Source organism: Crinia signifera, chromosome 9 (assembly GCF_055691185.1).
Source record: "Crinia signifera chromosome 9, ASM5569118v1, whole genome shotgun sequence".
Classification (NCBI taxonomy): Eukaryota; Metazoa; Chordata; class Amphibia; order Anura; family Myobatrachidae; genus Crinia; species Crinia signifera.
Genome location: NC_139225.1, coordinates 125438601 through 125690127, shown reverse-complemented (window position 1 = coordinate 125690127; position 251527 = coordinate 125438601). Strand labels below are relative to the sequence as shown.

General features: G+C 44.4%; 4 protein-coding genes and 2 pseudogenes across 4 annotated transcripts; 1 reads left to right on the top strand and 5 right to left on the bottom strand.

Annotated features, from left to right (window-relative positions):
* Positions 1-9084: 9084 nt before the first annotated feature.
* On the bottom strand, positions 9085-32965 carry LOC146035953 (cytochrome P450 2A5-like). The gene is made up of 9 exons (XM_083159674.1): positions 30124-32965; positions 28916-29078; positions 21062-21211; positions 20255-20415; positions 16810-16986; positions 13167-13308; positions 11145-11332; positions 10239-10380; positions 9085-9322 (listed from the first exon to the last, which is right to left on the bottom strand). Exons 1-9 carry the CDS (start codon positions 30292-30294, stop codon positions 9141-9143), a joined length of 1476 nt encoding a protein of 491 aa, XP_083015800.1. The 5' UTR covers positions 30295-32965; the 3' UTR covers positions 9085-9140.
* A 7430-nt stretch (positions 32966-40395) lies between these two features.
* On the bottom strand, positions 40396-120392 carry LOC146035952 (cytochrome P450 2A13-like). The gene is made up of 9 exons (XM_083159673.1): positions 120180-120392; positions 101678-101840; positions 98995-99144; positions 79990-80150; positions 58892-59068; positions 55689-55830; positions 53181-53368; positions 42802-42943; positions 40396-42523 (listed from the first exon to the last, which is right to left on the bottom strand). Exons 1-9 carry the CDS (start codon positions 120348-120350, stop codon positions 42342-42344), a joined length of 1476 nt encoding a protein of 491 aa, XP_083015799.1. The 5' UTR covers positions 120351-120392; the 3' UTR covers positions 40396-42341.
* Positions 46253-46371, bottom strand: LOC146039845 (5S ribosomal RNA; annotated as a pseudogene).
* Positions 120393-139237: 18845 nt separating the features above from the next.
* On the top strand, positions 139238-139356 carry LOC146039869 (5S ribosomal RNA; annotated as a pseudogene).
* Positions 139357-150615: 11259 nt separating this feature from the next.
* Positions 150616-180589, bottom strand: LOC146035950 (cytochrome P450 2G1-like). Its single transcript, XM_083159672.1, has 10 exons — positions 180447-180589; positions 179771-179876; positions 166963-167125; positions 165716-165865; positions 164171-164331; positions 162402-162578; positions 155826-155967; positions 154171-154358; positions 151201-151342; positions 150616-150974 (listed from the first exon to the last, which is right to left on the bottom strand). The coding sequence occupies exons 1-10, from the start codon at positions 180518-180520 to the stop codon at positions 150790-150792; spliced, it is 1488 nt and encodes a 495-aa protein (XP_083015798.1). The 5' UTR covers positions 180521-180589; the 3' UTR covers positions 150616-150789.
* Positions 180590-192269: 11680 nt separating this feature from the next.
* Positions 192270-245402, bottom strand: LOC146035949 (cytochrome P450 2A6-like). The gene is made up of 9 exons (XM_083159671.1): positions 245148-245402; positions 235817-235979; positions 230347-230496; positions 223009-223169; positions 221204-221380; positions 212818-212959; positions 205359-205546; positions 194858-194999; positions 192270-192570 (listed from the first exon to the last, which is right to left on the bottom strand). Exons 1-9 carry the CDS (start codon positions 245325-245327, stop codon positions 192386-192388), a joined length of 1488 nt encoding a protein of 495 aa, XP_083015797.1. The 5' UTR covers positions 245328-245402; the 3' UTR covers positions 192270-192385.
* Positions 245403-251527: the final 6125 nt, after the last annotated feature.

Below are 251527 nucleotides of genomic sequence, written 5' to 3'. Positions count from 1 at the left end.
TGGTTCCAGAAATACAGGGGGGGGGGGGGTATTTGTCAGAGAATATGAATGATAACTCACAAACTTTCACTCATGGTTAGTGGTTGGGTGAAGTCATTTATTGTCAAACAACTATGTTTACTCTTTTTAAATGACATAATGACAACAGAAACTACCCAAATGACCCTGATCAAAAGTTTACATACCCCAGTTCTTAAAACCGTGTATTGCCCCCTTTAACATCAATGACAGCTTGAAGTCTTTTGTGGTATTTGTGGATGAGGCTCTTTATTTTCTCAGATGGTAAAGCTGCCCATTCTTCTTGGCAAAAATCCGCCAGTTTCTGTAAATTCTTGGGCTGTCTTGCATGAACTGTACATTTGAGATCTCATGATATTGAGGTCAGGAGACTGAGATGGCCACTCCAGAACCTTCACTTTACTCTGCTATAGCCAATGACAGGTCGACTTGGCCTTGTGGTTTTTTTTTAAACTCTTTATTTATTGAAGGAGAGCGCAATGTAAAACAGTATCATGAACAAACGACATCAGTAGGAAAGAGACAAATGCAGTTCTCCACAAATTTTACAATCAAATGTGTAGCATACGAGAAAAACAAAAAAGAAGCAAACAATGGGGTAAGTCGGGGGGGGGGGAGGAGAGGGAGGTCGAAAATAAGAAGAGCGTTTACCAATGAGAAGAAGTACAGATATTATTAATGCAGTAAACATTTGTATTATTGTTAGGCAGGGTATCAGTGGGTAGTCACATAGCTGGAGATTTCTAAAAGAAGAGGAGTTAACTGCTAAGGGAAAATGATGGCGGGGAGTGGTCAGCCATTGCCAGCAGCCAGAGTCCCCAAATTAAATCAAATTTGTGGGTGCGGTCGTGCAAGTAGTATGTGATCTTTTCCATATTTGCGACGAAACCAGAAATAATTATTTAAAGCGGGGATGGTTGGGGCTGCGAGTGAATTCCAATTTTTGGCAATTAGCGATTTTGGCCTTGTGTTTTGGTGATCATTATCATGTTAGAACATCCAAGTATGTCCCATGCGCAGTTTCTGGGCTGGTGAGTGCAAAAATTCCTCCAGTTTTTTCTGATAACATGCTGCATTAATCTTGCCAGTGCCTTTGTAGCTCACACATCCCCAAAACATCAGCGATCCACCTCTGTGTTTCACAGTAGGAATGGTGTACCGTATACCTTTCATCATAGGCCTTGTTGACTCCTCTCCAAATGTAATGTTTATGTTGTGGCCAAAATGTTCCCATCACTACAAATGACTTTGTTCCAGAAGTTTTGAGGCTTGTCTCTGTGCTGTTTGGAGTATTTTTAGCGGAATGCTTTGAGGCATTTGCTTAGTAATGGCTTTCTTTTGGTGACTCAACTATGCAGCTCATTTTTCTTCAACTGCCTCCATATTGTGCATCTTGCAACAACAACACCACTTTTTTTCAGAGAGTCCTGTATTTCAGCTAAAGTTATTTGAACAATTTTCCTGGCAGTTGTGGTTGAAATGTTTAAAGTGTGAAAAATGGGTGAGATTGAGATTGCGCTGTAAGCAGCTTTAATGCTGGGTACACACCAAAATGATTTGGATTGTATGCAAATTGTATGCAAATTGTGCGATCCAATTTGCATACGAATTGCATATGATCCGATCCCAATCCGATCCCATCTGTATTCAGATGAATGGATCTTATACAGATCCTACCTGCAGCAGGTAGGATCAGAATCAAACCAAACGATTTTGACCCAATCTGCATCCAATCGGTCTGAATTGGATCCAGATTGATGGAATTATGCCCAAATCATTTTGGTGTGTACCCAGCATAAGTTAAGGTGGAGAAGGAAGAATATTGTAACACCAACCCTCTTAATAAAGTGTATAGAAAGCAAGATTCCTTCCACCTAAGTTAAAAGCTCTTAAAAAAATGTTATATAACTCTCCTGTTGTACAAAGTTGTTTCAGCTTCTTCTCTTAGAGATTTCTCGGGATATGATAAATGTACAGTGGATCTTTTTCAAGGTGTCATTTGTCCTTGGAAAAAGATCCAATATCGATCGAAATGCGTTGGTGCTGACTCTGTCACAGGGAGTGAGGGACCCAATATGCAGGACTGAGACATAGCAGTGGACAAGAAACGGGGCCCCGTTTTTGATTCCACCATAATCACTGGACTCAGAAAACCTTAAAGTTGAGAACTCACTTCCTCTTTTTTAATTACATTGTGCAACTGACCAATAAAGCTATTTGTTTACTTTAGCGAATCCTGTGGTATATTGCATTGGATGAAAGAGAGATCACTGCTGATTGGCATTCTCAATTGCTTGGATATCTTTTTATATCCCTTTCCTGTTTAATACAGTTCAATTACCTTTTCCCGCAGATCCATTGACAATTCTTTTGTTTAACATGACTGAGAATCCAGACAAGTCAGTGCTGCACTGGATGAAAGATGCAAGGGTCTTTCAGGAGTCCAGAAACTCACTGACCTTTTATACACACACACACACACACACACACTGATTACAAGCAAACAGATCACAGGTGAGGATGGTTACCTTTAGTAGCCATTCAAACCTGTGTGTGTCAACTTGTGCGCATGTTATCAGACCAAAATCTTCAGGGTATGTAAACTTCATCAGGGTCATTTGGGTAGTTCCTGTTGTCATTATGATTTAAAAAGAGTAAACACAGTTGTTTGACAATAAATGGCTTCACCCAACTACTAACCTTGAGTGAAAGAAAAGTTTGTGAGTTATCATTCATATTCTCTGACAAATGGCCAGAAAATCACAAATTCTGCTAGGGTATGTAAACTTATAAGCACAACTGTGGTTATTTTCAGCTCTGACTGGGAGTCACACCTACTAAAGGTAGAAAAAAAATTGTGTTACAGAAGGATGTCTCTGGGACAGGATTAGGAGCAGTTCTTTCCCAAGAGGTAGATAGAGAAGCCCATCCTCTACCTTAGCCATTAATTATTGCCCATAGAGTTTAAGTCCTCAGCTGTAGAGCAGAGATCTGATACCAAGTGGGCAGTTGAGTACTTTAGATATTATTTATTGGGACTAGAGTTTTTGTTGGTCACAGACCATGCACCATTATAATGGTACATACCACCAAAAAAGGTGAATGCTCATGTGACCTGTGGGTTTTGGCCTTGCATTTAAGTTTGTGGTGAGACATTATCCGGGGAAACAGCACCTCAATGCTGATGCCCTTTCCAGGAGGTTTTAGGTCCTGATCCTCCAAGCAACCCTATGGTGATGCTAGGGAATGAGGAAAAAGGCGAGGTGGGTGACCTCTGGAAGGTGGTGGAGGGCTGTGTACCTGAATGGGACACAAGTAGAGGTGGGTGAGGCAGAGAGCTCTCCTAAAAACTGTGTAGCTTCACCAGGGTGTTTGAAGCTAAGGGGGGAGGGGGAGTGTAGCAGAGACAGCATCTCTTCACATGAAAGTAATATGGAGGATCTAGACCAAGTTTTGGAGCAGTACCAGAAGCCAGGTGTGTAACCAGCAGCACCTGGGATTTTCTGATATATGTGTTTCCAGGGCAGAGTGATCTTGCTCTTGATGGTGGATTAGCTGCCCAATCGATAATGCTATGTTAGGGACCATTTAACCATGCTTGCCTTTGGAATTAATCTGCATTGAAAAATAAAGAACAGTCTTTCTGAGTCGCTGTGTGTGTGATCATTGTCACAATATCTATCTATCCATCTATCTAGACGGGTTTGATATGAAATCCCGGTGGTCGGAATCCCGGCTTTCAAAATCCCGACGCCGGAATCCCGACCGCCGAAATCCCGACCGCTGAAATCCTAACAAGGGGACGACGACGACGTGGATCGCTACGCTCGGCACACTAATTTAGATAGATAGTTAGTTTTCAATGACAGGCGTCACGCCGGGTAGTTAAAAAACTTAATGCGCTTAAAACAGTGTTTAAATATATACTTACAAAACAGGAAAAACATCACGCTGCTCCGTCCTCCATCCGGGTCGCTGATGACAACTTCCAGTATCTATTTTATTTTTATGAATTTTTTCTCTTTTGCACTTGATTATGCTATAATATTTATGTCTTATCTTTTTAGCTGATATTGTAGCACATTTTTGGAAATGTATTGTATGTATTGAAAACCAAATAAATACATTTTCTAAAAAAAAAAGTTCCATAAATTTTAAATTTTTCATGTTATAAGATCACATGTAGATCTGCGCAATATAGAAGATTCTTTAATACTTTAAGTGCCAAGTGAATTTGACAAAAAACTTTTTTATGCATCATTATAATCTGTAATGTTAAAGCTATGTACACACACTTTGTTTTGCTTTAGATTCCATTTTAGATTCAATTTTCTATTAGATCAGGCATTAGATCTTCCCATTCAATTTGGCATTAGATCTGTACTTTTGCATTAGATATCGATTACTATATCGAATTCGTTTTACATTCATGGTACATTGTACACATTTGATTTACTGGATCAAATTCAATATTTCCTTGGCTGCACAGTCTATTTTTCTTTTCCATTTTGAGAAAACGGGAGCGCGCATCGAATCGAATGCAGATCGAAAGTGTCCTAAAAAACATTTGATGTGGAATCGATTTTGCTTCTATAAGCAAAATCGAATCGAAAACAGGGAAAAATCGAAGCGTGTATACACAGTTTTACTTTCAAAGCTCTAAAAAGCTTTGGCTGTATCACAAGTTGTATGTTCCCCAGAACCACCAGAATCCTTGCTACTACAAATCTCCACCACTATCCAAGTAGTGACATTAACAAATGGTAGATTAGGAATGCTAAAATCCCATAAAGTAGTCTGACCACTTACATTAAGTTAGCTGCCAATGAGTTTCAACCTTAATTAGGTCTTTGTCAAGGCAGGTGCTAGGATTATTCACTAGTAAGTAAGGTCAGTGGCGTAAATTTGTCCCAATTGCCCGGAGGCAAGATAAATATCATGCCTCCCCCCACGCACGCACACACACACACACACACACACACACACACATGCTCACACAGTACTTGCTAAAAATGTATGTATGTATGCATGTGTATTTATGTATGTACTGTATGTATGTGTGCATGTTATGTATATTATGTTTAAAATAAAGAGGTTGTGATGTCTATGGTCCTGCTAGGAGATGGAGTCAGCCACAGAAGCAATATCAATGGCTTTCAATGAATGGATTCAAATTGCAGGGGAGACAAGGTGCCCCTTGGGAGCAGGAGCCCAGTGGCAGATGATTCCATTACCTCCCAGAGTTATGCTTCTGAGTAAGGTAGAGGTGTTTTATTAACGATGTCTCATCCTGCTCAATCAGCTGTTTGTAAAATATATATATACAGCATATACATTACACATACAGTATATAGCCACAAGCATATGGAGTATTTAACAGATAAACCCTACATAAAAAAATCTAGTCTATACCTGATTTAACCCTAAATAGGGGTTACACAACATTTATTTATTTTGAATTATGTAACAATATTGTTTATTAATATTGCCTAAATAATTACATTTATCTCATGATACTTTCATCAAGATTAAGTTTTTAACTTATAAGTTTAGAAAAATGAATCTATAAAGCCGGGATGCCAGCATTCAGAATACCAATATCGGCATTCCAACTTTAGCCAGAAGACCAATGCCGGAATCACAACATTGATGATGATGCCAATGCTGGAACCTTAACAGCTGGCTTTCCTATCTTAGGCAGGGACGTGCGGGGAGGTAAATGGCTCAAGAGTCCCTGGCAAGTACCAGAGACAGATATGCACACATTTTATGAGCCATGGGGTACATACCAGCATTATACACATGTGCAGCAGTATACACTGCTGGAGATTGAATGAATTTTGATGTGCAGAAAAGGTAGCCAGATGAGGCACTGCCTCACCTGCCATAGACTTTTTACTCCACAGTTTTGGCTATAAAAATGATTAGAATAATAAAAATAAGAATTTTTGAATATATTCTTTGTATTTTTGACATACTTTATAAATTCAAAATGCCGGCATATATGCTAGTATGACAGATAAGGCTGTGCCTCACCTGCCTCACCCCACCGCACGCCACTGGGGGGGGGGGGGGGTAGGTTTAGGCACCAGCAAGGGATTTAGGGTTTGGCTGCTGGAGAAATTAGGGTTAGGCTGTGGGGTGGAAGGGTTAGGTTTCTGCTGTGGGATGGGAGGGCTAGGGTTAGGATGTAGGGAGGGAGGTTTATGGGGGAGCAGGGTGAAGATAAGTGTACTTAGTGAAACCCTATTGGCAGTTCCTTCTACGCGGTGCCAGCATCAGTATTCTAACCACCGGCACCCCCACACCTGGTCATCCGTATGTATTCCCTTTGACTCCATATGCTTTGAGAGGTATGTTGGAGCATAGGAGTATGCAAGAATAGGTCAATTTATTTAATTTGATTTAATTTAATGAATGGGTTGTATCAAGCGTCACATTTTGAATGTCATAGATCCAACTACTTTAAGCATGCATAGCAGCATTTATTACTGCTTTTCTAATAAGCACTGTCCTATGCTTACTAAGAACTTCAGGTAATTCACATGAGTAAGGAGAGCGATCCATTGGAGCGAACACATCCCACTATGACCCAATTACACATGGTCACAACAGTACATATTCATATATCACAATCAGTTCTATCCTATGGATATTAGACAGAAGATTGGAAATACTGGACATAATGGAATTACTCTGAGCAAGAGCATACCTCCCAACTATCCCGATTTTTACATCAGCCACATCAGGATATCACATGCCAGACCCACCCTCCATTATGACCTCACACATTGGACCACCCGGTGGACCCTTACCCTCCCGGTCCGACACTGATCCTCTCTATATTTTTGTACAGTAAGTTTCCTTTTGCTACTAATCTGACCTTGTATCGGTAAATCTGTCCATTCATGTTGTATTTGACTTGGGGGCGGAATGTAAAGAAGTCCAAGTCCGGTGGCCGTACGGGATGCCGGCGAATGATAAAGGTTTTTTTTAAAGGGGCAATGATTTACAAGGCAAATCCATACCTTGTAAATTATTGTCCCTTTAAAAAAAAACATCCAAGTTCGTATGGGTATTTTTCAATTAGCTCAAGTTTTTTAAATTATATAAAGTACGAGGTTGTAAATTTGTATTACTAAGTGGTGCTAGTGATATCGGTATACTGTAGGACATTGTAAATACAGTTTATCATTGCCACACATACATTAATGGAATTCCAGATATGTGAATCTAGTGATTCACGCTCATTCCCCGATAAGCCACAACGTTTTTCAGACATGCCTTTGGTGCGTGCTTGATTTAGCTTTTCTATTTATTGCACCGGTGTACGATTTCATATTGAATGAGGTCAGTAGATAAAAAAGAGAATGACACTGTTTAAATATGCATCCCTTCCCTTTTGTAGTACGTTTATACTGTATAGCAAGCATCGTTATAGCACAGTGTACACTACGGGCTCTCTGTGTCTGACCAGTAGAGATGTTGGAGGCAATTCGTACAGAGGCACAGTACAGATTCATACACACAAAATGCATTATAAACATCTTAGGCATTCCATTGTGGGTACAGGGGGTTAGGCAGGGCCGGTGCAAGTCCCCCGCCCGCCCCAGGCAAATCCCCCCCGCGCTGCCTGCCGCTTGCTCCCCGCTCCCCTCTCCCATCTGGGGGGGGGGGGATTTCAGCGTGGCATTACCGGGTGCGGACGATACTGCGGCACGGGGGGGGGGCGGGGGTGGGGGCTGGGCAATACCCCTGTCATAGGGATGCACCGTTGATTCACGGGCGGGATGGGGGGGGGGAGAGGGAAGCTCACTGACTCACCTGCTCCCCGCTCCCTGCTTTCTATGGTACCTCTCCTCGGCGGCTCAGTACCGCCCTCCTGTGGCCGGCACCCTAGGCAAATGCCTAGTCCTGTGGTGGCGCTGGCCCTGGGGTTAGGTAATTTGACTTAGATATAGCGCATTATGGGAATTGGTTTATCTAGGTGTACAGGCATGATAAATGTGTTGTATATGGTTCTGTGTGCATAGGATCCAATATAATGCATTTTTCAACACCTTCTATATTTTAGAAACAGGATAACATCATTTTAAATTTGTGCTGTTCAATATGTAATTTGAAAAATAACAACCAGAGTTCTCCCTATGCATACGCAGTATAGGTGATTGGCTAGCAGCATCAGGAGAAGTCTAAGGGCATGTGGGCAGGCTGGACATATAAACTCAGCACTGCTGGCACCAGATTTTAGAAGTTCCAGGCGACCTCCGATGTGATGCATCGGCTTACCGGAACTGATTGCTCGTTGCAAGCCATATTATATGACATGCACCAGAAAGCCTGTAAAGCCCAACACAAATCATAGATCTCCAGCAGTTTCCAAAGTTCCAAAATGATGCTGGTGGGACCTATGGTCACATAAACATTTTTAAGCAGAGAGTGTGTCACAGAGGGAAGACAGAAAAGTCTGAGAATTTGTTAAAGAGATTGGTTGGATTATTGGAGAAAAATAACGGGGAGTTATGTGATTACTGGATACAAAAAGGGACATCCTTTGATTGCTGGAGACAAACAAGAGGCAGAGACCTCGTGGCTTAAGACACAAAGGGAGGGATGTTCTAAGTATCATATCCACAATGCTGTACATCGGGCCACACATCTTATACATAATTTTGGGTATGTATTTAAGTTAGAAATGTAATGCAATTCACAAAGGATAGCCCTCCTGATAAAAGAGACATGGCTGTCATAGGGGTTGCTGGGAGGAATCTGATTGGATCCTTCTCAGGGGAAAATGTGCAAAGAAGTCCATAGACTTCCATTGGGTAACACCAGCAAAAGCTGGCATGACCCACCACATCTAATGCATCACACTCCAGAGCTTGGTGCATATAGGAAATGCGGCCACATTCCAAAAATAGATATGTGGTGCAACTTGATGGCTCGAGACACACAAGTGGACAGATGTCTGGAGACACAACCTCTGACTTCCCAGTCATCCAAGAACATGCCCATTTGGAATGGACAAAACCCTTCCTCAATTATTGACAGTTTATATTAAACATCTGGCATTAGCACCTTTATTAAGTCATTTATGTACTCATTTTCTTGATGCTTTTTACTCAGCGTGGGATGAAGCTGATCTTGTAAGGCCGTGGAACATTAGAGAAGCCAACCATTTGTGGTGAGATGTCCAAGTCTTTGAGATCTATGGGGGAAGTGATATCAAAATTCTGTAGAAGTGTTGTAAGGAAGATGAACATTTCAAGACGGGCCAGAGTTTCCCCAAGGCAGACACGCTTTCCTGAAGAAAAGAGCAGAAATCAAAGCACTCAAATTCTGTAGGGTAGAGTATTATATGTATTCTTACATAGAATCATTTTGCTAAAGGTAAAGACATCTATGCCACATTCCCATCAGCCATTTGGGGTCTTAAACCAATGTGGATCAACACAATATTGTGTTTGGCACCAAAACATCTAACTAAAGGCCCATACTAGACGATATTGGCCACAACATCGCTCAGAAAGCGTAGCCAATATTGTCTAGTGTGTACAATGCCTGTTGTTAATGATACGCACTCCTGTACGTCAATAACGACCCCCTCCATCGTCCAAGCATGTCCACACGAGGGAGGTCATCACTAACAACGGCCATGCTGCAGTGGCAGCACGGCCATCACTCTCTCCACTGCCCCCCTGCCATCCCTCACCTCGGAGCAGGCATCGGCAAATGTGTATGTGCTTGCCGTGCCTGCCCCTCCACCGGGTCCATGACGCCGCCAATAAATAAAGTGAGCCATAGATCTAGTTAGATCATGTGTTTCTACAGGATAATCATTGAAGGTTAATTTAGAGGTCACATGTTCCAGTTAGTTCCTTTGTGTTCCTCTAAAACAGTGTTTCTCAACCTCGGTCCTCAGGACCCCAATAGTGCCTGTTTACCAGGTCACCTGGCAGACGCACAGGTGCACTCATTATTCACTGACACATTTTAACATATCACTGGTGGAGCTAATTATTTCACCTGTGATTGTGTGAGGAGACCTGCAAAATGTGAGCTGTTGAGGGTACTTGAGGACCAAGGTTGAGAACCACTGCTCTAAAGAGCTCCCAGAACAAATTAAATATCTTCCGTTTCTGCAATATTCTGCATAGATTACATATATACAGTATGCCATTAGTCTGTGAGTTGCTGTCAAGTGTAGGCTCAGAAAATACCTGCAGAAAATACCAGGAAAGCATCGTTCTTCTTAAAACTTCCATTTTGGTCTAAGAAACGATCAGGGTTAAAGGTAAATGGATCAGGAAAGTATTTCGGATCCTGGAGAACGAATGTCAGGATAGGTAATATATCTGTACCCTATTGGGAAAAAGGGACAAAATTAATAAAGCAAGTAAAGTTGAGGTAATAAATTGATATTAATCTTATACTGTGTAGATAGATCTTTTAGGGCTTGATTCTGAGTCGCATATAAGTTTAAATGCAACCACATTTTGCAAAACATGCACATGCCATAGAGAACATATGCATCTTTGTTTATCTCCAGGCGGTTCTAAGGTGAATATATTTCGGATGTCTTTCTAGGTCCATAAAATTTGCACTTCTGGGTGTCAGCAGGGAATAGGCACGGAAGAGAATCATCTCGTAGGTGTATTGTGGGCATTAAGCTAGGGTCGAATGATTATATTCTGAGTGTATGTTGAGTGCACACTATTTTCAGTAATAGCTCATGCACATGGTATGGCTCAGGCAAATGCAGGTGGGTTTCTGGTCGCCTGTAAACCTCCCTCCCTCTTCTCTTGGCCAACTGCTCAAATGATGACATTAGCAATAGTACATAATATTATTACTAGAGCTTCCACCACAACATCCAGTTTAAGGGACAGAGCAGAGCTGCTGCACATGCCCAATGGTAGTAGCTCATTCTACCAAGTTTGCTGTGTGTGCGGATTTGAGCCCTCATTCAATGCTCTGGACCAGAGAGCAGCTGCCAGGAAGAAAAGACAGACACCTTAACATGAGGTGGAAGAATATGTGCTTGGAAAGTTCAATTCTATCTCCTGCTGGCTCTATTATGTTTGTGTAAGGCGCACTTATACACTGGTGCCAGTTATGTACTATACCCGAGGAAGGGTAAATCCATGGAACTCTGTGTCCTTAGACACTGCATGTGGAAGGTTCATAGGCAGCACATTAGCATAACGCTGGATCTCATGGATGACGGCAACTGTGTATGGCATAGACTCCCGATCTTCTTGCTCTGGCACTCGTTGCCTGCCAATGACATGGTCAATTTCCTTTTGTACTTTGCCTGTCATGAAGAATTCATACGGAAATTTGTTATGCTCATCAAAAATGGTGTCTTCCAATATGCAAACCAAGAATTGTCACTGAGAATATACCCAGGCTTCATAAGTACAATGGTGGCAGATAGAGTTGTGCACATTTGAACAATTAGACAGATACAAAATATTATTATACAAAATGCCCCAAACCTTTGGACATAAAAAAACAACATTGTACTGGGTAGTTCAGACATATAGGGGGAACTTTACTAAGACAGTGGTTATATTTCAAATGGGATGTTGCTATGGGAAACTAATCAGAATCTATTTCTCATCTATTTAAGATAGACGATAAAGGAAGTGCCAAAGGGAAGAAAAAACTGCATATGGTCCAACATTTCAGCATGTAGCCTGGGCCTAGGGATTATTCAAAATCATTTATGGTTCATGGCCGATGTCGAATACTTTAGCCATCGATGGGGGAGAACCAGATGGTTTCCCTCCATCGATGGAACAGCAAAACAATGTTTTGCTTTTTTTTTTAAGTGCCGTGACACAGAGCATAGCTCCGCCCCCCGACACCCGCGAAGCCCCACCCCATGTTTTGATTGGCCCACAGGCCAATTAAACAAACACAATGGATGACCATCGATATGTAAAAATATCGATGGTCATCCATAGCATAGTTTAGCACTATCGATGGCCAGTTGCAGAATTGCCATCGATGGCAACCATCGATGGCAATGGCAACAATGGCCATCCCTACCGGGCCTCTCTGCCTGATCTGGTACTGATTAAGAGGAAAACTAGTATGGGGTCTTACAGTTTTCCAATGACTAGTAACTAATGAAACCAACCAATGGGCTTACATTAAAGCAGAGAGATGCACAGCCTGGGTTCCTCCTGCCATACCATAAATTTGCCCCAAACTGGTTGAACCATGTTTGGAATATCTAGGAAAGTGAGGACCCCCCAAATGGGGTTCCCATTTCCTTAAACCCTAGGGATAGTCCCTGCAGCAATAGGTGAGGGGTTAACAGTGTAAAAATTACTGTAAAATATATATTTTTTTTTACAGTAAAGGGGTGTACACATGTGGTGATTCTTATAGGCGATTTTGACTACATTGACAAATACGCTTAGAAGATTTGCCTGAATCGCCCCACGTGTGCACAGCTGGCGATAGCGATGTGCAGCCCCACAGTGTTGCTTTCGCCCAACCAGTGCAGGCAAGAATATTTTTGCTACACTGTATATTTGGCTGCGGCTCCCGTGGCTGACAGGAGGTAGTTAGTGGTCTCTCTGACGGCTTATCTACATCTTGATACCAGTTTCAGGCAAAATCAATGGGACTGAGTCCTGTATGTACATGGCAAATTATTGCCTTGCCCCAGGCATCAGAAATCCTATGGTCATGGTTAACAGTCCTAGCAAGACTCTCCACACCACTTTATCTCTCTCCACTTGATCTCCATCCAAGCTTTGATAACCCACTGCTTAAATATTGTTTTTTTACACATTAACTCATTGGCAATACTAGCCGCCCGAGCTGGCACAAAGCCGAGCAGGTGGCGTAATCGGGTATCGGGGCTGGGGCGGCATTGGGAGATGTCAAGATCTTCCAGCGGCGCCTTTACAGTGCAGTGAACGGGGCCGGATCACGTCAACCAGGGATACCCGTTCACCCTGCCCCTGGATCTGCGAGCGTCCCAGAACAATCTTTCAGGACATTTTCCCATTGACCAATTTCCCGGGTTGTTGCGGGTTCATGTGCAATAACCTGGGAAATATTTGTCAGTGTGAAAGGGGTATCATTGGCAACATCTCTAAAGTGTGACATCTTCCGACTCCATTTCTTACTTTTGATGTCAGGGTACTTCAGTAACAGTAGAAATGCGTGTCTCAGTGTCGTGCTTATTGTTTCCGTCCCAGCAATAAACAAAACTGTTGTGTTTGTATAAAAGTTCTTCATATTGAATTGTGTGGCTGGATTTTGCTTTTCCTGGAAGTACATAAAATAATATCAGTGAACTTCAGTTTGAAGGTGGGTTTGAGTAAAGTTCAAACAAACTCTTGTTAGTCAATATCCCCGGACGGGTGAGCAAGTCTCCCGCATTCAGCTGGTTCCTTGCGCAGCTCCTGTTCCACTGGTGAAATATCGGTATTCGTGGCTCTTTGGGAGGGCGTGGAGTCAAAATAATGCAAATTGCATAATTTTGACCCCCCTCCCTTCCCAAAGAGCTACAATTGGTGGCATTCACTGTACAGGGGGTGAAGCTTGATGACATCCAGCTCTAGCTGCCCCCAGAAATGTTGCAGAGTCTTCTCTCCAGTTGACTCCAGGAGAGGAGACTCGCAATATCGGCAACTATGCCATCATTTCAAACTCACCTATTCCTGTCCAGTTTAGAAGTGGGTGTGAATCAGCAGTCTGTACACAATGCAATGAGAATATTCACAGCGGTAAGGTGATTATGTACGTGTGAGCAGCAATGCATGCTACAGTGCAAGAAGGAGATTAGGTTCAATTAGTTATGATTCATTTAAAACCCATCAAAATTATGGCTTAGTCCCTATCTGCTCCTACCTCTAATCTGTCTTCACAGCTCCCTCTCTCTATATACAGCAAATTAGAAACATAAACATTTTTTTCACTTAGGGGGTGTATTCATTGCGGCCGGCAAGGGGATTAAATGCTGGGGATCGTCAAAAAACAAGCAATCCTCCCTGTTTAACCCCTGCGAGGCTGCTCACCCTATTCAACATGGTGGGGAAATCCTCACTGAGGACAGCGAGGTCCGTGGCTAAAGCAGGGAGCCCTCTGCATTTAGCCACAAGCCTCTCTTTTTTAGCAGCTGCATACGCCATTTACCCCTCGTTCCAAAAACGGTGTGTGCAGGGGGGTCATTTGAATACTGACCCTGCAAGCTGGGACAGCAAGCAGGCAGCCCTGCTCACTGTCACAGCTCGCAGATATAATTGATTTCTGCCTTTTATGTTAAGGAGTAATTTGGTCCATTGAGCAGCCTCTAGTGGTCACTGGCAGTACTTCACATCAAAAAGGTGATGAGAATTCAGCCTTATAAATAAATAAATACATACAGTACATATACAGAATATATATATATATATATATATATATATATATATATATATATATATATATATATATATATATATATATATATATATATATATATATATATATATATATATATATATATATATATATATTTTTTTTTTTTTTTTTTTACCTAATAGTGGTATGGTGCCTAAAAATAAAGTCCAAATGCATCTTTGTAAGATCTACATCCAGTGAAGTGAACAGGAGATGTTTTTCCAATATTTGTTTATTTGACTTCACAGGATTGTCAAGGTAAAAACGCTTGTAGGAAAACCGACGCGTTTCGTCTCATTGGGCCTTATTCTGATCGGTGCGGATATTCCCGCATGCGGACGGACCGCCGATGTTGATCGTCTGCGCATGTGCAGAGGTCACTCTGCGCATGTGCAGGCGATTTCGCCGCACGGATTCTTTATACGCCGCACAGGGGGCGTAGAGGGGCGTGAGGGGCTACTTAGCCTCATTACCCTATGCATACGCCCCGCGTTTCATGGGCGTTCCCATGCAAACGCGGGGCGTATGCATGGTAATGAGGCCGTGACGCGTGGGTACGGGGCGGGCATCTGACATCGCCGGATGTCAGCTGCCCGCCCCCATACATGATTTCACACGGACAAGTGTCCGTGTGGTCTTGTGTTGCGGGACCTGGTGGAGCGTGCGGCCCTGCATTCGATGTTCGGCGACCATCGAATGCAGGGGCTGCTCCCAAGACAGAGGAGGCGTATCCCCGTCCAATTTCATGCGGATCGCCACATATCCGCGTACGGACGGCAGGTGGCGATCCGTATGGAAGGCGGGGATTCGCCTGCACGGTTGCGGCCGCATATTCTGATCGGGCCGCACCGATCAGAATAAGGCCCATAGAGACTTCATCAGGGGAATACAACAGTCTTATGGTCATGAATTTATGAAATCGGTAGAACACTTCCTTCGGTACTTATGTAATATCGGGACTCCCGTTTTTCTTATTAGACCGCGTGCGCTCGCCACGCTTCGGGCACGGTGGCTCGCTGCACTCGCCACACTATATAAAATCAACTCCATGCGTAGTTGGATAGTAGGGGTATGAAAAAATGGGGTGCATATAACATGGGAGTCCAGATAATACATAAGTACCCTTCCTTCTTTGTAGAGATGTCTTTTAGATTTTTTTATATCAGGACATGGTGTTCCTTGACCCTACATTAGGGATATATACCAATACCGGTTGGTTGGTTGGTTTATAGTATACCAATTTATAGGCCTCCTCTAAAAAGTTTACCTAAAACACAGATGACAATCCTTCATCCAATAAAATATGTAAATAAATGTCCAGTAAGACTTCTGGTTGTTTCAGAGAGGCTAGCCCTTGACAATCCTGTGAAGTCAAATAAACAAATATTGGAAATACATCTCCTGTTCACTTCACTGGATGTGGATCTTGCAAAAGTGCATTTGGACTTTATTTTTAGGCGCCATACCACTATTGGGTAAACATATTGGGCTTTGTTCATTCCCTTATTGGTGAAGCTGCCAAGTATATAATTGTAAAATAAGCTATATTGAAAACATATTTGTGAAATAGGCTTTAGCGCGAGTTGGAATATTGGGGATATATATATATATATATATATATATATATATAGATACAGAAGTACCATCACACTCGCCATTCCTAAGAATGGGGTGCAAACAGCACCCACTTCCCAGGATGGGGTGCATTGGCCTGTGACCACACACAGGTTGATTTTTAATTAACCTCTGTTACTGTGATCATAGCTTTCTCATGCACCCTAGATAAGCTCATTTACCTGAAACCTGTGACAGCTGCCCCTTTAATACTAATTTAAGTGCTGTGTTTGGGATGGTCTCACCTTTTAAAAGCCATAAGGACATGGCAGTTGAGCTTTAACCCAGGAAAATAACACATGTTCATTTTAGCTATGATGTGCAAACAGTTGCCAGGTTCCCATGAAAATCAGTTGTTAGTGTAGGACTTGCAGTGAAATGGGGTCCCTTGGCGATGGGCTGCAAGCTTAAATGCATTGATCAATTCATGAACTAAAACCCCATTATTTATTTAATTGATTATTTGAATGTTAAGGTGAGTTAGTTTGTTGTAGTGAGTGCTGGCCCCCCCCCCCTGTGTGTGTTTATATATATATATATATATATATATATATATAAACATTATGCAATTAGTTCTTTTAACAATTGTTCTTTTAACCGCAGCAAAACTTCTTAAAAACATCCTTCTGGTATATATAATCTTCCCATATTTATTAATCTATCCTGGTGGAAAAGTGAATAGGAAATGTATATATTTTTATGTGCGTAATAAAACACTAACTGCTAAAACTTAACACATTGGTGTAATGAAAAATAATGACCGTACATTACCTCTTCCATTCTGATAAGAAAACTATCAATCAAGTGTCGTGGTCTACTTGGATCCAATGTCTTTCGATCAGTCTCCATCCTCTCTTTGACAAATTCATCCAGTTGGAATGCATACTTAGTTGTTCTGTGATGAGGTCCGGGAATATGTCTCATCAGCAGGTCAAACATATCATACAGCTGCAGTACATGGCAGAATGTAAATTCAAGAAAGTCAGCTAAATAGCTCAGCATTCAGTATAGGTGCCATTGTTCTACTTCTATTACCTATAATTTCTCACAGCCTCATTATATCATAATACAGTACAATAGATTGATTTAGCGTGTGTGCCAGTGATAGGCTTATTTACATATGATTTCCAGATGGAGCCTTCTTCAACTTGCCATCTCTGGATAGCCATGGTGAGCCATGGCTCACCAAAGCATATTGTTTTCAGATGCAATACAATACATAGAACAATACATTAGGGGATTAGCATAGGATTAAGTGGTTTACTTAATCCTATTAAAGGGCTAGATGAGGATGGCTCTATCTGTATGTCATAAATGATGCACTTTATGCTTTATGGCATCCTTAACACATACTGTTAGAGGCGAGCAGCTATATATCTTCACCTTGAACTGGCAGAGAAGAACAAGTTTATAAAAGAAGCTGCATTGTTAATATAGCCAATGGTTCCTTTACCTGTATAATAGGGGGTTACGTTCTGTACATTGCACAGGTAATTCTCTCACACTGTACATTACATTGGGCTTGATTCTGAAATGTAATCAAATGTATTTGCAGCTGTAGCAGTGCAAAAATATGTAAATGTCAGAGCCGTCTGGATTTGTATTGAGACGCTCAGACGGCTTTGTAAATCCCAGTGGCTATGTAAAAGATGCAGGATATCTTGTAGGTCATTCAATTAGCAAAAATTCTGAGTAGGTCTGCAGCATTGTTAAAAGAAATAAAGGGTCTATAAGTCTTGGATAAAATGGAGAGAGTGATGAAGTACCAGCCAATCACATACCCACCAACTGGACCTTTTTGACGGTACGGAACCATATTTAATTGGCTGTACTGGCCAAAAAGGCCTTTGTACTGGATTTCTGGGTCTACAACTGTCCATTGAAAGTATAGAAAAAGGGGCGTGGCCACACCCCCTTTAACATAGTAACAAGATTATGGCACCCACCTCCATAAATGCTTTAGGGCGAGATGTATCAAATGGAAAATGCGGGAAAACCCTGGTTTTACCGCATTTTCCAATTTATCAAAAATTATACCGCAGTGTAGGGTATCGCCACCTTTGGGTGGCGATACCCTATAGAAGCCTATTGGCTTCTTTTCGCCGCCCGCCGACGCAAACCCGCCGCCTCGCCGACCCCCCCTCTCGCTTACCTTCCTGAAGGGTCCTCCTGGACCCTGGAAGGTAAACCCCTCCTCCCCCTAGTGACGCAGCCGGACGTCCTTCCGGCTGCAGGGGGGAGGAGGAGGCGCCGGGGACAGCTTGCTTAGCTGTCCCCGGCGTGAGGGATGCAGGAGTCGGCTGGGAGGTGACGGAGACCAAGCACACCACATTCCAGGTATCCCGGGGGGCCTCCGTCACCGCATCGCGTTGCCAGCCGCATAGTACATATGCGGCGGCATCGCGGCGGGGGGGGCGCGAAGGGCGGCTATGTATTTTAATACATCCCGCCCTTAGTTGCTGTGAACATTGCAAAAGTCCTGAAAAGAATTCAACAGTATGTACAGTCCCATGATCTGATTGGCTAGAACTGTAATTGTAAATGGATTTCGGCCCTATTGTCTGTGCTAATTAGAGCACTGGTTAGCACAGATTGCCCAAATACACATCGTTACGTGTGTGAGATCTATCCGCAGGGAAACAAAAGGATGATTTCCCTATCCTATATCGCTCAGCATGCAGGCTAGGAGAAATTGCCCAGTGTGTATGGGGCTTAAGTTTCTCTGACCCTGGTGAATTTTCCCTTCTCCTATAAAAGCTGTTATACACCTACTGTGTCTCTGTGATGTCATTTTGATTATTAGTTTTATAAGAAAATGATTGCAGTGTTTCATGAATACCTAAGATTGTTAAATGGATAAGATCTTGGTTGCAGGACAGAAAACAGAGAGTTGTAGTAAACGGAGTACAGTCAAAGGAGAGAAAGGTTACAAGTGGAGTACCCCGGGGATCTTGTATGGACCAGTGCTATTTAATATTTTTATTGGTGATATTGCAAATGGAATTGAGGGTAAAATGTGCCTTTTTGCAGATGACACAAAGGTATGCAACAGGGTAGACACACCAGGAGAAGTAAAACAAATGATTGATGATCTAGGTAGATTAGAGCAGCGGTCCTCAAACTATTTTGCTCTGGGACCCCATCAGACAATAAAAATAACTATGGGACCCCAACAAGTGACTGCAGGAGGTCATGACATCACATGTGTAGTTAGCAGACAGCACATACATGGCAGCATTGTGGAGGCACAAAATGATGGGAGGAGTCTAAATAACAGACAATTCAACAGATGTTTCAGACTCCTTCAATCACTGACTGAAATAAGAAAAGTCATCAGCCTGATGGTCAGCAACATGGAGCAGCGACCCCATGCTGAGAAGGTCGGGACCCACTTTGGGGTCAGGACCCACAGTTTGAGAACCGCTGGATTAGACCAAGAGCATGGTAAATACAGTTTAATGCCCCAAAAAATGCAAAATCATGCAACTGGGTCTCAAAAATTCAAAGATTAATTTTAGTATAAATGGCACTATAATGGAAACTACTGAGGAAGAGAGGGATCTAGATGTCACTATTTCAGGGGACTTAAAGGCAGGTAGGCAATGGAACAAAGCAATGAAGAAGTCAGATGCTTGGTTGCATAGGGAGAGGTATCAGCAGTATAAAGAAAGAAGTAATAATGCCACTGTATAGGTCATTGGTACGACCTCATCTAGAGTACTTCAGTTCTGGAGGCCATATCTCCAGAAGGATATAATACATTTATAGACTGTACAAAGAAGGGCAACTAAAATGGTGCATGGCCTACATCACAAAACGTACCAGGAAAGACTAAAATATCTTAATATGTATACAGTACTTTAGAGCAGAGAAGGGAAAGGGGGGACATGATAGAAACTTTCAAATATATCAAGGGCTTTAACAAGCTACAGGAGGGAGATTTTCTTCACAGGAAGAGGAGCAACAGAACAAGAGGACATGCACTAAATCTAGAGGGAGGAAGATTCAGGGGAAATCTGAGGAAGAATTACTTCACAGAAAGAGTAGTGGATAAGTGGAATCGCCTCCCATCAGAGGTGGTAGAGGCAAATACAGTAGAACAACTTAAATATGCTTGGGATAGGCATATTGATATCCTTACAAAAAATAAGGATGAAATATGGTTTTCTTAAAAAGTGGTTCTTATCTGCCATCAAATTCTATGTTTCTATGTTACCTGACCCCAGAAAGACGTCATTGATCGAAATATGTCATCGATGATGAGCATCAGCCTGCGGAAATCAGGGTCTCCATAGCTGTACCTGTTCCCAAAGATGATGGAGCAGATAACATTAGCAGCCACCTGACTGAAGTAGCATGTTGGGTTGAAGGGTGTTCCTAAATGTGGAAACAATTTACAGTACATCTGCCAAGATACATGCTAAACAGATACATTATAGTATACTATATACTTTTGTATGGGTGCTGGATGGTGTTCATCTTTTGAGGCTTCCCCGGTCTCAATGAAGCATTATGTGGGTGTCCACACAGGGGGATCACCTAGCTGTATTTCCTCTTCTCAACAGACTGTGATAAATGAGGACTATACATATTTTTTTCTAGTCACAGCCTCTTGTACCCTTAGTCACTAAAATGATGATACAAAAGGCTAATTTAATTATATGCTGTAAGGTCTAATTGGTGTAAATGCCAATACACACTAGGCAATTTTGTGCTCAATATCTGTGAGTGTTTATGGTTGGATGATAAACGGCGAGCTCTGATGCGTGCTCCCCCATCATTGCTGGCCACCACCATATGTGGACCTGTGATTGCCCCCCCCCCCCCCCCCTGTGAAAATTGCTAGGTCATGTGAAAATCGCTCAGTGTGTATGCACTGACGGATTTATCGCTTCTCATACGCAGTGTGCATGTACCTTAGGACCTATTATAGGGAATGTCTTAAATTTTCAGTCTATAGACCAGTGACATTTTTGTCCTCTTACCTCTTGCAAAACATTTTGATACACAAGGGACTACTTACCATTCATCTCCTTAAAGGTTTCCACAAGAAAATGTGCTTCCTCTTGTATCCTTTCTTCAATGCTCCTTTTCCCCATGCCAAAATTTCTCAGGGTCATAATTGAGAAGCGGCGAAGCTGTTTCCAGCACTCTCCATTACTGAATACCACTCCTGGGAAATACACATGACAGGTACTGTTAAAGAGTAAGGAAGCCCTTCTGGTGAAGGAATACATATTGGTACTTTACAACACAAAAGCTGCCTCTTTGCAGATGATGTTCTTCTATTTGTAGCTAACCCTGAAATCACTCGTATTCACTCTATTCTCCAAGAATATTCTAATGTTTCTTTTTAGAAACTAAATACTACCAAAACGGAAGCACTTGCCTACGGTATTGATGGCCCCCTTCTTAAGTCCCTGCAGCCACAATATAATTATAGAGAACGAGGGGTTTTTACCTGCGCACTGAATCTATCTTTTTGATAATCTTTAACTAGCAGCTGCACCTAAACGGGTGACTAATCCCGTTTAAGAAATGGGCAAGATATGAGAATAATTTTGTGGTGCTGCGCTCCGTTAATGAAAATTCTACAGTCTGTTTTAAAATGAATAAATTGTTGTTCTTTATTTGTAATTAATAGAAAATGTGTATGCGGCAATAGACCTTTTCAATACAAACGCCTGACTTGAAAGACAGAAATATTGTATTCCTTCAAGGTTCTTACAATTGCTCGTGGTGAATAAATACAAGAAAAGAAAAAATGAAAAAAATCAATCAAAAAAAATGAAAATGAAAAAAAATTCAGAAAAAATCAACACAAGTGTGTCGTCAGTTATCTGTCCAATAAATTGGACGGTGTGTACACAGTTGTCACAATATTTTGCAATAATTGCAGTAAATTCAGGGTTCCTTGGTAAGAAAAAAAGTTGGAGATCTCCCTAGAAGAAGGCAGAAGCCGAAACGCGTTGGAGGATATACACTACTACCACATCTATACCTGTTAGCAACCAAGCTAGCAGCATCTGGAAGGATCCCACGTCGAAGCGGCCGGTGGGTGCACACACCGCCACGCAGCGGAGACCTGAGCGAAACTGAAGGATACCAAGTGTACCGGCAGTGGTGAGTATCGGAAGGAGGGTGAGCCAGGCAGGTCATACAGGGTCTTGTAAAGGAGACCGAACGGTCACCGTGAAGGATCTCCATCCAGAAACGGTGAGCCGCTCCATCTCCAGACAGGGAGCAGCGTCTGCCTCACTGCAGCCCGGTCAGCCGTGTTACGCACGGACCTGCCGGTGCCACGTAGTAGACGAGCGCAGCACCCAAGTCCAGGACCCTGCGATCCCAAGCCACCTCCCAAACGAGAAAAACCGCGACCGAACACGAACGCCAATCTACAGGTACCAGCATTAACCGGTAACTCAGTGACAGGAGGAATACAAATAGCGGGACGCCGCTTGACATTGTTCTAAAGCACAGACTAAGTACAAACACAACTTTTTTTCTTACCAAGGAACCCTGAATTTACTGCAATTATTGCAAAATATTGTGACAACTGTGTACACACCGTCCAATTTATTGGACAGATAACTGACGACACACTTGTGTTGATTTTTTCTGAATTTTTTTTCATTTTCATTTTTTTTGATTGATTTTTTTCATTTTTTCTTTTCTTGTATTTATTCACCACGAGCAATTGTAAGAACCTTAAAGGAATACAATATTTCTGTCTTTCAAGTCAGGCGTTTGTATTGAAAAGGTCTATTGCCGCATACACATTTTCTATTAATTACAAATAAAGAACAACAATTTATTCATTTTAAAACAGACTGTAGAATTTTCATTAACGGAGCGCAGCACCACAAAATTATTCTCACACAATATAATTATGCCTGGCAAACATCCTCCCTTCAGTATTTAGGTGTTAAAATCCCCTTGAACCTCCCAGATGCTGTCACACTTAGGGCCTTATTCTAGTTCACTCTTTCTGACAAAATCCTTCTTAAATGGACAAAACCATGTGCACTGCAGGGGGCAGATGTAACTTGTGCAGGGAGAATTAGATTTGGGTGAGTTACTTTGTTTCTGTTCAGGGTAAATACTGGCTGCTTTATTTTTACACTGCAATATAGATCTCACTTTGAAGTAAAACCCCACCCAAATCTGATTAAAATGATGCTTCTCCCTAAAATTCTCTATTTATTTCGAGCCATTCCGTACCTTAATGTACTCAATACGTTCTACATTGTTATATCCACTTTCATTTGGAAAAATAAACAAGCACGGATGGCCAGAGCCCGGCTACACCGGTCCAAATGTAATGGCGGCCTTGCTCTTCCAAATGATGAATTATATTAATCTGCCTCTATTAGACCAACTACCCTCTCCACAATTATAACTCAATTGGGTTATTATAGGTATCTCCGTTCCTCCTTATTATGCGTGTGTATGTGTATACGTGTGTATTTATATATGTATCTCTTTTCATACAAGGACTTACGGCATCGCCCCCAACATTCCTCTCTTTTCGATCCCCTCTTTCTTTTCTCTTCCCTTTTTTTTTCTTTCTTTTGTGTTTTGTATTTGCTCTTTTTCAACTTAATTGAAATTATATTAATGCTATGTGTTTTGTGCTGAATGCAGATACGATAGCTGTGCATAATTACAACTGCATATTTTGTAATAAAAACTTTCCTTAATAAAAATATTCAGTTAAAAAAAGACTAAGGAAGATGTATCACTAAACACCAAGTGTTGTCAATATAATGTAACAAACATATATTTCATCCAGTGGTGACCCAAGATCTAAATATCAGTGCCTATGTAAGTCAGTGTTTATCAGTTATATTGCCCTTTGACTCACAAAGCATGCTAAGTCATTAATGAGTTACCCATTTTTGCTGGACCAAATTGTTTGCTGTCATCTTCTCAGCTCCCAATGTATCAAACAGCAATTTAATCAAATCTATGTATGTACAGTATGGGTAAGGAATTGTCACAGTTTGGGTGTGACCCTGCAGCCATCACTGCTGTTTAGGACAGCCACTGCAAACCGTCCGCTGCCTCTGTTGACCACCCCTGATAGATTACTGGCACCTGTAATAACTAGGACTTTACCTTTAATCGCCACATTTGGCGGGGCAAATTAGGTCCGCCCCAACACCGGTGCAACCAGATCTTACGCAGAGACAAGATACCAGTGATCTTCAAAGGCCATAGGTGAAAAGGTGAAACTGACTAACATGGGCCTGACTGGGAAAAACACTAACGAACAAATCTTGAGCCAATCTCTGGTAAATGAGTAAACAAAACATATAAGCGACCTTGTAACAAACCAAAGACGACCTAGTCATAAACATAACAAAACACGCCAAGCGAAAGCACAATATAACACCACACAACAAAACACAGCAAACGAGACAAAGAGATGGGTACTCACAATACCCAGGAAACCACCCTGCATGGGTGAAAAATAAACCAATAGGTAGCACAGACCTTCGGCTATCCTCTGGCAATCCCAGAGGGAATGTACCCATATGGACCAGAGAGATATAACAATACTGTCCAAAAGATAACTGGCAAAAACAAGTAGTAAAGGAATAAACCAGGGCTCCAGGTGGAGCACTTACAGTGTCCCAGGACTGGGACTGAAAGCAGGCAGGAATGTCCAGGCGCAAATTAGACCAAAAGCTGCTGCAGGAAACTGGAACAAACTGGAGGGCAAATGAATATCACCAAGGTGGAACTAGACTGCTGGATGCAGTGAGCAAGAAGCTGGTCCTAGAAACTGGGAACAAGATGCTGAAGCTATATTTGGTGTCAGGGACTGTGCCTGCAATCCCTAAAACAGGAGCAAGCACCAATCAAAACAGCTGCAGAGGCACAGGCCTCAAGAGCACAAATTACTGCATCTGAGACCAAAGAAAACTATCTAATTAAAGGAAAGTCTTGTGCACAGAGCAACACACACAGGTTTGAGTTGCAAAGGCACAGACTCACCCCTGGAGGCCCCCATGAGAGTCCATCACCAGAAACAGACTCTTGGAAAGCACACAGAAACTGACAAGAATAATCAAAGGAGGTATGAGCCACAGTGGTGGCTCATGACAGGAATGACTTGCATAACAGGTTTACTTATATACATCTATATAATGAATCAGCTTAATTGTGTGTCTCTGCCAATATGTACCTTCATCAGGGATAAGTATTGACATGATCTCCTATCTTATACACTTCATTGGTCTGCTGGTTTGTTTATCTGTCCATTTATGCTTTCAGACACCCCTATACTGATTAGAATGAAACCAACAGAAGGTGGCTAATTTGGGTTCTGGCCAAGTTTTGGGTGGGGTTAGAGTTCTGGTTGGATCTTCCGTTAATGTATGCGGGGAAGACCTTTGACCCAAGAGCCTGCTCTGGACCTTCCATTGTATGGATTTGTTTGAAAAACTTAAGTGGTACTTCTGGATCCAAGAAAACATACTAGGGGGTTTGACTCCTGATTGGATCTCCTGTCAATGTTCACCAGACAGAACTGTCACCTGGTGAGCCTAATATGTGACTTACACTGGATGCACTGGGTGAATTTGGATGAAAACTTCCCAAAGTGAAAACATTGGGTCTAAGAAGGCATCCTAAAGTGTTGACTTTTTGTTCAGACCTCTTGTTGGTGTATGCCAGATAGAACTTTTACATCCAATTCATTCATAACTTAATAACTTGAAGATTTAAACCCGGCAACACCAGGTACTTCAGCTAGTCAGTAAGTTTATAGAATGACCAGCAGGGTTACTAGAGGGACTTTACAGTTTCAAAATTGTTTAAACGTTTCAGTTTTATTTCAAAGCTTTCTGCAGGATATACTGACGAAAATTTTTAAATAAAACTGAAACGTTGAAACAGGTTTGGTATCCGATGCCTTATGTACTGATTCTAAGAAGTCCTGTGAGTGCCGCTTCTTCTACACTCTACACAGTGTACACCGAATTGGTCTACTGTGGATTGTACCACGGCAACTACATAGTATGGAAGGGATTGAGTGCCGACTCAGCTCTGACTATAGATAGATGATACTGTAGATAGATAGATAGATAGATAGATAGATAGATAGATAGATAGACAGATTGCAGGTGGGTGGCACTCTAGCGTATGGAAGAAATGAAAACCAAGTCATGTATTAATCAATATTTTGAGATTTTAATACATACTGTATCAATACAAAAATGCTTTCTATAGCCACCCTCACATGTGACGCTTCCATTGCCAACGCCTCCACCAGCAATCACTGAGGTGAAATTTCAATCAGGTGTAAATTAATCCACTGCAAAAGCCAAATATTTCTAGCATCTTGAAAAACATACAATCCCAATAAAACACATTAAACACATACATCAATTAAAAAAGGACAAATATGTACAAAACGAACACATCATACACTGCTTCATCATAGACATTAGCAAATGGCAGGAAAATTAAATTTTATAGCAAAAGATATATCCTCTAGTTCAGGCATGTCCAAACTATGGCCCTCCAGCTGTTGTGAAACTACAAGTGCCATCACGCATTGCCACAGTTTTGCTATTAGGGAATGCTAAAACTATGGCAAGGCATGCTCGGACGTGTAGTTTCACAACAGCTGGAGGGCCACAGTTTGGACATGCCTGCTCTAGTTCTTCGTGCTTGAGCACCAGATGACCTCTAGTGGTAGAGACCTGCAATACAATCACGTCTTCAAAAGACATTTGATACATACTGTATACAATGTAGCAACTACTGAACATTCTAAATTAGGACAATATGGTTACACACCTATTGGGATATTGAGTGCATTGGCATGTCTAACTAATGCAGGTCTAACTTTTGTTAATGTCTGACTTTTGTCATTGTCTAACTCATGCATGTCTAACTTTTGTCTAACTAATGTACAGTATGTCAAACTTTTGGTGCCTATCTATTGACTGTCTAACTAGACATTGTCTGGGAGCCGTCTGGAACCCATAAATATTCTATATCATCACCTTGTTACTGAACTGCACACAATGGTGCCATCACTGGAAATACCAATCTTCAAAAACTGATATATTGGATGGTGCCCTTAAAAACAGACCATTTAGAAAAAAAAATGAGATTGTATTTAAGACTTCTACTAAGTGATTGGAATAATAAACTGAAGGTTGTATCTTTTTACTCCTGCTGAAGTCAACAATGATGATAACGAGTTAGAGATAAGGAAACTGTTACCACATCTTTGTAATCCACATTTTCAATGAGCTCACACACCATCTAGTGCAACAAGAACAGTGGCACTTCCTTCAACAGTCACAATGGAAACAGATTTCAAGTCAATAATGCTTGTAATAATGGTGATGATAACATTTGGGATAGGGTGATGGTAAATATACCTAAACCTTCCTTGAAAACTGCACTACATAACAGTGAAAACCGCACAAAAATCTGTCCAGCAGCTTTGGAGATTAGCGCATTCAGACAGACACACTTTGGATAGGTTTTTTTTTATATACTATGTAGGGATGATGATAAGGATGTCTTATATTTAATTAAATAATACGCTTCATATAATATTTATTAATATTTAATCTTATTTAATATAAAACTTTGTATCATTTTCTGATTATATAGATTGCATTTGTGTGTCTTTTCATAATGGTTTCTATAGGACATTGTTTCCAGACTACACCCTTTGTATTATGTAGGGTAAGTGGGCGCCGCCATCTTGCTGCAGGACAGCTGACTGCAGCTGACCACTTTCAGAGCTGCAAGGGGTATATAATCTATATAGGTGCCTGAACAACATAGCTACCAGCCACTTTCTTAGGCTTCAAATCCCAGTTACCTGAAATTAGTAATTGTGTGCTGGGTGTGGTATGTGTCCCCGATGGTCTTACTGCAACATCGGAATCCTGGCTGTTGGTAGTCTGACAGGGGGAGCAAGCGTATCTGAGCGCCCTGTGGGCTCGCTGTGCTTGTCAAGCTGTGGGCTCGGTGGTTCGCTGTGCTCACCACCTCTTTTATTCTCCCTCTATGGAGGTCATAGGAAATCAGCCCTTGGCAGTGGGGATCCCGACTGTCAGGCATTTAGCAGTTGGGATTCCGATGTCAGAGAAACGCCCATCAAAATCACGGTGAGTCATCCGGCACCCCTGTTTGCCAGCACTTGTGTATTTCTCATTGTCATCAGTGATTTTTTTCGGTTGTCAGTTATGTCAGTAACTGGCCAAGAGCAGACAACAGTCCCCATCTCTTTTCCACCCAGTCAGTCATTGAAGCAGATCAAATGACAAAAAGGAGATTAATCTTAATAGAGCTTCCCAACTACATTGGTTATCAAGGGGAATGAACTAATGAATATTAAGTGTGTGTGTGTGTGTGTGGGGGGGGGGGGGGTTAGTCCATGCTTCTGTACGTGTGTAGGGGATTGAGAGTCATTGGGTAGGTAAAAGTGGGTGCTGGAGGTCATAAGATGAAACCTATTGCCTATCTTGTTGAAGATATCTCTGGCTCTATGATGGTATTTTCTTATTAAGCTTTTAGTGTTACATAATCGTGTTTCAGAATGATACTAGTGGTTAATTCTATGCACGGAAGCCACCAGTGGCAGTTGCAGAGAAGGCGCTGCAGCGCAGTCCAAAATACAAATAGGGGAGCCCCACCAACTGCCACACAACCGCTGATACACATCACTTTCTAGGACTCACAGGAAGCTGGTGAGGTGCCCCTATTTACATTTTGGGCTGTGCTGCAGCCTCACCTCTGGAACGTGAAGATCATTTGTACATTGTGTTTCTCTTTACAGTTCCCCACTGTTATTTGTTACAGTAGATTGCAATATTGTACTTGGTAGGCGGGATTTACTTACCATGACCTTTAAAATATAACTCCACGCATGGCAGTAGGCCTCTGATCCCAAAAATCTCTCCTTGATCCACCAGAGCTTCCTTAACCGCATCGTATCCACAGAGAACAACCACCCGCCGTGGTCCTAGGTACAGTGTGTACACGTCTCCATATCTCTCTCTCATCTACACATGGAAGGTGTATATATTATTGGTATGTGATACACAATGAGCCATACACTTGTTTATGATACAACTACTTACATATGAATAAGTATATATGGAATATAATACTATGAGTGCTCCCTACACTATAAAAACACAATTTATGGGTCATAGGGTTGACTCAGTGAAGATCGACATACATTGGGTTGACCAGTGAATAACGACAGGGCTTAGATCGACACCTGAAATAGGGTGACATGGCAAAGGTCGACAGGGTTGGAAAGTCAATATAAGCAGTAGGTCGCCAATGGCAAGGTCAAAAGGTCGACATGAGTTTTTCACATTTTTAATGACTCGCGTGTCTTTAATGATATCTACTGTCATCTGAACATGCATGCTAAGCGGGGCGAAGGGTAATGTCACTGAGTTTGCACAATATGGATTCCCCACGAGCAGCACCAATATCATCTGGAGCGTATCGTCTTGTGCAGGCATTCCCAACCACGGTCTTCAGGGCACACCAACAGTGCAGGTTTTAGTGATATCCAGGCTTGAGCACAGGTGACTTAATTAGTACCTGAGTGATTCTAATTAAACCATCTGTGCTGAAGCCTGGATATCACTAAAACCGGCACTGTTGGTGGTCCCTGAGGACCGTGGTTGAGAATGCCTGGTCTAGTGTGTATGGGGCTTAACAAATGCTGTACAGCATATGACCAACATTTCCCACACTGTACAATACAGGGCTTGTCCTCTTACCACCGTAGTCTATTGATATACTGTATAGAGCTATTTAGTGCAATTACCTTAACAGTATACAATACAAGCTGCATTCTTCTACACAACATACAATACAGGGTCTGAATTACTCATATAGAGCATTCCCAGAATGCAGCGGTCATACTGTATAATATTCACAATGCAGAAAAAAAATAAACTACATTTTTAATAAATTATCATTTGTTGGAACTAAACCCAAAAATGATATAATTTAGTAACTACAATTTAAATATGGTTTAATAGAAAACACCAGATTTATTTACCCCATGTGGACTCCCCTACTAACCTCTTTCAGAGACTCCACCATTTGCCCGGACTTCAGCTGGAGGAGATTACCGATAATAGGGAGTGGGGTTGGTCCGGGGGGCAGGTTCCGTTTTTTGTATAGGTTGCTCCAGGTGTAAAGACTGAGGACACAGGAGACCAGAAATACCAGGACCAGAGTCAGGGGCTCCATGCTAAGCTGATGTCAGATGACTGTGATTTCTTTGCTGGAGTAAAAGTGCTGTAAGAAATTCAGTAATTAGATACACTAGCTCTAAACCTCCTCGCAGCGATTTCTAAAGGAGTGGCTTGTATTCAAGATATTGACATATTTGGCAGGGAAGCTTCTTTGTCTGAAACTTCCTTATGCCAAAAGCAGGAGAATTCCCAGTGTTTTATAGAGGGTTTTACTAATTAACAAGGCTTGTTTGAGTGATTTTTAACATAAGCATGAACAAATACTGATAATACAATCAAAGTGCAGTAGTTGATTGAAGCAAAACTATTAAGGAAACCTGGCAAATTCTAAAGTTTTTAGGTTTAAATACACACTCATTCCTTTTTACAATATTCCGTGCCCTTGTCTCATACTTGCCTACTTTTATTGTCGCCTCTTTGAGGCATCGCTAGCCCCCCCCCCCCATGCCCCCCCAAAAAGAGGGGGTGGGTCTTAAATTATGTGGCAGTACCTCTGTGACTGTTTAGCCCTGGCTAAGGTCCTTGGGGCAGTGGAGGCCCTCCAAATAAAGGGTCCCACCCAGGCCACCCAAGGCCAGCCTGGGCGGTGGGTGTGGGGTTGATAGCCTTTTTTGTGTAAAAAAAAAGAATTAAATAAATGATAATAAATGATAAATGATAATTCCCAGAATGGTTCCCCCCTCACCTGCCAAAAGCAGGTCTGTTTTTTGGGTCCTATGAGGTCTAAATGCAGTTTCAGTGTCTAGGTTGACAGTAAATAGCTTGACCCCAAAAGTTTGACAAGCACAAGGGAGACATGAATATAAGTTTGAAATGGAAAAAGTGGACACAAATCTTTTGTTTGTGTCAATATTGAAACCTCTTGACATGGACCCCCGATTTGTGTAGTGCGTACTCTCTCATGGCTCGCCTCGCTCGACTTCGGCCTAATTGTAGTCCACATGTATCGTAAAGAATGAAAAATAAAAAATAAACCTTGTCAACCATTCTATGTGTCGACCACTGGCACACTGAACTTTTGCTTGTGTCCACCTTTTGACAGTGTTGTCCTAGTGCATGTTGACCTTTTGTAAATGTCCACATAATGGTGTCAACCCATTAACTGTTGACCTATCGTACAGATACCTCACTAGAACTTGGTTGATCTATGACGAGCTTATCTAGGTTCCACCAATGATTCACAGAGTAGTTCAAACGTGTGTTCAGCATAGACACAAAGCTGGAAATGTACTAATATCAGCAGCTTCTGCCGATTAGCAACTTGGCTGGTTATGAATCACATGCGGCCAAGAATGCATCTTATTTACTAACCTTAAATACAGGGTAGATGGCGCAAAGGGATACTTTGGATACTTGTTATGATAAAAAATCAATATAATTTTATTTATTCATAAAAAGAATTTCATACACTAAAAAGTGAGAGCACCGGCCGGTGAGATTTACATATGGTAAAAATACATCATATAAAAAACAATTACACTAAGCATGCTTTTTACTCTTTTTGATGTGCTTAAAATATTTTTTTGGCACAATATGGTACTTAAGAGGTTAGTAACCACACTTTATCAACCTTTCACACTTATAGTGCGGATAAAAAGCAGAGGTTAACAAGCTGCAGGCTTTAGATTTTGTTAGGCATGCACGGGGTTAAATTTCTGTAAAGCAGGAATCAATAACAGTCTTTTATAAGACACTATGTAGCTGTGGGTGTAGATATTAAATCACTTCCAGGAGTCCCATTCCAATGCAATTAGGCTGCTGATTCCCAGCCAAGTATTAGTGGTCAGTCATTTAGCCATACCATTTTATGCTTTCAGCTGTTAGTAAGCTTAATAGGAATTGAAAAGGTTATACTTATGCTCCAGGATCCTTTTTGTAATCCAATTTGAGGGGAGGTTTGTCACAATGCCCACGCCGTGAGCGGGTCCCCGGCCGCTCTGTTAGTATTGTCAGCCTTATCCAGAAGCTCCGGCTTCTGGGTTCTCTCAATCGGCGGTGCCCCACGTGTAGCAGTGAGGGATTGTATAGATGACGCGTTTCCCCGCCTCCTATGGTGTCAGCGGCTTCATCAGATGACGTACGTACTGTATGTCTTATCCCTGTTATTTAACGGGGCATGCGCTGCCCATCTGGGCGTATATTTTGCTTGTTTCATCAGTTCTAGGTTTTTTCTATATCCTGCACATGCGCCTTACTCACTGATCCAAGCCTCGGTTTGATATCCGTTTTCACTTCCTTATAAATTTTTCTTATAAAACCAGGGCTTGATCTTAACCTGATAAATTCATTTTATTCAGCACAGAGGTGCCATAAGTATATATAACGGTATGTAAAAAGAATTTAAAAGAAAACTTTGGTCACTTATTTATTTATATAACATGTCTATATGTCGCCACTATATCACTATGCCTATTATAGACAATATAATTGTATATACACACACAGTTATTTAAAAAGAGATCAATTAATACAGAGGAGATTTTTTATATTATTATTATTAATACCTCATACATATATGCAGATATGCGCATATATACACACACCCCTTTTGCGTTCTGCACATATATGCATGCGCAAATCCACGCAACTGAAATGGGCAGAGACCATACATGTCTCAATCACGAGTTTTTAAATAATGAATGAATTTATTGAATTACCATATAAAATAAAATAAAATGAAATAAAATAAAAAGTAAAAAACAGACAACACAACAAAACATTAGAACAAAATAGAATATCGATATGTGATGGAAACCATCGATATATAGTAAATCCAACTCAGAGAAACATTTATACATATATATATCAAAATAGATATTTATTCACTATTATTTCAATTCAATAAGAATAAGTGTGTGCACCAGAGAGGCACTCTATATCTTATTGTTATGTAGTATCAACATTTTTGTTAGAGACTTTAAGGTGGTTAAGGTGATATTTAACTCTTGAATTTTTGTTAGTATTTTAAATCAATGGAAACATAAGGGGAAGGAAGGAGATATGGGAAGGGGGAGGAGAAAAAAGGGGGAGGTATGGGGGGGGGGTTTAAAGGGGAAATCCATGGAAATGGGGACATATACCTAGAACACCAAGATGAGTATAGAGGTATAGAGCTCAAAGTTAACCAGTCACGGGGTGAGTATGTATACAAACATACCCAGGGAAATCATGGGGATATATTTATCAAACATTATATGCACAGGTTACAAATTTGGCTAGTAGGATCTTATTATTTATCTTATTCTTTTATTACAGTTCTTACCAGTTCTATTTTTTATCTAGGAAAGCAGTTTTCAATGGTCAACACAGTCATAGGTTGTTTAAATCAATGATGGCCCAAGGGAGCAGTGTGGGCATAGTCTATGTGGTTAGAAATTGTTCAATTCGATGGTATCATTTAGGCCATTGGGGACCATCGTTCCTAACTGGAAAATCCAGTAGGCCTCACTTCTACATATTAGTCCAAATCTGTCTCCCGCTCTTTGTGTTGGTTTGATGTGTTCTATTGCTCTAATGCGTACGTTTTTAATGCATTGTTGTTGACAGTGGGATATGTGTTTTGACAGGGGGTGGGTTCTTATTCCTCCTAGTATGTTACGCCTATGCTCCATGTAGCGAGTATGTAAACTCCTCGTGGTCCGACCGACGTATTGGAGGCCGCACCCACAGTCTATCAGATAGATGACGTATGTGGTCTTACAATTCAAAAATTCCTTTATTTTATATATATTCTTATTATGAAAAGACATAAATTCAGTACTTTTCTGGTCACCATACATGCACGTTTGGCACTTATAGTTCCCACATTTATGAAACCCTACTGGTAAGATTGGTAACCAATTTTTATTTTCTTTAGCAGTTTCCTGGCTGTTCTTTTCTTTTTTATTTTTCTTAAAGTGACTACTTACTAGCTTTGATTTTAGATTTTCTCCCTTTCTGAAGATTACTTTGTTTTTTGTTCCTAAGACATCTTTTAGTAGGTCATCCTGTTTCAAGATACACATATTTTTATTGATAATTTTTTTATTTTATGTGCACAGTTATTATATTGCGTTATAAATGCTACATTTCTGTCTTCTGACTCTGTCAGACATTGTTTCTTTTTAGATGTTGTTGTTTTTAGAAAACTTTCTCTATTTATCTTAGTTACTTCGCTATACTGTATGCTTTTTGAACCAAACTCTGCGGATACCCTTGTTCCGTAAAAGCCTGTATTAAATTTTTAGACTGTTTTTTGAAGGCAGCATCTGAGGAACAATTCCTCTTTATCCTTACTACTGTAGTTGGCTTTTTGGAATGTTGTTCTTCCAACCCTTTGCATGCGTACTGTCAAAATTTAGATACCGATTCTGATTGACTGATTTTATATAGGTTTTATATGTTGTTGTTCCTGATGGAGAGAGCAATATCCAAGAAGTTAATGGTGGATGTGCTGTGAGTGGAGGTGAAATTAAGACCATAATTGTTAATATTTAAATTATTAGTGAATTGATTAAGTGAACATTCATCCCCATCCCAAATTATAAATAAATCATCTATATATCTGCCATAGAGGACCAGCTCCCCCCTGAGCCCATTCCCCCACACATGCTCCTCCTCAAAGGCACCCATGTATAGGTTCGCGAAGCTCGGGGCGAACCTGGTCCCCATGGCAGTCCCCCATGTCTGTAAATAATAATGTGAATCAAATAAAAAATAATTGTGCTCCAAGATAAACGTGATTGTCTGTATAATCAGGTCATGCAGAGGGTCCAAGATCTCATTAACTGTTTCTAGAAATTGTTTAATGACCTTTACCCCCTGTTTTTGGGGTATGTTAGAATACAGGGCCTTAACATCACAAGTGAGCAGATGATTGCCATCTTTCCATTTTATTTATTTTATTTTATTGAGAAAATGTTTGGTATCTCTAATATATGATCTCAGGCCCTCTACGTGACCTTGTAGATAGTGATCAACAAATTGTGATAAATTGTTTGTGAGGGACCCAACACCTGAAATTATAGGACGACCGGGTGGTGAAACAAGTGATTTGTGAATTTTTGGTAAATACAGATGGGTCTTGTCCCATCCTTGCTGGCGGGTCGCCATGGCGTCTGTGCTGGCGACCCGCCAGCAGCCACGCCAGCGAATGCACTGAGACGCGCGTGCGTCTCACGCGCACGCGCGTCTCAGTCTCCGTCGCCAGCGCGACGGAAACCCTGTCCGTCTCCGCCTCAGGGAGATGGACAGGGTTAGGGGGGGTTAGGGGGGGATGCGGGCAGGCGGCGGGGACCCCGGGTTACCGCCGGCAAGCCGGCGGGGACCCGGGGGAACGGATGGAAGCGCCATCGGAAGGGGACGCGCGCGCCTCTCGTGCGCGCGCGTCCCCTTCTCACCATTGCCATGGCGCTGGCGGGGGATGGCGGCTGGCGACGCCAGCGCCATCCCCTGCCAAGATGGGACAAGACCCATCTGTAATAAAAAGTGGGGGTAATGGGGTGCATGTGGATACATGCAATCACGTTATACAGGCAATCACGTTTATCTTGTATTATTTTACAAATACGAATGAATACACCATCGATAGAATACAACAGGAATCACCATTTAAAAGAATGGTGATTTCTGATTTACTAAGTGGCCGTATTGAAAATACGGCCGCTAATTGGCGTAAAACGGTATTTGGCAGAAGCCTGCACAAATCAGTCAGATCCGTGCAGGCTTCAGTGTAAAAAAAAATAGAAAAAAAATAAATAAAAAAATGGCGTGGGGTCCCCCCCACGGCCGTAAGCAGCACCAGGCTGAAAGAGCCGGGCTGGTAATAAAAAAATTAGGAAACCCAGCAAATAGGGGTTCCCCGATTTTTTAAAACCAGCCCCAGGCTCCAGGGCTGGGGCTGGTTCCCAATATACGGGGGATGAAATGAGTAGGGGTCCCCCGTATTTTAAGAACCAGCCGCAGGCCCAACCAGACAGCAGGGTAATGTCACAGCCGGGGGACACATTATATAAGGTCCCGCGGCAGAAACATTAACCCTACCGACCAATGGCCGCTAATACGAATCAATACGACATCGGAGGTTTACAAAGCAGTCGTATTTGACTGCTTTGTAAGTAACCCTCCAGAACACGAATTTGCATACGGCTGAAACAGTATGCATTCGTATTAAGCATACGAATACGATATATCGTATTCGTATTCTTAGTAAATTTCCCCCAATGTACTCAATTTTATATTTTTTCAATAAAAAAACATTTGGCCTAGGGGTGCCTTGAAAACATTTTGATGCTATAGGGCGCTGTGATTCAAAAAAGTTTGGGAACCGCTGGCTTATACGCATCAAGCATACAAATGTGCACACATAGTTCAAGCCTTGAAGCAAAGTGACAGTTGCGGCTGTTACTTTGTTTCCATGCATTCTCCAGGATAGAGCTTATTCACAAGTTCTGTCCTGGTGCCTTCATATTTTCAATATGAATTTCGTGTAATGAAATTATGTGCAGCATGGATGGTGTAATGGTTAGCATTACTGCCTCACAGCGCTGAGGTCATGGGTTTGATCCCCACCACGACCCTAACTACGCGGAGTCTGTATATTCTCTCCAGGCTTGTGTGGGTTTCCTACCACATTCCAAAAATATACTGGTTGGTTAATTGGCTTCCAACAAAATTAGCCCTATAATAAATGTCTGTGCATGTTCATGTGGTAGGGAATATAGATTGTAAGCTCTACTGGGGCATTGACTGATGTGAATGTTCAAATATTCTCTATAAAGCGCTGCGGAATATGTGTTCATTATTTAACAAACCATTAATAAATAATGTAAAATACAAATATATGGTAAATAGGAACACAAACAAAGGGTTCTGCAGCTTTTGAAATCCAACAGTTTAGCAGCCCCCTTTTTTAGGTTAGTACAGTATTTGTTTATTCCATGATATAATATTTGCAATCAATAATGAAATTTGTAATACAGGTATTTTATTCTACTAAAACACAGATGCCTAAGCAATGCCCCATGAATACCACAGCAACGAAAAGGACTTCTCTGGCACAACTGCCTCTTTTTCCCATCTGGATTAGTTTGTGTTTGAGTTTAGTCCATGTGACCTTCTAGTTAACACACATACTGTAACTCACCATTGGGTATCTTTCATGCATGACACTTCAAAATAACTTAACACTTTAAACCCTTAACCACTAAAAGAAGGCACAGACACAAGTGCTGGCTTTTCAAAGTAATGTCAGATTTATTGATTGACAAGTTGACTATTACATCTGACTATAAATGGTGGCGGCACTAAAGAACTGTCAAGGGTAACAGAAACACACACACACACACACACACAACAGCCACTCTCCAACTGGCAACCCACCCGTGCAGGTGGTGTAACCCATCTCCTGTCCAGGACGATGGGTTTAATTACATATAGCAATGTCAGGAGAGCACACCGACTAGCTACTTAAAAGTAAAACATATAGCCAAGCTGCCCAACATAATAAAATCGGGATAGAAGGGAGGCAAAACACAGAAAGATAGATGACTTCCTTTCACTTTCTAACTGCTCACTCCTCCCCTCTTGCACCCCATTGGCCAATGCTCCATCATCAGATCTCCCAGTAAACTAACACTAGCTTCTTAAAGTGACAGCATCTCCAGAACCCTTCAGTGGTTTATGAAATCAGACATCAGTTGTCTTTCCAGCACTACTGTAGAAGATGGAGGAAGTTCAATAGAACATCTAATCACTCACTGTCAGTGCACATTATTTATTTATAGCGGAAGCTTCCTGGTAGAGATGGGTCATTCGTGAATGAAGCGGATCTTTTGGACTGATCCATTAAAGGAGTGAGTGAGTCGCTGATCCATACCCTCCAACATGTGAATGTTAGAAATCGGTACACATTCGGAAAGGGGCGTGGCCAATTGTGAAGGGGGTGTCCACACCCCCTTTCCGAATACGTACTGAGCATTTTTATACACTATAGATATATATTCTTTAAGCACACAATTCAGCTACTGCACTTGCATAATAGCGCACTCACTGCATCCACATAGTGCAGCCACAACTCCAGCAGATGAGGTGCACCAGCAGCCTCTCTACTTGCGGCTTACCTTGCACTGACTCTGCTTCTAAACCAAGCTCAGCCAACAGCATGAGAGGAGGGGTGTTAGTGATGTTCACCTGCAGTTTCAACAGCAGGAAGCTCTCATGTGCAAAGTTCGCTGCTAGGGGCTTCTCTTCTCCTCTCCTCTCCCCCCCCCCCCCATAGCTGATGGAAGGCGCCTGCAGCGGCATCGGGGATGAGAAGCAGTGACCTCTCCTGGCGGCTTGGCACCCTCTGAAAGTTTTAACGTGTGGAGCGTGAGCTCCACAGGTTCCACCCTCCCTATGCCTTTGTCCGCACCCCCTGCCATTAGCTGACTCTGCACCTGCCTGCACGCACTCCCCCCGGCGGCGGCTATATACACTCACTGTCCGGCGCTCTTGCACTGCAGAAAAAGGTAACATACAGTTACCAGACTCTATGCTCTTCAGAAGGTCCGCCGGCTGTGTGACGTCATGACGCCGACACACGCTGCCGGGACCCGTGGCAATGCACCCCTGGGAACGGAGAGGGTGCCGGAGTGGGGCCATATTCGGCAGAATGACCCTTTCCTTCTGCGTCGTGGACAATAATAGACAGAAGTAGGAGCCATATGAATTTTGCAAAAATCGGTACAATCGGTACATTCTGATTTAGCCGGTACAGACTGTTAAAAAATGGTACTGTACTGGCTAAATCGGTACAATTGGAGGGTATGCTGATCCTAAAAAGGTGAACAGTCATTCTTTTACTTTCAGTTACGTTTTTCATTACAATGCATTTTACTGAGCTCAGCACTGCAATCTATGGCAGCTGAGATGTACCAACTCTGGAGACTGAGTACAGTGAAAGTGAAAGAAAGAATAACAAGGCTGCTGTTGCTGCTAGGGATGGCCATCGGTGTAGGCGCCATCGATGGTTGCCATCGACGGTGATTCTGCACCCAGACATCGATCAGTGTTTTATTTGGTCATGTACGTCCTTATTTGTTCAGCTCACTGTTTTAAAGAAAAAAAGTTTTGAAAAAATGTCAATAAATCATTTTAAAACAAATTATGCTTCATTATTATCAAATTACCCCTTTTTTCAAAGTGAGCCGATGATCTGTCTAAAAGATCTAGATCTTTTCACGGATTGATTACTAGATCCCAGCTCTTCTTAGTGACCCGTTTTGCCCATCTCTATTTCCTGGACTTTCTTGACAGCAATACAGCGCCACCTAGTGGCTATGCTATGGCATGTTCATGATGTTTTTATATATATTGACTCAAGTTACACTATTCATTGCTTATGATACTTGTGTGTGGCAACTCCAGAGTTTTACCTACTGTAGTTTTAACTTCTCAATGACAATATGTGACTGTTTAATAATATGACGCTATTATCCTCCTGTGATAATTTCTTGTGCACTGTTTCTTTTGTTTTATATCTAAATAGTGCTCTCTTATCATGTATCTCAACAATTAATAACTTTATTTCTCATCATCCTCAATAATAAATAACTTCAGTGAATGGTGAGATTCTGTCCTTTCTTGGCTCTCTCAATTGTCTCTCTTGCTAGACCATTGCTGTAATCCTGCTTTTCTCTTTACTCTTTTCTCTTGACTGTCTACTATTCGGATGTACAGGCCAATATGACGAATATCGTAAAAATTCTGCTTTTCAATATTATTAAATCAAAGGGTATTTGCTTTGTTTTTTTGAAAGAATAACATCGTTAACCCAATAAAAATTTAGCAAAGTACAACATTTTTTTAAAACTTGTTTAATATTGGTATTTGTACAATTTGGGCAGTAATATCTAATTGGGGATTTACAATATATTTGTTGAACTTGGTAAATGTAATGTTACATAGTTGCATAGTAGTTAATGGTGAATAAAGACTTGCGTCCATCAAGTTCAACCTACGTTATTAAAGTGCATGATCAACCCTTATATAAACTGAAATCTGATTCAATTATGTACATATTAAGATGGTTATTAGTACCCCTGGATGGTTTTGCCCAAAAGATGATTTTCCAACCTTATTTTAAATGAATTTATTGTCTCTGCCGAAACCACTTCTCCAGGAAGAGAATTCCACAATTTTACCGCCCTGCGTAAAAAAAGGTTTTTCTTTTAAGGGAATGAAATATTCTCTCCTCTAAAGTCTAAGGGCGAAATGTAATAGGGTGCGATTTTTCAAAATTGAAAAAAATCTCACCAAATCGCATATGCAAAAATCAATTTTTTTGCTGCGAATTCATATATGTAATGTGATGCAAATTTGCTGCAAAATGCGATGTGGTGCGATTTAGTGTGACTTTTAGACATGAAAATGTGCGCATTTTCAGTCATGAAAATGTGCGCATTTTAAGACATGTGATTTTGTATAAAAATATAATTAAAAAACGGCATGGGGTCCCCCCTCTTTCAAAGAGCCGGTCCAGGTTTCATAAAATCACAGGGACAATCATGTTGGGGTTCCCTTGATTTAAAAAAACTAGCAGCAGGCTCAAGGGCCGGTCCTGGTTCCCAATATACGGTGGACAAAATGACTAGGGGTCCCCCGTATTTAAAGTACCAGCACCGGGCCCAATCAGCCAGCAGGGTAATGCCACAGCCGGGGGGAGACTTTTTATACAAGTCCCCCCGGCCAAAGCATTTATCCCTCTGACCTGTCAACATGGGCTGGGGTCCTGGGGAAGTGGGGACCCCCCCCCCAAAGAACTTATAAATGTAACCATTAAGAAAAGCTTGCTTGTTTGGGTACTTGTTTCCTAGCACGGCGCCACCGATTTTAATTGTATGCAATCTGGTTGCACAAATTGGATCTATCGCATCACATGCAACCAAATTGCATGCAATGCGATTGACCCGACCGACCCAATTTTTTACATTGGAACCAATGTTATATGGTCCCTGAGACCCGATTTTACATTGGCCCCAATGTTATATGCCCCCCAGACCCCATTTTTCATTGTATGCCCCCCCCCATTGTTAACGCCACGCCACGATCAATGTGAACCAGAAGCGTGGCGAGAGCGCAGCGAGCCCGCGAGGGGCGGCGGTACGCGTCCTTCGACCTTTTCATACCCCCACTATCCACGTTGATGTGGAGTTGATTTTATATAGTGTGGCAAGTGCAGCGAGCCACCGAGCCCGAAGCGTGGTGAGCAGATGCGCATTACTTCAGACGTATTACGCGGCCCCTCGCGGGGCTCGCCACACTATATAAAATCAACCCCACGCCGATGTGGATAGTGGGGGTATGAAAAGGTCGGAGGACGTGTACCGCCGCCCCTCGCAGGCTCGCTGCACTCGCCACGCTTCGGGTTGGCGTTCATCATGGGGTGGCGTTAACAATGAGGGTGCATTTGTCATAGAAATTACCCATCAGGGTGGGTATACAATCAAAAATTGGGTATGGGGGGCCATTTAACATTGCTTCCTATGTAAAATCGGGTCCATCGCATTGGTCGCATTGTATGCCATTATAATGGCATACAATGGACCCGATTTTACATAGGAATTTAACATTACATACAATGCTTACAATGTAAAATCGGGTCGGTCGCATCGTATGCCATTATAATGGCATGCGATAGACCCGATTTTACATTCGTCTGGAAACCTCAAAAAAAGCACAAAATCGGGTCCGTCGGGTCCCATCGCATACCTTAAGTTAAGGTATGCGATGGGACCCGGCGCCGTGCTAGGAAACAAGTACCCTTGTTTGCATTGTGTAATTGGAAGTTATTCTTATGTGAGCTTGGACACTGGTTGTCTGTTTCCCATGGTGTGGAAGTTTAAAGATTCCAATGCACATTTACACCTAAACAATGCTGTTATATAGGCGAGGAGCTTGTTTTAGTGCATTACTGTTAATCCAATGTTAAACTTTTTGAGAGGGTTAGAGACTGATTCTGGTGCTTGGTGGCCAGCTCATTTTTGATTATTGGATGAGCCCCATTGTCTACATTTGCATTACTCAACGTGGAACAAAGCCCATCTTGTGAGGACGTGGCACACTGGTGAGCCCAACCATTTCTGGTGAGACATCCAGGTCTTTGATATCTACGGGAGACGTGATATCAAAATTCTGCAGAATACTGGTGAGGACGAGGAACATTTCAACGTGGGCCAATCCTTCCCCAAGACAGGAGCGCAATCCTGGGGAGAAGAGGAAAGACAAAGTAGTCAAATTCTATAGCTTCATTTAGAACTTTATTTCCACTCGTCCTGGCTTCTTATTCCTTAGTTCCTTCCCACTGTATACAACATGACTGACTACATGTAAAGAAACATTTGTCACAATCCCAGCCAGTTGTACATTTTTAATTAAAGCTGACCAGCATAATGTGGACTTTGTCCCCAAACATTAGTTCTAAGTAAATATTAGGTAATGCAGATGGAAAATTCTGATTTTGCAGACTGAGTTTGCACATTACCTGCAGAAAATACCAGGAACGCATCATTCTTTTTAAAACTTCCATTTTCGTCTAAGAACCGATCAGGATTAAAAGTAGATGGATCAGGAAAGTATTTTGTATCTTGGAGAACGAATGTCAGGACAGGAAGTACATCTGTACCCTGTGGAGCAGAAAAGAAGAAATCATAATTAAATCATGCATAGTTAACAAGGGGGAATTAAAAGAGTAGGGGGCACATGTGTTCTCTCCCTCCAGGATCCATTCTCTCTAGCCGGCAATGCAGTAGACTCTAAACAGCACCAGAATTTACTGGGCTTGTGCATGTTTTCAGGAAATTGGCACAGCGCCATTGTCCTACAAATTACCCTACCGCACTTTGTGATCTTGAAGTCTTGAGACCTGAGAAAAGTTGTTAATCACGGGATGTCTCAGGAGAGCATACTGAAATGACAATACTGATGCTTGTTTACTAAAGACTACACCAGCCATTAATGTCAATAGTGAATTATGTGAATACCTCAGCACTATTGGATACAGCAATGATGTGCTGCAAGATGAGGAAGCTGAGGGAGAGACTCTCTCCTGTTAAACTCCACCAAAGTTTTCACTATTACATTGATATTAAAAATAAATACACAAAGACCATAAGTACCAGACAGAATAGATTTGTGGATGAAGTTACGGATACAACTTTGTATCAACTTAAGGATATGAGAAAGTATCAAATACATACAATACTCTGGTCTGCCACCATATATATATATATATATATATACAGTGGTCGAAGTGGAAATTTTGAAGTGGGGGTATGGAAATTTTGAAGTGGGGGTATGGAAAAGTAAAGAGTGAATATAGTGCGCACCTTCGGACACCCCCCTGTCCATCAACGTCCCCTGCCAGACTGCCCCATTGTACAGGGGTATTACAAAAGCACAATATGTGCTGCTGAGTGATCAGAGAGCATCCTGAGGGGGAAAAAAAACTTTTTTTTTTTATCTTCAGATTAAAGTGGGGGTATGCCATACCCCCGTATACCGCCCCACTTCGACCACTGTATATATATATATATATATATATATATATATATGTACAGTATGTATGTATATATATATAATAACTGTTTTCAAGCCCGTCCCTATACTTCATTATCTGTGAAGGCACCGGACCAGGCTATTGCCAGTTGTTAGGAGTGCCGGACCACAGATATTGTATATATATATATATATATATATATATATATATATATATATAGAGAGAGAGAGAGAGAGAGAGAGAGAGAGAGAGAGAGAGAGAGAGCTGTGTATCCCAGGTAGAATCCAGGAGACAGACACGTCACTGCAGCATGTATCCAAGTAAAAAGGATTTTATTGTAACATAGCCCCAACGGCTCGTTTCGGGGATAGTTCCCCTTTCTCAAGAGGCAGGTACAAGTCTCTTGAGAAAGGGGAACTTTCCCCGAAACGAGCCGTATACACAGCTCTCTACTTTGGATACACAGCTCTCTACTTTGACTTCTGACAAAGGCACGCAGCCTCTTTGAATATTCATGGACAGTGCCGGTCCGGTGGTCGCATATATATATATATATATATATGACAAATGGGGGAACCCCTTTCTGCGCTCTATAGAGTGAAAGCAGCACCTCTGAGGGGTTCTCTGTTAGACAAGACCCAGAAATAGAAATGGGAAGAAGGGGGTTTCAGAGGGCGCTATTCAATATCCAACAGATACAGATACAGATCGGAATTAACCGTTTAATATAAAAATAGGAGTAAAAAACCCATAATAGGGTATCACAAATACATATGGTGTACAAATACAAATAAATGCTGCTCAATACAGAAAAAGATAGCGCATATGCTGTACAGATTCAAATAAGTGCTGCTCAATTCAGGAGAAGATAGCCCAACGCGTTTCGTCAGTTCCTGACTTCATCAGGGGCAGATAATGTAGCCAGCAGAAACTATATGTGTCCTATACAGATAGAGTCTGGAGGCAGGTAATTCATGAAGCGCTCCGGTTGGTTTCCAATATTCGGAAAAGATCAGGAGTGACTTTTAAATTGCACGAATTTCACAGCAGATAATTCTGATGTACAATCTCATCAAAATATGGGGATCGTGAAGAAGTGACCAGCAGCAGGGTTTCACATTCACCCCTGCACCCGCCAACTGTCCGGTATAGTGGCATCCAGAAGTGTACAGAAGTGTACCACTAGTGAAGTCATATCCCTCCGGCGCATGTTGCCCGGTAACACATTGTAAGCAGAAAACAACACAGCTACGCTCAGATAGATAGGTCAGATAGAGCATCTAGATGCTCTAAGTCCCCGTTGTTCATTCTCTGACAAATGGCCAGAAAATCACAAATTCTGCTAGGGTATGTAAACTTATAAGCACAACTATATATATATATATATATATATATATATATATATATATATATATATAGATAGATATCTCTATCTATCTATCTATCTATCTATCTATCTCTATATATATATATATATATATATATATATATATATATATATATATATATATATATAGGGGTTGATGCGGCCCGGCACTCTCTACTTTACTTTCAGCTGCCCTGGTGCCCCTCCGGGGGGAATGCGTATGAAATAAATGAAGGCTGGCACTCTGGGGTCTTGAAAAAACATGTTGTATTCACAGCAACGAAACCAACGTTTCGGGGGTGGTCCCCCTTTGTCAAGGTGTGTGGGTGATAAGCTTGTTAAGCTTGTTATCACCCACACACCTGTGAATACAACACGTTTTTTCAAGACCCCAGAGTGCCAGCCTGCATTTATTTCATATATACATATATACACACACACACAATATATAACATAGATAGATACACTTACTAGCTATCATGTGTATTAACCATTTAGCATTTAATACTATGTAAACAATTAGCAAACTGTCAGGGCTTATCATAGCTATCACTAATGGATAGTGATAACTATGATAAGCCCTGACAGTTTGCTACTTGTAAAAATGGAGTCTGGAGGCGACTCAAAGGGAACCCGACAAGGCTTTTTGGGGCACACTTATAAACAATATGAAAAATGATAGTGAAATGATTTATACATATTAAAATGTAACTTTTAATGGTTCAACACTTAAAATAAAGGTTTGGTTCATCCCTCCACTTTGAAGGAATAAATCAGAAAAAACCCGACTTAGTGGTGGGTTTATAGATATATGTAGCGAAAATTTCTTTATACATCAACTGTTCCTCTAAAAATAGAATAAATGAAAAGTCAATAATTTGACATCTGAATTTTTTATCGTGGAGGAAAATAACAGTTATGGTGGCGCAGGACACACCTCCTTAGTACCCGAAAGAGATGAAAATGCTGGGGGACAGTGGACAGAGGATCAGGAAATGGGGTGAGAAGAGGGAGAAAAAGGATAATGGTCATGCATAACTCCCACAGCGCATTTGCTTCTGCTGTTATGGTGAGCTACAGCACCGACTATTCCCTGTTAGTTCCCCAGACAGGTACTGGGTCGGCCCATCACTGTTTAGCTTCTGGGTTCGGATGGTACCAGGCAATTTCAGTGAGGTATGGCTGTAGATGAATATTGAGAGAGCAACGCTGATCCGAAGTGAGCTGGAGCGTGCTTCTGCTGTTGGCTAACCCCTAGGAGTCTCTCCCTGTTACCATGTGAGCATTGCAGGGAGGTAGATTCTGGTGATGCCAATGAGAGAGTCACTTAAAGTTAAGATTGTGGATATGATAGTTGGTCGGATGTGTTAGTCTCGACCCCGCTTCTGCTGTCCACAATCGTACACAGTATAGGATTGTGGATGAGAGAGAGGGGCAAGGCAGTCCTCCCTTGAATGAGAAAATAAAATAAAATGGCGTTACGGCGAGTTGCCTGAATTGGTATAAGTGATAGTTACAGAGGGATTGGAGAACATTGGAAAAAATGAATGGATGTACCCTCAGTCCAATCAAAGGCTAGTGTTCCGGGTGTCAGGGTTTAATTGATCTGACCACCCGGTTCACCCCGGGGTTTGTTTAAGCACTGTTGTTGAACAGAACATTGGCGGTTCGTTCTAAGGTTAAGTTCATATACAGGAGGTTCTGTTTCGGGGTAATTGTCACCCTGAGACAGTCTCCACACCATGAGACAGTCTCTTTAGTTAAACAGTGGTAACAACACAATTGACATAGAGTTCATTTAGAGTAAAAGTTGTTATGAAAGTAAATGGCAATAGGTGCCGTGGTATCAAAAGATGAATATTAGCATAAATAAGACAACAAGAGCTGTAAGGTCACATTCAGTTCTAGTATACAGGCAATTAGCATAGTACACAAGTGGGCGAATATAGGTTGTGCATTCACATAGAATATGATGTTGGCTGTATCCAGTACAAGTGTGATATTACTAACAGTTTGAATACGATATTGGATTTTAGGTAGGAAAAAAAATCACCTGCTGTCTGTGAGGATTAAGGCTGTGTCAGCACAGCACACATATGTAGTGGAACTTTGAACTCCACCATTAAGTATTGGTACAATATTCAATCAATCTGCACGTTGAGCTGTAGCGTGTTTAGGTATCTGTCTGAAATAGCACAAGATCAAACACACTATAGCGTATAAGCCTCTAGGTAAGCCACTCTATGTGAACTGGCCCGCCTATTGCTACCTGTAATAGAGCTGTGTCAGATGAACATCAATATTGTGATCCTCATTATCATCAATTGACAAATAAGGTGCTGGTGCACTGCATAACCAGTGCTGTAACTGGATAATAATACTTGATGAAGGGGTGCTGGCAGGCTTCTGCCTGCTTTTTCCTTTGCGCTCGTGAAGCGGCAGAGTGCCTGACGCCGGGGCGGCGTTTCGACCGGTAATCCCCAAGGGATGAAGTAATGGCAGGGGATATCCCCCTTCAATGTGGGAGTTGGCAGGCTAAAGCCTGCTTTACCTTACTGCCGATGGAGCGGGCGGCATGTGTCTGAGCGGCGTGTCCGGGGTGATGCAATGGAGAGGGTGTCCTCGGGGAGGTGTGTCCTGCGCGTCAGACACGTGTTTCGCTATGACGCTTGGTCACTGACTAATTGTCTAGTCAGTTTGCTAATTGTGTAATATATATATATATATATATATATATATATATATATATATATATATATATATATATATATATATATATATATAAAATGTATATGGTATAAGTTATAAAAAACTGTGTAGTCCAGCATAGTCATTTAAACTAATTTGTGAATCCACATTGATTCACGCTGCAACAGTTTCAATGCCCGATCACCCCGTCACGGACTGCTGGGAATGTGATCAATGTGGGAATGTGATCAATTATAATATACCGCAAAACTGCCATACTGTGACCAGCCTCGGCAAAGTGCCTTGCCACAGGCTGATCACTTGTACCCTTCTCCAAAGCCTTTTTGATAGCAGAGCAGTGACCCGCCATCCATTCACGCAGGGTACACTCCGTTTTGCCAACGTAGCATAAGCTACATGGACAAATTATCATGTATACAATAAATTTAGTTTGGCATGATACCCTATATCTGATGTTAATAGGCTTACCACTGTGGGGGTGATTAATTCTGGAGGCGGCAATGAGTGATCTGCATGTAGTGCAGTTCAGACATTTAAAACAACCAGGTTTAGATGATAAAAAATTCCCTGGAACACTTTGCTGTTGATTAATACCTGTTACATCAGTTTTCATTACCCAGTCTCTGATCGTTTTGCCTCGGGTATAGCAGGGCATAACCCAAAGCAGGATCAGACCGTACAATCGGCCACAAGGACTTAGCCAATTGATGAATCTTGTCACTCTGGGTATTGAAATGGTTCACCCATGGCATCTTAATAGAGTCAGTGACTACCTTCTTTTTGGGGCTAAGAAATTCAAGCCTGGGCTTCAACATAGCTTTCTCCTTCGATTTCAATAATAGTTCACGGTCATATCCGCGAGTTTCAAACTTATCAATCATGGCATCAATGTGATGTTCCGCATCGCCCTCCTCACTGCAAATCCTATTCGCTCTAACAAATTGCGAATAAGGCAGGCTATATTTGCAGGTTTTGGGATGAAAGCTTGTGGCATGCAACATCACATTGCGGTCAGTTGGCTTACTGAATAATGAGGTGGATAACACCCCATTCAAAATCGAGACCTTAACATCCAAAAAATGGATAGATGAGGTATCGATAGAAAATGTAAATTTAATTGGATCATTAGTGCAGTTGTGTTGTTCAATGAAATGGACAAACTGCTGTTCAGTGCCCTGTCATATAACAAAAATATCATCGATATAGCGGGAAAACATTTTAATATAGGGTGTCACCATATCATTACGGAAAAAAATGTTACGCTCCGCGACCATCATGTAGGCATTGGCGTACGATGGGGCCACATTGGACCCCATCGCACACCCGGAGGTCTGTAGGTAGAATTTCCCATCATATAAACAATAATTCATGGTAAGAACCAGATTTAACAATTCCAGGACCAAACCTATAGGTGGCCCATTATACAAGGGATTATCACTAATCAATGACCGTACAGCAGCAAGTCCATCTTCATTAGGTATTACCGTGTATAGACTTGAAATGTCTACACTGCATAGCAGACAATTACAGTAGATGGTAACTCCTTAATTTCCGCTAAAGCATTCAGAAAACATGTGTTGTCTTTGATGTGGCCAACACTGTTAATAATACACGGTTGTAACAATGTATCCAGATACGTGGATACTATTTGAAATAGTGATCCCCTTGCTGCAATAATTGGTTGCCCAGGAAGATCCACAAGCCCTTTATGGATCTTGGGCAACGTACACAGCAAGGGGACCACCAGGCATGATGGAACCAATGCATTAGCCAAATCCTGTGAGATAGCACCATTGTCAACAGCAATTTTCAATATCTCTTTCAATTCCCGACTAAATATCAGGGTAGGATCCTCGTCAAGCAACCTGTAAACCAAGTGATCGAACAATTGTCTTTCTATTTCATGTTTATAAGCAGATAGATCTTGAATAACAATCGCTCCGCCTTTATCCGCGGGGCAAATAACAATATCATTATATGCAGATAAATCCTTTAAAGCTTTGAACTGTGGATCCATACACTGGACACCGTCAGCCCTAAGGGACTGAATGAACATTTCACTTTGAATATGTTTCTATAGATAGTCTCTCTATGTATATGAAAGCTGGATTCTGCCACCAACTTTTTGTTCATTAATAATTATTATATCATTCTACTGCACCTTCCGACACAGGAATGTCGATCATACATAGTTTGCTTATATGCAGTGATATTACTTATTAACATATTAGTTTTCATATTGATGCCTACTGTTGCGACTAACCATGTCACTTCTTAATCCTTGCTCACTTTTATTATATTGTATCTCACTCTCATTTTGTTCTTATGCACCAGCCTGCTATTTTTGGTTGCCCAGCAACAGAGACGCCGTCTTGCTACTCCCATTTTCTGATTGACCGAGAGCTTCCCAGACGGTAATGACGTGGCAGTCACACTCCCGGGAGACGCCGGACCGGAAGTGTGGTTGAGGGCAGTCCAACGTCATACGTAATGGGACAACCTACTCGTGTAACAAATATAGGTAAGCTATAGCACCTTTTTGCTTTGTACTGCACTTTTGTCTTGAAAAAGGAAGTAAACCGACTTCCGAAACGTTGACCCACTCCTGGTGTGTTGTGTCTTCTTATTAACAAGTCTGCGAGAGTGACAGACTCTGCCAAGCTATATATATATATATATATATATATATATATATATATATATATATATCCATCTAGATAGGACAGCACTCTCCTCCATTAGCCAACAGCTGGGGTGCCACAATACCAGAAAGTCCCAAATATTGGTCCTTCCAATTATATGCAAGTCAATAACAGGGTGCACTCACCAGTCTTCTTGCTTGCAGACAAAAAGTTTTAATGCATCAACAGGGTATGGCCCTTATTCTGGTTGGTGCGGTCGAGCCGCATATGCGGCTCCGACCGCACCAGACGAATCCCCGCCTACAAGACGGATCGGCACGGCCGTCCGTACACGGACGGCTGCCGATCCGCATGAAAATGGTGGAGGCGTACGCCTCCACCATGGTGGGAGCTGCCCCCTGCATTCGATGGTCGTCGACCATCGAAGGCAGGTCCGCACGCCGCGGCAGCTCCCGCAAGCTGAGACCACACGGACAATCGTCCGTGTGGTAGCTTGTATGGGGGCTGAAAGCTGACATCCGGCGACGTCAGCTTTCCGCCCCCATGAGTTGCGTCATGGCCTCATTACCATGCGTACGCCCCGCGTTTGCATGGGAACGCCCATGAAACGCGGGGCGTATACATAGGGAAATGAGGGCATGAAGCCCCTCACGCCCCTATACGCCCCCTTTGCGGCGTACTAACGTTATGTGCGGCGAATTCGCCTGCACATGCGCAGATTGACCTCTGCGCATGTGCAGACGGAAAACATCGGCGGTACGGCCGCACGCGGGCCGTACCGCACGAACCAGAATAAGGGCCATAGTTACATGACAGTGGGTTCGCGGTCCCACTGTCATGTAACTATACCCTGTTGAAGCATTAAAACTTTTTGTCTGCAAGCAAGAAGGCTGGTGAGTGCACCCTGTTAATGACCAGGGGTGTAGCTAGGAGCCACGGTGCCTGGAGCAAGGGCATGTTTCGCGCCCCCCCCCCCCCCCCCCCCCACACACACACACTCAGACCCAGATTTGTAGTAGGCAGGGCTCTTGCGTGGCAAAAAGGGGGCACAGCCTAACATTACAGGACACACCTTAATGCACATTACACATAATGCCACATGCCGTAATGCCAATTGCACATAAGCCACACATGATGCCCATTATACATATACATATATATATATATATATATATATATATATATATACATGTACACACACCCACACCAATTTGTTTGCAGGAGGTGAATAGTAACAGATAATACTGAATAAGCTACCAATTTAATTATCTTATAAAAAAAAACGATCTTTACCAAGGCAGTGAAAAAGTCAGCACATATTGTGCCTGTAGGAGTCCTCTTCCTGACACTGGGAGCAAGAAAAGTGGAGATGACCTCGACCACACTAAGTGGGTCGGGGTGCAGGTGCGCCTGGCCGGAGCTGTGTATCCCTAGCTGCTGCTCTGAGACACTTCCCTCTTCCTGACACTGCTGCTCCTGCTTCGATAAACACAGGGGAGGTAGGGGGAGGGAGAGCATCTAGAGCTATCTCCCTCCAGGACAGCCTTATCATCTGAACTCTGAACTCTCAAATGTATTCATTGACTGCATCCTGATCCCACCAGCGCGGTTCCCATTCTGTCTGTCTCACAAGTTCACGTGTGTGAGACTTCCTCCCAGGGCAAAGCATGGCCTCATGGGATTTGTAGTTTAAACGTTAACTGCTCAAAGTTAGAGCAGTAACATATAAACTACAATACCCATGATGCCACTGTCCCTGCTGCTCTGACCTGCCGGGTGCCTCTGAGTCACAGGCAGCTAAATCTCGGCACCTCCACTCCGACTACTACTGTAAGTAAGCGCTGCAGCTGGGCGGGGAAGCAGGGTAGGGGAGCCGGTGGCACGCGGCTCTGGCACCATTTGATCTCTCTGCGCCCGGAGCGCGTGCTCCGGTGGCTCCGCCCTCGCTACGCCCCTGTTAATGACTGGCATATATATATATATATATATATATATATACACACACACATAAATACAGAGAGATGGAGAGAGAGAGAGAGCAGTCAACTATAGGTTACATTATCTATTTAGTGAAATGTTGATGCAAGAAATTGTACCTTATATTTAAGGTTATCATTTGTTGCAAGAGCAACATACTGTGCTTTAAATGATACAGAAGATAAATCTGAATTGCAAGTTTTGCAATATTAATCCATTCCTTTTGACTGTTACTTCTCAAAATTGTCAGAACAATAATTTCCCAAACAAAGGAAGTTTGTTGGAAACAAAAGGGAACAAATAATGGAGTCCATACCAATGTTAATTTTTTGGTTGAAAATTTAGACTAAAACTTTGTCGGTGAGGTTTTTTTTGTGACTAAAATGTAACTATAACAAAATAGGAATTTCTTAATAAGGAAAATGTTGACTAAATATTAGTGAACGTCTTCATGGTGAAAATTGATTAGACTAAAATGCTGTATCACCTCCAGGTTGTATTTTTTTAGTGATTTTTTGGGGATTATTTAATTAATAATACTATATTTTATACAGTTGTACCCATCCTCTCTGGGAAATTTTCCACTTTTCCGCAGGCACAATCCAACCCTGACTCATTGCATAGATAAAGTAAGATGAATGACATACTTAATACTGCTGGAAGAGTAGTACCTGAGGAATCATAAATCCACGGAACATGGTGTCCTTAGACACTGAATGTGGAAGGTTCATTGGCAGCACATTGGCCAAACGGTGAATTTCATGAATGACGGCATCTGTGTATGGCATAGACGCTCGATCTTCTGGCTCAGGGGCTCGCTGCCTGCCAATCACTTGGTCAATTTCTTCTTGTACTTTACCTGTCATGAAGAATTATATAAATATTTTGTCTTTCAAGACTCCTGAGAATATGACTATTAATAATAGTAATAATTGTATATTTATCATCGTTATTATTTTTCTTAGAGAGTATACACATGGTGCGATATGCACTATTTTTCTACTTGATTTTGCTTATAGAAGCAAAATCGAATAGAAAATCGAATGCACATCGAATGGAAAATGAATTAGAAAATAGTGGAAATCAAAAAGGAGTAGAAAAAACTTCAGAGCAGTTGAATAGTTCATATCTAATAGAAATCGAATAAAAAAAAACGGAATTGGACCGTGTGTATGCACCTTTAGAGATAGTTTTTCATGTTTGCAATATTTGATAAACACAGTAATATAATAAAATAAAAGACAGACAAAGCCATAAAAGGATGCTGTTTGTTATAATCTATAGTGAAAAAGAATAAGGTACATGAGAGTTAAATTTTGATGCCACCAGAAGCCAATTGTAAAGATTACTCCATTGGGCAATCCGAAGAAGGAGAATACCTTGTGTGCATGGCTGTAGCAGGGGAAAAATGCCTGGACCAATGAGAATCTGAGCGGCAGACAGCTTTGCACCTTCGTGCTCTTTGGACCACAATTGGAGCATCACAGGAGCATTCTAAGGATCCTCCTAGCTGCAGCTTGCTACACTGAAGGCACCCTGCAATGTCAAATAGAGTTGCCAATTGGCAGAAACTGTGCCAACTCCCTAGGGCAGGGGTGGGGAACATTTTTTGTGCCAAGGGCCATTTGTATGGGGAAAAAATCCTTCGGGGGCCATATGTAAAAATTTCTCTTACAAATTGTCCTGCTGCAGCCGTCCCACGCTCCGGCGGCTGCTGCTGAATAGGACTGACAGTCTCCAGTTGCTGTTGATCAAGAGGAATCTTGCAAGAACTACCAACCTCTCACGAGAATTCCTCCGTATTTGACTCCATACAAAGCCGCCGGATGGGTGGGCGGCCTGAGGTTCCCCTGCCCTAGGGCATGTGCCCTCAACAATGGCACCGCTCCTCCCTAGTTATAACTTGCTTGCATGAAATATACAGTGTTAAAAAAGTAGATTAATATATGGGGATTAAGAAGGTGGATCAGGAATTTAGCAAGTTTACTCTAAGGACTGCTTTTGGGTTGGGAATAGGAGTAATGTCATAGTTTAAAACTTGGAAAAGTTCTTTAATCAAGAATGGGAGCAAGCAAAGAAAATGAGTCTAATCACTGCACTACAAATAGGCTATGGGAAGAAAGTCTGTTTAGGGCAGGACTAGGAAATATGGAACTTCAGTAATTAAAGTGGGATGTTATAGGGCTGACCCAGAACTGAGCACAAGATTCTTTACCAAACATCCTTCATTACCAAGAATATGCACGTAACAGTGATGCAGTCATACACATGTCAATGGACTCTCCACTTGCAAAGGATCTCTGGGAACTTAGCTGTAAAGGCATTTTTTTTTATCTAGTCCCTGGTAACATTTACGAGAGGTGCAGGAAACTTTTACTTTTGAAGCGTGAAGCGGAGGGAGGTTGTGCCTGCGGTAGATTGCGCAGATGACGTTGGCGCTATTTCTGCATGCACACCTGCACTGCTGATTGTCTTCACTGGCTATTTAAGGTGAGCTTATGCATGTACAGTATGTTTTGTACCTGATGGCAATAGCGGATAGATATTGAAACGACTTCAATAAAAAGCATCATTTTTTTGCATTATTGGCTGTGGAGTGCCTGTGGAGTGCCTGCCCACGTTCCTGTATTCATTATATATATATATATATATATATATATATATATATATATATACAGCACTATGCAAATTTGTTAATCCTTTGAGTGCTAACATATATGTGACAGATGTGCAAAATATTGGCTAAAAATTCCAGCTTTACTCACATTTGTTATATAAATTCAAATACAATATGTTGTGTACAAAGAAAGATATATATTTCCTGAATACAGTACCATTACAGGTCATTATGATGGATAAAAATGTTTGCTTGGCAATTTTCACACCAATTTTGACAAATCCACTTGGCACTCAAAGGGTTTAATACATTACAGTTCTATTCTAAGTTCTAGTATTCATTATTGAGATAATATGGAATCAAACATTAAATTTTTTGCCAGTTCCCCAGGTATATTCTCGGCAGCCAATCACATACGAACTGAGCTACAAATGAATAGCTCAGTTGGGTGCCATCTAGAGGCTGCTTGCATGCACACAATTGAATTCCCCCCACATCAGTCTGTTATTGATAAAATTGTCTATATCCGTAAAACCCGACATGGTCAGACTTTCTTTCTTACGTGTGACGTCAGGGTGTTTCAGGAGCTGTTGAAACCCATGTCTTAGTGTGGTGCTCACTGTCTCTGATCCGGCAAGAAACAAAGATGCAGTGTTTATATAAAAATTCTCCATGTGAAACTGAGTGAGCGGATTGTTCTTCTCCTGCAAGAACATAAAATGAGTGAGATACAGTAAGTGTCAATTTTACAGCGCATGCACAGTTCACAGTGTGCACGTGTGAGCTTGCCGTGTGGCCACAACCAGCGACGGCCAGTGATCCCAAACCATATGCTGCCTGATTGACAGCCGAAGATGTTTATGGGTGGCTCCCCAGTGTTTTCTTGGAGTTCTGGTGGGCCTGGCCATTGGAGCTCCTAGTAAAACCAGAGTTATGCGGTGCTGCACAAGGAGAGGGGGGTAATTTGATGGTTAGTGAAATTGAATGTATTTCCTCCCTATTCGCATTGCTGCAATGGCATTTTGCAGCAGTGCACAATTTCAGTGTGGCTGGGCGATGGCTAACATTGGAGGTTGGGATGCCTCTCCATATTCCTGGTTCTGCCCCGTGATGTGCCCGTCAAAATTGGTGGGCAGATTACTGAAGTGCAAGTGCATTGCTGGTGCTACACAGCAAAGCGTTCACACATTACCGGCTGCCCCCCTGGCTGTGAAATCTAGCTGCAGGCCTGCCATGTTCCGGGTCATAGTGTCAGCTTGCGCTGACCGGACAGCTACCACAAAACTCACCGTCCTGTCGTGTTGCCCCCAGCCAGCTCTGAAACTGTGATCTGATATAGTTGCACTCACATATGCGCAATCAAGGGCAAATATTGAGGGTGATTCTTATTGACTTGGTAAGCGGTGAAGCTTACAGCTTAATGAGGCCTTGTGACGCAGCCCCCCCCCCCCCGCCACTGTTTCCCATCGCAACCATGCGAGGGGATGTGTTGCGAAGACACATTCCCGGAGCCAGCCCTAGCCTAAATGACGCTCTAGGCAATATTTTGGCTGGTGCCCCCTAACACCGCCACTAGTTCCGCCTCTGACCCTGCTCCCCTTTCCCAGCACCATCAACCCTCATCATAGCAGTCATCATTTTGGTGCTTCTACCCGCAATATTTTAAATAGAAACAGTGCCCACATTTGGTGCGCAGCCCAAACAGGGGTGTGTTCTTGCTGGTAAGGGGCATGGCCACACAAATTTACCCCCAATTCAAATTATGCCACACAGTAGTGCAACTTTATTCACATTATACAGTATCATGCGATGGTGTCCCTTATTCAGATTACATCACACTGTAGTACCACTTTACCTTATATACATTACTCCTCACATTATACCCTTAGAAAAAAATCCTGAGAAAATATTGTATTTTAAGCATCTCCATGGCCACACTGCAACCCAGCACAAAGCAGTGTGTGCTGGGCAGAGGAGAAGAGCTGCTGCTGCTCCTGTCATTTAAGGGGAGGGGGCCCGGGGCCCACACTGGGCCCTCCCATCAGACTTTGGCCTGGGTAATTTGTACACCCTACCCCTTTCTCTCGGCACCCCTGATAATACCACACAGTAATGCCCCTTACACATGACACACATTATTAATGTCCTTATAACCATAATGCCCCTTACACATTATGCCAACCTTTATTAATGCCCTTATACACATGACACACATAATGCCCATTGCACATATGTTGCACATTATTAATGCCCTTATACACATGACACACATAATGCCCCTTACACATATGCCGAACACTATTGCACAACCAACCCACCCGCAGACAGCACTCGCACAGCCGCTAACACTGTGACCTCTGCCTCTGCTTGGATACAGATGTTTCCTCATACATCTTGTCTCAGTAGGCCATGCAGCTCCTGGCAAAGTTCTGCTAACGTTGGGTGCCTTTTTTGCTGAAAATTCCTCTTATTTGCATTGTTATGACCAGCACACACAAGGAGCTTCCGATGATTAAAATGATATGTGGCATGCCTATATTCTGTGTGCGACTGTGGCTGTACCTGCATACAGAATGCTATGTTACAGTGATTTCCATGAATACACTATTTCATATGCAGATACAGCCTCACTCACACACAGAATATAGGCATGCTGCATATCATTTTAATCAGCAGAAGCTGCTGGTGCCCCATAGGCATTCCAACTGCCCTAGGCAATTGCCTAGTTTGCCTATGCCTAAGGCCGGCCCTGCACATTCCCTCGCATATGCCAACAGCAGGAGAAATCATTTGATGGTCGCCGACCATCGAATTATTTCCCCTACCTTAGCAAATATAAGTCAGTGGAGATTGACTTATATTTGTGGGAGTTGGGGTGAAGACAGGGTGGGCGGATAATGTCATGTGATGTCAACCACCCACCCCCGGCAGACTTCACCCCTCCCAAATCCCCATGGAATTTGTGGACGTTCCCATGGCCCAGCACCACCACCCAGTGGCGTATTAAGCCCGGGGGCGACAGGGGCGCCCCACGCCAGCACTGCTGTCAGTGTGGGGCTCCTGTCACCCTGTGCTTGGGCAGCAGGGTTGGGCAGCACAGGCGGGCAGGGGTCCCTGCAGCAGTCTGGGCAGTCAGCGCCAGGGTCCCTGCCACGGATGGGAAGTCAACAGCGGTGTCCCTGCGGTGGATGGAAACTAGTAGCCAATACCGCTACTAGTTCCATCTGCTGGAGGGACCCCGCCGCTGACTTCCCATAGGGACCATGGCGCTGACTGCTCAGACTGCTGCAGGGACCCCTGCCCGCCTAAGCTGCCCAGGTACCAACCTCCCCTGGGGGGGGTTGTCGAGGGAGGGATGTGTCTGTGGGGTAATGTGTCTGTGGGAGGCCCCACAGACCTTAATCCGCCCCTGTCGCCACTGCCCCCCCCCCTCATCTATCACTCCCCACTGTGAATGACCCGGCAACATTGTAAGTCACTGGGGCTGTTCACAGTCAGGGTTTGCACATGTGCAGAAATTGGCATGGGCAAACCCCAGCCGTCAGGACAGGGGACGAATTTGTTTCACTAAGAGTGCACCCGAATCGGCCCCCACTGTGCATAAGAGAACCATAAATACTGACCTGATCATTGAGGAGCAAAAATACAGCCAGAAACGGAGGAAGCAGTGACATACTGTACAGTAGTTAATAAATATGGAGTTAAAAAAAATGGCAAACTGCTGATGCCATGTCAGTGTAATGAGGAAGAACAGACAAACGGTACCTCCTCCATTTTGATGAGATAACTGTCTATCATGTGCCGCGGTCTTTTTGGATCCAATGTCTCTTTTTCGATATCCATTCTCTGCTTAATAAACGTATCCAGCTGGAACATAATCCTAGTTGCCCTGTGATGCGGGCCTGGTATATATCTCATCAGCAGGTCAAACATATCAAACAGCTACATGGTAGAAAAGAGGAACATTACCAGGGTGATTCCATGACAATAATATCAAAAGCTAATAGTTAGGAATGAATACTCAAAATGATTCACATGAGACAATGTTACCAAGTTTCTATGGTGGTGCTCGGGGAAGCTAATCGAGATGGTATAGCTCATCTTTTCCTTACCATGGGACATATGCACTAAGCTTCCAAAAGTGATAAAATGGAGAGTGATAAACAACCAGCCAATCAGCTCCTGCCTGTCACCTTTCAAACTCAGCCTGTGACATGGCAGATAAGGTGCATACACACTGGGCGATTTCACCCAAAGTGTATAGATAATGATGATGGGGAATATCGCTGAGCTGGAAAATGCTCAGTGGATACAAACTGAGCATTTTTGGGACACAGGTGGGGGAGGGGGTACACATAATATACGCATATCTCCCAACCTGTAGGCTCTGTAAGGAGGGACAAAGGCGCGAGCCTGAAGTTAGAGGGCGTGGCTTACCGGAAAGGGGACAAGGACTATGATCGTGTCTTTCCTGCATGGCCTTGCCCCCTTCATGATGCTGTGTGGGCATGACCAATAAGCTCTGTGAGCCTCTAGCCAAGCCCCAGCCCCGCTGGCTGCATCCCTATGTTGCTGAACATTCCAAGTTTATTTGGTGCAGTACATAAGATTTTTTTTTTTTTACTACTGTGTTAAGTTTTTTCTGTGGACTGTCACTATTTCCATTTGCCTACAACCTACTTCCTGGTACTCACATTGCCACCTCAGGATGCAGCATGGTCCACACATTGCAGGGCCATTTACTATATAGAGTGCAAACCCCCCCCAGCATTATCTGGGTGACTGACACTAATAGGGAGAACACGCGGTTCTATGTGGTCTATTTATTTATTCGATTTTGCTTATATAAGAAAAATTTAACTGAATTAGAACCAAAAATGTAATGCATTCAGTTTCAATATGATTAGGATGTCCGACCCCGAAGCTTCGAAATCTAATCGAAAAATAGACTGTGCAAGCAAGACTATATACAGTAGTACAGATCTATACTTTATAGTCTAACTTGAATGTGTACACCGCGCCGTGCAATTCAATCCCGATTTGATCTTGATCAAATCAGGATTGAATAGGAAACACCTCTTAACTATTGTAAAATGTTTCTAGGTCCCTCTGCATGCATACAGCTTTTGCAGAAACAAATACATATTTTTAGGCAGTTTTTTACTCTGATTTACTCTTGAGAGTGTATTCTCTTATAATACAGTAACAGTGATCACTCCTACAGTAGGTGGAATTGTACTAAAGCTTCAAAAATTGCAACCAATCAGATTCTGTCTATCATTTTTCTGATGCAATAGACAAATGATAGACATCATTTGATTGGTTGCTCTGGGCAATATCACATCTTTTAATTTTGATAAGCCTTAGAAAATGTACCTCCTAAAATCTGTATACACGGATTCTGCATAACCAGGGGATTTTCCTTGCACAGATTTTGTCATTTGTATGGGCACTCTACCTTGCAGGTTCAGCCTGACTTTGGGGATGGGTACGAGGTGGCAATTAGCCACTAACTGAATACCATAGAAAGTCTTGCTGAAATGAGGTATGATGAGGATAACAGGATAGCTTTGTGGTTGGTGAACCTGGGGCACCTATTGAACTGTATGATGTCTCCAAAATTTGTGCAAAAAATTGTTGATAAATTCACTTTTCCCACAGTGTGGCCTCCTCCGCTGCCAGGACGGACAGGTCACTTCCGGGAGTACCCGGAAGTCGTCAGCAGGAGTCCCAGACGGAGGAGGATGCTACACGGCGGGTCCCCTATATGTAAGTTGTTTTTTTGTATCACATTGTTGTTTGCACTTGTTCCATACTTTGGTCCTGACGAAGGGTTTATCCCGAAACGGCGTAGACCGTAAGGAAAAATAAACTTCCACTGATTTTTCACGCAAGTCCCGGAGTGACGCCCATTATTTCAACATTGTATTGGTGGTGAGTTCATCACAGGGGAAGGCACCCGGGCACAGGAGCGACATAGGAAGCGGGGAGTGCCGGACGCTACATTGCTATATATTGTCTTCTATGCACTGTTACAGTCCACAGAGGAAGGTCAAGGCACCTGCACTTTGGATTACAAATAAGTGGTTTCTGACCCGCAACCCTAGCTGCGTACCATCCAAGCAGCTAGTAATCTGCACAGCCTGTTTTACAACGTCCGTGCTACAGCAGGATTACTGATTCATCTGTCCAGTAATAACAGCAAGGATCACGAGGAGGGCATAACAGACCTATCTCTGCAAGTACAGCAACAGCAGCTCGCGCACTAAAGGGTTAATATGGATACAGCAGCAGTGGAGCAAATGTCCCAGTTACTGCTGTGTGATAACACCAATGCCTTTAGTTATTCGGACAGCGAAGCTAGCAATATTCTGTATTCCGACTATCCCTTTGACATGAGCATCAAACCAACAGAAGATGATGCATATAAAGAGCTTTTGAAGCTTAAAAAAAGGGAGATTGACTTCTTAATGCACTGCATCACTTTGTCTGAATATCACCGCTCCAGACAAATACCAAGGGGGTTCAGGGTGCACAACACCCCCACAATAGGGAGGTACAGTGCACCGTTTTGTTCAAAGTGGATAAGCATCCTGAACAAATGCTCCATGGACCTCATGCTCCTGGTAATTGAAGAGTCCAACCGGGAGCTGGGAGCAGTGAGGGAGTCTCTAACAAAATTTGAAAGTGAGCATGATGCATTTTTGAAAGCAGAGTCATCTAAAGAATTGCTGTCCAAACTAGCAGAGCAGGTAAACGCCTATCGTCAGGACTTGATTAAATTCAAGAAGGACAAACTGGTGAAAGTTCGAGATGACTACACCAATCATCGGGTGTATCGATGGCTACAAGGGGGAGCAGTCCCACAACGTAACACCAGGGCACCTCGGAGGAGCTGGAGAAATCAACCAGCCTTCAGCTCACGTGACACAAGCACCTCGGCCAGTGAGGGGGAACAACCCCAGCAGCAACGGCAGGGACGACAGCGAACACAGATCCCTTTAGCCGAAGGCACCAGGGCCAGGGATGCCGATACAATCAGAAGCGATCGAGATGAGGTGGCCAAGGCGAGAGGTAGAGGAAGGCGACAGCCAAGAAGGGGTCGATAGACGTTGTGTTTAACCTGTCGAGTGCAGTATTGACTCCAGCAGAGTTATCTGTTTTAAATAAGGGCTTAAACTTCGTGCCCACAGTCACACACGATGACTTTAAATGGAAAGTCGACAATTACCGTCTCCAGAGAAAACTCCGTCTAAAAGAACACTATGATAAAAATAAAAATACCACCCCACAAGTGATTCCTTCCCTAGAAGACAAGATGTTACAACAACTAAGACCAACGAGTACATTTGACCCCCTGTCCAACAACCCGTCCCTCAAAACATTCGCCAGGGTATTGGAGAACAGCAGCAGTACGGTGCCTAGCATCAAGTCCAACAATCTTACAAAAGAGGAGCACCTGGCTTTGAAAAGTTTGGGGGACAGAACGGACATTGTTATCAGCTCTGCGGACAAAGGGGGGGCGGTAGTGGTGATGAACTTGTCCTACTACAAAGAGGAATGCGACCGCCTCCTGTCTGATGGCTTGACATATGAAAGACTCTCCATGGATCCGACACCGATTCATCGGCAAGAATTAGAAGCCATCTTGGACAATGCCATTCGAGAACACCTAGCGTCACCTGAAGTGAAAAAGAGTCTGTTACGCCTGCACCCGATAACCCCGGTATTTTACATTATACCGAAGCTACACAAAAACGCACAGAGGCCTCCTGGTAGACCTATCATCTCGGCCAGGGAGTCTCTGTGCGAACCGGTGGCGAGATATGTGGATGCGTTCTTACAAAATTGTGTACAGAGCACCAGCACATATCTCAAGGACACCACCTCATTGTTAAATAAATTGCAGGAGCTGGGTGAAATCCCCATCAATACATTGTTGGTGGGTATCGATGTAACCAGCCTTTATACCTGCATCCCCCACGAGCAGGGGCTGCAAGCGGTAGGAGAACTCATGGCTCACAATCCCCATTACACAGGTCCAGATTCCAGCTTCATATTACAACTTTTGAAGTTTACCCTGACACACAATGTGTTTATGCATGATAAGAAATACTACAACCAACTGTCAGGGTGTGCCATGGGTTCTCCGTCCGCTCCAGTGTATGCGAATACATACATGTATCATGTAGAAAATAATATCTTTTTGCAAAATCCTGTGTTTATGCAGTTTGCCAGGTTTTACTATAGATATATAGATGACCTGATACTTCTCTGGACAGGTCCTCAGGAGACCTTGGTTGAAATGCTGGAACAACACAACCAGTCAGATAGTCCAGTCAAACTGACATATACAATAAGTTCCACCCAGCTAGACTTCCTAGATGTCCGTATAATCAAAGAAGAGAACAAACTCAGCACCGACTTTTCACTAAGCCGACTGATCGCAACATGATGTTGCAATTCCAGAGCTTTCATCCAAAGGCCACTACAGCGAGTTTGCCTTACTCGCAATTTATAAGAGTTTGTAGGGTCAATAGTGATGAAAACATCAGAAATGTTCAATTGGAAAGTATGTTCAACAGGTTTTTGGAAAGAGGGTATTCCTATCAACTATTAAAAGAAGCACAGAAAAAGCTATTAATATCTCAAGAGCTGAACTTCTAAAAAGTAACCCCAAAAAAAGCAATCAGGGCAATGGGACATTCACCTGGGTCAAACACTACTCTGACAAGAGCCCAGGATTGGTCAAACAGGCCAAATCATTGTGGCCTATAGTAGCCACTGACCCCCACATACCCAGTCTAAAAAATACTAGACTTCAAACAGGGTTCATTAGGGGGAGGAGCATAGGGGACAGAGTCGTCAAGACTGACATCTCAAAATTAAAAACAGAAGTGAAACATTTTCTGTCCCGCAAAGGGGGCTGTTACAGGTGTACCGGTTGTGTCACCTGTAGCTACATGAGTTCAGGGTCCACGTTTCGCCATCCCCACACGGGCAAAAGCTTTAACATCAAACCAGTTTTATTATGTACGTCCAAATTCGTTATCTATCTTTTAACGTGCCCGTGTGGGCTAAATTACGTTGGCAAAACGATTGGCACCATTAAAGAACGGATGGCAAATCACAGAACTGCCATCCGTATGGCAATCGAAAAGGACCACAGCGAACAGACTGTGGCTAGACATTTTTTGGAGGCCAAGCATGGGGTGGCCAACTTAAGATTTCAATTGATAGATCAAGCGCCAGAGTCCGCAAGAGGGGGAGATAGGGGTAAACACCTCTTACAAATCGAGAGTAGGTGGATCCATACCTTGGGGACCCTCAAACCGGGGGGTCTCAACGAAACAATGAATCTGGGTAGCTTCTTATAAATATTGTGTGTTATGTGTAGAATATTTAATTTAATATCTTGATGGACAGATTCCAGTTAGGAGCATAAAAAAGCTCCCTGCTTAGAAATTAGAGGGAACATTTGCAGATATCACAGATGCAAGGGCTCCCTGCAACACAGCACACTCATTAAAGCTGAAAGGATAGCTTAAACATTATTTGTGTAACCGGCATCTATACCTATGTACACAGGAGACAGGAAAATGTTGTGCCACAGCGACATCTTGTGGCGGATATAAACAGGTTCAGGGAAAGTGCAGCGTTTTAAACTGTATGATATGCATTGAATGTTGTTTTGTGTTTTCAACACCTATATACTAGCACTTTACAATCAATATTAATATTACTGTAAGCACAAGCACTTTATTATGAATTTTAAACTATTGGCACTGTTCACTTTTCCCACAGTGTGGCCTCCTCCGCTGAGAGGACAGACAGGTCACATCCGGGAGTACCCGGAAGTCGTCAGCAGGAGTCCCAGACGGAGGAGGACGCTACACGGCGGGTCCCCTATATGTAAGTTGTTTTTTTGTATCACATTGTTGTTTGCACTTGTTCCATACTTTGGTCCTGACGAAGGGTTTATCCCGAAACGGCGTAGACCGTAAGGAAAAATAAACTTCCACTGATTTTTCACGCAAGTCCCGGAGTAACGCCCATTATTTCAACATTGTATTGGTGGTGAGTTCATCACAGGGGAAGGCACCCGGGCACAGGAGCGACATAGGAAGCGGGGAGTGCCGGACGCTACATTGCTATATATATATATATATATATATATATATATATATATATATATATATATATATATATATATATATATATATATAATATATATATCAATGCAATATCACTAGATTATTGCGCTAGATATGAGCGGTCGCTAATAACACTAGATCGCCTACTAGAGGGTTCTAAACAATCCAATACACAACCCAATAGTGTTATACAGCACCCATATGAATTAAACTTGCAATGTGATATTTTCTGTCTTTCCTACCTCTTAGACAATTATCATCAACCAAGACTTCTTCTTAAATATAAAACATTTATTGTAAAACATATAAGACATAAGAGAATAGAACGTATTTTCAGAAAACATTGGAACATCATTCTAAAAGATCCCATTTTGGGTACGATTGTTCCTAAACACCCCAAGCACATCTATCGTAGAGCTCCAAATCTATGCACTAAATTTAGCGGGAAGCAATTTTTCCACAAAACCTCATCGACAGGGATCACATCAAAAGGATTCTATCAATGTGGTAGCTGCCTCGGTTCCAAAAACACCAAAAGCCTAGGCAGCAATAAAATTCAGGATTACTCCATTAATGGTTATAAAATAAAAGAGAAATAATTCATATCTTGCAACTCTAAAAATGTTATATACATGATTGAATGCAGTTACAATAAATACTATATTGGGAGAACCTCCAGACCTTTGAAAACCCGCTTAGGGGAACATCTGAGAAATATAAAAAAGAGGTTGGAAACCCATGCCTCAGCACTGCACTTTAAACAAATCCACCATCGTTCCACTAAAGAGATTGTGGAATTCGGATGTTTAAAGTTGATCAAAGGGAGCCTGAGACAACCTGATTGTTCATCAGCCTTGGCGAAGGCTGAAATGAACATCATTTACAATTGCAACACTATAATACCTAATGGACTTAATAGTGACTTTGAGCTCAAATGGTTCCTGTGAAAAACATCACCAGGTTACCACTGTTCAAATGTAGCCTCCTGCATTATTTTGTTAGTGTGTACAGATACAACAGTTGTGAATGTCAATGTTAATAAATATATATACAAGCACTATATAACTGTGTATATGACTTTTAGGTTCCGTGTATTCGCTGCCATGGCAACATTGTCACTTCCGTGCTTCCCAAATAGAGAACAACAGTACTTCCGCCCACGTGGACTTCATATACAAAAAGCTCCATCTTAAAAATTAGGCGGAAATACGAACACACCACACAGGATAATTATGCGCTCCACATCTTGCCAATAATAAAGGGGAACTTCCGGCTGCGTGCGTTCCATCGGCGGATCACTCCCTTCCGGATTCTCCGGTTTCTGGCTGTACACCGTCCAGAGATGACATACAAGTGCGGCATACATCCGCACTAGAGCACTCATTTTGAGTCGTGATCAAATATACTGGTACAAACTTTGGATCTCATTTTCGGACCTCTTATAGATTTGTGACAACAAATGAGAACCGGAAGGGACAAGCGTTCCCATGGCGATGGATAATAATCTATTCATTTATCTGCTACAGTACTATGCATTTTGCTTGGTTTGGAGCCCTTCTGGACATTTTCTTCTATTAAACTTTATTCTCTTGCTATGAGAAAAGCATATGAAATAACAGTGCATATGTAATTAACTTACCTAATTTCTTGAAAACTGTTGATTGGCTTCTCACTCTGCTCCGGCATATCTTGAGAAAGGTCTACTGACAGAAACGCGTTGATTTTGCTGGAGAAGTGTGAGCAGCCATTACTCCCTGGTGTATTGGACTTTCTTTTTTCTTCTTTTTTTTAATAATTTTTTTAAATATTTTTTATTGTTTTTGCCTTGATTGTTTTTTTCATTGGAATTGTTTTAAGTTACTTGTGCCCTTGGTGGGTGACCTGTATTTTATTGATTATCTGGATTAAAAGCTTGTTTAAATTTTTTAACACTGGCTAAGAAGAAAGTCCTTTTTTCGGATCAACTATTAAAGAAACCGCTATAAGCTTTATTCTCCCACCGCAAGCGGTGAGTAAGGTACGCCATTATTTCTGGCCCACCTTTTGATGTAATCATGGCTGGAAATATCTACAAATTGGGTATATCTTCTCTTTACATGTACTACGGATGATTTGAATTTATAAGATGGTCCTATGATATCTCACCCTATAAAAGAAACCTTGATAGGTGGATTACCTGACACACAAGAGTGAGTTGGGGTACGCCCATTATTTTTTTACTATAGACACTTTAAAAATTACTTTAGGCTGAGTGAGGTATACAGTACCATAAATTTTGGAAAAACCTCCTCCCTGTAATTTAATTATCTGACCCACGGTATACTATTTTTTCACCGAAAATACTTGGAAGACTGAATCGTTGTGGGGCATTGGAAGGCAATGGATACATAAAGAAACCTTTAAGAGTTTGAACACCACAAAAATTACCGTGAGTTGGGGTACGCCCATATTATAAAGATACCTTTATGCACCTGTTACACCTGTGCTCTTGGTGAGTGAGGTACGCTGTCTAAATTCCAGCACCTCACATACTAACACATTTTGGGGGTTATTCTAGTCCATTCTTTCTGACAAAATCCTTCTTAGATGGACAAAACCATGTGCACTGCAGGCGGGGCAGATGTAACATGTGCAGAGAGAATTAGATTTGGGTGAGTAATTTTGTTTCTGTGCAGGGAAAATACTGACTGCTTTATTTTTACACTGCGATATAGATCTCACTTTGAAGTAAAACCCCACCCAAATCTAATTCTCTCTGCACATGTTACATCTGCCCCACCTGCAGTGCACATGGTTTTGCCCATCTAAGAAGGATTTTGTCAGAAAGAATGAACCAAAATAAGGCCCCATATACCATGTCTACACATGATTTATATTCTTTCCTTTTCCGAGTTCATAAAAGAAGACACGATTGCACTTCACAACTTGGAACAGGATACCTTAGAATTTCACTAAAGATACCTTTATAACCTTCATATCAACCTACATAAACATGAGTTTGGTATACACAACTTTATTGAGGAGCACATACAGTTTTGAAAAAATAATTCAAAAATAATCACACGTTCTAAGAAAGTTTTTTTTTATTGTTTTTCATTGTTTATGGGTAACCTTCTTCACTCGAAATTGATCATCACGACCAGACCCCAACATCACCAAAGAAACTGTGTCATAAAAGAGGACTACAATTTACAACTTCCATAAGTATACTTTGCGCCTCATTGTTTGAAAGTTCAATTTTTTCTTTGTTAATACACACAAGCAGTATAGACTGTAACATATTGCAAATCAGCAGATTCCCACATAATAAATAATACAGTTAAATGGTGCAACTATTGAAACATTGATAAAGATAGAGTCTCATTTAGACCTTTGGATGTAATTACCCCAAATCGAAATATTCACTCTGCTTTGTGCTTAATAATAATAGACCACGCGATAGTGGCAGTATGTGGTCTATCATTCTATACTTTAAACTGGCCATAGAATGTTTATACTTGACAAAATGACGAGCTACAGGGTGCTCTTTCCATGGGCCAGCGCTGCATGTATGGTGGATCTGTGAGCGGCCATCCACTCTTTAAACTTTCTCTGGGTTTTCCCAATATAGCTGAGTCCGCATGGACATATTATTTGATAAATGACATAAGTGCTATCGCATGTCAAATGATGTCGGATTTTATGTTTCTGTCCTTAATGCGGATGATTGAAGCTATCCCCAGCAATCATATGGTTACATGTGGTACATGAACATTTAAAGCAACCGTTTTTTAGTTTTTCAGAAAATTGCCATGGTATTTACACAAAGACCTGAAATATCTGTTGTTACTAAGATATCTCTCAGACATTTTGCTCTAGTAGCATGGCATCATTTTTGGATAATTCAGATTAAGATCTTTATCTGTATATTGGTTTACCCAGGGTAATGATTTTTCACATTTTGTTTTATTTATTCACTTTCTTGGTCAGTAATGATTTGCGTTCAATTTTCAAAACTCTATCCTTAGTCGCAAATAATGCATGTAAATCATATCCTCTTAACATCAATTTCTGAATAAGGTCATCAATCTGTATGTTGACTCAAAACCCACTTCTTCCGTTTAGCCTATCCCTCCTCCTCCTAACCTCTTTTGCTCCTCCTATCCTGCCTACCCTACCCCTCCATCCGTTCCTACTTATCCTATTATTTTTCGTTCATCCACCCACCTCCTTTTAGTCTGTTTACTCTTATGAGTAGGGCCCTCCTTCCTCACGTACTCACCCTACCTCTTTACCTCACCAGTGCTCCTGCCCGGTTCTTTCCTTCCTCTACTTCCTCTTCAGTCTCCTCAACAATTTCCACACCTACTTCAGAACTGATGCTGATTTTAGTTTTACCAGCTATACCCTGTACGTTACTTTGTAATTGTTTTTTAGTTTGCTATGTACGGCGCTGCGGACACTTTGTGGCGCCTTATAAATAAACATACTAATACTACTAGACACATTGCTGTTAATTGTGTGTGTACGCAGCATCTGAGAAAAAGGTAAGCCCCTTTTTAAACTGCATGGATGACAATTCTTATAATGCAACAAAGTTTTTCTATCAGTGTCCTTATCAAAGACACTGGTCAAAATCTTAGAATAAACCACATTAATCACCACATCAAAATTTTGTATACTTTTTCCTGTCCATACAATATGCTAATTTTACTGGACAGTCACTTGAGTTATGGTTGCTGATTAGTTCTACAAACGTCTCCTCAGGACCCGACCAAAAGATAAGCAGATCGTCTATATATCTGGTGAAAAATGGGTACTTATGTACTAACTGGGCTGCCGATTTTGAACCATATCGCATGCGATGCGATGGACCCGATTTTTCCATAGGATTCAATGTCAAAATGGACTGAGTCCATTTTAACATGGAATTCAATGGGAAAAGGGGTCCTTTTCATACCCCTACTATCCAAGTGGGCATGGAGTTGGATATAAACCTGTGGCGAGCGTAGCGAGCCACCGAGCCCGAAGCGTGGCGAGCGTAGCGAGCCCCGCGAGGGGACACAGAATACCGTCCCCTCGCGGGGCTCGCTTCGCTCGCCACGCTTCGGGCTCGGTGGCTCGCTACGCTCGCCACAGGTTTATATCCAACTCCATGCCCACTTGGATAGTAGGGGTATGAAAAGGACCCCTTTTCCCATTGAATTCCATGTTAAAATGGACTCAGTCTATTTTAACATTGAATCCTATGAAAAATCGGGTCATCGCATCGCATCGCATCTGATTGTATGCCTTAAGTTAAGGCATACAATCAAAAAATCGGCAGCCCAGATAATACATAAGTACCGAAAAATGTCACATACTGTATTTAGCAACATCTGGATTTTTGAAGAACAATTCAAATTCGATATTGAACACATATATATTCGCATAGGTTGGTGCAACGGCCGACCCCATCGCACACCCTTGCGTTTGCAAGTAATCCTTACCATCAAATAAAAATTCATTCATTGTAAGTATCAATTCCAAAAGTTGTAGCCAAATGTTAATGTGCATCCCATCAAACTTACAAGATTGTGTCATCTGGATCCGGGCAAAATGTCATTGCCCGGCGTTGGATTCTCGCGAGATACGGGAACTCTATGTAAGTCCCGACTCTGGTGCCATTCTTCATTCGGCATGTGAAAGTTAGACAGCATGGATGTGTCCGTGCTGTCTGCAAAGAGGGGAAACTAGCTATGGGGGACAAAATTACTGTAATGGGGGAAAAACTAAGGTACTTGTGTATTTTGGCGGCTCCCGATTTCAGCATCGTATGATGAACGTATCGCATCGCATGCCATGTACCCGATGGCATGCGATGCGATACGATTTTGACCCCCTATGCGATGAAAAATCGTATAAGCACCCTAATGGGTGCTTACAATGTTTAATGCACCCCCACACCACCCCCCCCCCCCACTATAAACGTGAACCCGAAACGTGACCTTTTCATACCCCCACTATCCATGTCGGCGTGGAGTCGAGAATAGAAAGTGTGGCGAGCGCAGCTAGCCACCGAGCCCGAAGCGTGGCGAGCGGACGCGGATACCTTCACAGGTATACACGTTGCCTGGCGGGCTTCACAGGTGTCTGCATCCCCTCGCGTGGCTCGCCACGCGGACACCTGTGAAGCCCGCCAGGGGACGCGGATACCTGTGAAGGTATCCGCGTCTCCTCGCGGGGCTCGCTGCGCTCGCCACGCTTCGGGCTTGGTGGCTCGCTGCGCTCGCCACACTTTCTATTCTCAACTCCACGCAGACGTTGATAGCGGGGGTATGAAAAGGTCGTAGGATGCGTACCGCCGCCCCTCGCCACGGTTCGGGTTCACGTTTATAGTGGGGGGGTGGCGTGGGGGTGCATTTAACATTGTAAGCACCCATTAGGGTGCTTAACATTGTATAAGCACCCATTAGGGTGCTTATACAATTTTTAATCGCATCGCATCGTATGGCATTGTATGCCATGTACAGCTCGGCCACCGCCTGGTACCCACAACCCTGCGGTGTCTTCCCTACCGGCCCCGCTCCCCGGCCGTTCCAGCCAGTGCACATCGCAGTACGTACATTAAAGTAAGTGTGACTTCCCAGAAATAGAGAGGAATGCGAGGGTTTGGTTCTGGTGGGTGTGTAACATTTTCTGTGGGTGCCTAGGCCCTGTAGCACCCACGGAATCGGCGCCTATGGCTAAAATTAACATGTGTTTTTTCTTTTTCTATGATGTATAAGCAGTTGCCAGGTTCCAGGTGTGCTGCTCTTTTTTTAATTAAAAGAATAACAGTTTTTCTTTTTTTACTACAGGAATGTTGCCATGTCTGCCGTATAATTCCATGTTTGCCGCCATGTTTGCCGTATCAGTCCAGGAGTGCCGCCATCTGTGCCCTACAGGTAGAATCACCCCTGGACTGATACGGCACAGGTGGCATCACCTCTGTACTGACACGGCACATTTAGCATCACCCCTGGACTGGTATGGCTCACCCCAGGAATTATTCGGCATAGATGGCAGCACCCCTGACCTGATACGGCACGCTGGACAGCACAGATGGATTGATATGGGACACTCAACACCCCTTGCAGGTAAAAAAAAAACCTTTTTTATTTTCATTACAAATGGGGGAGCCCTTTAGTTGTCCACCCACAGCAATCCTTTATAGCAGCCCCCCTTAGTACTGCCCCATAATAGTACCCTTAGTAATGCCCCCTTAAGTAGTTGTACCTTAAGTAGTTCCCCCTTAGCAGTTGTACCCTGCCGCTCAGTAATTCCCCCTTAGTAGATGTACTTTTCATTTTCACAAGCCCCCATAAAGTTAGGCAGCCTGTTAGTTCCGCCTTTAGTTTGCCCCCCAACCCCCATAGCATGCCCATGTGTAGTTTGTCCCCCTCCCCTCTCTGCAGACAGCACAGGCACATTTGTGCTGTCTGACTGTCACATGCTGAATGAAGATGGCGCTGGAAGCTGGGACTTATATTGAGATCCAATCTCCCGAGAATCCAATGCGGGATGATGAAGTTTTGGCCTAGTTTTCAGTTCGTATTATCAGCGTGATGGACGCAAACAGCTTGCGAATGCTTATGAACAGGTAAGTTTGAGGGCGATCTCTAGGATCCGAACGCACTCATCTCTACGTATAATTCATGGGGTGCTGCCAAGTGTGCTGTATTAGTCCAGGGGTGATGCTAAGTGTGCCATATAAGTCCAGAGTTGAGCCAAGTGTGCTATAGAATTCATGGGGTGCTGCTAAGTCTGCCGTATCAATGTGTGCTGTTTTAGTCCAGGGGTTCCCCCATCTGTGCTGTATAATACCATGTGTGCCGCCATGTGTGCTGTATCAGGTCAAGGATGCCTCCATCTGTGCCATATAATTCCTGGGGTAAGCCAAGTCTGCCGTATAATTCCTGGCAGAGACGTACCTAGATATTCATAGGCCCCATAGCAAAAGTTTGTAAGGGCCTCCTATTTAGCACCTAATGGTGATAAATGTATGTAAACCTATTAGTTAGACAGCAAAGATGGGCCCCCTACAGCTCTGGGCCCCATAGCAGCTGCACCCCTTGCACCTATGGTAGTTACGCCCTTGATTCCTGGGGTGAGCCAAGTCTGCCATATAATTAAGTGCTATTAAGTAATTAAGCTATTAAGTGTGCCGTATCAGTCCAGTGTTTGTGCCGCCCACTTATCATAGTCATCCAGCTACCTTGGTGCAACCTTTTGGCCTAAAATCAATATTGTGAGGTGTTCAAAATAGACTGGAATTGAGTGGAAATAAGTGTTATTGAGGTTAATAATAGCGTAGGAGCATAACAAATCAGAACCCAAAACCTTGAGGGGGTGTTTTGGCAAAACCTATTAGAAACCAAAACCTGAAGTTAATCAGAACCCAAAGTCCCAAACCCAAAACGCGAAAAGTGGCCACTGTTCATCCCTAATATAAACTTATGGTCACATCAATAGTAATTATCCAAATATTTTCTTAAATTGTTTCCAATGCATTTAGCTTTAAAAACAAGTGGAGTGAAGTGGTATCTAGTATCTAATAAGATTGATGTGGGCTGGAACAAAGATATTGTATGGACAAAAAAAGTATACATTTTTTTGATGTGGTGATAGTTGATTCTAAGATTTCTACCAGTGTCTTTCATAAGGACACTTTGTTGCACTATAGGAGTCATCCACGTAGTTTGAAAATGGGGCTTACCTTTTTCTCAGATGCTGCGTATACACACAATTAACAGTGATGTGTCTAGAGCCAACATACAGATTGATGACCTTATTTGGTACTTATATGTTAGTTGGGCGCCCAATATAGTTAGTACGCTCATACCCCCACTATCCATGTCGGCATGGAGTTGATTTTATGTGTGGCGAGCGGACGCGGAAAACTAAGCAAATAGCTTAGTGGGCGCCCAACTAACATATAAGTACCCCTTATTCAGAGATTGATGTTAAGAGGATATGATTTACATGCATTATTTGAGACTAAAGATAGAGTTTTGAGAACTGAATGCAAATCATTACTGACCAAGAAAGTGAATAATTAAAAAAAAATAAAAAAATCATTTCCCTGGGTAAACCAATATACTACAGTGTCTCCAGCAATCAGGGCCGCCAAGAGAAATCCTGGGCCTAGGTACAACAACTTCCTGGGGCCCCCACAGACGGAGCTCCCCGCACACTCTGTTGACCCTTGTAACTTCCACTTACCTAAATGCTCATTGCTATGGGCTTCATGCTTGATGCCAGGGGTTAACATGCTCTACCAGGGGTTAACATGCTCGTTGCCATGGGTTTACATGCTCTGCCTGGAGTTACATGCTCTCCCGGGGGTTAACATTCTCTACCAGGGGTTAACATGCTCTTTGCCATGGGATTAACCTGCTCTGCCAGGGGTTACATGCTCTGCCCAAAGTTACATGATCTGCCAGGGGTTAACATGCTCTGCCAGGGGTTAACATTTTCTGCCAGGGGTTAACATGCTCTGCCAGGGGTTAACATTTTCTGCCAGGGGTTAACATGCTCTTTGCCATGGGATTAACCTGCTCTTTGCCATGGGATTAACCTGCTCTGCCTGTAGTTACATGCTCTGCCAGGGGTACATGCTCTGCCAGGGGTTACATGCTCTGCCAGGGGTTACATGCTCTGCCCGGGGTTACATGCTCTGCCATGGGTTACATGCTCTGCCCAAAGTTACATGCTCTGCCAGGGGTTATCATGCTCTGCCAGGGGTTAACATACTCTTTGCCATGGGATTAACCTGCTCTGCCAGGAGATACATGCTCTGCCAGGGGTTACATGTCATGCCCGGGGTTACATGCTCTGCCAGGAGTAAACTTTCAAATCACGTAGCGGGCTCTCAGCAGGCCCTGGAGTCAGAGAAAGGAAAGACCTCTCTGATGCTGCTGCTCCCATGCTGGCCCATGTCCTCCCACATCCGCACTCCCCATGCCGCCACTGAAAATTTGACTATGGCGCACTCAGACCCAGCGCACTCGCCACCAAATATAAAAAACTGTGTGTCCGGACCCGCCCCCTCCCCCCGAACAAGCCTGGGCCTGGGAAAACTGTACCCCCCCCCCCCCTCTCAGCACCTCTGCCAGCAATCAATGCCAGTACAACAAAAACTATGGCCTATTGTGCAAACAGATTTAAGTTCTACACACATAACCCTCTGAGGCACTTACAGTATGTATTATATACCTTCCCTTCTGGACTTGTAACTTGGTGAGACTGCTATGCTATAAAAGTCTGAGAGATATCTTAGCAACAACATATACAGTATCTCAGGTCTTGGTGTAAATACCATGGCAATTTTCTGAAAAACAAAAACTAATCATCCGCATTCAGGACAGAAATATAAAATCAGACATCATTTGACGTGCGATAGCACTTATGCCATTTATCAAATAATATGTCCATGCAGACTCAGCTTCTATATTAAGCTTCTATTATAAACCCATAGAAAGTTTAAAGACTGGTTGGCCGCTCACAGATCCACCATATGCGCAGCGCTGGCCCGTGGAAAGAGTGAGCACCCTGTAGCTCATAAACATTGTACAGCCAGTTTAAAGTATAGAATGATAGACCACATACTGCCACTGGTGGCAATCGTGGTCTATTATTATTAAAACACAAAGTGGAATGGATATTTCCATTGGGGGTATTTACACCAAAAGGTCTAAATGAGACTGTAGATGTGTGTGGTAAAGAAGTCCCAGACACCTGTGCAGCATGAAGGTAATGTGTGTCTTTACTTAGCATGCAGTAACAACCAACTGGAAGTGAACCCCCGTGTCACAGGAAGTGAGTCACCTGGCATGACTACATCTCCCAGAATGCACGGCATGCATTTGCATCCCCCCTTTTAACTGGAAGGACAAGAACATGCATGAATTGCTACAGCAATGTGAACCAATACAAAAGAGAAAGATTAAACAATAAAGGCTTGAAACCTGGGATTGGGTTTGGACACTCGGCCAGACCTGGTAACAGTATACTGTGAGCCCATGGGAATATTCTCAGTGGGGCAGCTCCATGGAAGAGGATGGCCAATCATTGAGGATGACGGCAGAAAGACGCTGGAAGAGCTCATCCGCAAGCGTGGCTGCACGCAGCTCCTCCAGCCGGTTGTTGGGGAGTACCTCTACGGCCATGACCTCGTAGTCGTCCTCTGTACTGCCCACATCAGAAGAAGATAGGAAGGCTCTGGATAGGGCATCAGCAACATACATTTCCTTGCCTGGCTTGATGATGATGTCCAAGTTGTATCGCTGAAGCTTGAGCATCATACTTTGGATGCGGGAGGAGGCCGAGTGTATGGGCTTTTTTAGAATTGTGATGAGTGGCTGATGACCAGTCTCTACTGTGACAGGACGGCCATAGATGAAATCATGAAAATGGTTGCAGGCAAAGACGAGGGCCAACAGTTCCTTTTCGATCTGTGCATACCTGGTTTCTGTGTCGGTGAGAGCCCTGGAAGCGAAAGACACAGGTCTGCGGTGTTGGAGACACACAGCCCTGAGACCACTCTGTGAAGCATCAGCAGAGAGAACAACTGGGTCATGCACATTGAAGTATTGCAGGACCGGTGGGTTTGTCAGCATGGTGTTCAGGCGGTTGACAGCAGCCGTGTGCATGTCCAACCAGCACCATTCTGAGTCCTGGTGTAGTAGCTGGCATGAACGTGCAGTGGTTTCACTGTATTGCGGGACAAATTTGGACAGGTAGTTGGTCATTCCCAGGAAGCGCTGTAGTGCCTGTTGATCTGATGGAAGAGGCATCTGTAGGACAGCAGAGACTTTGTTCGGGTCTGGCTTGACACCCTTGGTGGTGAGTACGTGGCCCATGTATTCTGAGACTCTGAACTTGCACTTGTCTGGGTTGAGCTTGAGGTTTAGGGCGCGAGCCCGTTCAAGTACCTGGTGTAGATGCAGGTCATGTTCTTCCATGGTCCGGCCCCAGATCAGGATGTTGTCAACGATGATGTCACAGGGATAGCCCGCAAACAGCTGTTTCATGTAACGCTGGAAGACCTCACTGCCCGTGGTGATGCCGTAGGGCATGCAAAGAAATACATACCGCCCTATTGGTGTCATGAAAGCAGTGAGTCGGGAGGAGGCTCTGTCCAGAGGAATTTGCCAGAAGCCGCACTTTGCATCCAGAGTGCTGAAGACTGTGGCACCTCGCATGTAAGCAATCACCTGCTCGATAGTGCGGAGAGGGTGATATGGACGTAAGAGTGCTTTTTTCAGGTGCACTGGGTCAATGCAGAGACGTACAGTTCCATCTTTCTTTGATGCAGCCACCATGGCAGACACCCATTGAGTTGCTTACTCTATAGGAGCAATGACACCCAATTGAGTCATTCTGTGTATTTCTTGGATGATCTTATCCATCATTGCGATGGGGACCCTCTGGGGGGCACAGACAGTGGGAATGATGGAGTCATCTAGCCTCATGTGGTATGTGACTGGAAGCTTGCCCAGTGTGCTGCAATCAAATAAGTCTTGAAAGTCTCTCATTTCCGGAACGCTCACCTGAATTGCATGCACATCAGGCCCCAATGTGAGCAGGCCTATTCTCATACTGTCAGGGAGGCCAAGCAGTGATTTGACCTGTTGGTCCACATTGTGGAATAGTAAGTCAGCACGAGTGAGTTGTATTTGTGTGGTGCCCAGTGTGGTGATGACTTGGCTGCCATATATGCTATTAAATTGATATTGTCCTGTGGGTTTATTTCATGCAGTTACCTGTGTGACATGACATTCCATTTTGCTCCTGAGTCTATCTTGACCATGGCCACTTTGTTTGTGTTCTTTGTCTTGAGCTTGATAAACATTTTGCCCTTCTCATCTAAGTAGTCCACGCTGTCACAGACTGTTGCGTGGGTTATGTCGCACCCTGGGTCTGTCTCTACCTGGTTGACCTGGAGGGGTGAACGGCTGTATGGTGACTCAGTCTGCCGCTCCCTCGGGGCTCGATCTTTGGAACGACAGCACCTTGCAAAATGATTCCACCTGCCACATGCATTACAGCATTTATCATAAGCGGGGCAACTCTGTCTGCCTGGGGGGTGCTGTGCTGCGCAGTTCCCACATGTGGGTGATCGGGGTGGAGTGGCCGCCATGACGCACACCACAGAGTCCTTTTTTAACTCCCTTGTGCCCTTTTCCACCTGTTCATGGAGAATGCAAATGCTTATGGCAGTCTCTAGTGTGAGGCCTTTGGTACCTGTTTCCTAGCACGGCGCCCGTCGTGGGTGATCGCATACCTTAACTTAAGGTATGCGATGGATGCGACCAACGCGATTTTAGCCTTTTCCCCGACAATTAAAAAATCGCGTCCATCGCATGCCTTAAGTTAAGGCATGCGATGCGACCGACGCGACCAATGCGATTTAACATTGAATTTTTATTCAATGTTAAATTCCTATGTAAAATCGGGTCCATTGTATGCCATTATAATGGCATACAATGCGACCGATGCGATGGACCCGATTTTACATAGGGAACAATGTTAAATGGCCCATTGGACCCGATTTTTCATTGTATACCCACCCTGATGGGTAACTTACATGAAAAATGCCCCCCATTGTTAACGCCACCCCACGATGAACGCCAACCTGAAGCGTGGCAAGCGCAGCGAGCCCGTTAGGGGCGGCGGTACACGTCCTCCGACCTTTTCATACCCCCACTATCCACGTCGGCGTGGAGTTGATCTTCTATAGTGTGGCGAGCGCAGCGAGCCGCCGAGCCCAAAGTGCGGCGAGCCCCGCGATTTGTCCAAGAGACTGGCTATGCAGTACACGTGCCATTCCCTTTTGAACCTGAGACAGTTGTCAGCGATGTTTTTGTCGAATACCAGCAGATCTATTCTTCTCAGTCCATGTGCCATTTTCATCCCACTTCTGACACCATGTAGATGCGTGTGGTAAAGAAGTCACAGACACCTATGCAGCATGATGGTAATGTGCGTTTTTACTTAGCATGCAGTAACAACCAACTGGAAGTGAACCCCCGTGTCACAGGAAGTGAGTCACCTGGCATGACTATATCTCCCAGAATGCACGGCATGCATTTACAGAGACTCTAAATGTTTAATAGTTGCACTATTTGACTGTATTATTTATTATGTGGGAATCTGCTGATTTGATATATAATGCCTCTATACTGCTTGTGTGGATTGTTGATTGTCTGTAACCATGGTTTTTAGAACACTTCGGTAACGTGTGCCTTGGAGCTCCACCAGGACGTAAATTTGCCTACGCCAGGTTGGATACGCCAGCTGATGCAAGATGAATGAGCACAGGGGATGTGTGTGTGTGTGTGTGTAGGGGGGGGGGGGGGTAGGGGGTGGTATAAGGTAAGATGTGATTTTATGTTTCATTGTATCCTTGCGAAAATATCAATAAAAGTGAAACATTGACCTGTGTACATGATTTTTTTATGTAGTTTAAACCGAGTGCCACACGTTTGAGATTTTAGATAGATAGATAGATAGATAGATAGATAGATAGATAGATAGATAGATAGATAGATAGACTTGGTAAAATAATATTTTATATAAACATTATAAGGTTTTAATTATATTTTGGCCCTAAAAAGCTTGATAATTACTACCAATAAAGAACAAATGGGGTTTGGGTAGAATTTACAGTACATTATAGGAGAATATGTGAAAAGGTTTATTAAATACCTGGCTCCAGAAAGAAGCAGCAGCAATAAATAATTCATCAATCAGGTGCATTAGCTTGCCAAACTCAGGATCTTCATAGGCGAACCTGCTCCCAAAGATGATGGAGCTGATGATGTTGGCAGTCACCTCCCTGAAGAGGCATGTAGGGTTGAATGGAATCCCTAGAGGGAAAAGGTAAGAACTTGGTCATGTCTGCCAATCATGTAGTGGCACTCGTATCCTCCAAAATAAAGACTCAAGTCAAATGGTGTCTATCAACGTTTTATTTCACAAACAGAAATATCATGGATCCTGATGATATTTCCGTTTGTGAAATGAAACATCGATAGACACCATTTGACTGGAGTCTTTGTTTTGGAGGATCAGAGTGCCACTACATATAATATATATATATATATATCTATATATATATAGATATATATATATATAGAGGGGGGTTGGCGGCACTCTGAATAACTGGAGACCACACAGGCTTCTTGGTAGAAGCCTGTGTGGTCTCCAGTTATTCCGAGTGCCGCCAACCCCCCTCTACATTATCGGTTCCCAGCCGAGGCACAGCCAGGAGGGCACCGGAACGTTCGGCATCCATTACACTACTTTCACTGGAGTTATCTTTTGGTGTGCCTCCTCACAACACCAGATATATATATATATATATATATATATATATATATATATACATATATATACACACACACAGTTTCTTATATAGCGCAGCAGATTCCGTTGTGCTTTACAATAGTAAACAGTGATAAAAAAACTGGGTAACAACAGACAGACTTGGAGGTAGGAGGGCCCTGCTGCAAGCTTACAATCTATAGGGATATAGGAGGGAAACACAAGGTTAGGCATCAGTAATAGCATAGCAGTCCCACCAAGTTAAAAGTCCAGAAGGGAAGCTATGTAATACATAAGATCCTCAGAGAGTTATGCGTATATAACTTAAATATGATAGGCCTGCCTGAAGAGGTGAGTTTTCAGGGAACACTTGAAAGTTTAGAGGCTAGAGGAGAGTTTTGGAGAAACGAAATGACAGTAGGTGCGTGGCACAATGCTGCCTGAGATCACTATCCCTGAAGATACACCTTTACTTCAACAATATAACATACAGAAAATTGGGATATATAATCAATGGCGCAAAAGAGATGATACTTAAGTTTCTTCAGTTCAGGCTTTTTCCTCTCTTGCAAGATGTTATTCTCGGATGGGCAAGGTTCGCCAAATCAGGATGTATTACGTGAGGAAAAATACAAAAAAATAAAGATTACAATTCAATATTGGTGTGTGTCCTTTATTATGAACACTCTAGAGAGTGGGTGCTCTGATTGTATAAAGAAACTGGGTCACTTCAGGCGTACCAGAACTCACTGGGTAAATGATGGTTTCCCTCTTGTAAAGGTTTCTTTTATCCCGAAGGGGCTCAGTCTCAGTGTGAATGTCTCTCCAGATATTTGTGAAATGATCAAAGGGCTTTTCCAGCCGTGCTCATGAAAAAGAGAAATCAGTGTCTGAGGCTCTCTTTCAATAGTGGAAATAGGTATATGTGAGAGCTGTGCAGAACACAGTGAGTTGTGACAGCATACCTCACTTACATAGGTGATTAAAAAAGAACATACTGTATGTAAAAGGTTTCTTTTCCTTAGATAGAGGAGAAGCGTACCCCTACTCACGATGTTATGAGGAGTTTTCAAACCTATAAAGGTTTCTTTCTCCCGTATGTTCTTCGTAAGTGCTCTGGGCAATTATAGTGTCCACTATTTCAGTGCTCCCAGGTGTATAAGAAATGTAAAAGAAATACCAATGTGATTAAGATATGTTGAATAAGTGACATTTCATATAGAGTTATCGCCCTGAGATTTGATGGTGTACCTTACTCACCCCTTAAAATGGGGGCACAAAGCCCGTAGCGGTTTCTTTATGGGTATATCCCAATACTGCTTTGTCTAAAACCAGGAGGCCAATGTAGGTAGAAAATTCCAAAAAGACTTTAATCCATAAAAACACTTGACATAAGTCCCATGGGCAGGTCATGAGGACACATAAGGAAACATCCACAGAAAAAACAATATCCAGAAAAAAACAAAAAAATTTAAAAAACCAAAACAATCTTTAAAAGAACATGATATACATGCATCCGAGGTGGTGGCTGTTCACTATCCTCTGGCAGGATCTACGCGTTTCGGTCGTAATGACCTTTATCAAGATATATATTTGTTTTTTTCTGGATATTGTTTTTTCTGTGGATGTTTCCTTATGTGTCCTCATGACCTGCCCATGGGACTTATGTCAAATGTTTTTATGGATTAAAATATTTTTGGAATTTTCTACCTACATTGGCCTCCTGGTTTTACACAAAGCAGTATTGGGATATACCCATAAAGAAACCGCTACGGGCTTTGTGCCCCCATTTTAAGGGGTGAGTAAGGTACGCCATCAAATCTCAGGGCGATAACTCTATATGAAATATCACTTATTCAACATATCTTAATCACATTGGTATTTCTTTTACATTTCTTATACACCTGGGAGCACTGAAATAGTGGACACTATAATTTCCCAGAGCACTTACGAAGAACATACGGGAGAAAGAAACCTTTATAGGTTTGAAAACTCCTCATAACATCGTGAGTAGGGGTACGCTTATCCTCTATCTAAGGAAAAGAAACCTTTTACATACAGTATGTTCTTTTTTAATCACCTATGTAAGTGAGGTATACTGTCACAACTCACTGTGTTCTGCACAGCTCTCACATATACCTATTTCCACTATTGAAAGAGAGCTTTAGACACCGATTTCTCTTTTTCATGAGCACGGCTGGAAAAGCCCTTTGATCGTTTCACAAATATCTGGAGAGACATTCACACTGAGACTGAGCCCCTTCGGGATAAAAGAAACCTTTACAAGAGGGAAACCATCATTTACCCAGTGAGTTCTGGTATGCCTGAAGTGACCCAGTTTCTTTATACAATCAGAGCACCCACTCTCTAGAGTGTTCATAATAAAGGACACACACCAATATTGAATTGTAATCTTTATTTTTTTGTATTTTTCCTCACGTAATACACCCTGATTTGGCGAACCTTGCCCATCTGAGAATAACATCTTACAAGAGAGAAAAAAGCCTGAACCGAAGAAACTTAAGTATCATCTCTTTTGCGCCATTGATTATATATCCCAATTTTCTGTATGTTAGAGGAGAGTTTTAGTGTGCGTGGAAGGGCATTCCATTCACCGACCAGTGAAAGTCCTGTAATAGTGAATGGGAGCTAGTAATTCGCGCAGAAGAGAGACGCAGATATTGTTCAGAGCGGAGTGGTCGAGATGGGAGATATTTTGTGATAAGTAAAGAGATATCTGCTGGTGCAGTATGGTTAATATTTTTATATACGAGTAGAAGTGTTTTATGTTGAATATGATTAGATACAGGCAACCAATGAAGGGACTGGCAGAGCGTATCAGCAGACGATGAGCATCTTGTAAGGAAGATCAGCCTAGCAGCAGCATTTAAAATGGATTGCAGTGGCGAGAGTCTGTTCTTGGGAAGACCAGTTAGAAGACTATTGCAATAATCAATGCGGGATATAATGAGTGCATGGATAAGAGATTTAGTAGTGTCTTTTGTGAGATAGGGTTGTATTTTGGATATGTTTTTTAGATGCATGTAACATGATTTGGAGACAGATTTAATATTGGGAAGAAAGGACAGGTCAGAGTTGAGGATGACCCCTAAGCAACAAGCTTGTGGGGTAGGGTAGATTGTCGAGTTGTCAACAGTGATGGAGATATCAGGATGGTAACTGTTCTTAGTTGGCAGGAATATAACTTATTCCGTTTTGGAAATATGGAGTTTGAATTGTCGAGAAGACATCCAGTATGAGATGGCAGAGAGACATTCATAGACTTGGCCCAAAACCACTGGTGACAACTCTGGGGTTGATAGATTTGAGTATCTTCTGCATATAAGTGATACTGAAATCCGAAAGAGCAGATTAGTTTGCCAAGAGAGGAAGTATAGATTGAGAAAAGCAGAGAACCTAAGACTGAGCCTTGCGGAACTCCGACTGACAGAGGTAGTGAAGAGGAAGTAGAGTCAGAGAAGCGAACACTGAAAGAGCGATCAGATAAGTAAGATGTGAACCAGGAAAGGGCTGTATCATTAAGACCTAGGGAGTGTAGTGTTTGTAAGAGAAGAGTGTGATCCACAGTGTCAAACGCAGCAGAAAGATCTAGAAGAATAAGTAGTGAGTAATGGCCTTTAGACTTAGCAGTTACCAGATCATTCACCACTTTAATCAGTACTGTCACAGTGGAGTGCTGAGAGCAAAAGCCTGACTGAAGCGGGTCTAATAGGGTGTGAGAGTTAAGAAAGTTTGTGAGGCTAGATTAGACAAGTCTCTCCAGTAGCTTGGAGAGGCATGGGAGCTGAGAGATAGGACAATAGTTAGATAGAGAGTTAGGGTCAGATTTGTGTTTTTCAGAATGGGAGTAATCACTGCATGTTTGAGCAGAGACGGAAAAGTACCAGTAGCAAGAGAGAGATTGCAGATTTTAGTTAAGGTTGGAATAAGCACAGGAGATAGATTTTTTAATGACTTGTGCAGTTATAGGATCAAGAGGCGAAGTAGTAGAGTAGGAGGATAAGAGTGTGGATTCTTCCTTTTCATTTGTGGGCTCAAATGTAGAGAAAATGCCAGAGGGTTCAGGTGGGGAAGAAAGAGGGTTAGAGGTTGTGGAGCATACCATTTCATCTCAGATGTTATCAATCTTGTCCTTAAAGTAGGAGGCAAGTTCTTGGAGGCAAGATGGTAGCCAATGGGGGAGGAGGGGGAGGGTGCAGAAGAGACTTAAATGTGTTAAAAAGCCACTTAGGGTTGGTGGCATGACAAGAGATGAAAGATTGGTAGTATGTTTGTTTGGCAATGTCCAAAGCATTGCAGTAGGAGTGGTAGCTAGTCGTATATGTGAGGAAATCAGTCATACAGTACTACGAGATTTACGCCATTGGTGTTCTACTTTACGTGACTGATTTCATAGTTGTCTTGTTGTTTTGGAGTGCCACGGTTGGCATCTAAGCCTACGTGAAGTGTAATGGGTAGCTGGAGCCACTTCATCAAGGGCTGTTTCAAGAGTCTGGTAGAGGTGGGAAACAACAGAGTCAGGAGAGGTAAATGTAGAAATTAGTGAGCGCTGTTGTTGCAGGGAGGTGGAAAGTTGTGGAAAATTCATAGCATTAGTATTTCTGCGGGTTATGGTAGGCTTGCATGATTTCAGTGTCAGTGAGCTTGGGGTAATGGAGGAGAGCGAGAGGGTTATGAGATTGTGATCAGAGAGAGGGAAGGGAGTGTTAGCAAAATCAGAGACTGAGCACAGCCTGGTGAAAACAAGGTCAAGGCAGTGGCCTTCCTCATGAGTAGAGGCGTCGGACCACTGGGAGAGGCAGAGAGAGGAGGTTAGAGAGAGGAGTTTGGCAGCATGCAAAGATGGTGGACTGTCAATAGCAATATTGAAGTCACCCAGGATGATAGTGGAGATGTCAGAGGATAAGAAATGGGGGAGCCAGGCAGAGAAATCTTCTAGAAATTTAGTTTTGTGAAGCCCAGGTGGGTGATAGATAACAGCAACACGCAGAGAGAAAGGGGAAAAAGCCCTAATAGAGTGAACTCCAAATGATGTAAATGTGAGTGAAGGAACTGGTGGTAGAACTGAGAATGTGAAGGCTTGTGACAGTAATAAACCTACCCCACCTCCTTTACAGTCACAGTTGGTTCACCAAAAGTCTAGTAGAAATTCCTAAGATGATACAATAACGTTTCTACGAAGAATATAGCTGCCACCTGCCACACAGGGATTGTGTTTTTTTGGAATAAAAACTTTCCCAAAAGGAGACTTTTGTTGAACCGACTGTGAACAGAGCTGAACCGGTTAGGTTGAAGCGCTGGACAGTACCCCCTCATTCTATATACATATTGTTGTTTTGACTGTTAGCAGCTCCCTTTCCCTTCTTGTGATAACAAATAAGACATGTTTAGATCACATTTATTGGGAGGTACTAGATCTGATCTATGCTCTTTTTACTGATGATAATACCAAATAAACTATCCTCACAACAAATACATTAGATGATAGCTCTGGGACCTAGAAAAAATCCTGACCAAAGAAATCCGTAGCTGGTGGGATGTGGCCATCATGGAACAATTTTTAAAGGTCGCTAGGATCCCCAGAGGCTTAAGTTTGACATCATTAAGGAATGGGAACAAATATTACATTCATGTTCCACGCACCTCATGCAATTAATAGTCAGAGAGAAAAAGAGAGAACTCAATTCTCTGGAAACTGAAATTAAACAAAAGGAGGTTCTTATGGAACCACATTAAAACAGTATTGATTTTTTAACATTTTTTTGCAGTTTTAAATAAAAAGCTGGAAGTAGTTGAAACAGAGGTCACAAAAACTAAAGCGAAAACGTTCCTATGGGACAAAATGGTTTTCAATTGGGATAATAAGAATAAAACAATGAATATCAGAAAACCATACAAACCTAAACAGAAAGAATGGTCTCGTTTACCATTTAAATGAATATATAGACAGAAACAATACACTTATTCACCTAAATATGAAATAGGACCACAGAGAAATAGGTTCACAGCCCTCAGTAGGCTTGAATAAGAGAATAACTCAGAGTGTCCCACTCAGACTGCTCCACATCCTCCGGATCGCTACACAAAATATCTATTCAAAGAAACAGTAAAAATAGCATCCCCCCTAAAAAGAAAAATTGGGGAACGAAGGGTTCAAGAGGAGGAAGGAAACAATCTGAAAAAAAGAAACCTGAAGTACCAGTAGATAATACAGGAAAAAGAGCTTTTTTTAATCTATCTAAACAAGAATTCACTCAAACAGATGTAAACTTACTTAGTAAATGTACTGTATGTCATTTGCACCTACAGCTAAAATAATTTCCAAATGTGCATGGATTTAAATAAATTCCCAAGGCAATTAACAATCAAACGTCATTTTCTCAAAAAAGATATGGGCATTATTAAAAATTATGAATCAGAAAAGTCAAAGTCAGGACTTAAATTTCCATCTAAACTTTATCTGATTGAGTCTAGGAGCACTTAGATAGAGGCCTTCCATGAAATGGTGAAAAAGGACCCTTGTTATTTGGAAAATAAATATGTAAAAAATTCAAATTTAACCAATTCTGAAAGGGAGGGGAAAATTTACCAATATGAAAAACCTAGTTTTTCGTATTGGTATTTTCCCTACGGCTGCATACGACTGTTTGAGTCGTATGCAAAGTCGTGTTCCGGAGGGGAAATTACAAAGCAGTCAGATACGACTGCTTTGTAACCCTCCAATGGTGTAACCATTCGTATTAGCTGGCCATATATACGGCCGCTAATACGAATGTTTCTGGCAGTCTGCACGGATCAGTCAGATCCGTGCAGGCTGCAGTGTGTAAAAAAAAAATAGAAAAAATAAATAAATAAATAAATAAATCGGCATGGGGTTGCCCCCACAGCTGTAACCAGCACCAGGCTGACAGAGCCGGGGCCGGTAATTAAAAATCAGAGAACCCGACAAATAGGGGTTCCCCGATTTTTAACAACCAGCCCCAGGCTCCAGGTCCGGGGCTGGTTCCCAAAATACGGGGGACAAAATGACTAGGGGTCCCCCGTATTTCAAGAACCAGCCCCAGGCACAACCAGCCAGCAGGGTAATGTCACAGCCGGGGGACACTTATGATATAAGGTCCTGCGGCCAAAACATTAACCCCCTGACCGGTCAGCCTGGCCAGGGGCCCTGGGGGAGTTGGGACCCCCCCAATAAAGGGGTCCCCCCCTCCAGGACTTACCTGACCAGGCTGAAGCCTGGTACTGTCCCCGATGCCCCTGGGCGGTGGGCATCGGGCTGATTCAAGTGTAAAAAATAGAATAATCTATTGTTTTTTACTGTGGCACTACAAGTGCCAGCAAGCCTCCCCAGCAAGCTGGGACTTGGAGAACCACAAGTCCCAGCCTGCTGGGCATTAAAGGGCCCGCTGGCACTTGTAGTTCCACAGTTAAAAAAATAGTACACAAAACACACTAACACACATTTAAAATAAAACTTTAATACATACAAAGCCCACACATACTAATACTTACCTATCTTCTTTCCGTAGGTAGCCCTGGTCCTGATGTCCTGTGTCGTCTTCGGGATCCATGTCGACGTCCTTCTTCATGTCGACGTCGCTGTCGGCGATGGCGTCCCCGTCCAGATCCGACGAAATCCATGGAGGAAGCTGTGGAAGGAAACCATACTCACCTGTCCCAGCGCGACGTAGTCCAGGTAAGGGTCTTGGCAAAAAAAACAAACCGACACCCCGAAACCAGCCGAACAGCTGAGCCGCACGGTGTTTGTGTACATCGTGCGGCTCCGCCTCCCGAATGCCGCTATTGGCCGCCTTGCGGCCTAGCGGCCAATCAGGAGCCGCTAGGCCGCAAGGCGGCCAATAGCGGCATTCGGGAGGCGGAGCCGCACGATGTAAACACCGTGCGGCTCCCTCAGAGTCTGGTCTGGTTTCGGGGTGTCGGTTTGTTTTTTTGCCAAGACCCTTACCTGGACTACGTCGCGCTGGGACAGGTGAGTATGGTTTCCTTCCACAGCTTCCTCCATGGATTTCGTCGGACCCAGACACCGGACGCCATCGCCGACAGGGACGTCGACTTCAAGAAGGACGTCGACATGGATCCCGAAGACGACACAGGACATCAGGACCAGGGCTACCTACGGAAAGAAGATAGGTAAGTATCAGTATGTGTGGGCTTTGTATGTATTAAAGTTTTATTTTAAATGTGTGTCAGTGTGTTTTGTGTACTATTTTTTTAACTGTGGAACTACAAGTGCCAGCGGGCCCTTTAATGACCAGCAGGCTGGGACTTGTGGTTCTCCAAGTCCCAGCTTGCTGGGGAGGCTTGCTTGCACTTGTAGTGCCACAGTAAAAAACAATAGATTATTCTATTTTTTACACTTGAATCAGCCCGATGCCCACCGCCCAGGGGCATCGGGGACAGTACCAGGCTTCAGCCTGGTCAGGTAAGTCCTGGAGGGGGGGACCCCTTCATTGGGGGGGTCCCCACTCCCCCAGGGCCCCTGGCCAGGCTGACCGGTCAGGGGGTTAATGTTTTGGCCGCGGGACCTTATATCATAAGTGTCCCCCGGCTGTGACATTACCCTGCTGGCTGGTTGTGCCTGGGGCTGGTTCTTGAAATACGGGGGACCCCTAGTCATTTTGTCCCCCGTATTTTGGGAACCAGCCCCGGACCTGGAGCCTGGGGCTGGTTGTTAAAAATCGGGGAACCCCTATTTGTCGGGTTCCCTGATTTTTAATTACCGGCCCCGGCTCCTTCAGCCTGGTGCTGGTTACAGCTGTGGGGGGGACCCCACGCCGATTTTTTTATTTATTTATTTAATTTTTCTATTTTTTTACACTGAAGCCTGCACGAATCTGACTGATCCGTGCAGGCTTAAAGCAAATACGACAGGGAAAGCAAGGTGTATTTTCCTGTCGTATTTGCGTGGGTGTTTCACACCACTTAGCAGCTGTATTATCAGTACGGCTGCTTAGTACATCAGGAACCACCATTCTTTTGAATGGTGATTTCTGTCGTATTCTATCGATGGTGTAGGACATTCGTATTTGTAAATACAAATACGAATGTTCCATCTTTAGGAATACGAATTGTTGTATTTTTGGGATTGTAAATCCCGAAAATACAAATTCGTAAAAAAAAGGTGTATTTCTGCCTACGAATACACCTTTTTTCTACGAATCCATTTTGGTAAATGTCCCCCGGAATCTCGAAAAAAAATAGTGAACATCTGGGGTGACATTCTATGGGATGAGATTTGTGTTTTTTGGCGAAAATTTCGCTAAAAATTGCCGAAATCCCATTTTCGCATATTTAATGAGATGCGAAAAACTACAAAAATCGCCGATTTTGCCGCGAAAACGCACTTTTACAAAGTGCGATTTTAACTCGCGCCGGAACTCGCATCCAGATGTTTTCCCATTGAAAAGTATACAATGCGCGGTACTTCTTTACTTTCACGGCGCCACTCTAGATAGGACAGATAGGATACTAGATAGGATACGATTTGTATGCGATTTGACATAAGATATCGCATAAGATATAGGATAGGTCAGATAGGACAGATAGGACAGATAGGATACTAGATAGGATACGATCTGTATGCGATTTGACATAAGATATCGCATAAGATATAGGATAAGATTTACTATCCATTTCATTACCCCACTATCCACTAGGGCGTGGAGTTGATTTTATATAGCGTGGCGAGCGCAGCGAGCCACCGAGCCCGAAGCGTGGCGAGCGCAGCGAGCCCGCGAGGGGCGGCGGTACGCGTCCTCCGACCTTTTCATGCCCTACTATCCACGTCGGCGTGGAGTTGAGAATAGAATAGTGTGGCGAGCGCAGCGAGCCACCGTGGCCCGAAGCGTGGCGAGCGCAGCGAGCCCCGCGAGGGGACGCGTATAACTGTGAAGGTATCCGCGTCCCCTCGCGGGGCTCGCTGCGCTCGCCACGCTTCGGGCCTCGGTGGCTCGCTGCGCTCGCCACACTATTCTATTCTCAACTCCACGCCGACGTGGATAGTAGGGCATGAAAAGGTCGGAGGACGCGTACCGCCGCCCCTCGCGGGCTCGCTGCGCTCGCCACGCTTCGGGCTCGGTGGCTCGCTGCGCTCGCCACGCTATATAAAATCAACTCCACGCCCTAGTGGATAGTGGGGTAATGAAATGGATAGTAAATCTTATCCTATATCTTATGCGATATCTTATGTCAAATCGCATACAAATCGGATCCTATCTAGTATCCTATCTGTCCTATCTGTCCTATCTGTCCGATCTGTCCGATCTGTCCGATCTGTCCGATCTGTCCTATCTGTCCTATCTTCCTATCTGTCCTATCTAGTGGCGCCGTGAAAGTAAAGAAGTACCCAATGCGCATATTTAATGAGATGCGAATTTTGGAAATGTGTCTTAAATTCGCCAAAAAATCAGACCAGGTTCTGATATGCAAGTTTGCCAGAACCCTGCACAGATCATTGAGATCTGTGCAGGGTTCTGTGGTAAAAAATATTTTTTTTTTGTTTTTTTTTCATGGAGACGCATAAACCGAAGACGCTCTCAGCCTGTGTCGCGCTGGGACAACGCGACAGAAGCTGTTAGCTCCATCGGAGAAAGCCGGTTGTCCCCGCTGTCAGTGCGGGGGTAGCCGGCTCTGCAGCAGAAGGGAGACCAGCGCTGGATCCTGGATCAGTGAAATGACATTGAAATGTTGCTGAAATCAATCAGCCTCTTTTAAGTTTTATTAATAATCCCATGTGGGTAGTGGGTCACCCATGTGCCACAACACCCCGACCAGATCATCACAGTGCACAGGTCGTGGGTGTAAAAAAAGTGTATATAGACGGTTCATACATATAACAAGCAAATAAAAATAAATAAATAAATAAAATTAATTAATTAAAACATGTAAAATGGGAAAATATAAATAATTAAAATAAAACATTTGTGTTGCAGCGTTATTATTACTATTCTCAAATGTCATAACACCCTGGCCAGATCGTCACAGTGTGCAGGTCATGGGTGTATGGCAACTATGTTCCCCAGTCCTCCATATGGAAAAGATTACATATACAAAGAAGGTTCATATTATAGATCTACAGCACTATATTCAATTACATAGTTTCGTTCAAATGTCTGGGTGTAACAAATTGAATTTTAACATCAAATATATTTCTCTTTTACATAATTTTGTAAATCTATCTCTCCCCCTCGGAGGGGGTTCTGTATTTTCTATGCCAACAATGGTCAAAGACGAAGGATCACCACTGTGTATATTGTTAAAGTGTCTTGGTATATTATGTGTATTGGATTTATTGAGGATATTTCTTCAGTGTTCTATAAACCGAACTCTTAGAGGTCTTGTTGCACGACGCTTTATAATTGCTACCACAGCCACATCTATGTAGATAGACAATAAAGTTGATTTTGCAATTCATAAATGATCTAAGCTAATATGTATCTCCTGTAATGGGTACTGAAATTAAAGATGTTCTTCTTGGGATGTAGGTGCACCTTGTGCATCTAGATTTTCCACATTTAAAAAAATCCTTAGGTTTCTGGGTTAGTCAAGATACTCCTGTCGTATCAGGGGCAGCGATCTTCATAGATAGAGATATAGGGGGAAATTTACCAATATGAAAAACCTAGTTTTTCGTATTGGTATTTTCCCTACGACTGCATACGACTGTTTAAATCGTATGCAAAATCGTGTTCCGGAGGATCAGTTACAAAGCAGTCATATACGACTGCTTTGTAACCCTCCGATGTCGTAGGAATTCGTATTAGCAGCCGTATATACGGCTGCTAATACGAATTATTTGTAGGCAGTCTGCACGGATCAGTCAGATCTGTGCAGGCTGCAAGGTGTAAAAAAAAATTAAATAAATAAATAAATAAAAAAAAAACGGCGTGGGGTCCCCCCCACAGCCGAAACCAGCACCAGGCTGACAGAGGCTGGAGCCGGTAATTAAAAATCAGGGAACCCGACAAATAGGGGTTCCCTGATTTTTAACAACCAGCCCCAGGCTCCTGCTCTGGGGCTGGTTCCCAAAATAAGGGGGACAAAATGACTAGGGGTCCCCCGTATTTTAAGAACCAGCCCCAGGCAAAACCAGCCAGCAGGGTAATGCCACAGCCGGGGGGAGACTTTTTATGCAAGTCCCCCCGGCCAAAGCATTAACCCTACCGACCAGTCAGCCTGGCCAGGGGCCCTGGGGGAGTGGGGACCCGCCCAATAAAGGGGTACCCCCCTCCAGGACTTACCTGACCAGGCTGAAGCCTGGTGCTGTCCTCGATGCCCCTGGGCGGTGGGCATCGAGCTGATAGCGGTGTAAAAAATAGAACAAACTATTGTTTTTTACTGTGGCACTACAAGTGCCAGCAAGCCTCCCCAGCAAGCTGGGACTTGGAGAACCACAAGTCCCAGCCTGCTGGGCATTAAAGGGCCCGCTGGGTCTTGTAGTGCCACAGTAAAAAAAATAGTTAAATAAAACACACTGACACCCATTTTAAATAAAAGTTTAATACACACATTACATACATACTGATACTTACCTTTCTTGATCCCGTAGGTAGCCCTGGTCCTGATGTCCTGTGTCGTCCTCCAGGTCCATGTCGGCTGTCTGCGTCGTCCTCCAGGTCCATGTCGACGGTCCGTGTCGTCCTCCAGGTCCATGGCGGTGTCCGGGTCCGAAGAAATCCATGTTGGAGCTGTGGAAGGAAATCCTACTCACCTGGTCCTGCGCTGAAGAAGTCTTCTCTTGATCCGACGTAATCCAGGTAATCTTCACAGCTGTCGGCGCTCCCCGCTGTCTCCGCTGTCTCTGCATCGCGCTGAGGAGAGATGCTGAGATGTTTCATATTCGGCGCCTCTCCTCAGACTGAATTCTATTGGCCGCCTAGCAGGACAATCAGGAGCCTACTCACCTGGTCCCCGGCGACGACATCGGCATCCTCTCCGGCAGACGCGCTGCTCCCGGCTGCTGAGGTACCCGCTCTCGGACTGAAGAGGCGAAAAGATTTTCATCTTCCGCGCCTCTTCTCAGAATGATTCCATTGGCCGGCTAGCGGCCAATCAGGAGCCGAGAAAGTCGGCTCCTGATTGGCCGCTAGCCGGCCAATAGAATCATCCGGAGGAAAGGCGCGGAAGATGAAAATCTCTTTGCCTCTTCAGTCCGAGAGCGGGTACCACAGCAGCCGGGAGCAGCGCGTCTGCCGGAGAGGATGCCGATGTCGTCGCCGGGGACCAGGTGAGTAGGATTTCCTTCCTCAGGTACCCCTGTGGACTTCATCGGATCCTGGACCCCGGACCAGCCCCGGAACCCCAGGACCAGCCCCGGAACCAGGACCAAGGCCCCGGACTCTTCTGCCCTGGAGCCCCGGAGCCCGGACCCAGGATCCAGGGACCGACCTACGGGCTCAAGGTAGGTAAGTATCAGTATGTGTGTGTTATGTGTGTATTAAACTTTTATTTTTCAGGGTGTCAGTGTGTTTTATTTCACTATTTTTTGTACTGTAGAACTACAAGTGCCAGCGGGCCCTTTAATGCCCCGCATGCTGGGACTTGTGGTTCTCCAAGTCCCAGCATGCGGGGGAGGCTTGCTGGGACTCATAGTTAGCCAGTAGAAAACAATAGTTTTTCTGCTTTTTTTTACACTATCCATCAGCCCGATGCCCACCGCCCAGGGGCATCGGGGACAGCCCCGGACTTTCAGCATGGGCTGGTAAGTCCTGGAGGGGGGGACCCCTTCATTGGGGTGGGTCCCCACTTCCCCAGGACCCCTGCCCATGTTGACCAGCCACGGGGATAATGCTTTGGCCGCGGGACCTTATATAATAAGTGTCCCCCGGCTGTGGCATTACCCTGCTGGCTGGTTGGATCCGGTGCTGGTTCTTAAAATACGGGGGACCCCTAGTCATTTTGTCCCCCGTATTTTGGGAACCAGCGCCGGACCTTGAGCCTGGTGCTGGTTTCGCTAAATCAAGGGGACCCCTATTTGTCGGGGACCCTGATTTTATGTCACGAGCACCGGCTCAATGAGCCCGGGGCTGGTTATGCTCTGGCGGGGGACCCCGCGCTCGTTTTTTTTTTTTTACTTGCGCTTTCCTGCAAACGTGCGTTTTTCAGACATGAAAATCGCACATTTTCAGGACTAAAGACATCGCACCACCTCGCACCTATTCGCACTATTTGGCCCGTTTTTCGCATCTCATTAAATATGCGAAAAACGGGGCAATCTTGCGATTTGAAAAAGTGCGAAGTGGTGCGATAAAAAAAACGCGCATTTATCTCATCCCATAGAATGTCACCCAGAATCTTTCAGACAATTGCCTGATAACAAATTTTACAACATACTCCCTAAAGACCCTACTGCCACCTTCCTTTCAGAAAGAGCCGGCCTTAGGCATAAGCAAACTAGGCAATTGCCTAGGGCATTTGGGATGCCTAGAGGCATCAGCAGCTTCTGCTGATTAAAATGATATGCAGCATGCCTATATTCTGTGTGTGAGTGAGGCTGTATCTGCATATGAAATAGTGTATTCATGGAAATCACTGTAACATAGCATTTTGTATGCAGGTACAGCCACAGTCGCACACAGAATATATTCATGCCACATATCATTTTAATCATCGGAAGCTCCTTGTGTGTCCTGGTCACATAACAATGCAAATAAGACAAATTTTCTGCAAAAAATGCATCAAACGTTAGCAGAACGGGCCAGGAGCTGCATGGCCTATTGAGGCAAGATGTATGAGGAAACATCTGTATCCAAGCAGAGGCAGAGGTCACAGTGTTTGCGGCTGTGCGAGTGCTGTCTGCGGGTGGGTTGGTTGTGCAATAGTGTTCGGCATATGTTTAAGGGGCATTATGTGTGTCATGTATAAATGCATTAATAATGTGCGACATATGTGTAACAGGCATTATGTGTTCATGTGTATAAGGGCATTAATAATGTGCAACATATGTGTAATGGGCATTATGTGTGTCATGTGTATAAGGGCATTAATAATGTGCAACATATGTGTAATGGGCATTATGTGTGTCATGTGTATAAGGGCATTAATAATGTGCAACATATGTGTAAGGGGCATTATGTGTGTCATGTGTATAAGGGCATTAATAATGTGCAACATATGTGTAATGGGCATTATGTGTGTCATGTGTATAAGGGCATTAATAATGTGCAACATATGTGTAAGGGGCATTATGTGTGTCATTATGTGTATGAAGGGCATCAATAAAGGTTGGTATAATGTGTAAGGGGCATTATGGTTATAAGGACATTAATAATGTGTGTCATGTGTAAGGGGCATTACTGTGTGGTATTATCAGGGGTGCCAAGAGAAAGGGGTAGGGGGTTCAAATTACCCAGGCCAAAGTCTGATGGAAGGGCCCAGTGGGGGCCCCGGGCCCCCTTCCCTTAAGTGACAGCAGCAGCTGCAGCTCTTCTCCTCTGCACAGCACACACTGCTTTGTGCTGGGTTGCAGTGTGGCCATGGAGGTGCTTAAAATACAATATTTTCTCAGGATTTTTTTCTTAGGGTATAATGTGAATAATGTGAGGAGTAATGTACATAAGGTAAAGTGGTACTACTGTGTGATGCAACGTGAATAAGGGACACCATCGCATGATATAATGTGAATAAAGTTGCACTACTGTGTGGCATAATTTGAATTGGGGGTACTATTGGGTGGTGATGCCCCTTCCCAGCAAGAACACACCCCTGTTTGGGCTGCTCACCGAATGTGTGCACTGTTTCTATTTAAAATATTGCGGGTAGGAGCACCAAAATGATGACTGCTATGATGATTGATGGTGCTGGGAAAGGGGAGCAGGGTCAAAGGTAGAACTAGTGGCGGTGCAAGGGGGCACCAGCCAAAATCTTGCCTAGGGCGTCACTTAGGCTAGGGACGGCTCTGCTTTCAGAGCTCAAAATCCTATTACAAAATGCCCTGCATCGGGGGGGGGGGGGGTGTCATATCCAAGGATGAATACACTTTCCTTTATTCACCTCACCCCACTATTCCCACTTTTTTCTTACCTAAAATTCACAAGTCTCTCACCTCTCCACCAGGCCGCCCTTTTATTTCTGGTATAAACTCCCTCACATCTAATTTATCTCACTATGTTGATCACTTTTTACAGCCTCAAGTTGCACAGCTGAAGTCCTTTATCCGGACACCACGGATCTTCTTAATAAGATACAAAATATACAATGGAAATCCAATTATGCATTTTTGACATTCGATGTCAATGCATTATATACAAATATACCACACAAATTGGGTACTGAAGTAATCTCTAGGAAACTACTAGATGGTAGAGGACTCAGTTATGTACATAAAGAATATATTATAGATTATCACCTTTATACTCTCTCACTTTCTCAAAATTATTTTTAATTTTTAAACACTCACTATTTACAGGTGATAGGGATGGCCATCTATGGCAACCTATACATGGGTGAGGTGGAGAAGAACCATGTGTGTGTGTGTGTGTGTGTGTGTGGGAGGGGGGGGGTTTGGCAGGGGGTGGGGATGGACCTGGTCTTCTATATCCATTACATAGATGATTTTTTTTTATTTGGAATGGGAATTTATCATCAGCCACTATATTCGTCAATCACCTTAATACCAACTCATATAATTTAACTTTCACTCACACTTATGACACCAACACCATTGGAACTGACCCTCAGATGTAGGGTTATACCTCAAAATGATGTAATGTATGTTAATACTAATGCATATTTGCATTATACAAGTGCTCACTGCACTGGAAGAAAAACATACCTAAAAGTCAATTCAATGGCTCATACCTGGACAACTATAACACACAAGCCAATACCCTCAAAAAATCCAAGAACATAGTTATCCTACTAAAATATTAGACAAAGCATATGAGGAAGTATATAATATGGAATGACAGGATTTACTTACTAGTAAAAAAAAAAAAATTAAAGGATAAGATCTATAATGTAAATGAGGAGGAAACTAATATAAAAGAACATATAGATTTAGCATTTATATGCAAGTTCAATAACTGTGCATATCCCATTAAACAGAATATCTCACGTAACTACAGAATTCTAATACAGGATAAGCTCCTACATGACATAATACCTACTCAACCTATTTTAGCTCCTAGTCATCTCAAAACTATGAAGATCTCTGCCCCTGATAAGACTGATCAGTATCTTGGATAACCCAGAAACCTAAGGGTTTCTAAATGTAGGAAATCTAGATGCAATGTGCACCTACAGATGGAGCCGGGCTCCCTCTTGCTGGTCAATCGCCAGACTGTCTCCGCTGGCGATCCGCCAGCAGCCCGGCTCTCCATCTGACTGAGACGCGCGTCTCAGTTTACGGGCGACGGGAACCTGTCCGTCTCTGCTTTAGGGAGATGGACAGGGTTAGGGGGGTGCGGGGAGGCGGTGGGACACCGGGAGACCGCCGACAAGCCGGCGGGGACCCGGGGGAAGCGCCGTCGGAAGGGGACACGCGCGCATCTCGTGCGCGCACATCCCCTTTCTCAGAGCAGATGGTGGCTGGCGGGGGATGGCGGCTGGCGATTCTGCCGCCATCCCCTGCAAAGACAAGGCCAGTTCCATTTGTACATCCCAAGAAGAACATCTTTAATTCCACTACTCATTACAGGAGATACATATGGGCTTAGATAATTTATGAATTGTGAAACAAACTTTATTGTCTACCTACTGTAGTTAGATGTGGCTGTGGTAACAATTATATAGGTCATACAACAAGACCTCTAAGAGTTCGGTTTATGGAACACTGAAGAAATATCCTCAATAAATTCGATACACATAGTGTACCAAGACAATTTAACAATATACACAATGGTCTTTGACCATTGTTGGCATAGAAAGTATAGAACTCACTCCGATAGGTGTAAATAGACTTACAAAAATACATAAAAGAGAAATATATTGGATGTTAAAATTCAATTCATTACACCCAGACTGTTTGAACAAAACTATAGAATTAAATATAGTCCTGTAGCTCTAAAATATGAACCTTCTTTGTATACGTAATCTTTTCCAAATGGGGGACTGGGGAACATATTTGCCATACACCCATGACCTGCGCACTGTGACGAGCAGGCCAGGGTGTTATGACATATCTGTAACCCACTCCCTATATGCGATTAGTAATAATAATTTTGCAACACTCACATTTTTTATTTTATCTATTTATATTTCCCATTTTTCATGTTTTAATGAATGAATTAATTTTTATTTATTTCTCAGATCAAGTGCCTGGACTCATTTTGACTCGAAATGTGGGTTTGTATTCTGACACTCCTGTAATTATTGAGTAATTAATACATTAGGAACTACAGTACCTACCATTGGTTTTCTTTAATGCTTCCACCAAAGATTGAGCCTCCTCCTGTATTTTTTCATCTATAGACCTTTTTCCCATTCCAAAAGTTTTGAGATTGGTAACGGAGAAACGTCGCATCTGTTTCCAGCATTCTCCATTACTAAAGCTCACTCCTGAGGAAGATCACAAACACAGTAGTTGAGATCCTTTAATGTATAAACAGAGTACAGCAGCTACGTGGCTTTCCTAAGCATGTACAGTGAATTCCTAGCTGAGAAGAGCAGAGCAAGCGTTTTTGGCACAATAGACCTGGACCTCCCATCAAATTTTAGTATGGCACCAGACCCTAATGAGTTTCACCGTTTTTTTTTTTTTTTTCTACTTTTTTTTCCTGTTTATTTGCAAATTGATACTATTTTGTTTGACAATCGCTGTGAGCGTTTATCGATATGTAGAATATGGGTGCTTATCGATAAAAATAGGCTAATACTCCCCTGTTTATGTGTTCCTGGGGTCTTCCTTTGTTTATCTTGTTCCGTATTGGTACATGAAATGACAAAAAAAGGGAGATAGAGGGCAATTCCCTTCATGTAATACTGTTTGACTAATTTGCCAAATAAAGTCAATATATATCACAAATGGAGGTAATAGTGTGACTTAAATGTGGGGTTGTTTCCCCCTTCAAGAGACACTCACAAGATACTGTATATAGATTTAACAGCTTATAATACACCATATATGATGAATCTGGAACCGTAATCTTGAACAGTGTGATGGGGTGAATCCCCCTAATTAAATTACTCACTAAGAGCTGAATTTTTGATTGCATATCTGGAGGGTCTTTACTCCTCACATCCTCAGATCTTCTTCCGTGGAATGTCTATATCTTCTACAACTTTAGCATCTGCTACTGATTGATGACTGCTGGATTTACACAGGCACCTGAGCAGCAGGTTCCTGGAGGAGGGCTCTCCACAGAAGAAGATCTGAGGACATGAGGAGTAAAGACCCTCCAGATATGCAATCAAAAATTCAGCTCTGAGTGAGTAATTTAATTAGGGGGATTCACCCCATCACACTGTTCAAGATTACGGTTCCAGATTCATCATATATGGTGTATTATAAGCTGTTAAATCTATATATCTTGTGAGTGTCTCTTGAAGGGGGAAACAACCCCACGTTTAAGTCACACTATTACCTAATTTGTGATATATATTGACTTTATTTGGCAAATTACTCAAACAGTATTACACGAGGGGAATTGCCATCTATCTCCCTTTTTTGTCATTTCATGTACCAATACGGAACAAGATAAACAAAGGAAGACCCCAGGAACACACAAACAGGGGAGTATTAGCCTCTTTTTATTGATAAGCGCCCATATTCTACATATCGATAAATTTTCACCCTTCAAAGTCTTTCAAGAGGTCCAGGTAGTCCAGGTAGTCCTCTTTACTCGATTAGGAATACCGGCAGCTTTTTGTGCGCAGACAAGTTTAGACCCCATCCTTCTTTTTAGCAATCGCTCCGAGCCACCCTAGCATTTTTAGCAGATATTTTGAGGATCTCTCACAGCAACAATGGCACACACATGGATTTAACAGATGCAATGGAACCTATTGAATGTATTGGCATTTTTGGTTACCACTTATTGATCTCTGTTGTGGCTGGTATAGTTGGTATAGTTGAGCGAACTAATGCTGACCACTGAGGTCTGCACATCCCAGCTGCTTTGCAAATGGATGTTTTGCATAAACATCCATTTGCTGGGTAGCGTACTGGGCCAAAATCATTTGATGTCGCCGACCATCAAATGATTTCTACCCTATTCACAAATCAGTCTGGGCTGACCTAGTCTTGCTGTATCCAGTCCGGCAACCTGCGATGTCAGCCGCCTGGCTGGCAGCTGCTAGCCAAGTTAGCATGGGGACACCCAGTGTCTTTCTGAGTGCACCCAACTTTTTTGTGGGTATACCCAGGAAACGCAGGGCACTCAAATGCTAGCAAAACCCCCTACCCGCCTCTATAACACAACGCCCCCCCTCCCCCCATGCGAGCTCCACAGTGACTATGCAAGTTGCCAAAGGAGCCTGGACAGCAGCGGCTAAACATTGTGCCCCGGTGCAAATTCGCCAGGGACCGAGCAAATATATGATGAAAAAGCAGTGGCCCTTATGTAACAGGCATGACTCCAGTGAGCTACCCATAGATGTAAACCAGACACATAATCTAGTAAATTAGGTTAACATTTTTTTCTGTTATTACGCCATAATTTCCTGTGCATAAAGCGGCTGATCTCATTACAGAACCGCTTTCTCCACCTAGAATAAAGTTCATAAATTCCACTGTTGCTAAATGTTTGTCCAAGTAAGAGAACACTCCACATAGATGAGCAGTCACAGGGCTTGGTGACCGGAAGGCAAATCTTAAATATATTTCATTTAAATTAAAACCATTTATCAGACCCATATGTATTTTTGCGCATATATGTATGACCGTATTATAAATGGGATGGGCCAGAAGCAAAGTAGCTGTATTGCAGGGATCCGTAGAAGACAGATTTTCTACCTTATGCTACTGCAAGCATTTGTATTACTTCAAGCTAAAGCCACCCATTGTTTCTCCATTCACAACCACATCCATAATCATGTATTAGCATCATGCAGCAGAGTCAGGCACAGTACAAGGTAGATGGGATCTACTTACCTTTCCCTTTAAAATATAATTCTAGTGATGGTAGTAGTCCTCTCATCCCAAATATCTCTCCTTGATCCACCAGAGCTTCCTTCACAGCCTCATATCCACAGAGAACCACCACCCGTCGTGGTCCTAGGTGCAGTGTGTACACGTCTCCATATCTCTCTCTCATCTACAAATGGGAGGCAATGATGTAACAATGCATACCTCCCAACATGACCCATTCCAGGAGGGACAAAATGCTCCTTTCCTGCACTTCCATGTCAGTTGCGGCTGCAGCACAGTCTAAAATTCAAATAGGGGAGCCGCACCAACTGCCCACCAAAACACTGCCAAACATCACAGTCCAAGACTCACTGGCAGTTGGTGGGCTCCCCTATTTGAATTTTGGCCCCACATCTGCAACTGCCACTGGCAAGGAAGTCCAGGAATGGCGCACTTTCTCCTTCCTGGAATGGGTCATGTTGGAAGGCATGCAATGCATGTTATATGTACAATGATACATGTACTTGTATATACAGTACAAATGATCATGTGTTCTAAAGACTGGAAACAAATATCCCAAGATCACTCCTACAGTATATAACAAAGCTTGAGTCTCACCAAAACTTTCCTAAGCAGATCTCCCTCTATTGCATAACACAGGGAATGTCCCCGCACCCCCCCTCACACACACACACACAAACACACACACACACTCACTTTACTGTACAAGCCTGAATCCGCCTCTCAATTTCCTGCCCTCAGAATGAGAAAAGTAAAGTGTGCTGAGCTCAGGTGTAGCAGAGCAAGACACTTGACCCAAAGCATGGCAAGCAGAGCAAGCCATGCAAGTCTACATGCTATGTGACAGAGATGCTGTATTTACAAGTAGACAGCAGCATCAGGTATAGTATGTGATTACCTAGTCCTAGGTGGATTAATAGCCTGTGGCTTATTTTTGAACCATATGAATAAACAGACCTGGGGGAGGAAGGTCTCTTTTCCGCTGGATGTGAGGTAAGGATCCCATATCCAGAACCCCCCACCACCATCACCACCATAAACATTCTAACAGCCAGGCCAGGCCAGATGTCACCTCTAGAGAGAGGTCAAGAGGATTTCCCCCTCCACAAAATACATCATGAGTTACCAATACTTAGGAATAGGGGGTTGATTTCTGAAAGGGTTCATTGTCCAGCAGCGAACTGATTAAAGAGCTAACAAGAGTGAGTGGGGCATTTTGTGTTCTACAATTCAGCAAGGCTGATCCTTAATTCGGTTTCTGACACTTTGAAGGAACAGGCTGTTTATGCACTTCAGAGGAAAATATGCAAAGAATTAAAGAGAGTTTTATGTGTAACCAGCGCAAGTCCACTCGTCTTGCCAACCAATACCTCATATGACTGTCTGGTGTGTGTTAAGGTGTCTTTTTAATTGTGAGACTATCTAAAATGCTGCAGAATTGTCTCTTTCAGCAACTTATTGCAGATTCCATTGTCTTTATTTTTCAGAAAGACGGACACCGCCACATAGGCACCTGCAGAATTGATGTTAGTTACACTCTACACTCTAGGCTCCCAAGATCCCCTGACATTGCACCCCATTATTTTATTGTGGGGATATGTCAGATAAGACTGTGCTTTTTTGTATTACCATTAGTGACTAATCTGAATGACTTCAAAATCAATGCAGCGGTGACGTCAGCGGAAGAAGACACCTGATATACCAATTCAACTAACATCGTAATGTTGTCTATATACAGTAGCAGGCTGAGGACACATACAGCAATTATAAAAATGGGTAGGATAACTCATTAAACCGTTTCTAACTTGTTGTATAATCGTAACATAGATTGCTTTGAAATTGGGTCTATTTGTTTGAAACACCCTGTAGTTTAAGCATAGAAACATAGAATTTGACGGCAGATAAGAACCACTTGGCCCATCTAGTTTGCCCCTTTTTTAAACATGTAACCTCAAACCATATTGTATCCTTATTTCTTTGTAAGGATATCAATATGCCTATTCCAATCATGTTTAAATTGCACTACTGTATTTGCCTCTACCACCTCTGATAGGAGGCTATTCCACTTATCCACTACCCTTTCTGTGAAGTAATTTTTTTATCTTTATTTTTATTTCATTTTAAATATAAATAGGTTACATTTACCAAAAGAAGGGAGGTATCCACTTATTACCTCGTTTTATTACATACATAAACAAAACAATAGAACAAAATAAATTAATCTATAACAAGAAAAAAAACAAATCAGCATAAAAATTACATTCATACTGGGCCTTATTCTGGTTCATTCGTCTGGATGTTCAGCTGGATACGGTGAGCGAAGACACGCCTACAAGGCCAACGCATCCGTTCAGACATACTACCACATAAGAAGGATTGGCATGCTTCTGCATCAACACCAGTGTGTGCGGATGGAACTCACCAAGTTTGCACGGTCTTTCCGCATCCAAGCGGTCGGACAGCCGACCAAACGCCCTCTGTTGGAGATTTTGTGAGCACAGCACAAATCTGCATGGAACTCACGCTAAACAATTAGCCAAACTCAATGGTCTCTATTACTTTCAATGAAATGCTTGTACACCCAATTTGCACTTTACATTAACCCTTACAACATTACAATGTCTTTGTTAGAATGTGGCAGTTTCCAAACTATACCTGCTTTTATGTGTCCCACAATTTTGCATACTGTAATGACATTTGCGCCACTACAATATAATGTATAATCAACACCCCTTCCATTTCTATAACTGCCACAGTTCAGGACAGGCATAGGCAGGACAATCTATGGCATCAGCAGAATCATCAGGATCACAGCAAGGTGCCTTCCCAAGAGAGAAGCCATGCCAGCACTGCCAGTGCATCAGAAACTAATCCTGGCAGTCAGACGACAACAGGAACAAAGAAAAAGTAGAATAAGGCGTTTCAAGAGGAGGAACTTGCAATTTTGGTACCCTGAGCATGGGAGTGGATAGAGTTGACAAACAAGAGGTTGACGCCCACAAGTTTCGGCAACAGCCCATAGAAGGAATCTTGGTCCCGGCGCCTGTACAATATAATTGACAGGCAAAGGGACCAGCGCATGCGCAGTACCGATATGGGTACTGCGCAATTGCCAATTTTGCACGGCAGCCCACAGCAAGGCATCCCGGATTGAGGGAACACCTCCCAATGGGACTGCCTTGGTGACTGGCAGGTCGGACTTCCAATAGGAAGTCACTGCCAGTCACAGTGAAGCCAGTGCAGTCTCAAAGACTGCATCTGGCTTCACTACAGTGGCGGACTTTACCTGGGGTTGCTGCAGCCCTGCAGCCCATAGGTAAAAACCACCACTGGTAGTTATGTATTTCTTTGTGTCAAAAATCAACAAAGCAGTAGGTCAGGTATACAGATGGAGCCGGGCTCCCTCTTGCTGGCGAATCGCCAGACTGTCTCCGCTGGCGATCCGCCAGCAGCCCGGCGCTCCATCTGACTGAGACGTGCGCGCGTCTCAGTTTCCAGGCGGTGAGGCGACGGGAACCCTGTCCGTCTCCGCTTCAAGGAGACAGACAGGAATAGGGGGGGTGCGGGGAGGCGGTGGGGACCCTGGGTGACCGCCGACAAGCCGGCGAGACCCAGGGGAAGCGGGGGAAGCACTGTCGGAAAGGCTGGCGGCTGGCGGGGGATGGCGTCTGGCGATTCTGCCGCCATCCCCTGCAAAGACAAGCCCGGCTCCATCTGTACCTTACAAATGTCTATCTTCTTATTTATGTTGCACCCTCTACAAGATAGTAGGCAGGATGTGATTGGTTGCCCATACCAACAGGAACTTGTAAGTGTATTTTACATCTTACCAAATAAGAGCCCATGGCCTGTATCACATCTTACTGTCCTATGATTCTAAGTATGGGAGGAAACATATTGCTTTTTTGATGTTAAACACATCAACAATTATGTGTATTTGTATTGGATGTCATAAGTAAAGGCCATGAATACACCATATTAAATGGGTACATGCTATGTGTATGGTTTACATTGAATGCAAATTATGTTGTCAAAATGATATCAATTGGTATATTATGTAATCATTGGTCATTCGTATTTTTTAGGTGGCATGATTTCAAAAGTAACTTTAAGAAAAATCTGGTAGGACGGTGGAGGCACAGCCAGACCGCCGGGGCTGGCAGAATGCCGAAACATCTGGAGCTGACTTCCCTCGATCTCCAGGCACAGGATTGTGTCACAATGGAGGAGATCCGGGAAGTAGCCAATATGGACAGCAAGCTCCCGATGGAGGTGTTTGCTGCTGAACTAGGAGGTAAATGTTAAACTTGGCATTGTATTATTTTAATCCATTGTATTATAGCATATGTCTTTTCCCCTATATTTTTAGACCAAGATGGACCTCCACCGTCCTCAGCCACTCCATCACTTGAGGGAACTCCACCCACGCAACCACCCAATGTCCAGCATGGTCCCACCCAGGCCGAAATAAATCATGGGGGGCAGCTGCTTTAGGCCATTTTACAGCAGGGAGTGGCAACGGCAGAGCAGCAGGATAGGAGCGAGGAGGTCATGAAGGCGATGGCGGCCAGTCAGCAGTTCATTGCTGAACAAGCCATCCAGCATAACGACCTGCTCAGCCGCCAAAATGACCTCCTCCTCTGCCACAATGAGCTTGTGGCAGAGCTTATTACCACCAATAGGGCCCTACTCTTTGCCGTTTCTGCCACTAATCCTCCAGCACCACTCCGTGCTGGGTGAAGGGGAACAAGATCACACCCTTCCGCAGCAGCTGACCCCCCAAACCCCCCCAGCCCTACGGGGTTGAAGAGCTGCCGCCACAGCAAAGGGGCCTACTAAGGCCAAAAGTGCCCCAAAAAAATAATGTGGTGCCATCCCTATTGATCTCCTCTGTTATTTTGTCCCTACTTTTGTCCTTTGTTGTGTGGACCAGCTTCTTGTTTGCAAACTCTATCCAATTCCGTGCAAAGGGTACGGTACCTTCTCTTGAAATGCTATTTCTTTGTTTCTTCCTGTTGTCCCTGACTGCCAGGATTGTTGGCTGATGGCCACTCAGTGCTGGTGTGGTGTATCACTTGGGAAAACACCTGTTGTGCGATAGATGATTCTGCTGATGCTATATTTTGTCCTGCCTGTGTTTTTATTTTCTTTGCCTTTATGGTTATCCTATGAAAATGAACAGGAAAAATTAAAAAAATATTCCAGATTTAGGGCCAGATTCTCTAAGCTTCAAAAGTGATAAAAAAAGAGAGTGATAAACAGCCAGCCAATAAGCTCCTGTCTCTCACAGGCTGTGTTTGAAACATGTCAGGTACTGTAGTAGCTGATTGGCTGGTTGTTTATCACTGTCCATTTTATCACTTTTCAAGCTTAGTGCATCTGGCCCTTAGTGAGCTTTGTGTTGTTTGTAAATTTATATATATCTGCAGATTAGCAGCTACATTTATGTGCAATGTGGGTCCACACACCCATATAGTGTTTCGTTTGGAGAGTGATGAACTCATATTACAGTGTTTTGTTTCAGGATTGGACACGTGGGCATTGGGGGAAATTGAGTAAGATGGGAGTTGAATTTCACAAGTGAGGTTGCTATGGGCAACCACTCTGAGTGTTCTTGCTTTTGATTGAGCACACTGTATAAGATAGTAGAGAGGGTGTGATTGTTGTGACCTAGCAACATGACATGTGAAGTAGAAGACACATCTTAACAATTTTGAATCAATGCGGCAAATGTATTAAGCCTTAACAAGAGATAAATGCAAGGGTGATAAGGAGAGATAAACGTCCAGCCAATCAGCTCCTTGCTGACTTTTTTCAAACACAGGCTGTAACATGGCAGTTAGCAGGTGATTGGCTGGATGTTTATCTCTCTTTATCACCCTTGGATTTATCTCTTGTTAAAGCTTAAGACATCTGCCCCAATGCCCCTAAACAGCATTGATGGATGTTAATGGAGAAATGGCCAGGACAGGCCAAAAATAATTTAATGAAAACCAGGGCTTCAATCATGTTTGTTAACACATCAGTGAGCTTAGAGTACATCATATAGATGCATAACGGCATACAAGTATGACAGTTGACACATGTCGACTACTGTTAAATGTGACCAGTACTGTGTTAACAGGATAAACACACTGATGTTTTAAGGGTGTAAAATGGGGCAAAAGAACGCACATGGCATGAATCATAGATATTACTTTATTTAATGTAACATTTCAAACAAATGTTTGGCCTCCATGTGCGGTCTGCAATGACTGAATGGGTTAATGTATGAAATCTCAGTAGGGGAATGGGGTAACTAAAGTAAATCGACCAGAGTGTTAGTATTGTGTTCGGCTGAGAGTAATTTGGGGACTGTGCGTACTGATTGCCCCACCGAACTACTGCCCTCCGAGACAAGAAAGCTACTTGTTTGGTCTGAAGATTTTGGGAGTGTTGGGTGGCGGCCACTCGGTGCCCACTCGGTGAGCGGTCCGAGTGCATGCCTACCACTTATTCAGCACACCCATGTTTACGCCCCGATTTATGCCCAGTTTTGCCCACTTTGAAATCGCACCCATAGATACGCCCACATTATTCCCATATTGGCCCTTATTCTGGTCGGTGCGGCCGGATCCGAATATGCGGCAAGGACCGTGCGTGCGAAACCCCGCCTTCCATACGGATCGCCAACTCCGTCCGTACGCGGTAAGAAGCTGGCCGAACGGACCGCACATGTATTTTTCACGGAATACGCCTCCTCCATCTAAGGGAACATCCCCCATCATTCGATGGTCGCAGACCATCGAATGCAGGACCGAGTGCTCCACCAGCTCCCGCAACCTCAGACCACACGGACATTTTTCCGTGCAAAAGCAGGGATCTGGGCGGGCAGCTGACATCCGGCGATGTCATATGTCCGCCCACTACACGTGCGTCACGGCTGCATTACCATACGTACGCCCAGCGTTTGCATGGGAACGCCCATGAAACGCGGGGCGTATGCATATGGTAATGAGACCAAATAGCCCTTCACGCCCCTCTCCACCCCCTGTTCGGAGTGTTCACATATCATGCGGGATTTGGCCGTACGCCCCGCTCGCACATGCGCAGAGACGCCTCTGCACATGCGCTAACACAAAACATCGGCGGGCCGTACGCACGCGGATATATCCGCACCAACCAGAATAAGGGCCATTGTCCGAGAGTGTTCGGTGGCCATTTTTTGTGTGTAGCGATCCGTCTAAGTGCGGAGTGCCACCATTGTACATGAGCATTGCGTAGTTTACGTACACACGCTCAACAGGAATACGCAATTCGAACAAATGTGTACAGATGGGGCATAGCTCATCTTTGCATCTGTATAGCGAGAAGGGGACGCTTGCGCCTTCCAGCGCTTTCCCCGGGTGACCGCCGACTTGTCGGAGGACACCCGGGGTCCCCGCCGCCTGCCCGCACCACCCTCCTAACCCTGTCCATCTCCCTGAAGCGGAGATGGACAGGGTTCCCGTCGCCCCGCCGACGGGGATTGAGACGCGCGTGAGACGCACGAGCGTCTCAGTCAGATGGCGAGCCGGGCTGCTGGCGGATCGCCAGCGGTGATGTTCTGGCGATTCACCAGCAAGGAAGAGCCCGGCCCCATCTGTACCTGTCCGAGTCAATCAGAAAAAGGCCCACTGTGAGGGGCCTCTTCCACAGGGCCTAAGATATACAACAGTTCTTGTTCCATTTCTCTTTAATATACTTAATGTGTGAAGGGTGAAGTAATTTTTTATCAAATGTTCTGACCCTCATTACACGTATGGAGTGTGTAACTATTCAGACAGCTTAACCAAGCCCATCTAAGGGCCTTATTCGAGTTCACTCTTTCTGACAAAATCCTTCTTAGATGGACAAAACCATGTGCACTGCAGGGGGGCAGATGTAACATGTGCAGATAGAAATAGATTTGGTGATTTTTTTGGTGATTCTTTGCAGGGTAAATACTGGCTGCTTTATTTTAACACTGCAATATAGATATCACTTTGAAGTAAAACCCCGCCCAAATCTAATTAGATCTGCACAATGAAACTTCTGGAACTTTAAAGTTTTATTGATACAGACTGAAATGATTGTCCATATAATGTAGTTGTAATTATCCAGGGTACATCAATGTACATGTACAAGAGATCATGGGTACACAAATATATATGTATTTGTTGTTGTAATTGTGTGGTAAGAAGATATAAGCAGACCTGTAGTAACACAGCTTCTCAGCATCTCATCACAGATTTATTGAAGCAGTAAGTAAAATGGAGGATTTCACCCTTTGACCTGTCACATGGCAAAAGGCAGCTAGGCATGCGCAAATGAACATAGAACATACAGTACAGTACATAGAATAAAGTAGACTTAAGCAGTAGAGTGCAGAACATTACCTAATCACATAAATCACTGACAAGATAATATGATCTCTAATAATGCTGTGGATACAATACATCAAATTTCCCCTGAATCTTCCTCCCTCTAGTTTCAGTGCATGTCCTTGTGTTCTGTTGCTCCTCTTCCTGTGAAGAATGTCTCCCTCCTTTACTTTGTTAAAACCCTTGATATATTTGAAAGTTTCTATCATGTCTCCGTTTCCCTTCTCTGTTCTAAACTATCTCTTATATAATAAGCCAGATCTGTCACTCATCCACTGTGTGTATAATGTTGCCGTCCAGCGTTATACACAAACCCGCCCCCCCTATGGAAAAGACCAGTGTTATACACACCATCACCCCCTTGATGTCACCTCCCCCCACCCAGCCAGGGCTACAGTACACGCCCACCATCCACCATGGTGTAGGTGAGCGGCACACACATACACACCCCCGGACCCCGCAACCCCCCTCCCGCAATTCGCTGGCTCCCCCTCCCACGATTCATGGTCCCCCGCGACCCCCTCTCCCGTGATTTACGGGGCCCCCCGAGCCCCCCTCCCGTGATTCACGGCACACACACACCCCCTCCCGCGATTCTCGGCCCCTCGCGACCCCCCCTCCTGCGATTCACGGCCCCCCTCCCGCGATTCACGGACCCCCACAACCCACCCTCCGGCAATTTGCAGAATCCCCTTCCCACGATTCATGGACCCCCACGACCCCCCCTCCCATAATTTGCAGACCCCCCTCCCGTGGTTCACAGCCCCCCACGACCCCCCCCTCCCACGATTTGTGGCCCCCCTCCCGCGATTCACGGACCCCCGCAACCCCCCTTCCCGTGATTCACACCCCCACCCCCCCCGTGCGCCCCCTCCCTTGATTCACGGCACCCCCGCGTCCCCTCCCGCAATTTGCGGACCCCCCTTTCCCGCCATTCACGCCCCCCAGTTGCTGGAATTCACTTTAACACACATCTTCATGTATGACAAAAAATATTATAATCAGCTCTCTGGGTGTGCCATGATCTCTTCGTCCCCTCCAGTGTATGCCAATGCATACATGAACCTGGTCGAAAGTAAGCTATATGTACAATATGCATTATTTTATTATAGGTATATTGATGACCTGGTGCTGTTTTGGACAGAGCCCCAAGAGGCTCTCAATGAGCTATTGGAGCAACACAATCATTCCACCAGCCCAGTCAAATTGACATATACTACTAGTGCCATCCAACTAGACTTCCTAGATGTTCGCATCAGAAAGGAAGGTCAAAGGATCAGTACCCAACTGTACACCGTCTACTGCCCGCAACATGATGTTGCAGTTCAGTAGCTTTCACCCAAAAACCACAACTGCAAGTCTACCATATTCACAGTTTATAAGACTTTGTAGGGTGAACAACGATACGGCCACTAGAGACGCACAATTAGAGAGTATGATGGACAAATTCTTAGAGAGGGGATACCCATATGACCTTTTAAAAAAAGCGAGACAGAAGGCCATAACCATCTCCAGACAGGAGTTGCTACAGAGTAAACCTAAGAACACCACAAATTCCCGAGGGCACCTTTACGTGGGTCAAGCACTTTTCAGACAAGAGCCCTGGAATAGTTAACCTTGAATTTTGGCAGTTTTCTATAAGTATGTTTCAGCCCACCATGATAAAATACAGAGAGCAAGCAGCATGACCTAGCGAGAAAAAGGAGGGACTCATGTAGGAAATATAAAATAATAATCAAGAGATATAAAATAAAAAAACAAGAGAAATACAAGCAATAAATTATGTGATAACTATGGCCCTTATTCTGATTGATGCGGACTTTACCGCGTACTTACGGATCGCGTCTTTATGACGTCTGCGCATGCGTGGAGAACGCTACGCGCATGTGCCACGCCTTGACTCGGTACCAGTTCGGCCAAATCCCGTCCAAAACTGTTCACCGCTATCAGTCGGGAAATAGGGGCGTATTATGGGCGTCATGCGGAATGACACATGGGCGTAGTTTCAAAGTGGGCAAAACGGGGCGGAAACATGGGCGGACACGGGGGAGTACACTTATGTTGGGGGGCGTACATTCGGAAACCACTCCGAATGCACGCGATGAAAAAAGGGCAGAAATGTGCGGTGTCCACAAGTGTACTATTGCTTTGCGGACACCACTCGTTCATGCGGTAGGCGAACGTACGCCTAATGACTACAACCATTAACACCTGAACCCAATAGAATCTACTCCTTTACTCATTACTCACTAATAGGACGCTTGTCAGTGCTTTAATTGAAACCATTGCTGCTTCAAGGAAACCTTAGTAATCCCCCACATATGCTGTACTTGTCCCACACTTAAAAACTGCTAACAATGGACATGACTGAATATTAATACTAGCAATACAGAAGATATATAATAGTGGGTTGTTTGGCGTAAATACTCCGCTTACGTGCGGTAGCACCGCTTGGCTCCCGTTCGGATGCGGTATTCCCGAGCATACTCTGTAATACTCTGTAATACCGTGCCGAATCGGAGTGTTTCTCCCGCACACGCATGATTTGTATGTCGTCCGTAAACACGCCCTGTTCTTAAAGAGTGAGTCCGTCCGAATGCGGAGGACACGTGGGCGTTTCTACGGACGATGGCCGCATGCGGCAAAACACCGTGGCGTGCGGACCGCTCCGTAAGAATGCGGGAATTTCCGCACAGATCAGAATAAAGGCCTATAAGCTTGAGTAGGTGAGCCGGCTATATATAAGTATTTGTAACACAGATAAAGGTAGGCCACACTGCCATCTTGTGGCCGTTTTGGAATATCACTAGAGAAATGTGCCTTTTTTTACAGAATTTTTTTTCCTAAATTGATTTTTTTATTATTCACAAACAGCATTTGCACGTTATATTATATGTAATGATTATATGTATGCACACAAACTTTATGAAGTTTAATCAAGTATTGGCACTTTTGTATGGTTTTTCCCCAGTGTGGCTTCCTCCGCTGCCAGTACAGGGAGGTCACTTCCGGGTGAACCCGGAAGGCATCATCGGCGGTCCCGGTTGGAGGAGGACGCTACATGGCAGATCCCCTATATGTAAGTTATTTTTCTTATTGCACACTGTTGGTACACTTTGTTGTGTTTTGGTCCTGACGAAGGGCGGAAGCCCGAAACGGCGTAGACCGTGGAACACCATTAAATTTCACCTTTGATTCACAAGCCCCGAAGTGACACCTAATATTTTTCCCCGAACAAAAGTGGATTTTGATGGCGCTTGACGGCTTTGCTCAATAATGATGGTTTTCCTCAGGTTAGTGCAGGAAAAATATAAACAAAGAATATGACACAAATAAACCAATAATATTTAGGGGGTCAATGGATACCCAACAAATGAAATAAGTCTCGTACCAAGACTCACTTGAAGTGATAAGTTCAAAAAACATGAAAAGATATCTTTTAACGGGTCACCAAAGTGGATATTCAGGAATCAATACCAGAAATGGTGACAGGGTGATCAAGTGTGCGTACCGTACTCACTGATAGATCAGGAGATTTCAAACATAAAAATGTATCTTTAAACCATTAGGTCCAGACCATTCATTCATGCAGAACTGTGTGTCGGCGTACCATACTCACTGCATATGCAGATGAGATACACATATAATGGCATCTTTTGTGGAGAAGTTTCCTCAGGTTAATCCTTCCACAGACTCCCTCAGAGGGTATGCAGTTTACCGGAAATAAAAGTGTGAACCGGTCTCAGTGCAAAAGTTTAATATCAATGGTATTGTAACAAAATGGCCATAAGCCACAATAACAAAATAAAAATAATACTCACTTAGCCTCCAACATGTTTCGGCGGTCCCAGCCGCCTTTCTCAAGGATATTAAGTGAGTGAGCTGACAAAATATTTATACAAGATGGAGGAACTACTTCCGGGTCGCCTCAATTAAGGTGATCAGAATTAAACGCTAAACTAGTAGCGAATTTAGAGGTCTGCCAACAATGTATATGGTTGGGGATGGTCCCACTGTATTCATAGTGCGTGATCTGGTATAATAACTATAACCAAAGTGTTTTAAAACAGTGTCGTATAGGAGCTCAGACGCCGCTTCCGGGACATGGAGCGCATGCCCGGAAGTCAGCTGTCTGTCTCCTGGGCCGCAAGTGGGTAGGCGCAAGCGGAAGTCCTCCGCTGTCCGGCGTTCAAAATCACATTGCGTAACTTCCGGGTCGCCCGGAAGGTGATTGAATGTCTATGAAACGCATCGGCGGAAGTTACACTCTTCCGTTATTTGGCCCGCAAATGGAGCGCATCGTGCCCCCACAAAAGCTTCATTACAGTTAAGATACTCATTTTGAATGATAGTGGGATAGGAACTAATTGGGATAAATTAAATATAACAGATTATATATATATAGGGACCGAACGGTGACTCCTAGTGCCACACTTATTGGATTCCCCTATCCAACCAGGGACTTATTTATAGTTCCTCAATTTACAATTAAATACATATATAATAACAGTTAATGCAATACATAAAAAATTAATTTATGCTGGCATAAAATCATCCTAATTACGCTAATAATCATTCCAAGTGGTATTCAACATTATTGTAATACAGTAACAATTAATAATGGCAGATTACAAAAACCATTTGATTCAAACAGTGGGGGGCAAGAGTGGAAAGGTTAAATATCCATCTCATCTCTGCCTGTGCCAATCGGATGTCTCTATTATTGTGACGCCAATTGGTTTTTACAGCTTCTAAACTCCAGAACCCAGTGATGGATTTAGTGGAGCAATTGTGTGTGTCCAAAAAAATGGGAGAATGGGTGTTCTTTAAATCCTTGTTTAATGTTCCGAACATGCTCGAATGCTACGAATGGCGTAAATCACATAATTTGTGTTACATGTTATAAACTGTTTGGGCTTAAAACGACGATTATTCAAATTAATATCTGTGAATTTTCTCACAGTCGAAGGGTATGACTTACACATGGCGCAGTCACCACACCTATGAAATCCGTTATTACGTGTGGACATCATTCCCTTTTCCATAAAGGCGCTATTAACTAGTTTATGTTTAAGGCTAGCGACCCGTCTATATATGAACTTAGGGGTTTGAGGAAGAATTTTAGTAAGCACAGGATCCTCTAATAATACCTTCCAATTCTTTTAAAAAATGTGTTGATTGATCTATGATATGCGTTGAATTGTGTGCTGAATGCTATAGTGTAGTTATTAGACTCCAGGTTACTGATTTATTTTTCCTTTAGGAGATCATCTCTCGAAAGGGACCTGGTGTCACAACATTCAAGTATTTCATTGTTACCTGCTTGTAAAATCCTGCTGGTTTTGTCTCATGCTGCTGACAGCTCTGTGTAGTTTGAACTCTGCATGCTGATTACAGCACCTGGTCCACTCCATGCTGCAGGAAAATTCTGTGTGATCTGAGCTCTGCTAATTAGTTACAACACCTGGGTGAATTTCTGCTGCAAGGAAGTTCTGTGTAAGCTGACCATGCTCAGCCCTCGTTGATTAAGGCACCTGTGAGTATCCTGTTCCCTGTGCTTCCTATAAAAAGGCAGTCTCTGGCAGACAGAGGCTGCCAGAGTATAGGTTCACACCAGCTCCAGCGTTCCTGTGTTTTGTCCAGTACTAGACTCCTGATTATCGTGTTTGACCTTGGCTTGTTCCTGACCACTCTTACGTTAACTCCTTGTGCACTGCCACCGTGTTCCCTGTGTATGACCCGGCCTGACTCTGTCCATTCTCCTGCTTGATCCTTGGTACCTAACCTGTGTTGTCCGGTGTTTGATCTCAGCTTGCCCAGTAAACATTCTGCAGCTTCGTCCCAGTGTACTGTGAACTGTGTCTCCCTGTGTATGACCTGGCCTGAACTTGTACTCCCTTTGCCTTATCCTTTGGTGCCTGCCTTGTCCATCTGATCTCGCCCAAGCCAGCCAACCACGCTTCCATATTCCGCAAGCTACCACCACTCATACGGGGAACCTGACCAGGGGGCCGCGACCGGCATGTCGGGTGCCGCCGAAGCCCATATCCTACTTGGAGGGGTCACTGGCAGAAAACCCCTGGCACGGTTAGACTCGCTCCCCTGTGTCAGGTCTAGCCAATCCCCGAGTGGTAGTGCACCCAAGTTTGTGACACCTGGTTTCTACCAATGCATTCTCTATTAATGTAGTTTTATACCCTTTATTCAAAAACCTATTTTGCATTTTAGTGGCACTGATTTCAAAATCTGCTTGATTTGAACAATTCAGTTTTAAACGGACAAACTGCCCCTTAAGCACGTACACACGGGGGGAGATATATTGCTCTGCCATATATTGCTGAGCAATATACAGATGGGTCAGGTCCCATCTTTGCAGGGGATGGCGCTGGCGTCGCCAGCCGCCATCCCCCGCCAGCGCCATGGCGATGGTGAGAAGGGGACGCGCGCGCACGAGCGGCGCGCGCGTCCCCTTCCGACGGCGCTTCGATCCGTTCCCCCGGGTCCCCGCCGGCTTGCCGGCGGTAACCCGGGGTCCCCGCCGCCTGCCCGCACCCCCCCCTAACCCCCCCTAACCCTGTCCGTCTCCCTGAGGCGGAGACGGACAGGGTTTCCGTCGCGCTAGCGACGGAGACTGAGACGCGCGTGCGCGTGAGACGCACGCGCGTCTCAGTCTCCTCGCTGGCGAGGCTGCTGGCGGGTCGCCAGCGCGTACGTTCTGGCGACCCGCCAGCAAGGATGTATACAGTAACATACTGTATGGCTGAGCTATATTGCTCAGTTTCTCCTTTTCATCAGCGACCAGAGATGGTCGCTGATGAAAAAGAAACTGCCGGGGGAGCCCGGCAGTGGTAATCAGCTGGTCGCAGGAGCATGTTCCTGCGACCAGCGATCACTAAAGGGGTAAAAACGGGAGCGCGCACCCGACGATATATCGCCTGTGCACACTCCCATCGTGGGCAATATGGTCGCTTAGCGAGCATATTTCCCGTGATATTGTACAAAATCGCCCCCATGTGTACGCACCTTAAGGGACATTTGATATCCACCGTTTAAGGTGATTGCTAGACGGATTAATGTAAGAATTGGAATCAGAAGGTTTGTCATACACTGTGGATTCAATTTTGTTATTCTCAATATATATCTTGAGATCCAGAAAGTTCACATCCACTTTACTCACATTAAGGGGGAAATTTACAAATACGAATGTCTACACCATCGATAGAATACGACAGGGTCACTGGTAGCTGTTGTGGACGGACCTATTCACCGGATTCTCTGTTGCCTTATCTTGAAGCCTTTTTACTTGCTGACTACCTCCTTGATAAAGATCCAGGTTATTGGATCGAAACGTCAGAGCTTTTTTCTTTGGCTGACAGCTACACTTGGTATGTGTTTTTTTCTTTCTATTTTTGCAAATAAAGCATAATTATAATTTTTACCAACAGTGGAGAGTGCTCCTTTGTCCCCTTCCAGGGACGCAGGTGGTATATATATATATATATATATATATATATATATATATATATATATATATATATAAACTGTAGCTGGTCGGGCACTCCCAATAAAAAAGTAGAAAGTCCGGTGCCTTCACAAAGGAGATCAATATAGAAGGAGAAGGTGCGGCACTCGGGATGAATGAATAAAAAACACTCAGATAGCCATTTGCGTGGACAACGTTTCAGTTGTATTCAACAACTTTTTTCAATTCTTACATGTGTATATATATATATATATATATATATATATATATATATATATATATATATATATATATATATAGCAGAGGATTTGTTCGGCACTCCGGACGATAAGGATTTTAGTAAAGGTCAAGTGAGGTTTTTAATGTCAATAATAGACCGTACACATGATGCTGGTCATCAACGTTTCAAGGCCACCTGGGCCTTTTCATCAGGACGTGCAAATCGGTGCATAAAGTGCGGTGCAGTGAAAAGAAATACAGAAAGTGTGTTTTCTTACCTATAAGTAGCCTGTCTGTGTAACGTGTAGCAGCAGCCCGGCATGCCTGCCATGCCGGGATGAATGAGAAAATGGCATGGAATGCCTTTATTTAAACTATGCATTCTTTATATATACAGTTTTTGCATATTCATGTACTCTGGAATATTAATGAACCCCGTGTATGGTATATCTCTTTATGTGTGTGCAACTGAGTCCACAAAGTGCAGCAACCCCTTTTTAGCATATACGGTTAAAACATGCCGTTTTTTCATTTATATTACTTATAAAGCATCCATATTTTAACCCTCTTTTTTATCACAACACTAGAAGTATGCCGCCCAAGTTTTTAACACATTTTTTTGCACGTATGTTTTTATCCAACAGCTGACTGTTGGTCCTCTTGTCCACAGAAGCCGGCCGAGCGCAGATGGGAGGGAAGCGTCAAGGATTACCAGGGGAACTGACGCACGTCATAGTGGGCGGACCCCAGAGTCCCCGGAAGCTGGTCCCGGAGACGCCGCGGCTGCTGCTACACGTTACACAGACAGGCTACTTATAGGTAAGAAAACACACTTTCTGTATTTCTTTTCACTGCACCGCACTTTATGCACCGATTTGCACGTCCTGATGAAAAGGCCCAGGTGGCCTTGAAACGTTGACGACCAGCATCATGTGTACTGTCTATTATTGACATTAAAAACCTCACTTGACCTTTACTAAAATCCGTGGAGTGCCGCCTTATTCCATAGGGTCTGTCAAAAGCCCTTGGTCTATATTCTATATATATATATATATATATATATATATATATATATATATATATATATATATATATATATATATATGGTACTTGTGTAATCAGTGGCGTAAGTTTGTCACAGTTGCCCGGAGGCAAGATATATATTGGTGCCCCCCCCAACCTTATATAATATAATAGTGTATGTGTCTGTTCTGAAATAGATGTGTTTTATACACACACACACACACACACACACACACATATATATTGAGAGAGAGAGAGAGAGAGAGAGAGAGAGAGAGAGAGAGAGAGAGAGTGAGAGAGAAAGAACACATATATATTTCAGAAATCAGTTAGAGAAGGGATATCAATGGCTTTCAATTTTGAAACTCACAGGGAAGAAGAGGTGCCCCCTTGGGAGCAGGAGCCCGGCGGCAGATGACTCCATTGCCTCCCAGAGTTCTGCCCCTGTGTGTAATATCTGGGCGCCGATTTTTTCATTGTATCACATCGCATCGCATGCAATATAGTGGAATACAATTCATGCAATGCGATTTTTCATTGTAAAGACCCGATTTTTAATTGTATAGTCACCCATGGGTGATTTCATACCCCCACAATCCAACTACACATGGAGTTGATTTTATATAGTGTGGCGAGTGCAGCGAGCCACCGAGCCCGAAGCATGGGGGTATGAAATCACCCATGGGTGACTACACAATTAAAAATCGGGTCTTTACAATGAAAAATCGCATCGCATGCCTTAAGTAGTGGCATGCAATGAAAAAATCGGGCGCTCAGATAATACACAAGTACCATATATATATATATACATATAGTCTGTATATAAAGCTACTTTATCTTTCATGATATTTAAAATGCACAGCTGATTTTATTTGCATTTAAAAAAAAACTGGAGAGTGCGTCCTTTTTTCTTCTATATACATACACATATAAATATATATATATATATATATATATATATATATATATATATATATATAAATATATATTCTATATAATAAAAGGCTAACACCATTTAAGAAATACATCAGGAAAACCGTAGCGACTGGTATGGAGCTTCTGTCAGCCAGCTGCACTAATGGCTCATAGGGGGAGATGATCTATAGCAACTTTCTGCACCACAAAACCTACTTCTTGCTTCAACTCTTATTAAGAAATAACACTGAGATGTAGTAACACAACAGCCACCAGAGTGGGGGAGATAAAACTCCCCATACCAGTGACTTCTGCCACACACAGCTTCCTTTTCCATTCTCCTACATCACATCCTACAGCACATGCTACTGTATATTTGTGTATCATTTTCCCATACTGTACATGCAGTATTATTTGTTGAATTAATCCATACATTATCAGAAAACACAATATGCTTTACTAAAAATCTTATGACAATACAGACCTCTTCCAAAGATTCCACCATTCTCCTCGACTTCAGCTGGTGGAGATTGCCAATAACAGGCAGCGGTGTAGGACCAGGTGGCAGGTTCTTTCTTTTGGTTATTTGGCCCCAGGTGTAAAGACTGAGGACACAGGAGACCAGAAACAACAGGACCAGGGTCAAGAGCTCCATGCTGAACCAGTGCTGAGATACTGTGATGTGTTTTCTGGAATGGAAATATTTGCTGTCCTCTCTATGGGGGTTATTCTAGTCCATTCTTTCTGACAAAATCCTTCTTAGATGGACAAAACCATGTGCACTGCGGGTGGGGCAGATGTAACTTTTGCAGAGAGAATTAGATTTGGGTGGGGTTTTTCTTCAAAGTGAGATCTATATTGAAGTGTAAAATCATGCAGTCAGTATTTTCCCTGCACAGAAACAAAATAACTCACCCAAATCTAATTCTATCTGCACATGTTACATCTGCCCCCCTGCAGTGCACATGGTTTTGTCCATCTAAGAAGGATTTTGTCAGAAAGAATGAACTAGAATAAACCCCTATGTATTAATTAACTTACCAACTCTTTGCAGAGAAGGCATTGGCAGATATTTCAGATAATGAGGTCCCTGGCAGGGAAGCATATTATTCTGAAGTCTGGAACAGTTCCATTTGTTTATTCAGTTTAATTTTGACATGCTGTTGCAATTTGGGATTGTTAATTGGAAAAGTTTCAGAAAACAAGAGTTGCAAAGCCACTGGCTGCATCTATGGAAACATGAGCGATACCCAAATGATTAATGTTCACATACTGTAGTTTGATCTGAGTATGCAGAAGTGGAACAAAGCAGCAGGCAGTGGGCATCTTTTTATATTGTAAGTTGTATTTTGCACAGAGTGGGAAGCTTGAATAGGATTCTAATAAGGAAGAGTAGCCAGTGAACAGTTTTGTTAAAGAAAGGAGATGGATGTAGTATACACAGTGGTGTAGTTAGGTGCCTTGGCTCCCGGAGCAAGGGCATGTTTCACCCCCCCCCCCCCCCCCCCAATTTGTAGTAGGTGAGGCTCCTGTACAGTGAAAAGTGGGCATGGACCAACATTATACCACACACCGTAATGCCCATTGCACATTTTAGTGAACTTTGAAATTCCAATTACACATAAACCCACACATGATGCCCATGACATACTATATAACACTCCGCAATGCCCATGACATACTATATAACACTCCACAATGCCCATGAGCGGGTCCCCACTGGCGGAAGTTACGGGGCAGAAGAACAGGAGGCAGGGCAGTGATAGAGGTGTGTGGGTGTGAGGGGTAGTATAGGTTTTTGGCTGTTGCAGAGTAGGGATGGGTATTGGTGCAGACGCCATCGATGGTTGACATTGATGGCAATTTTGCACCCTGCTATCTTGCACCCTGCCATCGATAGTAGTAACATATTACTTGGATAACCATCAATTGTTGTAGCTATCGACATTCATCCATTATAACTGACTGAATAGGCCGTGGGTCAATTCGAACTCGTGGCGGGACTTCCGGGTGTGGGGGGCGGAGCTTGGCTCCGTGTCCCGGCACCTTAAAAAAATTTGAACAGTTCTCCTTTGCCATTGATGTAGGGAAACCATCTGGTCCTCCCACATCGATGGCAAAAGTATTTAACATCGGACATAAACCATCGATTATTTGAAATCATTGATGGTCGATGGGTATCCCTAGAACTGGAGGATGGTGGGGGACAGTTTGCCGCTCCCGGCAGTGGGTGAGCGTCTCCTCCCACTGGGAGGGAGTGAGACTACATGAGAGCATGAGGCTGTATAATAGTGGTATGTGGGCAAGACATTAATAAAAGTTGTGGCACTGGTGTAGAGGACCGTGGGGACACTTCTGGCAGTGGGGGAACCTGCAGCGTGGCAGCTAGGGCCGGATTTCCCACCTAGGGGTGGCACCTGCTTGTGGCAGTACAGGATCCCCCATTCTCACGGGGGTAAGTGAAATGCGGGAGCGGGGTCGCGGGAGTCTGCTGGGGGGGAATTGCAGGAAGGGGGTCTGCAAATTAGGGAGGGGGGTTCGGGGATCTGCGATTAGTGGGAGGGGGCAGGGGTCCGCAAATCGTGGGAGGGGGAGCAGGGTGGGGGGCTTGAATCGAGGGAAAGGGGGGTCCGCAAATTGCGGGAGGGGGGGTTGTGGGGGTCAGTGAATTGCGGGAAGGGGGTTGTGGGGGTCCATGAATCACGGAAGGGGTGCGGGGGTCATGAATCATGAGAGGGGGGTCGTTGGGGGGGCCACGAATCGCGGGGGGATGCCGTGAATCGTGGGAGGGGACGTGAATCATGGTAGGGGGGTCCGCGAATCGCGGGAGGGGGCGCGAGAGGGGTTGTGTGAATCACGGGGGGGTCGCGAATCGCGGGAGGGGGCGCGGGAGGTGCCATGGGGGTCTGTGAATCACGGGAGGGGGTCCGCAAATCGCGGGAGGGGGGACGCAGGGGTGACCACGGTGGGTGCCGTGAATCGCAGGGATGCCGTAAATCGTGGGAGCGGGCGGGTCTCTGCAAATCATGGGGGGAGGGTGCAAATCACGGGAGGGCCGCAAATCGTGGGAGGGGGCGCAGGGGGGGCTAGAATCGCGGGAGGGGGGGTCGCGAGGGCCGCAAATTGAAGGAGAGGGGGTGCGGTGAATCGCGGGAGGGGCGAGGGTTCACAAATCGCGGGAGGGGGGTGCGGCAAATTGTGGGAGGGGGGACCGCGAATCGTGGGGGGCCCGCAAACCGCGGGAGGGGGTCCGCGGGGTGTGATGTGAATCGCGGGAGGGGAGGGCGTGAATCGCGGGCTTGGGTCCGCAAATCGCGGGAGGGAGGCGCGGGGGCCCTCGAATCGCGGGAGGGGGGCGCGGGAGGTGCCGTAGGGGTCCGTGAATCGCGGGAGGGGGTATGCAAATTGCGGGAGGGGGGTGCGGGGGGCACGGGGGTGCCGTGAATCACGGGAAGGGGCGGGGGTCCACAAATCGCACGAGGGGGCGAATCGCGGGAGGCCGTGAATCGCGGGAGGGGGCGCAGGGGGTGCGAATCGCAGGAGGGGGGTCGCGGGGTCGCAAATCGCAGTAGAGAGGGTGCCGTTAATCGCGGGAGGGGGCTGGGGTTCCCAAATCGCGGGAGGGGGGCGCAGGGGGGGCTAGAAATGCGGGAGGGGGCGCATTTTGCAAGAGGAGGCTGTCACGGGGGCCGCAAATCGCAGGAGGGGGGGTGCTGTGAATTGCGGGAGGGGGTTCACAAATCACGGGAGGGGGGGCGCGGTGAATCGCGGGAGGGGGGCACGGTGAATTGTGGGAGGGGGCACGGGGGTGCCGTGAATCACGAGGGGCATGCGAATCGTGTGAGGGGGGTTGCGGGGGGCGGCAAATCGCGGGAGGAGGTCCATGGGGGGTGCCGTGAATCAGGTGAGGGGGGGCACGAATCGCGGGTTTGGGTATGCAAAATGCGGGAGGGGGACGCGGGGGGCGCGAATCGCGGGAGGGGGTGCCGTGAATCGCGGGGGGTGTTCGCAGGCAGTGAGATAACTATAAATTTTGCTCCCCAAGCCAAATAAATTTATGGCGGCCCCATAAAAATTCCCCTTCCAATAGATATAAAAAAAATGTGCACATTACAAAAGGGATGTGGCCTCGGTTTAAGGTGTAATGCCCATTACACATTATGCCACACACCGTAATGGTCATTACAAAAAATGCTAAACATTGTCATGCCCATTACACAGTATGCTAAACATTGTCATGCCCATTACACAGTATGCTACACACCGTAATGCCCATAACACATTATGCTATACCATAATACCCATTACACAATATGCAAGATACCGTAATCTTCTATATAATAAGTTGAAGAGTGTGTGTGCGTGCGTGTCTGTTGCATTGCGGGCACACCGTGGCACTCAGAGACGCCAAATTCCTTAACAAGGTACAACTGGACCTGTTGGTGTGCACCTCGAAGCCATTTTTGGGAAATTTTACTTAGAAATGTAAAAAACACCAAGGTTCAATTTGCCTTAATTGATGATCTGTAAAAAAGATTGATGATCTGTGAAACTGAAGACAAAGGAACAACACCACACCTGATTTCATTGCTGTCATTAAGTAAGGTGAAGGCTTTCAACAATTGGGAATTATTGAGGAAATACATAGACCACACATCACACACACACACGCACACACACATCACACACACGTACACACAGTACACACACACACATCACACACACAGTACACCATCTAGGCACACACAGCACACTACACACACATATATACGTAGCATACCTCAAACACTTACACATTGGACAGATACACACAACACGCACACACATACATAACACAAGCAGTACAACACACACCCATATACACTACAACACACCCAAAAATAGTACAACACACACAAACACACAGAACACACACTTATACCTCTTTTACAACAAAAATCCCAGATCCGACATGGCATTTGGAACATGGATCCAACCAGGTCGGATCCGGGATTTGCACCTTTTACACTGTGGTGCCTACCTGCAGTGTAGATGGAGGTGGCGCTTGAAGATGACATAATTTCCAAGTGCTGGGACCGCGACCACTCCCCGCCTGGACTGCCGATCATTGCGCTGGGGCCAAGCCCAGCACCAAAGTAAGCTGCCCCCAGCCCCTGTGCACCCCTCCAGCCCCTGTCTGTGAGGTGAATGGATGTCGCACACAGACATCCATTCACCTCCTCCCTGACTCCGCTGCTGTCTGCAGAGTGCAGCAGACAGCAGCGGAGGCTGTGTGTGACCCCCGTCCAACCTCCATACTGACCACAGGATGCTGCGATCCGGAGGTTGGGCTTCCCCATTGATGTAAACAGGAGCCGGTTCAAATGAACGAGACAGGTAGCAGGTGGGATGAATGTGACATTTAGTGTGACATAGAGGTGCATGTCCCTGCCTCACCCCACCATCTCTGTCCCTGCATCACCCCACCATCTCTGTCCCTGTGTCACCCCACCATCTCTGTCCCTGCATCACCCCACCATCTCTGTCCCTGTCTCACCCCACTATCTTTGTCCCTGCATCACCCCGCCATCTCTGTCCCTGCATCACCCCACCATCTCTGTCCCTGCATCACCCCGCCATCTCTGTCCCTGCATCACCCCGCCATCTCTGTCCCTGCATCACCCTGCCATCTCTGTCCCTGCATCACCCCGCCATCTATGCCCCTGTATCACCCTACCGTCTCTGTCCCTGCATCACCCCACCATCTTTGTCCCTGCATCACCCCGCCATCTCTGTCCCTGCATCACCCCACCATCTCTGTCCCTGTATCACCCCAACGTCTCTGTCCATGTGTCACCCGCCATGTGGCATAATGTGAATTTTGGCTCAGTCCAGGTGGCATAATGTGAATTTTGGTTGAATCCGGCATAATGTGAATTTTGGCTCAATCCGTGTGGCATAAAGTGAATTTTTGCTCTTTCTGTGTGGTATAATGTGAATTTTGGCTCAATCCGGGAGGCATGATCCATATGCATAATGTGAATTTTGTCTCAATTTATGTAGCATAACAGAAAATTTGGATCTTGCAGTTTGTCGTAACATGAATTTTGGCTCAATCCGGGTGATATAATGTGAATTTTTTTGCTCATTCTGTGTCGCATAAGGGGAAATTTGGCTCTTTCCACGTCGCATAATATTTAAAGGGGCAAGTGTAAGGGGGTATACTACTGTTTCGCATAATGTGTATAAGGGGCATACAGCATGATACACTACACTCAAGTACATGCCCCCTTTTCAGTGGTGGCACCCTCTTTTTCTGGAGTGTGCAGCCTTCAATTTCCCATACCCCCACTTAAAAAATTCCACTTCAACCATTGCACACACATATTTATACGTAATGCCCCTCTCTAACTTACACATTGAACAGATACAATACAACTTAACACACCACACCACACACCCACGTACACTACAACAAACACACACAAATAGTACAACGCACACAAACACACAAAAATAAATGCATCATAGGTGCTACATCTCAGGAGTGGATGTGGAATTCATCAACACACACAAGCTATGAAGTAAGGAGTGGTGCGTTTCAAACAACAACAACTCCCATGATTTAATTGCTGGCATTGAGTATCAATGCAAACACATTCTAACATTATGGTGGAGGTTTAAATAAATTACAATCTTGAGCCTTTAACGCAGTAGAAAATTAAATTAGGCACCTGTTCCCGCCCACTGGTGCCTAATCCTAACTACTCTCCCCTTTAATCATCTAACCTGGCATACTTACATTCTGGATAACGGCTGTCGGTATTCCAGCATCGGCATACTGATTTGTTTTGAAGTCCTGGCGCCAGTGTTCTGACAGCAGTCAGGATGCTGGTGTCGGTATACTGAACATCAACATCTTGACTACCCGGATGCTGACCACATCCCATATATAACAGGCATTACGATTTGTGGCATAATGTATAAGGGGCATTACGGTGTGCGGCACATTGTGTAATGAGCATTGTGGTGTGCGGCATAATGTGTAATGGGCATTACGGGGTTAGGCATATTGTGTAATGGGCATTACGGTGTGTTTATCATATTGTGTATTGATCACTAGCTGATCCACCCGGCGTTGCCCGGGAAAACCTTGTTTTTTTTTTAATTTTCAAAATTGCTTTAAAATGTTGTGTTATGATGCATAAGTTTATAACGGAGATCTACATGGTCACGTGACCACGAGTTATCACATGACCATGTGATTTACCCAAACATATATATATATATATATATATATATATATATATATATATATATGTATGACAGCAGGTAGTGAACCAACGGCGCTGACAGGTGCAACTACTCCAGCCAATTTAGAAGAACTTGGTAATCAAGTTGATTTAACAAGTCAGCACTAAATCCAATTTTTAGGACTGCAGCCTCCTCCAAACTCCCTGGACTTTGGGAGTAAGCAATGGATCTGTCAAAAAAGAGGACAGTAGGGGCGCTCCATAGTGCATAAATGACAGTTTTATTAAAATGATCATAAAACCACTTTCAAAAAAAGAGACAAACAATTGCTTGTACCATAAAAAAGAATGCTGTGGGCTGGGTACCACAAGGCTTTTGTATATACAACACGACCCGGCAAACTCCTACCAGCCGTCCGGAGCACTATCGCCAACCAGGATCACCCACTGGGAACACCGATGGTGAGAACAGCGTGTCGTTGGAAGCCATAGGAACAGAGGCATGCAGGGGAGCCGGGTACACACACAGCGGACGTCACAGGCCCCGCCCTAACTAGGTTCGTAGTAAAACTTCAGAAGTTTTCCTACAAAACTAGTTAGGGCGGGGCCTGTGACGTCCGCTGTGTATTCCAAGTACAAGAGTTATGGAATATAACCACATCTTTTTTCTTCACTACTCGTGTGCCGGTTTGGACTCCTTCCGCAGTGGGGGGGGGAGGGGGGGGGTAAGTGTAATATATATATATATATATATATATATATATATATATATATATATATATATATATATATATATATATATATTAATATATAACAAGGACAACCTGGCACTCCCGTCGACAATGGTGATAGCCTGTGTGCCCCTGCAGGTATACACATACACTGGTGGTGAATACTTACTCCTTAGAGACAAATCACCGGCATGGCACTCCAAGTCTTGTGAGGAAAAAAGCAGTTTATTGTGCGGCAGTTTCGGGGACCAACTCCCCTTCCTCAGTCAGACAGCATAACAACAAGACAATCATAGGGTCCTACCTTATAACAGTGTAAGAAGTAAGGCACCTCCTACCTCCGTGCAAAGCCGGTGGACGAGTTCAGGACGGAAGTCGCCACTCGCCGGATGCAGAGCGGGACTAACTTCCGGGTTCTGACGTCACCCAGCAACAGCCTACATGCCCCGGCCCGTTGCCTAGCAAACAGGGTTGCGTGGATGGACTCAGGTCGTTGCTAGGCTACCGTGTGCTGTAGCTTGGAGGTTAATCGGGAGAGAGCAGCAGTGAAAAAACGGTGCTGTGAATAGACAAAAATACGAACATACACTATTATAAAAACACTTTATCAGTTTTACATGTGCTATAATGAAAGTGTTAGACAGAAGACTTCTATAATTAATAAAAAACAATTAGAACTATGCTGGTTAAAGCAACGGAAACAGTGCTTGCGCACAGTTTGCTGGACAGGGGAGAAAAAGGCATTTCATAATCAATCATCTCAATTCATAAACTAATACATGGTTAAGGGGTTAATCTGCATGCATGGAGCTGCGATCATGTGTGACCTTTGGCATGTGTAATATGATAACTTAACAACTAAAACACTTAAAACCTGAAATAAAGACTCGGAGACATAGGTTTGGCAGAAATTGTTAGCTGAATTTATTTGAAAGAATTTAAGCTACTTTGTTATTTATTTTTTAATTAATTTTATTTGGTGGCCAGAAAGAACGGCTCTAAATCTAAGCTCCACCCAAAAACTATCCTGCATAATTCAGCCTAACTCAAAAATAGCGGTATCCACTCCACCTACTACATTGACAACCCACCCAGCCGGGTGAGGTCGCTGTCCCTGAGTGGGTGATCCAGCGAAGGCCTAAGCCAATGAGAGGTGAGCGCACCGAAAAACAAGGCAAATCTGCAGCAAACATAACTTAAAGAAAGCCTTAAAATCTATGGAATTGCCGTTCTTTCCCGCCAAAGCGAGGACTCCTGTCCCGGAGGCCCCGCCCCGCCACCAAACTAATGCACCAAAGCTTCCACTTCTAACAGATCCTCAACAAACAAGAATAAACCTGCCCTCACAAGATGATCCCCGTCAGGCCTGAAAAGCTGGTGATGCCTGAACCGGATATGTTCATGTGGGACCACTGCACCACCAGCCTGCAGAACCCAACGTGCTATAGCCGAATTCAACTTTTTCCTTGACTCGTCAATAGCCCTACAATCCCTAGCGCCTCTCCAGCACAGGCGTGGGACTATAAAAGACCAAACCAATGTGCACATAGGCCATGCTGCTTTAATTGCAGCCAGATCATTCAGGATCAAGGCCCGCAGCTCCAACTGGGATATTTTCCCAAGGTTGTTGCCACCTAAATGCAGAACCAATACTTCCGGCAACCCATGCAACCTCACATTTTCCACGAGGAAAGCCCTTAGCTTGCACCAGGACATCCCCCTCACTCCAAGCCAACGTACCAGGTGACAACAATCCGACACGGGGCCGCCCCCTGAAGCCACTAGCCTAGGCGAACAATAGATGAAGGAATGACCTACAACCCAGACGTTACGATTGTCATTGCCCACACCTGGAGGAAAGAATTGTATAAATATGGATTAATATTGGTTTATAAGGACAGGTAGATTCATTTTATTAGGAGGATCTGCCAAAAAGAAAAACATTTGAATGGTGCACAAATTTGGTGCATTAGAACTGCCTCAATCCCAATTGAAGCTACTCCTAGACACAAAATGTGTGACAACAAACAGGGGGAGGGAAGGGTAATGGATGGGGATGTAGGTAAACAGGGGATTACTCGGCCGGAGGAAAAACGTCTGGACCTGCTGAGGGACTCTTAATTGGAGCCGAATTAGCCGAATTATGAATATGCCGAATTCAGTCCGTCAGTTCAGGCAAAAAAGCATGAAAACTCCAGACGCTGGCCCAACAAGAGAGCGTAGCTAATCCCCGAGTAGGATGACTAAAAGGAGGGGGGTAACACAGGAGTACAACCGATCAGCTGGAAACCATACATTCACAGACTATCAGGGCATAAGATGCGGTCGAATGTATTTCCTGTAGCTAGCAGAGCGCCATCTACCTAATGCCATAATGTCCTGCCCCAGCCAGCCTGCTCTAGCCGCGGATGTTGCTGCGCCTATCCTAAAGGAATGGGTGTCAAAGTCCCCCGGTGAAAGACCCATCCCGCTCAAGCAATGCCGCAGCATCCAGTTGAATTGGTACCTGGTCAACGGCAGTTTATCATAATGCAGCAAGACCCTCCTGCAGCCGGTCTATCCAGGGCGTACTGACTTGCCAAAGCCACCGGGCAAACCGAGGCCGGCAACATGGGGGGCATTGACACCCAAGTTCCCCTTGCTAATTGGTCTGTTTTAGAACGCCTAATCCTACACCAAAGAGCCTCATCTTCAATGCGAACATCGGTAGCCAGCAAAGTTGTATCCTTGTGCTTAGAAGAAGCAACCAATTCCAACACCCTCAGAGCTCCATGAAATGCCATAGAAAAGGCTAAACAAAACAATAAAGCCTCAAACGCGGACTCAGCATAACTATAAACCATATCTAATAGAGAAGGAAGCATTGAACCGACTATGGGGCGTCTACGATCGGGAGCGGCAAGGGCCACCCACAACCATCCTTTCATAGTTTTCCGCACCAGAAGCCACTAGCCTAGCCGAACAATAGATGAAGGAATGACCTACAACCCAGACCTCACAATTGTCATTGCCCACACCTGGAGGAAAGAATTGTATAAAGATGATTAATATTGGTTTATAAGGACAGGTAGATGCATTTTATTAGGAGGATCTGCCAAAAAGAAAAAAATTTGAATGGTGCACAAATTTGGTGCATTAGAACTGCCTCAATCCCAATTGAAGCCACTCCTAGACACAAAAGGTATGACAACAAACAGGGGGAGGGAAGGGTAATGGACGGGGATGTAGGTAAACAGGGGATTACTCGGCAGGAGGAAAAACGTCTGGACCTGTTGAGGGACTCTTAATTGGAGCCGAATTAGCCGAATTATGAATATGCTGAATTCAGTCCATCAGGTCAGGCAAAAAAGCATGAAAACTCCGGACGCTGGCCCAACAACAGAGCGTAGCTAATCCCCGAGTAGGATGACTAAAAGGAGTGGGGGGTAACACAGGAGTACAACCGATAAGCTGGAAACCATACATTCACAGACTATCAGGGCATAAGATGCGGTCGAATGTATTTCCTGTAGCTAGCAGAAAACCATCTACCTAATGCCTTGATGTCCTGCCCCAGCCAGCCTGCTCTAGCCGCGGATGTTGCTGCGCCTATCCTAAAGGAATGGGTGCCAAAGTCCCCTGGTGAAAGGCCCATCCCGCTCAAGCAATGCCGCAGCATCCAGTTGAATTGGTACCTGGTCAACGGCAGTTTATCATAATGCAGGAAGACCCTCCTGCAGCCGGTCTATCCAGGGCGTACTGACTTGCCAAAGCCACCGGGCAAACCGAGGCCGGCAACACGGGGGGCATTGACACCCAAGTTCCCCTTGCTAATTGGTCTGTTTTAGAATGCCTAATCCTACACCAAAGAGCCTCATCTTCAATGCGAACATCGGTAGCCAGCAAAGTTGTATCCTTGTGCTTAGTATGTCCTAAGAGTAGCCGGTGCCACCGATAACTCTGCTAGCCCCTCCAGTCCGGCCCGATGACCTGCCAAACATAAAGTGGGCATGAAACCCCAACAGCATCAGCATCAGGAGCTAGGGACCTAAAGCGCTCCCATTGAAATCACAACAGTGCATCAGCCACTTTGTTTTGCATGCCAGGTACATGCTTAGCCTTAAACAGAATGTTGAAGTGTAAGCACTGCAAGGATAACTGCGACAACACTCGCAAGACAAGGAGTGATTTGGCCTTCTGATTATTAATGGCATGCACAACGCTATAGTTATCACACCAGAAGAGTTCATTGCGATTTGCAAAATGCGCGCCCCACACTTCCATAGCCACCAAGACTGGGAAGAGCTCAAGAAGCAGCATGTCCCTGTTTAGGCCCTCCTGAACCCAACTTTTGGGCCAAGCCTGCGCACACCAGCTGCCATCTAAGAAACAACCAAAGCCAGTGGAACCTGCTGCATCAGTGTAAAGCTGCAGTCTGGAGCTGTCAACCACCGGGGCCAGCCATATGCGTATGCCGTTAAAATCCTCTAAGAAAGAGGACCAAACTGCCAGGTCACGCCTAATCTCAGCGGACAAACGCACAAAGTGATGAGGTCTGGCCACCCCAGCAGTCGCACGCTCCATCCTCCGACAAAACAGCCTGCCCATAGGTATCACTCAGCAAGCAAAGTTTAGTTGGCCCAAAAGCGACTGAGCCTGACGTAGCATCACCTTGCGCGCCGAGTGAAAACATGCAATTGTCTCTTTTAAGTTAACTACCTTATCCTGCGGTAAACTGCAATAACCAAGGCCTGAGTCAATCTGGATTCCCAGAAAAGACAAACAGGTGACAGGGCCCTCCAACTTCTCCTCAGCAATAGGCATCCCAAATTGCAGGAACAGAGAACGAACAATGGACAGAAGATCTGCGCATTGATCGTTGTCTGCCGGACCGACGCAAAGAAAGTTGTCTAGGTAGTGAGCGATCCCGCACACACCTGCATACCTCTCCACACACCAATGCAGGAAAGTACTGAACCTTTCAAAAAAGGCACAGGATACCGAACACCCCATCGGCAAACATTTGTCGACAAAGTATTCTTCTCCAATGCGGAAGCCCATGTACCTGAATGCATCGGGGTGCAAAGGCAGGAGCCGGAATGCCGACTCAATGTCGATCTTGGCCATCAGGGAACCTCGTCCGTATGACTGAACCATTGCCAATGCATCATCAAACGACTGGTAATTTAATGAGCAACATTCAAAAGGATTTGCTTCATTCACTGAAAACCCCGCAGGATAAGACAGGTGTTGGATTAATCTGTACTTCCCAGGGACCTTTTTCGGCACCACCCCAACTGGCGAAATAATCAAGTTCGCCAGAGGAGGGCCCGGAAAAGGCCCCGCCATTCTGCCTAACTGTACTTCCTTCTCAACTTTTTCTTTCAAAACTGCAGCCAGTGAACGTGCTGACTGTAAATTCCTAAATGAACCGCCAAACACTTCGCCTTGTAGGGGTAGGCGGAAACCTTCACTAAAACCCCTGGACAGAAATTCAGCAACCTCCCTGTCTGGCTACAGCCGGAGCCATGGGCCCATGGCCCCAACCTGTACCGGGGTTGGTGCCCTAGCGAGCGGTGGCAGCTGTAGAGGTTCTAGAGGCCGCCGGAGTGACCGCCCCTCTACTGGGGCGGCCGCCCCGAAAGCAGTTAGTGGCTGGGTGATTGCCTGAGCAGTTAATACAAATGTGCTTGTATCAGCAGCATTGCCCAAGGGTGCAAGAGTAATTGTTAAATGCATAACACTTTCCCTTTGCGGTCCCTGGCGTGAAAGGCCTACCCCCGGGTGAAAACGCTTCGTTGGCACGCTATCCGTGACAGCCCACTGAGGTACAGTGGGCAATGGAGGGAGATACGTTGCCGGGCGAGTACCCTCTAGCCCTTCAGTGTGTGTCCTCGCTACCTCCATCCACACTTCCACGTCCTTGCACCTGAAATCTATTATATGCAAGCAGTCCTGCTTGCGCCTAAACTGCTCATAATACGTCCGCCATGCCACTCCTCCATACCTCCTGTATATATCATGTATCCTCCAGCGGTAGGGGTGGGGGATGCTTTGATGTCCCGCGGGTGGTAGGGGGTATTATATCAACCGCTCAGCATGTAGGGTCTGGATCAGTAATTTCCACTTATTACCCCTTTACTGCACAGATGGTGGGAGATGAAGTGGGAGAAGGGGGCATTGGGCTGAATGAAGGGGCCCTGATACATTACTTCCAAAGTGGTAGAGGATGTTTAATACGCAGAGGAGGGGTGTATATTGGAGTGGGCTTATTATTTATAATTTTCTGATGGGAGGACAACTTGCTTGACTGCAGAAATCTCCAGTTCCCGAAAGCAGATTTCTTAGATTTTAATGGAATTAAAAACTAGAGAATCCCACCTACCAAATGGTGTTGGGGACTAGGGGATCAGAGTTCAGGAGGCAGAGCAATCTGCCAACAAGAATATAAAACTACATACCAGGTGTGTGGAGCTGGAGCAGTAACCAGCTGCTGGAAAGCTGATATATCTGGTTCTGTGAACAGTAGAGACAATTCAGACATAACCTGAAATATCTGACTGGCAAGAGCAATTGAATATAAGATTTTTTTTTTTTTTACACCATGCGCTGGATGGAAGACAGCAGCCAACACTATACTAGAAGAGGTCTGACAAAACTCTTCCAAACAGATACACCACTGAGGGTGAATCATGATAAAGCAATAAAATTGGCAGCTACAGTGGGGGATATCTGGGGTTGTATAGGGAGAGAAATGTTAATGAATAAATATTGCTTAACATTTCAGTGTTAGGACTAGGATGGCGGGCAGTGTTTATCTGTTCACTATGCAGCCTAGCAAAAAGGTCTGCATCAAGTACAAAGTACATAATAACATCAGCACGCAAGAAAACAGTGAACAACATTACAAGACAAAGCAAAACAGCTACATGGTTTATAATATTTGTGGCATCAGTGGCTAAATAAGCAGAAACCAAAGGTTAGGTACCATTGAAGGGAGCAATGAGTAGATGATGGTATTAGTAGGGAAGCCAAAGCACATTAAGGAAGAGAGCCCTGCTCGTGAGAGCTTACATTCTGTTTAATTTAACATGGTGTGATCTGAGGTCAAATACAATGCTGAGCTCATATGGAGGCTATTAATCAAATGTGGGACTGAGTTTGGGCAGAAGGAGTGATATATACTAAATACAATTTTTTTATGTTGGAAAGCTTTTGGGGGGGGGTATATTTATAGAATTTGAATTCTTTTAGTTTAAATCTCTGTTTGCAAATATATACAGTAGGTATATTAAATACATACGAATTCTAGAGAATTCACACGTTAATAACATAATCTAAATATTTCAAGTTCCTATTAATTTCTGGTGCCCCAACAGGAGCAGCATTAAAAGTGTGAGTGGTAAAAAGTGTTACGTTGGTATCACACAATGAAGGTGCTAATGAAGTGCTAGATTAACTGTTAAATTATGATTCCCAAGGTGGGTTCCACTAGACTGGAATGTAACTGCAGAAAAAGAAACTACATTGCAGGGGCTGGCGATCCCCGCCAGCCACCAGCCATCGAAGGGGGCACGCAGGAGATGCTCGTGCGCCACGTTTCAACGGAGCACCCCGCCACAGTCTGCCGCCATCGCCAGTCCCCACCGCTGCCACGAACCCCCCCTAACCCTGCCCATCTCCCTGAAGCAGAGATGGGCAGGGTCACGCCACCCAGCCGCTGAGTGACTGGGACGTGCGTGTGTGTGAGACACACGCGCATCCCAGTCTGATGGACTCCCTGCCAGGGAGATCTGTGTTGCCAGTGAGATCTGTGAGGAGCCTTGATGCACACAGCAAACATTTGGGAGAATTCTTGAGCATCTATGTGGAATATGATAGAACACCCCAAGTGCTATACAACATAATTCATGTACACAAAATATATACAGTATAAAACACAAGATGCATAAAGTAGCCACACAGAATAAGATGCTAGACTAGAATATATAAACCTTTATTAAAATGAATATACATTACATAGAGTGCACTGCCTGCTCTTCACCTTATTAACCTTTTTAACACACTAATTATTTTTTATATATCTTAGTTATTTGTGTTGTTTTAATTTCACAGTTTTATATATAAATAATATTAGTCACATTTTAATGCAAATACGACAAACTTTTCTCTTCCAAGGTTTCTCTAAATTATGATTCCCCAAAGAAGCCATGCCACACCTGCCCTGGATGCTCAGCACCCCAAACTCATCCCTAAAACTAATAACTTGTCTAAATCTGGGTACACACTAATAGATATATCTGCAGACGGATCGGTCAGCATGTTCTCCATACTGTACATGCTGTCCGATCCATTGAAACTGACATCACAGGGGCGTAGGGAGGGTGGTTCCAGTGCAGCGTGTGCTCCAGGCGCCAGAAACTCTGGAGGGCACCTTATCTCCCCTCCAAGTTACAGGACAGCAGCAGTGGCCAGCTTCTTTCTCCCTCTGCCTCCAGTGATTGATTCTTACCAGCTGCAGCAGCAACATACCTGGAGGCTGTACTGTCTTCAATGCATATACCTGACAGCCGGCTGGATGCTGAACAGACCGATGGTGCCGTGTCCAGGGCTCTGTGAGGTCGATCTGTGAGGGGGCAGGGCTTAGCAGGTCATAAGGGGCGGGGCTTAGCAGAACATGACCTGTGGCAGTATTAGGGGTTGAGTACTGCCTGGCTGTCTGCTGGGTGCAGGCAGCAGCATCCCAACTTCCCACTCCTCACCTTGACCCCGTCCTTTACACTATAATCATTCAGCCTGCAGAGATTAGCTCCGCCCCAAACACACCGAGAAGCTGATGATCTGCAGTGAATGCTGCTGCCTTAGAAAGAGGAGGGCTGACAATCATAGGTGCCAATTCTGTGGGTGCTCAAGAGCCCGAGCACCCACAGAAATTGATGAGCACCACGGGACCGAGTCCCGCTGCTGGGCAGCCATATTAACTTGCTAATTTGCGGCTGCAGCACCCACATTGCCGGACATGCCACCTGGGAAACAGTATGCCAGGAAGATTGTTTTCTTTTTTTTTGCCATATAAAGTCACTTTACCATCCAGCGTCTGTGGCCTACCCTGCTGCAAAACAAGTACCTGCACAATACACACACGTCGACATAACTTACAAACATGTGGTGATGTATTAAAATATTTTACTGCAGAAAAAAATTGGAAGCCTGGTGATTGCTCTTATTTTGGACTGTTACTATATTTGGCTGAACCCCAGAGACTTTAGCCTGAGATATGCACCCAAGTGGATGACCAGGAGGATTGTGAGTGCCAAATCCTGTCCCCGTATATATACAAAAATACAGCGTAACAGCAATATGGCATACGAAATAGAAGCAAAGAGACTACTGGGGGACGCATCGTCATACACTCGCCTACTGCAAGACCCCAAAGAAGAATATGTGGATGAACTTCACACTGTCCTATTGAAAGTCCTACGCAATGGCACACTCAACAATGATGAGTACCAATACTTATTACATACTAATCCAACCACCCCGATTTTCTACTTTTTACCGAAAATACATAAATCCCTGCAAAACCCTCCTGGTAGGCCTATATTGGCCGGCATAGAATCACTCACGTCACATCTGTCGGAATATGCGGACAAATTTCTCTGACCCCATGTCATGAATCTCCACCCCTACTTGAAGGATACTACCTCAGTCCTAAATATAGTAGAGAATTTGACCTGGGAAGAAGATTATCTGTGGGCCACGATTGATGTTCAGTCACTTAAACTTGTATCAGACACGAGGATGGGATTAAAGCGTGTGATGAGTTTTTAAAAGAAGACGGCACCCTCTCAGAAGACAACAGACAGTTTATATGTGACATAATTAATTTTATTTTGAAGCACAATTATTTAAATTTTTTAGAGTGCTTTTACTTACAAGTCTGTGGCACAGCTATGGGGACTATCTTTGCCCCTAGCTTTGCCAACTTACTAATGGGCCACTGGGAACGGAGATTCATCTTCAACAATCATCGTTTTTAAGAAAATATTATCCTTTTTAAACGTTATATCGACAACATTTTAATTATCTGGAGAGGATCTCAAACAGAGTTTAATGAATTCTTGAAGTACATAGGAGAAAATGACCTAAACTTGGTGTTTACCTCCAACGTGCACACAGAAGAAATCGAATTCCTCTACCTAGTATTAATGAAGAGTGAAAACATTGTTACAAGGAATTTCATCAAGAAGGCGGACACTAATAGTTATATCCACCATAAAAGTAGTCACCTAAAAATATGGAAGGACAACGTGCCCTTTTCCCAGTTCCACAGACTATCCCTGAACTGCAAATCAACCACGGAGAGGAATTTACAAATAAACACCTATGCCGAAAGATTCAGGGAAAAGAGGTACCCCAAACACATCCTGAATGAGGCAGAACGGAAAGCCAAAGCACTAGACAGGAACACTCTACTCCAGTACACAGAAAGAGAACAGAAGATTCCAGAAATTAAGTTTGTCACCACTTAAGATGCCCACACGTGCACCGATCCCAGCGGTGCAATGCTATACGATGGGGTGCGCGCTCCCGCGGCACCTCATCGCACAGTACAAAAAGTATGTGCTGCACATACTTTTTGTACTAGCTTTTTCTAGCATAGCATCGCATCGCATGCACATCGTATGCACAAGGCATACGATGCGATGCTATGTTTGCTAGTTAAGCCCACAACGCACGCCGTGATCGGTGCGTGTGTGGGCACCTTTACAGTTATCATGAAAAAAAAGTTAAAGCAGCACTGAGTAAACATTGGAGCATCCTAATGATGGACCCAGTTCTAAAGAAACACGTACCAATCCCCAAGTGGTCTATAGGAAATCTAAAAGCCTGAAAGATTTGGTCGCACCAAGCATGCTGAGAAGTGAGTCTGATCATCCAACCACTTTGCCAAAGTGTGTAGGCAGTTACAAATGTGGACTATGCAACATCTGCCGACTACTACACTCCAAAAGAAAGGTATTCCATAATAAAGATAAAACTAAAGAATTCAAAATTAAACACTTCATAAACTGTACCACTACATCACCTTCTAGAGTGCCCATGTGGCCTCCATTACGTCGGGAAGACGAAGAGACCACTGAAGATATGTATCCAGGAGCATGTCAGGAATATTAAGAATAAAGTCCAGACCCACGCAGTTTTACAACATTTCCTAACTCATCACAACGCCAACCCAGAAAAACTTTTATTCAAAGGCATCGAACTTGTCTCATTAGGCGAACGAGGCGGGGACCTGTCCAATCTACTGTCACGTAGAGAAATGTTTTGGATATTCGATCTTAACAACCTCCATCCCGAAGGATTCAATGACAGCTACGAGATCACGCTATTCCTGTAAATACCCCACCAACCATACAATTGTCAACCACAAGGTCCCGCACACCCAGAAAGATTCCAAAATATGTAGCACCGCTAGGTCTGGTATGTTATGGAAAATGCCCAGATAATTTTCATCTGTACTAGGTCCCGTATACTCCTACTTAGTTCCAACATGCCTGTAGAATTCCTTTTGTGCCAACCACCACCACGGCCAAACTTACTACAGCCATACCACACTGGTAAAGCCCAAATACGTTCGATCTTGGAAGCTAAGCAGTGTTGGGCCTGACTAGTACTGGGAAGGGGAACTTCCTAGGAAGACCAGGTGCTGTAAATAAAAAGGTGAAGGTATGACACACACATAAAGGATATTATGACAGGTCTCTGTGGACGTTAAAGTAAGATAAAATGAAATTAAATCAAATTAAACCAATACCCTAAATTTGTATGTACACTATATATGTCCGCCAGATGTTCCACATCTAAAATATATAAGTGCCACTATTTTTGGTAAACACATAAACCCATGTGATTCATATTTAGATATTTATTTATTCACTTAGTTATGTTAATTTATTCGCATGATATCAGATTGGCTGTTCATCTCCCTTAAACAATATGCAGTAGTCCTAGTAATCTTATATAGATATATTTTTTTGCTAAGTGATAAAAGAGACGCTGAAATGAAATATAGATCTGTCAACTCAACCTATTGAATCAAGCTGTATATGTATTAATACAGTGGTTCCCAACCCTGGTCCTCAAGTACCCCCAACAGTGCACGTTTTCCAGGTCACCCGGCAGGTGCACTCATTATTCCAGCACATTTGAAAAGATCCACAGGTGGAGCTAATTATAGCACTTGTGATTCTGTGTGGAGACCTGCAAAACATGCACTGTTGGGGGTAATTGAGGCTGCAGCCATCAGCGTTCAGCTTGTGATCAGCAGGGCTGACTCTGGCAGATGGGACAGCACAAATGGATACAGTGAAAAACCGGTACTTATATGTTAGTTGGGCGCCCACTAAGCTATTTGCTCAGTTTTCCGCATCCCCTCGCGGGCCTCGCTATGCTCGCCACGTTTCGGGCTCGGTGGCTCGCTGCTCTCGCCACACTATATAAAATCCACTCCATGCCTACATGGATAGTGGGGGTATGAGCGTACTAACTATAGTGGGTGCCCAACTAACATATACGTACCGAAAAACCCCATGTCGACCTTTTGACTGTCGACCTTGCTCATGTCTACCTAATGCTTGTGTCGACCTAATGTTCTGTCGACCTTGACCCAGGTCGACCTGGACCCACGTCGACCTAGACCCATGTCAACCTAGACCCATGTCGACCAAATGCTTGTCGACCTAGTTGGTGTAGACCTATCAACCCACACCTCTCTAAAGACTCTGTACCCGGCCGGCTCAGCAATTGTCATTTGATAGGAGTTGCAGCTAGTGTCTGCCGGTCAGCATTGACCAGGAGGTGTTTCTGGGTACTCAGACCCCCCCCCCCCTTGTGTGTGCACCACTGGGCTGTGACAGGCAGCCTGGGTAAGGTCAGACTTACTGAGGCTGCAGCCGCATGGGAACACATTGACCGGTGGTCACAATGGGGCAGATGTAGTAAGCCTTAACAAGAGATAAATGCAAGGGTGATAAAGAGCGATAAACGTCCAGCCAATCACCTGCTTACTGACTTTTTTCAAACACAGCCTGTAACATGGCAGTTACGATGTGATTGGCTGGACGTTTATCTCTCTTTATCACCCTTGCGTTTATCTCTTGTTAAGGTTTAATACATCTGCCCCATTGTTCCTCTGACAATCGCATTGCACTTCAATGTGATTGCACATGCAGGCTGGAGGTGGTATGGACCCTCTCCTGTATTTGTATTGCTCAAAGATTGCATATCCATGCTGATTTAGGTTCTAAAGCAGATCATTTAAAAAATATGTTTGTCAAAAGTGAACTCTTTATTTGTAATTTGTCACAAGATTAACATTGACTTGGGGAATCTGTTATCTCTGGAATGAAGAGAATGTGAAATAAAAACTCTTGTTGAAGAGAATGCTTAACAGTGCCAACAAGATAAATAAACACCCTTCAGTGCTTATGAAAAGATAGGTACTTGTTTCCTAGGACATTTTAGGGCCATGCGATGTGCGATGCGATGCAATGCGATTTTCCTATGTAATTTATTCACTGCTCTCTCTGTCCCGGGCCAACGCATCGCATCTGCCACAAAATCACATGCGATTGTATGTGATTTTATAGGGTGTGTGATGCCATGACATTAGGTATACAATAATATGATATGTCCCAAAAATAGGTTTAACGCACCCCCCCCCCCCACACTATCCACGCCACCCCGAAGCGTGGCGAGCGCAGCAAGCCCCACGAGGGGGGGTGGCGGAACAAGTCCTCCGACTTTTTGATTACCCCACTATCCACGTCGGCGTTGAGTTGATTTTATATAGTGTGGAGAGCCACCGAGCCTGAATCGTGGCGAGCCCCGCAAGGGCCCGCAAAATACATGTAAAGTAATCCGCATGCGCTCGCCACACTTCGGGGTGGCATGGATAGTGGGGGGGGTGCGTTAAATCTATTTTTGGGACATACAATCATATTATTGTATACCTAATGTCATGGCATCGCACACCCTATAAAATTGTATGCGATCGCATGCGATTTTGCGGGACATGCGATGCGATATAGTGGTGTAAACTACATGAAAAAAAATCGCATCGCATTGCATCGCATGCCGCTATAATGGCCCATGCGATGCGCTGCAATTTCCCTATGGTGCCGTACATAGAAAATCTGGGCGCCGTGCTAGGAAACAAGTACCAAAAGCTATCTGTACAAAAAAAGGGGAGTACATACTGGCACTCATTCTTATTACCTAATGTCCTACTTGCGTTCACACGGGGGATCGATGGTGAAGTTCTGCAAATGCGCAAATTGTCAAATGCAAGATTGCAAGATCCTAGAGCAGTGGTGTTAAACTCATGGGCCTCCAGCTGTTGTGGATCTACACATGACCAGCAACATACATTTAGATATTGGTTTGTTAATACTGTGGCAGCCCATGCTGTGGCGTGCATTTCCACAACAGCTGGAGGTCCATGAGTTTGACACCACTGTCCTACAGTTTGAGAAGGATAAACTGGTAAAGCATCAACAATGTAATGATCCTTACACTGCATGCCTTAGTCCAGAGGTTTGACCTGTTTTCCACAGCACAGAACTTGCATATGTAATGCTGCATACTTTCAGCAAAGAAGGCAAAGGGCAGTTATTTGAAGTCATGTCATATGTTTGTGTGCGTAGTTTGTAACATCTTCACAGCAGGTCCATCTTCAATGTTCTTTTAAACTTTTCATTGACAGCTTATTAGTCATTAAAAAGTGACCAATAATTTGTGTTTAGTTATAAAAAACTTTCAGCACCAGGAAGCCTTGGCCCACACAGTTGCAGAGCTGCAGTGGGCATTTTTATATGTTCCTTGGTCCTTGGGCGCCTGCATGGCCAACTTTAAAGATATTTTTTTCAATACTATTTTTGTATTTCAAATAAAAGTTTATGAAAAGTTAGAAGTTGTCTGTGGTTTTTAAAGTAACATGTTAGAGTGTTTCTGAGGGCAGGTGGACATAGGAACATGTAACATGTGTAATGTAACTTATATATGTAATTTAAAGTGAAGGGTAAGGAATGAATGTTGTGTGCATGTGTGGGTTTTAGGGTTAAATAACAAATAATGTAAATGTATGAATAATAGTTGTTGTTGGAGTAAAACATCACACATATCATTATGGTAACGAGACATGTAAATAAATAAGAACATTTTAATGAATCACATTACTTACAGCATGCAGACAAACACCAATATCAATTAAAAAATTCAACATTGGGGTGCACATAGATCAGGGGTGGGGAACCTTTTTTGTGCCAAGGGCCATTTGATAGGGGAAAAAATCCTTCGGGGCCATACTGTATGTAAAAATTTCTCTTACAAATTGTCCTGCTGCAGCCGTCCCACACTCTGGCGGCTGCTGCTAACTCGTGAGAATTCCCTGTTCTTGACTCCCGGAAAAGCCGACGGGCGAGTGGGAGGGCCACTCAGACCGGCTACGGGGGCTGCATATGGCCCCCGGGTCTGAGGTTCCCCACCCCTAGATAGTGAGGAAAGTGCCACATTAGAACACAAGAAATACAGATGGCGATTGTCCCATCTTTGCAGGGCTGCCCCCTGGGCAACGGAGCCTGCCTCCGGTCCCCGCCACCGCTGCAGGTACCCTTCGCCGCCCCGAGCGCCCCCCCTAACCCTGCCCGTCTCCCCGAAGCAGAGACGGGCAGGGACACGCAGCGTCCCCGCCGAGAGACTGGGACCCGCGTGCATGTGATGCGCACGCGCGGCCCAGCTCAGTGTAGCCCCTGACGCAGGCGCTCGCCAGCGGGGAGGGTCTGGCGAGCCCCCGCCAAGGATGGCAGGGGCTCCATCTGTATACATCTAATGAGGGTTCAATTGTAGATTAATTAAGAGAGGTAATATAACCAATTCAAACATAAAACTTAGGAGACTTGGGTAATTGTTAGAAGGGAACTTCAAAGGGAATAATTGCTGGACCATATAAGTGAAGCATATGCTACCATGCTCGGGTGTACGCTACCGCTTATGATCGGTCTCCGATCAAAAAGGCTGTGATCCGGCCGAGCACGGTAGCGTACGCTCATGTGTACGCCACTCCCCTTTGTCTGCTTATCCCACCATCCATGTTCTGTGGGCGGACTCACGCTCACCGAAAGAGTGAGCGATCCGTTCGGCACACGTGGCCGCCCGATCCAACCAGAATAAGGCCCTATGTCCCATTATTGATTATTTATATCATTATTGATTTTCATAACATTGTGATACACAATGCTGTCACTGCAATATAAATCATGCAGCCTATTAAGTTTTCAGACATATCTGGCTTAGTACATGTGGGTACAGTACGTTGTTTATTTTTTATGGAATATGTTTGAACATGTGTTTTTATGTTGTTGTAAGCTGTAACCAATGTTTTCATTACTGAGTTCCACCACCTCTAATGGTGAGGTGAAACATTTTATCCTCCACATTGGCCCACAGAAAATCATTCTAGTTTGCAGGAGGAATGCCAAAAACCCTACCACTGGCCTTGTCTCTGACTAATGGGGCGAGGGGAGGGGTTGTAATTAGGTGGTATAGAGAAATGAGTTCCCCCACCTCTGCATGACCACTTTATGCTTTGTTCATTACCCTCCACTTTCAAACACATATATAGTAAGTAATACAATCACATATGTCTAGATGTTCTTAATTTGCATGCACATACAAAAAGAATAAACATATTTAAAAAAAAAAACTGTTCAAAAACTTTTATTCTTACAAAAAATAAGGGATAAAAAAAATTAAGACAAAACATCATGAAGATGGGCCACACAATCTGCTGCCCTGGCCAGGCCAAAGGCCCTTAATCTGGTTGAATCGGATAAACGGGTATGCGGATGGACCCATCCGTATGCCTCGCTCACTCATTCAGGGAGCGTGAGTATGCCCACAAAACATCAGCACACGGTCGGTTGGACAAACAAGCAAAGGGGAGTGGCATGACGGATCTCATCCTTTTCGCCCGGTGACTGAGCGTGTTTCTCCAAGCATAAGAGGAAGCGTACGTCCGAGCAGGCAGTCTCTGCTGCACATATATGGCACAGCAATTATTAGCTCCTGAAACAATGAGCCAATTACCCTGAGTGTTTGATATTTTTATTGCTTTATATTAACTGAATTATCTCCCTTTATTAAACTACAATTTAACCCTCATTACATGTTTATTTCTTGTGTTCCTAATGTGCCACTTTCCTCACTATCTATGTGCCCCCCAGTGTTTTAATTTTTTAGTTATTTTGGTGTTGTCTGCATGCTGTTAATAATGTTGTTCTAATAATTATTGCCCTATTTATTTACATGTTTCACTAACCTAATGATATGTGTGATGATTCATTCCCCAAAAACTAATACCCCTTTTACACTGCAGCTCTTAACCTGTATATTGACGATTTTTTAGCATTTTAAAACGGTTAGCGCTGCAGTGTGAAAGCGCCAGTCTGCATTTACCGGTTACAAATAACCAAACGGGTAATAAGCAGAGTCCTACACGGTTCAGAGCCGTTTTTAATGCAGTGTGAACGGCTCTGAACCGGTATATAGGACTCAGGCAGTAGCTATGAGAGCGCAGTGCATATGTAATGAGCCGCTCATTACATATGCCCATATGTCATGATCGCAGTGCATATGTAATGAGCCGCTCATTACATATGTGCATATGTAATGAGTGTCTCATTCATATGCACTGCACTCAATACATATGTGCATATGTAATGAGCGGCTCATTACATATGCACTATGCTGTCTTATAGCTACTGTCTGTCCTGCTTTCACACTGCAAACCGTTTTAAATAACGTTTCAAAATACCGGTTCTCAAAAGTTTAGGCAATGTGTAAGCAGCATACCATTCATGCATTTACAATATGTGTTATTTAAGGCTAAAACTCACACATGCACATAACATTTACTTACCCTCACATGGGGAACCAGGGGATGTGAAAAGAAGCCCTCAGGCTTCTATGGGGTTATACCAGATAGAGTAACATCAGTGGTGGGGCTTTAATGCATTTGAAACTGCGGAAAAAAACATAACAGGGTTTTTAACCGCATTTTCAATTTAGTACATGCCGCCCTTAGACTGAAATACATCAGAAAATAATAAATGTTTTGGATATTGACAGTGCTTTGAATTACTTTAAATCCAAGACCTCAATGTTGTGAGGTGGTAATTCTAACCACTACACCAGGGGTCCTCAAACTATTTTGCTGTGGGACCCCATCAGACAATAAAAATAATTACAGGACCCAGGGCCGGCGCCACCAATAGGCAGGTTTAGGCATTTGCCTGGGGCGCCGGCCACTGGAGGGCGGTAGTGAGCCGCAGGAGAAGGAAGAAGCAGCAGCAGCAGGAAGAAAGTTCCAGAAGAGGAGAGCAGGAAGGAAGCTGGGCCATGCCAAGCACTATCAAGCACATATTAAACAATTTGGTGAAGGTGAGTGATTCGGATGCCCCACCCACCCAGGACACAGCAGCAATCCGCGTTAATCTCCGGCGGGTGGGGGCCGGAGATTAACGCCCGCTCAGCAGAGCCAATGGACAGGTGCTCTCCCTGTTGCTTGGTGTGCCTGTGAAACAGCTGACACACAGCGGCAACCTAAAGCAGTGCAGGAGAGATTCCAGTCTGATTTCTCCCCTCAGAGGTGGACAGTTACTTGAGGTGAGGTTAGATGTTTTACAATGAGCCAGAAAGGCTAAAAGGGGATGGACTGACTGCAGAGACAGGTGGTACTGTAGGTGTAGTGAGTGGGAGTACTGCAGCTGCTGATCGTAATTCATAACCTGATATCTTCAGTGCTCTCTGTCCTTTCTGGCAGGATGTGTCCCTTCCCCACTCTGTAATTACAGGAGAATCACCTAAATCTCCATTCCCAGCAGCTCAGCAGGTTCCTCTCTCTCTCTCTCTCTCTCTCTCTCTCCATTCACTCCTGTTGTTTATGTTGCCCCGTCCCCAGATCCTTTTCTACAGATCCTCCATTTTGCTCCTCCCCCTGCTTCCTGTGCTAGAGTTTTAGAACGAAGTTCCCCAGCTATGCCTCTGCTAAGCTTCTACCTATCCCCCTTCTATGCAGTTTCATTTGCCATACCTCTACTCACTCTCCTAAATAGTCTTCACATCTTTTGAATGTTCTGAAACTAGGGGGTGAATTTATGAAGCTTGGAGAAGTGTTATCTATCCCCATAAAGAACGTTATGAGCAAGGTGATAATGGTTCAGCCAATCAGCTACAATATGTAAATTGACAGGTAAGAGCGGATTGGCTGAACCATAATCACCTTGCTCATAACGTTCTTTATGGGGATAGATAACACTTCACCAAGCTTCATAAATTCACCCCTGAGCCTCTATAAGTGTATCATGATACCACCCCTCCCCCCCACTTCTCTCTGTGCCATCTGTACCTCTGCCCGTCCCCCCCCCCCCCCCCAGTATTCTGTACCTCTGCCCTCCCCCCGCCTTTGCTACTTTCCCCATTCATACATTTGCTATCCCCTTATGTGTGCCCATGCCTCCCCTCCTACCATCCACAGCCAGTGGCTACAATCAGATATGACAAGGTCCAAGTGGCATATTGAGCCCTGTGTTGTTGTTTAACTGGCATGTGGAGGTCTGTAGTGTGGTCTGAGTGGCATGTGGAGGACAATCTAGCACCGGCCCTGCGACCACCCCACCCCCACCTCCACCCCCAGCTGCTCAGCGGCAATCTGCTGCCCCCCTGTACTGCTGGACACAATTTATATATAAATCACTCTAGCTGCTGGTGAGGACTGGTGTAAGTCAGCAACATCAGCAGTCTCCAACAGTACTGCATAATATACTTTTTGCTTCTGAGGAAAATTGGGGGGGGGGGGGTATCCTGTACGTTTGCCTAGGGTGCCTGGATGCCTTCCCCCGGCCCTGACAGGACTCCAGCAAATTACTGCAGAAGGTCATCACACCACAGGTGTAGTCAGCAGACAGCACATACATGGCAGCATTGTGGAGGCACAGAATGATGGGAGGAGTCTAAAGTAACAGACAATTCAACTGATTTTTCAGACTCCTTGAATCACTGACTGAGATTAGAAAAAGTCATCAGCCTGATGGTCAGCAACATGTAGTCGCGACCCCATGCGGAGAAGGTCGGTACCCACTTTGGGGTCGGGACCCACAGTTTGAGAAGCACTGCACTACACCATCTGTACCGTTGCTCTGGGAACTGTGTGGATAGATAATAAAATATAATGCAAAGTGTTGAATTTGTAGAAAACTAAGATGTCTTATGAATTTTAGTGATTTGGGGCCATATGTCAGGGCCGTAACTAGGGGGGGGGGGCTAGGGGGTCACGCGCACCGAGCGCTGGAGGGTGGGGGCGCTAGTGTGAGGTCCCGGGGATGTGCAGCGGGGGTCCAGGGACTGGTGGGTTTACGCTGGCTCCTACCGGGGTCCCGGGGACGGGCAGCAGGGGTCCGGGGACTGGTGGGTTAACTCCGGCTCCTACTAGCGCTGCCGGGCGGTGGGTGGGAAGCAGGTTTTGAAAAGACTTGCCGGACGCTGATTGGTTGAATTCAGCCAATCAGCGTCCGGCAAGTCTTTTCAAAATCTGCTTCCCGCCCACCACCCGGCAGCGCTAGGAGCCGGAGTTAACCTTCTCCAGTCCCCGGACCTCCGCTGCCTGTCCCCAAGGCAGTAATTTGGTGGGTTTTTTTTTTTTGGGGGGGGGGGGGGGGGACCAAGTGACTGCCGACCCGGGCGCCGAAACACCTAGTTTCGGCCCTGCATATGTATCAAGCTTCAAAGTGATAAAATGGAGAGTGATAAACAACCAGCTCCAACCTGTTATTTTTCAAACCCAGCCTGTAACATGACAGGTAGGAGCGGATTGGCTCTCCATTTTATCACTTTTTGAAGCTTGATACATCTGGCCCTTACTGAGATCCAGCCAGTTAATGAGATCCACATAGCTGAATTTTTTTTTTTTTTTTTAAATGCATATAATTAATGGAACAAAATATTTTCTTTGCTGATTATATTTATTTGATATATTTTCCAATAACAAAAAAAACAATTGGATAAATACACGAACATACCACCTTTTTGGATTGTTTATCCTTTATAAAGCCAATCCACAAGTTAATATTGACCCATCAATGCCTAATGAGCATGACAATAAAAGCAATTTCATGGTAGATGTTACAGAACATATATTTTCTGTTTGGTAGACCTGCAGATGGGATTATACTGCTACAGTATAGGTTCAATATGTGAATCACACAACTTTAGACGGTACTCTTTACTTAGAAGGGCGCCCATCTCGGCCATCTCGGGCATTGAATGCACTAAAAAATCAGGTGCGATGCGACAGACGAGATGCCCGAGATTTCCCATAGGGAACAATGTTAAATGTCTCAATTGACCCGATTTTCCTGTTTAATGCCTCAATTGACCCAATTTTTCCATAGGAAACAATGTTAAATGGGCCACAGAGGCCAAATAGGCACCCTGAAGTGAATAATGGCCACCCGAATTGTTAACGCCACCCCACGATCAACGTCAACCCGAAGCGTGGCGAGCGCAGCGGTACGCGTCCTACGACCTTTTCATACCCCCACTATCCACGTCGGCGTGGAGTTGAGAATAGAAAGTGTGGCGAGCGCAGCGAGCCACCGAGCCCGAAGCGTGGCGAGCGGACGCGGATACCTTCACAGGTATCCGCGTCCCCTCGCGGGCTTCACAGCTGTCCGCGTACCCTCGCGGGGCTCGCTGCGCTCGCCACGCTTCGGGCTCGGTGGCTCGCTGCGCTCGCCACACTTTCTATTCTCAACTCCACGCCGACGTGGATAGTGGGGGTATGAAAAGGTCGTAGGACGCGTACCGCCGCCCCTCGCGGGCTCGCTGCGCTCGCCACGCATCGGGTTGACGTTGATCGTGGGGTGGCGTTAACAATTTGGGTGGCAATTATACACTTCAGGGTGCCTATTTGGCCTCTGTGGCCCATTTAACATTGTTTCCTACGGAAAAATCGGGTCAATTGAGGCATTGAACAGGAAAATTGGGTCAATTGAGACATTTAACATTGTTCCCTATGGGAAATCTCGGGCATCTCGTCGGTTGATCGCACCCGATTTTTTAGTGCATTCAATGCCCGAGATGCCCGAGATTTTTTACTAACGATGCCCACGATCAAAATCGTGGGCGCCCTTCTAAGTAAAGAGTACCCTTTAGACTTGCAAAACTGTAAAGGCCCTCATACATCGAGACGATTTGGTCCGATTTCGGACGATTGTGACCAATCGGCCCGTTAAATCGGACCAAATCGCCTCTTCCTGACATGCCGTTGGGTTCGATGCGCAGTCCTGTGCGCATCAGACCCGACCAGGTGGTCGGACCTGCAGGCCATCCGACCACCCGTTCCTCCAGGCGGCGAGGCGGGCGGGAAGCAAGGACGCATGCGATCCATCACAACGGATCACATGTGTCCCTGCCGCCGGGAAGGTGGCACTCTGTCAAGTGTCCGTACACTGCTGCAAGACGTCGCAGGCAGTGTATGGGCACCTTAAGATTTGGAGTTGGGAAAGGTCCATAGGCTATTTAGAACTCTGAGTGGACATAAAAATTCCAACACCAAATAAGATCTATAAATCCAACTTCTAACAATACTGAGATATAGAGAATTACCCCACGAGAATTCCTTTATTATCATGAAACCACAATAACTCCCTTATGATATTTTATTGTACATAGGCTTTGAACTATGGGGCAGATTTATTAACCTCTGTGAAGTGGTAAAGTGGCTGATCCTTTATCAAAGACCATTCATCTCCCAACTGCCATTTTTCAGCCTATAACTTGACAGTTAGGAGACACTTGACCAGTGATACAATTCCAGCTACTTTCTCACTTAACGGTGCTTAATAAATCTTCCCCTGTTTTAGGGTACCACATACAGTACCATCTAACCTAAACTATTACTCGAAAATGAAATAGAAGGGCTGTACTGAGAACATGAAACGCATATAAAAGTTGTTTCATGTTTTCTATACAGCAAGTATACAACAGAGAAGAGATGATGAAGGACATTCTTCTACTTGCATCCCCTCTCCTTTTAATCTCTAGGGACGAAGATCATTTTATGAGATGGTGGAACATTTTCTAAGCCACTTTCAGCTGGAGTGATATCAAGATCCTTGGGGTCCACGAGTGACTTCAGGGTGAATTTTTGTAGAATTGTGGTGAAAAAGATGAAGAGCTGCATGCGGACCAAGCTTTCACCAATGCATGCTCTCTTTCCTGGGATAATCAGATAGAACAAAAATAGTCTATCAGTTAAAAGAACACTAAATGGATTCTAAAAATGAGAAAAAGGTTATGTTTCCCATAGCAACCAGTCAGATTCTGCTTCTAATTTTCCCCTCTTTTCATCTTTAGAACCTTTAGTAAATTTACTTCTGTTTTTTTTTTTTTTTAATGTAATGTACTGTAGGTCATTGTCCTCAATAGAGAAATACATTCATACCTGCAGCAAATGGCATAAAGCCATTATTTTTCTTAAACTTTCCATCTTCATCCAAAAAGTGTTTGAAATTAAATTCATCGGGAGTCTCGAACAGTGAGGGGTCTCGTAGGACAGTGGTCAGTACTGGTAAAACATCTGTACCCTGAAAAATAAAATAAAATTCAATTTCCAGTTCTAATGGGGCAGATGTATTAATCCTTAACAACAGATAAATGCAAGGGTGATAAAGAGAGATAAACGTCCAGCCAATCACCTCCTAACTGCCATGTTACAGGCCGTGTTTGAAAAAAGTCAGTAAGTAACTGATTGGCTGGACATTTATCTCTCCTTATCACCCTTGCATTTATCTCTTGTTCAAGCTTAATACATCTGCCCCAATCTATTGTATCCAGTCTTGTTTTATACTTTATTGTTCCTAATTTTAAAGAACAATGGAAACAAACTACAGATGGAGCCTGTGGTTCTTTCAGGGGCTGGCGGTCGGATCGCCAGCCGCCTGAAGGGGATGCGCACGCACGAGATGCATGTGCATCCCCTTACTACGGAGCTCCCTGCCGGTCTCAGCTGCATGATCCCACCTCCCCTCATGTCTCCCCCCCCACACCTGGAAACTGTGATGCTTGCGCATCCTAGTCAGATGAAGCGCCTTCTCGCCAGGGGGGCAATCTGGCAAGCCCAGGCGCTGGCTGAGAGGCGCTCCATCTGTATATAAATAAAATTATAATTGTGTTTTATTATTCACAATTGACAGTATTTATTATAGCATACACTACAAATATGTGATTTTTTTTTTAGGACATCAGTAACGCACATACAGTATGAACTATAATAAATAAATTCATTATTTATTTCACAAAGGCTCTGCAGCTCCACTGCTGGGACCTACAGATCTTTTTGTCTGTACTCGTTCTTCAATTAAAACTTCCCCTGACAAAATGGCCGCCCCCTCACAGCAGACAGTTATTGAGGCAACAGCCTCCTCTTGCATCATTAAAAACTGTCTGCTGTCAGGCGATGGCCGCTTTGCAAGGGTCAATTTTTCATGGTCACAGAAGGAGTGTTGAGACCGCAGACAAGTAGATCTACGGATCCTGGCTGCAGCCCTGGCGGCGGGCGCAGATGGAGGGGTGAGGCAGGATTGGGAGACTTATCTTTCTGGGGAGGGGTGCTGAACTTTTCTGGAGCCATTGTCATGGTTCCAGTGGTGGCTTCAGAGGTTGGAAAGCAGGACAGTCCAATATTCAAATAGAGGAGCCACACCAACTGCCAGTGAGTCCCAACTGGTCATGATTGGCATTATTTGCATGGGCTCTTCTATTTGAATTTTGGTTTGTGCTGTGGCCCCACTTCTGGAGCAACCACTGTATGGTTCTATTATTTTACTAGCATAGATCATATTTTTACTATCAACATTATTTCTTAGTCTATCCTGGAAAATAGAAATGACTGGGTAGCTAGTATATAGTGTGACAGGCAGAGGTGGATTGGCCCACCGGGAAACCGGGACATTTCCCGGTGGGCCGGACCAGATGTCCCTCCTGCTGGGCTGCTTAACTTGGTTACAGGGCTGCTGGAACCACAGCCTGGTCACAAACGGCACCATTGGCCAAAACAAATATGGACGCCACATATATGAATATATTATATTTACATATGCGGTGGCCATATTTGTTTTGGGCGATGCTGTACTCTGTGACCCGCTGCGGCCGCTGGTCGCTGCCCGATGATGACGACAGCGGTGCCTAGTGAGTAGTGACGACCCCCCCCCCGGGCTGTATCGTCAGCACCCCCCGGGCTGAAGCGCCAGAACACCCCCCCAGCTGTACCGAACACCCCCCCTTCCCGGGGGGGATTTCTATCCCAATCCGCCCCTGGTGACAGGTATAGTGATGGAAGGCAGATGTTTTTCTCCCCAGGTTTCTGACATGTGTTCTGTTGTGAGCTATTGGGCTCTTTATAAGAACCTGTAAAAAATAAAACGGATATACTGTATGGTGATTATTTTATGCAACCTTTGCATGACTAGTGCAGCACAGTGTATAACGTATAGCATGTTTCAGCTAGAATGGTTTATTATATAAGTACAATTTCTTTAGTTGATGTTCATCAAGGGTTATAGCATTCTTGGGTCTCTCTGGCTATAACCTTTTCCTGTCTCAATTGTCATCTGTATTCCCCTATTTAAAAGGCTTCATGGTACTTTTGGCAAATCTTCAATGAACTGCTTCCCCACCCCACACTGCCCCCAATGCCCACTTTCCAGCATCTCAAAAGTGTGGAGGCGGCATCTTAGGACTTTCACTACCTGTATTAAGTACAACAAGAAGGTCTTCCTTCTACACATCCTAAATTTTGTGATAAGCAGACTTGGTGGCACCCTCCACAGATCTGGCACCCTAGGCACCTGTTTAATGCTAGACCCTGTCAGTTTTACATAGACTCCACAGTCTACAAAGTAAATGTGTTTTTTTGCAATATAGAACACTGGACTAGGAGACAGACAAGTAAATGGGTATTAATGTACCATGAACTGCCCTACCAGCACATGTTACATCAAAAGGTACTAAAGAGTGGACCAAGACCATTAAACTGAGTGCCAGGCACAGGTTGAGGGCAACTTCCCGAGGGGCAGGCAACGTGCAAGCCAAATATTGGTGATACAGGTGAAGTGATGAAGTCAAGCCCTCAGCCTTTAGTTCTGGGAATTGGAGCCGCTTGCACAACCATAGTTGTGGCCCTTTTATGACTTTTTTTTACCTTCACTGGAAGGAGCTCTTTATGAAACCAATGCTTTTATATCAGTTTGTAGGTTTGGTATAGAAAAAATACAGCAAATATGCTTAAATAGCCCATAACGGTACGTATATTACACAAGAAATAAAGCAGCACCAATGCCAAACAGGTGAAACAATGAATTGTATAATTATCTTGTTTACTGCTAAGAGCATGTTGCATGTCAGAAGCCATTACTTTGGGAATGTGGTATCCATGGAGGGTCACGTCTCTGGTGGTACAACGGATGCACCCCATGGGAAGGATATCACTTATTCTCTGGATCTCATGTATTACTGCATTCATATATGGCATCTGGTTCCTGTCATCCACACTGGGTTCCCGGTCTCGGCCAATCACCTGATCAATCTCCTCATGCAGTTTCCCTGTGTTAAATCCAAGAACAATAATGTATACTGTACACAGTTCTTTCAGAATTCAGGATTGATGGACAAACTGTATGTAATAATGGGTACTTGTGGAGTATCACGGCTCCCACGATGGCCATCGCACGGGGAAAAAAATCGCATGCGATCGCATCGCATGCGATTTTTAACAGAAAAGCATCCAAATGCATTTAAATTAGTATGAAACATGTTCAATGGCCCCCAAGTGTCATTTTTGAGGCTGTACCACCCCCATTATCAACGCGAACCCGAAGCGTGGTGAGCGCAGTGAGCCCGCGAGGAGCAGCAGTACGCGTCCTACGACCTTTTCATAACCCCACTATCCACGCCGGCGTGGAGTTGAGAATAGAAAGCGTGGCGAGCGCAGCGAGCCCCGCGAGGGGACACGGATACCTTCACAGGTATACGCGTCTCATCGCGGGCTTCACAGGTGTCCGCGTCCCCTCGCCACGCTTCGGGCTTGGTGGCTCGCTGCGCTCGCCACACTTTCTATTCTCAACTCCACGCCGACGTGGATAGTGGGGGTATGAAAAGGTCGTAGGACGCGTACCGCCGGTCGTAGGTTCGCGTTGATAGTGGGGGTGGTACAGCCTCAAAAATGACATTTGGGGGCCATTGAACATGTTTCATACTAATTTCAATGCATTTGGATGCTTTTCTGTTAAAAAAGTACCTAATAATGTTGTTTTTATTCTTTGTAAGATGTATTCTATGTTCAATAGCACAGCTACAGTGTTGTACCATTCAAGTGTGTCCACAAATATACCTTTAATGGAAATATTGAAATACACAATGTGACACAGGTAATAAACACAAGTCCGATGTGTCCTCATTTTCATTCTTAATCCTTTGAGTGCCAACATCTCTGTGAGAGATGTTCAAAATATCCACCATCGCTAACATTTGTTATATAAATTCAAATAAAAAATGTTGTGTACAAAATATTATATTTCCTATATAAGGTAAATATTACAGGTCATTATGATTAATAAAAATGTTTGCTAGATAATTTTCTTTGGAAACATCCATTCAATTATGATCTAGTATGTTCATCACCGAAAGTGCATTTACTACAGCAGTACCTAACATCCCAAATATGACAAAATTGGGACAAAGTCTTGTTATCAGGGATGGCAAGACAGTCGGGGAATGATCAGGACTGTTTCATATAAATGAATGACAGGAATGACATAGCTACATTCATTGAATTCGGTGTTCTACACAGAAATAATGGACTTGATTTACGTTTTTTAGACTTTACACCATGATTAATTCTAGGTGGCTCTTTAGAACTGAACAGAGACAATTATATAAAGGGGCAGTTTCCAAAAACGGAATCTGTGCATGCAGCCATTTATTTTCATAACTTTTCCTAGGATGACCAAACACAAGCCTGAGTAGCCTGTAGACATTATTTACTATAGCAGTAAAGTCATGGGTTATTACCTTGGATCTCCGGATACTTTAGAAGATGCAAAACACCAAAATTAAGAGTAACCGAGGTGCTCTCTGCTCCTGCTATGAACATGTCAAATACAGTCGTTGTCAAATTTATCAAATGAAAAGGATTTTCGGAATCCATCTTTTCCTGCCAAAACACAAGTAAAATCAGATACCGCATGCTGGAACATTTTCTTATTAAGTATGTGAACTCTTTCTAGATTAAACAAGTCCTAGTTTTGTGTATCATAGACCATGGTTGCTCTATTTAACACTTAGGAGGTTATCCAATTACACTAAAAATTGGTAGTGTAAAATTGTAATTTCTGCTATTTTTCCCAATGTTTCTCAGATGGTTAATTTTCCAGGCTATCCAAATAGATCAACAGCCCCCCCCCCCCCCCCCTTTTTTTTAAGCAAATTCCCTGATAAACTGAGAGCCGAGAGCCCGTTTAACAGGGTTAATTGACTAATAATTATTTAAAAAAAAAAACCTTCTGATTGACTTTTGCTATGAAATAAAGTATAGTCACTTATACTACATTTTTGTAAAACATAATTAATGTTTGCGGTATTACTGAAAACTAATTAAATCCTTGTAATAGTGTATGTCTCACCAACCAGGGCCAAATTAAGGCTTGGGGGGCCTGGGGCACTTAACCATGGCTGGCCAGGGAATTGATTGAATTGATGTGTGTAACACTTCATGCTGCATATGGTGAAGTAACCGTTTCTTCACAGTCCTGATTGAAGGGATTCAATACGGACAAAACCCGGTTTCAAGTGAAATAAAATTTAGTTTGGGTTGAAAAAATATTGTCACAGTGTAAAGTTTATAGTGTATAGTTTATATATTGTCAACTGTATTGTCAACCATATTGTTATAAAAAAAAAAAAAACCTTGTTAATCCTTCTGACCTACTTACCTGTCTGGAGAGTGGTCCTAAATGGTTGACGGTATCTCCACTATATTTACCTGAGAAAGAGACGATTACCTGGCGATACTTACAGGCATAGGCGTGCGCAGCCCATTTCATTAAGGGGTGCACCTTCAAAGGGGTGTGTCTAGCACCACCTATTTGGGTGTGTCTAACACTGCCAATCATGCATGTTTACATCATCTATTGGTACTCGTTAAAATATAAAATGTCTCTCAGCCAGAACATAATCTCCGGCCTATTTCAGTTTTAATATTCTTTTTGCTCTGTATAACAGTACATGCATATAAAGTAAAAAATATATATATATAGATTATGCAGGCATGTAGTGATATGACAATGGTCTAGTACAATCAGGGGCGGATCCAGGATAAAATGACAGGGGGGGCACCATGATAAAAAAGGGTTTGGGTGGGGGAGGGGCGGTGTTAGTGGTGCCAGTGGGTGGGAATGGAATTAAAAATAGGCCCTGGCATTTAAATTACGCAGGCCCACCATGGCGACAAAAGTGAAGGATGTAGTTGTGCGCGCGCCAAAGGCGCGCTCCGGAAAAGGGTGTGTACCACTCAACAGGGGGCGTGTCAACACCATATACAACTTCTACACATTATGCAACAAAATACTAGACCCCATTATACTTGCCCCTTACACATGATGCCAAATGAAATGAGCCAAAATTGACATAATGCCACATGGATTGAGACAAAATTCAAATAATGCCACATGGATTGAGCCAAAATTTACATAATAACACACACGGATTGAGCCAAAATTCACATAATGCCAAATGGATTGTGTCAAAATTCACATAATGCCACACGGATTGAGCCAAATGCATAAAATGCCATACGGATTGAGCCAAAATTCACATAATGCCACATGGATTGAGCCAAAATTCACATAATGCCACACGGATTGAGCCAAAATTCACATAATGCCACATGGATTGGGAAAAAATTAACATAATGCCACACGGATTGAGCTAAAATTCCCATAATGCCACATGGATTGAGCCAAAATTCACATAATGCCACACGGATTGAGCCAGAATTCACATAATGCCACACAGATTAAGCCAAAATTCACAATACACTTCATAAACAGGGACATTGTCCACCAAAGGCTCGCATTAAACATTTACATCATAATGTCCATTACACGTTAAGTTACACACCATTATGTCCATTATGTGTTATGCCAAACACCATAATGCCTATTAAAAATTATGCTACATAAGTGCTGCTTCTCTACATGCTCATTGCCAAGGGTTCCATGCTCATTGCCAGAGGTTCCATGCTCGTTGCCATGTAGGATTACATGCTCATTGCCAAGGGGGAATACATGCTCGTGGTAAATGGGGGACAGCCGCCGCCAGGCAGAAGTGATAGCCACTGACAGTGGCAGAGCCAGGCTGTATTCAGTGCACTGCAGGTCCCGGCTATTTGAAATAATACCCCTTTCACACCAGAAAATGCATTCCCAGATTGGCCCCTTTTACACCAGCCTAGTCCCTGCATTTTCTGGTGTGAGGGGGAGAGAAAACCACCCCTCCCCCCTTTAACCAGTTATCTCATTTAACCAGCTATATCTTCGGAACCAACTGACCCATTTACATGAGACAAGTATTATATTGAAGAACTTTTGAGTGGGCTTTGAATGATTTTGGTCCAGTTAAACTGGAACGTTTGGTTCCAGAGTAATCTGCCCTCAAAGAACATGAACAGCCATGAAATTACATTTCAAAAATAAAAAAATCGGTTTACACGCAATATCTCTGGAACCGATTGACCGATTTGGACCAGCCTGGAATTTGGAATTGAATAAAATCAACCACAAGCTTCTGTAATGCCAGGGCGGGAACTGGCAGCCGTCGGCAGAGGCGTAGCTAGGGTGGAGCCGGTGGAGCACCTGCTCCGGGCGCAGAGATGTCACCTGGCGCCGGAGACGTGCACTCTGCCGCCGGCTCCCCAGCCCTGCTCGCCGGCTCCCCCGCCCAGACACTTTATTTCTTGCTGCGCCGGGAACACAGGGCGACCCCCGCCACCACTTTCGACCCCGGGGCACAGGACACACTCCTTGTGCGCCGGGTCCCGGGATCCCCACACAGTCACACACTCTATTGTCACATCCGGCCCGGGCACAGGACACTTGCTGGCGCGTCACACAGGAGACTTTCCTGTACAGAAGCGCAGCAGTGGCCAGGGACGCTTTTACACAGCCGCCGCTCGTAGCTACTCAGTGCAGAGAGGACATCAACACAGCTGTGCCTGCACTGCCTGTGTTAAAGCCGGCACCGTGAAGCTACAGTTCCGTCCCTCCTTCCATCCCAGCAGTTCATTCCTGCTCACACTGACAGCCTGAAACTCCGGAGGAGTCCGTCCACACAGGCTGTCAAAAGTGTGTTTCTCCCTCTTCATGTTGCTGCTGCTGCACGGAGAGAGGAATGTGTCGGGAGCAGACACTTGGTTTGCATCCCTTCTATTAACAGTAAGTGCCACTAAATTGTCATTTTGTCATGTTAAAAGTGTGTGCCTTTGTTTACCAGAGCTAATTATTGTGTTTCCAACGCCAGTATTGAGTGCTGGTGTGTTTTTTTATTATGAGATATATATATATATATATATATATATATATATATATATATTAGGTGATTCATCGCGCCCTACGGGCGCTCTTCACACCGTCGTAAGGGGCTGCGCCCCCTTAATTTGTGAACGTTTGTATATGAGAAATATGGTTAGAATTGTATGAAAGATGCCCTGTATTGCAACTTAGGTGTCCGCAAATCGCGGGAGGGGGGGTCGCGGAGGGTGCCGCGAATTGCAGGAGGGGGGGTCGCGGGGGGTGCCGCGAATTGCAGGAGGGGGGGTTGTGGGGGGGTGGATGCTACGAATCGCGGGAGGGGAGGGATTGCAGAGAATCGCGGGAGGGGAGGGATTGCAGAGAATCGCGGGAGGGGGGTCGCGGGGTGGGTTGCCGCAAATCGCGGGAGGGGGGTTACGGGGGCGGGGGTTGCGGCGAATCATGGTAGGGGGGGTCGCGGGGTGTGTGCCGTGAATCACGGGAGGGGGGGTCACGGAGTGGGGTGCCGAGAATCACGGGGGTGTGTGTGTGTGCCGTGAATCGTGGGAGTGGGGGTTGCGGGGGGTGTGACGCGAATCGCCACAAGAAAAAATCAACACAGAAAGGTCAACACATGTAAATGTTGACATAAGTGTGGCACTTCATTGGTGTCCATGTCGACACATGAGAATGAATATGAAAACATTCAAAAAATTAAAAAAAAACTTCAAAAACTCATGTCAACCTTTTTCATTGTCGACCATAGCCGTGTCAGTGTTTTCCATGTGCAATTTAATTCTGGAGCTGCCGCGAATCGTGGGGGGCTGCCGCGAATTGCGGGAGGGGGGGTCGCGGGGGTGGGTGCCGCGAATCGCGGGAGGGGGGGTTATGGGGCGGGGGTTGCGGCGAATCATGGGAGGGGGGGTCGCGGGGGTGTGCCGTGAATCACGGGAGGGGGGGTCACGGGGTGGGGTGCCGAGAATCGCGGGGGAGGTGTGTGTGTGTGTGCCGTGAATCGCGGGAGTGGGGGTTGTGGGGGGGGGTGGGGGGGGTGTGACGCAAATCGCCACAAGAAAAAATCAACACAGAAAGGTCAACACATGTAAATGTTGACATAAGTGTGGCACTTCATTGGTGTCCATGTCGACACATGAGAATGAATATGAAAATATTCAAAAAATGAAAAAAAAAACTTCAAAAACTCATGTCAACCTTTTTCATTGTCGACCATAGCCATGTCAGTGTTTTCCATGTGCAATTTGATTCTGGAGCTGCCGCGAATCACGGGGGGTGCCGCGAATTGCGGGAGGGGGGGGGGTCGCGGGGTTGGGTGCCGCGAATCGCGGGAGGGCGGGGTTCACAGGGGTTCCGGTGGGGGGTTGCCGCGAATTGCGGGAAGTGGGGTGTCACGGGGGTTGCCGCGAATCGCGGGAGGGGGGGTTGCGGGGGGGTGTGACGCGAATCGCCACAAGAAAAAATCAACACAGAAAGGTCAACACATGTAAATGTTGACATAAGTGTGCCACTTCATTGGTGTCCATGTCGACACATGACAATGAATATGAAAAAATTAAAAATAAATCTTCAAAAACTCATGTCAACCTTTTTCATTGTCGACCATAGCCATGTCAGTGTTTTGCATGTGCCATTTAATCCTGGGGCTGCTGCGAATTGCGGGGGGAGGGGGGGTGCCGCGAATCGCGGGAGGGGGGTCGCAGGGGGGGTGCCGCCAATCGTGCAAGGGGGGGTCGCGGGGGGGTTCTTTTTGCCGCGAATCGCGGGAGGGAGGTCGCGGGGGGTGTGTTTTTTTCCGCGAATCGGGGGGGTCACGGGGGAGGGTTTGCCGCGATTCGCGGGAGGGGGGGGTCGCCGGGTGGTGGTTATGCCGCGAATTGCGGGAGGGGTCGTGGGGGGGTTCTTTTTGCAGCGAATCGCGGGAGGGGGGGTCGCGGGGGTGTTTTTGCTGCGAATCGCGGTGGGGGGGGTCGCGGGGGAGCGGGTGTTTTTGCCGCGAATCGCGGGAGGGGGGGGGCGCGGGGGGGGAGGTTTTGCCGCAAATCGCGGGAGGGGGGCGCTCACCTGGTGGCTGTGGAGTAGCAGTGCTGGGCAACATGGGAAGGCAGTGGGTGTCTGGCACTGTCTGTGGGCTCACTGGGCTGGTTCTCTGTCACATACCTCCCAACATGACCCTCTCCAGGAGGGACACAATGCTCTGTTTCTAGACTTCCCCTTAATGTATGATTGCCATCACCTGTTTTAAACAGGTTAATTTCTCAGAAAGGTGTTCAGCACAGATGAAGGCAATCACACATTAAGAGGAAAGTCCAGGAACAGAGCGTTATAGACACAGACACCCACTTTGAGTGACAGATGTAGCCAAATATATAGGAGATATAATATATATATATATATATATATATATATATATATATATATATCTCATAATAAAAAAAACACACCAGCATTCAATACTGGCGTTGGAAACACATGCTTCACGCCCCCCCCCCCATATTTATACGTGCACCTGCATATAATATATATATATAATTAATTTATATATATATATATATTAATATACGCAGGTACACGTATAAATAAATATGGGGGGGGGGGGCGTGAAACATGCCCATGCTCCGGGCACCGTGGCACGTAGCTACACCGCTGGCCGTCGGAACCGGGTGGGGGTCGGAATTGACGGTTCCCATATTATCCGTTACAGGTTTGCCAGGCAATATCTCCTGTTCCCGGGGGGCTAGAGACACGGGGCTGGGCTCGTTGGAAAGCCCTGGTCCTCAGCTACAAAATAAATGACGTTCCCTGGTGCCCCCCACTGAATCCGCCACTGAGTACAATTAACAATGCAAAACACACATTTGATTGATGGGCACTAATTTTAATGGAATACAGGTCTAAAAAGCAAAATACTTTGGTAAAAGGTATTGCTGGTATTGCTAGCGGCAGAAAGTTGTTCCTAAGGGTGGGCACAGCATTTGGGGTGCCTGTGCACCCCTAACACTCAATGTGCGCACACCTATGTTACCAGGGTATTACAATATTACATAAACATAAATAAAGTATGAACCTGTTTCATCCTGATGAGGAAACAGTCAATGAAATCTCGAGGATTAGCTGGATCCAAAGTCTCCTGATGGCTTCTGACACTCTCCTTCACCACCTCCTTTAGTCCTTGCAAAAGATGAAAAATTCTTTGGTGTGGTCCAGGTAAATATTTCATGATCTTTGGGAACATGTCATAGATCTGCACAAAACAGAAGTCTAGAATAATTCTTCATCATAAAAATACAGGTATTTATTTGTAGGAGAGTTTGGGGGTTATATGAAGAAATAGAAGTTAGGTGTTAAATTGATTAAGCGAAATATGGGACATTGAATAAAAAAATGAATAGTGGTGAAGGTAACAGTGGTAAGTTTCTGGGAGGAGCTAAATAAAGAAATAGGTGTGGCAATTTAGAGCAGTCATATGGAAAGATGGAAAATAGTTGTATACAAAAAGTTTGAGGTAACATGTTTAAAAAAGGGGCAGACTAGATGGGCCAAGTGGTTCTTATCTGCCGTCAAATTCTATGTTTCTATGTTTACAGTAAAACCGTAAGGTACAGATGGAGCCTTCTTCAACTAGCCATCTCTGGATAGCCATGTCGACCTTCTGTAGTCATGCCCATAGAAAGGCTGGGTGGACACCTGCCTGACTGGGGTGGATGGATGACATCACATGAAGTCAGCGTCTGCCCCAAATCCGTCGGGAAGTGAACAATATAAAAGTACAGTAAGTATAAACTTACTTTTCTTTACCAACATAGGAGAAATCAATCGATGGTGAGTAACCATCGGACCATCAAATGATTTCTCCTCTGTGCAGATGCATGCGAGTGGTTGTGTAAACGTACACATCCGCTCGTATGGTAGTGCAGGGGTAGTGCATCCCGGGGTGTATGTTTTTCGGGGCGGTGTTTTCCTGCTGGCTAGGCGGTGAATATATTTGTTAAAACCACCCTAAAATGTTTTGATTTGGTTTTTGGTTCAGTTAAAAAATGATTACAAATAAATACATTTGATAATATATATGGGGTATACTCAATGTTTTTTGTGAGCTGGGACAGCGAGCAGTGCTGACTGCTCGTTGTCACAGCTCGCACAGTCAGTATTCAACTGACCCCCTGCGCACGCCGTTTCCTCGTCACTAGGTTTTTTTCAGTGACGGGGAAACGGAGAGACACACGGCTAAATGCAGCGGGCTCCCTGCATTAGCTGTGAGCTACACTGTTTGATGGAATCATCAGAGCCGAATTTCCCATTAGACATGTTTGGGGGCGGCACTTGGATGCCTGTGATAGTACTGTCAGCCCAAAATGTACCAATAACTGCAAAACATCCACTGTACTGTACCATATTCCATCTTAAATAGAGTGTAAATGGATAGGACATGCAGATACTGCTCCTATGAACTGTCCTACTTAGTAAACATTATTGTTGTGCCTAGGGGCACCCTCATCCCTAAATCTGCCCCTGGGAATCGTTACTGTCATTTGACACAGAGGATTCCCCCGGAATGTAGAATAGGGTAAACGGCCAGTGCAGGGGTTAAACGGCGGGCGTATAACCCCCTCGCCAGCTGCATTGAATACGGGCCCTATATAAAAGGTTAACCTCTCCTAATGGTGGGCTTTTACTAGTCATTGATAAAAGTAAAAAAAAAAGTTAAAATCATGTAATTTTTTGCAATCCAAACGCTAAAATTTGGAATTAAAACCTGAATTCCGAACCATTGGAAGATCCTAACCGGTAAACGCACACCTCTAATACAGTTACCGTACTGTATTTCACAATCACCTGGCCCCAGGTCGAAGACAACATTTGAAATGAATCCCGCAAGTCTTGGAGGACTTTCATCCACCTCTCATCAGTGTATTCAAAACGTTTGCCCACCAGCACAGCAGCAATGATATTAGAGGAAGCGCAGCTCAATGTATTACTAGGATTTATTGGCTGCCCTGTGAAGATAGAATTAAGATGGTGACTTAGGACCAGAGCCGAATTTCCCATTAGGCACGTGAGGCACCGGCCTAGGGGCGGCACATGTTTGGGGGCGGCACTTGGATGCCTGTGATAGTACTGTCAGCCCAAAATGTACCAATAACTGCAAAATATCCACTGTACTGTACTATATTCCATCTTAAATAGAGTGTAAATGGATAGGACATGCAGATACTGCCCCTATAAACTGTCCTACTTAGTAAACATTATTGTTGTGCCTAGGGGCGCCCTCATCCCGAAATCCGCCCCTGCTTAGGACAGTAAAGATTTTGTTTTGATATTGCGTTTACTGTAGGTTCTCAATTTGCACTGAAACAAACAAGCCAATCAGAAACAACTGGGATCTGACTAGTTTGGGTGATTGTAGCAAAAATCTGGTAATGGATGGGAACAAATTACAATTTACCATTCGCTCCCAAATAAAGGAAAAATGGACAAAAATCATTGCTCAGTAAGTTGGTTAAATCTATTTGATTTACCAAATTGTCTGAACAACTGCTTTTGTCTGTTTTCCAATATTTGGGGGCAAATGATCATTTGCTCCTCTATAATACCAGGTATTATTGTTCCTTATACCCCTTTAACACCAGCCCTAATATCCTGGTATTTTGCACAGGAGCACACAAACACTGAGTTGTGAGACCCAGGATTGCAACCTGGCAAATGCTCAGGGCTGAATATGGGTTCAACCCGGATCGGGGTGCAATGTAAACAGGTAACCTGACCCGGGACCCGTTCACTGCTATAGAAAAGCCAGAACTGGGAGAAGTTCTCATCTCCCAATGCCGGCTCAGGCCCTGCCTACTGTGATGTCACGCACCGGCTTTAGGCCAGATGGGGACGCCGTGTAAATAGGGTCAAAAGCCAGGTCGCACTGGGCTGGAGCCGAGTCCAAAAACTTGGGTACGACCCGGCTTTTAGGTGTGAAACGAGTATTCAAAAAAATGTACATGTACAATAAGGCACCATTTAAAAAATAAATAAAATACAAATAGTTTTTTTTATTATTTTAGCTCATAACTTCAAATGATCGTCTTTTACGGATATAGCCGTGTTTATCGTTGCTGGATCGTCATTGCTCGCTCCTGTTTGTAGCGCAAAATTTTAACCTGCGGAACAGACTCACCATGCTGCTATGTTGCCGCTAGCTGCATTTCTATGAGCCCCAGAAACGATTAGACACAAGCGCATGGTGACGGGATCCCGGCAATCACCAAGGGAATCAAACTGTGCAATTGGTGCTGCAACGATGAGCATGGCTACATTTGTATAATGAAAAATCTAAATTTACATGAACATATATTGTAGTAATAACCTTTGGGGTCTGCATGGTATACTCACTGTTAGTGCTCCTGAGGTACTCCACTAGGTGTTGTGCTTCCTCCTGGAGAGGTTGTTCTATGCTTTTTTTACCCATGCCAAACCCCTTAAGGGTCAGGAAGGAGAACTGTCTCAGTTGTTTCCAGGCATCTCCATTGATTAGGGTCAACCCTACAAATACAAATATTAATAAAGAAAAATACCCCAAAACTGTACTATGCAGATGACACTGCTGACATCATCTTTATCGCTGTTGACAGAACCCCCCCTCCCCCCAACGCCGTGACCCCGCCACTGCTGATTCATACCACCAACAACTGGGAATTGGCTCCTAAAGTGCTTCAAGTCTTCCTTCTGCTGTGTCCCCGGGTGATGTAAAATGAGCTGCCGGTTTGCAGCATCACTTTACTACATCGGATTCACGGTTTAGCAGGAAGCCCCGGAGACCAGCAACCCTCACCGAAGCAGTGACCACTGGGACCCTGGGGAGGTGTGTATGATGTTTTGATCACGCTGGCCCCGTCCTTGCACTGCTTTCTCTGCCTAGCGGCAGAAGCCCACAATTCACATCTAAGCCCTGTGATTCCCCAGCTGAAACGTAATGCAATTTTTGCTTCACATTTTTTATTAAGTAAATTTGGCTAGATTTCATTTCCGATAATAAGTATGGGAAAGGCAATCTGCTTACTAAAAAATGTAAATTAAAGGGTTTGGAGCAGTTGTTTTTTTTTCACGAAAACTACTCCAAAAGCTATTTAATGTCTTCAGGTGATACTAAAATTATGTTAAAAATAATGTTTATAACTATGGCCTCATGGAGTATAAAATTTGTAACTTAGGCAGACAACCACAATGTCTTGTACAACATAACGCTATGTGGTCGATTCATAACCGTCTATTCAGGTCCAAATACGGCCCCATCTCTGATGGTCGGGAGCTTGATTATACCCAAACCCTGGGAGCGAATGGTTTTGGTCAGTTTCAAACTTGGGCTGTTCGCTCCGAGAAGGAAGGGACAGAGATGGGCAGGGGGCGACAACAGGAAAATGTTAAACACATCCACTTGCATGTTAGCGAGTGGACTTCGCGTAGTGGGAGGAAGGCTGGCATTTGACTGAGGGCGGCGTCTACCTCTTCACTGGGCTGCAAGTATATGCAAGCGTAGCGAACCGGTCTGAATCAGGCCCTATGTACACTACAGTATCATTATCAGTAACAATAAATCTGTTACCATTGTATATCTAGTAGCAGATTGTGTTATCACTTACCACTCTTGTTATAAACACGTTCAAAAACAGGAATAGTTCCTCGGCCTAGGAAAACATCTCCAAGGTCAACCAACACCTCTTTTACAGCAAGGTATCCAACAACGATGACGGTGGGTCTGGAGCCAAAGTGTACCGTGTAAACTGGGCCATACTTGTTTGCCATCTGTTGAATATCAGGCTCATCTACATTAGTTCCAATGTTTGCAAATTTCTTGATTCACAAAAACTTAGATCCCTAATTAGGCTTCAACTGCGTCATTTAATCAACCAAAAATGTTTACAATAGTAGAGTACTTTTGTATGTATATATTGTTTATTTAAGCAAGCCAAGATTAAATGGTAATCATTAACCCATTGCGGTCCAATTTTAGCTTCCCTTCTTCCACCACGCACATTTCATTTGGAACAAGAAGAACACATAAGTGACAGTAGAGGGCAGCAGCTTACTGCAATAGCATATAATCGCAGCGACCTCAGCTCGACGCTGGACCTGATAATGTGATAAATTCATATATATGTAGTGATTTATAGGCATACAATGCCATACTAGTTATTATTAATATAAGATATATTGTGCTATAAACATATGCTATCCCCACAGGGGACATTGTCTGAGAAATGAACAATTCCCAGCAGTCTCTGCAACTGTTGAAGAGGTCAGGAGTTGGTCACATGACCAGGGTCAGGGGACATAGTTGAGAGTGAGGAACAGTTGTGCTGTGCAGTCTGTGAGGGGAAGATGGAGAATACCTGAGGAGATTTGTAAAAGGCAGAGCTACACAGCAGGCAGGGCAGATAGCGGTGCTGACAGGCGGTCTCTGAGGTGGAGAATCAGCAGTGACGCAGCATCCGGAGGGCAGTCCCGGCCAGAGGCAAAGGAGAATACTAATCCGCAGTCATAAGAGAGGTGTGGTGAGTCCCGCCCTGACACCCATATATATAGCAAAGGAGGGGAATGGCTAACTATCTAATAGTATCAAGCTGCAGGAATTGATATTCAGGGAGCCAGCACAGTTTCCTATGCGTGATATACCTAGTGCTATACTGCTGGAACATCACACAGCCCAGAGCAGAGGCAGAGACAGCCTATATTACGGCCCCTCAGGCAGTCTAGTCCATTCCCAGTGCAGCCAAACACAGTCTGCACAGAGTAACTTAGTCCAGTCTGAGGGACAGCTTGCTAGTTTCACACAGTTACTTTTCCAGCGACTGTCCACTGCTAACTAGTGACTTACACTGCCAGCAAATCAAATACAGTGAGCATCAGTGCAGTTTTGCTATAGAAGGAGAGAAACAGTACAGCAGCTTATTCTTGGACAAGCACCCTGCTGTCAGGTTTACTAGTGACATTAATGAGTGAGCAATGTTAGTTGCACCGTTTCTAGTCGCAGTCCAAGTGTAATTGTAAGAGACTTCCTAAACCCTTATTCACCGCATATGTCAACTCTATAGTCCCATCCATTACAGAGTCTGTGTATCCTGATTTACCAAAGGAAGGGGGATAATTGACACCTTGGAAGTAGCTATGGTCAAGAATGGCAGAGTGACATAGTGTCAATCGTGTGTTCTCCCTGTCTATCCATACCGCATAAGTGATACAGGGACATACTTAGTCAGTCATAACAAGACTGTGCGGTTTGTGAAGTTTGGACAGTCTAAATACTGACCCCGTGTGTCGCTTACTTAGGCATATATATATACCTAGGGCTAAACCCGGCTAACAAGAAGCCAGGGGACGCCTAAAGGGACATAACGACATCCATTAGTTGACGCAAGGGAACTACATCCGATCCATGAGAGCTTCAGGGAGCGCTGCATAGCACACAAGAGAGAAAGTATATAAAAAAAACGACTCAAGGGCTAAACCCGGCTAACAAGAAGCCAGGGGACGCCCCCAACAAGAGGAGCATAGTGTTATATATTGTGTGACAGCTACAAAAGTCAGTGCAGGCAAATCCTAGGCAGAATCTCGTTTTTAGGCATATTTCGGTGGTTGCCTAGCAACTCCACGCTGAAGAGGAATCAGGCTGTGCACAGTGAAGGTTAGCTAACCAACCAAGTAACAAGAATTAACTTTACATCGAACTGAGTTCTGGTAGGAAGAAAGCTAGAAAACTAGTAGAATAGCTGTTAAGTAATAATAACAGGGTTACATCTGTTATATGCAGTGGTGTAACTAAGACTTTTAATTAACACCTGTGTTTCTGTGTTAGAGCATTGTATGCAGGAGGTTGCCTGTAACTTAAAAGTTCAGGCCCAGTTAGTATTGTAAGTTAAATAGACATATATCTTATTGCGCAATAAGTCACACATACTATACTATTTTTGCCGGTGATTTTATAACTTAATTCCCTACAGTTAATAGTACATATGCATTGTTTGATTCACAATTGTTGTTTTTAGCATCAAAGGTAGGAAAATATGTTCTGTTTATTGTGAGGACCTGGTGAACGGAGATAACCGGTGGATTACAGACATGGGCCCTTATTCAGATCTGTGCGGCCGGAGCCGCATACGGTGCTCCGGCCGCACAAACCAATCCCCGCCCACAATACGGATCGCCACGGCCGTCCGTACACGGACGGCTGGCGATCCGCATGAAAATGGTGGGGCGTACGCCTCCACCATGGTGGGAGCTGCCCCCTGCATTCGATGGTCTGCGACCATCGAAGGCAGGGCCGCACGCCCCACCAGCTCCCGCAAGCTGAGACCACACGGACAATCGTCCGTGTGAAAGCTTGTATGGGGGCGGAGAACTGACATCCGGCGATGTCAGCTTTCCGCCCCCATCACTGGCGTCATAGCCTCATTACCATGCATACGCCCCGCGTTTGCATGGGAACGCCCATGAAACGCGGGGCGTATGCATAGGGAAATGAGGGTATTAAGCCCCTCACGCCCCTATACGCCCCCTTTGCGGCGTATGAAATTTTTGTGCGGCGAATTCCCCTGCACATGCGCAGAATGACCTCTGCGCATGTGCAGAGCGAAAACATCGGCAGTACGGCCGCACGCGGGCCGTACCGCACAGACCAGAATAAGGGCCATGTTCCGGTAAAATAAAACTTGTAATTAAATTGAGATGTATTGCATGTATCTGCTCCTGTGAGAGAAAAAGTGACAGTGTAATTCTTACGATTTGGTTCATTGTTTAATGCATAATAAAAAGTCTTTGGAAGCTCAAGTGTAATCTTTGAAGAAGAAGGAGTAAACTATCTACTTACCTGGGAAATCCTGGTTGATTTCACAATTGGCGTCTGACGAACAGGATACTTTCATCAAAAGCGGAGAAAACCCAACCCAGCGTCACTCAAAATGTCTCAAGACGATAGTCAGGAAAGACAAGAAGATATGCTTGGCAACGAGGACCAAGGAGATGCAGTGGCTAGAATAAGTTCAACGGCACGTAAACCGGCAGTGATAACTATGCCCTATTACTTGGGGGCGCCATGGCTTCCCACTTATACCGGAGATAGTGGAATGACTGAAACCAATGCGTTCCGCGACTTTAGGGAACAAATTGAAACCATGTTCCAAGTATATAGATTAGATGAAAATCAACAAAAAGAGATACTATTGGCTCAACTGAGAGGATTTGCAAAAAGGGAAGTAAAGTCATGGCCAAAAAAGTCAGAAAAGATCGGCAACAGACATCTTGAATAAGTTGGCAAAAGTGTTTGATGCAAAGACTCTCTCTGAATTAAAAGCACAGTTTTATTCCCGAAAGCAGCAACCAAATGAAACATTGCGGGAATACGCAGTGGAGTTACAAGAGGCCTTACAGGACATTAAGACATGTGCTCCTAGGGAATCAATTGAGGAAGATGAAACCTTAACTAATCAATTCCTCGATGGAATCTACGACGCAAATACGAAAGGACAAGTAAAAATGTTGCATCGTCAAGAATCACCTATAAGCTTTGCAGACTTCAAGGAGTTGATGGTAAAGGTTTTAGGCGATAAACCCAAAAAGGGAACCATGAAAGCACCTGTTGAAACCGTTTTTCAGCAAGTTCAATCTGCTGCCTTTAAAGACCCCATCGAAGAAATGAAAGAGCAAATTGCTGAATTGACACAAGGCATGACTGATCTTTGTCGAGAATTGAGAACCTTAAAAGAGACACAGACCTTACAGAGACCCTGGCAGATGGAGAGAGAACCCCATTACGGAAATGAGGGGAGAAACGCTTCATGGAGCTCCCGCCGACTTCCTACAGATACATTCGATGAACAAGGAAGACCCATCTGCAGGCTTTGCCAAAAGAGCGGGCATTTTGAGCGAAATTGCCACAGTACGGAACATTTAAACAGAACTCCCGAGTTCCGTGACCAACCGTCGGGAGAATCTTCAGTAGAAGGTCCCACATCGCAAGAATGGGTACCAAAATTCATTGGGTGTTGCCCTACCATTGAAATCAAAGTGAATGGAGTCAGCATAGCAGCATTGTTGGATACCGGGTCACAAGTGACTACGATTCGATGGGATGAGTTCATTAAGCATTGGAGGAAAGAAAGTATCGTAGCCACACCACCGGCCGGGTTGAATTTGTTAGCCAGTAATGGACAACGTATTGACTGTTGCGGATACTTTGAAGCTGAGATCAAGATAGGGCAAGCTCATCTAATCAATCAAGGATGTTTAATTACGGCCGTTAAGGACCAATGGTTACCACCCATAATTGTTGGAATGAATGTCCTAAGAAATTGCCCGGAAGAACTAATCTCGACACTGACACCAGAACTGTTCAACCGACCTCAGACTGTGAGACGAGTCATGCAATACACGGTCTATGACCGCAGAAGCCAGGCAGGGAAGAGGGTGCTGGCTACGCAAGTACAAGGAACGGTCAAGTGGTTTAATGTCCGGAAGAGGTATGGCTTCATCAACAGGAATGACACAAAAGATGATGTCTTTGTCCATGAGACGGCCATAAAGAGAAACAACCCCCAGAAATTTCTGCGCAGTGTTGGAGAATGCGAGACGGTTGAATTTGATGTGGTAGAAGGAGAGAAGGGTGCTGAGGCAGCCAACGTGACGGGTCCTGGTGATGTACCAGTTAAAGGAAGCCGTTTTGCTCCCAACAGACGTCAGTTCCACAGATGGTCTTACCAGCCAAAAGTAGAGGATGATGCCGAATCTGGTGGAGAAGGCATAAGTACAGACCAAGCAAGTGAAGGGGAGAGAGTGGAAGAAGTGTTCCCTCCGCAGAGACCCATCCGGTGCAGAAGTCCACCGCCATTCTCCCACAGGCAACCTTTTGGTAGGGGAAACAGCGGATCAGGAGCTTGACACCCTCCCCGAGGGGACAGAAGTGATTCAGACCGATGGGTTGAACAAACACGAGCATCGGCATGAACTGGCCAAGAAAGTAGTGGAAGAAAGGATGGAGACAGCCCACCACCCACAAGGGACAAGTTATGGCCAGAACGCGAATGCCACTTCATTCCGAGTGGGAGACCTAGTTTGGAAGCTGGATGACCAACGGAGTAACGACTTAGATCCCTTCTGGGAATCTGAACCCTACGTAATTGTTCACCTTTCGGCTACAGACACTGGGGTGTATGGAATAAGAAGAGATGGAGATGACCACCAAGATCTTAAGATGGTACACATAAACCAACTTGAGCCATGCCAGGACTGTACAGAAGAAGACGCAATACCACAAGTCCCCTACCATCCTATGCAAGACCCAGTATATCTTCAGCGCCTTAGGGAAATACTCCTCGCAGAGAAAAGAAGAGAGGCCGAGGAACGTGGCCCATTCCTCCACAAAGATGGTGTAGAGGAGATGTCCAGCAGACTCATTAGAAGTACCAGAGGGGTAAAACCCCTCCGATTCAGAGATTGAACATATATGTTTAAAGTAAAGAATGATTTATGATAAAAATGTAAACTTTCTTGACTTAAAAAGCATGTAATGATTTACAATGTTTGATATGTAGATATGTAGTATACTGATGTAAAAATGTATAAAGTCCATTGCCTGAGGACATGCAATGTTTTACCGGGGAAAAATGTGATAAATTCATATATATGTAGTGATTTATAGGCATACAATGCCATACTAGTTATTATTAATATAAGATATATTGTGCTATAAACATATGCTATCCCCACAGGGGACATTGTCTGAGAAATGAACAATTCCCAGCAGTCTCTGCAACTGTTGAAGAGGTCAGGAGTTGGTCACATGACCAGGGTCAGGGGAGACAGTTGAGAGTGAGGACCAGTTGTGCTGTGCAGTCTGTGAGGGGAAGATGGAGAATACCTGAGGAGATTTGTAAAAGGCAGAGCTACACAGCAGGCAGGGCAGATAGCGGTGCTGACAGGCGGTCTCTGAGGTGGAGAATCAGCAGTGACGCAGCATCCGGAGGGCAGTCCCGGCCAGAGGCAAAGGAGAATACTAATCCGCAGTCATAAGAGAGGTGTGTCCCGCCCTGACACCCATATATATAGCAAAGGAGGGGAATGGCTAACTATCTAATAGTATCAAGCTGCAGGAATTGATATTCAGGGAGCCAGCACAGTTTCCTATGCGTGATATACCTAGTGCTATACTGCTGGAACATCACACAGCCCAGAGCAGAGGCAGAGACAGCCTATATTACGGCCCCTCAGGCAGTCTAGTCCATTCCCAGTGCAGCCAAACACAGGCCCTTATTCTGATCTGTGCGGAAATTCCCGCATTCTTACGGAGCGGTCAGCACGCAACGGTGTTTTGCCGCATGCGGCCATCGTCCGTAGAAACGCCCACGTGTCCTCCGCATTCGGACGGACTCACTCTTTAAGAACAGGGCGTGTTTACGGACGACATACAAACCATGCGTGTGCGGGAGAAACACTCCGATTCGGCACGGTATTACAGAGTATTACAGAGTATGCTCGGGAATACCGCATCCGAACGGGAGCCAAGCGGTGCTACCGCACGTAAGCGGAGTATTTACGCCAAACAACCCACTATGAAGTATCTTCTGCAATACATCACATGACCCACTTATTCAATTACCTATCCTCATAAAAAACTGCTTATTTGGAATTGGAATCAATTAGATTCCAATATATCCTTACAAGCATGCCTAACACATGCATTGCACACATTAACCCTTACAGCAATTGAAGCAGCAATGGTTTCAATTAAAGCACTGACAAGCGGCCTATTAGTGAGTAATGAGTAAAGGAGTAGATTCTATTGGGTTCAGGTGTTATTGGTTGTAGTCATTAGGCGTACGTTCGCCTAGCGCATGAACGAGTGGTGTCCGCAAAGCAATAGTACACTTGTGGACACCGCACATTTCTGCCCTTTTTGATCGCGTGCATTCGGAGTGGTTTCCGAATGTACGCCCCCCAACATAAGTGTACTCCCCCGTGTCCGCCCATGTTTCCGCCCCGTTTTGCCCACTTTGAAACTACGCCCATGTGTCATTCCGCATGACGCCCATAATACGCCCCTATTTCCCGAATGATAGCGGTGAACAGTTCTGGACGGGATCTGGCCGAACTGGTACCGAGTCAATGCGTGGCACATGCGCGTTGCGTTCTCCACGCATGCGCAGACGCCGTAAAGACGCGATCCGAAAGTATGCGGTAAAGTCCGCGTCAATCAGAATAAGGGCCACAGTCTGCACAGAGTAACTTAGTCCAGTCTGAGGGACAGCTTGCTAGTTTTTACACAGTTACTTTTCCAGCGACTGTCCACTGCTAACTAGTGACTTACACTGCCAGCAAATCAAATACAGTGAGCATCAGTGCAGTTTTGCTATAGAAGGAGAGAAACAGTACAGCAGCTTATTCTTGGACAAGCACCCTGCTGTCAGGTTTACTAGTGACATTAATGAGTGAGCAATGTTAGTTGCACCGTTTCTAGTCGCAGTCCAAGTGTAATTGTAAGAGACTTCCTAAACCCTTATTCACCGCATATGTCAACTCTATAGTCCCATCCATTACAGAGTCTGTGTATCCTGATTTACCAAAGGAAGGGGGATAATTGACACCTTGGAAGTAGCTATGGTCAAGAATGGCAGAGTGACATAGTGTCAATCGTGTGTTCTCCCTGTCTATCCATACCGCATAAGTGATACAGGGACATACTTAGTCAGTCATAACAAGACTGTGCGGTTTGTGAAGTTTGGACAGTCTAAATACTGACCCCGTGTGTCGCTTACTTAGACATATATATATACCTAGGGCTAAACCCGGCTAACAAGAAGCCAGGGGACGCCTAAAGGGACATAACGACATCCATTAGTTGACGCAAGGGAACTACATCCGATCCATGAGAGCTTCAGGGAGCGCTGCATAGCACACAAGAGAGAAAGTATATAAAAAAAACGACTCAAGGGCTAAACCCGGCTAACAAGAAGCCAGGGGACGCCCCCAACAAGAGGAGCATAGTGTTATATATTGTGTGACAGCTACAAAAGTCAGTGCAGGCAAATCCTAGGCAGAATCTCGTTTTTAGGCATATTTCGGTGGTTGCCTAGCAACTCCACGCTGAAGAGGAATCAGGCTGTGCACAGTGAAGGTTAGCTAACCAACCAAGTAACAAGAATTAACTTTACATCGAACTGAGTTCTGGTAGGAAGAAAGCTAGAAAACTAGTAGAATAGCTGTTAAGTAATAATAACAGGGTTACATCTGTTATATGCAGTGGTGTAACTAAGACTTTTAATTAACACCTGTGTTTCTGTGTTAGAGCATTGTATGCAGGAGGTTGCCTGTAACTTAAAAGTTCAGGCCCAGTTAGTATTGTAAGTTAAATAGACATATATCTTATTGCGCAATAAGTCACACATACTTTACTATTTTTGCCGGTGATTTTATAACTTTACATCGAACTGAGTTCTGGTAGGAAGAAAGCTAGAAAACTAGTAGAATAGCTGTTAAGTAATAATAACAGGGTTACATCTGTTATATGCAGTGGTGTAACTAAGACTTTTAATTAACACCTGTGTTTCTGTGTTAGAGCATTGTATGCAGGAGGTTGCCTGTAACTTAAAAGTTCAGGCCCAGTTAGTATTGTAAGTTAAATAGACATATATCTTATTGCGCAATAAGTCACACATACTATACTATTTTTGCCGGTGATTTTATAACTTAATTCCCTACAGTTAATAGTACATATGCATTGTTTGATTCACAATTGTTGTTTTTAGCATCAAAGGTAGGAAAATATGTTCTGTTTATTGTGAGGACCTGGTGAACGGAGATAACCGGTGGATTACAGACATGTTCCGGTAAAATAAAACTTGTAATTAAATTGAGATGTATTGCATGTATCTGCTCCTGTGAGAGAAAAAGTGACAGTGTAATTCTTACGATTTGGTTCATTGTTTAATGCATAATAAAAAGTCTTTGGAAGCTCAAGTGTAATCTTTGAAGAAGAAGGAGTAAACTATCTACTTACCTGGGAAATCCTGGTTGATTTCACAATAATAGCACCAGGCCTGTCGAGTCTGACTAGCTGTTGACCGTAAAGGATTAAAATTAGTTACAACCTTGGACCTAGTGACCAGCACTTATTAAGGCATACATTTACTAAAGCATCTAGGAATAAAGAGGTAATTCGACCCACAGCAACCAATCAGATGATGTCTGTCTTATTCTAGGATGCAAAAGAGAAATGATAGACACAATCCAATTGGAGACTATGGGCAACATCACCTCTTTTCATTGCGGCACCAAGCGGGCGCGGGGATACTGTATACAAGTGCCCATGCTTGATGGAGGAACTTGGGTAAGTTGCTGAGGGGGACATTGCTCTTATCTGTGGTGTTACTGAGAGTAACAAATGCCCCCCTTAAAGCTTGCTGCACCCACTTTAAAAGTGGCAGTGCCGCATTAAGTATTTGTTTTCACATCTTCCAGAATTGGTCACCCCCCCTTCCCCCATTACCCATTATGGGGTATATTCAAATTATGTCAGATCCATTCCGAAATTCTTTTGACGAAATGGATCTGACATCCATTATTCAATACAGCGGGCAAATACAGATGTCGGATTTGGCCGCTCATTGATGCTCACCCGGCCGGCGCAGACTGGGTGACCGCAGCGGCGGGAGGTGGCAGGATCGCCTTGGAGGCAGTGGGAGCCGGAACAGGGCTGGATGAGCTGCTCTCACCCGGCCGTGGGTAGATACGGGAGGCGGAAATAGGGTAAGGGAGATGGCAGGAGGGTGCGGGAGTAAGCGGATAGGAGGGCGGTGCCGTGTAAGCTGCTGCTGCTCACCTGGTGCCGTCCTCCCTGCATTAAACAGACATCTATTCATGTCGGTTTGAGATTGCCGGAAACATGGCCAAAACCTTTCGGTTTTGGCTGTGTTTCCGTCAAAAGCAGGTGGATTGGCGGAATAGGTTTTCAGCAGGTCAGAAAATGCCAACCTGCCAAAAAAACAGCTAGCATTGAATAGCTCACCGGTATCTTGGGATATGCCTCCAAACAGCCACTGTTGAGGCAGGACGCGTCCGACACAACTTCTTCTCTGGAAAGAGTGACTCTCGTCCACCTTCACTATTTTGCCCGGACCACCAACCCGGCGTTGGGGCTGTGACATTAAAACCAGGGTACAGGCTTCATGCATCAAATTATTATACAACATGGTGGTTTTGTTCGACAACTTTAGTTGTCGCTCACAAAAAGAAATGCTTGTAAGCTCCTCTGCCCATGAAAATATAAAATGAAGAAGGGTAAGAAATTGGATACGACAGCCCTGAAACATATGTGCCGCACGGAGACTGACCTTCTTTCGATTTTAATGTGGCAGCGCCACATACACTCCTTTATACTCAAGCGCATTGGGTGGCCGTTAAGACAGGTTTGTGTGAGTGGCAGCAAATGGTGCTGTTGAAAAAATACCACTGACTCCTCTATCTGCAGTAGGTTAAACATTGTCAGTAGTTCAGCAGCCATTCCAAATTAACAAGGAGCTTCAGAAATAATACAGCCGTCGCCAGGGCCGGTGCAAGGCATCTAGGCACCCTAGGCAAACCTACAGGATACCGCCCCCCCCCCCCCCCCCGTTACTATTTATTTATTTATTAACAATTTCTTATATAGCGCAGCATATTCCATTGCGCTTTGCAAAGGAGACTGTGATACAACAAACAGGGTATTTACAGACAGTCCAAAGGTAGGAGGGCCCTGCCCGCAAGCTTACAATCTACTACAAATGTAACTTACATCCTGCAGCAAGACAGCCATTTGTGCACTATAAAATTTAGACCCAAAAATAGCCACTCATTTTGACCAGGACCATGAAGTATTTTATGGATCATGGATAGATAGAGATAGATAGCTCTCAAAATATATTTCTATTACATACACAATCTCAGGGACTTTGCCATATATACATTGGACCTAAATCAACAATGATAGCAAGGATTTTGCTGGTCCCAGCTTTTAAACTTCACTGGTAACACTGCTCACACTGACAGTTATGGAGTCATGGATGTAGAGGAACAGTGTCCATAGATTGCCTTCATACTCCCAAACCCATGGGAAGTACCTTTCCTTTGCAAGATATTCTAAAACAAATTTGGAACACACTTTAAAGCATTAGGGGGGTAATCAGCCATTACTAGTACATTTCTTTATCAGAGCTATCAGTGATAGAATTGTTCCTTCATAATGAATGTTGGGGCTTTACTGGTTTTAGCACAATTAGCCCCAGTAAATCATTTTAGACAATTATGTAAAAGAGTTGTTAAAGGGACAAACATGTTCTGTACTGTAAGAGCAGACACGTGTGCTACATCAGTCAGTGCATGGTACAGCACACCATCTCATAACTGTTAGGGCAGGCGCTTTAAAAAGAAATATATATATAAAAGTATCAATGACAGCCTACAATAAACACTTGCAGCCATTACCAAACAACTCAACCAGGAATAGCCAGTTTGCACGATGACCTGCCTGTACGCAATATAAGACTAAACACCAGAAAACATTCTCATCTGATGTGCTAGCAGCTAGCCTGTCAGAGCATTTCCCCAAGAAGCAGCTTCAACAATTTCTGAAACTTCATAATACTGTGCCCAGCCCAGTATACTTTGTTCAGAATTCAAATGGGGGGGGGGGGGGGGCTGGGGCGGCCACCGGTGAAGATTGCCGCAGCCAGGAATGGGGACTGTCTGTCAGGCAGCACCGGCGGGGGACTGTCTGTCGGGCAGCACCGGCGAGGGGACTGTCAGGCAGCTCCGGCGGGGGGACTGGGAGGGGGGAAATCACTCACCGAATAGCTGCCTGTGGCTCTGTCTGCCTGTAAAGTAAAGATCATCGCTGCAGGCAGCTTCCTTCCAGTTCCTTCCTTCCTCCGGCTGGCTCTCCTCTGCGGTAGTTTTCCGGCAGGCTGCTGCTGCTGGACAGCTGCAGCTCACTACCGCCCTCCAGTGGCCGGCGCCCTAGGCAAATGCCTAAACCTGCCTAGTGGTGGCGCCGGCCCTGGCCGTCGCTTCACCTTCACCTCTGACTGACTACGGTAACTGCGTAACTAACTGAGAACTCTACGCTGAATCTGACAGGGACGCTGATTATACGCTGGCTGCAGGAACACTATGCTGAATCTGACAGGGACGCTGACTATGCTGGCCGTGGGAACACTACGCTGATTCTGACACGGGCGCTATGCTAACTACGTAACGGGTGCCGTGCTATTACACAAGTACCCATATTATAAATAAAAACAGAAGGTACTGTAGCAATGTAGTTGCAATGAGTGCAATTTAAAAAAAACATGTTCTATGTATAACACCAGCATCTCCCCTTTCACCCTTATTAGATTTCATACTGTTATTAACAGAATATAAACTCACCTTTATTAAGCCCGCCACTGGACCCTCAGATAGAAGCTGGAAAACGTTTCCCAAAGCTGGCAGAGGGATTGGGCCTGGGGGCATCTTCCTTCTCTTCCACATATAGGCCCTTATTCTGATCGGTGCGGATATTCCCGCTTGCGTACGGGCCGCCGATGTTTATCTTCTGCGCATGTGCAGAGGTCACTCTGCGCATGTGCAGGCGATTTCGCCGCAAGGATTCTCTATACGCCGCACAGGGGGCGTAGAGGGGCGTGAGGGGCTACTTATCCTCATTACCCTATGCATACGCCCCGCGTTTCATGGGCGTTCCCATGCAAACGCGGGGCGTATGCATGGTAATGAGGCCGTGACGCGTGGGTACGGGGCGGGCATCTGACATCGCCGGATGTCAGCTGCCCGCCCCCATACAAGATTTCACACGGACAAGTGTCCGTGTGGTCTTGTGTTGCGGGACCTGGTGGAGCGTGCGGCCCTGCATTCGATGTTCGGCGACCATCGAATGCAGGGGCTGCTCCCACCATGGAGGAGGCGTATCCCCGTCCAATTTCATGCGGATCGCCACATATCCGCGTACGGACGGCAGGTGGCGATCCGTATGGAAGGCGGGGATTCGCCTGCACGGTCGTGGCCGCATATTCTGATCGGGGCGCACCGATCAGAATAAGGGCCATAGTTCACATAAAAAAGGACTAGGATGAAGGTGACAAATGACACCAGGCCAGCCGCTATAGTCTTTAGTTGAACCATGTCTCAAGCAACTCGCTACTATAGATTTCAGGTTCCTCTGCATGTGCAGTAACGTCCAAATCTTAAACTGTATTGTGGATGTTGGAGTTTTATTTGTTATATCTGTTTGATCTCTTAAGAGGAAATCTGTCACTGCATGCTGCCGCTGTGTGTAAACAATTCTATACTTTCCTGCTGCTCTCACCATGGCTACTAAGAGCCAGATAATGTACAGTGCAAAGTTTAAATTCCTCTTATTTAGTGTGTGGAGAACAAAACTTATACAGAATTTCGCTCTAACATACTGTACAGAATTGATTATTCCCTTCAAGAAACTAATTTCAAAGTAAAATTTGTGCTTTGAATATACAAATTGCAAAGATAAATATTATTATTATATAAATATAAATATATATTATTATTGTGTAGCTATTAGTATTGTGTATTTTATTTTTCGCGCTCGTGTGGGTTATATTATATTTATATGTATAAAAATTGATGTATGTGTGACATGGCAGTTAGGAGCAGATTGGCTGGTGGTTTATGACTCTCTAGTTTACCACTTTTTAAACTTAGTACATCTGGGCCTCCATGAGGAATACCTTTACCGGTAATTACATCAAAGTACAGAGACCTTGGACAAGTTATTGTGTGAGTATGATGTAAAGACTGATTAAGTTGATAGTGAAGACAATAATGACAATGACATTTTGCCATTGTAGAGATTCTTGTCAGCACTGTTAGCTTTGATACCTGTGGGGGCCCAAACAAACCAAGTACTTCAGCCACGAAAGTGTCTGTCCTTTTTGCTGAAGATCTTGGTTTGTTAAACTGCATGTCATTTTTAATTAGCAACATAAGGATGGGTGGGAGGGACCAAGGACAATTCAATTTTGCACAACTTTTCTTTTCTGCCACTGCTCTGTGGAAATGTTTCATACTGTAGATCAGGGGTGGCCAACCCGCGGCTCTAAAGCCGCATGCGGCTCTCCCCCTGTTTAAGTGTGGCTCCTGCTCCCACTTCCCTCTCATAGGGTGCCGCTACTACTGTCGGCAACTGATTCAGGCTTTCCACAGCGCTACTACTGTCAGCAACTGGTGCGGGCGTTACACAGCACTACTACAGTCAGCAACTTTTGCAGGTGTTACGCTGTGCTACTACTGTCGGCAACTTGAGCGGGTGTTATGTTGCGCTACTAGTCGGCAACTGGTGCAGGCTTTAAGCATTGCTACTACTGTTGGCAACTTGTGCTGGCTTTACGCCTGCTACTGTTTCAGGTGCATTAATTGGAGCACCTTTTGTCAGGATACAAAAACTAAAGTTTTGGCTTGGAATAGACACAGAAATGGGGCTTGGCCTACTTCCAAATAGACCACGCCCCTTTTTGGCGCTCGCGGCGATGGCTCTTTAGCTTGACTACAGATAATTTTCGGCTCTTTACCTCTGACCAGTTGGCCACCCCTGCTGTAGATATACCAGGGGTCCTCAAATTATTTTGCTGTGGGACCCCATCAGACAATAAAAATAATTACAGGACCCCAGCAAGTTACTGCAGAAGGTCATCTCATCACATGTGTAGTCAGCAGACAGCACATACATGGCAGCATTGTGGAGGCACAAAATGATGGGAGGAGTCTAAAATACCAGACAATTTAACAGATGTATTACACTCCTCGAAACACTGACTGGGATTAAAAAAGTAATCAGCCTGATGGTCAGCAACATGGAGTCGCGACCCCATGCTGAAAAGGTCAGGGCCCACTTTGGGGTCAGGACCCACAGTTTGAGAACAGCTGAGATATACGATAAACCACTTTTGTGTTTGTGCTGCTGCTCTGTCCCTTAGTAACCAGTTAGATTACTGCAGCCTTTGGTCTAAAGAAATTGACTGGAAAAGACTGGTAATTAATATTATTAGATCTCAGGGGTATGATCAATAAATGCAAATACATTACAGGTCAATTCAGTGAACTGCCAATTGATCTGTTTACTATGAGGACTGTGCAAAAGACATGAGGACACATCCTAAGGTTAGAGGAGAGGAAGTTTCATAACCTGCAAAGGTAGGGATTCTTTACAGTCAGTATTGATATATTTAAAAAGGAGTTAAGGTGCCCACAGACGCATCGATCCCGGCATGCATTCTGTGCTTAACTAGCACACATAGCATCGCATCGTATGCCTTGTGCATGCGATGTGCATGCAATGCGATGCTATGCGATAAAAAGCTAGTACAAAAAGTATGTGCAGCACATACTTTTTGTACTGTGCGATGAGGTGCCGCGGGAGCGCGCACCCCATCGCATAGCATTGCACCGCCGGGATCGGTGCGTGTGTGGGCACCATTAGACAAATTTTTAGCAGAAAAAAGTATCCAGAGATATAACAGTGAACAAGGAAGGAATAAGAACAACCATTCTGGGTATTGGGAATTCTAAATTGGTCTGATTAAAAATTTGTTCTCAAAATTAAACTTTGGAATTTGCACCCCTCAATATTTAAAAAAAATAGTTTGAACTTGATGGACTAACGTCTTTTTTCTACCTCATTAACGTCTTTTTTCTACCTCATTAACTATGTTACTATGATACTATATAGGAACAAAAAAGGCCCAAATAATGTGATTGTATCATATTTTATTAAATTTTAAAAAGAAATACAGATCCAAATCAAAACACATGAGTGTGGTTATGGCAAAACCAAAACACAAAGTTAATACATATCCAAAACCAAGCAAAGGTCAATTCAAAGAAGTGAGTGTGGTGAATTACAAAGCAAAGAAAAACTCAAAGATTTTGCATGCAATGATATACTGTAAAGAGAAGGGAGCCTTGAGGCCTGGGCTCTGTCAGACTCATTGCAGGTTTATATTCTAAGCCTACTTGCCCCTCCCTTCACTTACCGCCTGACTCAGCACGTCTCGAAGCACATCCTGGCTTCTTCAATGCATGTGGCTCACACATAATGTCCCTTACACATGATGCTGCACACCGTAATGCCCCTTACACCTTAAGCCACTCATTATGCCGCACACCATAGTACCCATTACACATGATGCTGCACATGATGCCGCACACCATAGTACCCATTACACATGATGCTGCACACCATAGTACCCATTACACATGATGCTGCACACCATAGTACCCATTACACATGATGCCGTGCACCATAGTACCTATTACACATGATGCTGCACACATAATGTCCCTTACACATGATGCTGCACACATAATGCCCCTTACACATGATGCTGCACACATAATGCCCCTTACACATGATGCTGCACACCGTAATGCCCCTTACACCTTAAGCCACACATTATGCGTAATGCCCCAACATACTGCCACTTGTAGCATCCCTTAAGCAATGCCCCCAAAAGTGCCACTTACTGTAAATTTTTATATGAGCCTTCGCAGCTGCTGCAGGGAGAGATGGAGAGCGGTGCAACTGCTTCTATGGGGAGAGGAGCAGAGTGCAGAGCAGAGCACGCTCCCACTCCCCTCCTGGTGTCCCCTCTAGCCGAGTGGACATTTGAAATATTGTGCGCGCTGTTGTTGTGTGTGACGTCGGGGGAGCACGCCGGGCACCGGCACCACATGATTAAAGGGGGGGGCTAAGGTGAAAGCGGGGAGAAGAATTGGAGCGGAAGCTGCAGGGGTGACAGTCATTGACAGCTGGGCAGTGAGCAGGGGGCTGCCCGGCTGTATTCAGAGCACTGCAGGTCACGGCTGTTTGAAATAATACCCCTTTCACAACAGAAAATGCAGGGATTTACCGGGAATATGGTCCCAGGATCATGCAGGGACATTCCCAGGCTGACCCCTTATACACCAGCCTAGTCCCTGCGTTTTCTGGTGTGAGGGGGAGAGACAACCACTCCCCTCTCCCTACCCCCCTTTAACTAACCAGCTATATCTTCAGAACCAACTGACCCATTTACATGAGACCAGTATCATATTGAAGAACTTTTGAGTTGGCTTCGAATGATTGTGGTCCCGTGAAACTGGGCTGTTTGGTTCCAGAGAAATCTGCCCTCAAAGAACATAAACAGTCATGAAATTACATTTAAGAAATGCAAAAAACGGTTTAACCTCAATATCCCTGGAACCAATTAACCCATATGGATCCAGCCTGGTATCAGATTGAAGGCCCAGCGATTTGGGTTAGACTGAGATCAACCTCGAGCTTCAGTGATGCCGAAGGGGAAACTGGCAGCCGTTGAACTGGGTGGGGGTCGGAATTAGCGGGTCCCATGTTATCATATAGGGAAAACGTTCCAGCTTTGCCTGGCCGTATCTCCGGTATCTCCAGGGGGCTAGAGACACGGGGCTGGGCTCGTTGGAAAGCCCCATCCCTCAGCTACAAAATGGGCTAATAGGTGGTCCTGTGCACCCCCGGACCACCCCCTAGATTCGCCTATGCTAACAACATACCTACACCAGCATCTACTGTCCATCAGAACCATAGGGAACACCGTTTTGGCCAAAATTGGGTTATGACGGACATTAGACGCTGTTGTAAAGTGCTACATATGTTATGGAGTGAGTGCTGGTTGTTTTTTATTATGGCTTGGGAAAAAAAAGCCAAATAAGGGATTAAAACATTGCTCTAAACCAATTGGTGTGGCCTATTATATACATTATATATATATATATATATATATCTTATATATTTGGCTACATCTGTCACTCAAAGTGTGTCTGAAGCTGTAACGCTGGGTGGAGCCTCTGACTCACATGACAGAGAACCAGCCCAGTGAGCCCACAGTCATAGGAGGGACACAATGCTCTGCTCCTGCACTTTCCTTTAATGTATGATTGCCATCACCTGTGTTGAAGCACCTTTCCTATCAATTAACCTGTTCAACACAGATGGAGGTAATCATACATTAGGAAGAAAGTCCAACGGCAGAGCATTGTGTCCCTCCTGGCATAGGTCATGTTGGGAGGTATGCACAGTGCCAGACACCCTCTGCCTCCCCATGTTACCCAGCAAAGACACAGCTACTCACCAGACACACCAGGTGAGTGCCCCACATACCTCCCAACATGACCCTCTCCAGGAGGGACAGAATGCTCTGTTTGTGGACTTCCATCTTAATTTAGGATTGTCATCACCTGTTTTAAACAGGGTAATTGATAATAAAGGTGTTTAAGCACAGGTGATGGTAATCCATAAATTAAGAAGAAAGTCCAGAAACAGAGCAATGTGTCCCTCCTGGAGAGGGTCATGTTGGGTATGCACCTCCCTCCCCCCCCCCCCCATTCACGGCATCCCCACGATTAAATGGCACATGCAAAACACTGACATGGCTATGGCCGACAATGAAAAAGGTTGACTAGATTTATTTTTCACTTTTTCAATGTTTTCATATTCATTCTCATGTGTCGACATGGACACCAATAAAGTGCCACACTTATGTCAACATTTACATGTGTTGACCTTTCTGTGTTGATTTTTTCTTGTGGCGATTCGCGGCACCCCCCGCAACCCCCCTCCCGCGATTTGCAGCACCCCCACCGCAATTCGCGGCACCCCCGGTGACTCCCGCGATTCGCGGCCCCACCCCGTGACACACCCCCCTCCTGCGATACCCGTGCCCCCCACGACCCACCCAACCGCGATTCCCCACCCCTGACCCCCCCTCCTGTCATTGCGCCAACCACCAGCCCCGGCGACCCACCCTCCCGTGATTCACTGCAACACCCCGCGCCCCCCCTCCCACGATTCGCGGCACCCACACCCCCCCCGTGACCCCCCCTCCCGCAATTCACGGCATCCCCACAATTAAATGGCACATGCAAAACACTGACATGGCTATGGTCGACAATGAAAAAGGTTGACAAGATTTATTTTTCACTTTTTCAATGTTTTCATATTCATTCTCATGTGTCGACATGGACACCAATGAAGTGCCACACTTATGTCAACATTTACATGTGTTGACCTTTCTTGTGGCGATTCGCAACCCCCCTCCCGCGATTTGCAGCACACCCCCGCAATTCGCGGCACCCCCGGTGACTCCCGCGATTCGTGGCCCCACCCCGTGACACACACCCCCTTCTGCGATTCGCGGCACCCCGCGACCCCCCCTCCCGCGATTCGCGCCAACCCCCTGGGCCCCCCTCGCGAGGTTCACGGTGCCCCCCACGACCCCCCCAACCGCGATTCCCCACCCCTGACCCCCCCTCCTGTCATTGCGGCAACCCCCCGCCCCCACGACCCACCCTCCCGCGATTCACTGCAACCCCCCGCGCCCCCCCTCCCACGATTCGCGGCACCCACACTCCCCCCGCGACCCCCGATCCCGCAATTCACGGCATCCACCCACGACCCCTCCTCCCGTGATTCACGGACACCCCTCACCACCTCCCCACCCCCGCGCGCAATTCACGTCAACCCCAGGATTAAATGGCACATGCACGGCTATGGTTGACAATGAAAAAGGTTGACATGAGTTTTTGAAGATTTATTTTTCTTTTTTTCAATGTTTTCATATTCATTCTCATGTGTCGACATGGACACCTATGAAGTGCCACACTTATGTCAACATTTACATGTGTTGAACTTTCTGTGTTGATTTTTTTGTGTAGCAATTTTTTTTCCAGTGACAACTATGAACTATGTGCACGTCAACCTAGAATAAAACACAATATAGGAATCTATTTACCAACCTTATTTTTAATAAAGTTGTTTAAGAGAGATTGCAGTATCTAAATTATTTTATGAATTGTTGCTATGTACTAATATCCTAACGCAGGAGATATCTGAGAAATGCTAAATGGTGCTGCAGATTATTATTAATAGAGACTATAGTTGGATGATGTAAACCTCTTTAACGGGGCCCATTTACTACAGGATCACATACAGTATGCAATGCGATCTGTGTTGGATTTACCACCCACGATCGCATTGGCATTATATATATTTATATATTTGCTGTTTGGGGAGCTCCAGTGTTAGATGACACTCCAGGCACCGAATCTATTCTAGGTTCATTGACAAGATTTATTTTTCACTTTTTCAATGTTTTCATATTCATTCTCATGTGTCGACATGGACACCAATGAAGTGCCACACTTATGTCAACATTTACATGTGTTGACCTTTCTTGTGGCGATTCGCAACCCCCCTCCCGCGATTTGCAGCACACCCCCGCAATTCGCGGCACCCCCGGTGACTCCCGCGATTCGTGGCCCCACCCCGTGACACACACCCCCTTCTGCGATTCGCGGCACCCCGCGACCCCCCCTCCCGCGATTCGCGCCAACCCCCTGGGCCCCCCTCGCGAGGTTCACGGTGCCCCCCACGACCCCCCCAACCGCGATTCCCCACCCCTGACCCCCCCTCCTGTCATTGCGGCAACCCCCCGCCCCCACGACCCACCCTCCCGCGATTCACTGCAACCCCCCGCGCCCCCCCTCCCACGATTCGCGGCACCCACACTCCCCCCGCGACCCCCGATCCCGCAATTCACGGCATCCACCCACGACCCCTCCTCCCGTGATTCACGGACACCCCTCACCACCTCCCCACCCCCGCGCGCAATTCACGTCAACCCCAGGATTAAATGGCACATGCACGGCTATGGTTGACAATGAAAAAGGTTGACATGAGTTTTTGAAGATTTATTTTTCTTTTTTTCAATGTTTTCATATTCATTCTCATGTGTCGACATGGACACCTATGAAGTGCCACACTTATGTCAACATTTACATGTGTTGAACTTTCTGTGTTGATTTTTTTGTGTAGCAATTTTTTTTCCAGTGACAACTATGAACTATGTGCACGTCAACCTACACATCATCAACCAATTCTTTGTATAATATATAACACCTGTTCTGTTTTACTGTAGGTGTTTTAAGTCAGATCTTTTACTGCTACTATTACTGTTTATGTAAATGCATTCTGAATGACAGCAACATCCTACCATCCTTCTACAAGAATATATAACCAACTAGGTGATTCATCGTGCCCCGTGCCCCCCCCCCTCCCGAAATTCACGGCACCCCTAAGCCCCTCTTTAGTCCCCCGTATACTCACACACCCCTATCACTACCCAGCTTCCTGCTCTCCTGAACCGTAACTTCCACCACTGGGGAGTCGCTGACGCTGTTTTGCCCACATGTCCCTATCATGCCTCATAGCCCAGCCTCCTGCTCTCATGCACCCGAACTCCCACCCAGTAGGAGGAGACACTGACTAAGGGCCACCATCCTGTACTCCTGTACTGCCACGCTGGACCCTCACCCACTGTCAGAAGCTGCACAGTATCTCCCACACTCCTCTTTAGTCCCCCTTATGCCCACACACCCCTATCACTACCCAGCCTCCTGTTTTCCTGTGTCGTGACCTCCGCCAGTGGGGAGCCGCTGACTCAGAAACACCCTACTATACTATTGCACACACACACCTAAACAACATGCACACACAGCCCCCCCCCCACACCCACAAATGTCACTGTACCATCCACACTATCAATGTACATCTTACTCTGTAACCGCTTTTTAATTAAACAAAACAATACACACCCCCTTCCACATCATATGCTCTCTATTTAACACATTTTACCTATAACTGAAGTTGCAATACAGGCATCTTTCATACAATTCTAACCATATTTCTCATATACAAATGTTCACAAATTAAGGGGGCGCAGCCCCTTACGACGGTGTGAAGAGCGCCCGTAGGGCGCGATGAATCACCTAGTATATATATACGTTGCTTGGCAACCTGCCTGTGCGTCTGTAACCAGAAGAGGGTGTCCTGCGCCTTCTGGCGGCGATGGGGCTTGGCGGTGATGCAGTGGGACCGGGTAGCGTGGTGAGTATAAGTTAGGGTTTGTTGTGGGGTCACATTGCTGTAGGATACAGGTCTGAGGACAGGGCTGATACCCCGAAACGTTACCCACCACTAAAGCTTGTTTGTATTCACTATAAGTCTCCGAGTGCCATTTTGTTATCCCTTACCCCGGGGATTTGGATGGTATGCACGATTGTTGTCTGGCACCGGAGCCAAATTTGGAGTGGCGGCAGTATTGGATCAATATATATATATATATATATATATAATTTATTAGTGGTGGTGGGGGGGGGGGGCTAAATTCGCCCCTGGGTAGGCAGTAGACAATCCTGATTCTGAGGAAAACATATGAGGTATGGGCTGACTACAGTTATACAGACTGAAATATGCCGTGTGTCAATAACACAGACCAGAAAGCCTGTCTCACAATTACCATTTTCATCCAATGTTTTCTATTGAACTCTCCTGACAATTCCAGGATCCTGTGATATAATTATTAGCATGGGAAGAGCATGCTGGGAAACATGAAGCTTCCTGCAATTGTTTGGTGTTCTAATACATTCCGTATGTAATAGAAACTTTCTTATCAGAAATCTTGAAATAGAATAAAACACAATATAGGAATCTATTTACCAACCTTATTTTTAATAAAGTTGTTTAAGAGAGATTGCAGTATCTAAATTATTTTATGAATTGTTGCTATGTACTAATATCCTAACGCAGGAGATATCTGAGAAATGCTAAATGGTGCTGCAGATTATTATTAATAGAGACTATAGTTGGATGATGTAAACCTCTTTAACGGGGCCCATTTACTACAGGATCACATACAGTATGCAATGCGATCTGTGTTGGATTTACCACCCACGATCGCATTGGCATTATATATATTTATATATTTGCTGTTTGGGGAGCTCCAGTGTTAGATGACACTCCAGGCACCGAATCTATTCTAGGTTCATTGATGAAATACAGAAAATCGTCTTCTGGCAGAACATCTTTTGGAAGTTGAATGCCCTAAAACCTTTTTGATTGGACCTTTTTAAATTACAATTGTATAACCTTGTATTAACTGTTTTGTATACAGTGTAACCAGTGATGAAGTCTGTGTAGATGAAACACGTAGGGTTTGGATGCTGTGTTGTGATCTCTACCACCACTTTGAGCTGAACAAACAGACATGGATGTCAAGATTTTAAAACATTTTTAATAAAATGCAAAAAGGATATACAGTATGTTGAAGCTGTCACATTCTTTATTCAAACATTGATGTATGACTTAACAAGGTGGTGGTGTCATTAGCGCTCTCTATTTTCTTCTCATTTGTACCTTCCCACCTCCCGCTATATTCATATAGAGTAGCTGCTTATATCTAAAAGGTGCACTTCGGGTCATTCCTTTGTTATATATATATACACATGTATCATGTCCTGACATTAGGAGCATTTGTATCTATTTTATGGTATTATATGCCACATCGCCCTTAAATATCAACATTCTCCATCCCTGATTTTGGGAATAATTACTTCTTTGAATTTAAAAAATTATCTCTTTCAAGTTATCTGAATAGATCCCATCACCCCTGATGAAGTTCGCTCTGGACGAAACGCGTAGGGTTTCCCTTATTATTTGAAGTCATTCAGATGTTGGATCAGAAATTTGAATTCTCCTGAAATATCGACTATTTTACTTACCTGTTGAAGTTACTGAATAAATTATTTGTTTCTTTGACTACATTTTTATTCTTATTTCGGTTATATGGTAAATATATAGAGTGCACTTCTATACCTTTCTCTTCTATCTATCTGCTTGATCCTCATTAACAGCGAGGTTCCATAGAAGTGCTGCTATGTCTAAAGCGCAGCAGAAAGAGCCACAATTCTTTTTTTGTGTGTGATATATATAATATATATATTCAAGCCAGGTTTCCTGTCTGATTTATTACATCGTCTGTGAGTGCCATTATAATGGCATGCGATGCGACCGATGCGATGCCCGCGATTTTACCTAGAAATGCATGGTAAAATGTAAATCGCGTCGGTGCATCGCATGCGGCCAAAAAAAAAAATTTGCATGCGATGCGACCGACGCAATTACCGACAATGTTAAATGGCCCAATTGACCCAATTTTACATAGGGAACAATGTTAAATGGCCCACAGACCCCAAATAGCCACCCTGAAGTGTGAAATGGCCCCCCAATTGTTAATGCCACCCCACCATCAACGTCAACCCGAAACAAGGCGAGCGCTGCGAGCCCGCGAGGGGCGGCGGTACGCGTCCTCTGACCTTTTCATACCCCCACTATCCATGTCGGCGTGGAGTTGAGAATAGAAAGTGTGGCGAGCGCAGCGAGCCACCGAGCCCGAAGCGTGGCGAGTGGCGGTGGTACGCGTCCTCTGACCTTTTCATACCCCCACTATCCACGTCGGCGTGGAGTTGAGAATAGAAAGTGTGGCGAGCGCAGCGAGCCACCGAGCCCGAAGCGTGGCGAGCGCAGCGAGCTCCGCGAGGGGACGCGTAATATGAGCCCGAAGCGTGGCGAGCGCAGCGAGCCTCGCAAGGGGACGTGGAATACATGTTAAGTAATCCGTGTCCGCTCGCCACGCTTCGGGAGCGTGTTCCGCGGCCGCTCGCCACGCTTCGGGCTCGGTAGCTCGCTGCGCGCACCACACTTTCTATTCTCAACTCCACGCCAACGTGGATAGTGGGGGTATGAAAAGGTCAGAGGACGCATACCGCTGCCCTTCGCTGGCTAGCTGTGCTCGCCACGCTTCGTGTTCACGTTGATGGTGGGGTGGCATTAACAATTGGGGGGGGCCATTTCACACTTCAGGGTGAGTATTTGGGGTCTGTGGGCCATTTAACATTGTTCCCTATGGGAAATCGGGTCAATTGGGCCATTTAATATTGTTCCCTATGTAAAATCGCGGTAATCACGTCGGTCGCATCGCATGCGATTTTTTTGGCCGCATGCGATGCGACCGACGCGATTTTTTTCTTGCGATGGCTAAGATCAATATCATGGGCGCCGTTCTAGGAAACAAGTACCACCCATTGCAGCTGTTGTAAGTGCCTTTCTTATACACGAGAAATGAAAATGATTTTGTGGGTAGGAGGAATACACGCAAAGCCAGTCTCTTCAGGGGAGATGTTAAGGTCTTTGGGGTCCTCTATGGATTTCAGAGTGAATTTTTGCAGGATAATGGTGAAGAAAAGGAAAAGCTCCAGACGCACCAAACTTTCAGCAACACACGCCCTCTTTCCTGGAACAAATGAGATTGCAAAAAAATGTCAGTAAAATAAAACAGAAACGCATGAAGCAAAGTAGAAAATAGCAAAGAAGAGATCTGACATATGAGACTAAAGCCCCATACACATTACCCGACAGTGGGCGCGGACTATATAGTTGACCATATCATCTGCAGGTGGCCAAGATTGTCGGTACACACTGAATGGCATCGTCACTGTGACTTCAGCGGGACACACCGAACATACGGGTCATTTCTCTATATTGCCAAATTGACCTGATTTTCGGTATATATCAATCATCGTAAACGATGCGTGGGAGCGGGCATCGGTTAAGATATTGTCCACAGTATCCACACTAGATGATATTGTAAAGAATATCGCTCAAAAGCCCCTTTCTGAGTGATAATGCTAACAATATTGCCTAGTGTGTATGGGGCTATTCTGTGCACTGTAATGCAAACCTCACAGACTTTCATGGAAAAGTCACAAATTTTGTGACTGTCCCACAGCCCACCCGCAAGCAGTAGTGTCCCAGGTTGGGGGGGTTGGAGCAGCTGGGAGTCCCCCTTTCACTCGCTGCTCTACACAGAAACTATTTAGCCCACAGAGGGGACAATGGGGCATGCCAGCAGCTCACAGAGCCCAGGCCCCGTTCCTCAGACACTACACCCCAATTTAGTTTTTTGAAAAGTTGGGAGGTATGCAATGTATTCTGAAATCATAGCAATGTAATCTGAAATCACTAAAATATCATCTGAAATCACTGCAATGTTATATAAAATCACTGCAATATAATCTAAAATCACTGCAATATAATCTAAAATCGATCCAACCACCAACAGCCTAACTAATCAAACCCCTCAAATTACTCTGGTTTCTGAAATGTGCCTGGAATCATATTTGTCTGCCAAGGAGAAGCATCTGGATTTACTTGGAGAAATAAACCAACCAAGGATTTAGGAAGATTTCATATTTTCTAAAATATTCAATTTATCAGACATACTTGGTCTACAAAGAACGGTAGGAAGATCTTTAAAAATATATATATATATATATATATATGCAAATTTCCAAAAATGGACATTCTTTCGCAATTTATAGATTGCAGCCTATAATACAATAAATTGCTGAATAGTTGTCATATAAAAGTTTTCCAACGAGTCATGCAAATTTCCTGATGTACAAAAGGTCATCTCGTATTCTCCAAATTGCTGGCTATAAGAGTCACGAGTTACACCAAATAACATTCTATAACATGCCCTCATTAGGACACTCTGGGTTAGAAAGTGACCCTAAAAAGGTCTTTAATCGCTTTACAACAGATCTGCTTGGTTGACTTGTCTGTTTGATTGACCTAGGCGGGGCACACACTATAATTAAATTGACACAACTTGTAATTTCCGGGCAAACTGGAACGACAATTTGTGCATATTTTGTGGTGTGTACCTCAGTTGCTAACTCCCGCAGGTTGTTAACGATATCTTCTGATTGGCTGCACTGCACGGTTGGCATATCAGCTGGGAATACATTACTTTGAAAATTTTGTAAATGATAAAATTTACTAAGATGGGAGTTCTATTGAGGATGGGATGGTGCCAGTAACAACCGATCAGATACTGCATCTTATTTATTTAAACACCTTCTAGAAGATAATATAGAGAATCTAATTGGTTGCTAGGCCAGACGTATCAAGCTTCAAAAAGTGATAACATGGAGAGTAATAAACAGCCAGCCAATCAGCTCCTACCTGCCATGTTACAGGCTGGGTTTGAAAAAAATGACACAAAGGGGCTGATTGGCTGGTAGTTTATAACTCTCAACTTTATCACTTGTTAGCAGTCAGTAACTAAGGTTCTCTGAACGCTTCTTCTTCTTGACATAAAAGTGGTGGTACTATAGCAGAAATATGGAAAATAATTGTGAGCATATTATAGTGTGTAATGAGGATTTTATTCCTTTTTAGACAGACCAAGTAAGTAGTTGTTCTTAATTAACCCATTGTCACTAATGCACAAGGGAAATCTGATGTGTGATAATGACAATAACGGTCTGTCTGTCTGTCTATCTATAGATGGAGCCTTCTTCAACTAGCCATCTCTGGATAGCCATGGTGAGTCATGGCTCACCAAAGCCTATTGTTCTCAGCTGCAATACAATACATAGAACAATACAGTAGGGGATTAGCATAGGATTAAGTTCAACAGTTCTGGCTCACTTAATCCCATTGAAGGGCTAGATAAGGATGGCTCTATCTGTATCCACCACCACCACCACCACCACCACCACCACCATCTTTCAGACCTATAGAAAATGGTATAAATCCATTCTTTTTCTTTAATTTGCCACTCTCATCCAAGAAATGTTTAATATTGAATTCTTCAGGAGTTTCAAACTCTGACGGGTCCTGTAGGGCTGTGGTCAGCATCGTAATAACATCTGTACCCTGAAAGGAATCACATACAACAATGGATCACAATTGTGCCTATGCAGAATACATTTTTTAATGGTTCTCAGGTAAAACTCCTATAAGCCTTTATGCCAGTACAATAAGTTCACGACAACACAACAAAAAACAGCATTATTATTCTGGTTTGTTCAGGGATAAACAGTATATGTGAAATCTAGTTATTTATTGTATGTTGTATTCCAATATACTGTATATAAAGCATGTTAACTGTACTTTAACATGATGACGGTTATTTGATCGGGGAGGCTCCAGATTGGGGGGGGGGGGGGTTGGAGCACAGTTCAATATTCAAATAGTAGAGTAACACCAACTGCCATCAACTACCATTCCAAACTGGCCGTTGGTGTGGCTCCCCTATTTGAATTTTGAACTGTGCTGCAGGTTCACCTCTGGAGCAGCCACTGGTTAGTATTGTGAATGACAGCACTGATAGCCCTGGTGAAATCTGAGAAAAAGTGTCATGAAGCAAGTAGTTGGAGGGTTCATGGTGAACAGAAGTGGGGTTGGAGATCCGCACAGACTAAGAATCTGTATGTTTATTGAAAACCAACTTGAAGAACTACACTTATTGATAAATTCTGGTAGTTGAGGGGGTTGGTGGTGCGCCCAGCGTTTAAATATCAATGATTGGGGATTTGAAATTCCCCAGAGAGGAGAGGCGGAGCCACGGCGGCGTGCATGTGAGGTGAGGAGAGTTTTCAGCTCCCCAGCGTCTCTCCCTTAAACCTCCATTCCTCGTTCCACAAACCCCCTCATATGAAAAAGACTCACCGATAGAAGAGAGAGACGAGCCCGGGCCGTGAGAGGGTACTGAGAGCTGAGACGGAGAGCGGCCAGGGGTATCTTATTGTGCCCCGGCCGGTGCCGTGCCTGTGGGAGCCAGTGCAGTGGACGGGTGACGTCAGATCCGGCTGAACTCGTTGACCCACGCTGACTGTGCCGCGAGTAGGAGCGTCCGGCTGGCTGGAGTCTAGTCGGGGACTGCCGTGTGTTGGGACCCCGTCAATACCCCCGTCAATACCGCTGTTGGAGAGGGAGGCTGGAGCAGTGGGGGGGACACCAGACCCCGTGAGAAGCGGCCGGGAAACGGCACGACAAATATCTTGTTTGAGAGCCCCAGACTGCATCAGCCAGATCATCATAACACCCAGCACGTGGGCGCTGTATTTTGATACTGGGAGTACAAGCAACTGAGTGAGCATCCCCAGGAGCCGGTGGCAGGACTGAGTCGAAAACGCATGGAACCTCTCCCTTGGTACAAGGTAGTAGAGGTAGTGTGGTGAATTATAATAGCGGCCTGTCTAGAACTGAAGTACGCTGAGGACGGTGGTGGGTAAGATTGCCCTTATTTTTTCTTTTGGGATACATATGACATTGCAGAACGCTGTGCAAACAGCAGAGTATACTGAGAAGAGGTTATTTGCACAGTGTTGGACAAATTAGGGACAGGGACACTGTGTTAAAGACAGTAAGCTAAAGGAAACCTAAAGTCAAGTGGAAAGGGGTGAATAAGCCCGGCATAAATACAGTATATTACCCAATAATGGGGAAAACATCTACTGCAGCAGCGCGGTTAGAAAAATATGCACGAACCCAGAACACAAGTAACCCCATCCCCAGTACCCCACAGTCTACCCCTGTGAAGGCAGGAGGGTCTCAGTCACAGAATGAAGTAACATTACAGCACGTGCTTGAAGCAGTCAGTACGTGTGAAAGTCGCCTATCAGGCCAAATTGATAAATTACAATCAGATATCACTTTACTGAGGGATGATGCCCAAAAAATAAGAGACCGAGTATTGGAGGTGGAGAATCGAATTTCATGCATAGAAGATAATATGGTACCAATGCAGAAACAGCTAAAAAGTACGACCAGTAAAGTGTTTGAATTACAGAATAAAGTTACCGACATGGAAGGTCGACTGCGTAGGTGTAACCTACGTGTTATCGGCCTAGAGGAGCGAGTTGAGGGAAAAACCCCTGAAAAATTTATGGAAGAGTTGATACTACAGGTGTTCGGGAAGGAGTCCCTAACCCCATTCTTCGCAGTGGAACGTGCCCATCGGGTACCTGCTAAACCCCCCATCCCAGGAGGCCCGCCCCGTACTATGCTGTTAAAACTTTTGCATTTCCAAGATCGGGACAATCTATTAAGACTAGCCAGATATAGTGAGAAAATGTGCTTCAATGGACAAAAAATATCATTTTTTCCGGACCTCCCGTATGTGATTCAAAAGGAGAGATCACGATTTAAGGAAGTGAAGAGCAGGCTCAGAGACTTGAATCTAAAGTATTTTATGCTTTATCCAGCTAAACTCCGAGTGTTGTACAATGATGAGTCTAAAGTTTTTTTCTCTCCTGACGAAGCAGCAGATTGGCTGAATAAAACTCATCCGGGCCGTAACCAGCTGTTGGCCAGTGGAGATTCAACATTGTAAACTGGACAGTAGATATAAAGCAATAATGAAACCTGAGGGTTAGGTATAAAGAAACATAATTTATAAAAAAAAAGGAAAAAAAAAAAAAAAAAAAAAAAAAAAAAAGCATATGTACCTAAGTCTCGGTTGAGTGAGAGGGGGGGGGGAGGGATGGGGGAGGGGGGAGGTTAAATACAGCGTATAAAGGGGGTATAAAAAGGTGTAAATATAAATAATTGTTAAAATAGTATGCCCTCTATGAATTGAAAGGCTGGGGAGCTGAGCACGCCTTAAAATAGGGGGAAACCCTAGTGGCAGAGTGTAAGTGCCTCCAAAGGGAGTTACGGTGTGAGTAAGTGTAGATTAGTGAGAAAGGGGGTTACAATAGGTATGCCTAAAGGGATAGGTTATACAGGGAGGGGGGAGGAAAGGGGGGTAAATGTTTGTCTTGTATGTGATGTAGAATTTGTTATGTGCATAGCCTGCAACTCGGGGTTGAAAAATAGAATGGACATCAGGGGGGATGTGCTGGTGTGATAAAGTGCAAAAAGAGGAGAAAACTGGAAATGGTTAGGGTGTTAACATGGAACGTCAGGGGGATAAATGAAAAAATCAAGAGGTCACTTGTGATGAAGCAATGTAAAACAATAGCAGCAGATATAATATGTCTTCAAGAGACCCATTTATTTGGTGATAAAACCCTGGCGTTGAGAAGACCATGGATAGATAAAGCGTACCATTCCCAGTTTTCTCCGGCATCCAGAGGGGTATCAGTGATAATAAAAAAAAATATTGGATTTGAATGCATAACCAGTAAAATTGATCCACAGGGGAGATATGTTTTTTTGGATGCAAATATTGAAATGTGTAGAATTTGTATATTAGCGTTGTATATACCTCCGCCATTTGCTTATGATATACTTAGGAAAGCAGTAGAATTTGCAGCTGAGAGACCTACAGCACAAATTATATGTCTCGGGGATTATAATGCAGTTATGAATCCAGATATAGATAGACTGCAGATGAAAATGGTTAAGGTTGTGAAAAATAAAGGACTGGCTGAATTTATACAGCAGGTAGGATGGAGGGACGTCTGGAGAGAGAGACATCCTAGTGTCCGGCAATTCTCCTGTTATTCTGCGCCACACGATTCCTTTTCAAGGATTGATATGATTTTGGTTTCACCCGCTTTGACCAATTATGTAGCGTTAATAGAATATAAAGCACGAGGTATATCGGACCATTCGCCTGTAATTATGGATTTAGATTTGAATTTGGATAAGGGATTTTCGTACTGGCGTTTTCACCCCAGTTGGTTGACTAGATTCAATAGTGATGAAATAATGGTAGGGGAAATTGAGGGGTACTTTGCACAAAATAACACTACTGCCAGTAACACAGTTGTATGGGAGACATTTAAAGCCTTCTTGAGAGGTATATTAATGAAGGGAATTGCTGTGGGAAAGAAAAAAGACAGGGAAGTGGCCAGTGCACTGGAGGTTGAGATGGTTAAGTCGGAAAATCAATATTTGTATGATAAAAGTGAAGCATCTAAAGAAATATGGTTAAAAGAACAGCAGAAATGGCTAGAACACCTCCAGGTAATGGCCACTTTTCGAATATTAAAAAGCTCTCACCAAATTTATTTAAATAGTGATAAGGCAGGTAAATACCTATCACACATGGCAAAAACAAACGCGCCCTCCACTATAGTAACTGGGATTTACTCAGATAACGGCCAGATAGTAACTTCAACTCCAGAGATAGCAGAAGTATTTGTTAGGCATTTTAAGGAGGTATATAGATCCAGATTAGATATAGAGAGGGAAGAACTTGAAAATTTTTTAAGGCATCCTATGCTCCCTTCACTGCCGGAGGAGAGTAGGCAGATGTTGGAGGAACCCTTTACTGTTAAAGAAGTGGAAGAAGCCATTAGACTTATGCCACCGGGTAAGGCACCAGGGGTGGATGGCTTGCCGAGCGAGGTATACAAATTCTTGGGGGAAGATATGGCCCAACATATATGGAACTCATTTAGGGGGATGGAACAGGATGGCAAACTTTCCCAGTCAATGACGGAAGCAGTGATTAATGTCATCCCAAAAACAGGAAAAAACCCTTTAATGGTTGATTCATACAGGCCGATTTCCTTGATCTCTGCGGACGCGAAGATATATGCGAAGATTATGGCAGTGAGGCTGGGTAGAGTAATCCATCATATGGTACATCCGGATCAAACCGGTTTCATTTGCGGCAAATCAACTGCCATTAACCTTCGCAGGGTCTTCTCGTATTTGCAGTGGGCAGGAATTATGGATAAAGGAGTTGGAGTGGCGTCATTTGACGCCAATAAGGCGTTTGACTCTGTAGAGTGGCCCTTCTTACGGCAGGTGTTGAAGAGTTTTGGTTTTGGACCCTGTTTTATTAAGAGAGTATTTCTTTTATATCAAGCACCGAAGGCGAGAGTACTGGTTAACGGATATGTGTCAGAAACATTTAATCTTTATAGGGGAACCAGGCAGGGGTGTCCACTGTCACCGCAATTGTTTGCGCTGGCAATGGAGCCCCTTGCCTGTAAACTAAGAAACACACTAGAGATCCGGGGAGGACCAGATGCCTATAATATTATTTCATTGTATGCTGATGACCTACTGATTGGGCTCTCAGAGTACCAAAGAGATTTAGATAGAGTGCTTGAGGTAATACAAGAATATGGGAGATACTCCGGATTAACAACTAATCTGAGTAAGTCGCAGTTACTTATTACTGGAGGACAAGGAAACCCGTTAAGCCCCCAGCTCCACCACCCACCAAGGGTGAACCAGTTCAAATATCTGGGAATACAAGTTGCAGCTGAAATGGGAGCATATGTGCGGAATAACCTAGATCCAATAATTAGTGAAATGAAAAATAAATTTAAAAGTTGGGCAAGACTTCCCCTTACTGTAAGTGGGCGTATTAACCTGGTCAAGATGGTCATCCTGCCTAAGGTATTGTACGTATTACAGCAAGCACCGATTTTCATTGAAGATGCTGTATTTAATGGGATGCATGGGGTTATATCTTCTTTTATATGGGCAAATAAAAAACCAAGGGTTAGGATGGCCATATTGACTAGGTCACGGAAAAATGGGGGACTCTCGATGCCTAACTTTAGGTTATACTACTATGCCTCACAATTAGCACACATAAAAGGATGGATGAACGGGCAAGAACATCCTGCTGAGTTGCTCAAGTTATTGGCATTAGTAGCCCCTAGACATACGCCACTGCAGACGTTACTTACAAAATCAAGAATTAAAATTCAGGTCCCCTTAATAGTACAGGCTAGGAAAGTGTGGCAGCGAGTTAGTAAGAATCAGAGGGTGGGTGATACTGATCCTGATACATTCTTGTTTTCATTAAACGGCACTGAAATAATTCGAGATCAGCAAGTTGCAAGAATATGGAATCAATATGGAATAACGTCCATTGGTCAAGTGTATAGTGATAAACACATGAAGTCCTTTACGCAGATGCAGGATGAGTTTGGACTCTCAAAACAAATGTTTTTTAGATTCTTACAAGTACGAAGTGTGATCTTACTGCAGAAGGGGCGAGATGGTATTAGTATAAAGGAATCCCCAGTTAAAATGTTTCTAAATAAGCTAGAAAAGGATAAAAAAACGTCCAGATGTTACCAATTCTTGTTGGAAAACACACATGATGAAGATCTAGCTGCACTTAGGGCAAAATGGGATACTGAGATTCCAGGGATTAATGAAGTAACATGGAGAATTGCACTTAATTCTATTTCAACTGCAACTAACTCTACCAGAGCCCAACAAATTCAATTCAATATTTTGCACAGAACGTATATGACTCCAGAAAAAATTAGTAAATTTGCGCTCAATTATATTAATAAATGTCCCAAGTGTGATGAATTGCAATGTGGATTTTATCACCTGATTTGGGAGTGTAGAATAGTACAGAAATATTGGCAAGAGATAGAACAAATAATGTTACAATGTGGCATTCAGTTGCAAAATGCCACTCCCCTGGCATATATACTGGGGGTCTGGCAAAACGATAAAATCACGTCAGGTCAAAAGCAACTGGCCATAAACTTATGTACAATGGCTAAAGTAATTATTGCGCGCTCCTGGATGGCGAAGACTGGTCCTGAAATTAGAGCATGGATCAATTTGGTGAATCAAACTAGTGAACATGAGAGATATATAAGCTATATGCGTAAAACTACAAATAAGTTCTTTGAAACATGGGAGGGTTGGTTCAAGACTAAATTTTATAAAAAACAGTAATATGCCCAATAAGGGCTCTACACACGGAAACACTAAAAAGCACACTACTACAACTTATATTAAATTCAAAAAAAAAAAAAAAAAAAAAAAAAAAAAAAATATCAATGATTGGACACTGGGTTTTTATTTGTCAGAAAAGAGAAATCTGGCAAAAAAAGAAAGAAAAACGCTTTGTGGGCGCACTCTTTTGAAATGATTTAATTAAATAATTAATACATGACTTTTATTTTAGACTTACTTTAAAATAGGGTGGCACAGGGGGTTAATTAGGATTGAGAAAGTTAAGATGTAGTGTGATCCTTGAAGCACTGTTTTTATCAAGGTACAATTACCAATGATAGTAGGCAGTGAAATGATTAGGTTCTCCTCTCATATACTATAATTAATGCTTAATAGCGATAATGTACCTGAATGGTAATATGGGGGGAGAAAAAGTTCCACAGCCTCAGAAATGGTAAATATACAGTTATATTATTAATAATAATAAAGAACACTCACTCCGGCAGTCATTGTTGCAGGTATTTTATTTGATATCAGATACGGCGGCCCTTACCCCTAATCGTGATGTTGCCATTTCTGAGGCTGTGGAACTTTTTCTCCCCCCATATTACCATTCAGGTACATTATCGCTATTAAGCATTAATTATAGTATATGAGAGGAGAACCTAATCATTTCACTGCCTACTATCATTGGTAATTGTACCTTGATAAAAACAGTGCTTCAATGATATATTAAAGGTGTGATTAATCTGCGAATCTTCCTTGAACTACACGAGTACAAGGATCACACTACATCTTAACTTTCTCAATCCTAATTAACCCCCTGTGCCACCCTATTTTAAAGTAAGTCTAAAATAAAAGTCATGTATTAATTATTTAATTAAATCATTTCAAAAGAGTGCGCCCACAAAGCGTTTTTCTTTCTTTTTTTGGAGGGTTCATGGTGTCAACACGTTCTCCAATGTCCCAAAAACATCCTTGGTAGCCTGAAACATAGCAAAAAAGTCAAATTGCAATCTTATAGCAAAAAAGTTATTAGCTTGCAATTTGACAATACTCCTAGTATAAAGGTTCCCTCAAAATGAGCCGTGTACCTTGCCACAGTTTTAGTACTCTCTAATAGACAATCTGACACAAGGCATGCTGGAATGGGTAGTTCCACAACAGCTGGAGCGGCGTAAGTTTGTCACCCCTGTTTTAACGGTTAGGGGTTAGGTTTATGGATCGTGTTAGTTTAGGGCTATGGGTTAAATAGTGAAAAAAATGCTTTGTTAATGATGCGACTATCAACATGCACAATGTCAACATTATGATCACGTCAACATCATGAATGTTGTTGACATGTCACAAGTTGACATACAGATGTAGCCATACCTACCCATCTCATGGATGGAGCGATTAGTGTGCCAGCAGATGAGACATGCAAGACATTCATTCCTATGGGGGACTGCTGGGCTGCGACTAGCTGCATCGCAACAAAGATGAGGATGGCTACATCTCTAACACCTATGCCGACATTCTGAATGTCAACATTCAGAGCAGGTCAACATTCTGCTGTCATCATTCTAATCACCATTCTGAACAGCAGAGAAACATAGTGACACATAAAATCATTCAGCATTTTTATGTTGTGCCATACTTACAAACTGTCAGCTCTCAGTCTCATAACTCGGTCACACAAGTTTTGGAACAGTAAAAGTGACAATCATTGTACGCATGAGGCATAGTTACTTGCCAAATCTCACTAACCTCTACCCAGGAGAACCCTGGGAGGAGACGTAAGTGGCATGTGATGGGGGAGTGGCTTACATCATTAGACTCTGCCTCACCAGGGGGTGTGGTGAAACTACCTGAAATATTATGAGTCTCCCGCAGGATCTAGGTGAGTGGGTAAGTATAGATAAAGTATAGATATAAGTGATGGAGCTCATCTACTGTTACCTACTGTATATGGGATGCGAGTCAGTATTCTGTATCCACAAATGACATTGCACTGTCAAGTTGCTTCCAGATACCTAGTTTTAGTTTTAGCTCTACCATGCATGTCTCACATGCTCGCGTGTCCCATTGGTGCGAATGGGGCACGCAAGCATATCACACACACGCGTGTCCTGTTCTCTGCAAATTGTTCACCGAGATGGGCAGACACGGTGTGCTGTCGGAATGAATGAAAATGGCCCCATCTGTATTAGCGCCCTGGCTGCTTCGCACGGGTTCATTTCTCCGCTTTATATACTGCCGCCCGAGCTGAGCCCCGCACCTGGAATGTATCAATAATAAATTTGAGTCCCTAAAATCATTGTATTTGCTTGGCTCCCATAAGGTATAGGCCAATGGTTAACCCCTTGAGTGGGCTGTCCCGGAAAATTTCCAGGCATACCACTAATATACAATAGGTGGGTGCCAGTGGTGTCCAGGTGTGCACCACTGGCGCAGCACCTCTAGAGCCCACCCCCTTTACAACCATTGAGTCCTCCCCATCACCCTTGCTCCAGCGATCAGCACGCCTGACCCGCCCGCCGTCACTCATTTTACAGTGACGTCGGCGGCAGGCTCGAGTACGGTCAGCACGGCTCAGGGGGGACTCAGAAAGCGCTCAAGCACCCGAGTCCTCCCGAGCCGCCGCGAACATCCCCCAGCCTGCCGCCGACGTCACTAACTGTGACAGGTGGCCGGCTAATGCAGCGGGGACAGCAGTGGCAGGGAAGCTCCCGCATACTAACGCCGGAGTAGAGGTGAGGGAGGGGGGGCTTATAACTTCCTGTGGTGGGTTTTGCTGGGGCAGGACAAACCTGCCCTGGTAGGTTTGTCCTGCCCCAGCAAAACCCACCACTCAAGGGGTTAATATACCTAAACGTTCCTGCAATACTGTACAAGTATTTGTCCAATGGTTTTTTATATATTAAATAGAGAGGGATAGGGTTCCAGCGACTCTATTTGCTAAAGTACTGTAAGGACAGTATAATACATAAAAGTAGGACATTGTATTTATACAATTAAAGATATAAAATAGGGAAGGGAGATATTTCACATAATAGTAAAATAAAACAATACAACATGAGTAAAACAGACACTATGGATTTCTACTTAAACAAAAATAGCATGAAGACTGTCAGAGGTTAGCATAAAAATATATATAAGTAACTTAACTTATTCTTGGAGGTCAAAGGTAAATCAGGCAGCATCCAACGCATTTCGTCCTAAGGACTTGAAGTCTTTAGGACAAAACGCGTTGGATGCTGCCCGATTTACCTTTGACCTCCTAGAATAAGGAGGCGGCGGGTAGCAGGGGACTTATATAGAGTTCGGATCTCGCGAGAATCTGACGCAGGGATGATGAAGTATTGCCTCGTTCTGCTTGGTGGGAAATACCGAACAGCGCTTGGATCGCAGTTCGGATCCCTGCCGTTCGGTAGTGTCTGAATTTCAGAAATCAGGACGCACTCATCTCTAATTTCTCATTTCCATAAAAGGTTCTGTGTGTGACAAACTATTTTTTCAATAAAAAAATGACTATATTACACTGTACACAAATAATGATGATTATTTCAGAAGTAATGGGGATATAGCAATGGTGACAAAACGTGTTATACAGTTTTAACAGTTGCTGGAGTTTACCTTGGGAATGCAGAACCCATGGAAGGTCACGTCCCTGCTGGTGGCTCGGGCAACTCCCATTGGAAAGACATTTGAAATCCTCAGAATCTCATGTAAAACAGCATTCATGTATGGCATATGGTTCCTATCCTCCACGGTAGGTTGTCTTATTTGGCCAATCACCCGATCAATCTCCTCATGCAGTTTATCTGTATATATGAAAAATACAGTGAATCTATAAAATATGGTCTATATATAATTATCTTTGAATAAAACATTACAGAGAGGGCTTATCATTTCAGTTATAGAGAGGGATTATGGTAAATCAGGGTAATGCAAGCGATAGGTGTAATGTTTGTACTGTATAGTGGTGGTACTGGAGGATGAATGTATGAAATCTAGGGCAGTACGGATGGTGTAATGGTTAGCATTACTGCTTCACAGCGCTGAGGTCATGGGTTCTATTCCCACCATGGCCCTAACTGTGCAGAGTTTGTATATTCTCCCCGCACTTGCGTGGGTTTCCTCCGGGTACTCCAGTTTCCTCCCACAATCCAAAAATATACTGGAAAGCTAATTGGCTCCCAACAAAAATTAACCCCAGAATGTCTGTGGGTGCGTGTACATGTGATAGGGAACATAGATTGTAAGCTCTACTGGGGCAGGGACTGAGTGAATGTTCAAATATTCTCTGTAAAGCACTGCGGAATACAGATGGAGAAGGGTTCCCTCTTGCGAATCGCCAGACTGTTTTCCGCTGGCGATCCGCCAGCAGTCCGGTGCTCCATCTGCACCCGGAAGAGGATTTTCAGTGAAGAGGAGGTCACAGGCAGAGGCGTAGGCGTAGGGAGGACGGAGCCAGTGGAGCACACGCTCCAGGCCCTGATTTGGCGCAGCGCGCCGCCGGCCCGCCACCCCCCCCCTCCGCAAATGAGCCCTGTCCCTGCAATGCACTAAGATTAAATATGATTCTACTAGTAAAGGGCAGCGGGTGCCGGCGGCTGCCCTGCCAAGCACCAGCCTCCTGCCCGGCTCACCCAGTCCCTGCCGCCGCATGTCATCGGAGTCCTTCTCTCTTGGCAAGTTGCTGCTGCTGCTCAGGCCGGCTACCGGGCAGCGCAGCAGAATTTCGGACTCCTTCCAGTCACCTGCCCCTGCTACAGAGTGACTCACTCCCTCCTCCCTGGCTGCAGCAGCGTCAGCAGCCTTCCCAAGCACTGGCTGTAGGAGGATTTCTGCTGCCGCCCGTTCCATCCTGCTGTGCTCAATATATTATTCAAGGTGGATTTCTTATTTTTATTTTTTTTATGAAGCTAATAATAAAAACTTATGGCAATAAAGTTGTGGTTTGGGGGATTGGTGGGGACCGGGGGGGGGGGGGGGGGGGGATGGTGGGGTGGAGTGAATCTCTGGTTTCTGCTGTGGCCTTGTTGTGCTGTCTTTATCTGTATAAATATTTTTTATTTATTTACAGCATCTTATATAGCGCAGCAGATTCCGCTACAGCGTCTTATATAGCGCAGCAGATTCCGTTACAGTGTCTTATATAGCGCAGCAGATGCCATTACAGTGTCTTATATAGCTCAGCAGATTCCGTTACAGTGTCTTATATAGCGCAGCAGATTCCGTTACAGTGTCTTATATAGCGCAGCAGATTCCGTTACAGTGTCTTATATAGCGCAGCAGATTCCGTTACAGTGTCTTATATAGCGCAGCAGATTCCGTTACAGTGTCTTATATAGCGCAGCAGATGCCATTACAGTGTCTTATATAGCTCAGCAGGTTCCATTACAGTGTCTTATATAGTGCAGCATATTCTGTTCCAGCTCTTATGTAGTGCAGCAGATTCCGTTACAGCGTCTTATATAGCGCAGCAGATTCCGTCACAGCGTCTTATATAGCGCAGCAGATTCCGTTACAGTGTCTTATATAGTGCAGCAGACTCCATTACAGTGTCTTATATAGTGCAGCAGATTCCGTTACAGCACCCTATATAGCGGGCAGCGCAGCAGAATTTCGGACTCCTCCCAGTCACCTGCCCCTGCTACAGAGTGACTCACTCCCTCCTCCCTGGCTGCAGCAGCGTCAGCAGCCTTCCCAAGCACTGGCTGTAGCCTGGAGGAAGAGGAGGATTTCTGCTGCCGCCCGTTCCATCCTGCTGTGCTCAATATATTATTCAAGGTGGATTTCTTATTTTTATTTTTTTTATGAAGCTAATAATAAACTTATGGCAATAAAGTTGTGGTTTGGGGGATTGGGGGGGGGGGGGGTGGATGGTGGGGTGGAGTGAATCTCTGGTTTCTGCTGTGGCCTTGTTGTGCTGTCTTTATCTGTATAAATATTTTTTATTTATTTACAGCATCTTATATAGCGCAGCAGATTCCGCTACAGCGTCTTATATAGCGCAGCAGATTCCGTTACAGTGTCTTATATAGCGCAGCAGATTCCGTTACAGCGTCTTATATAGCGCAGCAGATTCCGTTACAGTGTCTTATATAGCGCAGCAGATTCCATTACAGTGTCTTATATAGCGCAGCAGATTCCGTTACAGTGTCTTATATAGTGCAGCAGATTCCGTTACAGTGTCTTATATAGCGCAGCAGATGCCATTTCAGTGTCTTATATAGCTCAGCAGGTTCCATTACAGTGTCTTATATAGCGCAGCAGATTCCGTTACAGTGTCTTATATAGCGCAGCAGGTTCTGTTATAGTGTCTTATATAGCGCAGCAGATTCTGTTATAGTGTCTTATATAGCGCAGCAGATTCCGTTACAGTGTCTTATATAGTGCAGCAGATTCCGTTACAGCGTCTAATATAGCGCAGCAGATTCCGTTACAGTGTCTTATATAGCTCAGCAGGTTCCATTACAGTGTCTTATATATAGCGCAGCAGATTCCGTTACAGTGTCTTATATAGCGCAGCAGGTTCTGTTATAGTGTCTTATATAGCGCAGCAGATTCCGTTACAGTGTCTTATACAGTGCAGCAGATTCCGTAACAGCGTCTTATATAGCGCAGCAGATTCCGTTACAGTGTCTTATATAGCACAGCAGATTCCGTTACAGTGTCTTATATAGCGCAGCAGGTTCTGTTATAGTGTCTTATATAGCGCAGCAGATTCCGTTACAGTGTCTTATACAGTGCAGCAGATTCCGTAACAGCGTCTTATATAGCGCAGCAGATTCCGTTACAGTGTCTTATATAGCGCAGCAGATTCCGTTACAGCGTCTTATATAGCTCATCAGATTCCGTTACAGTGTCTTATATAGCGCAGCAGATTCCGTTACAGTGTCTTATATAGTGCAGCATATTCTGTTCCAGCTCTTATGTAGTGCAGCAGATTCCGTTACAGCGTCTTATATAGCGCAGCAGATTCCGTTACAGCGTCTTATATAGCGCAGCAGATTCCGTTACAGCGTCTTATATAGCGCAGCAGATTCCGTTACAGTGTCTTATATAGCGCAGCAGATTCCGTTACAGTGTCTTATATAGCGCAGCAGATTCCGTTACAGTGTCTTATATAGTGCAGCAGATTCCGTTACAGCACCTTATATAGCGCAGCAGATTACGTTACAGTGTCTTATATAGCGCAGCAGATTACGTTACAGCAGTGTTTTTCAACCACTGTGCCGTGGCACACTAGTGTGGCTTGAGGTGTTCTCAAGTGTGCCCCCAGATCTAGAGATACCCAAACCAGTTTACTGTCACCACCACTTCAACTGTTATTTATTTGTCTATTCTTTTCATGTAAAGGGACAATGTATTTTATTTTTGTTACCTGTGGGGACCAGTGTGTTTGTTTTTTTTATATGGGGGCCAATAGGTTTAGTTTTTTCCTGTGGGGTCCAATGTCATTTGCCTTGTGGGGATCTCATGGTGTGCCTTGGCAATTTTTAAAACTTATTTAGTGTGCCGCAAGGTAAAAAGGTTGAAAATCATTGCGTTACAGTGTCTTACATAGCGCAGCAGATTCCGTTACAGCGCCTTATATAGTGCGGCAGATTCCGTTACTTTGTCTTATATAGCGCAGCAGATTCCATTACAGGGTCTTATATAGCGCAGCAGATTCCGTTACAGGGTCTTATATAGCGCAGCAGATTCCGTTACAGTAAATCATATCTGTGTCAGATACATATTTTATGACAATGGGATGGTCCTAGAAGTTGGTTTCATGCCACACCCCGGGATTACAAGAATGCCTGTTATTATTAGACACATGGTAGGCAACCCATCTCGTCATCCTAACCGGTGCAGAGTATTCTCAGTGCTGCACTCAGCTCCCTGGCCGCCCCACTCAGTTGCTGGGCCACAGATCAGCCCCATCCATCCCAACGTTTCGGCCACTGGTAAAATTACCCCGCAGGGTGCTGGTCAAGGTGAGGTCATTTCAGAGGTGAGGTTATCTGCACTCAGGGCGGCCATTATATGGGTCTTCCCACCTTCCCTCCCTGTTCTGCTCCAGTTCTCCGACCCTCCCTGCTCCACCGCACTACTAACACCCTCCCTTCCTGCTCTGCACCACTATTCCCACCCTCCCATCCTGCTCTGCAACACTACTCCAACCCTGCATTACTGCTCCACACCACCATTCCAACCCTGCTCCACACCACCATTCCAACCTCTCTCTGCCTGCTCGACAGCACTACTCCAACTTTTCCTCCCTGCTCTGCCCAGCAATGGGCATGTTTTCCATTTATGTTCCGGAATAGCGATGAGGTGGCGGTGGTAGTACTGGAGAGGGGGTTTAATTGTGCTTAACCCCTTCCCGACATATGACGTACATTTACGTCATATGTCGGTTGCGGGGGAATCAAGCCAGCTCACGGAGTGAGCTGGCTTGAAAGAGAGCAGGTAATGGCTGTATATTACAGCCAGGCACCTGCTCTCACGGCCACGAGCGGCGAGTTCGCCGATCGTGGCCGTTTAACCCTTTAAGCACCGCGGGCAAAGCGCCCGCAGTGCTTAAATAGCTGATCGGAGGGGGGGCGCCCCCCTCCGGCGCCGATCGCGGCCCCCCGCGGCGAGATCGGAGGGTGCCGATCGGTTGCCATGGTAGCCAGGGGTCTAATGTAGACCCCTGTGCTGGCCGTGTCAGCATTCCTATTACATCCTGCCTGAGGCAGGATGTAATAGGAAGTGCTGAAAATCACTATGTTCAGCCATAGAGCTCTATGGCTGAACCTAGTACAGGCGATCGCGCCCCCTAGTGGTCAAGTACACTAGGGGGCCTTGTAGTAAAAGTAAAAAAAAAAATAAAGTTTAAAAAAAAAAAAAAAAAAATATTAAAAGTTCAAATCACCCCCCTTTCCCCATTTCACAAATAAAAATAAATAAAAAATAAAAAAAATAAACATATTTGGTATCGCCGCGTTCCTAAAAGTCCGATCTATTAAAATATAACATTAGTTATCCCGCACGGTTAAAGGCGTAAACGGAAAATAATTCCCAACGCCAAAACTACGTTTTTTGGTCGCATCGCCTACCCAAAAAAAAATAACTAAAAGAGATCAGAAAGTCGCCCATATCCCATAATGGTATTAATTAAAAAGTACACTTCAGCCCGCAAAAAACGAGCCCTCACCCAGGTCCGTAGGTGGAAAAATAAAAAAGTTATAAGCCGCAGAACATGGCGACGCGACGCAAATTAGAAAAACCGTAAAAGTTGCTATTTTTTTTTTAGTGGTAAAACATAACGAAAACTATATAAGTTTGGTATCACCAGAATCGTAACGACCCATAGAATAAAGATAACCCATCATTTTAAACGAACTATGAACTCCAAAAAAAGCGTAACCAGCGCAAAATTGTGGAATGGCGTTTTTTTTTTTTTTTACCCCACATTGAATTATTTCCTGATTCCCCAGAATATTATACGGTATAGTAAATGGTACCATTACAAAGTACAACTTGTCCCGCAAAAAAAAAGCCCTCATGTGTCTATATAGCCGGAAAATTAAAAAAGTTACGCTTATTTGAACGCAAGGAGGGAAAAAAAAAAAATTAACAAAAAAGGCAATGTCGGGAAGGGGTTAAGGTAATGGAGGCCTCCAGAGATATCAGTGTATGGGTCCCCAAGATTTCTGTTGCCAGCCCTGCGGCAGGCAAATGATCAGACTGGGAGCATGTTGAGCAAACTGGCGGCTGGGCGTGGAGCGAGCAGCTGAACGGGTGTCCGGGACGGGGAACTGAGTGGCTGGATGACACAGTAGTGCAGGACTGAACAGGCAGTCAGCCAAGAAGCTAGTACAGCTCTGATGGGGGGGGGGGGGGGTAAAGGTTGTGTGGCATTCCTAAGCAGCCAGTTGGTTGAGTGGGGGGGTTTGCCCAGGGGCCCCTCGGATCACCGGGGCATGGGATGGCTGCCCCCTTTGAAACCCCCTGTCGCTGGGCCTGGTAGGAATAACTTATTACAGTATGCGAGCAAAATCAGACAGTCAGATGATAATAGAAATTAATAGGCCGAGCACAATTTCTCTCTTATTATAACTGTGACATTACTGGTTAATGCAGGGGCAAACGCAGGATTTTCAGAAGGGGGTTTCCAGAGGTGCGGAGCAAGGTACGGAGATGGACACTTAGGTGACCCAGTATATGTTTTGATGTCCCGCGGGTGGTAGGGGGTATTATATCAACCGCTCAGCATGTAGGGCCTCGATCAGTAATTTCCACTAATTACCCCTTTACTGCACAGATGGTGGGAGATGAGGTGGGAGAAGGGGGCATTGGGCTGAATGAAGGGGCCCTGATACATAACTTCCAGGGTGGTAGGGGATGTTTAATATGCAGAGATGGGGTGTATAGTGGAGTGGGCTTATTATTCATAATTTTCTGGTGGGAGGACAACTTGCTTGGCCGCAGATATCTCCAGTTCCTGGAAATAGATTTCTTAGATTTTAATGGAATTAAAAACTAGAGAATCCCACCTACCAAATGGTACTGGGGACGAGGGGATCAGAGTTCAGGAGGCAGAGCAATCTGCCAAGGAGTATACAAAACTGGATGCGGTCATCTATTAGAATGAACTTAGGTCTACAGTCATTAGGTCTACCCCACTAGGTCGACTGGCAGGAAGGTCGACCTGACTTAAGGTCGACATGGGCCAAGGTCGACATGACTTAGGTGTGTGGAGCTGGAGCAGTAACCAGCTGCTTGAAGGCTGATATCTCTGGTTCTGGGAACAGTAGAGATAAGCTTCTAGTGTCCTTCAAAGGGGGAGAGTCACAGATTTTAGAATATATCCTCAGAAAAACTCTACGTCAGACAGAACCTGAAATATTTGACTGGGAACAGCAATTAACAGGCTTGGATGGGGACCACTGCTTTGAAGTCAGATATCTCCGGTTCCCAAGGTCCGATTTTAAAAATTCTTGTACTCTTGGAAAGAGGGGACCCTCAGCTTTCAGACAATGGCCCTTAGATTCCAGGGGGGGTTTCTGGGTACTCGGAAACCCCCCCTGCGTGCGCTACTGTAATGATTTACCTTGCAGCTCAGGATACTTTATCAATACCAAGGAACCAAAGGTCACTGTTCGTGAAGTGCTCTCAGCTGCCCCTAAAAACATGTCAAACACAGTTTCTTTGAGGTTTATCATATTAAAAGGAGAATTGAGAGTATTTTCTTCCTGTGAAGATAAACAAAGACCAACATGAATCTAGCAAACAACAAGCAAATCTGAAATGTACTGTATTTTATTTTTTAAGAATATTTGGTACTTGTGTACTAGCACGGCGCCCCGATAATTAGTCGGCCGATTTTTTAATCGAATCGCATTGCATGCCATACACCGCGATGCGACGCGATTTTAACTCATATTCGATATTAAATTGTATAAGCACCCTAATGGGTGCTTACAATGCTTAAATGCACCCCCACACCACCCCCCAAGTATAAACGTGAACCCGAAGCGTGGCGAGCGAAACGAGCCCACGAGGGGAGGCGTTACGCGTCCTATGACCTTTTCATACCCCCACTATCCACGTCGGCGTGGAGTTGAGAATAGAAAGTGTGGCGAGCGCAGCGAGCCACCGCGCCTGAAGCGTGGCGAGCGCAGTGAGCCCCGCGAGGGGTTGCGGATACCTGTGAAGCCTGCGAGGGGACGCAAATACCTGTGAAGGTATCCGCGTCCGCTCGCCACGCTTCGGGCTCGCCACACTTTCTATTCTCAACTCCACACGACGTGGATAGTGGGGGTATGAAAAGGTCGTAGGACGTGTACCACCACCGCTCACCACGCTTCGGGTTCACATTTATACTTGGGGGTGGCGTGGGGGTGCATTTAACCATTGTAACCATATACAATTTATAATCGCATCGCATGGTACTTGTGAGTTATCCGGGCTGCCGATTTTTTCATCGCGCCCGAAATCGTGGGCATCGCGTCGGTCGTGGCCGTTATAAGGAGCCGCGACGCGATGCCCACAATTTCCCATAGACAGTAATGTTAAAAGACACGATGGACCCGATTTCCGACACGATTTCCCATAGACAGTAATGTTAAAAGACGCGATGGACCCGATTTCCCATAGACAGCAATGTTAAAATAAAATTACAATGTGAAATTGGCCAATATGTTTTTAAAAAAAATGTTTCATGGCCCCCCACCACCGTTAACGCCACCCCGCTATTGACGCCAACCCGAAGCGTGGCGAGCGCAGCGAGCCCGCGAGGGGCGGCGATACGCGTCCTCCGACCTTTTCATGCCCTACTATCCACTAGGGCGTGGAGTGAGAATAGAATAGTGTGGCGAGCGCAGCGAGCCACCGAGCCCGAAGCGTGGCGAGCGCAGCGAGCCCCGCGAGGGGACGCGGACACCTTCACAGGTATCCGCGTGCCCTTGCGGGCTTCACAGGTGTCCGCGTCCGCTCGCCACGCTTCGGGCTCAGTGGCTCGCTGCGCTCGCCACACTATTCTATTCTCACTCCACGCCCTAGTGGATAGTAGGGCATGAAAAGGTCGGAGGACGCGTACCGCCGCCCCTCGCGGGCTCGCTGCGCTCGCCACGCTTCGGGTTGGCGTCAATAGCGGGGTGGCGTTAACGGTGGTGGGGGGCCATGAAACATTTTTTTTAAAAACATATTGCCCAATTTCACATTGTAATTTTATTTTAACATTGCTGTCTATGGGAAATCGGGTCCATCGCGTCTTTTAACATTACTGTCTATGGGAAATCGGGTCCATCGTGTCTTTTAACATTACTGTCTATGGGAAATCGTGGGCATCGCGTCGCGGCCCCTTATAACGGCCACGACCGACGCGATGCCCCCGATATCGTGTCTTTTAACATTACTGTCTATGGGAAATCGGGGGCATCGCGTCGCGGCCCCTTATAACGGCCACGACCGACGCGATGCCCCCGATTTGGAGCTAAATCGTGGGCATCGCGTCGGTCGGGTGTCCTTAAGTTAACCAAACTTAAGGACAAAATCGGCAGCCCGGATAACTCACAAGTACCCATCGCATTGTATGGCATTGTATGCCATATACAATGGCATACAATTTTTAAATTGTATGCCATTGTACAACATCGGCCAATATCGGCCGATATCGCGTCGCATCGCATACCATCGCATGCGATATGGTCTGCGATGCGATGGGCGCCGTGCTAGTACACAAGTACCGAATATTTTTAGATATTGCATTGGACCAGGGCTGGCATCAGAAATTGTGGGGCCCAGGTCCCCCCTCCTTCCTTCCCCTCTATTGTTACAAGTGTGCACAGGCTGAAGCAGCAAGCCTGCCTATATCTATCTAACAGCCTGGCTCTGATGCCAGGTTTTTATTATGTGAGGACGGGACAGAGCCATGCAGGAATCACAGCACTGTGTGTTCTTTAGGCAAGTTATCTGTATCCCTCAAAACCTGTTATTCGCGGGCATTTGAAAAGTGGGTGGGGCTAATTCCAGGGCTTAATCGTGGGCCACGGCAGTGAGTTTAATACGATTTAAAACATATTTTTTTTTTAAACAGAAAGTCAGGGTTTTTTCTGGGTACTTATAAACAATTTATTAAACCATTTAATTTGCGCATAGTAAGAAGCGACAGCACACTGCGCATCAGTGTTTTATCCCAATGGTAAAGGACACCATGTCATGACCCATTGAAAATAATGCCAACTTGCAAATTTGAAACTCACAATTCTTTGGGAGTATTCAATTAGTGCCGATTTTTCACCTAGCCCAAAAAAAAATTGGTACTTTTCTCTGTTTTTCAGGGCAAATGGCTCTATTCAAGTAGACGGACTTTTTTGAAATTCGGAAGTGGAGAAAAACACCTGGATTGGTACATTAATCATTGATCCACATTTTTTGCCACTTTGCCGGTGAAATTGCGGCCATTTTTGCCACATTTTTCAGCAATGTCTTTTTGATCAAAAAAAAAAAAAATGTGAAAAGGCATTGGCGTGACATGCCTTCAATAGTGGCGGACGCGGCTACAATTGGATAATCGGGGTCTGATTAGTATTGTTTTTTCACCTATGCGAATAAACAGCACTTATTGAATACCCCCTGAGTATTTTTATGTGTCCCCTATTGAAAAGCCATTTAGTATAGTTACATTGTCAGCAATGGATATGCCTAAATTAACCAGTATATTGGTAGACAAATGCAGAAAATTCTCTACTATTGAAAAAAAAAAAAAAAAAAAATGCTCTGAATACCCAACGGGTAAGGCTATGTTTGAACAACTTTGCACTTTGTATCTTATTCAGTGGTGAACAAATACGTGGCCACTTCTGTGTCTAAGGTTGTTGCCCATCTACTTTATACAATTGCTGCTAGAAAGCCCTTCCTTGGTGTAGATACTAGAGATGTGCAGACTCGGATTCAGGAGATCCGAGCCCCCACGGACGTCATCATTCAGAGCCCGATTCCGAGCAGCGCTCAGAGATTCCCGCCTGACTCGGGTCCGTCCGCGTGGTCAGAACGTCATCTCCCAGCGCCGGATTTCGCGAGGCTTTAAAAGCGGCTTCTGCGCCCGCCATCTTAACTTCAGTCTAGTAGTGGGTTAGGAGAGGGTGTGTTGGTGCTGCTGCTGGGGCTTAAACTTGAGCTTGACCTTGAGCGCAATATTTTTCAATCGCTGGTGCTAGTACTACTGTCTCCTCTGTGCGGTCTACCTCTGGGGTGCTGTGCAGTAATTAATTATTTTATTCGCTGGGGCTGTCTCCCTCAGTGCTGCTGTGTACTCTGTTCTCCTCTCTGCTTAGGAAAACAGTCTAACTGTGTACTTGTAGTACTACTGTCTCCTCTGTGCTGGGGCCTACCTCTGGTGCTGTGCTGTGCCTGTAATATTATATTATATATTAATAATTAATTATATTATATTATATATATAGTCCACTGGTGCTGCCTGCACTGAATCTGCCAGTATTATTTAGTAACTCAGTCCACTGTTGCCACTGGCAGTGCTTCTGCCTACCTAGTGTACCTACCTAGTACCTACTAGGCTGCTATATCTAATTTATTTAAAAAATAATACTTGTGCTGTGTGGGACTGTAAAAAATAATTCCATGCTGCTGGTGCACTGACGTGTGCCACTGAGTGCCTAATATAAAATTAATTATTATATACATTCTGCTGGTTCACTGCATAGTGTGTAATATAACTACCTTTTGAGGTGACCACAGCAGTGCTACTGCCTGCCTGCCTGCCTGCCTACCTACCTAGTAGTTTATTTTCTCTACCTACTAGGCTGCTATATTACAGGTTGAGTATCCCTTATCCAAAATGCTCGGGACCAGGAGAATTTTGGATAACGGATTATTCCGTATTTCGGAATATTTTAATATTTCAATGATGTATTTTGAAGTATCTTGCATTTATGCTGTATAAACACATAATATACACACAAATATATTTTATTACCACATAAAATACACATAAATATATTTTAATTGTTCAAAAAACAAGGTTTCAAAACGGAAAAACAAAATGTGTGTACTATCTCAGCACTGAATTTGAATGCCAAGCAATCATTGTCTTGCACATATATAGTGCCAGTTACATATCATGTCCCCAGTGATGCTGTTACAAATGTCCCCAGTGAGTTTTTAGCAAAAAAAATATTTTTTTTCACTTTTCAATTCTGGAATGTCCGTATTTCGGAATAATTTGGATAACGGATATTCGGATACGGGATACTCGACCTGTATTAATAATTAATTGAATTATATATAGTCCACTGGTGCTGCCTGCACTGAATACTGTGAATAGAGGTTGCCAGTATTATTTACTCAGTCCACTGTTGCCACTGGCAGTGCTACTGCCTAAGTGTACCTACCTAGTAGTACAACTACATACTAGGCTGCTATATCTAATTTAATTAAAAAATAATACTTGTGCTGTGTGGGACTGTAAAAAATAATTCCATGCTGCTGGTGCACTGACGTGTGCAACTGAGTGTCACTGCCAAGCAGTACCTAATAATACAATTAATTATTATAAATTCTGCTGGTGCACATACTAGTATTGCTGATGTATCTACCTGTCTTGTGCCTAGTACTGCCGTATCTACCTGTCTGGTTTGGGGCCCACTGCCTAATACTGTCGTATCTACTGTCTGGTGCCTAGTACTGCCGTATCTAGCTGTCTGGTGCCTAGTACTGCCGTATCTACCTGTCTGGTCTGGGGCCCACTGCCTAATACTGCCGTATCTACCTCTGCAGTGTCACTCTTACATGAGCCACATGTTTGTGCCGCACACTTGTGTGGCTTAGCATAGTTATCCAGCTACCTCGGTGCAACCTTTTGCCCTAAAAACAATATTGTGAGGTGTTCAGAATAGACTGGAAATTAGTGGAAATGAATGTTATTGAGGTTAATATAGCGTAGGAGCAAAAAAAAAAAAAAATCTGCGATTTTAGCAGTTTTTATGCTTTAACAAAAAAATCAGAACCCAAAACCCAAGAAATCCAAACACAAAACACTTAGGAGGTGTTTTGCCAAAACCCATTAGAACCCAAAACCTCAAGGTAATCAGAACCCAAAACCCGAAAAGTGGCCGGTGCACATCCCTAGCACATACGTGCGTATGAATGTGTAAGAGAGTCTGTAGATGCTGCAATACCGCCTGGTCCACCTTTAGGTCCTAACAGAGGCAGCTTCACCCTGCCTGTGGCAACAGGAGCGGCTGCTACCCATACCTAGAGAGTAGGAGACTACCAGCCCCTTCGATGCATCTGGCAGGTCTCGGGACAGGTGCATGCGAAAAAGTGATGACCGAACTGCGCGTGTGATAATCAGAGCCTAGTCTGGCAATCTCAGAGTGAGAAAACACCCTCCCCTGGGGCGGTCTGTAGTGTCTTTGACTGACCGGTAGGGCTTCCAGTGTTAATTGACTGCCAGTCACATGTATCAGTGCAGCCACAGACTTCATCTGGCTCACTGTCACTGAGCTGAGGTGGCAGATTTAACTGAGGGGGTTCAGTCCTGGAGTCCATAGGTAAAATCCACCACTGTGCACCTCCATGTGCTGCTCCAACTCAAAAAAATCCCCATGACAGATGCCTTTATATCATTGCCTACAAAGTAAATAATTGACTGCATGTGAATGCAAACACTTCAGCAACACATCCAAGTTGCGCTTTACAATTGTAGACAGTGATAAAACAAACTGGGTAACAGACAGACTTGGAGGTAGGAGGGCCCTGCTGCAAGCTTATAATCTATAGCCTTGATGGCTAAACTTGACACTCCAACTGTTGTTGAACCACATATGCCAGCATGCCCTGCATCAGATTTAGCATGGCCAAATAGCAAAACTGAAGCAGAGCATGCTGGGATGTGTAGTTCAACAACAGCTGGAATGACAAGGTTAGCCATCACTGATCTATAGGGATATAGGAGGGAAATGCGGTACTTGTTTCCTATCTGGGCGCCCAGGTTTTCTACGTACGGCACCGCAATGAAATCGGATCGCATCGCATCATACACATACACGATATTGAACGATGCGATGCGATCCGATTCTATTTCCCATAGGAAACAATGTGAAATGGCTCAATTTAGCCAAATTATCATAAGAACAATAGTAAATGGGCCAAAAACACCCCTGAACATTGAAATGTCCCCCCAAAAGTAGTTGACGCCACCCCGCCATCAACGTGAACCCGAAGCGTGGCGAGCGCAGCGAGCCCGCGAGGGGCGGCGGTACGCGTCCTCTGACCTTTTCATGCCCTACTATCCACTAGGGCGTGGAGTGAGAATAGAATAGTGTGGCGAGCGCAGCGAGCCACCGAGCCCGAAGCATGGCGAGCGCAGCGAGCCCCACTAGGGGACGCGGATACCTTCACAGTTATACGCGTCCCCTCGCGGGCTTCCCAGGTGTCCATGGCGACGCGGACACCTGGGAAGCCCGCGAAGGGACGCGTTTACTTGTGAAGGTATCCGCTCGCCACGCTTCGGGCACGGTGGCTCGCTGCGCTCGCCACACTATTCTATTCTCACTCCACGCCCTAGTGGATAGTAGGGCATGAAAAGGTCGGAGGACGCGTACCGCCGCCCCTCGCGGGCTCGCTGCGCTCGCCACGCTTCGGGTTCACGTTGATGGCGGGGTGGCGTCAACTACTTTTGGGGGGACATTCCACTGCTCTGTGGGTTTTTTAGGGGTTTCTGGCCCATTTACCATTCTTCCCTATGCTGATTTGGGTAAATTGATCTATTTAACATTGTTTCCTATGGGAAATCGAATCGGATCGCATCGCATCGCATCGTTCAATATCGTGTATGTGTACGATGCGATGCGATCAGATTTCTCTACGGAGAATAGCATGGTGCGCAATTAACTTAGCGGGCGCCCAGATAGGAAACAAGTACCGAAAATGCCTCAGAGGTTTATGCGTGTGGTACTTATATATGATAGGCTTGCCTGAAGAGGTGAGTTTTCAGGGAACACTTGAAAATTTCAGCATAGATATCACTAAAACCTGTACTGTTAGGGCTGTTTCACATACTCCGGCTGATGCCAGGCAGAAAAACTCCGCACGGCCAAGAAGCTGTGCCATACGCAGAAGTTGTATGGAACAGTCTGGATGGCCACAGCCCAGCAGCCGTCCTTTCCAGTGGTAACATCCGGCTGCAAATGGACGGCCGGGCTGTGACCATCCCATGTGGACACAATCCTGTCCATTTTTAACTACTGTTTACGGCGTGGCTTTTGTCCGTGCCGTGTTTTGCAGCCCGGCATCAGCCAGAGCATGTGAAACAGCCCTTAGTCCGCTCTGAGGACTGAGGTTGGGAAACGCTGGTGTAATGTATGCACCATAGGAGTTTTACACTAACCCTAGGAGCAGTTAGGGTTGAGTGGGTTTGTAGTCTTCACCAAGCAAATGTATAACATTTCAAAATACTTTTATTTACTTGAATGTGCTAAAATAATATCTATTTATAAACACTAATTTGAAAATAAATTTTGTACCAAAAATTACAATTCATTGGAGATTATAACATTAATGTATTTAGGCCATTGGTCTGTGCAAATTCATTTTAGAACTGGTTAAATTTTTTGGACATCTCCATTCGGCAAATCTTAGTTTCCACCTGGCAGAACCGTAGTCTGCATAAAATTATTTGTGCAAATATCACTGGATTTCAAAAAGGTTGCCTATTAATCAGATTTATTAAGCTTGGAGAAGAGATAAACTGGAGAAAAGGTACAAGGAGATAACGCACCAGCCAATCAGCTGTGTTTGAAAAAGGCAGTTGGGAGTTGATTGGCTGGTGCTTTATCTCCTTTTACCTTTTCTCCGCTTTATCTCCAGTTTATCTCTTCTCCAAGCTTAATAAATCTGCCCCTTACTGTATTCAGTTAGTTTGTAAAGCATCTACAACAAGAGACTGGAGTATGAGTAACTATGTATTGTCTGACCTGTTTCATTCTGATGAGGAAACAATCGGTGTAATCTCGTGGACAGGCAGGATCCAGCGTCTCCTGGTGATTCCTGATGTTCTCCATCACATAATTTTTTAGTGGTTTGAGAAGAGTAAATATTTTTTGATGAGGTCCAGGTAAATAGTCCATGATTTTCGGAAACAGTTCATATAGCTGCAGAATTAATTGCATTTGTCAATACGAGTCAATGAAGCAATAGAAAAAGCATACAACAAATATAGTATATTCCATTTATGTGTACAGAACATATACTGCATTCATGCAGGTACACATTGTTACAGAACATTCCTTTTGCTCTGTTTGTATACAAACTGGCTTTTCCGAATTGAAGATTTTATCAGATGGGTTAGTATTAAATTAAAGCATTACATATGGTCAAATCGATCTGCTGATTCTTGCATACTAACTATAGTGGGCGCCCAAGTAACATATAAGTACCGTTTATACTGTAGTTTAAACTTTCTAGTACTGTAGTTTGCTGAGTGCATTGGGGCACTCGTTCCCCTGAATTGTCCTGGACTAAACGTAATGAAAGAAGAAATGAAGAAATCTCTAGTTTTTTTTTAAAGCGGCAATCATTTAAAAAAAAAATCACAACCAGTTTGATTTTGCAGTGTGAATGATTGCCGCTTTAAAAAACTAGAGATTCCTTACCAAAAAGATGTTCGATGTTCGTCCATCGAGTTTAACCCTATATAAAAGTTTTAAAATAAATTTTACAGAGGCCTTGTTGAAATATCTTCCTATTTTTATTGATCATGGATTTTAAGCTAGCGCAATGATTTATGTTCAATACTGGTCCACTAGTATATATTATAATTTATGGTTGTATCCTTGGATATATATATTTTTTTATAAAATTTGTCTAACCCTTTCTTAAGTATATCAGCTTAGTCTGTGATCGCAACCTTTTCTGCGGAATGTTCCGTATTTAAATGACTAACTGTTAAAGAATCCTTTTTTTGGAAGGGTATGAAACTTCCTTTCCTCTATCCTTTTGGGTGCCCTTGTGTCCTGTACATGGGCCTCATAGTAAACAGATCATGTTCAGTCTTCAACCTTCACTCTTCCAGGATGATCTATCTTTGCTTTGAGTTTGAGATCCTCAACTGCTGTTGATGCCTCCCTGTTGATAAAAAAATATCCTGATCTCAGGCTGAGACAGAGGATACAGTGACGTCATTCTTTTCGAGTGAACGAGGACGGGTAGAGGCGACTTCCGAGTGTGCAGCGGGAAAGGCTGCTTGTGCGTACGGTGATCCCTCAGTCGCGAAGCAAGCTGAAAACCTCTATGTATGTGAGCATTATTATTAGTAAATGAACTGTTTGACATTCTGCTCATGGTGCATCTCTCTTTTTTTTCTTTAAAGTACGCTGTCGACCCATGGTCCTGGAGATAGCTGCACACTACAGAGGTTCACCTGATTTACATTACAGTGAGGGTTTTGCGCTTACTCCAAGTAAATTGGCAATCCCCCGCCAGCCGCCATAAGGGGACGCGCACGCAGGCGCGCCTTACAACGGGGCTCCTCCCGGGTTTCTGCCGCCTCGCCGAGGGTCGCCCCGGGTCCTAGCCGCTTCGCCCCCCCCCCCCCCTTAACCCTGTCCATCTCCCTGAAGCGGAGACGGACAGGGTTCCCATCCCCCCATGTCCACATGGAAATGTGGACATGATGTCTGTATCCCTAAAGAAATGTTATCTCAATTTTGTGTTTGCTTCAATATCCTCTTTATAGTCAGTAATATATTTTAAAGTGTAGGCTGCAAAAGGCCCTCCTCACCTGACCCCACTGTGATGACAGGATATGAAAAGCCTGGCTTATGTCTTGGAGAACCTTCCTCCACTTCTTGTCATTGTAGTCATGGCGTGTTCCCATCAGTAGATTTGACATAATATTAGAGATAGCAAAGGACAGAGTGTTGCTTGGGTCATATGGTTTCTCTAAAGAAATATAAAAAGTGTTAAATATTACAATGTGTGGTTAGTTTTCAGAACTATTATTTTATACTCCTTTTAGAAGAATTTACTATTGACAATTGAATCCGTTAGGAATATATATATATTCAGGACACCGCAGCGCGTCATGCCGGATGGAGCCCTTGGTCCCTGATGCAGCGTGTTACCATGTACAGGTTTATAAAGGTATGTAACTCACTGCACTTTTGTACGTTTATCATCCTGATGACAGGTCCCTATTAATTAAACCTGAAATGTTGAAAGCAGCCTTTGCTGTGGTAACCTCCATTATTCAAGCCCGCCGAGTGCCAGACCATGGACCTTGTATAAATTATTTTGGTACTTATGTAGTATCTGGGCGCCCGATTTTGAAATCGGGTCAGGACGATCGCATCGCATCTGACCAAATCGCTTGCAAAGCTATGGACCCGATTTTCCATAGGATTCAATGTAAAAATGTTCCTGTTCATTTCCCTACTATCCAAGTGGGCATGGAGTTGGATATAAACCTGTGGCGAGCGAAGCGTGGCGAGCCCCGCGAGGGGACGCGGATTATTTTGGTGACATGGAATACGTTTTAAATAATCTGCGTCCGCTCGCCACGCTTCGGGCTCGGTGGCTCGCCACAGGTTTATATCCAACTCCATGCCCACTTGGATAGTAGGGAAATGAACAAGACCATTTTTACAATGAATCCTGTGGAAAATCGGGTCGATCGCATCGCATGATTGTATGCCTTAAGTTAAGGCATACAATCAAAAAGATACTACATAAGTACCATTATTTTTCTCCGAGCACCACGGCCTTACAAACTCTAGTTATGGGAGCGCCGACCCAAAAGCACACATATATATATATATATATATATATATCACAGAAAATGGTACCCCAACCGCGCCCAGGATAGTTATAAGAGCAGCAACTCTAATGGACCCCTGTCAGCCGGGTCCGAATAGGCAAATAGAGATAGAGAGTAGATTTAGAGTGCGCTTAAAGACAACTCAACAAATTAAAAATTATACATTTATTTCTTAGTCTTCACAAAGACTTCACATTTAAAAGGTACAGCAGGTCTGTTATTGGTACAGATGGTGTAGTAGGCCCAACGCGTTTCGTCAATAAATTGACTTCATCAGGGGCTTAGCGAACAATAAGTCAGCAAGGCGTATAAACACTTTTGCAGATTAAAGAATCACATACAGTGTCCAGCATATAGGGGAGTAAGACTCAATGCGAGACCAGAGTGGGTGGTGGGCGTAAATCAACGCCACAGGAAAGCTGCTAATACATCTGTGAGGTCTTAGACCTAAATAGGTCGTTCACGCAGTGGTCAGGTATATTTCAGTAGTGTGCCTTAATTGGTAATGGACATGTAGCGTCACAAAAATGAGTGCAAATATAGTGGTCTGAGACCTACATCAGCTGTTCATACAGAATTCAGGTATGGTTCCTAAGACACTTCAGAACCTTTAAGAGTAAAACCGGAAGTGTGCAGCCAGGGATCCCTGTGGCGTTCCTGTGGCGTTGATTTACGCCCACCACCCACTCTGGTCTCGCATTGAGTCTTACTCACACACCTTGAAAAAAAAAAGGGGGACGGTTGATCCCCGAAACGTCGGACATTGTGTATGTTTTGAACCAGCATTAAAATACTTCACAAGACTTCCAGTGCCGCTTTATCGCAATCAGACTGTATCCACTTACTAAAGGAGGGCACGGAAGCAGCTGCAGCCATAGCAGGAGTGCCGGACCGTCAACAAGTATATATATATATATATATATATATATATATATATATATATATATATATATATAACCAGTGGGAAGGAGGCGGCACTCTCACAGACTTATTAAGTAGTTAAAAGTCCTTTATTGTAGCGGTCCTACGCCGTTACGGAGTTACCTCCGTCATCAGGGACATCATGGTGTCCCTGATGACGGAGGTAACTCCGTAACGGCGTAGGAACGCTACAATAAAGGACTTTTAACTACTGAATAAGTCTGTGAGAGTGCCGCCTCCTTCCCACTGGTTACATTGGATCTTTGTGTTCCCTGGATGGCACCGCAGCAAGCAAATTGATTCACAAGCAGAGTGCCGGGTAAAGCTGTTTTCGTGTATATATATATATATATATATATATATATATATATATATATATATATATATATATATATATATATATATATATATATATATATATATATATATATATATATATATATATATATATATATATTCGGGTCCTGGGAAGTGGGTGCTGTTTGCACCCCGTTCTTAGGAATGGCGAGTGTGTTGGTACTTCTGTATCTATATATTTGGGTTGATTTTTAATTAACCTTTGTTACTGTGATCATAGCTTTCTCATGCACCCTAGATAAGCTCATTTACCTGAAACCTGTGACAGCTGCCCCTTAAATACTAATTCAGGTGCTGTGTTTGGGATTGGCTCACCTTTAAAAGCCACAAGGTACTTGGCAGTTGAGCATTAACCCAAGAAAAAAACACATGTTCATTTTAGCTATGATGTGTAAGTAGTGGCCAGGTTCCCATGAAAACCAGTTGTTAGTGTAGGACTTGCAGTGAAATGGGGTCCCTTGGCGATGGGCTGCAAGCTTAAATGCATTGATCACTTCATGAACTAAGACCCCATTATTTAATTGATTATTTAAATGTTAAGGTGATTTAGTTTGTTGTAGTGAGTGCTGGGCCCCCTGTGTTTGTATTTACTAGAGTGTGTGGTCACAGGCCACTACACCCCATCCTGGGAAGTGGGTGCTGTTTGCACCCCGTTCTTAGGAATGGCGAGTGTGTTAGTACTTCTGTATCTATATATTTGGGTTCATTTTTAATTAACCTTTGTTACTGTGATCATAGCTTTCTCATGCACCCTAGATAAGCTCATTTACCTGAAACCTGTGACAGCTGCCCCTTTAATACTAATTCAGGTGCTGTGTTTGGGATGGTCTCACCTTTAAAAGCCATAAGGTACTTGGCAGTTGAGCTTTAACCCAGGAAAAAAAACACATGTTCATTTTAGCTATGATGTGCAAGCAGTTGTCAGGTTCCCATGAAAACCAGTTGTTAGTGTAGGACTTGCAGTGAAATGGGGTCCCTTGGCGATGGGCTGCAAGCTTAAATGCATTGATCAATTCATGAACTAAAACCCCATTATATATTTAATTGATTATTTGAATGTTAAGGTGATTTAGTTTGTTGTAGTGAGTGCTGGGCCCTCTGTGTTTGTATTTACTAGAGTGTGTGGTCACAGGCCACTACACCCCATCCTGGGAAGTGGGTGCTGTTTGCACCCCGTTCTTAGGAATGGCGAGTGTGTTGGTACTTCTGTATCTATATATATATATATATATATATATATATATATATATATATATATCGACCCGAATATAAGCCGATATATATATAGATGATTCACTTTGGTGAACTCCAGCTGCATGCTACTGCTCCTGAGCCCGTTATTGTGGAAATTCTCTTCCAACAAAAGTCCCTAAAAACAACCCCACTGACTTTGAGAAAAACTTTTTTTCTGTCTCGAGTGATTGGGATCTTCCCGTATATTGTCTAGAATTGTTCATCTGTGGATACCACGGTATAGGACAACCATAGTGATATCCGATTGCATTTCTCGCCCCTGATGAAGTCATGACCATGAGGAAACGCGTTGGCCCTGTCATCATTTAAACTGAACAACTAATAAGAGCTGTATTCATTGTTCATCACATGTATCTTTATACTACCTGATTACAGGTTTTTTATATATCTGTATATTTTATTAAATATCAATCATTTTTAAATTGTCTTATATTTTGAAGCGCTCTCTGAAACTCCTTTTCTTTACACACACACATATATATATATATATTAATCTTGTATAACTTTACATTACTATACGCAGCTTACCGAGTCCCAGCAGTGTCACGAAGACACATCCCCTTAAATGTGCCCGCAGCAGGAAAAATAATTCAATGGTCGCCGACCATCTAATGATTTCTCCAGGGTACGCACATATAAGTCAGTGGTGATATTACATATTTGTGGTCGGACGGGTGACATCATGTGAGGTCATTCGCCCACCCCCGGCACACCTCCTCCCGCCCGCAATCCCATGGAAACTCCCAGTGTTTTCATTGGGATGCTCATAAAAGGATGGGCGTTCCCATGGGTGACATCCAACTCTGCCGCCCCATGACCCTGGCTCGCATTGGTTCGTGTGAATGGATCAGCGACTATGGAAGTCACTGAGTCCGTTCGCCCAGGGACCCTGCACATGTGCATAAATCATTATGCGCATGCACAGTAGGAAAACATCACTCCCCAGTGTGATCATGCCGGGGAGCGGATGAACCAGAACGCCACCTAAATTTCCCCTTAAACCTTTGAGTGCCAAGTGCCATTTGTCAAAATAGGTGTGAATATTGGTAAACAAACATTTTTATTCATCCTAATGACCTATAACGTTTGCCTTATACAAGAAAAACATTTTTTTTTTTTTTTTAACACATCATTTTTTTTTTTAGATTTAAATACTGTAATAAATGTGAGTGATGCTGGAATTTTCATTGGATCTTGGTTCCTGCTTCCTGTTTGTGCTTTGAGAAAGCCACTTCTGGTTATTTATTTTTTGTTTTAAAATTGTCTTTATTCCTTGTATCCTGTTGCAACCATTTCTGATAATAATTTGTTATTTGCATATAATGTGTATTAAACTTAATCTACAAATAATAATTATCATTTTGGTTATTCATGGGTTGGTAAAGAGTGGGATAACCAATCAGATTTGGAATAGTTTTTATAAACTGCATTCTAGAAAAATATATGTAGTTGCTGATTAATTGACATGACACACTTCTCCACTGTTATTACTGCTTCAAACATCTACAGTACCAAACATCCTCCTCTGACTTTGATTTAGCTTTTATGGTGTGTACACACTTGTACAATGTGCATGAGATTTTGTATATATATTCAAAATCTAATCTGTATCGCATGCAGATTGTATGGGTTTTTAACCCTTGCGATCCAGATGTGATCCCTAAGCACGTTCCGTATCGCAGCCAGAAAGTCTTGGCTGCATAGACTATATAGTGCAGATCTGCACTATATAGTCTAAATTGTAATATAGTCTAAATTGTACAAGTGTGTACACACCATTAGTGTATTGCAAAAACAAAGAATGTGAAACCGCGCTAGGTTTAAAAACACAATTAATTGCACAAAGGATAACAAAACCGGCCTCCAGAAATTGGGACATTAACAAGGGAAGCATTATAGGAACGGACACAGGACACCACTCCACCTGAACTTTGGGTGACTATCCAGGTTCTAATTTCATTTCTTGGTACCAGTAATTTCTAATGGAATGATTTAATGAATCTATTAAATTATTTTATAGTGTAATTACTTATTAAAATTGTTTAATACTTTTTACACCTGTTGCATGTTTTTAAACCTAGCGCGGTTTCACATTCTTTGTTTTTGCACTTTCACATTATTTGGGCCTGACTCCCAAATCAACGAAACCGCAGCTTGAGCAAATCCAATCCTTTCTAGGCGCCCTCCTAGGACACTTAGGGCCTTATTCTGGTTGAGTTGGATGGCTCCGAATGCGGACGGATGGCTGATGGTTGGTGTTTGCGCATGTACGGAGGCGTATATGCGCATGTGTGAACGCCTCACACGTACGAACACGGCGTGAGTTCCATAAGAAAATGATCATATGGAGCCATCCGATCAGGGTGGAGAGGGGCGTTAAGGGTTGTTTAGGCTCATTACCATATGCGTACACCCCACGTTTCATGGACGTTCCCATGAAAACACTGCGTGTAGGTATGGTAATCAGGCCATAACGCACATGTGGGGGGGCGGACAACTGACATAGCCGGAGGTCAGCTGCCCGGCCAGGTCCCTGCTTTCATTCGGGAAAATGTCCGTGTGGTCTGGAGCACTCGGTGCTGTCTGACCACTCGGTCCATCATTCAATGGATTCCACAGATAGGGGAGATTTGCATGAAACATCCGCTTGCGGTCCATTCGCTCTGCGTTTCACCACATTCGGACGGTGTGAGTGATCCGCACGGTAGGCGGGGCTAAGAACACTCAGTGGCCGTCCGAAAATACGCATCCGTCCGATTCAACTAGAATAAGGGCATTAGTGTCCTAAAACCCCTCTATATTTTTCTTAGTGTATTGCCTCTGTCTGTGGCATTCTTTTCATCTATTAGACATCAACCAATCACACTACATTTTGTTTTGCAAAAATAATTTGAAATGATTTAAGACATTCTTCAGAACCTTTTGACCCTTCGATTCAGGACACAAGAGGATTGAAGTCATGTCACTTTGGGTTATGGATATCTCCCTGGTGGTATTTCCAGTGTCTCAAAAAAAATTCTCCTTAATATATAGTGCCACATGCACCAGCATGTGCATAGTACCTCTTTTAAGGACATACAGTAGCTCCCAACTCTAAATGTAATTGGGACAAAAGTCTTTAACATCAGTCCTCAAAATTGGCACTATCCATCAAATTTTGAATTGCCTGGTCATTTCCATCCTCTTCCTCTCCAATAAAGACTTTTATACTATTACACATGGACAAACAGGTGGGTTAGCATTATTTTTTGTAATAGGGAAGTAATAGGGACCAAGGTTTTGATCAGCAAGACAATGATATAATGTATTCCGATCAAAATAATGGTTGTTGCACAGTAAATACAGTCATTAGGAGTTTGGTTCAACTTCAGTTTGACACTCTGCCCCTTTGGACATACAGTACAACAGGGTTGCCTACCCTCGCGGATTGGCCGGGAGGGTCCCAGAAATCGGGTCCCCCTCCCGGCCCCCCCCCGGAAAGGTGGGCAATCCTCTTGGATTCTGCCTCACCCTCCCGATCTCCCCAGCAGTTACCGGCCGCATAGTTGAATCACTGCGATTCGCGGCAGTGTTAAATATGCAAATAGCGCCATTTAGCCCCGCCTCTCTGCGAGGCCCCGCAAATCGGGGGATTTTCAGTGCTGGTGGTGGGGCTTGATGACGTCTACATCAGGCCCCTGCCCCCACACGTGATGCTGACAGTCTCCTCTCCGGGCTTGTTCCGGAGAGGAGAATTTTAAAGTAGGCAAATATGCAGTACAATATACCCACCATTTAAGCCTTTGAAGTGCTCCACAAGATAATGAGCCTCCTCCTTTATGGGTTCTTCTAAACTCTTCTTACCCATTCCAAAATCCTTGAGAGTCATAAGAGTAAACTGTCTTAACTGCTTCCACGGCTCTCCATTGGCGAAAGCTAATCCTAAAACAGCATAAATGTGTACAAATATAAATTGCATCAGAAGCTCATCAGTACAGTATGTACAGTACAGCTCATCAGTACAGTATGTACAGTACAGCTCATCAGTACAGTATGTTAATTTGCTTCATGGTCAAGGTACTGTACATTTTTTCAATATTTACCGTATAAATGTATGGCAATTGTTATACAAGGTGCTGCACAGTGCATAGACCACCATTGTCTGTTTTAATGTAGAACCTACATTGTATAACTTATTTTGTGCCCTGGATTGTGTCTTCAGCTAACCACAGAAACGTAACTGATAAAATACTGTTTGCATAAATCTGTACGATGCAGGTGCACCAAAATATGTAGTATCTGTCCACATGCAAATTCAGTTGCAGCTTAGACTTGGAGATTTGGAACAGAGGATCGGTTGAAGTGGGCAAGTATAGGCCATCTAAGCATGTTCTTATAATTTGCCAAGCAAATATGTTATACCGAGTACCAATGATGCCTGTGATGTTGAAGCTAAAGTATAACATGGACGCCAGGGCATACTGCTATTTGAAAAATTACAACCATCAACATGCCCTAACATCTGAGATACATTGGCACTTGTAGTGCACCAAAAATATATTTTGCTGATAAAAGAATACATACCAAACGTAAAAATATCTACATAAGAATAATTGTGTGTGTGTGTGTGTGTGTGTGTGTGTGTGTGTGTGTGTGTGTGTGTGTGTGTGTGTGTGTGTGTGTGTGAGAGTATGTTCCATGATAACTCTTGAACACTTTAACTAATTGTCTTCAAGCTTTGCACACTACCTTATCATCTTAAGGGACAATCTAAGTATGAACACTCAGCCGTCCGTCTGTTCAGGTATTCCTATCTTTGGACATCCCAGTAGGGCCGAAGCTCCCCGAGCGGCCCTGATCCTTCACGAACAACCCGATCCTTCTAAAGGCTCCCATACACTATGCAATTTTGGGACGATTTCATCCGATTTCGGCACTTTGGGCCGATAGCTGGGTGAAATCGGCCCAAAATCGCAGTTCTGTGACATCTGATCCGATGCACGGTCCCGTGCGCATCGGACCGGATTAGGGAGGTCGGACGGTCAGCACATAAGATCACGTCCGACCTCACTGTATACTATGCATATGCCTGCCCACCTGACAGGCATATGCATGCAGACTGACTGGGGTCCCTGAGCACTAGCACACACTGACCTGGCCGGGCATGTGATCACAAATAGCAGCGCTGCGGGACGGGCAGTGCAGTGGTGGGTATTCGATTTTTTTAAATACCTGTCAAATGACAAGTCGTTCTCTGATTGGCTGAGAGCTCTCTCAGCCAATTAGAGAACGGCCTGTCATTTGACAGGTATTTTGAAAATCTAATAGCCGCCACTGCATTGCCCGTCCCCGCTGCTGCTATTTGTGATCACATGTCCGGCCAGGTCAGCAGCACTCGCCGCCCCCGGCACCCGCCCCCACTACTGCCGCTGCCTTGCTCCTCATTGGAATCGCCGCTGCCCGCCCCACTGCTCCTCACCGCCCTGCAGCTCCCCATTTGTTTTACATGTGATAAATCGCAAGCGATTTATCCCATGTAAAAATTGGCTCATCAAGTGGCAAATTGTATGTGAGCCTACCGGAGAGCTGCCGGGTGGCTCGCAGGAGAATTGGGTCTGACTTGTCCTAAGGACAAGTCGGCCTAATGTATGGGGGCCTTAAGTCAGGCTTTCCCAACCACAGTCCTCAAGGCACACCAACAGTGCAGGTTTTAGTGATATCCAGGCTTTAGCACAGGTGACTTAATTAGTACCTGAGTGATTCTGATTAAACCATCTGTGCTGAAGCCTGGATATCACTAAAACCTGCACTGTTGGTGTTTATAATGGGAGAAAATGAGCGCTATTAAGATAAAGGAGGGAGAGATAAAAGCTTAAGAAAAGGATATCTCTCCTTTTCTTAAGCTTTTATCTCTCCCTCCTTTATCTTAATAGCGCTCATTTTCTCCCATTATAAATTGCATTTTTTATTGAGCCGCTGTGAAAAACCCTCCTAGTTTTTAGCGCAGTATACCCCCATTTTTATTCTGCACTGTTGGTGTGCCTTGAGGACCGTGGTTGGGAAAGCCTGGTCTAAGTGATGAAGGGGAGGTGCGGCGATGGGGAGGATCAGCGACATGGGGATGGTGGGGCACCAGGTGTTTCACCACTGGCACACCCTTTCTTTACAGTGGCATGTTCTTGCAAATTTCTCGGGAGAGTCCGCTCAGCCATAAAAATTTCGGCTATACCACTGAAGGGGTTAAAGGTCTATAATGGTCCATTAAATTAAAAATATTTTCACTTTACAAAACTTTTGAGAATTGCATAAGCATAAACTTTCGCCCGTCCCTCGAACCGGCCTTAAGACTAGATTTTTTTTTTTTTGTAAAACAATACGCATCCATTCATCAACCCTGGCTCTCAAAATAATTGCTCCACTAAGGGCCTTATTGATCTTTGTTAGCAAAGCAGAAAAACACACAAATGGGCAAGACCACGTTGCACTGTAGGTGGGGCAGATGAAAAATGTGCAGAGAGAGTTAGATTTGGGTGGGGTGTGTTCAAACTGGTATCTATATTGCAGTATAAAAATAAAGCTGTGTAATATCTGTGAGTTTTGCTTTTTACTAGATGATTTTGTACTTATTTCCTAGCACGGCGCCCACGATCTAGATTGTATGTGTCGGGACGATATCGCAAGCATTGCATGCATCTTATGTGTTTGTGCATGGACGAGATCGACGAGATACAGTATACAATCTATACAATTGGCGTCGGCGTGGAGTTGATTTTATATAGTGTGGCGAGCGCAGCGAGCCACCGAGCCCGAAGCATGGCGAGCCCCGCGCATTACTTCACAGGTATTACGTGTCCCCTCGCCATGCTTCGGGCTCGGTGGCTCGCTGCGTGGATAGTGGGGGTATGAAAAGGTCGGAGGACTCGTGCCGCCGCCGCTCGCCACGCTTCGGGTTGGTGTTGATGGATCTTTTATCTTATGGCTTCTTATGGATCTTATGCATCTTATGGATGCATAAGATCCATGAGATCCATTAGATGAGATCCATAAGATGCGATATTGTACATACAATTAAAAATCTTTTCAATTGTATAGATTGTATGCCTTAATTAAGGCATACAATCTTATGCAATGGGCGCCGTGCTAGGAAATAAGTACCATTGATTTTCATTCTATCTAGCAAATTGTGGTTTGGCAATAGAAAATAACAACGAGAAATAGTTATTTTTGGTTTTAATGGAAATGATAAAGTAATGGTGGATCACGTCTATTTATCCAGTGTTTTTCAATGGTCCTAGGACAGACCATGGGAAACCCTCATTGCAATATAGTGAAGTGCTATGCTGCTGGTGTAAAGGCCCATACACACACTGGGCGACTTTGAGCTGAAAGTCGCTCAAAACAGCAGGTTTGAGCGGCTTTCAGCTCAAAGCCGCCCAATGTGTATGCCCCAGCGATGAGCGGTGAGTGTTGCTGCACGCTTCCACAACATCACCGGGAAAGCCATTTATCTGCTGGTTATACCAGCAGATGAGTGGCTTTCAGGACGGCTTTGCATAGCGCTCCACTATGCAATGCCGTCCTCCCCCCTTCCGTTGGCGCCGGGCAGGGGGAAAGCCGCTCAGTGTGTATGCACTGAGCGGCTTTCCCCACAGTGATGAGCGCTATCATCGCTGTCCATACACGCTGGGCATAGTCGCCCAATGTGTATGGACCTTAAGATATACAGTACTAATAGCATATCTTACATCATTAGTGGATCTTATTTTTTCTACTTTAACTATTTTTAATGCGCAGCTTGTATAATGCTGACCCAGAACAATCACACACGGAACTTGTGGTGTATAGTATTGGGGTGCAGTATTTTTTTTATGGACAGGTCTTGAATAACACTTCGTGGACTGTGGAGGCAGAACAATCACACACGGAACTTGTGGTGTATAGTATTGGGGTGCAGTATTTTTTTTTATGGACAGGTCTTGGATAACACTTCGTGGACTGTGGAGGCAGAACAATCACACACGGAACTTGTTCTGCTTCTGACAGTAGTATATATGTATGGTGTATTGGATTGCAGGGCAGCACACCACAGTGGCCACACACCACAATGAACTACAAATTAACAATGAAAACCCAAATGACAGCCTGCCTGTGTACCCCACTACACTGACTGACAGCCTGCCTAACACACGGCAATTACAATAATTACAGTATAAGTGTATTATATATAACCCAGCACACAAACCCCTCTGCACTGAACAAACCCCTCTGCTGAGTCTGCACTGCCACAAACCCCTCTGCACAGCACAAACCCTTCTGCACTGCACAACACCCTTCTACACACTGCACAAACCCCTCTAGTCTGCACTGCACTGCTCTGAGTCTGCACAGCACAAACCCCTCTGAAGTCTGCACTGCCCAACATCCCTCTGTCTGCACTGCCCCCTCTGCACAACAACCCTCTGCACACTAATGATTTATGGGGTTGATGATTCAAGTTCACCCCAGGCTCCTGCACGCAGCCCAACTAGCAGAGCTGTGCGCAGCTGGAAGCGTGAGTATGAAATGACTCAGAAACTCAGTCTTTTATAGACTTGGCGTCTTGCGAGAATCAGACCGCGCTCGGGTTTCCGAACAAAGTCGGAAACTCGCAAGCGTGACTCGCGGGCAGTCGGGCTGGGGATGTTCAGAGCGGTTCAGATTCCGTGGAATCTGAACCGCTCATCTCCAACTAAAAAGTACATATTTTGGTTCTGACTCAGTTGTGGTCGTTCTTGCAGCTGCTGCTGTTGTTGCAGGCTTGCCTACTTTCTGGCTGCCCTCTCCAGGAGAGGTCAGCGAGCTAAATGAGACAGGGGGCGGAGCCGTCGGAACTGGAAAGGGGCGGTATGGGGGGTGGAGCCATGGGAGTGACCGCTTGTTTGTTTTGCCATGACTGCAGCTATGGGCAGGACCCCAGAAATGTTAGTAACAAAAAAGTCCTGTTTTCTGGGTTACTGTTTCATTAATAGTTATGTTTCGGCGGGTGTGGTATGTTTCTCTGACAGTCGGGATCCCGACAGTCATTATCCCGACTGCCCAGACTCAGACAGCGTGGCCAGCGCAACAAAGTCCCTTGCGGGCTCACTACGCGAGCCACCTAGTCTATTCCCGTCGGGAACCCGGCCGTCTGTGTTTTAACAGTCGGGATCCCGACGTCGGGTTATTGACTGTCGGGACCCCGTCCGGCACCCTTTTTCGGCATAATGCAATATTCAGTACCCACCTCTATTATTGAATATACGGAAAATTACAGGCATATATCCTCGATCCGAAAAGGCATCTCCCATGTCCAATAGTGCCTCCTTTATGGCTTGGTGCCCAGTCAAAATGACAGTGGGTCTGCCGCCCAAGTAAACAGTGTATATGGGGCCAAACTGTTCAGATATCTGTGAAAGTAGCAGATAAATATCTGTAAAATCATTACAGCTGAAAATATAAAAAATGTAAATAAAAATTAAAATTGCATGAAGACAGAATACATAATGGCCCATATTCAGGTTGACTCGCGCGGGCACCAACTTGCACCCATGCCAGTCACTTAGCCTGCGTCACCCATTCGCACATGGGATGCGTTCGCAAGGCTCATGAATTGATGTTTTACACGAGCATCCATTCACATGCCAGTGGGAACCTCCCCCATCTTTCGATGGTCGCCGACCATCGAATGATGGCAAAGGCGCACGCATATGTAAGAGTGGTCCAGGCCACCCTTACATATGCGTGTACAAATGAAGGGAATTGGGGGGGGGGGGGGGGGCAGCTGACATCCAGTTATGTTAGCAGTCCGACCCCTGCATGTGTGTCATGAACACATTAGCATACTGTATATACACCCAGGTTTTCATGGAAATGCCAATGAAACGCTGGGCGATCACATATGCTAATGCCCAGGCCAGCACCCCATGCCCCTCTCCACCCCCCAAACAAAAGGCTGGTTGTGTATTCTCATCGAGCACAGAAATGCTGCTGCGCATATGCAAAACATCGGTCCCCCATGTGAATTTTCTCCCAAGTGAATCAACCTGAATAAGGACCAATGTACAGTATATATGGCAATATGCTTGCATGTGTGTGGTTAGCAGAGAGACAGTGGGCAATAATATTCCTGGCAGGCATTTGGGTGAAACAACTTACACAGGAAAAGTTAAAGATCAATTTGTTTATTTAGCTCCGTTTCACTGGTTTATCTAACTGTGGTTGAAGTTAGCAGTGAGATTTTGCTTTACTTCAGGCTGGCTGCAACATTCTGATTCATATTTGATTGTTCCCTATTTGTCTTCTGAGGGTTTGTGGAAAAGAACAGCTGACTTTCCTGTCTCATAAATAAATCATGAGGGGCTCTTCCGGCCAATACAGGTGGAATATGATCGATAAGCAGAGGGCACCCAGAGGGGACTCATGTGTAGTGAAAGTCGAGTTTGGTTATTGCCTTTCTTTTCCACCTCACTACACCATTTTTAATTTTGCACTAATTTAAATAAAATAAATAAATCTGACTCTCTCTCTCTCTCCCAGCCAATACCTGTCTATTATGTGGCAGACATCAGCCAATGAGCACTGGGCCAATGAGCACTGATGATACCATTGTGTGGAAAGAGGAGAGCAGTCCACAGTTGGGGGATGGGACAGGCGATGCTGTGGGTTCTGATTCTGGCTGCTGTTAGAAAAAGGGGGGTTAAAAAAAAGGTAATTAACAGTGCTTGTATATGAAGAATGAAAAATTGATTCAAGGGATGGATTAATAAAATTATTTATTCACATAAACGGTAAAATTATAAAATCACATGCAACCTCAAACATGTAGCTCTTTGCTTTACTTTATTGAGTATCAAAGTGTCAAATTTCATAAATTCATAAGAACACAATTACATACATATTACGTTATCAAAAACAGTAAGATCACCATACAAACAATAGTAAAAACAAAGATAGATTATGGGTAGGTGGAGTAGAGAGTAGGTTGAAGAAGTAAGCAATTAGGCTTTCCATGGGTAGGCTAGAGCAAACGTCTAAAAAAAAAAAAAAAGCGGGCCCTGTCCAACTTCGGGCTCCTATGAGGGGAATTGCATAGCGGGTGAGCTCCACCACATCCCCGGCTTCCCCACCACTTCAGAGCTGCTCCGCGGACAGACGCTTGCGACAGCCAGCTTCACCTCCTGCTACCTCCTGGCAGTAGATGGACAAGTTTCTGTCCACCCTGATGCCCCAAAAAAATGCAGCAGTGCCGGTCTGAGTGACGGCCAATATGGCCACCACCAGCCAGGACACGCTGTCTGATTCACAACTATCTCGGCCCGGCTGCCGCTCTCACTGCTCTTAAACTCCCCCGTGGCATCGAGCATGAAACCCGTAGTAATTAACATGTAGGTAAGCGGCACTAATGTGGCATAATATGTAATAGCCATTACGGTGTGTGGGATAATATTTAATGGGTATCACAGTGTGTGGTATGATGTGTAATGGGCATTATGCTATGTGGCTTAGTGGGCATCACGGTGTATAGCTTAATGTGTAATGGCCATTGCATGGATTTCTCCCTACGTGCACGGAGGCCTGATCCCTGGGCACTGAATATACAGTATGCAGCCCAGCGACCAGTTGTCAATCAGGCCCCAAGAACAGAAATGCACGGAATAATATGGCCTTTCCCCCATCCTTGGAATTCAAACCCCACCCATTATATAAATAGCCTTTTATATGAAAGATTTTTTAGCAAAGTCTTTCACCTCCTGAACATCTCTTGCTCTTATGGGAAAAAGTGGCTCAGTGTGTACGCACTAAATTGGTGAAAGATATATCTAGCAGAGATTTTGGCAAAGTCTTGAAATGAAAATCTCCTAGTGTGTATGGGCCTTTACTGTACAAAAATCTTTAATAAGCAGTATATTAAAAACAAAAAAGGGCCCTGTCCATGAGGGCTTACAGTCTTAAAGAGAAGGGCGAAACAAGGAAAATGATCGAGGCAGATATATATATATGGGTTATTAATAGAGATGCTTAGTAAAGAGAGGCGTTAAGGGGCATACACACGGAGCAAATTTTTGATATTTTCTAAGCAATCTGACCAACGCAGATCTCTCCGTGTGTATGCCCCGAGAGATTAATTATCTCCTGCTAGTGCATGCAGTCACAATCTAGTCAAATTGCTTAGCAAGTGACTGCAAATCTCTGTGTGTACAGAATGAGAGATACTGATCACAATCTCTCAATCTGATCCACTACCCGGCCTTTTAATGCTTAAGCAAAATTGCTTAGCAAAATCGCTTAGCACAATTTTCTGCATGTGTATGCACTCCCCATGAAAGATCTGGACACCAGGAAATCGCCTACCCTAAATAGCTTAGCAAAATTGCTTAGTACACATCTCTACGTGTGTATGCCCCTTTAGGCTTTTATGATGAGTGTTATGGGCTTATTGTGGCACTTGGTTAGTCTACATGATCGGGATATGTTCATTAGGTCGAACCATGCCACAGTTTTTTACCCGAATGTCGACACAGTGACATGGACACTGAAACGTAGCACTGTGTCCCCTCGCATGGCTCGCCATGCTTCGGGCACACTATTTTATTATCCCACCATGCCATAGTGGATGGTAGGGCATGAAACACCCCATGTCGACCTTTTGCCTGTCGACATTACCCATGTCGACCTAATGACCTGTCGACCTAATGACCATATCCCGATGGATTGAGAGAGTTAAGCTGCCCATACACGCTGCTTTGTGGGCGTGCTTTCCGTGCTGTACTAGCAAGGATCACATTGCATTGTATTGCCTGTGCATGCAATGCGATGCAATGTGATGAAACCTAAGTACAAAAAGTATGTGCTTGCAAGCATGCACATGCAATGCAATGTGATCCGTGCTAGTACAGCACGAAAAGTACACCCTCATAGCAGCGTGTATGGGCTGCTTTTCAGACAGAAAAAAAGACCCGGAAATGGTACTTGTGTATTTTGGCGGCGCCCGTCGTGGGCATCGTGTGCCTTAACTTTAAGGCACAGGACGCGACGCGATGGACGCGATTTCTCCATAGGCTTCAATGTTAAAATATTTTTAACATTGAACCCGATGGAGAAATCGGGTCCATCGCGTTGCGTCCTGTGCCTTAAAGTTAAGGCACACGACGCGACCGACGCGAACGACACGATTTCTCCATAGGCTTCAATGTTAAAATATTTTTAACATTGAAATACTGTCGGTCGCGTCGGACTTGTGCCATTATAATGGCACAAGATCAAATGTAGTTGATAAAGTCCATCTAACATAGAAAACAATGGGAAATGGGCCAATATGGCCCATTTCTCATTGTATATGGTCCCGTCATGTCCAAATAAAAATGCCCCCCATTGTTAGCGGCACCCCAGTATTGACGCCAACCCGAAGCGTGGCGAGCGTAGCGAGCCCGCGAGGGGCGGCGGTACGCGTCCTACGACCTTTTCATACCCCTACTATCCACGTCGGCGTGGAGTTGAGAATATAATAGTGTGGGGGCCCTGTCCAACTTCGGGCTCCTATGAGGGGAATTGCATAGCGGGTGAGCTCCACCACATCCCCGGCTTCCCCACCACTTCAGAGCTGCTCCGCGGACAGACGCTTGCGACAGCCAGCTTCACCTCCTGCTACCTCCTGGCAGTAGATGGACAAGTTTCTGTCCACCCTGATGCCCCAAAAAAATGCAGCAGTGCCGGTCTGAGTGACGGCCAATATGGCCACCACCAGCCAGGACACGCTGTCTGATTCACAACTATCTCGGCCCGGCTGCCGCTCTCACTGCTCTTAAACTCCCCCGTGGCATCGAGCATGAAACCCTTAGTAATTAACATGTAGGTAAGCGGCACTAATGTGGCATAATATGTAATAGCCATTACGGTGTGTGGGATAATATTTAATGGGTATCACAGTGTGTGGTATGATGTGTAATGGGCATTATGCTATGTGGCTTAGTGGGCATCACGGTGTATAGCTTAATGTGTAATGGCCATTGCATGGATTTCTCCCTACGTGCACGGAGGCCTGATCCCTGGGCACTGAATATACAGTATGCAGCCCAGCGACCAGTTGTCAATCAGGCCCCAAGAACAGAAATGCACGGAATAATATGGCCTTTCTCCCATACTTGGAATTCAAACCCCACCCATTATATAAATAGCCTTTTATATGAAAGATTTTTTAGCAAAGTCTTTCACCTCCTGAACATCTCTTGCTCTTATGGGAAAAAGTGGCTCAGTGTGTACGCACTAAATTGGTGAAAGATATATCTAGCAGAGATTTTGGCAAAGTCTTGAAATGAAAATCTCCTAGTGTGTATGGGCCTTTACTGTACAAAAATCTTTAATAAGCAGTATATTAAAAACAAAAAAGGGCCCTGTCCATGAGGGCTTACAGTCTTAAAGAGAAGGGCGAAACAAGGAAAATGATCGAGGCAGATATATATATATGGGTTATTAATAGAGATGCTTAGTAAAGAGAGGCGTTAAGGGGCATACACACGGAGCAAATTTTTTATATTTTCTAAGCAATCTGACCAACGCAGATCTCTCCGTGTGTATGCCCCGAGTAGGGTTACCACCTAGTCCCTTTAATTCCGGACACATGTTAATTACACAGGTTCTGTGGCAGTTTAAAATCAGGTGAAGTGGAGTCTTGAAGTCAGCCAGCCACAGAACCTGTGTAATTAATATGTGTCCGGAATTAAAGGGACTAGGTGGTAACCCTAGCCCCGAGAGATTAATTATCTCCTGCTAGTGCATGCAGTCACAATCTAGTCAAATTGCTTAGCAAGTGACTGCAAATCTCTGTGTGTACAGAATGAGAGATACTGATCACAATCTCTCAATCTGATCCACTACCCGGCCTTTTAATGCTTAAGCAAAATTGCTTAGCAAAATCGCTTAGCACAATTTTCTGCATGTGTATGCACTCCCCATGAAAGATCTGGACACCAGGAAATCGCCTACCCTAAATAGCTTAGCAAAATTGCTTAGTACACATCTCTACGTGTGTATGCCCCTTTAGGCTTTTATGATGAGTGTTATGGGCTTATTGTGGCACTTGGTTAGTCTACATGATCGGGATATGTTCATTAGGTCGAACCATGCCACAGTTTTTTACCCGAATGTCGACACAGTGACATGGACACTGAAACGTAGCACTGTGTCCCCTCGCATGGCTCGCCATGCTTCGGGCACACTATTTTATTATCCCACCATGCCATAGTGGATGGTAGGGCATGAAACACCCCATGTCGACCTTTTGCCTGTCGACATTACCCATGTCGACCTAATGACCTGTCGACCTAATGACCATATCCCGATGGATTGAGAGAGTTAAGCTGCCCATACACGCTGCTTTGTGGGCGTGCTTTCCGTGCTGTACTAGCAAGGATCACATTGCATTGTATTGCCTGTGCATGCGTTGTGCATGCAATGCGATGCAATGTGATGAAACCTAAGTACAAAAAGTATGTGCTTGCAAGCATGCACATGCAATGCAATGTGATCCGTGCTAGTACAGCACGAAAAGTACACCCTCATAGCAGCGTGTATGGGCTGCTTTTCAGACAGAAAAAAAGACCCGGAAATGGTACTTGTGTATTTTGGCGGCGCCCGTCGTGGGCATCGTGTGCCTTAACTTTAAGGCACAGGACGCGACGCGATGGACGCGATTTCTCCATAGGCTTCAATGTTAAAATATTTTTAACATTGAACCCGATGGAGAAATCGGGTCCATCGCGTCGCGTCCTGTGCCTTAAAGTTAAGGCACACGACGCGACCGACGCGACCGACACGATTTCTCCATAGGCTTCAAAGTTAAAATATTTTTAACATTGAAATACTGTCGGTCGCGTCGGACTTGTGCCATTATAATGGCACAAGATCAAATGTAGTTGATAAAGTCCATCTAACATAGAAAACAATGGGAAATGGGCCAATATGGCCCATTTCTCATTGTATATGGTCCCGTCATGTCCAAATAAAAATGCCCCCCATTGTTAGCGGCACCCCAGTATTGACGCCAACCCGAAGCGTGGCGAGCGTAGCGAGCCCGCGAGGGGCGGCGGTACGCGTCCTACGACCTTTTCATACCCCTACTATCCACGTCGGCGTGGAGTTGAGAATAGAATAGTGTGGCGAGCGCAGCGAGCCACCGAGCCCGAAGCGTGGCGAGCGCAGCGAGCCCCGCGAGGGGACGCGGATACCTTCACAGGTAAACGTGTCCCTTCGCGGGCTTCACAGGTGTCCGCGTCGCCATGGACACCTGTGAAGCCCGCGAGGGGACGCGTGTATAGCTGTGAAGGTATCCTCGTCCGCTCGCCACACTATTCTATTCTCAACTCCACGCCGACGTGGATAGTAGGGGTATGAAAAGGTCGGAGGACGCGCACCGCCGCCCCTCGCGGGCTCGCTGCGCTCGCCACGCTTCGGGTTGACGTCAATACTGGGGTGCCGCTCACAATGGGGGGTCAGTTATATTTGGACATGACGGGGACATATACAATGAAAAATGGGCCATATTGGCCCATTTCCCATTTTATTACATGTAAAATGGACTTTATCAAGTCCATCTTATCTTGTGCCATTATAATGGCACAAGACCGACGCGACCGACACGATTTCAATGTTAAAATATTTTAACATTGAAGCCTATGGAGAAATTGGGTCCATCGCGTCGGTCGCGTCGTGTGCCATGTTAATGCACACGACGCGACGCGATGGACGCGATGGACCCGATTTTTCACACACGATGGACGCGATCCTCATCGTGGGCGCCGCCAAAATACACAAGTACCCCGGAAATTTCCCTGCTCTTGCCGTGTCGACCCGGGTTTTTCTTCTGTCTGAAAGGGTCAACACGGGTCTAAAGTTCCGGGACTTCGACCCAGGTATTTACCTGGGTTTTTCCCGTGTCAGACACGTGTTTGCGGCTGTGTGAAAGGGTCCGATCCGTGTTTTTCTCCCGACTATTGAAAAATTATGCTGATTGGCTGTGCAGCATGGCGCTGCGCGATTAGCTGATCTTTTCAGCTTCCCTGATTAGCTGAGCGGGCGCAGCACTAAATGGCCATGGCGCATTGGAAAGATGAGGAGATCCGTGAGCTGCTCAATGTCAGAGGGGAGGAAGAAAGCAGCAAAACACACAGAGCACTCATGTCCTTCAGGTTCTGCAACTTGTCAGCCATGTTTAATGCAATGCAGTGAGCAGACACCTCCCACTTTTCATGATCTCATCTCTGTGTGCCTTTAAAACTGTCCTTTTCTTATGACACACAGAGTTTTGCAGCAAAAATCCGGCTTCTGTGTGAAAGGGGTCGACACGGGAAATACCCGGGTTTTTGCTCCTGTGTGAAAGGGGGTCAGCCCCTTGCTGCCTAGTTGTACCAGAGTTTTTGTATCCGGGAAATACCTGGGTTTTTGGGATTTTTCTGTCTGAAAGGGGTATTAGTTCTAGAGAAGAAGGGTTCCAAAAGGGAAGCTTCAGTGCCTACAGCGGAGGTGATGGTCAACAGTAGAGAAGGCACAAAGGAACGTCAGCTTAATTTATTGTTATATGGACATTTTTGTACAATAAAAAAAAGATGATGATTTAATATATATTGGTTAATAGTATTCTAATTAACATATTCTTGTCCAAGGAAGAACTGAACCAGTAGGCATGTGATTAACATTAGCACTCTCTGATCCCAGATGCACGACCCAACCAAATTATTCATCCCATTCCGAGGAAACATAACACACGTAGGTCACAATAGAAAGAAAGGTACTTGTTTCCTAGCATGGCGCCCATCGCATACCATAAGGCATACGATGGTATGCGATGCGATGTTACATGATGGCAGCTGATGTTATACAAATTTAAATTGTATACCATCACATTGTATGCCATTGTATGGCATATACAATGGTATACGATTTAAAATTGTATAAGCACCCTAATGGGTGTTTTCAATGTTAAATGTGCCCCCTATAAGATAATTAATTGTATAAGCACCGTAATGGGTGCTTACAATGTTAAAAGCACCCCCATGCCACCCCCACTATCAATGCCAACCCGAAGCGTGGTGAGCGCAGCGAGCCCAAGAGGGGTGACGGTACTCGTCCTCAGACCTTTTCATACCCCCACTATCCACGTCGGCGTGGAGTTGAATTTATATAGTGTGGCGAGCGCAGCGAGCCACCAAGCCCGAAGCGTGGCGAGCGGCCGCGGAATACATGTAAAGTAATACGAGTCCGCTCGCCACGCTTCGGGCTCAGTGGCTCGCCACACTATATAAATTCAACTCCACACCGACGTGGATAGTAGGGGTATGAAAAGGTCGAAGCACGCCTACAGCCACCGCTCGCTACGCTTCGGGTTGGCGTTGATAGTGGGGGTGGCGTGGGGTGCATTTAACATTGTAAGCACCCATTAGGGTGCTTATAGCATTAAAAATCGTATAGGGGCATCGCATGCGGGCATATGGCATGCGATGCGATGTCATACAACTTAATATCGTGGGCGCCGTGCTAGGAAACAAGTACCGAAAGTAAAACTACATTAACTGAGAACTCACCTTCACTAAGCCAGACACTAGCCCCTCAGACCGAAGCTGCAGATAGTTCCCCAGAATAGGCAAAGGGAAGGGGCCAGGTGGCATTTTCCTTCTCGTCCATACATATTTCCCATAGGAGAGAGCTAAGATCACAGTTACTAGAGCCACCAAGACAGCGGTGACACTCTGAATGTCAGCCATGTCCACTCAATACACTGGGAGTGCATCCGAGGACAGCTTGCACTTTGTATTTCTTCTCTTGCTGCACTGGAAAATATGGGCGTTGGGCGGATTCAAATGGTATATCATGTGACAGAGATCGAGGAAAGAACATAAGAATAATGGACACAAATGTTACTAAGGGGCCCATTTATCAAAACTGTCAAATATATTCTAATCAGAATGGGATAATAACGATTAAATTCACATTGTAATTTTCCTTAAAATCGTATGAATTTATCATAATTCACATGGAAGGACAAGGCTTGCGAAAAAGCTCTGTCACTGTGAATCCAGCTCCCTGTTCTCCCCTTGTTTTTTTTCGCAGTGAGATGACCGGGATCCTACTGCTCATGCCTGACAATTTACTTTCACTTTCCCTGTATGTTATCCTGCTGCTTGCTGCAGTGCTCACTGCTCAGAAGCAGAGCTGTCACTGTGGGGACTGATCGGAGTAGAGGGGCCATGTGCTCCCTACATATATTTAAAAGACCAGTGCAATTATAAGATACATTTACAGCAGGCCATATCTATCTCCCCCTCCGTCCCCTTATCCTTCTCTGCTGCTGTGAATGGGAATGCAAAGCAGTATTGGTGCTCATGCAGGAGAGTCCTGGTTTAGTGTACAATCACAGGGCCAGATGCACTAAGCATCATAAAGTGATACCATGGAGAGTGATAAACAGCCAGCCAATCAGATCCTACCTGCCATGTCACAGTCTGTGTGTGAAAAATGACAATTAGAAGCTGATTGGCTTGCTGTTTATCACTCTCCACTTTATCACTTTTGAAGCTTAGTGCATCTGGTCCTTTTTGAGCTCTTCTGACTGTGCTCCCAGTCCTCCGGTATATGACAGTCTCCAGCAGCAGCGAATGGGAGGGAGGGGCAACATACCCTCCAACTGTACCGGATTTGCCGGTACAGTACCGTTTTTTAACGGTCTGTACCGGCAAATAAAGATTGTACCGAATGTACCGATTATTTTGCTGCTTCCCCCGGCTCCTGTCAGTCACCGACTGGTGCTTTCTCCAATATGCCCGACTTCGTCCTTGTCCTGGCTCCTCCGTTCGGTGTGACACTGTGCACCTCTCTCCCCTGGTGCCAGCGTTATGATGTCACGCGCTGGCACTGCGGACCCCAGGAAGTACTACTCCCTAAAGAAGACACATCGCACCTGCAACAAGTCTCCCCCAGCCCGGAGTTAAGCCCGTGTACTCCGCTGACACTGCGCTCCCGCACAGCGTCATCCGGAAGCTGCAGTTGTCAGTGTAGAAGTCACACGGATCTACAAACTGACCACCTCTGCCAGGCCAGTCAGGCAGACGTCAGTAAAGAAAAGGAGAGAGACGCCAAAGGGACAGTTGGAAGGATAGGATGTGTTACTAGTGCCATATAGGATGTGTAGACCATACAGAGAGAGCGCCAACCTCCTTCTATATATATAAAAACACATATATCTGAAAAAATGACCAGTATACATTCGGAAAGGGGGCGTGGCCACGCCCACTTTATCCATGACCACGCCCCCTTTCCGTATGTGTACCGACTTCTGCCCTAAAAATGTTGGAGGGTATGGGGCAATGGGCGAGAGACGGGGCTGCAAGGATCTCTCCCCCATACTGTAGTGTATACTGTGTTCCTGAAATCAGAGCTACTACTGCAGCTTACACAGTAGTCTCTGCATGGAGGAGTGCTAGTGCCTAGGGAGGGCCATCAGTGCAGACTCCATCGATGGTCACCATCAATGGTGATTCTACACCCAGCCATCGATAGTAGTAAACTATTTGATGGATAACCATCAATAGTTTTAGCTATCGATCATACCTCCCAACATGACCCTCTCCAGGAGGGACACAATGCTCTGTTTCTGGACTTCTCTCTTAATGTATGATTGCCATCACCTGTGGGGAGCTAGGTAATTGATAAGAAAGGTGTCACCACAGATGATGGCAATCATACATTAAGAGAGAAGTCCAGAAACAGAGCAATGTGTCCCTCCTGGAGAGGGTCATGTTGGGAGGTATGTATCGATGGCCATTCATTATATATCACTGAATGGCCCGTGGGCCAATCAAAACTCGGGCGGATCTATGCTCCGTGTCCCAGCACCTTGAAAAAAAGGAAACACCACTTCTCCTTCGCCATCGATGTAGGGAAACCATCTGGTTCTCCCACATCGATGGCAAAAGTATCCAACATCGGCCATAAACCATCAATGATTTTAAATCATCAATGGTCAATGGCCATCCCTATTAGTGTCTGCCTCATGCTGAGTAAAGACCTGTGTTACTTTCATGCTGCATGTGTGGTCGTGATTCTGTTGCTATACACATCTACATGGTGTCAGAAGAGGGATTGCCATGGCACACGGTCTGAGAAGAATAGATCCGCTGGTATTTGATGAAAACGTCTCTGACAACTGGCTGAGGTTTATAAGGGAATGGCACGTGTGCTCCATAGCCGGCCTTTCAGACACATCAAAAAAAGTCCAGGCATACACGCTGCTGAACCTCACAGGCACCGATGCTGTGGAAAAATCAGATGCTTTTGTATACGCTGATGGAGAAGACAGAGAAGATCCTGACATCCTACTTGCAAAGTTTGAAGAGATCTGCATGCCTGTAAAGAATGTCATCATGGACAGACAGATCTTCAACAGCACAAACCAAAAGGGTGATGACACTATACAGTCCTACGTCACCACACTTAAGCTGCTGGCAAAGAAGTGCAATTTCGGTATCCTCACAGACAAGCTCATCCATGACAGAATCGTATGTGGCATACACAGCGACAAAGTATGCGCACAGCTGCTGTGGGAGAAGGGCCTCACATTAGAAACTGCCATAAGCATCTGTGTGCTACATGAACAGTCTGAAAAGGGCACAAAGGAACTAAAAAAGGACACTGAGGTGTGTGTCATGGCGGCCGTTCCACACCGATTTTCCACATGTGGGAACTGTGCGGCTCAGCACCCTTGTGGCAGGCAAAGCTGCCCCGCATATGATTAAGATGTAACGCATGTGGCAAGTGGAATCATTTTGCAAGGTGCTGCAAAGATCAAACTTCCATAACGCGACAGTCTCAATAACGCTAAAGCCGCCCACCCCGGCCAATTAACCAGGTTGAAACAGAGCCAGGGTGTGACACAGTTGGCATGACAGTCTGTGACAGTGTAGACTACTTGGATGAGAAGGGGCAAAATATTTATCAAGCTGAAAGCAAAGCATACGAACAAGGTGGCCACAGTCAAAATAGACTCAGGTGCAAAGTGCAATGTCATGTCCTACAAACAACTGCGTGAAATAGATCCAACTGATAAACCCACAAGACAAGATCAACTTGATACTGTAGCTTATGGTGGCCAGATCATCACCACATGGGGTACCGCACAGCTAAAGTTTACCCGGGCTGATTTGCTATTCCACATTGTGGATCAGCAGGTTACTGTAAATCACTGTTAGGCCTCCCTGACAGTATGAAGCTAGGCCTTCTCAAATTGGGACCTGAGGAACACGCGTATTGCGGATGACCGTTCCATAAATGAAAGACTTTCAGGACTTATTTGATTGCAGTACACTTGGCAAGCTTTCTGTCGTGTACTATATGAGGCTGGATGACTCCATTGTACCTACTGTCTGTGCCCCCCGGAGGGTCCCTATTGAAATGAAAGATAAAATTATCCAAGAGATCCACAGAATGACTCAATTGGGTGTTATTGCCCCCATAGAGGAAGCAACACAGTAGGTGTCCACCATGGTGGCCGCATCAAAAAAATATTGTACTGTACGTCTTTGCATTGATATAGTACACTTGAACAATACACTTCTGCGTCCGTATCACCCTTTCCGCACCATTGAGCAAGTGATTGCTGACATGCCTGGTGCCACAGTCTTCAGTACTCTGTATGCAAAGTGCGGCTTCTGGCAAATCCCTTTGGACAGAGCTTCATCCCTGCTCACTGCTTTCATGACCCCAATAGGGCGGTATGTCTTCCTCCACATCCCCTATGGAATCGCATTGAGGTCTTCCAGCGTTGTATGAAGCAACTGTTTGCAGGCTATCCCTGTGATATCATCATCGATTACATCCTGATATGGGACCGTACTATGGAAGAACACGACCAGCGACTGCGCCAGGTGCTTAAACGGGCCCATGCTTTGAACCTCAACTCAACCCAGACAAATGTAAGTTCAGAGTTACAGAAGTGGCGTACGTGGGCCACGTGCTCACCAGTCAAGGCGTCAAACCAGACCTGAATATGGTTACTGCCATCCTGCAAATGCGGCTTCCAGCTGACCAACAGGCACTACAGAGTTTCCTGGGGATGACCAACTACACTGACTTACTCAACCTGCGGCCAAGTGGGGATAAAGAAGTCCCATACTACAAGATAAAGGGATGAAACCGGTTGGGCTAATTCCTCTCTATCCCCAGCTGGCATCACAACCAGATAAGCTAAAAAATCTTTTTGCTAATGTACGGGTTCACCTACACTGTTTCTATTTTTCATATTTTTCTTTTTTTATGTGTATTGTATTTGTTTTAAATAAATGTTTGTTTTACAAAACAATATCACACTATGAGTTTTTCCCGTGTTGGGAGACTTTTTTGGTTTTAAGGGATGCGGACGAGACCGGCCGGAAAAGACCACCTGGATATATATAATCCAAGTTCTGATATGTTCCAATGAGACGGGCAAAAAGGAAGGAAAAGGGAAGGAGATCGGTCAGGAGAGAGATACTGCTACATGCAAATTCTCAGCTAACTGCTGGTACGCGCATTTATATATTCCTAGAAGGATTGTTGTAGCACTGATTGTCTTAGAACACTGGAGGCGCAGAAGCCATACCACCTTTTTACATACCTTTTGGTCCTGTGGAAATCAGGACTTATTGATGACTTCTGGCGACACAGTTTAAATTCTGGAGTGTTCTTTTAGTTATTATTTTGATGTAATATAATTATTGCAGTCACTATTTCCCACTTCCAAAATCACATACCAGATTAAATACTGGGACACACTAAGTGAGTAAAAGCGCTATCAGTGCACCACACACTACATATATATATATATATATATATATATATATATATATATATATATATATATATATATACTGTATATATATATATATATATATATATATATAATTTCTTTCTGGACCCTGCACCACTGTTGCTATGAATTGTACCTAGAGTGCCGTTTTGGAAACCATTTTTTATATATAAATATATATATATATATTTGTGTGTGTGTGTGTATATTATATACATAACAGTTTTATCATTTCAAACCGGTTTACAGAGACCATGCCCACTTTTCTAAGCAGACCACACCCACTTTTGAGGCCACGCCCACTTCTCCAGGAACGCGCACACATTAGGACAAGGAGGGGGGATCTCCAGGAATCTATGACAAGTGAGGTGGCAACCCTACATACCACCCATTTCCTGTATACCACTTCCTGGCTCCATATGCAACCTCATGCCAGCATACAAGCCCCTGCCTGCATACCCTCTCCTGCCAACATACCAACCCCTGCCTGCTTACCACCCCCTACATATATACTGATAACGCGTGCATGTGTTTAATTGCATTATAACCCTTAAATATAACAGCAAACGCTTAAATAATTTTACACCAGCACAAACTTTAAATAAATGAATGACAATGCTTTACTTTACAAGGTTGCTTGATTACAGGTATTTGCAAATACAGACTAGCACAAGAAATATAAAATTGATTGGCAAACCTAACAAGACTGTGACACAGCTGGGGGGATGAGATGGGACGGGGGGACGGACGACATATGTCAGAGGAGCCTGGCATCGCTTAAGGTGCCAACCAGCGGGTTTGCCAGTCTGGGCACTGAAGCATAGCCTGGAAAATTCTTGGGATTACCATTGAAGGTGTTAAACCCATTCATAGTTACCTCCAGCCCCTCTCCATGTGCTTGCCTGTTCTTACTCAACTGCCTACACACACCTTCTTTGTGCCCAATATTTATACTTTATTCCGTTTTATGATTTCATTATTTATATGTGTCAAGATTTGATGGACAGGTCTGTCTTGAATAAATGATGCTATCAACAATTCACCCGTCACCTAGGTCTTGTTGCTAGGCAGAAATATTGTGACCTTCTAGGCCTAAAGACCTTGGGATCTATGCATGCACCCTTG

Bases quoted from the DNA above. Each gene is read 5' to 3' on its own strand.
- LOC146035953 (XM_083159674.1), bottom strand. From the start codon at position 30,294: ATGGAGCCCCTGACTCTGGTCCTGGTATTTCTGGTCTCCTGTGTCCTC. The intron at 11,333-13,166 runs GTAAGAAATGGA...TCTTCATGACAG, and splicing joins GAAGTACCCTGACATCAAAA to GCAAAGTACAAAAGGAAATT. The intron at 9,323-10,238 runs GTATTTTCTGAG...TCTTTTCTTCAG, and splicing joins TTTCCTGGTATTTTCTGCAG to GAAAGCGTGTCTGCCTTGGG.
- LOC146035952 (XM_083159673.1), bottom strand. From the start codon at position 120,350: ATGGAGCTCTTGACCCTGGTCCTGTTGTTTCTGGTCTCCTGTGTCCTC. The intron at 99,145-101,677 runs GTAAGTAGATCC...GATCTTCCTCAG, and splicing joins ATTATATTTTAAAGGGAAAG to GAGTGAGCTTTAGTAATGGA. The intron at 42,524-42,801 runs GTAATGTGCAAA...TCTTCTCCCCAG, and splicing joins GTTCCTGGTATTTTCTGCAG to GATTGCGCTCCTGTCTTGGG.
- LOC146035950 (XM_083159672.1), bottom strand. From the start codon at position 180,520: ATGGTTCAACTAAAGACTATAGCGGCTGGCCTGGTGTCATTTGTCACC. The intron at 167,126-179,770 runs GTGAGTTTATAT...GATATTCAACAG, and splicing joins CAGTGGCGGGCTTAATAAAG to ATGGCAAACAAGTATGGCCC. The intron at 162,579-164,170 runs GTGATTGTGAAA...TGTTTTGTGCAG, and splicing joins TGTCTTCGACCTGGGGCCAG to ATCTATGACATGTTCCCAAA.
- LOC146035949 (XM_083159671.1), bottom strand. From the start codon at position 245,327: ATGGCTGACATTCAGAGTGTCACCGCTGTCTTGGTGGCTCTAGTAACT. The intron at 223,170-230,346 runs GTGGGTATATTG...ATATTTCTTTAG, and splicing joins GCACTTCAAAGGCTTAAATG to AGAAACCATATGACCCAAGC. The intron at 212,960-221,203 runs GTCAGACAATAC...TTATCTTCACAG, and splicing joins TCCTCATCAGAATGAAACAG to GAAGAAAATACTCTCAATTC.